At 44.2% G+C, this 269,038-nt stretch overlaps 3 protein-coding genes across 16 annotated transcripts; 1 reads left to right on the top strand and 2 right to left on the bottom strand.

Moving 5' to 3' along the window:
• Positions 1 to 3,105: 3,105 nt before the first annotated feature.
• Positions 3,106 to 23,372, top strand: LOC142184647 (semaphorin-3F-like). The gene is made up of 15 exons (XM_075259670.1): positions 3,106 to 3,190; positions 4,236 to 4,355; positions 4,954 to 5,047; positions 5,127 to 5,246; positions 5,507 to 5,646; positions 5,729 to 5,843; positions 8,395 to 8,464; positions 8,704 to 8,848; positions 12,056 to 12,278; positions 12,364 to 12,452; positions 13,637 to 13,678; positions 13,881 to 14,044; positions 14,751 to 14,818; positions 14,921 to 15,054; positions 22,625 to 23,372. The coding sequence occupies exons 1-15, from the start codon at positions 3,170 to 3,172 to the stop codon at positions 22,868 to 22,870; spliced, it is 1,791 nt and encodes a 596-aa protein (XP_075115771.1). The 5' UTR covers positions 3,106 to 3,169; the 3' UTR covers positions 22,871 to 23,372.
• Positions 23,373 to 28,775: 5,403 nt separating this feature from the next.
• Positions 28,776 to 55,961, bottom strand: LOC142184547 (lysine-specific demethylase 5C-like). Of its 10 annotated transcripts, none has more exons than XM_075259470.1 (28): positions 55,815 to 55,961; positions 54,452 to 54,800; positions 47,710 to 47,787; positions 43,653 to 43,775; positions 43,344 to 43,514; positions 43,124 to 43,261; positions 42,814 to 42,879; positions 42,392 to 42,515; positions 41,194 to 41,378; positions 40,746 to 40,904; positions 40,496 to 40,615; positions 39,938 to 40,096; positions 39,659 to 39,840; positions 39,019 to 39,181; positions 38,798 to 38,917; positions 38,185 to 38,561; positions 37,961 to 38,085; positions 37,725 to 37,878; positions 37,285 to 37,381; positions 36,841 to 37,196; positions 36,605 to 36,743; positions 35,655 to 35,834; positions 34,783 to 34,923; positions 34,065 to 34,586; positions 32,676 to 32,730; positions 32,395 to 32,597; positions 31,682 to 31,900; positions 28,776 to 29,816 (listed from the first exon to the last, which is right to left on the bottom strand). In XM_075259470.1, exons 2-28 carry the CDS (start codon positions 54,593 to 54,595, stop codon positions 29,805 to 29,807), a joined length of 4,512 nt encoding a protein of 1,503 aa, XP_075115571.1. In that variant the 5' UTR covers positions 54,596 to 54,800; positions 55,815 to 55,961; the 3' UTR covers positions 28,776 to 29,804. The 10 variants fall into 10 exon arrangements, with proteins under 10 accessions (XP_075115571.1, XP_075115570.1, XP_075115569.1 ...); XM_075259469.1 differs by lacking the exon at positions 55,815 to 55,961 and adding an exon at positions 55,573 to 55,806; XM_075259468.1 differs by lacking the exon at positions 55,815 to 55,961 and adding an exon at positions 55,636 to 55,806.
• Positions 55,962 to 86,884: 30,923 nt separating this feature from the next.
• On the bottom strand, positions 86,885 to 234,305 carry LOC142184646 (IQ motif and SEC7 domain-containing protein 2-like). 5 transcript variants are annotated; one of them, XM_075259665.1, is made up of 16 exons: positions 233,718 to 234,305; positions 215,707 to 215,772; positions 183,777 to 183,806; positions 112,240 to 112,510; positions 111,480 to 111,866; positions 106,343 to 107,220; positions 100,280 to 100,441; positions 98,864 to 98,986; positions 98,609 to 98,775; positions 97,130 to 97,269; positions 96,918 to 97,043; positions 96,730 to 96,829; positions 96,333 to 96,494; positions 96,055 to 96,228; positions 93,893 to 93,942; positions 86,885 to 93,668 (listed from the first exon to the last, which is right to left on the bottom strand). In XM_075259665.1, exons 1-16 carry the CDS (start codon positions 234,200 to 234,202, stop codon positions 92,742 to 92,744), a joined length of 4,248 nt encoding a protein of 1,415 aa, XP_075115766.1. In that variant the 5' UTR covers positions 234,203 to 234,305; the 3' UTR covers positions 86,885 to 92,741. The 5 variants fall into 5 exon arrangements, with proteins under 5 accessions (XP_075115766.1, XP_075115767.1, XP_075115768.1 ...); XM_075259669.1 differs by lacking the exon at positions 93,893 to 93,942 and having other exon boundaries at positions 93,521 to 93,668; XM_075259666.1 differs by lacking the exons at positions 183,777 to 183,806; positions 215,707 to 215,772; positions 233,718 to 234,305 and adding an exon at positions 132,358 to 132,592.
• Between the last annotated feature and the right edge of the window lie 34,733 nt (positions 234,306 to 269,038).

The raw sequence follows: 269,038 nt of genomic DNA, 5'->3' as shown, positions 1-269,038 counted from the left end.
GATATTACATAAGACTGGAATGGTACAAGGTGTTATCAGGGTAAAGTAAAAATCTGATGGCGATTCCTCTCCAAGAGAACAGAAGGATCTGACATATTGAAATCAAAGTCCCTCCTGGCATAAGCCATCAGGGGAGACTCTGGAGGCCTCCATACACATTAGATGGTTGGCCAGGCTTTCCGAAATCGGCAGGATTGTCTGATAGTCATCTAATGTATAAGGCCTGCTTAACCCTTTCACTGCCAATCACGTAGCTCTACGTCCTCCCAGGGTGTCACTTGCATAGCCGAGGACGTAGAGGTACGTGCTTAACTTCTGATGCCCATATCTCAGGATTCGTTTGGCCTATGAAGATAATTTTAGATTCATTTTAAAGATGAGAATCTCATCTTTAATATGACACCAAGATCTTCATGTTAACCCTTACTGTGCCAAAGCGATTCACTGTTGAAAACGCTATTGGGGATTTAGATCTCATTGATGATCTCAATTCCCGACAGTGTTTCTAACAGCAATTCGCTAAAAATCTGTAAGGGCTATTATGAAGATCTTGGTGTCATTTTAAAGATGAGATTCTCATCTTTAAAATGAATCTAAAATCATCTTCATAGGCCAAACGAGTCCTGAGATACAGGACTTTAAATTGTCCCCCCACCTCCTGTCTCGGGAAGCATTAGTGAAACAGGAAGGGGAGAAGGACTTGCAGCTGCAGCAGCTTGCACGGAGACACAGAGATAGAGAAACATTTTCTCTAATCTTTGTGGACAACCTCTATGTGACCCTAGGAGGAGGGGGGAGGAGGGATTTAGTCCCTATTTCCCCCCTCCTGTCAATCAGATAGCATACTGATTTGCTGTCTGATTGTTACATACAGGTATAATATAATTCCCCCTGAGCTTTACTAGTGGGGTATTCTTTTGTTATACCTCCTGAACACAACCAGGAAGGTTATTGGCGCTGTGACCCAGACATTTACTATTGTCCAGGTCGCAGCGCCAAAAAAAAAGTCGCACCAAACACTTACACAACACATACAAAGTCATGAATAAAGTTTACATTTCACCCAATCCCTGTCCATATCTGAGCTTTCTAGAGTAAAATACGCCTCAAGCGATATCCGTTACATGCTAAAATAATAGTAAAAACTATTATCACTAGAGATGAACGTATAGGTTGCTAAAATTTTTATAGGAGGATGGAAAATAACATTTTTATGTAAAGTCCTATTTAATTTGCATGCACAAAATGGGATGGCGCATTTCTGCGATTTTGGCGTTTCTTTAACACCCGCCCCTGTAAATATATACATGTGTGGTATGTATGAACTCCTCACATATTGCAGTTTTATGGACAGTACATTATGTTTGCAGAAAGGGATTGCTTGAGCCGCACTTTAGTGGAAAATTTGAATTTTTGTGCAATTTTTGCTTGCAATCTCTGTTTGCCGCAACATTGCATGAAGGTTGTATATATGAACTATTAAATTGTGTTTTTATATACGGTATGCTGTGCAATCTCAAAAAAGTTAGATTTTGGTATCACAATCACAGTTTGGTAGGTGCAGTATAGATTTATAACATATTAGTGAATAACAGCAAAATCCTGCATATCTTCTGTATTAGGGTTTTTGGGAGTCCGAGCTCTTGTTGTAGTTAATGTTTGCGGTACATATAGTATATATACACATTGTATACACCTTAACTTATTATTTTAGATGTATTTTGTATATGAATATGAGATAGAACGTGAGTTTTAGGTGCAAATATGTGTATTAGTGCATTTTAAAAAAAAAATGTTTTGTGTTTGTCACTAAGTTGCATGAAGGTGGATGTGGCTATTGATGACCCATTGAGATATATGTATTCTTCAGGTTGTCTACTTTCAAAAAATATATAGGGTTTAGGGGTTCACTTGCTTTTCATGGTGTGTAATCCCTAGATTTTATAGGATGATACTTTTTTAGCATTTCCAGCTTCAAAGCAGATTTTTGTTCCTTCCAGTTCTAGCGATTTTCTGAAGACACGTGTATGCGGGTTCAGGCCATAGTGATATGTATGAACTCTGCACATGTTGAATTCTTATTTTTAGGAGGTTTGGTGCATATAATTTATTGTTTGGTTTCCACTTTTAACAGTTAATATAAATTTATTTGCATTTTTTCATAAAACATTCACTTTAAATCAAAATTGCATGAAGGTGCCTGTTCGTATACAGTACCAAGTGGCATTGAGACAATGCTGCAGGTGTCTACTTTAAGAAAATATATAGGTATGGGGGGGTTGGATGCTTTTTTAATGTTGCAATTTAGCTTTGATTTATCCATCTCAAAACTGTGAAAATTGCTCTGGCTACTGGAGGTGCAAAAATTCCAGAGACCCTTGGCAGCGAAAAGGTTAATGCTGTCCATATAAGAGATACATGCTGGTTCAATGCTTGTTCACCTGACAGCTCTCTCCTCTTTCACCGATACTTGTTGTTGATAAGGATAGGGAAGAAACTACCAGGCACTTTCCTGCCTGAGAACAGTTGAGCATGTTAGAACCCAATTTCACCGCTGACCCAGTTGCTGGCAGAGATGATTCAAGAGGCCCCCATATACATTAGATGGTCATTGTCATGTCCTGTCAAGGTATGACAAAGCGGCGGGAGACGCCACATGGGCAGTGATAACGAGGTTCTTTCCTTCTATGTCTCTATAATAAACTAAGGGAGTTACTGATTTTCTGTGATGTATTGTGTTACTGTATTACAGTGTGTAAACCACTCACAAGGTTAGTCTGCAGATTGTCACATCTTCTGGATGAGATACACTGATCCTGGGGCACAATGAATGTGGTTGGAGAGTGACCACATCTGGCTGCTCTTACATGCCCATTATTACCCATATACATTTTCATCAGAGTATCAGCTTGCATTGTTTTAATGGTCTAGCCACACAATGTCCAAAGTTAACATCAGTTGTCAGATGACTAGATTAAGACATGTAGGTGTGATGTCTGTATACTAGAAATGAACTGACTGACTTCTGTATGACTACAGTACAGAGTCTTATTTATGGGGGGCAATAGTTCTTATGGGGTGCATATCTGTCAGATCACTAGTGACTGTTCTCTTTCCTCACTGTCAGATTCATTGGCCCGCTGCCCCAAGTCGGCAGAAGGAATGTCTCATGGCTGGGAGAGGACGTGCAGTGAGTATACTAGTCTGCCCTTATTTATAATGCATGTTGTACACAAGTGCCCATTGCACACGCACACTGCTGCCTCACATTACTATGTGTAATTCTTTCTGATGTTTAGGTTTATGTTATTTAGGAGGCCAGTTGTATCCACTTTAAAGATCTATTAAAGTCCAAATAGGCTCTCAGTGTAAGTCCGATGAGTCTTGCTGCAATATATCTCATGGAAAAAACATGTCCAGGGCATCTGAGAAGTGATACTGTGCAGCGAGGAGCAATATAAATGTAGAGCACAAGATCATGGAATATAAAAGTAATGCATCTCTCTGCAACTTGATGGATAGTTTACTACATCACTGTGGGACATTTTGGGGCAGTGATCCAACCTCTCCCGCTGACTCTCTGGCCCTTTACTTCACTATTGATCAGTAAAAATTGGCCAAATGCAATGGAAGGGGTTTATTTAGCTAAAGTTGCCACTTGTGTCAAATAATGACGTACACAACTTGCCCTTATTTATTTATATGTTTTAAACACATTTTACACCTGACTTGACATAGCCCAACAAATTTGGTGGAAAAATTGCTTTAAAAATAAACACACCCAAACCATGATCTAAGGAAAAGTATAGAACTGTGGCCCGAGGGCCACATGCGGCCCGCCAAGCACTTCTGTCTGGCCCCGCCGACAACGCAGGCAGGCGTGCATTTATAATGAAGCTCCTGGGGAGCTCGGGCCAGGCCATGGAGCGCACTTCACTTTACCTATTGGAGGGCACCGCTCCCGATGTCTGTGCGACCTGCTCTGCCTCCGGCCCACTGTTTAAAAAGTTTGAGGACCCCTGGTATAGAACGTCTAGCAAGATGCTCAGACATACCGCGGCGTGCTCACTGTGTTAAATGTGCTGCATCTTCTGAATCTTATCTAGGTTTATATCTACATTTTGTAGAGGATTAGAAAATCTGCACCAGTAATTTTATATCTTTAGTCATTGTTTTTTTTTTATTACTTTGTATTCTGTCCTCTTCTTACCTCTCTTACCATATATATCCCATAGGATGAGTGCGCCAATTACCTCCGTGTCATTCAGCCACTGAACCGAACACATCTCTACGCCTGTGGGACTGGAGCTTATCAGCCTCAGTGCACCCTTATCTATCGGGGATGGAGGTCAGAGGTGAGAAATGGGACTAAAGTTCACTAAGGTGACTTCTCTGTTGGAGGAAGGTGATGTCACCCGTCTGCTAGCTCCATACATACAATCGATGCCTTCAGACTGAGTAGTTTTGAAGCAATTTTACTGGATCCTAGTGGCTGCCTCACAATAACTGCACTTTAGACTGTGTCCAGACTAGCATCATGTTTTTCTTGAAGGATGGATTTAATATGGTACCCACTGACTTATATGGGACTCCTTTATTGTGCAGAATCGTACACCAGACTACACAGTTCTGTCTGTCAGGGATGAAATGAACACAATCTGAATACCAATGTAAACAGAGTCTTACTCTTATACCTGTTTTATTTGCTTTGCTACTTTCAGAAGTTTCAGGCTTTGCTTTCAGTATAAGAATTGCAGCACCATCTAGTGATAAACAATGGTTACTGCAATGTAATGTAATGGAAAGATTCTGTACTTTGTGTCAGGTTTCTTTATACAACTACCAATTATTGAGGGATTTCATGAAAGATGAAACACTGTGTCTCTGGTCTGCTTCCATCTTGTCCATGTTGACTCTAATGTCTACAGAAATGACTGTTCTTCTCTGTCCTAGGACTATGTATTCCGTATCATTTCTGGTTCTCATGAATCTGGAAAAGGGAGGTGCCCCTATGATCCTAAGCAAGAAAACATGGCCACCATTATTGGTGAGGGTTTGCACTTTTTCTGCAGCTCTCTAAGTTTACACAACAGTTGGTATAACTTATATATTATTTTATACTACAGATGGGGTCCTGTATGCTGGGGTGCAAGTGGACTATATGGGGACAGACTCTGCCATTTTCCGCACAATGGGTCACAAACTTCCAATCCGAACAGAGCAGTACGACTCTCGCTGGCTGAATGGTAATATGTCAGTATTACAGACTTAACCCAAGAGCTGTGGTTACAAATGTGAGGGGGGTGTTGGTATTGCTGTTTTTAGAGAATGGTATTGCCTCAAGGAGATACCACCACGTGGATCTGTATAGAAGGATATGAATCCAGATGTTAAAAAGGAAATCTGTGCAAGTGCCACATACAATAGTGTATTCTGTTATATCTGCCAAGTTATACTTGCATTGTCTGAACTTTCCCTTATACACAATCCTATTCTTCTTTTACAGACCCCGTATTTGTGGGATCACTGGTGGTGTCTGAGAGCAGCTTCAAAGAGGACGACAAACTCTATATCTTATTCCGAGAAAGGAGTCTAGAGGGGGAGAGCGGCCCGGCTATGGTGTCAAGGATTGCACGGATTTGCTTGGTGAGGACTAAAGATAAAGATCTTTAGTTTGTGTTGGTGTATGCTACATACTGCAGATCAATGACCGTATCACTTATTGCAGAATGATGAAGGAGGAATGCGTTCACTGGTCGGAAAATGGACATCCTTCCTCAAGGCAAGACTTGTCTGCTCAGTTATTGGCCCAGATGGAGTGGAGACATCATTTGATCAGCTACGTAAGTTATATTCTCTTCTGTTACCCCACACTAGCAGGCAGGAATAGTATAACGTACATATATAGTACTGTGTATCTCCAGTGCATTACCAGAGGTTAGATTCCCAGAATATGCCCTTAGGTTTATTTGAAAACCAGATATTAATCTAGAGGTAGCTACCTTCTAAAGGGAGAGACTAGGAGCAAGTTCTTCTTTTCCACCAATTAATTCTTATTTGCATATTCCTTACCCAAAATTCTTAGCAGGGCATGTGTCTTCTCTCCCTAATGTGAGACATTACCCCTAGAGGCCACAGCAAATTACATGGAGCTTTGATACTGTTGCCTGCACTGCAGGTGGATAAGAGAACTATGGTGTAGGGATCCATTGGTCATAATATTATAGAAGATCCTATTCTCATAGTGTTACTGTTGATATATGTCCATTACCACAATCTTTCTCCATCTACCGTTGGCTAGACTTTATCATGAGGGGGAGCCTGGACAACCCCTTTGACAGCTTAGCACTGTTCCACTGTTTAATTGAAATGGCACTTTCTATTAGAACATGAAAAGGCATCCACTAGTTTAAGATAGTGGTACCGTAACCCCTATGGCTCACCCTCTCTACACCCGAATGCAAGTACAGACAGTGGCAGTGAGTGAATGGATGGACGTACAGGATGTGGTTAACTCTTTAGAGGACTCAGTTACTGTTGACTTTTGTCACTTGTCATCACCCTGCAGACCAATTGTAGGGGACGGAGCTTTATTATAGGAGCTAATGGCCTTGGTGCTTATTAGGCCATGTCTGTGGTGTAGGCTTATACAGTAGTGTGCCTCTCAGTTCTACACTGACAGACAATAATGCTATTTTATTTTATTTATTGATTCTTTTCAAGCACTGTCCCATATAGGAGGGAACCAGCAAACAGGAGAACATATCAACTCTTTGCAGATATTGTCCTTAGTCAGATTCCAACCTAGGACTCCACGCTGCACGGCAACAGTGCAGAAAAATGGTGTAATATAGACTTATCTTTAAGGGGTTAAAAAATTTTAAAGGAGAGAATTTCAGTTACTCCTCAATATAATCTGTTAAATATCTCAAAACCATGAGAAGTAGAATTTACACTGACTTGAGAAATGTCATTACTGTGGTGGTAAGGTAGGTTACTGTACACACTGACAGCAGGTTACTCCTACGAGCACTTCCCATCTGTTCCATGTACAGCCGAGGTGACATTGCTGTGTGGTCACAGATACAGATATTCTTCATTAGCGCTTTGCCGTATACGTGTTGTGCTCTATTCACAGAACTTTCTCCCATCACAGCCGCCAATTAAGCCGCCGAGACAGACAAAATACAGATTTGTACTCAGTTTACCTCCTCCTTGCTATTTTGCTAGCTCCATCACTTCTGCTCTTTAATTGGCTGCTCAGTGATGGAAAGACGCTGGTGTGAATTAGGCCTAAGGGCTCGGAGCTGTGGAGAGACAAATGAGTGACGAGAACAGCTAAACAAAGATGCTACATAATGGTCGTGATCTGAAGCGCCAAATGTTACCAGTCTGAGGTCTCGTGGTTATCATTAGCCACGTTACATCTCTGTTCAGATGGTGATCTCATTGGAAAGTATTTCTAAGATCTATTATTTTCCAGTCTTTTTGTCAGACCCCACTGAGTACGCTGTGCTTAACCTAGCTGACATTTATACAGCGGGAAGGGGGAGGGGAGCAGGGGCTTATTTCATCTTTTACAAATGTTACTCCATGAAATAGTAATGAACTCCCCATGACGACACTTGAATCACCACAGACTTGGAACAGCTTTCTAATGTGTGTCAATGGACGTGCTCTGTTAGTGGTGCAGCGTGGATTACTGAAGGCCGGCTCCTTAGTAAAGAGGAGGGGGGATTACCGAAATATAGTCTAGCACGTCTGCTGACCAATGTGCAGTTTTGTTCTTGGCTGCTTCTTTTAGTTTTTAGCCATATGCATGTAACATCTGTAGCAGGAGATATACAAGACTGAGCAAAAGTTTTAGGCAGGTGCAGAACAAATTCTTCACAGTAAGATTGCTTTCAGAAATAGAAGGGTTAATGGATTATTTTTTGACACTTAACAACATGAAAAAAGAAAAATTTAAATACTATCAATATATGGTGTGACCTTTGCCCTTTTCCTTCCATCAAATCTTCTCGGTACTTGCAGACAGTTTTTGAAGGAACTCAGCAGGAAGGCTGTTCCCACCATCTTGGAGAACTAAGCACAGACCTTTGGTGGATGTAGGCTTACTCCAATCCTTCTGTCTTCTCATGTCATCCCAAACTCCTCCTCCAAAGGGCAAAGGTTACACCAAATATTGATGGGTATTAGGTTTCAGTACAAATAAAGCCTATGGGATTATTCACGTGAATGATATCTCAAAAAATAGGACGTATCCTTTCTGTGACCATTTTTCACAGATCATTCATACACTCGTATATAAGTATTGACAGATTATGTGCAAGAATCCAAAACCCGCTGATATTTCATCTGTCTATTTCTATCTCTCCTTATATCTTGCTATAGGTGATATTTTCATCCAGCAAACTCAGGACAAGCAGAATCCCCTGATTTATGGGGTGTTCACCACATTAGGGTGAGCATAGCCATCTTTCATGTTGCTCTGTCTCTTCTTTCCTCTGTGTGTTTATTCCCCATTTATACTGTATGTCTTATATTGTTCTGCCCTGCATGAAGACCAGTTTGCACTAGGCCTGTACTGGTGTATAATCTGTCCTTGTTGGCATAGTACACGGCCGTCTTGTAACCCCAGTGTGTGACTAGTCACCCTGCCGTGTGTTTCCTAATGTATCTGTCTCTGTGCGTGTCTCTTAGTTCCGTGTTCCGGGGCTCTGCCGTCTGTGTGTTCTCTCTTGCTGACGTCCGTGCAGTGTTTAATGGGCCATTCGCACACAAGGAGGGACATGGGTACCAGATGACTGCATATACAGGGAAAACACCCTATCCCCGGCCTGGAGCGGTGAGATATGTTATGTCAATATGAGAGCCAAAGTGACACAATGATGTGATAATATGTGATCAAAGAGTTAACAGGGTGTTACTGGGATATTGAGGATAAAGGGGTTTTTTTTGTTTGTTTTTTTTAATCTATCCATAGCTTAGAAATCTGATCGGGGTTTCCAGTAGTTGGACCTAGTAATCACGAGCATAGGCTTCCTCTAATACTTTGTGTGAATTAAGCAGTAGTGTACATGTGTGAGCACTGCTCCATTTGCTTCTGTGGGATTGATGGAGTTCTTTGCACTGAAGTAAATCTAGTAGTGGCCACACATGCACACTACTGCTGCATTCACACAAAAGACTCAGGGACCCTCTTCTCATGACTTGGGGATCACAGTGTCCACAGTCCTTATCTCCTGTCTCTCTAAAGCTTGTCACTGACTGTAGGTGAACTTCACTTAGTGGCCAAAAGTCACGGGAAGGCATGTCCCTGTGCCGGTTGTGTTGGATATGACGCTCAAACAGTGTGACGCAATGTGTGCGGCCTATGGCGCTAGTGTCGCCAGGATATCTGAGCAGTCTGATACAGACAGGTGTCTCGTGAACATGCCAGCACATCGTGAGTTAAGTGACTTTGAACGTGGAATGATAATCGATGCATGGGGCATAGCATTCTGGAGATTACTCAGGAATTTGGGTTTCCGAGGTCAACAGTGGGTGGACCTGCAATATTGCAGAGACAACGTTGGCAGCCACGTAAACCGGCGTATCGGTCGACCACGAGTGTTCAATGAATGGACATCACATCCTCAGAGTCGTACGGGGCTCTCGACAGTCTATTGTGGGTGAAATCGCCGCTGATTTGAATGTGGGGTGCCATGACCTCATTTCCACCAGGACTGTATGCCGAGAACTGCACCGCATAGGCTTCAACAGTCGGCACCCGACCCGTGTCACTTTTCTGACGCCACAACACAGAGCTCGAGGACTGGCATGGGCCCGCGTCCATCGTCATTGGACCATGGAACAGTGGTATGGAGCCGATGGGCGTGTGAAAGTGTGGCATATGCCCCATGAAGCCATAGATCCTGCATGCCAACAGGGACGTGTCTAGGTGGGAGGTGGATCTGTCATGGTCTGGGCCGTGTTCACATGGTCATAATTGGGCCCCATTGTCTGGGTGCAGGGATCAATGACTGGTGCTTGAAACGTGCAACTTATAGCAAACCATAAGTCTGGTGTTGGAGTTCCCTGATGGGGATTCTGTGTACCAACAGGACAATGCAACATGTCATCGCTCGTTGGTGGCATGGGACTGGCTTAATGAACACACCAGTGACCTCACAACCCTCGATTGACCTGCTCGCTCGCCTGACCTCAATCCCATAGAGCATTTATGGGATGTTGTGGATACCAATGTCCGCTTCATGGACCCAGCGCCAACTACACAGGACCAATTGTGGGCTGCAGTGCAGACTACGTGGATCAATATCCCTCCAGAACTTCCAACACCTCGTGGAGTCCATGGCTCGTCGTCTTGCTGCAGTTATCAGGGCTTGCTGAGGGGCGACCCGCTATTAACAGCACATCCGGTACCTTCCCATGTCTTTTGGGCACTGAGTGTATTAGGAATACATGAGGGGACTAGGGCTTATACCCCGTAACTGTAACATTCAAGAAAACAGGGTTGAGTATCTTTAGACAATGTGTTACTATAGGTCTAGCTGTTACTTGCAGCCTACAGTAAATGTCCTCTGATTTTGTTATCTGAGAGAAGGACCACAGTTTTATGCTGTATGTTTCTAGTGGTCAGAGGTGTTTTTTTTTTTTTTTTTTTTTTTTTTATTATTATTATTATATAAAGTTCCAAATCCCTCCTTATGGACAGAGGTATATGGAAAAAATAGCCAGATACCTGCGTGCACCACTATGAGAACGTAGGGCGCTTTCTGCATATGGAGTTTAATGTATGTGACAGTAAGCTCCTTGGCTCCCTCTAGTGGTGGACAGGTTTTTGTATAACTGTACAGCAAACATTTAGAGCTCTGTGTAAGAAGACTAAAGCTCTAACCAATATAAAGATATATGTTGTTGCCATAGAATGTGATGTTAAAAAGTGGAGATTTACTTAAGATACAAACTCCACAACCAGACTAGTAGAACTATGGCATCTGTGATGGCCCACACTGGTCTGAACCCCCTGAGGCTTAGGGCACAGTATTCACAACCTAGAAAACTATGGCTGATGATGCGTCACCTGTAGTGCTGATCTCCCACCTAAGCTTAAAAGGGGTATTCCCACCTTATAAAGTGAAGATTTTTTTGGCACTTCGTGAGCAGTAGTGTATGTGGTCTCTGAGAACAGGGGCGTTCTGGCTGTAATTTAATACTGTGCCAATTGCTTAGTTTTACCTTAGTAGCGGTGCCACAGCTAAGTGTCCAGGAGTGCAGCAGGGAAACGTACAAGTGGACACATCACTAAATCAGAGATGAAGTCACTTCATTCTTAGATGTGAACTCACAGATCCCATCACCCCAGCCCCGCAGATAGATAGGTTAGTGTCACCAGAGCCCAGCACATCATCCAGCCAATAGATGGGTTAGGGTCACCAGAACCCAGCCCTGCACATAGCTCAGGGTTTCCTGAATCAAACAATGTTTTCCCCTTGTGAATTGCTGCAAGATATTGATGTTTTTGTTACTATGCAGATGAGTATTTGGAGCAATGAGGCCATCATCATTAATCCAAGGAGGTAACGGTCAACACACTTATTGCTCCAAAGAGCTCATTTGCATATTAAAAAGCATGATATCTCTGCAACAGAGGCAGCAATTCACAAGGGAAAATACTATTTCATTCAGGTGACCCTAAGCTATCTGTCTGTGGGGCTGGGGTGATATGCTGGGGACTGTAACCTATCTATCCTCGGGCAGGGCTGATGACAGACTGTAAGAGCTATTCCCATCTTCTTTTGTAGCATGTTCCCAGTACCCTCAAAGCCTAATTTACACTGGCCATTTTCACCATAGAAATGAATGCAAAGGGGGTACTTGAAAATCAATCCACCTTTTTCTTTACCTCTATGGGAAAGCAGCTCTCCCTGTGTTCTCTTGTGTCACCCTAATAATTCTGGGCTATGTTTATTATTGGGTCCTCTTTACTGTTGTTTGTTTGTTTTCTGTGCTCACGTGTCTCTATTGTATTTCATTGTGATGTATTTTGCAGTGTGCAGGTGGATTTTCTGTTACCGGCATCCACTCCAGTAAGCTTTTTGGGGAAGATGTGCTGAGATTTGTACGCACACACCCCCTCATGTATACCTCAGTGTACCCTGTGAACCGGAGGCCCCTTCTCCTGCTCTCTGATGCCTCATACACATATACTAGTATTGCTGTGGACACTGTGCCTGCTGCTGATGGGGAATACACAGTGCTGTTTTTGGGCACAGGTAAGTGAACCCTATCCCTTTGTAACCGTCTTCCAGGTGGTGTAATGGAGCGGTGCAGTTAATCATTTCGCTCCTATCTCTTCAGATCGTGGTACAGTGCAGAAGGTGATGATTCTGCCAAAAGGGCCTGAGGAGACTGAAGGGATCACACTAGAAGAAGTGGAAGTTTTCAAAGTAAGACCCAAAATATTGGGTATCATGGGTTGTCTCTAGAAAACAGGACAACACTCAGTGTGTGAAACATTGTTATATTGCTATTATGTTTTAAATGACATCTAGAACGAAGCATCTGCTCCTACTTAGAGACTGTCAGCAAGCAGGCCACTTCCTGCTCATAGATCTTACTGTAGCTTTTATTTTTACCTTGTGTGATCATTCTGGACATCTTAACCAAATCATCTTGAGGCAGGATGAGGAGTGATTGATGGACGGTATGCTTCTTACCACTTCCCCAGTCATTCAGATATGTCTGCTATGTGCCCAGGAGGGCTAACAAACCAAGGCTCTCTCCTCTAAAAGCAAAACAGGATTGCCACTCGCCACCCAGCAGCAATAACATCAGGATCACCCATACTTTCATCAGCAGGATTCCTACCAGCCCCCCTTGAAGGGGTTGGCCACTTTCAGACCAATATTGACAAACAAATGTACAATAAAAAGATATACAATTTTCCAATATACTTTCTGTATCAATTCCTCAGGTTTTCTAGATCTCTGCTCACTGTTATTCATTCTGTTACTTCTAGAGGATAAAACTCTGACCATGGTCATGTGATTTACGGTCCATGGTCATGTGATCAGCACAGGTGCTGCTCGTTATAGTCACATCACAGTAATCAGACATCTGTCTGGTAATCAGTTGTACACCTGTGTGCTCATCACATGACCATGGACCGTAAATCACATGACCATGGTCAGAGTGTTATCCTCTAGAAATAACAGAATGAATGACAGCAAGTCGAAATCTAGAAAACCGAGAGGAACTGATACAGAAAGTATATTGGAAAATTGTATATCTTTTTATTGTACATTTGTTTGTCAATATTGGTCTGAAAGTGGCCAACCCCTTTAAAATGTTATACCATGAGCTCACCTCCCACAGTTCTATATATGAGCCGCCATAGGTAGCTCCCCTGTATCTCTCTACTAATAGAAACGTATGGGGCACATACAGCCCTGTCCGTGTGTGGTGGCTGATCTGTGCTTTCTCTGCTCAGCAGGATTGGTCTTTATTCAGCCCTTGCTTACTGTCACATGCATAAGACATGTTTAGTAGTATGTGATCATAGACAAGGTCTCTTTAAGGATCTGTTTACTATGTACATTAAGCTAATTCATTCTCTCTTTGCCATGCACAGGTACCATCCACTATTAAAAACATCAAAATCTCTTCTAAGAGGGTAAGCAACTTACTGTCCTGTATCAAGTTAGGCACTTTTCTCTTACTTGCAAGAAGTTCATTTCTGACACACAACCTGCCACATGGCCATACCATGATCAGCTTAGCAGTAATAGTGACTAGCCAGGCTGTATCACCAATAATGTGGAACTAGGAAAATAACATGAACACAAGTGCCATTTGCTGTTTTTTCTTCATTGCAGCATCAGTTGTACGTCTCTTCAGATGTGGGGGTGACGCAGCTCTCTCTCCATCGTTGTGCGGTCTATGGGAAGACGTGTGCAGACTGCTGTCTCTCCAGGGACCCTTATTGTGCCTGGGACGGGAGTGCAAATGCTTGTGCACGTTACACCCCATCACCCGTGAGGTAAGCTTAGCAATACACTTGTCTGATGTTTGAATGGGGAATTTCTGTGATGGTAAATGATAGGCTACCACAAGGATACACCATCACTCACTGATCATGGAGGTGGGGTGGGGTCTGACTGCTGTGACTTTCACTCAATGAAGGGGCAGCAGCAATAATTTCAGGGTTCTTCTTATCTCCACCATTTTGAGGTGGATGAAGTTACAGAGACAACCAGATTCAACTGTTTCAGGGCCCAAAAATTTAAAGGCGTATGCTGTCCCCCAAGTGCATTTTTCATTCGGCCACTTTAAATAGCTGATTAGCAGGGGGCCCAGACAGCCTCCTGATCTCCAATAGATGAGTTATCCCATTCAATTAAAAATGCCTGTGCTATGCCAGTTCTGTAACTTTTATTCACTTCTATGAGGGTTGTGTGTGGCTGTTTCTCCAACACCAGACAGGAGCCGCAGCCTCGTGTGGCTGATATGACAAGACTATTTCACACAGCGCCACCTGCTGGACAGGGACCTACAATTCTGCTGAAGTGTTGTAGTGATATCCTAAATGATGAGAATCTCTCTTTCAGGTGCCTGTGATGTAAAGTTATTGCAGTGCTATATAGAATGGCACATCTGAAACTTATCCATAGAACAGGCTGGTGTTGGCCACTGATTACATTATAAAAACTGTAATGATGACATAACGATCCCCTTGTTATTCACAGGCGGAATCGGCGACAGGATGTTAAGCACGGTGACCCTATGCGCCAGTGCAGAGGCTATAACATGCAAGGTACGTTCTCTGTGTTAACATGAAGATTTGTCCCCAAAATTTCTTTGCCTTCATATTTTCTAAATCACTTCATGGAATCTGTCTATTATTTTTGATTTCCAGTGGATCGAGGGGTGTCAGAGAAATTGCAGATAGGGGTCGAAGGAGGAACAGTATTTCTTCAGTGTGATACAAACTCCCCCCTTGAGAGCATCACGTGGTTACTGCAGAGAGACGGGACCCAGCATCGAAAGGAGGTAAGAACATCAGTGCTCAGCTCCAGTATCTCTGCTGCTGAGGATAGATGTGTTAATCGTTGATTATGATGATAATCTGTTTTCTCTTAGTCCTAACAGCAGCACAGTGCAAGGTATTTCTGCCCCGTGTGCTGGTAGGACAGGCAGAATTTCTAATTAACATAAAATATGCATGACGCAACCCTATAAGGGGGCACAGAGACCTCCCCCCCTTGTGTTAGTACAAAAGTAAATCACAGAAAATTCTTAGTGAGGGAAGCTTGTGCTTACGTCCTACCAGCAGCACAATGCGGGGATGTAGTAAGTAATTGCCTTAGGGAGGGTTTCCTCGCCTTACTGAATCCAATACGGAACACCCAAAGGCAGTTGCCTCTGATCTACGAGAGTTTAACCTGTATTGTTTTACAAACATGAGGTGAGAAGACCAGAGACAGAGCCCGCATCTCAGTCCAGGACGTAGATACAGCCCTGGTGGAATGGGCTTTTAGAAATTCAGGGGGTGGTAAACCCTGAGCTGAAAAGGAGATTCTGATGGCCTCCTTGACCCATCTAGAAATGGTAGGCTTCGAGGCTTTCAGACCCCTGAGCCTACCATACATATTAATAAGGAGGTTTTCCGATCTCCTGAAGGAGCACGGGCTATATAAGTGTGAAGGCACCTTAACATATCTAAAGAATGGAGCTTCTCTTCCTCCACAGAGGAAGGAGATGGAAAGAAAACCAGCAAGGAAACCAACTGGTTGATGTTAGTGGAAGATGGTACCTTGGGATTAAACCCCAGAAGAAATCTGAGTTGAACTCTGTCCTCGAAGATATATAGGGCTCTTCAGAAGAAAAGGCCTGAAGCGCACTCACCCTCTTAGCAGAGGTGATTTCCAAGGGAAAAGTGGTCTTAAACGTCAAAAATTTCAGATCCACCTCCTGCAATGGGTCAAAGGGAAAAAGCTTAGATCCACCTCCTCCAATGGCTCAAACCACAAAGAGCAGAAAGGACAGAGGCCAGATCCCACAGTGGAACCTGGGTAGAACACATCGGTCTAAGTCTCACGGCCCCTTTAAGAAAATTACTCACTAGGGAGAGTTGAGACAAACATCTCTCCAAACAGGCGGACAAAGCAGCAACCTGCACTTTAAGAGTGGTCAGAGAAAAGCCCTTATCCAAACCGCCCTGAAAGAAAGGTTGAGCTTCCTCAGATCTTAGCACTTCTGAGCTCCTTGAGAAACCAGATTCTGGGTTGTGGGAAGCCTCCAATAAGTCCTTTGACACATGAGCTGGGCAAACCAAGACCTCTTTGGCCAGAATGGAATAATGGCTATCACAGAGAATTGGTCTTGTCTGACTTTCATCAATACCCTTGGTATCATGGAAAGAGGAGGGAAGATGTATGCCAGTCTGAACCTCCAAGGAATGGACAGGGCATCCACTGTCAAGGTATTGTCCTCCTGGTAAAGTGAGCAGAACATCTCCACCTTGGCGTTGAGTCTGATTGCCATGAGGTCCACTTCTGGGAGACCCCACTTAAGGGTGATCTGTTGGAAAAACCTCTGGATTGAGGGACCATTCGACTGATTCGCTACTATGTTCAGAGAGCCCTTGATGTGAACTGTGGATAGGTGGGACAGGTTCTTTTCTGCCCACAAGAAAATCAAGTTCACCTCTTTGAGGAGAGATAGGGAACTGGTTCCTCCTTGTTTGTTCATATGTTTTCCCGAAAGTAGGTCACTACCCGAAAGTAAGGCATGTTTTTTTTTTTCCGTAGCATTGCCTAATATAAGGCACCCCCGAAAATAAGGCGTGCCAAAAAAAATCAGGCTGCCTCTGCTGTGGAATCCGCTGTTCACTCTCCCAGCTCATCCAAGAGGCAGAGGCAGCAGCCGGCTTTCCTGTGCACACGGAACACAGTGCACAGCATCCAGCCGGCTGCAATGCCAATGAAGTGAGGCTCTCCGGCGTAACCACTGGAAGCCTCACTAAGCCCCGCCCATCACTTCCGGTGCTGGGATGAACAGCAGCACCAGCGCTGCTACGAAGATGGGGAAAATAAGTAGCATACCTCCCCCCACACATACACACACTACCTACAACCGGCAGTCATGCCGGCACTCCACTAAGGAAGTGCTGGTTGTCATGAGACGTCTCCTGAAAATAAGACAGGTCCTATATTTAGGATGACAGTTTAATATAAGACACTGTCTTATTTTCGAGGAAACACGGTACATGACCCTACCGGGAGAGAGACCGATTCCAAGACCTCAGAATCTCGGACTGGAAGTTGTATATGCTATAAAGCCCATGGGACCGCCATGGCCGAGGATGACATTAGGCCCAGGACTCTCATTGCAGTCCTGATAGATACCCAGCGGGTCTTGAACAGATATCGAGTGGCTACCATTATCCTTCCTTTCTTGGAAGGGTTAAGGAGATCTGCATTCGGTCTGAATCTAGGAGGAATCCTAGAAACTTCTTCTGGGTAGGCACTACCTCTGACTTCTCCCAATTTATCAGCCGTCCCAGATGTTGAAGTAAGGAGATGGCTAACTGAAGGTGCTGGAGAAGATCTGATACTGACTGAGCTTTTATAAGCCATTTGTCAAGATAGGGAACGACAACCAGGCCTTGTAACCTGAGGGCGGCAGTGACTGTAGCCACCACCTTGGCGAAAGTGTGTGGGGATTGAAGAAATGCCGAATAGAAGAGCGGTAAACTAAGAATACTCCCTGTGACCGGAAATTATTACAGCAATCCTGAGAAACTTTCTGTGAGGCCGGTAAATAACCACATGCAAATAGGCATCCTTTAAATCCAAGATGACGAGGACCTCGCCTTGTTGGAGAAAGGATGTTACAGACTTTATGGATTCAGTTTGAAATAATACTTTTCCTTTATGAACTGGTTTAGGTATCTTAGGTCTATAATCATCCTCCAGTCCCCTGATGGTTTTGGCACCAGGAAGACTGAAGAATAAACCTCCATATCTTGTTTCAGAAGGGTAATCCTTTCCAGGGCCTCCTTTTTTATGTAGTCCAGAATGGTACGGGTCACAGTAAAGCGATCCCGAGGAAGATGGCAGAATTCAATGTCATATACCCTCTCCACCACCTGCAAGACTCAAGGATCTTGAATGTTTGTTTTTCTTCCAAACAAAGAAAATGGGAGAGGCGACTTCCCCAACAAGAAAATCGGTCACAGGAAGCAACCGCCTGTCAAAAACTGGGCATTTTTTTCTGTTTTCTTCTTTGGGAATCTACACCCAAAACCTCTGGAATGGAATCTAAGGTGCCTTTAACATTGGGATCTAGACTGGGTCTGATAGCCATGACCCCGAGCAGAAGGTCTACATCTAGCCCTAAAGGACTCTGGTAAATCTTTACCCTTTCTGTCAGCCCTTCCATCAAATCATCAAGGCCTCTACCAAACCCCTTCCGTGGTTCAAAGGGAAGAGAACACAAGGCAAACTTCGAGGCGTTGGATTTTGCAGCCAGCCTAACCTGTTGCTGGGATGCCTCAACTAATTAGTCGGCTGCCAGAAAGATGGAACTCAGGGAGGACAGCGGATCATCTCTGGACACTTCAGAGTAGAGGGCTCCCCACTGGGGACGCCCATGACACAAACGGCAACAGGACCACTCATAACCTACAGATTTAAGAGGGAACAGCTGAGGGATCAAATAATGGAGGAAACTGTCAAAAATGATAGAACCTCAGACGGGCTCACATCAGGAAGCGGCATGTTGCAATCTGCATAAGACAAATGCTTACGCTTAAAGCTCGATTTATCCTCCTAAAATCGCCATCAGCGCCTGAAGTAGACGACAACACCTATGGAAAACCCAGTTTTTAGCAAATGCGTGGCTGAATATTAAAGACCTTGAAGAAGTACCTTAATGAAACGCTGACAAGACACAGTGCTAGTAGTAGTAGCAGCAGCAGCACTGGTAATGCAGACAACTTGTCAAATGCTCAAGCCCAACCTTGAAAAGGCCAAGTAAGGCACAGGGAGGAGGAAGAGGCAGGCTTTTATTCAAACCGCATCCAAACTAAAGAATCCCTTCAAAACCTGTGTAAAACTGCCATAAGCAAACAGCCACATCGCACCTCCCCCTCCCAAACACACAAGGGGCTTAAGGCCCCAGAAATAAAATCAAGCCTAAAAAAACTATTTTTGCGGCTGCACGATTCGCGCTACCGGAAGAATGCCGCTGAAAGTCGGCCTCGCTACCATACTTCGGCTTCCCCAGAACCCACTAGAAAGATTCTGGGTCTAGAGGGAGCCAAGCGCTTGCCTCCGATCAACTGAAAAGAATTGCAGACACTCCCCCTCGGGGAAGCGCCGCAGCAGACCTCTCGCAAGTGAGTGGGAGAGATTATACTGCCAGGAGACCACGCACCTGATGGCATCCACGCGAATACTGGCACCTAAAGGGCAGCCCACCACCGAAACAGAAGCAGTGTGAAGAGGACCAGACCCCCGGACCAGAACACTAGAAAAAAGGTAGGATTAAGGGCAGCTGGGCCACAAGTCCCACTGCCCACCTAAGCACATTTCTCTTTTCCTTCTAGGAAAGAAAGAAAAGAAGGGAAAAGAAGAGAAGAAGGAAGAAAAGACAAGAGACTGAAAAAACAGCCCATAAGGTAAGAAAAATTGTATAGGAGGGCAAACAGACCTCCACCACCTGTCCCACCATCACAGGACAGAAGAAACCACAAAGGGGGGAGGTCTCAGTGACCTCTTATAGGGTTGTGTCATGCATATTGTATGTTCATTAAAACTTCTGCCTGTCCTACCAGCACACGGGCAGAAATACCCCGCATTGTGCTGTACGATGTAAGGGAAACAAATCTTACAGCAGCCATTATGCCAGCCCCTAAAGTAATAGCTTCCTGATCAACCACCTGGGAAGAAACTGCAGCGGCAAAATCCTATTTCCTATCTACATTTGCACTTTTAGCTGATGCTCAGCAACCACCATTGTTAGGCTGTTATACTAGTAACAGATTCATGGCGTCATCCTGCTGAGATCAGCTGTCAGTGCGGGACTAGCTCATACACATCACAGTACAGTTCTATGGGGGAAGTAGTGTGTACAGGTAGGGGCCAGAATGGCGGGTGCAGCTCTAGGGCATAACTAAGCAGAAGGCGATTCATAGATGATATTATTCTGGAGCGGACCAGCTTCCTATTATGTTCTGCTGCAGTACATTATGGTACGATGAACGTGCTAGTGGGATTATACACCTTGAGCAATATGTAGACTAAGAACCTGATATTATTTCTTGTACGTTTTACTGAAAAGCACTGATTAATGTAGAATACTGGATGTGCAGGCCTTAGCTTATTAAAGTTTGTCATTTATCCATCGAGATATCTGCCATGTCAAGGAGACTGTCCCATCAGGTAGGGAGTATCTCTACCTATAGTCAGGGGCTGTCAGATCATCCCAACACTTTCTCATCAGTGATTGACAGCTATCTCTGTATGTACAGTCATGGGGGCGGTCCTATTAGTGATGGCCACTCTTTCTGTAGGCAGTCATGGAGGAGAGGCCATCAATGACTAATAAATAATGGACGTGATCTGACAACCTCCCCTCTGACCTGGTCACCTGACCATGGTGCCAAGCTGATGAGGAGATTATATAAAGGACAAATGACAGGATCCCGCAGACCTATCACATTATTAAATATTAATCTGCTACCACAGCAGTCTGCTTTCCCTGGGATCTGGCGTGCAGGAGCGCCTTATTCATGAAGTGTATGCCTTTTAGACTCAAGACCCATGTTGCTGGAAAAAACTCTTTGAAAATCACAGAATGTCCCTTATACTAGTGGAAACGCTGTAGGTATAATAAGGAAAGAAAATCTGCTGCAGATAGCACAATGTGTTTCCACTGTGCCCTGACAATATCTTTTTGTATGCCAGCAGCCAGTACACCAGGGGATTCCAGCTTAATGCTTACTAGTATACAGAAACACAGAACCTTGGCCTTCTATCACTTAGGATCAGAACAACAGACTGAGCACTAATATGATGCAGGCAGAAGGAGCACATTGTATCTGCTTGTAAGGATGGAGGCCGCCTTCAGTCTTGTTTTTTTTTAAAGTGGTTGTCCAGGAGAAGTTGGACTTGCCAAGGAAAGGTGGGGAGAAGAAAAAAAAAATTTTTTTTCTTTCACACTAGCCCATCTCCAATGTCTCCTGCCAGAAGTTCTTGCTGCAGGTGACCGCCAAGACTAAGCAGCAGCTTGAGGAAAGAAACCAATGACGATGGTTCCTTTTAACTTTGTTGCTGTGATCCGCCATAGGATCAGAACAGACTGAAATTAAAGGGGTTATTTACTTCATCCTGGGGATGCAGATGATGTACCCTGTGAGGTCATGTGATCTGAGGCATCATCGCTCCACCCGCTCCCTCTCAGGTAATTTAATACCTGTGCTATGGGGGCTGTGATTACTATAGTCAGTCAATCCCAATAACACAGGTAACCTGTGAGATTGGGGTAGAGCAACCCAATGACATTGCCAGGATCGCCAGGACATTTGTCAGCTGGTGTAGAGTTGAACGGCGGATAGCCATGTTATCTCCCACTAGGCCCTGCCCTAGCAGCTTTTTCAGAAGAGATGTGACAAAAGTTCCAACATTTATGGCATATCCACAGGGAATAGGCAGTGTTTTTTTGTGTTTGCTGGGGTTCCTAGGGGACAAACCCCCACTGACCTAACAGTAATTGTACATCCCCTGTGGAGGAGGAAGAGAAAGGGGTGTAGCATTAACCCCAGTTGTTTTACAGCATAGCCATACCTCTGGCCATGGAGTCAAAAGGCAATTTTCCCACAGCAGCAGCAGCAGCATGGCCCCATTCAAGCTAAACAGGTTGCAGCTTTCCGCCAGCACTGCATTCCCCTCATTCTCAGGATTGGTGAGGGTCTCGGAGGTCAGACCTCCCAGAAATCAGTGATGGCATACCCGGACTATTAACTGGCTGCTGCATCTGTCTGTACGTACCAACAGCTGTCACCTATAGGAGGGGGACATAGGACAGACTGGTAGCTATGAGCACAAGCTGTTCTACAGTCAGCTCAGTATTTGTGCTGTCGCCATTGTATTATATACAAGGCCATACCTGATGCAGTGTATACGGTATAAGGAAGCTCTCATGGTACTAGATGTATTATACTCAAGCTGTCTTCTTTTTACCTTCTGTCCCATGTATATAATGTGATGTTTACATTACTCCTGTTCATTCCAATGGCAGTCAGTAGCAGATTCTATCCTTTAGTTCAAGTCAAAGAGCAACAGCCCCATCTTCAGTAGGATTCCAAAGCCCATTGAAATTAATAGAAAGCAGGGGAAGAAGGAACCACAACAGCTTATTCCTGCCTCTCACTCATGTTAGGGGGCTTTGCAAGGCAGTCATGATGCAAAGAATCCGTGAGGGGTGGGTAGAGAATCTGCATGTAAAGGCCTCTTAGCATGTATTTTGTAGGCACCATACAGCAACAACTGGCTGTAACTACACATGGCTGTATATGGGAGCCAAACACTTCAGTAATAATCTGTTTACTTACCAGGTGCGTCTTCACGCCATGGAAGGAGGCGCCATTCTACGCTCTGTACAAATAAATGACGCGGGCCTCTACACCTGTCTGGGCACAGAAAATGGCTTCCGCCGTGCACGTGGCAAAATAAGACTAAGTGTTCTACCCCGTGAAATGCTGGAAAAACTGAGCGCTGCCCCTACTATGCTTCCACTACAAGCACAATGTCCACCGACCCGCAGCCGGCAGAAATCAAGAACACAAATGGAGAGGAACTGAAGCAGTTACTGTATGGACAACCCCTCCAGAGCGAGCTGGCCAACACAGATCCAGACCCACTTTTTCAACATGAGACTCCAACTACTGCGAGACTGTGGGGGTAGCACCTACCCAGCCACGTAGCAGCCATGCTGGCTAGGGAGCAGATGAGTATTGGTTTGTGTAGGGTGAGAGGTGTTAGTGGTAGTCAGACATTCCAGAGCGATACTTTGTATAGAGACGTGTGTGCGTGCGGATGTAGTGAGTGTACGTATTCCTATTTATCACAGACACTGGATGACAGATTTCTTGTTTTAACCTGTGAGCAGCTGCCACCTTGTGTACCATCCTCGGCCTCTAGGGCTCTCCCCCTCCATGTATCAGATTTCCTGCACAAGAGACTGAGTTGCACCACATTGAACTGGACAGATGCCAGGCGACTGCTGGCCCTCCTGTAACTAGCAATATCAGAGTCACAAACTGAAGGCCGAAATTAAAGCTATTTTGTATCTGTTCCTTGTTATTGTATTTTCAGTGTACCCAGGAGCGCCCCCTCCAGGTCTGTCTCACATTTTATATATTTGTTATTTTGTGCCAATATCTTGGCTGTATAGGTTTCACTTTTAAGGGTGGGAAGACGAAAGAAGGTTAAACCATTTAGAATAGGACTGGAAAGTGGTGGAAAATGTTCTGGCAATGAATCCATGTCGGCCGCCTGTTATATAGATTAGAGACTGTATTCACACACGATCATTGTGCAGGCTGCATTTCCTGTGCCTGAAACAATGCGCTGTAGCGAGTAGCCTGACTGCCATACTAACCTGACCACATGGGTGCGCCCTGCATCAGAACCCCAAATATAAAGGAATAGTACAAGTGAACAGAAATATTTGCTTCCTACCAGGCTCAGTTATGTTTTACATTAGGGGAGGGGGGAGGAGGCAGACTATTAGCTACAACTGCTACACTGGCTATGACAGCGCTTTGTTCACTGTTGTATCTTCAAGGTAAGACTCAACTCAGTGCAGATAATAAGTCATATTACAAAGTTTCTTATATTCAGTAATGCAAAATGTTTTTACCATTAGAGGTACACGTTACATTCTGCTAGATGAGACTGATGTGCGAATATGACCTTACTGATTACATGAAACCAAATCCTGCTCCGTCTTCAGTATGACAATAGTAAGCTTCTATACTGAGGCCAGATGCCTGCAGCATGTGCAGAAAGACAATAACTGAGTGTCTTTTTTTTGTTTTAAAAAAACAGACCTCCAACAATAATGTGAACATGCCCCAAGCAGTCTTATTGACTCTCCTAGTCAGCACACCAGATGGCTGAGGCTCTGTTCACATTCAAGGTTCCATCAGGATTTTTTCTCTATTTAAAGGGCAAGTTCACACAGGGTTTTTTGGTCAGGATTTTGAGGTCGTATCCGCCATTGAAATCAATGGGAACCGGTCAGTTCTTTTTTCTGGGAGCCGGAACAAAACAATAAGAAGCGACCTGCTCATTCTTTCAGGCAGATTCGCCATCGTGACATTGGCCTGAAGACATTCTCTCCCGCCTCGGTCCATTCATTTGGGTCTAATCCTGAGCGGAGTACGCGACCGAAGACCATTGTGATGCACCCGCATCCACTCGCAGCTACCCATATTTTGGTCCAGAAACTGAGGCGGCCTCCACTTCAGGTTCCGGACCAAAAAACCCAATGTGAACTTACCCTCAAATGGATATATACCAGTAAATAAACAAAAAAACAAACCTGTAGCATTAGATAGGATCCATCATCACATTATGACTTTAGTTATAAACTGGTGCCACAACACAGGTGTGAACTAAACCTTACATGGTCATCCACTTCATATCTGCACATACAATATAAGTCTATACTAACTAAACAGTCAAAAGCTCCATATCCCTATACAGTAAAGCTCCCTCTAGTTCAGGGATAGGGAACGTACGGCTCTCCAGCTGTTGCAAAACTACAACTCCCAGCGTGCATACTGGCTCTGCTGTTCTTGGAGCTCCCAAGGACGTGAATGGAGCATGATGGGAGTTGTAGTTTCACAGCAGCTGGGGAGCCGAAGGTTCCCTACCCAGTGCCGCACCTCCCATGAGGCGACCTGAAGCGACCGCTTCAGGCGGCGCTATGCCAGGGCCACGGGGAGGGCGGCATTTTTGCTGACCTAAGCCAGTCCAGGACAAGCTGTCCTGGACTGGCTTAGGGTCACCGTCACTGAGCGGTGGATTGGGGAGGTCGCTGGAGCAGCGCTGCTCCAGCGGCCGCCCCTCATGCTCAGGCAGAGAGCAGGTCCTCTCCGTTCCTGCTAAAGACGATCGCTCCGCCCCACCCCCTCCGCTCGTCCCCTCCTCCGGGGGTGGGGGGGGCGGCTTTCTGACGTCCGCTTCAGGCAGCAGAAAGCCATGGTTCACCCCTGTCCCTACCCCTGCTCTAGTTTCTGCTGCAGGAAGCATATTCTATAGTAAAGCCAATTTGTCGCCTACTTCATTCTGCGAAAGAATACACAGGGTATAGGGAATAAATTAACAAACTGTTAGGAGAGTCCCTATTAAAATGTAACTTTTGTTTCTTGTTAAAAAACGAAAGATCCCTACAAAATTACTAACTATGCTGGACATATGTTTTCATGTATAGGAGTTCCTTATAGGGTTAAGAGGTTAAATTGACCGTGGTGTTCAACCCTCACTTAAAACTTGTGAATTCACCATTTTCACTACATTCATGCAAAACCCTATACTTAAATCAGGTAACCCTTTTCATGTCCCCAGCACACTAATACCGTAACACTATGTCGTTTAGACAAGATTACATAATATATTATGACGGGACCATGAGGGTTGGCCCCGATATCGGTAGATCTCTTAAGTAACGGGGCCAACCCTCATGGTCCCGTGAACTACGGTTTTTACCGCACATCTATCGTGCGATTACGCTATATCAATGTACCTCCTGATGAACAGTTAGGGAAACGCGTCGAGGCATGTGTATCTTAGGATATATCGGGTGAGGGTATAGTATGTAGCAGCCTGGTCCTTTAGGATCGACAGGACTAGGAACAACAGCAATACAACTGGGACATTACTCACCACAATTGTTGCATTTATAATATTGTCTAAACGACATAGTGTTACGGTATTAGTGTGCTCGGGACATGAAAAGGGTTACCTGATTTAAGTATAGGGTTTTGCATGAATGTAGTGAAAGTGGTGAATTCACAAGTTTTAAGTGAGGGTTGAACACCACGGTCAATTTAACCTCTTAACCCTATAAGGAACTCCTATACATGAAAACATGTGTCCAGTATAGTTAGTAATTTTGTAGGGATCTTCGTTTTTTAACAAGAAACAATAAGAGTTACATTTTAATAGGGACTCTCCTAAAAGTTTGCTACTTCATTCTGCCCTGCGAGGTGACTAAATAAAGAGGTTTGTCAATTCATGATCCTGTGAAGTAGGTGACAGATGTGCTGCCTGCCACCACCACTAGAGGGCGCATACCACAGACCACATTCTACATTATTAGCTCTTCATAAACAGCAGAAAAAGATCTATTTCAGGAAACGTGATTATATCAGTGATGGGAATATTGTAACTAGATGTTACATATTTACTAATAATCTGTTGATTTTGGAGTCAGTAACTTTTTTCTTCAAATAGTTTATCCTTGACTACAGTAATGACTCCCTCTAGTGGAAGCTGCAGGCAGCCACAGAATATGAATAAAGCAAAACAGCTGCCAACCACTAGAGGGAGCTTACTCCATGCAAGCGAACAGGGATGTTATCCCTTTAAGTCAGGGCCACGTTAGAGCAGAATCGTAGATTTATGATTTAACGTGTACATTTACTATAACCTACCAATACAGGAGAGAAGCTGGTGCATGCTGGGTAATATAGATACACAGGAAACACCAGAGGAATCTTGTGCATTGGCCCCATTCTCACTAAGAATACCAGTGTACTAGAAACGTACTGCACAAGTGCCTTCTCCACACTCCATGTATGGTCAAGCAGAGAGCGCCACCTGCTATTAGACGCTTCCCTGACAATGAAGGTGGTTGGTGTATACCTCTGGTGAGCTCATTACCTGCCAGAAGCCTAGGGTATGTCCAAGAAGGTGGAGCTGGAAGAGACAGACGTCACAGGACAGTGCAGTAACACCGAGTCACCGGTACTTAGTGCCACCTCATCTCTAATATACAACTGCTATAAGATGGTATATCAGTTATGCCAGGTTCACAGTTATGCAAGTTTCCAGAATCAGGGCAGGAGATAGAAACCTGCAGGCATCTTTGAAAAGTGTACAGCCGTGAGCACCGGTGAGCGTTTTATGCTCTCTACGGTGAAACAGCTTTTTTTTAACCGTACACAAAGTTGGACATGCAGGACTTTGTGTCCAGTTTAAAAAAAATTGGTTTTGCCGCAGAGAATAAAACGCTCACGGCCAGACACTGTCAGGTTTCCGTCTTCTGCCTGCAGAAGACAGAAACCTGACAGATGGAGATCGGGCGCAGATATGAACAAGCCATTATTGCAAATCAGAAGAGTAGACGCTTTAGGATTGCTTTATGGCAGTCTTGGGGGCCGTCCTCATAGGTTCCCCACCAACCTGCAGCAGTAACATACAGCACACCCACAATTCGAGTCTGGCTACACTCTGCCACTTGGCCCCTGTACTCCGGTATTACAGGCTGCTGTACATGGAGCCTAGAGATCAGTCACATCCCAGCAAGCTACAGTATTGGGTGGGGGCATTTTTAAGGCTCCAAGTACTTCTAGGCCTGAAGTGGTTAAATATGGAAACAAACATATTTAGCAATGAAGTATCTGTAAGAGAGAGGTCCAAATTGGAGGCCAGATCGGGCCCTGTCACACATCTCATCTGGCAGCGCAGAGATCGGCGTTCAGATGCCATCTGTCAATGAAACCTCCTGCCAGACAACAAGCTCTGCTGGATCAGTGACTAGCCGCAGGGCATCAGCACTATTGGTGACATATACTTACCCTGATGTATGTATCCATAATGTGACTACAACCAATCCTACCACATAGACAATAAAGGTCATTTATCTGCCGCTACGTCTGTGGACTATTCACTGGTCATAGAAGCTCACAAAATAGCCAACTCCTTGGTAAGTGGTCACACAATGCAAAGAAAGCAGCGCTGCCACTCATGGCAACACCCAAGTCCTGTAAGATCATCTAATTGAATCCCTGTGCCCATGGCAAGTGACATGGTATCACAGCTCAGTTCCATTCAAATGGTGCTAAGCCGCAATACCCAGCACATCCACTGCAGCATGTACAGAGCTGTTCTTGGTAGTTTCTGTGTGGGTCAGAGGAGCCAGTCCCCTACTGATTAGAACAGGTCATCAACATACAGGTCCCAAAAAACCTCTTTAAGGCTAAGACATTGCAGCAGGTTTTTTGTTGCATTTTTTTTTTAGCCAAAACCAAGAATGGCTACAAATAGAATCAGAACTATATAGGAAGTCCTTATACTTCCACCTCCTGCTCAAAGCACTCCTGGCTTTGGCTCAAAAAACCACACCAAATAAAGTTGCACTTCCGCAATGTGGGGCCTTAGGTATGAAGTATATAAAGTGGCTCCCTCTAGTGGTAGCCATAGGTAGGACTTTATCTTTCCCTTGGGTAAGCACCTGACTTTCCCTGAAGCGACATCACATGCTACCTAGTAAGGCTTCTACATGTTCATTTCATGTCTTACCTTCACGTAGTCTTGTAGACCTATGGAAAGAAACTTCTCAGCACCAACAACAAGGCTGTCAACAAAACCGCATTTTTAGGACAACGGACCATTCAAGAAACCAAAGTGATTTTGACAGAACTTTATGAATTATTGAACAAAAAAAAAAAAAAAATTAAAAAAAATGTAATATATCCAAAGCGCCACCTCGTAAGGACATTATTACCAGTTACCTGGACCTAACAAAGAGCAAATACTTCCAGTCATAGGACGGTAATAAGTTAAATCTTTCTGGGTGGGGAAAAAAAATAAAATAAAAAAACACCCTAACAAAAAACCCCAACTAACATGACCCAAAGTCTCCCGAGGCGCCAAACATAACTTCTGTAAAATAAACTGTATCTGCAATACTGAGGTATAACACAGCTTAGGAGCAAACCGGGACACGGCGTCCAAAAAAACCTCTACCTTTATTTCTACATGTCAGAAAAGATAACTCTCCAGAACGGAGTCTTCAGGGAATTTTTTTTTTTTCCATTTTACATTTTCTAGAAATTATTTTTTTTCCTTAAACAAAGTGTTTGCAACAAAGTGAACATGTTTTACAGGGATGGGAAGTGCAGAGCGCCCCCTGGATCCTGAACTATCCAAGGGAAACAGGAGGAAGCAGGGCAGTTAGTGAAACTAGAAACCACAAGGAGAAGGGAATAAATAAAAGGTGTGCCCCCACCCCCAACCACTGTTATAGCTTCCTTACTGACAAGACCCTCGCCCGGCACCGCACCAGATGCTGGCATTGGTCACGTATGTGACCCCAGTCCAGAAGGCTGAGCTGCATGTGCTGGCCAGGACACGACCTCGCCCTGCAGGATCCATGGAGAAAACTTGACAGAATTTGCATCTTGTCTCCAAGTGGAGTAAATTGCTTGACGTCAGAGGAAGAGATGTTCTTGGGATCCTGGAGGAGTCTTATGCAGAATTTTGCCATCTGTCTTGAAGAAGTAGCACCGGCTTCCACTCGGTGTCCCCAGAAAGAAGAAGAAGTTCTCCCCTCCTTTTCCAGGAGACGAGTGTGTAGAACAGAGAATGCTGAGTAAGAGGTAGAGGGGATTCTAGGTCTGGTCACCCCTGCAGCCGCCTTATTCATCAGCGAGGTATTACTCAGGTCTGGTGGGGAGTGTCACTGTCCTGATCCGTATAGTGTCAGGTCCATCACGCCGAATGTCACAAGCGCTGCTAGGGAGGAAGAGAAGATGGAGTCAGGGTCACATCTCTGCAGAGCTCAGTGCCTGGTCCATTACTGGGACAGACATATTATTGGGATACCAAACCCAAAGCAATCTCAATACTAGATAAAAAACAAAGATACCCGCAAAAACTCAAAGCACCAACTAAGTATCAATGTATAAATAACACAAAAAATTCTTTTGATTTTAAATGTAAATTTATTGTTACAAAAATGTTTTTAATTGTAAAAAATATTGGTATCAGGAAAACACAAACACATAAAAACATTTAAAAATACACAACAAGAGTGGAGGTCGCACTGGACTGAGCAGCTCCAGCAGGTGTATAATCTGCTAGTGGTGTAGGGGATGAGAACACCCACAATTAATGTGTGTATAGAGAGGCCCAGTATTTTGTATATATAAATGTAAATAGGCTCCTATTGCCCACAATATCACAAGATCAGGGCACTTAATTGAAAAAATATATCTGTAGCATTGCAAAAATCATACCCACATCACCACTATATAGTAAGAGCATATCAGGTAACAGAACCAATGTAAAGTTACACACACATGCCAGTATTACATAAGCCAACCTACATAGGACAAAATGTGAAGCATATACATAAACCACTGCTCACCAGCTGCGACCTCCACTCTGAGCCCCGACGGACCGTTTCGCCCCTGCTTCTTCAGGGGGCTCAGAGTGGAGGTCGCAGCTGGTGAGCAGTGGTTTATGTATATGCTTCACATTTTGTCCTATGTAGGTTGGCTTATGTAATACTGGCATGTGTGTGTAACTTTACATTGGTTCTGTTACCTTATATGCTCTTACTATATAGTGGTGATAGGGGTATGATTTTTGCAATGCTACAGATATTTTTCAATTAAGTGCCCTGATCTTGTGATATTGTGGGCAATAGGAGCCTATTTACATTTATATATACAAAATACTGGGCCTCTCTATACACACATTAATTGTGGCTGTTCTCATCCCCTACACCACTAGCAGATTATACACCTGCTGGAGCTGCTCAGTCCAGTGCGACCTCCACTCTTGTGTGTTTTTAAATGTTTTTATGTGTTTGTTTTTTCCTGATACCAATATTTTTTACAATTAAAAACATTTTTGTAACAATAAATTTAGATTTAAAATCAAAAGAATTTTTTGTGTTATTTATACATTGATACTTAGTTGGTGCTTTTTATATTATTGGGATACATCAGTAAGAGTGACCAGAGAGTGAGTGCGAGACCCGCCACCTACAGGGCAGAAGTGCATGCAGCTGTGACAGTGACCAGAGTTATGTACACACATATATACCAGCTATAGAGACTATACACGAGCCCCTCCTCGTCAGGGACGACAATAGGACATCGGATGGAGCACATCTGGGGGGAAAGGGGGAGGTCTCAGTCCAGACCATCTAAGGCTTTTATATGGCAGAAGTTTTAAGACACTGCAGACAGTTCACCCTCTTCATAATGAAAGGTTCTCATTCACATTGTGGACCATTCCCTCACTAACTGCTCTGCTTACAGTCAGTAAATGAACATTCTGGTTTACATTCAGACAGAGCACTGCAATAACTTCGTACAGCTGAGTGTTTGCTTCCGTTGTATCCAGAATGGCCCATCCTCTGTGCACTGCACAGCCTAGATATGAAGCCATCCAATCTTATCTAGTACAGCATCACCTCCATAAAGGACATATTAGACCACCACTAACAGGGGGCCCGGACCACAGACCCTGCACCTGCTGCCTGGACTCGTTCACAAAGACCTCTTCTACGTGTCATACACAAATGGTCACCGTCTTGGCCTACTTGGGTTCATGTACAATGAGAGATCTTAAGATGCTGCATTTCTCACCTCTCCATTCTGATTACTTTCAGCACCAACTTTCCTCGGACTCTCCTTCTCTGCCGTCAGGTCCTGAGATCGGTCGCTGCGGCTTCTCTTTGGTCCCAGCTCCTCTTTCTGGAGTGTTGGGGGCAGGTAACCTCCTTCTGCCCTCTCACTCCTTCTCTTTTTCTTCTTTTCATGGTCTTTTCCTTTCAGTCGACTGGTTTTTCGCTCACACCGTTCTATCTGTGAGGGAACAGAGACAAATAAGCCTGGGAATCCTTTGTGGCACAGAAAGGTCAATACTAACACAGAACTCTCGCTGAATGTGTAAGCCTCATGGAGACACTGGGGGTGCAGCCCCAAAACTGGTTTAGGGAACTATACAGGGCCACAAACTACCTCTAGTGCTTCCTAGAACCGCTGACTCCCCATCAAGTAGTGTAAAGGGACAGAGCTGAACGTCATGTATAACTCCGAAGCTGGGTCACTGAATGTTTTTTTAAATTTAGAGGACAAGACAGTAGCCAGGTCCATTACGCAAAAGCCAGTCCTGTAATCCAAGTGAGCATGTTTTATATATCACTTTACACAGACACTTTATTTTTTTCCTGTATAGCACCATCATATTCTGCAGAGGCTTTACAGACGTTGTTACTGTCCCATATAGGACTGTAGATCCCCTATCAGTAAGTCTTTGCAGTATATGACCCTACACTACATATAAAGACTTCTATTACCTCTATCAATGTCCGCAGTCTCTCCACCGGCGGCGTCTGTGATGCTAGTAGTAGCCTCGAAATAGTAAGTTCTTCTTCAAGTGTCACTTCAAGTAGGTCCCCTTCCAACATGAGGTCCTCCAGCAAAGCTCGAGACCCAATAGAAATATCCAGAACTGACGTCCTGTCGATACGTGGGAGCAGGGCTGCCATGGCATCTAGATCTGGAAGGAGGGAACAGTCAACCCAGGGCACATCTGACACTGACACATGATCACAGATGTCCCATGGAGTTAGGTTACCTGGCATCACACACGTGCCATTCTCTGAATGACCATCTCCATTTTCATGGGGAACCTGTATAGGAAGACATAACCATGAAATGTAGATTAGTGAGAGGACGATGGATTCCTTGTTCTTAGGGAAAGGTAAAGGGTCGGGCAGAGGCTTATTCACTTCTCTTCTAGAGCATGTGCACACTCAGCCAAGTCAAGGGTGCATGTTTATAGTGGAGTCCGGAGCTGGGCAATGCTGCATGACAGTACCCTCCTATGTACTCTGCAGGGCACAGGGCTACTTCCTTTTACGTGAGTGACCACGCCTCTCTAATAGTTGGCTCGTACTAATGCAGAAATGGTACATTGTGGGCAGATACTTGGAAGAGAGAACCCACAAGTCTTTTAAAATCCTCAGCACAAAACTAAAATTAAATGAAGGAAATCTCCAATTCATGAGAATCTGTCAACCATCGGCATCCAGAAAAAGCAAAGTGAAGACTGACGCCCCTCTGGCTGAAAACACTCCATTCATTAGAATAGTCCTACAGTCAGTTTATAGGGCAATACTCCAATTTTGGTACTCAGGATTCAGATACAACTATATACAACACTGTCCCCTGCTGGCAGAAGTAGGAAAGTTTTTTTTAAGCATGCAAAACATAAGGCATCTGGCTCTCCATACTGACAGAACAGGGTGTCAAATACCCAAATAGATCAGGAGAATATTCCATAGTAGCGGCTGCAGCTTTAGCTGCTATGTAGATGGCATGCAGTGTGAACAAGGATGCAGCACTCGCACGGATGTCATAGCTGATGGGGATATAGGATAGACCGCCAATATGGTGACCCGGAAAGCCCTTTAAAACCCTACTAAAAAGACACCACTAATGCCATAGGAAAGGTGGTTATCGGGGTTGTGCATACCCTACATACCCGGTAAGGTAGGTGCCTAGAGTTTGTTCACTATAGATGTAAGACACTAGCACAGGTGGTATATTAAAATAGTCAATGTTTAAAGCTGGGTCTCTACATAAATGTCCCCATGACAAACCCTCCTGTCCTGGACTACTGCAGCTCTGGCACAGAGACCTGGTGCAGATGCAAAGTGATTTTTTAACCATTGGAGTTGAACCACAAGAGTTCAGGGCTGAACGGCAGATAAAAAGACAACCGACTAACAGCGAGAACTGCATCTAATCATGGAGGTTTTTGTTGCAGGTTTCATTGTGTAGTTTCAGCCGACACAAGAGGATAAAATCTGTTTTATGCCAATTTATGATGCAATCCAACTGTTAAACCACATCTCCCAGCATGCACACTTGCACAGAAGTGACTGGAGCATGCTGGGAGTTGTAGTTGAAGTTTATGGATTCCTGGAATATGAAATCGTTGAAGCATTTCCACAAGACTTACAGGGTTCTGCTCATTACGTGTCGTCTCCCTTAGTGCCTGTGGGTCCTTAGAATTTTGTAACCGCTGTCTTCTCTCCGCCAGTGTTGTAGCAGCGTTGGCTATTTCTGGTGTTGCCAGTACCCTGCGCGCTCGATCCTGCCAGCTCATTGCTCTCTCAGTTAAACACTGTAGTGCTTCTCCTTCCGGTAAGCGCACTGACAGTTTCTGAAGAGCAACCAACAAAGAAAGTATAGTCTGAAGCCGTGGCCGCCGTGAGCGCACACAGAGTGGACACAGAAACCGACTGTCCCATTCCCACCATGCCAGAGATGGCGAAGCATGTGCCACACGATGAGAAGAAAGTCTGGGCCCAGGTACACACAGCCCATGAAACAAGTCCTGGCAAAGCTCACAGCGCAGCATAAGCTCCCCGGGAGGTTCTCCACACACGCAGACACAACCTCTCTCCAGCGAGGAGTTCATAGTCCGTAGTCTTAGAATTCCTGCCTTCTCCTTCTGCTCTCCTTCTTTAAAGGCCAGGACCTGAACAGACAGACATGAGCCAATAAGATTATTAGCTATGCTAAGGCAGGGTACAAATGGAGAGAAGAGAAATAAAAACAAAAAGACACACAACACACCAAACTGTGCTAAACTTGAGGGTTTCAGAGTCATTGGCTACCTCTTGTCTATGGACACACACACATACATATGCACAGGTATGGCCACCTTTACTTACAATGCACCCAGGATCCCGCAGATCTTGTGCGGACAGCCCCAGGCTCTCTATATCAGATCGATACAAGCCATGTTCTCGCTCTTTCCTCCACTGGGACCTCTTGCCAGTACCTGAAGAAACATCCGCACTTGGGCACAGCACCTGCAATAATAGGAAGAGACAAGTTACCTTCTTACAGGAAAACAGTGCAAGATAATTGTAAAATAGCTGGACTGTCTGCAGGCAGGGACAGGGTGTAGGGGGCTTCTCCACATTGTAAAACAGTTGGGCATTTAGTCTTGCCCTACCTTTCAGTTCTAGAAGACACTTAGCATGATGGGACGTACGATTAGCACAGCAGCCAAAAAGAGCAAGAACATTCACTATAGAGATTAGGGAGGAATCTCCTCATTCCTATTCTGCTGCTTTGTAAGCAATGCTTGCCTGCTCAAACCCGACAGCGCTTGGAATAGATATGGCTAAAGCCCACCGCCAAATGGTCACAAGCACTTATTCCAGTATTACAATTTCAGCACAATATTGCAGAAACTGAACATGTAGCACCAGGACCAGTAACAAATAGTGTTTGTCTTCTGACAGGGCGCAGCACCATCCTATTTCTCCATTCACCCTACTAGGACATCTGTTCCCATTCTTTAGCAGGATGGTAGCCCATCCTTAGATGTGGTGGGGTCTGACCACTGGGACCTCTACCACTAAGCAAAATAGAAATCAAGACTCAACAAATTCCACTGATCAGCAGGGGCCCCATGTTTTTGGCTCCTAGGCATACAACACTGAAAGCTTCCTAAGGATAGGCCATCAATGTCTGACTCCTTGACAGTGAGGATAAGACACTGGACACGAGCCAGGGTTATTTTCACATTAATCACCTCTAGAAGACTATAAGAAGAGTTCTTCTTCAGGAAGGTTTTCGTTGCTTTGTCCCGCCAGGAATGAGCTGCGGCCACTTGCACTTCCAATTGATGAAGTTCATCCATTTTCACTGGGAGGTCTCGACCCACAGCAACCAGTCCCTCCAAGTCATCGAGGCAGGGATAGTGATCTCCATTCTATAAAAAGCATGCAAAGAGGTCAGAAGAGCAGGGATCTGTATGTAGGGTCAGATACCAGAATACTTTGGGGTGCTCATCCAACCCTCCATGATCTCAGCAATACAACTTGTGGAGATTTACAGACAAGAACGTGAACAGAACAAATGTCTTATTGGGTCAGTGTTTGGCAACTTGTGTACTCCACAATGGAGCGGTCCTGAGATCACTGATGATAAAATGAGAGTGTGACTCACATGCACTGAGGGAATTGTAAGAGACCATTTTTATTGTTTACTGAAGGAAATACATAAGTCAGGCCTGTCTGTCCCCTGCTGCTGCCACACACAGCATAGACTACACCAGTCTTAAAGTCCCCGAATGGCACAGCAGAATTATTAGGAGGTTACAGCCAGTCAGGAACGGATACGGATCTCATGTACGAGTTCTAATGAAGTTAGTTAGGCTGAGACATCCCCACTCCAGCTTTCTCTGGTTCTGTCATCAAAACTAGCTTTTGGGTCACTCTGCCACCTACTTTCCCAGTGTTCACAGGAAGCTATCTGCACTATAGAAGCTGACGACTATAGTAAGAGAAGCCCATACAAGTAAATCGTGATAAGAAAGGGTTTAGGGACCCAGGGGCAAGGAGCTGGTTCCAATCTCAAGACCTGGTTATACCAGCCTGAATCTCCTAGGTATAGCGCCAATCTAAAGAGACTTCTGGAGAACCCAGATAACTAAGAAAATCACTAGACTGTGAATCATCCAATATAAGAACTATTTCTGACCTGAATCTCGTCCACATCGGCACTCCAGGCTCGGGCCTTGCAGAGGGCCTCCTTTAAACTTATTGTATTGGGAAGTTGTACTGGAATGTTCTCCGCTTCCTTAATGATTGCCTCAAGAGTTGCAGGCGGATGCTTCTGCCTACAGAGATAACCATCAAGATGTTTGGTATCAACACAAGAGAACTAATAAGACAATGAATGAGGTTTTCTTCAGGTGACTAGAGAGGAAACATCACCTTGCTTCTAAGCACATCTGAGCCTTTTCTTCCCAGCGGAGCGCAATGGAGATGAGTTCTTGCAGCTCACTACGAGCCTTCTCCACTGCAGGGCTTTCAGCCACTTCACCAGCTTCTTGTAACAATGCCCGCATCTCCTGGAGCGTGCCCGAACGTCCTGCAACGAGGGCTGCTCGTACCCGCGATAACCACTGCCCTTGACGCAAATGCCTTGCCAGCTGTACAGCTTCAGGCAACTGCACACCAAAAGCATCACAGCGCTCCAACAACTCCTGCATCTGGGGCGCACTGTCTGGGAGAGACTGTAAGCAATTCTTTGCTTCCTTTTGTAATACCTCAGCCTTTTCCAGAAGTTCCTGAGAAGATTTAACGCAGATATAACATCCTGCACATCACTGGCATAACATTGTATGAACCTAGAAGAAAGGATGACTTTATAATCACCTGTAGTGGCGCCAGCTGATCCAGGGCACATGGAAGAGCTTGGATACGTCGTATGAGCTTATGCAAACTGTCCAGAGACACTACTGTAGAATTAGTCCTAATATATAAAAAAAATACAATGTAATACATATACCAACAGGCAAGTACAGCATCCTACCCTGATATGCTGAGCTAGGGGCATACACAAGTAGCATAGGGCTCAGTCATGAAATGGCTTGCATCTCTTAATTTTAGCACCTCAGGTGGTCCCTGAAACAGAAGATGAAGTCTATGCAAGCTGCATCACTTCACCAATCAACGAATGGGTGAAGTAATGCAATTTTATGGCTATGCAGCAAAAATTTCTATATAACCCTACTAAGTACTCTTCTGAGTTTGGCTCAGAAAAAAAAAAAAAAAAAAAAGAATCTCCAACCTTATACTGCACTTCTGATACAAACCTTGAAGGCTGAGGAGCACCAAGAACCTTCTGGGCCTCACTGATGCAAGAGTCGGCCTCTTTAATAGTGCCTTTTAGTTCATGAAGCATCTCATTCTCCGCAAACCTTTTGTCAGAAGCTTCTTTTGCAAGAACCTGCAGCTGTTCCAGTTCTGCTAAAGATAAACAACCCCAAGCCAGTTTAATACAATGAAGACGTAGCAGAAGCCACAGTTGAGAGAGCTGTTAAAGTCTCACCTATTTTAGCACCGTTCTGAAGCTCCAAGGCCCGTCTTACTTTGTTTGCCCAAGTGTCAAAGGATTCAGCCCGAATTTTTAACTTGTATAACATGGCTGGCAACTCATCAAGAGTGTAGCGGTACCTAAAACAAATATTATCATTCACTACAGGACATGTGACTTCCACTGTAAACCAGACACAACTGGTTCTTACTAGAAGTGCACAAAAGTGCCAGCCTTACCTGAGATACTGACGGGCTGCTGGGCACTGGCACAAGTCGTCAATGTGATACAGGCACACAAGGCCTTGAGGACAATTATAGCATGCCAATGCAGAAAGAAAGCAGGTGGTCTTGCACTTCTGACACTGCCTTTCATCATCAGGGAGCAACTCGAAGGCTTCCCGCTCAGCCTCTGTAATGCCTCGCTCCATCAAGGACTTGCGCAGTCTCCGTTCTTCCTGCACCAGAATAAGCATCTCCTTGTGCACTGCAGCAGCCAAACTGAGGTCCAGTCTCTCCGGACATGCAGCCATCTTGCACATTAGCTCTTCATGGGAGAAGACGCAGTATCGCCGGAGCCTCCGGTAATGTTCAATACATTTTCGGCCGGCTGTAAGCTAGAAGTTGAAGAGATCATCTGTGAGGTTGACTTGGATAAATCTGCATTGACTTTTAATTGGTAAACTTTCACACTCTAAGTGTTATTGCAGCAGGCATTTGCCTGGAGGGTTTTATGTTTTAATATTCAGCTAGGACAGCCGGCTAAGAATTCTGACGCTCTGATCTACATCTTATACAATCTTAATGCTCAAACTGCAGGTTTAGCCTGAAAACGTTTTAATGAGACTCTCACCCAGTCAGCAGTGCAGAAATTGACTGCCTCAGCAAAGTTGTAACCCTGGTTGAAGCCACTGTGATAAGCTCTCGGAAAGGTAATTACAAATTCTCCAGCGCATTGGTTTGTCCGCACAACCTAAAGGACGACGAGAATTTAATATGACGAGAGAAGAACGGAATAAAATCCATCTAATGCTAAAAGAAAACGTCATTGCACAAGTCTAGAGAATCACTGACCGGCACCCCATGTGCCATCAAGGTGTTGGGGTTCATGAGTGTGACCAGCTGGTGAAGAAGATCGGGCTGACTTTCAAAGAGTTCTGGAGTCAACTTCTTCATAACCTCTTCAAGTTGTTCAGCAGCAGAAGACGGCACCCCATACCAGGTCTTGGGCTCTCCCCTGGAAGAATATAGTAGTGGTTTATGTCATCTCAAAATTGCAGACTAGAAAATGTGCAGGGGAAGGGGGGTGGGGGGTGTTAGTGGGATTATTAGCCAAGACATCTGCGTAAAAGGAAGAATATGGGATCCAAACGCTGGGTGTCTCAACCTCCATTGAGAACTGTTCACATAAGTGGTTGGGTACTCCGCCATCTCCATGGATAGACTATGAATGGAATAGCAGAACACACGTCCCACGGCTGCAGGACACAAGAGTACCTCTTACATATTCATGATCAGCTGAGATCTCAGCATATCACACATTTATCACCTACCCTTTACATAGATTTGTGTGGACCAACCCTGTGCTAGGTCATCAGTATCCAATACACATATAGGACAACTGCTAAAGTTTTATAAAATCCTATAAAAATGTTACCCCTAACAACATACATCAGTGTGTGTCTTTATTATTATGAATGGTTTTGCATCTTACCAGTGCAGGTAGTTGATGGAATAGCTCCAGTGATCCTCAATATGCCAACAGAAAGCAGAGAACACCATGCCCACATACAGCCAGGGCACCTTCATCCCAGAGATGTCAGCATTGATGTGACACAAGACAGACTGCTCAAGCACTGGCATAACATTCAAGTTCCAGCCACTTGTGGCATACGCCTAGAAGAACCAACAAGAGAGTCAGATTTAAAAAAAAAAAAAAACCTCAAATATAGGCATGGAAAATAAAAGTACGCAAACTGAACATGTCAATCACCTCCTCCTCTGGAGTCAACTCGGTTTTGCCATCAAGCATTGGGAAGCCACTGCCAAATTCTTTGGAGTGAATATCTGCTCCGTACTGTACAGTCACATCCTCTTCTATACTGTTCACCAGGCGCCAGAACTCCTTCTCCACCAGCTCTGTAGGTACCATCTGCAGGGAACAAGGAAGATTATTAACAGCAGCAAGAAACCAAGTGTGCTGGTTGTATCATTGGATCATCTTAATACTAACACAACACAGGAGGCTCCCGAGTGCCAGAACTGAAATGTACTCCAGCAGTGACTAGTAGAAATTTCAAGTAAGTCTCATGCTGCGATTTACAGCAAGCTTGATGGACCAAGCTGTCCAGTCTAGACCCCTACCCATTTACTTAAAATGTGGCCAACAGTTTCCGAAAGAGCAAAGTGGTGCATCATGGGGCAGAAAAGCGCCATGAGCCACAATTCCTCACAATAACTTCCTTGCACTGTACCAATTCATGTCCAGAATCACTGTCAGGTTTCCTGCAGAGTGCCCAATGCAAGCGCCAAACTAGACTGGCAAACTCACATGAACTGGCATGTTGAAGTAATCCGCCTTGAATGTATCGGCCATTTCCCCAAAGCTCTGTAATGTATACTCTCGAGTGGCCTGCTCAAAGCCAAAAGCTTCAGGGGGTCTCTTACATTCCTAGAAGTAAAGGGTAGAGAAAAAAAAAAAATTGTTACATATCCTGTATAGAAGTTATTTTTTGGAACTGGGTTAAGTTATTTTATGTATTGTTTAGGAAACACAAAAAGGTTTCTCCCATTTGACTTACTGCAATGACACATTTAGGACAATGCCAAATGCCTTTTGGAGGTTCTGGTAATGGGGGTAGCAAACAGAAAGTATGATAGTTGTCATCGCATCCATCACAAAGTAGTAATTTCTCATCGTCATCTCCACGGGAGCAGATACGACAGACGTAGGTATCCATCTGTATGGGAAGCACAAGTGAGGTCTGGTTTCATAATAATGCAGCTCTGGGGAAGATCAGATTAGTGTTGGGAGTCCCAGTCTCAACATCCACCCCAACCAACTATGCAAGGGTAACCCAGTAAGGCCTACATGGCAACGGTTCCCAGAGCAGCTTTCTATTCTGGGTTATGGAAGTGGGTGCCAAGTAGAGGACCCTTCACACAGCACGAGATCTGTATACTCTAATAGGGCGTATGGACAGGGGTTCCCTTTAAGAGACAAAATTGAGAGAAAAAATTAACACTAACAAGCGGACGTACAAACTGGGCACTGCTATTATTTCTTCGGAGCCTCATAGTCATCTTGGTGCAGGGTTCAGGACTGAGTGACCTCTCCCGCTTTATATGTGGATGGTATTCTCCATACTCTCTTGAATCTATGTTAACCTCCTCCTTCACCACCAACGTTGGTGGGCACTCAGGAATATCAGTTTCTGTAATAAAAACAAAGTCTGGTTATACTTTGTAGTAAAGATCTACAGCAAACCTATACAAAACCTGGAGGTTTTTGCAATGTCTACACCATGTCATCTTCTAAGCAAAAGCCACATATCATGCTAGCTCTGGGAAACATCAGGTTTTGTCAGAAACAGCAAAGTGGATTTCAAGGATTACCAAAGCTGGCCAGTCATCTTTGTGCTTGATCTGTCTACAATGCCAAATAACTAGAGAATGGAGCTGATCTGTCATACAAGACTAAGATCCTGGACAAGGAGGCTTTTAGATTTTACTAACTCAGAACCAACCATCTTAAAGGGGAATTTGGGATCAGAGATTTGAATGCAGCAAATAACAGCACTTCTGCTTATCTGTATCCTGCACTGGGTCACCAATACACTCTGCTGCTATATTTGTATAGAGAGCAGCTGCAGAAGTGACATCATGACAGGACAGCCACACATATACTGCTGCACCACACTGTATACAAACAGTGAAGAGGACACACGGAGTGCAGGAACAAGGGATGCAAGTGCTATTTTCAGCATCTCCCCTGCTACCTGCATACACATTTCTGATCTCAGACAACCCCTTTAAATGCATCAATTATAAAGGGGCTGGAAGAAGAATTCTTTGCATTTGATATTGCTAGCCTAGTCTTAAGAATCCTCCCCACCACTTTTCAAATAGCTAGACACATGAGCCATTTAATTCCAAAGGTGGCCCAGTCCTTTTCATTGTTTATCAAGCACATACATTCGGTAGTATGGTCGCAGCTTGGTCCCATTCAAGTGAATAGGAATAAGCTGTAATACCACACACAGCCACAACCAGATGTATGGAGCTGTGCTTGATAATCAGTGTAAGGGATGCTGCAATCAGCTGATCAGTAGGGCTGCTTGGAGTCAGAATATTATACCCCACTAATATTGACAGCATCAGTAAGTGTCTGATATCCCATTTAGTCCCAAATTTAGTTATCTCCTCCATTGGAAAATAATCTTCATACCTTTCTTACGAAGGTTTTTATCTTTTGCCATTAAGCCAAGTCCCATCATTTTTGGGCCTGCGCCATAAATTTGAAGCTTTTTCAGCTCTGGGTTCTTTTCTATATCTTCTTCGGTGGGCTCTGGCTACAGACAAAAGGAGAAATCAGAAGTGAGAATATTTCTGACAGAAAAATTGGTGAGGAAGAAAGAGGAAACCAAAGCAGCATCTAAAGACTAAATCTACACAAGCAAGAAATAATAGTACAAGGTTAGATAACAGCTCTTATAACAGATAGAAACATAAGACTACAATACAGGACAATGTGAGCACTAAACACGCAGTCTTAAGCATTATAAAAAAGGTCACATATGACGTGACTCGCACACACTTATTAGAAACATAGGGCTAAAGCGCAATGTAGGACACGCGAAAATCATATACCCAGGGTGGTGATGTTTCTGGGGGCCGAGAGGAACTTTGTGTGGCAGGATCTGAGCTGTCAGGATCCTGCATGAGATGACAAAAACAAGGGAAAAGGAAAAAAAGTGAGACCAAACAGTCCCTGGAGGTCAGAGGTGACCTCTACCTGGAGGTGAAGCCTTCCTCACAGCCTCCTACACACACCATCCTGACAAAGGTAACCAAAATAATGCATCATAGTATTACATGATAATGTGGACAACAAGAATATCGTGGAGATGTGAAAGTCAGCAAATGGAGGAAGACTGGGTTGTCAGACTAGAGTTCTTACCTCTTGAGTCAGCCGTTTGGCTCGTCGCCCGTAGCTGGTGATTTTGGAAGGTTGCACAGACTGCCGCAATGGTATACTATGCGGTTTATACTCCTTATCTTTTTCCTCGCTGTCATATCGTGGTCGTTCGCCACAATCCTGCGTTTGAAATATCCCAATGTAAAGGAAAAGTTTCATACCTTGGTATGGGATTAGTGTATAGAACGCTGGGAAATCTTACCACCAAGTTTGCTCCTGACTGGTACATATGAAAGGGGTATATAATACGTTCATAATGGGATCTCAACAGGGAGCCAAGGTTTTTTCCTGAGGGATAACCCATGCGTTGTGCCACGCGAGCCCATCTCCTCTCCCTGCAAATTGGTTCATAGCCACCCTCCTCCTGCACAATCTAAAAAGTCAAGACATAAGCATGAGATTTGCAACACAAAAGTATATGCGTATACCAAGACTGGTCCTGCAAGTTCTCCATCGTTATAAACCTGTTAATACATAAAAAATATCAGTGCCATGTGGAGAGGTATACAACCTTGTTGAGGCTGTAGAGGTCCAGGATTCTTCGCTCTACATTTGGAATTTTTAGAGATGATCCCTGGATCTCCCAGAACTTGGCAATTTGGTCCAAGTAATTTAGCTTGACTCTGGTTTCTGCCTGAAAATGGAAAAGTTAAAGTTTAGGATGATATTCACACTCTCCTGTGAGAGAGAGAGAGAAAAAAAAAAAAAAAAAGAAAACCGCGAAGCTTCTCCTGTACCACTAGTCAATCAGAATCCCAAAACACATGTATGCACTAAGGGGAACACAGTTCATCCATAGAAATATTTGGCACACATAACATGTACATATCAGAGAGGGGTCTCATGTGCGTGAGCATATTACAGAGCCATTGTTTTACAGAAAGTAGTATAGGTTTGTTATATGGCACCCATAGCACTCTATAGGGAATTGCTGTACCTCTGTGTGTCAATTTTACTGTTAGTTTCTGTAGGGGCCAATTCAGATGGCTTTATTATATGGACCATATCACAAATTCCATCCCAACAGTTAGCCATCAGACCCACAGTCAGGATTTGCAGCCATTATATGATCCATAAATACAGCTGCCACAATGAATTAATGCAGTGCATGCGGCAACATGTGGCGTGTCCACTGTATGGAGATGCAGAGACCCGTGTGCAGCCACACAGCCTATGCAATCATACATGAATTTTGCAGACAAACTTCAAAATGGTTCTAAACCTATACGCCAAAACGGTAGAGAAGAGAAAAAAGACCAAACACATGACATGCAAAAATACAGGGGTTGAAAACAAACAAATTGTCATAGTGAGACATCCCTTCAAGCATAGATGTGATTCTTCAAAAGCCGCAGCACAACTTAAAGGGGCTTTCCAGTTAAAATGCCATGACAAGTATCTTACTATGCGACTAGACCTTAATTTCTCCCAAAATATACGCTGCTCAAAAAAATAAAAGGAACACTTAAGCAACACAACGTAACTCCAAGCAACACTGATTGACGATCAATTTCACATGCTGTTGTGTAAATGGAGTAGGCAACAGATGGAAATTGGCAATTATCGAGACACACTCAATAAAGGAGGGGGGAGGGGTCTGCAGGTGGGGACCACAGACCACATCTCAGTACCAATGCTTTCTGGCTGATGTTTTGGTCACTTGTGAATGTTGGTTGCGCTTTCACATATGTGGTAGCATGAGACGGACTCAGGATGGCACATCAATCCGAGCTGTGGCAAGGTTTGCTGTGTCTATCAGCGTAGTGTCCAGAGGCTGAAGGCGATACCAGGAGACAGGCCAGTACACCAGGAGACATGGAGGGGGCGATAGGAGGGCAACAACCCAGCAGCAGGACCGCTACCTCCGCCTTTGTGCAAGGAGGAACAGGAAGAGCACTGCCAGAGCCCTGCAAAATGACCCCCAGCAGGCCACAAATGAGCATGTGTCTGCACAAACGGTTAGAAACCAACTCCATGAGGATGATATGAGGGCCCGACGTCCACAGATGGGGGTTGTGCTCACAGCCAGACACCATGCAGGCCGCTTGGCATTTGCCACAGAACACCAGGATTGGTAACTTGGCCACTGGCGCCCTGTGCTCCTCATAGATGAAAAGCAGGTTCACACTGAGCACATGTGACAGACGTGACATGTGACATCTGGAGATGCCATGGAGAGAGATCTGCTGCCAGCAACATCCTTCAGCATGACCGGTTTGGCAGTGGGTCAGTAATGGTGTGGGGTGATATTTCTTTGGAGGGCCGCACAGCCCTCCATGTGCTCGCCAGAGGTAGCCTGACTGCCATTAGGTACAGAGATGAGATCCTCAGACCCCTTGTGAGACCATATGCTGGGTGTGGTTGGCCCTGGGTTCCTCCTAATGCAGGACAAAGCCAGACCTCATGTGGCTGGAGTTCGTCAGCAGTTCCTGCAAGATGAAGGCATTGAAGCTATGGACTGGCCCATCCATTACCCAAATCTGATTCCAATTGAGCACATCTGGGACATCATGTCTCGCTCCATCCACCACAGTCTGTCCAGGAGTTGGCAAATGCTTTAGTCCAGGTCTGGGAGGAGATCCCTCAGGAGACCATCTGCAACCTCATCAGGAGCATGCCCAGGCATTGTAGGGAGGTCATACAGGCACGTGGAGGCCACACACACTACTCAGCCTCATTTTGACATGAGGGGGGGGGGGGATTCCAAACCAGGCCTCCATTGGTTAATAAATTTGATTTCCATTGATGATTTTTGTGTGATTTTTTTGTTATCACATTTAACTTTCTACAGAACAAAGTATTCAATGAGTATTTCATTCATTCAGATCTAGGAGGTGTTATTTCAGTGGTCCCTTTATTTTTTTTTGAGCAGTGTATATTTGCTGACAACTCTTGGAACCCTGTACATGGTTTCTTATCTGTGAGCAAGTCCAGCTAACACCATGGTATCCAGAGTAAACAACGCTCACACTGCAGCAAACTACCACAATAAGCGGCACAACCTGAAACTTCTTATATCAAGAGCCCAATCTAAAGGCTAAATGCAGAACCAAAGTTATACACAACACGTTATCCTAGGATCGGACATGACCCACTGAAAGGTAAAGAAGCAGAATAGTGAAAACACGGCGGCATTGATACCCTGACAGTCAACATGAACCACAGAGACATACAGGGTTGTTTTTTTTTTTTTTAAAGATATTAATATACATATAATAATACTTCCTGAAAACCAGCGAGCTGCATATGTTATAGGAGCCCCCTCTATGGTCACCTGCAGAGATTACTAATTTTACAGGTTTCCCATGACCAGTTATATTACAAAGAAACAACAGGACACTTCACAACATGTTCTGCAGTGTTCACATGAAAAGCCCCGAACCCTGTTACTGCAAATAAAGAAAGTCATTTGCTGTAATGTTTTTTGTTCCAGTGTGGAGTTATTTTAGGTGTGTGGTGCTAATTGTAAGTGCTTTAGGCCTCTGTTGGGCTGGGAGAAGTCTTTTACAGGCACACAACATAGCTGACTACATTATTCTATATAATAGCATACAGCAATCCAGGGGGAATTTACTAAGCCACCTACACCAGGATTCTGGCATACAAGGTTGGAGGTGTGGTGTACAGCCCTGTTTCACCCTATAGATGCACCATGTTCCTTCTGCACACAGTGTGCCACTTTTTAAGAATGTGGGCAACACCACAGGAGGCAAGCCCTAGCCTGACAAGTTTTCAATAACGCCCATCAGAAAGCTGGCGCGAGTTATCTACACCAGTTCTTGACTGGCAAAGATTTCCATTCTGGTGCACAAGATTAGGCCTGGGCAATCAGGACCCAAATAAAAATCTTGATTAAATGAGCATTTTACCTTATGATTAATGGGATTATTTAGTTCACGTCCATTTACAGTACAAGTCAGGAGAACCTTGCAAGACTGTGGTTTCATTTTGGCCAAACAGAAACTACTATTAAACTGTGGGGTTTCAGGCCACACAGCATAATGATGAGAGTCGAGCAAACAAAGTGTTACTCACCTCTCCTGAGCTTTGATGTGGCTCCCTGTATTCTTGGACACTTCAGACTTGACGTCTGACCCTCCAGGCCCAACCATAGGCTTCAGCAATAATGGAAGATAGAAGTGACAGAGACAGAAGGGAGACCAGGAGAGGTGAGAAACACTGGTTTTCAGGTTTGATCACCTCCCCCGGGCCTCCAATCATCATACTCTGGGGTCTGAAGGGACCTTAGAGTATAATAATAGCAGTTGCGATTTGGTCCAAATGAAACGGTTGGTAGAACCTTGAAAATGTAATTCCCCCCACTGTGTAGTGCATGTAAAATATATAATATTATGCTCTATGCCTACACAGTGGAAGTTTTTTGCAGCTTTCTGTTGTAGACATATGCTAGGAGCTTTCCCCCAGATACACAAAGGCTGGAAACATGGTGTGAACAGTCTTACCTGCAGAGGAACTTGTTTGAATATGGCCCCAATGAGACACCAAGCCATTGGCTTTTATGTAGTGTTACCTAAACAAGCCCCTCAAAAATCTTCTGGATAACTTACCTCTAACTCATTAAGTCTCTGAATCCGAGGGGTGAAACGAAAGTTATCAACTTCAACGGCAAACGGCGGCTGCCAATCCTGAAAAAAAACCATTGGGAAGGGGGTGGCAGAATACAACAAAGTTACTAGCAGCAAGCAATAAGATATGAAACATTTACACAATGATGAGCTGGAAACACAGAATGGCACATTAAGAAAAAAGAGGAAATAAATGACATTACATTCTACAGAGTGGATTCCACACATCCCAGGTGAGCACTCTGAAGAGGACAAAGTGTGTAAACCCTGGTACAAGCAGGTCAGATAACATTTATTACACAGCATAAGGCAGTGTTCACATGTAGCAGCCACAGACCCCAAAGCCATTTAAAAGTGGTTGTGCTCATCAGGTAAATCCACGTCAGCTGGTTGTGGTTATTGTGGCCACCATGTGTGAACTTGCCCTAATAGGGGAAACAAGCCCATGTTATATAAAACCACAAGGGGCAGCTCTGCCTCCTGGTGTCACAACTTTGTACTGCACCAGATAACCTTCTAATAACAATTTTCTGTAATTACCCAATAGGACTCCTCACAGCAAACAATGCCTGATAATACATAAATGCCTCCAAATTGCCTGTGAAGGGTGGAGGGTGCCCAAGTAGAGGGTGTGGTGCAGGAGGATGATCGCCCTTTCAGATGGGGTTTACATGTTGCTTTTATCTCAGTATTGAGTAGCCTACATGTCTGCTACGTCTGTAACATGAGGATTATAATGGCGGATAACTTATAGGTGATCTGTATAACTGAATGAAATTCTTTATAAAGAGACCTATGTAAACGCCACCTGAGACTGAAGGCCCCACGTGGTGTCCTACAGCAAAAATAATGCTGCGTGATAAACCTAGGCAGCAACACATTGTGGTTTTTCCCGCAGTGTTTTTCACAGAAAGTTTGTCGAGGTTTCCGCTGCAGCTTCAGTTATACCTATGGGGAAACAGCCAGCATTTCTGTAGGTATAATTGACATGCTGCGGTTTCCAAAACCGCAATGTTTTTTGGAAACCATAGAGTGTCTTCTGCGCATATTTTCTTGCAAAGCGCGGGATGGGAATCACAAGCAGTATTTACGCCACATGGGGTCCGGCCTTAGGTGGTTTTCACGTGTTTAGCTTCCATCTGCTTAAAGCTATCCATATTTTCTTGACTGAACTCTGCTCTACATCACAGCGAGGTCTTTCTAGCCATTCAATACATAGAGCGTCCGTCATTCAGAAGCCCCTGCATTATTACTCACTATGATGCAGCAAGTTCAATGCACACAGCAGAGGTCACATGAACGGTCATGAAAAAGTGACGCTACAATGTACCCGGATGCAGACATCTTTGCCTATATCAATTTCAGCTTTATGGAACAACTAAACAAACCAAACAGCCAGTACTTAAAGGGGTTGTCCTGTAATGTACACTTCTCCACAGGACATGGGATAAGCGTCCGATCTCTGGGTTCTCAGTGATTTAGAGGACAGGTAGAAAGTTCCTCTAAGGCCAGGGGTCAGCAATCTTCGACACTCAAGCTGCTGTGAAACTACAACTCCCAACATGCTCCATTCACTTCCAAGAACAGCGGAGCAAGTACACATGCTAGGAGTTGCAGTTCTACAATACCTGGAGTGCCGAAGGCTTTCTACCACTGCTCTAAGGCCGCCTTGTGTGCCCGTGACCTACACTCCCTCCACTTCTATGGGGTTGCCAGGTCTATAATCTTCAGCAGCACCCACAGTCCCATGGAAGTGAATGGAGGACAGGCACAAAAGCGCACTGGCGCTCATTCACAAGGAGGTCTTAGGGGAGACTTAGTGATTGGACACTTATCCCCTGTCCTGTGGATAAGGAATAAATGTCTATAATAGTACAACCCCTTTAACTGCAGAGTAAATAAACTGGTGTTTGACTTGTCAATGTAGCGGCAGCTTGAAGACTACATGTGGCTATTGGTACCTTGTGTGTCACCGACCATACATGGGACTAGAATCAGGACAATTATTTTGAACAAACAGTCCTACAAGTGCCAAATCCCCATAACTGCTGCCATATAAGAACAGTAACTGCTCAGATAAGTTGACGTTTGGAAATGGCAAATTGATCTGATTGACATCAGAAAAAAAATAAATAAAATCTGCCGATCACAAGGCTTGTAGCATGCAGAAAAATCTGAAAGATAATCTAACAGACCGCTCCATTATAGGGAATAGAAAAATCTGTGAGATGAGGAAGAGGACTGGCCTATCCCAACAAAATGTCTGCATATACACCAGTTTCAGTCTCTGTAAGATGGGTCTGAAGGATCGACTATACTGCTGTAATAAACAGCTCTATCCTCAGCTTTAAGGACTTCCAGGTCCAAGCTAAAGCTGCCCATACACAGGATAAAAGTCAGAGACAAAGGATTCTGGGATTTTGACCAATCATTTAAAAAAATGAATACAACAGCAAATGTCTGTCCACCATGATCAGTCAAAATGGTCTGGCTTATGTTGCCATCATCTAATGTGGATGGCTACACCTTGAATAGCTGTCAGGGTTCTCAAGCCCACCTCCTCCATGATGGATTTTATTGAGTGTGCATGTATTCTCAATTACAAGAGGGTAACCTGCTGTCATACCCCAGCGAGAACAAGAGACACATGCTAGAATCCAAGATGCCCACCCTTCTAGCTCCCCCCCCCCCCAATATCAGTCACCATTATAAAGTTGCCAGGTCCTTCAGAAATCTAAGGTACACGGTCATCTTTAATTTTTCCAATGAGACACAATGGGCTATAACCATCCATTAGAGGATGGGAGCTTATCCTAGCATATGTCAAATGGAAGCTGAAGACGCGTTGTGAACAGACTCCTACTCACTGCCAGCACAGCACTTCCTAGACAGCGCCTGAACCAGTTTATGCAACAGGCAAAGGTGACCCAGATCCAGTACGGTCACCTTCTATACTGAGAAGATAACACTTCTCACACCTCCGCTCATGAATCCAGGGAAGGGAACCAAATTCTGGGACTTGCAAAGTCCCCTGAAAATCCCTCAATACACACACATACAGTAAGGAGGGGAATCACAGGCAAGGAAGATTCCCTGCCATCTTACATATGCAGTCTTTGATAATATGGTCTTAAATACCTGTGGCGCAAAGGAAGGGCAACCAGTTACAAAGTAAAGATCATTAGTCACAATATTTGTGATATTGATGATCTATACTAAGTATATCAGCTTAGTGGGGAATTGGACCCCCAGGACCTCCACCAATCAACATTCAGGTGATTGCTTTGTACTCATTGAAGAGGCCAAAGCAACGTGGTGAGACATGATGCAGGGACTGTACCGCAGCTCAGCCCCATTCACTTGCATGGGTGTGCGCTGCAAGCAAGCTGTGAAAATATCTTACATAGCACCAACATTATGTTGTATGGCCAGCAATGCTAACCATCCAGAAATGGATGATTATACTGAATGTGCAAATGCTACCTAGTACTAGTCACAAATGGCTTATTACAACCATTTTCTACTTTTCAACTAGTGGTGTATGATGAAACGGGATAACATGGAGATCCTTTCAAAGCAAGCCTGGGGAACTTTTATTTAAGACCAAAATTGTTTCCTTGAAAACCATGTTCTCAGCAGCATTAGATCCTGTATCAGAGGCTCTCTGAGGTCACATTATGGAACATTGGTAACGATATATAATTTTTTGAAGGCCCCATCTCTCCCTGGTGCTCAGTTTCCAGAAGTTTTTTTTTAAAAAAAAAAAAGTGTGCTGCACCATTAGACCTCCCCCCTCCAAAAAAAAACAACCACAAGACCCCAACAGTCCAATTTAAGTTACTGGAACTTGTTATAAGATCTCATGCATCCAGTAAAACCTGAGCACACAACACTACTGTAACCAGCAGCCATTGTGATCACAAGGGTCTACGTTCTCACGACTTAGTTTTCAGGCTGCGCTGCCATAACTTTAGGGACTTATTAGCACGCCATGTTGTCCCATTCAGCCTCAGACTGCTTTGCTATTGCCTGATTCCTGAAGTCTTCAGTATTCTGTTAAATCCATAAAATATGTTGAAAAAAACAAACATTTGTGAATTTCTCAAAAACATTGCACTTTACAAAAAAAAAAAAAAAAACACACCTCCTTCAATGTACGATTGATTACAAACATCCAAGGAAATTCTGGAAGTGTTGCTATAAATCATACTAATCTCCATAATGGCAAACAAGACCATGAAAGATATATTTTTTGCTATATACACCCCACATGACCATTTTCCCCCATAGTTTGTATGGTCTGCTAGCAAACATATCTTGGCATGAACCTTTGGGTGGAGCCTTTCATCTATTGTGTCCATGTAAGGCAAAAACCAATCTGGGCCTGATGTGTTCTATTCAGTAGCAAAATAAGAGGGAGAAAAAAACCCAAACCCTATTTTATATATTTGGGATAAGGGATAAACGGTCATTAAAAGGGATGTAAGTAATTGCCAGGTTAATGTCCCCTTTACCCAACAGCAAACATTACAAAACTCCATGTCGATGTCACACAAGACAACATGAGTTCAGTGTAGGCCGGTGTCAGTGCTTACTGCAGAAAGGCAGATCTTCACATTTCACTGCTTACGTGAGACAGGAAGCGCCTGATAATGGACAGTCAGAGGTGTGACTGCAGCATAATAGACAGAAGCAGAGCCGATCTGTGTACAGTGACCAATCTGCCCCACGATATCCCCCTCCATCAAAGCCAGGTGTAGTTTAGACAAGACAACTAGTTTTACAACTCGAATCCAGTTTTTAACACCGACAAGTGTATATTAGTGTGAGAAACCTCGAGTGATTTAGAGTCAGAAGACTTGGCTTCTATCCTCAGGCCTAAAGAAAGGCTATAGTGCTGCCATGTTGCCTAGGGCAGCCGCCTCCTGCCGCTCTGCTGACAAAGCCTCTCACTTAGAAGCCATGTCATACAATATGAGGTTGTGTATAATAGTTACAAGGTGGGGGAGGGGAGTTGGATTGTACCATACTCATCCCCTGGAGTTGTTTGGTCTTGTAGGGTCACAGGAAAAAAAGAAAGGGATCTGCCTAGAACAAGCAGCCCGTCCTGCAGTACCCATAGGTAGCACAGAAGACATTTACTGATAATAGGAGTGATCAGAAATGTCAATATGGCCGACAGAGTCAGGACTGCCACTGAGCAGGCGTGGGAGGCAATTACACAAAGATAAGAGAGGAAGCAACAAAAGTAGCCACTAAAATGCTGAAACATTTCCTTCAGCATACTCCCACTCCAGGCTCAGGCCTTCTATTAAACGGGTTATCCAGGGACAGTTTATCATTTACTTACTCTGGGATTCTATTTCAGTCGAACCTCAAGTTTCCAGGCTGGTTCCAACCCTGGGTCACGTGACTGGAACCAGAACCCAGCACCGAGTCGATCTGTCTCACAGGTATCAGCCTTACTGCTTTACATGGGTTCTGGATTTAAGGTTACAATGATCTAGTTCCCCGGCACAAGTATATGTGCATGACTCAGGAGGCCAATCAACTCGGGTGTTGGGTCCAAACTAGAGATGAGCGAGTACTGTTCGGATCAGCCGATCCGAACAGCACGCTCGCATAGAAATGAATGGACGTAGCCGGCACCCGGGGGGGTTAAGCGGCCGGCCGCTGTCAAAGCGGAAGTACCAGGTGCATCCATTCATTTCTATGGAGCGATCAGCCGATCCGAACAGTACTCGCTCATCTCTAGTCCAAACCCATGACCCAGGATTCAGACCTGTCTGGAAACCCAAGGTTCAGCCCAACTAGATCACCAGAGGAAGCAAGCAACTAAACAACTCTCATACACCCTGTAGAAGAGGTTACATCTGACGTTTGGGAAAGCTGGGTGAAACAAATATGGCTCTTTAGATGAACACACAAGGCCTCAACCCTACAATGACGGCATGATTATGTGGGTGCCTACCTTCAAAATTACATGGTCAGTGGACAGCAAGATTTTAGTAACAACAGAATCAAACCATATGCAAAATACCAGAGTGCTGGTGCCCCTGATTCTGTACCAATTCCTGCCCCCACTGCTTTAGATCAGCCTTCAGGGAGTCTGGGAAAGCTGGATAAAAACTACGATGGCTGCCATTACAACTTATATGGTATTATTACTCAGCTGTCCCAGCAGATCTGCCTAACCATACAACATTTTCATTTCCTGGGCCAAATGTGTTGAAATCCAACTTCGTCACAAGCATTGCTGAGCTGTACTGGCAGCCATATTGGTTGCCACCCATTTTCCCCCCTGAGCTTATACAACTAAACATTTGACCAGGATGAGACAAGGACCTACACTTGGGCTCTATTCACACTCTGTTAGACTTCTTCAGACTATAGTAGGCTCACTCCTGGATGCCTTTACCACGATGTTTGCCATACGCACTAGGAAAACTCCTGGTGCATATGTCATAGAGAACCCACAGCCCCACCCCCCACCAACCGGACAGAGGACAAAAGCTCCTGTAAAAATGGAAGTCACAATGCCAGTGTGAACAGAGCCTTACAAATGACTTTTGTGAGTAATACTGCTGGGAAACGAGGCAAACAAGAGAAGTAGTATAAAGAAACAAAACTAGTCAAAAACCAATTTAAAAAAAAAAAGGAGGTTTATAGTGAAAAGTTATATTGTTGGAGTTTAGGCTGTGAAATGCAGCCACCCTATACTCACCACGGGTGGCCGGATTTTGCATATTCCAGACTTCTCGGCAATAGGCCTGATTCGGGCAATATAACCTAATGGGTCAGCAAACTCTTCCCAAGTGGGCTCAAACACAGGACACTCGGGAGGTGGAATGAAATCTTCAGTCTCCATGTCTGAGTGACTTGAGAAGGTAAATCCAAGGGGAAGGGTGTCGACGTGTATCACTGCATTATCCTTCAGCAGAAACGAGGAGGTCTGGGCAGAATACAATAATGGTGGGATGAGTCAGGCCCGGGGACTGTAAACTGATCCTGAATCAAGATGGTAGCCCAGATGTGAAGATGTCGACTGTTTCCTGAGACACGGATTATTCTGCCTGTGTAGTAAACAGAAGACAGGGTGAGAATAGACTCAGCAGAGACGACACTTCCTCCCTTGCTATGGCCGCCCGTGTGCTATTTATATACATTGCCCTATTCTTCATACTACGCAAGGCAAAATAACTATTGGTGGCACGCCGGCGGTCATTTACATCATCGCGTACTTACCAAATAACACCGATTTGTGAGCCGTAACAACATACAGATGTTTAACACAATTTTAAGAAAACCTGACAGGTTTTCGGTCACCTTGGCCCTATACACACACGTTAGATGTAAACACGACATACGTAAATGGATGGAAACAAGTATATAGATACATGCAGATGGCCGCCACATCAAATAACTAAGATACAAGCCGACACGGCCACAGTCAGCAAATATGCGACATTTTGTTACGATGCGATGGTCTCACAGAAAATCGGCGTCACGTAGTAACATTAACGATTGGTAACAAAATCGTCAGCTGCTTCTAAAGATGGTCCGATAAATACAAAAACAAGTCGGTCATTGGGTGAAGATGGCGAATTTTCTACCACAGAAACGCAAAAAAAACCATGTGCGGATGCTTACTGTGCGTGCGACTATGGCCGGCTGTTCTAGTATAGCGATAAGTCAGTCAGATATACAGGTCCTGTCTGGCTGACATAGAAGTTTCTTGCTGCCCCATCACCCCCCTTGTCACACAAGTAATATGGAGATTTATAACAGACTGACTGAGAGGAGAGACCCAGGCAGCAGCAAAGATGGCGGCACATCCCCTTACACCTCCTCCTTCCTCCCCTCTCCGGCCCAGGCCGCTGATAAGGACCCTAATGGACAGCTCTCCACCTTGTTATTGTTGTTTTCTTCTTTCAGAGTCGATTCTCCCCCTCAGTCTCCGCAGCAGCCATCTTGAAATCATATCACCGGTGTCCTTCCGCGCCCCCTCCGGTGACCCCACCCTTTACCGACCACCATACGGAAAGACAAAAGCCCCAGTTGTCACAGGAGATAAGGAGACATCTAACCTGACACTTGTCAAGACTCTCAATGGAACGACGAACGTCGCGTAGGAGCTCATGTGACAGGCACGTCAATAAGTCCCCCCCCCCTCAGCGGAGGGATCTATCAACACACTGCGACCAGGCCGGGAAGGGAGCCGGACTTGATATTCCCGTGCAGTCGCACGTTTAAAGGTCCCAGCTGCGCATGCGCGGCCACACAGGAAGCGGGTTGGTGGAGGGAGGGGAAATACCTGCTGGGTGACGTCAATGGAACCCGGAAGTGTGAGCAGGCACGTTGGAAAACAATGTTTAAAGGGACAGGAGAAGGATTTAAGACTAAAGCCATAAGGAGGGTGTTAGGGGCACTGTAGCTTTAAAATAAAATTGTAATAATTTTCAAGTAAAAAAAATTAAAAAAGAAAAAAATTAAGTTATATAGTGTAGAGGAAAGAAAACCTGAGGAAAGAGAGCGCTCCTTATATCCAATAGAAATGCGAGTAGGCATTTTGATTCTCTTCTAAACCATGGGAAAATGCACTCAGTCCATAACAGGGAGGGATATTCGTACTTGGCCCAAAAAGCCTTAGGCGAGGGTCACATCCATCTGGGGTGACAGGTCGTCAGGTGGACTGACCGTATAGCTAATAACAAGAGGGAGGCACCGAGCCAACCAATGTGTAGTATTAAGATGAAGTGACAAGGTCAGCAGAAAAAATTAAGCCGCTCACCTGACAGGGTTGTATAGAATACAACAACCCTGATAACATATACAGCGGATAGTAGGGGCAGGTTTAGGCGGCTGCTGGTCACACGCCAAGAGACGTCAAGGAATTACAGTTAAGGACCTTCCTCCATTAGCACAGAGGAAGAAGACCGCGCTCACCCAGGGACCAACACAAACTTTATTAGCACAACGCGTTTCGAGCTAAAATGCTCTTTCTCAAGTGCACAGAATTAACCTTAAAACACAAAAATAGAATAAAAGAACTAAAACTCCAAGTCCAAATAATTAGACAATTTGATACAATAAACAACATACAGTTTAGGCCACTCATTGTATGTCTAATACAACCAATTTAGCTGTAGCATACACATTTATATAAGTTTTAAGCGTTTTAAAACTAAGTTCAGTTCAAAAAACATCTTGCAAAGGAATCACTGCCAACCTCAGCTTAAATAATTAAATAAATAAATAGATATCGAAAAAAATCCATTATTACATATCAATACAAGTTTGACAGTCCCAACTGTACAAGACTGCATAATAGTACACATGAATGCATAAATAAGCATATAGGAGGAAAAAACAACCAAACTTTACCATCAGTGACGGAAGAAGAAGGTATACAAATTCACAGATGGGTAGGCAGAAAAAAGAATTTCAGTGCCTGCTTACCTTTCCTGGTTGTAGGATCCTGCTTAATAGCAGGCAGGGTTCATACCTTATTTACGTCTATGGGCACAGGAAACAGCATCACGCGGCAAAGCCTGCAGGCACGCTGAACAAATGCGGCGTCCGGAACTTGGCATTGCGCATGCGCGTGAAGGATAAAACCGCGCGTGTGCCGCACGTCCGGGCCGACTGATAGTAACACCATAGCAAAAGACTTTAAGTCTATACGTATTAGTTGTCCGGCCGGACACCCACTTCTGCTAAATAGCAAAGCAGGCAAAGTGCCGGCAGGTAAACTGCAAGCAGTCAAAAGAAGGCATTCTCAAACCCAGGTTCAAATCCCGAGGCAATAAATAAATAAATAAATAAATAAATAAATAAACAAAAATCCTAGCCAGTAAGGGAAATATTACTATTAAAAACCTTAAACAAACAGAAGGAAGAGGAAAAATATAAAACATATAAATGTATATTAGAGTGGCTATTGGACTAAACATATATTATAAATATACAAGATAACCATATAGGAACAAACTGAATTACAAAAAGGATGGGATTAAAACATAACCAATAATCATGTACAAAGAATATTAGTAACATAATAGGAAATAAATTAATTGATAAAACACAAAAAGGGTATTAAATATAATATAAAATGTATAAGTGAGTACATACTAGATATTACAATGTAGGTAAAAAAAAAAAAAAAAGCAACACCAACACCAGCTGCCAAAGTTTGTAAAGAACTCAACAGAGGACTCCAACCCGCAACCAGAGGGAATCAATGGGTTATATCCTCTAGGACCTCATTCAACCCCTTCGGTACCAGACAATCAAACTTATAGATCCAAAAGATTTCTCTTTTCTTAAGGGTCTCAAGCCTATCATTATGGTGAGGAGGGATAGAATCTATAGGGATAACCTTGAAACCAAAGAACTGGCTACTATGATGTCTAGCCGCATGTCTAGAAACACTGTGTTTTAAATAACCATTTATTACGTTAGAACGGTGTTTATTTAGCCTGTTCCTTAAGGGCATAGTGGTGCGGCCGATGTATTGCAGCCCACAAGGGCATTCAAGGAGATAGACAATGTATGAGGAGGCACAAGTCAGATGGGACGTAATTGTAAAGGTTTCTTTCGTAACCCTACTTGTGACCTCCCTGGTGCCATTAGCAATGGTTTGGCAGCATTTGCACCGTTTCTTATTACAACGGTAGCTACCACATTGGCTGGCCGATGGGGCGGAGGATGGTCTCCTATGATCCCTAAGCCTACTGGGAGCTATTAAACTCTTTAAAGTCCTTGCTCTCCGAAAAGTGAATCTCGGGGTTGATGGAATGGAACTCTGCAAATGGGGATCATTAAGGAAGATAGGCCAGTACTTCTTTATTATAGATCTAATGTTCACGTGGGCACTATTATATGTAGTTAAGAAATTGCAACTGAAGTCTCCCTGTGACTCCCTGGGACGCGGAACAAGGCAATCTTTTTGTGTCAAAGCCGCTGCTCTCTTCTGGGCTGCTGAGATAACAGCCTTCGGGTAGCCCTTTTCACGGAACCTTTCAGAGAGCGTTATGCTCTGCTCTTGATATGTGAAGTCCTGCGTACAATTACGCCTGATACGTTTAAACTGTCCATAGGGGACATTCTGCTTCCACTTTCTCAGATGGCAACTCTTATAATCAAGAAACCCGTTGCAGTCAACCTCCTTGAAATAGGTTTTTGTATTGACCTCACGGTCTTTACCCATCAATACAAGATCTAGATACTCGATCTCAAAAGGGCTACTTTTCCCCGAAAATCTGAGACCCCAGTCATTTTTATTTAACTCAGTGGTGAATAGATCAAACTCTTTGATGGTACCGTTCCAAATAAATAGGAGGTCATCAATATAGCGTTTAAAATAGACCACCTTTGATGACCCAAAATCCAAACCATATATGAACTCCTTCTCAAACTCACCCATGTAGATATTGGCATAGCTGGGTGCAAATTTGGCACTCATGGCTGTACCACGTTTTTGTATGAATAGCTGTCCTTCAAACTCGAAGGTGTTGTGCTCCAATATAAATCTTATTGCTTCCAGGATAAACTCCTGCTGATGTGATGGTAATGAGGAGTCGACAGCCAAAGCACTACGGACTGCCGATAGGTTATGTTTTAATCCCATCCTTTTTGTAATTCAGTTTGTTCCTATATGGTTATCTTGTATATTTATAATATATGTTTAGTCCAATAGCCACTCTAATATACATTTATATGTTTTATATTTTTCCTCTTCCTTCTGTTTGTTTAAGGTTTTTAATAGTAATATTTCCCTTACTGGCTAGGATTTTTGTTTATTTATTTATTTATTTATTTATTGCCTCGGGATTTGAACCTGGGTTTGAGAATGCCTTCTTTTGACTGCTTGCAGTTTACCTGCCGGCACTTTGCCTGCTTTGCTATTTAGCAGAAGTGGGTGTCCGGCCAGACAACTAATACGTATAGACTTAAAGTCTTTTGCTATGGTGTTACTATCAGTCGGCCCGGACGTGCGGCGCATGCACGGTTTTATCCTTCATGCGCATGCGCAATGCCAAGTTCCGGACGCCGCATTTGTTCAGCGTGCCCGCAGGCTTTGCCGCGTGATGCTGTTTCCTGTGCCCATAGACTTAAATAAGGTATGAACCCTGCCTGCTATTAAGCAGGATCCTACAACCAGGAAAGGTAAGCAGGCACTGAGATTCTTTTTTCTGCCTACCCATCTGTGAATTTGTATACCTTCTTCTTCCGTCACTGATGGTAAAGTTTGGTTGTTTTTTCCTCCTATATGCTTATTTATGCATTCATGTGTACTATTATGCAGTCTTGTACAGTTGGGACTGTCAAACTTGTATTGATATGTAATAATGGATTTTTTTTCGATATCTATTTATTTATTTAATTATTTAAGCTGAGGTTGGCAGTGATTCCTTTGCAAGATGTTTTTTGAACTGAACTTAGTTTTAAAACTCTTAAAACTTATATAAATGTGTATGCTACAGCTAAATTGGTTGTATTAGACATACAATGAGTGGCCTAAACTGTATGTTGTTTATTGTATCAAATTGTCTAATTATTTGGACTTGGAGTTTTAGTTCTTTTATTCTATTTTTGTGTTTTAAGGTTAATTCTGTGCACTTGAGAAAGAGCATTTTAGCTCGAAACGTGCTGTGCTAATAAAGTTTGTGTTGGTCCCTGGGTGAGCGCGGTCTTCTTCCTCTGTGCTAATGGAGGACGGTCCTTGACCGTTTAGCTTGGAACAGTAGAATTGGAGCATATAACTCCTAAAAACCCAGGTATAGTGTGCTCCTCTAGAATCAATAAAGATTCCTTCAACAGATCGTGGCAGCCGGAGGCAGAGAGCCTGTGTTCTGAAACATTGGCTCCATGCCTCCGGGTGTCAAGATCTGAAGAAGGGGCAAATACCCCTGAACGTTGTTATACCTCGAAACGTGTTATCGTTCCTAATAAGGCCTGTATTATTCCTATTCCGATGCGTCTTTGTTGATTTTTTCAAGAGGAGCGCACTATACCTGGGTTTTTTGGAGCTATATGCTCCAGTTCTACTGTTCAGGAAGATCAGGTTGAAAGATGAAAATGCAGGTTCCCTTTAAGGCTAGAGCTACAGGGTGACTGGCTGCAACTAAAAATTGCCATGGCGCCCTGTGATTCCTTCACCAATGTAAGAAAACTGAGTTAGGCTGCGTTGACACTGAGTTGTTTGGCTCAGGAGTTTGGTCAAGAAACGGACTCAAACTCCTCCTCCAAAAAACACCTCACCATACAGTCCTATGCTGAGGCTTTTTTAGGAGGAGGAATTTGAGTCAGGTTCCGACCAGAAAACTCAGTGGGAACGCAGCTGTTGCGATTGCAACATCTAGTCACAAAAACGATGGAAAACTGCTGACTAGAAATCGCAGATACAATGAGACGGTTCGCTAAATAGAGTTGCAGCCAAGGTTGCCGTGTAGCCATAGCCTATAGATACATATGTATTGAACTGAAGCTGTGGATGTTCTGCATGGAACATCTGAACAGTCTTTATTGAGAAATTCATATTGTTTTCCAAAGGATGAAATCTGAATTTTTAGGACTATACAGCGACATATATCGCACAGAAGTCACATACCAAAAATTTCAGTGCATCTCTGTGGTGTGACAATCACAAGAAATCAAAATATGTTGGATTTTTGTCACAGGTCACCTGCAACATTATATTATAGACTAATATAATATTATAATGAGGCGCCTGCCTCAGGCGGCGCTCCGGAGGGGGGTGGCAGCACGGGCAATTTTTTTTTCTTAATTTTTTTTCTCTGAACCAGCGCAGGAGAGAAGAGGAGGTGGCAGCGAGAGCAGCGCGAGGTCAGTAAGTAAAATAATATATATTTTTTGCTTTATAATAGGCCGCTACCTGCTGGAGTATCCCTTCATCCAGGATCCAGGAACTGATTTAAAGCTACAGGAAGCGACTAGAGACTGTTATCTTTGCAAAAGGAGGATCTACTAAATATCACTTTTCTGTTGAGGAGCCCTTACTTTTGCACTGGTCAAATTTTGGTTTAATGCATATTGCACATTTTCTGTTAGTACAATAAACCTCATTTCAATCCTGAAATATTACTGTGTCCATCAGTTATTAGATATAGCAAACTGAAATGGCTGCTGCAAACACCAAAATATTTAGAACTAAAAATGATTAAGATTAATAGGGGTGCCCAAACTTTTTCATAGGACTGTATCTGGTAATCGTATACAAGACATGGGCCCAGTATGTGACAGGCACATCACAAAAAGTCACATTTCTAAGGCGGTCTTACCAAAAGGGGGCATTTCCACTGCAAGAATTCCAACGGCTGTATGTACCCATTCTACATCCAAGCCTGAAACTAAAGGATGGCAAGCTTGGCCATAAAATAACATGCTGCGGAGGTTAGGCAGAAGATTTTTTTTTTTTTTTTAGTGCAGTTTGTGGATTTTATAAAATCTCATCCACTTTGCTTGCACCTTGGACCAAGTGTACCTCATGTGCTGTTAATATGGGGTGTATGGACATATCTCCTGGCTATATGTTCCATTTGTTAATCACTGTGAATACTGTACATTTGTATACATTGCTTTGATTGTAGTGACTCTTTGTTGTGGTGTTTTATGCTACTGCTGCTTTAAATGGGTTGTCCTGCTATGGAAATTTATGTCCTAACCACAGGACAAGGGATATGTGTCTGATTGCTGGAGGCTCGATCGCTTGGTCCCCTGTTGATCAAGAGGATGGGGAATGTTCTCTCCCCACATGAAGGTGTAACTAATAGTTAGAAGACTGTGGTGAAGAGATGATCCGCAGTCACTCCAGGAGCCGCTTGTATAATTTTCAATGCTTTATTCCATCCAAGTTAAAATGATAGCGTACAAAGATAGGTCAGAAGACACACATAGTGAATAAAAAGAATCGCTTACGCGTTTCGGGGTTTCCCCCTTAGTCATAGCATGTTGTATGTTCGGAAATACAAGATATTTAAATGCTAAACACAGGTGTTCCTATTCATTACCCGGTCACGTGCAGTGTTCGTACAATTGGGGAACAATAAAGTTTATTTAAAATTTACGGAGCATATTTTTTGTTTTTTCACAATAAAGTTATAATATTCTTGGTGTCTATTCATTTGTATATTATAATAAAGTCATACAGACCTCTTATATAGATATTTAAACTGGTTGACAATAGATGTACGGTCTATCCGATATTGTAAACTTCATACACACAAATCATTGGAACATAAAACCTAGTGAATATAGGTTTCTTTATACGATCTCTTATTTGTTATGTCATTGTCACATGTACTTCACAAGGAATACAAATGAAAAAAGTATATAAAAAGTGTGTAAAAAGATAACGCATAACGCGATAAAATATCGCACTAACATGTGCAATTTGCATATTTCACTTTTTAATTTAATGTTTGTCACTCCAACTCTGGACTCGGATATAAAAGGGCATTCTATTGGAAATAAACTCATACTGTGGTATGGGAGGACAGATGAATTGTATACATTGGTACAAATTCTTGATCTGGGGAAAACCCCTTATTCTTGGATTGTCCCGGTCACGTGACCAGAATGGACCAATGGGCTTTAGAGGCGATAGAAACTAGCGGATCTGGCACTGAATATGCATTTAAACTGTGTCCGAGTCATGTGACCACACTAGACTGATGAAGATAGCGCGGTATACCCCCGTCTGTTCACATCTGCAAAGGTTACAGTATGGAACCATTGGAATACCGGGAATTTAAGGAAAATAGCGGCTATTCATAATTTTAACTTTTGTTATACTTTGATATGCATTACCAAATTTTATTAATTATTTACAGTCTAATGCGTATGGCTTAAAATTCACGTATTGCCATGACTCCACATGCATAAATTTTTTGGATGTTTCACTGGAGGGCTCGGTGGATACACAAAGCGTGATCATTAAACTCTATCGCAAAAAAACTGCAGGTAACACCATATTGTTGGCCGATAGTAGCCATCCGAAACACACCATTGCCAGCATTCCAGTAGGGGAGTTGACCAGGACAAAAAGAGCCTGCAGTAACATCAAGGATTATGAGGAGTTGGAAAAAGAAACATTCCAGCGTTTGAGATCGAGAAAATATCCTGAATGGACTCTCAAAAGATACAGAACAAAATTAAAAATAAAAATAGAAGCAATTTATTGTTAGGGGAACAATCCAATAATGACAAAATACATAAAAAAGAAAAAATGGATAGTCCATTTTTCTCTACTAAATTCAGCTTACAATTTAATGACATTAAACAAATAATTCAAAAAAATCTCCCAATCCTGGAAACGGACCCAATTACCAACAAACTTTTAAGCCACGGTGTAAACTATGTAGCTAAAAAAGCAGATACACTGGGTAATATATTAGCTCCCAGTTGTCTACCCACCAAAACCAATAGCAATACAAACGAAATCATCATTAAGGGTTTCTTTAAATGCAAATCTCATAATTGCAAAGTATGTAAATATACCACAAATACACAAGTAATAACTAGTTCTACAGCTAATTTTAGCTGTGTGATTCAAACACATATTACTTGTGAGAGCCAAAACGTTGTCTATTGCATCAAATGCACTGAATGCAATATAGACTATATCGGCTGTACAACTAGAAACTTAAAAATACGCATCATGGAGCATATAAAAGATAGTTCCAAAACAGTCAATGAAGCTATGTCGGGAGCTTCGAGACACTTCGCTATGGCACATAAAGGAAATGTACAAACTTTTGCATTTTGGGGCATAGAAATGCTAAGTCGACCTAAAAGAGGGGGAAATATTAGAACACATCTGTTAAAAAGAGAAGCCTGGTATATCCTCAATTTTAACAGCAGAGTACCCGTGGGAATGAATAGAAGATCCGATATATCATATATTTATTAATAACTAATGTGTGCTATCTCATTGTATACTTTTTAGCGAAAGCGTAATCTTTTTAATGCATATAAAAGTATAACAAAAGTTAAAATTATGAATAGCCGCTATTTACCTTAAATTCCCGGTATTCCAATGGTTCCATACTGTAACCTTTGCAGATGTGAACAGACGGGGGTATACCGCGCTATCTTCATCAGTCTAGTGTGGCCACATGACTCGGACACAGTTTAAATGCATATTCAGTGCCAGATCCGCTGGTTTCTATCGCCTCTAAAGCCCATTGGTCCATTCTGGTCACGTGACCGGGACAATCCAAGAATAAGGGGTTTTCCCCAGATCAAGAATTTGTACCAATGTATACAATTCATCTGTCCTCCCATACCACAGTATGAGTTTATTTCCAATAGAATGCCCTTTTATATCCGAGTCCAGAGTTGGAGTGACAAACATTAAATTAAAAAGTGAAATATGCAAATTGCACATGTTAGTGCGATATTTTATCGCGTTATGCGTTATCTTTTTACACACTTTTTATATACTTTTTTCATTTGTATTCCTTGTGAAGTACATGTGACAATGACATAACAAATAAGAGATCGTATAAAGAAACCTATATTCACTAGGTTTTATGTTCCAATGATTTGTGTGTATGAAGTTTACAATATCGGATAGACCGTACATCTTTTGTCAACCAGTTTAAATATCTATATAAGAGGTCTGTATGACTTTATTATAATATACAAATGAATAGACACCAAGAATATTATAACTTTATTGTGAAAAAACAAAAAATATGCTCCGTAAATTTTAAATAAACTTAATTGTTCCCCAATTGTACGAACACTGCACGTGACCGGGTAATGAATAGGAACACCTGTGTTTAGCATTTAAATATCTTGTATTTCCGAACATACAACATGCTATGACTAAGGGGGAAACCCCGAAACGCGTAAACGATTCTTTTTATTCACTATGTGTGTCTTCTGACCTATCTTTGTACGCTATCATTTTAACTTGGATGGAATAAAACATTGAAAATTTTACAAGCGGCTCCTGGAGTGATTGCGGATCATCTCTTCACCACAGTCTTCTAACGATTTCCCTCACAGTCCGGAGGCAAGGTCTTACACCTCCAGAGGAAGCCCAAGGATGTGGTAGGATTCAATCCACATTATTCCTTTTTTTCACAATTGTAACTAATAGTGGCTGTGTGACTCTCCTACCTTCGTATCCAAGCAGTGGAGCAGATCGGACCGGCAGGAGCTCAGGATAGATGGATTCAAACGTAGACACGATGATATGATGAACCAACGTGGGTTTATTTGACCCAAGAACAGCAACAAGCGATAACACGATACTGTAATAGCCTTTGTAGTAGTGGTATGGATGCGGTCCTGTTGGTTTCTTTCCTGAGGTTAACTGCTGGTCAAAAACTGATGCCTTCACAAGCCCAAGTATTAGCAAGTCCTGTCACACAGCTATGAAAAACTAAAATGGCTGCAGGGAGTGACATGGACCAGGGCTTTGCCTAAAAACACGCCCAGAGAGAAAAAACTTTATTAACAGGATCAAGGGCATGCAGCATTCAAATTCTGTCCAACAGATGGAGGCAACAACAATACATAGAAATAACATGAAAGGGAATTATTAATACAGGATATTTAACTAATAAATATGAGGAGAACAGCACAAGGAATGAAAGTCCCTCTAAGACGTCCTTCCAAATGGAGCAATAGTGCACTTGTGTGACTGGCGTTCCATTCAGTGCAGTGAATGGAGTGCCAGTCACGCAAACACACTGGTGCTTCATTCTCAAGGAATGGTCCCCCTTCCCCTTGGAGGTCTGTTGACACAAGTATAGAGATGTGTTCAAATTATGTTTTCTTGCAGACACCTGTGACTACAGGTCTACACATTAGTATGGATCTGTTATTGATGTCCAATATGCTATACAGTGAACACACAATGAACATACATAACCAGAGATCTAAACCATACCATCCAACCGTTCCGATTTCCGCGGGACATTCACAATTTCGGTGTCCTGCCCCGCGATCCCGGTTGGCGGGAGGTATGTCCCGAGTTGCAAATACATACGCAACTAAAGCAAGGAGCTGTCACAGGTCAGCTCCTTGCTTTGTCGCGGCGCTACATCTAGTGGCTGTGTAAGCGCGATGTGATGACGTCACATCGCGCTTACAACTCTGTGAGTGAAACTGCGGAGATAGTGGCAGGGGAGCAAGGAAAAGATAAGTATGTGTTTTTTTGTGTTAAACATTGAGGTGGAACATAATGAAGAGGGTCCATGAAACTGGGGGCAGATGAAGGAGGAGGGGGAGAACAACATGAATCTGGGGGCAGAGATGAGGGGAACATGAATCTGGGGGAAAAGATGGGGGGACATGAATCTGGGGGAAGAGATGGGGGGGACATGAATCTGGGGGCAGAGATGGGGGGACATGAATCTCGGGGCAGAGATGAGGGGAACATGAATCTGGGGAAGAGATGGGGGGACATGAATCTGGGGGCAGAGATGGGGGGACATGAATCTGGGGGCAGAGATGGAGGGGGGCATGGAACTGGGGGAGAGATGGAGGGGGGGACGTATAATTTATGGGTGACTGTAGGAGGATTATACTGTGTGGGGCACATGAAACATGACTGAGAATGGGTGGAGTCAACATAAAAGTGGGTGGGGCTAAATTTGCTGCTAGGCGCGCCGCACACTTTGTCCCTCTTTCAGTTCTTCAAAAGTTGGGAGGTATGCTAAACCATTGCAGCACAGCAGGGTTCGGTGCTATGTCTATAGATCTCCATCACTAGTTTCACATCTGCACTTAAAAAAAGCAGCTACCCTCGGAGACCAGAAGACTCCATAGACTATATAGGGGTCCGTGGGGGTGGGGGGTTCTGCCTGTTTGCAGGACTTTTCTCTCCGCATTTTTAAAGTGGAATGGGGAATACAATTCCCGAGCAGAGACCGAGGGCTATATACTTTAAGTCTTTATTCACATGACAGTATTTTGCATCAGTCCTAGAAGCTAAAACCAGGAGTGAGTTCAAAACACAGAAAAGGTGGAAATCCTCTTCATATTACTTTTACCTCTGTAGGTTTCTCTGTAGGTTCTGGCTTACACTGCTGGGCTTTCTTATAGTCGGACTCTGGGTACCACATACAAGCACAAGCCATAGGTGTTTCCTGACTTACCTGTCTACCATGTAAGAAGGTATCCTCATATCAGGAGTCTTCAACCTGTAGCTAATAACTATTTCAGAACTACAACTCCCAGCACTCCCACCATGTTTATTAAAGAAGTGCGCCATTTTTATTTGTGACAAAAGATGTTCTGTAAACCTTCAGTTAGAGAAGTGTCAGGCATGATCACATATAGCGCTCATCTGCAGACTTTCCACAACGCCGCATCCTTTGAGACATCCCAGGGGAAACAGATGTTTTTTTCAGTTCTGAATTCTCTGCTACGTGTCCAAACACATGCTTCATTGTAAGTGAAGGTTCACCCCAACGTATAGTCCAGTATCTTCTACTATAACTAGATATAGATATTTGTATATTGCTGTCTAGAGATGAGCGAACAGTGAAATGCTTGAAGTTCGATTCGAGTAGCCCCTCAAAACTCGACTGTTCGAACGAATATCGAACCCCTTTATAGTCTATGGCGAAAAAAATTACTCGTTTAAGGGGAAACCAATATTCGACTCAGGAGGGTCACCAAGTCCACTATGACACCTCAGTAAATGATGACAACACCTCGGGAATGCAACTGGGAAAGCAGGGTAAGCATGTCTGGGAGCATCTAACACGCCCAAGTCACAGCCTATCAACTAGACCAGACTCGGGCAATGTGCGGCTGGCAGGCCACATCCGGCCCTCTGACTGCTTCTGTTCGGCCCGCATAGCTAGTGGAAGGTTTTTCAAGGACCTGTGACAATGTCACCACAGCCTATTACCAGGATAGGCTATGACTCGTTAGTGGGCGGAGCCACACCGGACTGGGCGCTTTCTGAAAGCTGCCGGCAATGGAGGCTGCTGGATGATAAAGAGAGAAGAGACAGCATGTGTGAGCAAGAGGGGGGAACTAGGGGCAGATGTACGGGGGCAGTTATACTTAATGCACATGTAGGGGGACATTAAACTAGGAGGAAGATGGAGTGTGACATTAAACTGGGGCAGCTGGAGGACGATATTAAACCATGGGGGGTAGCTGGAGGGGGACATGTCTGCCTCTAGTTGCCCCCAGTTTAATGTCCCCTCTAGTTTCTGCTGGTTTATACTGGAGCACCAGGAGAGGGACTTAATACTGTGGGACATTTGGAGGGAAACGTTATAATGTGGGGGTGTATAATGTTAGGGTGACTGTAGGAGGATTTTACTTTGTGGGGTACATGGAAAAATGATTGAGAATGAGTCAGCGGAGAATTGGGTGGAGCTAAATTTGCCATGACATGCATGGCCCTCTAGAACCGTTACAATTTCTCATGTGGCCCCGTGGGAAAATAAATTGCCCACCCCTGAACTAGACACTTTCCAAACTCAGTAGAACCCCTATGAAAGTGGAAAAATACTTGGAAACCTTCATTCCTCCACAACAGTATGGACAGAAACACAAATTTAAAGCTAAAGAAACACTATCTTGCACCCCTTTAAATAACGTTGCTTATGACAACCACAAATGGCATAGGCAATGAGAAATCCAACAGCCCCCACCCTTAACTGTCATTGTTTATGTGCGTGTGATGTGGTGAGACCTTAAAAAATTACTTTTATGGCCCTTAACGTGAGCCCTTCCAAATTAAGTTAAAGGCTCTTAAGCTGAGCTACCAGCAGAGATTGAGGACCTTGAGGTGACTTCATCCTTTTACCAGCAGTTTTAGGCCCTTGGGGTGAACTGAGCCTCTAACCAGCAGAGTTTTTGGTCCTTTAATTTAGTTGAACCTTGCATTAGCAGAGTTTTTGGCCCTTGGGGTGAGTAGAGCCTTGCACCAGTAGAGTTTTAGTTTTTGGCCCTTGGAGTGAGTAGAGCCTTGCACCAGCAGTGTTTTTGGCCCTTGGTGTGAGTAGAGCCTTGCACCAGTAGAGTTTTAGCTTTTGGCCCTTGGAGTGAGTAGAGCTTTGCACCAGCAGTGTTTTTGGCCCTTGGGGTGAGTAGAGCCTCTAACCAGCAGAGTTTGGGGGAATCAGGGTGGATTCAGCCTCTAACCTGCACAGTTTGGGGGAATCAGGGTGGATTCAGTCTCTAACCAGCAGAGTTTGGGGAAGTCAGGGTGGATTGAGCCTATAAGGATGAGAATTGTGCAACGCAGATGGTGGAGGAATTGTAGAGGTTGAGCACAGACATGACAATTCATGTTGGGGTGTTTGACACTGGTGGGCACGAAAATGATGGGTCTATCCAGTGGCTGTTCATTTTGATGAAAGTCAGCCGGTCGGCACTGACTGTGCTTATCCGTGATGATGCCATCGGCTGCGCTGAAGACCCATTCAGATAGCACGCTGGTGGCAAGACAGGACAGCACCTCCAAGGCGTATAGGGCATGTTCAAGCCACAGGTCCAACTTCGACACCCAATACGCGGATCAGGGATCAGAGAGGACAGGGCTGTGGTCGGACAGGTATTCCCGTAACATGCGCCTATACTTTTCCCGCCTGGTGACACTAAGTCCCTCAGTGGCGGGAGTTTGGCGAGGGGGTGCCATTAATGTGTCCCAGAGCTTAGACAGTGTGCCCCTTGTGGGTGTGGACCGGACAGCACTTGCTTGTCTCATGGAGGAACTGTCCTCTCTGCCAACGACACTTGATGGAAACATCTCCATCATGTTCTGCACCAATTGCTTGTGGCAATCATTAATGCGATTGGCCCTTCCCTCTATCGGAATAAAAGACAAGATGTTATTTTTATACCGGGTGTCAAGGATTGCGAATATCCAGTATTGGTTGCTCTCCATTATTTTGACTACGCACTTGTCACTTGAAAAGCACCCCAACATGAAGTCAGCCATGTGTGCCAGAGTGTTACTTGGCATGACTTCGCTGCCCCCACCTGAAAGGTCACTTTCTATTTCATCCTCTTCCTCCCTTTCGCCCCATCCACGCTGCAAGAATGGGAGGCATTGAACTTCCCCAGTAGCCTCCTGTGTCACAATCATATCATCTGCCATGTCTTCATCCTCCTCCTCCTCATCTTAAACGCTGTGAAGCGGACAGGTGTGTGACTCTCCTGCTGTGACGGTTCTGCTGCTATCCCTGACTCCTCAGTGTGATCTGCGTTATCCCTGATGGATTCTCGCATCACACACAAGAGCGGGATTGTTACGCTCACTAGTGCATCGTCACAGCTGACCCTCTTGGTGGACTCCTCAAACACCTGTAGGATTTCACATAGGTCTCCCATCCATGGCCACTCATGGTTGAGAAACTGAGGGAGCTGACTTTGTGGCACCCTAGGGTTTTAGAGATGGTACTCCATCAAAGGTCTCTGCTGCTCAACCACTCTGTTCAACATATGATATGTTGAATTCTAGCATGTGGGGACGTCGCACAACAGCCGGTGTTTGGGCAGATGTAGGCGTTGCTGGAGTGTTTTTAGGCTAGCAGCAGCTACTGTAGACTTGCGAAAGTGGGCGCACAAGCGACGCACCTTTCACCAATAGCTCGTGCACATTTGGGTATGTCTTTAAAAAACGTTGCACCACTGGGTTAAAGACGTGGTCCAGAACTGCTACCAGGTTCCTGCCATTATCAGACACGACCATGCCTGGGCCCAGGTGCAGCGGCTCAAACCATATTGCCGTCTCATTGAGGAGGGCATCCCTCAGATCAGAGGCAGTGTGCTGTCTGTCCCCCAAGCTGATGAGCTTCAGCACGGCCTGCTGACGTCTACCCACGCTAGTGCTGCAACATTTCCAGCTCGTAGTTGGGGTCAATTTAATGGCGGCGGCGGAGGGTGTTGTTTCAGAGCCCCTGCCAGGAATGATAGGCGGGAAGACTAGGTACAACCAGTTTGTGACCCAGTCCCAGCCTCAACTACATTCACCCAGTGTGCCGTCAGTGAAATGTAGCGTCCCTGTCTGCATGCACTTGTCCACGCGTCGGTGGTCAAGTGAACCTTTGTGCAAAGTGCGGAACTTAGGGCCCACCTGATGTTGCATGACACGTGCTGGTGCAAAGCGGGGATGGCACATCGGGAGAAGTAGTGATGGCTAGGGACGGCATAGCGAGGTGCCGCACTTGCCATCAGGTCACGGAAGGCCTGAGTTTCCACAAGCCAGAACGGCAACATCTCCTGGGCCAGGAGTTTGGAGATGTGCGCGTTTAAGGCTTGTGCATGTGGGTGGGTAGCCCTGTACTTTTGCCTGCGCTCAAATGTCTGAGAGATGGTGGGTTGCTGGGAGGAGGTGCATGATGGTGCAGGAGAAGGAACTGAGACAGGAACAGGGTAGGACAAGGGAGAAGTCCCCAAAGTGGCGGAGCCAGATGTTGTGGTGTCCTGGCTGGTGCTCTGGACTGCAGCGCCAGCACTGGCAACAGTGGGAGAGGCAGTGGTAGCAACGCCGGACGACGACTGTCCTGCGTTTGCTCTCTCCCACTAAGTCCAGTGCTTGCATTCCAAATGACGGCGCATGGAAGTGGACGAAAGGTTGCTCTTTTCAGAGCCCCTACTCAGTTTCGAGTGGCAAATTGTGCAAACCGCACTATATTTTTCCTTCGCGCATTCCTTGAAAAATCTCCACACCATCGAACGTACCCTCAATGGGGGAGTTTTTCTGGGCTGGCTATGATAGGGAACATCTTGGGCCATTCTGGGTGTGGCCTGGCTTTGGTGAAACAGCTGACCTCTGCCTCTAGCTACCCTCCTTGGTGCTGCACCTCCCTCCACATCGACACTGCTTTCCCCGCTTGACATCCCCCCTGTCCAGGTCGGGTCAGTATCCTCGTTGTCCACCACCTCCTCTTCCAATTCCTCTCTCGCCTCCTCCTCCTGCACACCGCACATGGCAACAGGCTGCCCTGATGGCAACTGTGTCTCGTCATCGAAACTGAGGGTGGGTTGCTGGTCAACCACCACAAAATCAACAGGAGATGGAGGAGGCTCCAGTGTTTGGGCATTTGGACACAGAAACCCGTCTGGTAACTCTGTGGAATATGGAAATGGAGGGGCAGTGAGAGGGACAGTTAAAGGACCAGAGAACAACTCCTGGGAGGTGGTAAAGGTGGGATCACTCTGCTGGGAAGATTGGGCATTTTGGGAGGCAGGTGGACCAGAATGTTGTGTAGGAGGAGGAGTGGAGGTATAGGCTGACTGGCGTATAATGTGGTGGAAGCATTACCTGCCAGCCATTGTAACACATGTTCCTGGTGCTCGGGCCTAGTTAGGTTTGCGCCCTGCACCCTACTTAATGTGGCCAGCAAGCCGGGGACTGTGGAAAAGCGCAATGCTTGCTGCCCCTGAGGAGTAGGCACGGAATGCGTTGTGGCTTCACCGCGACCTTGCTCCCTAGCTGCATTCCCATGCCCCTGTCCCTTACCGGTAGCCTTGAGCATTTTTAGATGGTTTTGATGGTTTGGTGGGTACATACCATTACAACCTGGATAAAGCGTATATAGCCTGCAAATTAGAATGTATATCCCACTTAGTTTTTGGTGGGTACACACAATTGAAACCTGGATTAAGCGTATACAGGCTGACAATTTAAGTGTATCCCACTTTGAGTTTTTTTGTTTTTTTTTTTGGGGGGGGAGGGTTACACATCGTTACAACCTGGATTGAGCATATATATGGTATATAGGCTGACAATTTCAGTGTATCCCACTTAATTTTGGTGGGGTACACACTGTTGAAACCTGGATTAAGCGTGTATAGCCTGAAAATTAGAATGTATATCCCACTTAGTTTTTGGTGTGTGTGTGTGGGGGGGTACACACTGGTGAAACCTGGATTAAGCGTATATAGGGTATATAGGCTGACAATTTCAGTGTATCCCACTTAGTTTATTCCACACCGTGGAAAGCTGGGTTGAGCGGTTATAGCCTGGCTTAATTGCTATGTATCCCACTTTGGCGTTTGTGGGTACACAAAGCTGGATTGAGTATCTCCCTGCAGTGTAGTTCTTAAAAGAGCTGTTGTTTTTCTTCTTCTTTTGATTTCCTGCCTAGCAGAATCTAAAACCTATCTAGCCCTCAGCAGATTTCTGTCTCTAACTAAGTGCAAGCTGCAAATGAATCGAAGATGGCGTCGCCTGTTCTTATGAATCAGAGGTCACATGTCCTCGGCAGCCAATGGCTTTTTCCTAGTTTTTTCAAGGCCTCCGTTGTTGTAGTTCCTGTCCCACCTCCCCTGCGCTGTTATTGGTGCAGAAAAAGCGCCAAGGAAGGTGGGAGGAGAATCGAATTTTAAGTGCATTTGCCACGCAGTGTTCGTATCGAATCGAATATGGCGAACAGCGTGATGTCCAATCGGACATCTACTCGATAGAACACTGTTCGCTCATCTCTATTGCTGTCTCCATGTCTGTTCTCCAAATCAGTTTTAAATAAATAAATAATAAAAATGTGTTGCTGCCTGGAACCCATCAGCAAGGAGGCTAGGCGTCTGTAGACATCTTATTTATATTTATTCTGATTGGTTTGTGTAACTATCCAGGACTATCCGTCTACATATTACACAATGTTCAAGAAAAGGGTTACCTGGTTCTTTTATCCCAACCTTTACCCCCTTCTATAAGCCATAAGGCGGCTTGTTTTTTTTTTTTTTTTTTTTTTTTTGCAGAACAAATTGTGCTTCATAATGGCACCACTTAAAGAGGTTGTCCAGAACTTGAAGATTTTTTTTTTAATACTGATGATCTACCCACAGGATGGATCATGATTATCAGATTGCTTGGGGTCTGACACCCAAACCAACCAGCTGATATGGCTGCCGGAAGCCATATACTAAGTATTATTCAACAGAATGGAAGCGGGGCTGCAATTCCAAGCACCTCCGCTACAGTGTACACAGCTCCATACACTTTATACAGCTTCTGGTCCATACAATGTAGCAGTGGTGTCTGAAACTGCGACCTCCCCCATTTACTTAAAGGGATTGTCCCATAACAAGGATCCTATCTATACTGCTAGTTTATGTGGATTTAAGACTTTCTCTAAATACATTGCTTTATCAAAACTGCTTTGTTTGGCCGCTATCTTAATTTATTCACTTCATTGTTTACATGCGTTTCTATGACCACGGGCCCCAGGCTTATCTGCTCAGTCCCTAAGTGACATAGCTGCCTGCTCTCAGGGGGGGAGGGAGGGGCTGAGTGCTCAGCAGCAGCTCTGAGCTGTGTATGTCTGACAAGTAACGGAGCTCTTCAGATAGGGGAGGGGGGAGGTGAGAGCTCCAGGATTACTGTGCTGTCTATCTTCAGCTCTTCCTTTTATCAGTCGGTTTAATTGAATTTGGCTGATAAGGGCTGAGACAGGGAGTGCGGTACCTCTGTATGTAATGCAAGCTGACTTAAATCCAGCTCTGCTACATCAGTTTCATACTGTGGTAATGCATTTACAACCAATGCCTCATTACTGACTGCAAACATAGCAGAGCTACCTATTTAAACAGGCGAGGATAGAGGAGATGGAGTGACCCAGGTGCTTGTTCCGATCACATGACCTAGGGTTGGACCAGCCCAGAGGAAGGAAGTAAAATAAGATTCCCTGGACAACCTCTTTAAAAGTTTTTTTTTTTTTTTTTTTTTTTTTTACCCCAGGGCAACAAGAGACATTTACTAACCTAATGCACTAGAATGGTTGCATCATTTGCTCCAAAAAAGCCTGATATACGAGCCTTACACCCCATATTTATAGTGTTTTAGATTTTTTTTTTCCACTTTCCTCATACTGATAATTTATTCACCTCCTCTGGATAGATTACCAGTATGCAAAAACCATTTGGGGTCAGAAAATTCCTTTAGGCAAAAGCCCCACGTTGCAGAAACACAGCTTTTTTTGTTGCAGATTTTGTTGCGGTTTTAGGAGCCAAAGCTAAGAGTGGATTAGGCAAAAGAAATAGGTATAAGAACTTCTTATAGATTTCCATTCCTTTTGTAGCCATTCTTGACTTTGTTTAAAAAAAAAAAAAAGCTGCAAAATCTGCAACAAAAAAAAGCTGCATTTCTGCAACGTGGGGCCTTAGCCTTAAGCCCCAATTTTTGGAAAGGTAGATTTTTTTGTTGCAGATTTTTTGAGCCAAAGCCAGGAGTAAATTGAGCAAGAGGTAGAAGTATAAGAACTAGGGTTGAGCCAATCTTCAGATTTCTGGATTGCTTTTAAAATCAGATTTCCAATCATTTTCCATTCGAACCCGATCCCAATGCAAGTCAATGGGATTTTTTTTAATAATCGAAGATCGGATTTAAAAAACGATCCTATTCACTACATAGCATGGAATCTAAAAATTGAATGCTTTAATTGTTAGACTCCACGCTGTGTAGTGATTTAAAAAAAACCTCTGGCTACTTTGTCCCCCCCTGGTGTCCACTTACCTTCACAGAAGCGCTGCCGCTGGTCTGCTCCCCGCTGTTCTCGCCTCGCTGTCCCCGCCTCCCAGGTTAGTGCTACAGACCTAGGAAGAAGGTGGGACTTGTGGCTTAGGAGAGTGTGGGCGGGTACAGGGTGTGGAGATGTGAATGCTCCCCTCCCAGTACTCAGCTACACTCTCCTAAGCCACAAGCCCCGCCTTCTTCCTAGGTCTGTAACACTAACCTGAGGGGGCAGCGAGGCGAGAAGAGGAGTGAGAACAGGGGGACCGGACCAGAAGCAGCGCTTCTGTGCAGGTAAGTGTTATGCCCGGTTCACATATGCTGATGTGTTCCGTCCGTAAGAGTCCGCATGAGGACCCCTACGGACGGAACACAAGCGCAACTGCAAGCGCTGTGCAGTTCAAGCACACAGACCCCATTATAGTCTATGGGGTCCGTGCGCTTGAACTGCACAGCGCTAGCAGTTGCCCTGGTTTTCCGTCCGTAGGGGTCCACATGCGGACTCTTACGGACGGAACACATCAGCATACGTGAACCAAGCCTTAAGCTACTAGAGATGTTAGCTAGTCTCCCATTAGAATGAATGGACGCAGCCGGTGCGCAGGGGGTTAAGCGGCCAGATGCCTGCACAGGCTGTGTGCCGGCTGCATTCATTCATTCATTCCTATGGGACCTAGCTAACATGGTTAGCTTTTCCCACAATGCTTGGCCAGTAGCAAAGCATTTGGGGAAATAACCTCTGACCTCGATCCCGCCTAAAAATCAGAATTTTGATCGCAATCGTGAAATTTACTCGATCGCCGATTGGAATCCGATCTTTTCTGATCCCGATCACTCAACCCTAATAAGAACTTCCTATATATTTCCCTTTCCATTTGTAGCCATTCTTGGCTCAAAAAAACAAAAAAGCTGCGTTCCCGCAACGTGGGGCTTTAACTTTAGGCTCCACGTTGGGTCTGCATTTGTTGCAGATATCTGTTCTTCGTTCCCCTGCTCAGAGCACAGCAGCGTCATACTCTCCCTGGCCTTCATTCCACCTCCTAGACATTTTCTGTACCCCCTCTTCGAATGTAGATCAGTTGATGTCAGCATTGTTATGGTCTGGGGATCTCTGACCATGGACTGGCTCCTGACTGATAATCTCTCAGTCAAGTTAAAGAGAAAACACAAAAGAAAAACAAAAATCAGGAGTATGAGCAGTTTGGAAGAACTAGTGTGTGATACTCCTATCCCCTGCCTTGCACACTAGAAGTAGCCGTGGGCCTGACTAGCTAATCTGAGTGGGCGCCAACACAGACAGAGAAATAACTCACTAGAAGCGAAACAGAAAATCCTGACTAGATTCACATTTATAAAGGAGAGGCAAGATATAGAAAAAGCCCCCACAGGTGTCTGACTGCACTAACTGTGAATACGAGGGAACACAAAGTATAGAGGAGAAAATAAATGTGAAACACAGAAATACTGACACTACGCAAAGGGATAGGGAAAGCAGAACGTAGTATCACACACAAAAACCCTACAAAAAGTCCAAACAACCATAAAGAAAATAAGGCTAGGGTTCACTGCCCCAAACTATGCTTGGATAATTGAGCTCAATACTTCGCAAAATATCAGGATGGTATCAAAAGGAAGCTGAATGGGCCAGGACTCAAACACAGATGAGATAGCAGGCTTCAGGTAGGCAGACCATATCTGGAACACAGGAAGCTGACGTTTAAGACCGGCATCTGACAGCATGCCCAGCAGACCTATATAGGAAAGAGCAGGACTAGAACCGCCCACAGCCTGTAATCCCTCAACACTGCAGAGGACTTAACCCCTTCAGAGGCCAAGACACACCAAGCACTGATCCACAAGGCAACTCATCATGTGATCCATGCTTGAGTGCTACCGCAGCTTGCCTAGTGTGAACATCCCTCTGCAGTGCATCAGATGATTCATGTGCCAAATGCCGTTCAGACACTCTACGCCTGAACCTAACAGGCTGAGACTGCAAAGACCGGGTCATAACAAGAATCCGCCTCACTGCATCAGTAGCAGTAACTCTTTTCAGCGAGATCGAAATCCCACGCATGCGCTGTTGGCTTGGCCTGACATGGCCACTTTGGATAAGGACTGAGTGTATCCACGGGATTTCATTCTCGTTGATGAGAGATGTTGCTACTGATGCAGCAAAGAGAACGATCAAATGATCTACATAGAAGGGTGCGTGCAGGAAAGGTCTAGGAGGTGGAATGAAGGCCAGGGAGAGTATGACGCTACTGAGCACAGGGGGAACGAGTCCTATGCTCCATGAGCTTCATTAGCATAATAGCTAACAACTATATAATTCAAAAATTAAAACAGAAAGGGAAGGGCTATAATAGTCTAAAAGCTATTCCAATGTGGGTTTACTTAAAAACGCATATTTTGAATGATAGAATCCCTTTATGATGCGACATTGTGAATCAAAATGTTGGCACCCAATTCTGGTGCATAGTAAGGCAATTGGTAAGTGATATAACAAACTAGAGTCGCCAGGTTTATCGTTAAAAGCGGTTACACGCGGAAACCCCCGGACAATATTGACTGTAAAGGAGTCTGTTTCTGCCAGAGGTTATTCTGTGAAAAAATATTTATCTTTTAATATTTAATTTATATTTATATAAATTTATCTTCTAATTGCTGATCGGTGGGGATCTAACCACCCAAACCCCCAACCATCTAGAGAACAGGGGATGTTTTACCCCTGTTGTGAATGTAGGCATACCCCTGCTTGACGCAACACACCTCTGCTCACATTCACTTCAATGGGAGATTCAGAGATAGCCAAATACTGTACCTTGGCTATCTCTAGCAAACCCGTTCTCAGGATCGGTAGAGGTCTAACTGCTGAGGCCCCCACCAGTACTATGGGTAGTGTAGAAATATGGCAGTCGCTTCAGAATTGATATGTCATGGGTAATAAAATTGTCAGTTACCTTTTTTTTTTTTCCTTCCTGTTTCTGTGTCTATGTAAGTGCCCTGCAGTCCTGGCATGCTGATCATGAACCAGGAAGATTAGGATGAACAGTGTTAGGGCCCCTTCACACTGAGTATACACTCACTGATTCTGGATGTGTAACACGTTCACAAACGCGAGTATCACATTGAATGCAATAGGGAAAAAAGCAGCCCATTCATTTCTATGGGGAGCGCAGGTATGCCAGCTCCCATAGAAAGCAATGGGATCTGTTTTAACGCCGCTGATTCGGAACGTGTTACACATTCAGAATCAGTGACTGTATACTCCGTGTGAAGGCACCCTTATAGATTGCACCTAGAGTATGGGCGACAGATAAACCACAACATTTTCATTGCCAGCTGTATATACAAAGCTTCACTAAAGGGTTACACTACATCTTTTTATAGCAAGAAGTAAAACAACAACCTACTTGTAAATGCAACGAAGCGTCAAATGTTATTCGCAATTCCCTTGAAAATAGTCAATAAAATACAAAATGTACCCGAGTCCCCGTACACAACCCACACGCGCCCATTCTAGGGGCTGTATTATTAGAAGCTGCCTTGTGCATTCCTGTCTAGTGGGATACCGAGGTGTGAAGGAAGGTTAATTAACAGTACAATGGGAGGGGGAGGGAGCCGTATTAATTAAATGTGGTGCCCCCACTTCCCCCCTGAACATTTACTAGCCTGTCCTCTGAGACATCTTTATGTATTTTCCTGCATTGCATGAGTTACTAAACAAAGACACACGGCTAAAAGAAAGAGGTTACAAGAAATCACATTATGTGAGACTGGGGGTGTAGCTGGAGCTGCATTCAGTTAATTCTGCATTCTGACTGTATATGCCCTCTTATGAAATGCTCACGTTTGCGTAAGTGCTTCTGTTTTTCAAGTCCGTCACCTGAAGGACCCCAATGGGTATAATGGGGTCTGTTTTATTTTAACAGACATCACCTCTCTGGATAGAAAAGACAGACATGAAGGAATTTTTCATCTAAGATTTCTGCCATACACAGTGAGGCTCCAAACGGAAAATACTGACGCAGATGTGAATATAGCCTTATAAATGCAAAAAAAAAAAAGTTGAAGGGGATTTCCAAGAGTTACATGATAATGACCTCTATTTAGAATAGTTTGTCAATCCCTGCTAGGTAGAGTGTCGGTACCTGGGACTCTCCACTTATCAGGTGCTCAAAGCAGTGATGGCACTTTCAAATGAGAAAGGGGCTCAGCTGCAATACCAAGCAAAACCACTATATAATACACGGCACTATGCTTAGTATTCAGTGAAGAGGCTGCAGTACTCAACCAAATGCTGATCTGTGGAGGCCCTGGGTGTTGGGGCCCCACCAATGAGCTATTGATCTATTTTAAGGATAGGTCATCCATACTTAAAGGGACTCCATCATTGGGAAAAGTTATTTTTAGATAAGCACATCCTTGCATAGCCTTTAGAAAGGCTATTTCACATGTACCTTTAGTATGTAAATTGCCTCAGTGGTTTTTGAATAAGTCAATTTTTATTCATATGCTAATTAGCATCCAGCCAGCACAGGAAGTTCCCAGCAGCACTCATCTCTGCTATTCTCTCTTATGTGTGTGTGCTAACAGGAAGCCGGGAGTCATCATCATCAGCCTGTGCTGTATACACCCATAGGAAACAATAGCAAAGAGGGTGCACGATGGTGCACCAAGTCTAATTAGCATGTGAATAAAAACGGATTTATTAAAAAACCACTGAGGCAATTTACATACTAAAGGTAGGTGTGGATTAGACTTTCTAAAGCCTATGCAAGGATGTGATTAGTTAAAAATGACTTTTCCCAACGATAGAGCCCCTTTAAAGGGGTTGTCTGGGATAAATTAAAACTTTACCACTCAGCTAAACCCCCTCTCCCCACTTAACTTTTAATTTACTCCCTTTAAAAAATAAATAAATAAAAAAATAATAATGTAGATTTACCCATATGCCTGGGGAGGGGCAGGGAGGGTCATGTGACCGCCCCAGGCACATTTTCTGATTTCTTGATGACGTTCCATTTAGCTGTTTCTGGAGACAAGAGGCCACCAGTACTCCTCTCTCGCCCCCGTCCCCATCATACTCACCAACGCTCTCTTAGGCTGGGGCCCCACATTGCAGAAATGCAGCTTTTTTTGTTGCAGATTTTGTTGCGGTTTTTTGAGCTAAAACCAGGAGTGGATTGAGCAGAAGGGAGAACTATAAGAACTTCCTATATTCTTGGCTTTGGATCAAAAAACCGCAACAAAATCTGCAACAAAAAAAGCTGCGTTTCCGCAACATGGGGCCTTAGCCTAAATCTTCTTCTGCTGGCCATCGCTTCCTTCACAAGGGAGCCGCCGCAATAGAACACCGGTAGAAGCAAAAAGAAGCAGCGTTCTATTATGCAGGCGCCACTTCTGGCAGAAGAGGGGACAGTGGCACCTCAAAGACATCTCCAGGACGAGAAGACAGGCAAGTATGATGGGGTGGGGGACTGAGTTAGATAGATAGCTATCTAGGTAGGGCTAGTAATCCGTGGGCTAGCTAGAGAAAAGGAGGGGGAGGGGTTGTAAGGGAGGAAGTGAGAGCGGGGACCTGAGTGAACTACAATGCATCATGGTAGTTGTAAGCTAACACAGCAGGAAGCTATACATGTAAACAAATGCAGAAGACACAGGAGCTCCCAGAGAAAGCCAGAAATGACTCAAAACACTGCTAAAGGTATTTGGGTGCACTATTTAACCCATTGATAGCACTAACAGAAAACCTCTAAAAATCTCAGAAAACCTCTAACTCTTATGGCATATAATATGTATACAGCATATCGTGCGTACAGATAGATCAGCGGTCAGCAACCTTTGGCACACCAGGTGCTGTGAAACTACAACTCCCAAGATACTCCATGCATGTATGCATGCTGGGAGTTGTAGTTCTAAAACAGCTGGAGTGCCGAAGGTTACCTACCCCTGACATAGATGATAACCCCCATATAGAGGCTCACTTACTAGATGTTTGCCAGTTACCTGATATTTATGGTGGTCTCCTCGGCGGGTCAGTTGCTTGCAGCACACGATCATTACATCTCTCTGACTCAAATCTTCACTTATTGACTTTTCTACAAGATTTTGCTTATGTACAGAAGCCTGTCTGAGCTGCAGTGTAAAGCATAGGGCAACCTCAAGCTCTAATGACAAGTGATGGACTCCCAACTAGGCCTTACAGCAATTCAGCTAGAGGGGAGTATGACAGCCAGATCAGAGTATACAGGTAATAGGTTACTTGGACACTAATAGTGTTTGCATAAGAGCTGTATACATAAGACGTTCACTGGAACAATAAAGAGTGCTGTATACATGCAAGGTCTTGTACTGCTTTATGGCTCAGATTCCCCAGCCCGAGCCATACAGGTGTGATCTTTAGCTTTAGTATAAGACTGCACTGGGGAAGTAAAATAATAATAATATGTGTCGCTATGAGAGTCGTGCAAGTCCCACCGCATACACCCTGGGGCCCTTTCCCTGGGAATGCTAGTGCTATAACTGTGAGACTTCAGCTTCTAGAGGGATCAGGAGCCACAATAAAAACAGCATGTCCCTCCCCCCCCAATTATCATCATTAATAGGGTACGTCAACATCTCTGCCCACCTAAAAGGGTTATGTCATAAAAATATTTATTCCTTACCCATAGGCTAGAGGATAAATAACTGATTATTGGGGGTTCTGACTGCTGAGAACCCCACCGATCCTGAGAGAGGATTGTGTTACCACCGTTGTGAGGGCAAACAAACCCTTGATAGACACAGAGTGAAAACTCCAGTTCTTAAGGTTTGTGGGGGGTCTCCGCTGTCAGAACCTCTATCAGTTATCCTCTATTCTATTGTTCATGGCAATAACTTCTTAAGATAGAAGAACATGTAGGGTAAATGTGGGCACATTCACATGGTTGTCAGTCAGTCCACACTATTTTTCCCATTAATCCGCTGAGCTCAATTTTAGATCAACTTATAACTCTATGATGATCCATGAGTACCTGTAAAAACCACATGGGGGTCTGCTTATTTTGGCGACAATATAAATTACATTTAGGGTGCATTCACACTGAGTAAACGCTAGCTTATTTTGTAGAGTAAAATTACACTTGTAAATTTTGCTATCCCATTGACTTCAATGACATTTTACAGGCGTATTTTTACAGGCGCATTTTTTACAGGCGTATTTTTTACAGGCGTATTTTTACACTTGTAAAAAAATATCATTGAAGTCAATGGGATAGCAAAATTTACAAGTGTAATTTTACTCTACAAAATAAGCTAGCGTTTACTCAGTGTGAATGCACCCTTAGTTGGCCTTACACAACTTGCTTTAAGTTTCACCCAAGTGGTGGTTGTAGACTAGATCAGAGCCAGAGACCACCCACTTGATAGAAGAGAAGCTTATTAGCATAATGGATGCTGACGCTAACTGCATTGATTTCTGCAATGAAGGGGCACCTATAAACAATGCAGAATTAGAGGTAGGGAAGCTGGGGAATGGCCCCCTTCAATTGAAAGTGTCATGGAAATGTTACAGGGGTTTTTTGGTACTACAATATATACCTAGGTTAGGCCATCATTATCAAGCTGATGGGGGTCCAACATATGATTAGCTGATTGGAAAGGTCACAGCATTTGGACAAGTGTTACTGTTTCTACCAAGCATAGCGCCATATATTGCATAGTGGCTGTGCTTAGTATTGCAGTTCAATCCCATTCATTATAATGTAATTGAGCTACAGCACTGCAATATGACCTATGTTATGTAATCTCAATGACCTGAGAAGAGGAAGCAGCGCTGGCATGAGTACTGGTGTTAGACCCCCAATTAGAGGATATCAATAATCCTGGAAAACCCATTTAGACTTAGGTCACACGTTGTGGAAAAGCTGTGTATTTTGTTGCAGATTTTGCAGTGTTTTTTTGAATAGCTTCTACAGGAATGAGAAATATAAAAGGAAGTGCTTAGAATTCTCCCTTCTGATAAAACCGCAACAACAAAAAAACCAAGATTTTTCTGCAACGTGTTACTTTAGGAACATTGTTCTAGTCATCCAGAAACTTGCAAGGCTTGCCGTTGGGTTCACACAGAACTCATGGTTTACATTTTTAGTCATTGCGGGTTCACATGTGTATCCAAAAAAACCACAGAATATAAAATTATCACACTTGCCCATAATTCCATCCACAGCGCCAAACCTCTCTAGTCACCGTTTACCGCGCTAACCGTCCAGCCAATGACCTTAAACTTGTATCCTCTGTTATCCGAACATCCCACTCTTGTTGGAAGACTTCTCTTGAGCTGCATCGGTGCTCTGGAACGCTTTACCTTGGACAATCCGATTAATACCAAACTACAGCACCTTAGAAACTGCCCTGAAGTCATTTGTTTAGGTGGCAGCTTATCACATGACTGGATCAGATTGTTCTACACCTCCGCACATTATACTAACACTTATCCTATTATATCCTTCCTACTCTATTCCCCAAAACCTGACCCTCCATCTAGAAGTTACCCTACACTTAGTATCTGTATATTGACAGATACTGGCTCATACAGCTTCAGTTATACAACCTTAATAATAATAAGCCCTCTGCCCTCTTGTGTCCCCCTAGATCCACATATATTGTAAGCTCGCATTATCAGGGCCCTCACTCCTATTGTTTGTAATAGGGCTGGATTCCATCAGAACAAAGCAGGAAAACCTTGTGGTTTTATTTGGGGAAGGTTTAGATTCTTCATCTTCCATTCTCTGCACTAAATATTACAACCCTGAGTTATCCTAAGGCTCCATTCACACTGAGTAACGCTGGCGTTTTTTGTGCTTATTTTGGCACGTAGCACCGCGTAAACACCGCGTTTGCGCCGTACAACGCGACCGCAAAATAGCACGGCGCGAACGCGGCATTTACGCGCCAAAATAAGCACAAAAAACGCCAGCGTTACTCAGTGTGAATGGAGCCTAAGAGTATCCGCTGAGAAGTGGTGTAGTAGTGCGGTGGAAACAAGTACATATAGGAGAAGCTCATCTATAACATTTTTGGTCCTATCTCACATGCAACTTTATCTCGCAGGCTAGATATTTCACAGATGAACTCAAATAAACCAAGCAAGGAAGAGGAGGAGAGAGAGGAAAAAGAAAATCCCTCGGAGTCTTACTTTATTTTTAGTTCCTGCTGCCCTAAGTCCTGAGATGAGAAGGGAAGCACCTCAAAAATACATTAGCCACTCACTTAACCTTTCTAAGCTCCTGCACTGCGGCTGCTCACCTCCAGGGAGGCCAGAGATGTAGGAATATAGAACTGCAAGTATTTGCTATCATGGGCATGGTGTACAATGTAATATATGACCCATATAGTGACTAACATAGGGGTAAGATACAAGATTTCTATTGCTTAGCAGTAAGCTATTGTCCTATTCACTGCCTGCAGCTGGCACTAGGGGGAGCTCACTGCATACAGAGTTATACAGCTCTCATTTAGTTTCATACCAATTCAATTAATCCATAGTCACTTAGCTCCCTCTAGTGGTGACTGCATTAATAAGTACAGAAATAAAATCGTAAACTTTTGGGGTGGGTTCACGCTACCATTATTTAATGTCCATTTCTATCTTCCATGTTCTAGTCTTGTTTTTGTTTAAAGGGATATTCTCATCCATAAATATCTACCTAAGGTAGGATCAGCACCCATCTCCAGAGAAAGGGTCTCCTGGCGTAGTCCATTTCTCTCCATTCACTTCTGTGGGACTGCAACGTGACCGACTCCCATAGAAGTGAGAGGAGAGAGCGGTGCATACATGAATACCTCTTCATGACCAGTGACACCAGCACCAGCTAAGACAGGGGAATATGAGGGCCCATATTCTGGAAATAGGTGTAGATCCCAGACTTGAGACGACCCTCTATCAGAAATGTATGCTAGATTTGTGTCTGTGATGAGAATATGGCTATAAAGGGAGTCTATCAGATCCTACATGTTGCCCAAACCAATAATAGTGCCATGTAGGGGCCTTAAATAGGAGCAGGAACATACATGTGTGGCCACAAACCAATGATGCAATCTTATAAATCAGCCTGCACGTGCACAGGAGGCGGGGCCTGATTTATACAATTTGTTTATCTGATTTGTTTGGCTGAAATTTTATCATTCATAAGTACTGGAGAGTCACTGGACTGCAATCCCTGAGGATAGCTGAAGTGCTTACGGCGGTCTGTGGGCAGATGTGGCAAGACAGGTCCGCCCCCAATGCACTTGAGACTTATTTGCATATTCATGATAAGGTGATTATCCCTGCATTGCTTTATTATTTATGGCCAGGACGGTATGTTTCTACTCCTATTAAAGACCCCTACATAGCACTATGACTGGTTTAAGGAAGCACTTTGGAGTTGACAGACTCACAATTAAAACCCCCCCCAAAAAACCTGTAAATCTAAGGCTAGGTTCACATCACGTTTTTACCATACACTTTGCTTCAATTTTGAAAAGGTATATTAGGGGCATATGATATACTGGACAGGTTCAAAAGTAGTGTGCATGTATAAATTTTATATATATATATATATATATATATATATATATATATATATATATATTTTTTTTTTTCTACATTCAGAAGGTACTTTATGTAATAAATGGACACCAAATGAAATAATGAAGGACACAGTGAAGTACACACCAGTAACAGACTTTTTTTCCATTTCTGAAGCATTAAATATACACGATATATACATCTGGATTTCATATATATACTTCATAGGATTTTTATGTTCCACCCCCTCCCCCATTCACGCCCAGACACAAAAATAAATCAGTCCCATAACTGGGCGTAAAAACAGATCTAAAATGATAATAACCAACTTATAATAAGGACAAGATACCTGTCCCACAGAGAAAAATGGCCCATTACTGCCCCATAAACCTCCCTCCCACCCCACGCGGCACAGGCTGGATAACCATTCCATAGGAAATATTTATCATATATTGTCTATACACACATCCAGGACTGTACAGCAGTGTTGTGCTTGCAAGCAGCACACCACAAGCATGCTATGAGCATACAGAGGGGAACAGAAGCCATTAAGAGGAATTAAAAAAAAAAAATTAAAAAAAATTAAAAAAATAATAATAATAATAATATGGCGTGTACTGGTCCCAGTCTGGGAACAGAAAAGCAAGTCACCTTGAATGAATGTGACCCTATGTCACCTATCTTCAATGTAAAGCATCTCACACACCCATGCCGAAAACATTCAAGCAAAAATAAGAAATAAGAAAAAAAAAAAGCTTCTTTGGGTCCTTGAGGTTTCGGAGACTACTATTCGAGAGTATTCGAACCCAAATCTGTGAAGCCTGAAACTAAATTTTCTTTTAGATTTGTTTTTTTTTTTTCTGAATTCATCTTTGTAATAATGGTAGAATCTCTGTAGAGGGATTCTGGTACAGAAAAAAGGCACCACCTACAGGACACCCTGAGAATTACAGTGATATTTAGAAAAATGTATAACTGTACTGTCTGATGTCAATGTGCTATAATGACTACATGATGGGCGTTCTGTGCATTATTTAGGAGAATATCTACCAATGTTGTCGCGGTATGTAATGACAGGAATATTCGCTCGCTATTTTAGTTATAAGTGCCAAAAACAAGATTATACATAAGGGGAAAGAGGAGTGTTTTTTTTTTTTTGGTTTTTTTTTTTACATGGAGAGAGGACTCGTGGTTGCTATACGACCCATGGAGAGGGGCATCACATTAGACTAGCCATGTCAATTGCCCATGGGCACTGAAGACTTACCTCTCCAAGTATATAAAAGTTCCTTGGCCTGTATATAAAGATTCCCTCAATGTAGCTTTAAGGATCCTCATGTTATACTAAGAATAGAGAGTGGATACATAAAGTGTCTATCACTCACACATGACCCAACATGTTCATGTATCACATACATAGCTCATAAATTAATTGACAACAGTGTAATACTTCATTTCTCCTCTAGTAGCGCTGTAGGGAAACTGGACACTTGCTGCAGGGCTCTCTGATAAGTTACAGTTCAAAACTGAGGGGGTGTCTAGTAGATCCCCTTTAAATTGTCTTACATGAGACATCATAAGATAAAATTGAGCACTACAGAAGCCATAAGGAACATAAGGGGATGATTTTGAGAGAGATTTCCCTTCTCCTACACATGCCCCTTACAATATGCAGAGGCTTCTTACAGACTACTAAGATTCTTTTACACCTAACATGTAAATTCGTAAAGGAGTGTCACAAAGTCACAGCACACTGAAATTCCCTAACCACTAACTATACTGGGAATATCTGATGATATCATCATCACCTCATTTAAAGTGCATTCACTAGGTCACAGAAATGTCACTATTTCTGCTGTACAACATGGCTTCTCAACAGCATCGTGTGGTTAATGGAGTGACTGAAAACAGAGAATTGGTCATTTCAAAATTAATAAAGAAAATTGCGTTTTGTAACATTTTCAACTACGGTATGTCCGCAAAAGATTTCCCCTTTGTATAAGCAGGATTGGATAAATTCTGCAAACCTTTAAGTCTTAAAGACCCATCCGCATGGGCTGGTCAACTAGGGGCCTATACTGTACAAATGACCACCTCTATACTTTTTTCTTTCTTTTTTTTGTGAAAAACCCCCATGCCATACTGGAAAATCGTGGAGGGCCCGTAAGGCAACACATAGAGCAACTATAGTTCTCCAATATTAGAACATCAGGAACTTAAGTGTATCATATTACAGCATTCTTCTTTTTATAAACAATTCAACAAATTGCTTTGCCCCGCCCCTGAGGATCCATCTTCATAAGTATACATCTTTTATATAGAGGAGGGCAGCTGAAGGAAATCAAGGCACAATGCGATCAGTGTTATATAAAGGGCACCCCATAAAGCAAGAAACCCAACTAAGGAAAGACTTGTAGAGGTGGCAGAAATTAACTTTGCAAGATTCCATTATATAAAATTATTATCTGAATATGTTACAAAAGGCTCATTTGTACGACTGAAATCAATATTTTGCCTAATAGATAGGGAGATCCCTATTATTCTGAGGCTGGCACTGCTTAAGACCGATATGTAAAATCTTGATTTTTATAAAGGGGTTTTCCTGAATATTATAAATAAAGTTGATTGAGAGGGGATTGTGGATTAGTTTCCTATAGCAACTAGTGGAATTATGATGTCACTCTCCACAGGGACTATAAAAAACAAAACAAACAAGGCCTAAAATCTCTCAATATAGGGACATTACCGCCCACTGTTGGGAGGGTTGTCATTATCCATGGAACAGATGCCAAATTTAGGGACTATTCTGGCAAATCCGGACAGTGGAATCTGATTGGTTGCTATGGGTAACTGCTCCACATCTCTCTTCCCTTGATAAATTCCTGTCCGTATGTAACATGATACAGCTGTGCTTGCAGCCTTGGCCCACACGTGATCTTGGGGCCAAAGAGCTCAATTCAAGCACTTTCTCTAGAGAGTTCCTTGAAACTGCTGCATTTTATGAAGTCTCCTTTATTTTGCTGCCTAAAACGGCTGCCTTAATGCATCTTACTCTTGATGTACCCCTATGGAAAAAATTATAGTTTTTTTTAATATTTACAATTAAATAAAAATTTTGGCAGAATAAACATGATGAGGTTTCCACTAAAAAACAAAACAGTACAAGGTGCAGGTTGTTGCATTGCTTTTGGCGATCCCTTTAAGAGGTCTAATACGAGTCAGTGATCCCTTACAGAGAATCTCCTGATCACAATTACTTATGTATTTGCAGGAATCCATTCTGCATTCCTTTTTCAGAGACTCAGTGCAAAGCTATACATGCCACGCATATAGACCGGCGATGAAGAATGCGTCTTTGATAAGTATACCCTGCTTATTTTATAATGAATGGAAGATTTCAAGATTTCCCTATATATACCCTTAAAGGAGGCAGACATTCTGTGACAGAGTGGACAGGATAAATATGGTTCTCTTAAAGGGCCTCTCTGGCCATTAATATAGGATAGCAATAAAGTTATTTGAAACAAGCACATAACCTGACCATACTGTGTACTATACTAGAGTAGATCTTGCGGACCACAGCTACTAAGTCATACATCTACTCCTATATCTTCACACTCTATCAGGTGTACCCCAATTTTAAAGGGGTATCTGGGACTAAAATACCTACCAAATTGCTGGGGTCCGGCGCCCAGCACCCCATGATCAGCTGTTTGAACAGACTTCACGATTTACCAAGAACTGTTCAGTACATGGTCTACCGGCTGTGCCTGGTATTGCTTCTTAGCCCCGAACCTAAGCACCCTTGTGATCAGCTGATTTGTGGGGGTCCTGGGTGTCAGACCCTTGCCAATTTAATATTGACCTAATAGACCATCATTATTTTAGTCCCTCTTTAGGGTAGCCATAGTCCCAGAGATCTTCTCTTAAGGACTGAATTAAAGGGTATTTCCAGTTACAAGTTTGGCCAAATCACCCACAAGTTTAATTTAGTTCCCAACTGTCCTGAATTCGGCTTGATAAGCTTGGGTGGTCCTAGGGGGCAGAACATATGCCATGATTTCTACATACTAAAAGTTGGCATCCAGTCCGGTTCTCTCAGAAACCATGTGGAAGTCTCTCCTCCTTAGACCAAATCCGCTTCAGATGGCCTGTGGTTGCGGAGGGCTCCCTAGGCAATGCTACTGAAACCTCTCTGAATGGGGCAGTTCACACAGAGGAACCTGCAGATGATTCGGAGGCAGATTGCGCCTTTCCAGATCTGGAAATTCAAGAATCCAAGACAGGCGACTGCCTCAAATTCTATCCAAATTCCATCATGTGAACATACCCTTACTGTTGTAAGTACATAATGATCTCTGCGTGCTGGCAGTGACTGCAAATATTAGAAATATTCATCAGAAGCTTCCATACAGACATAGGTTTATATGCAGGAGGATTCAAAGAAAAATCTCCTGTCTGAATTCTTCTTTAAAAGTTGGAGATAAAATAAAGTATGGACGACCCATGTTATCAATTTAAATGGGTTTTCCAGGTGAAAAATATTGATGACCTATCCTAAAGTTCGGTCACTAATATCAGATCTGTGGGGGTCTGATACCCAGAACCCCCCTATACTAGCTATCCTCTGAAGCTGATACAGAGAATGGAGCAGGAAGCAGACTGTGCTATTCTCTGTGTAGTGGCAGAATTGAGTTACTGCAGCTTATGAATGGGAGATGATCTGCAATAGCGAGTCTGACCACTACACAGAGGACAGAGCTGTCTGCTTCCTGCTCCTTTCTCTGTTTATCAGCTGCTGAAAACAAGTGATGGGTTGTCACATGTCTCATGCTAATCGGATATTGCTGATCTATCCTTAGGATAGGTTATTAATGTAACTCTTATAGGTAATTAGATTTCTAAAACCCAAAGAGAAACATGAAAAATCTGCCTCCAATGAGTATATGTGTTGGGTCCTCTTGAAGTGAAGCTGGTTTACCTGTCGGCTGCTGGGATAACATGATCAAGTGCGTCCGCTTTTGGGCATCTGCACCTTCTATTCAAGCTCAAACATCTGCCTGACGTAGAAGATCTCAGATTGTTACAAGTGGAGCAGACAATCTACCTCGTACAAAGGATTTTACACTATATATATTTATATATATTAATATAGACATCTTTTATCTCTATACATAGAACTCTGTATATAGTTTTCTTAAGAAAGCAATAACTGCTCAATGATTGTGCAGAAATAAAATGGCACAGAACATGCCCAGAACATTAGGTTTTTTTTTTTGCTATATACACTTTTTGTTAATGCTGTTTATGGGGTCCATTCCCTGCGTCATTTAGTGGTATATACCCTGGACTGCACATATATAGGGAGTGTATAATAAGGGTTCAACCAGGACACAAAATACAAGGCCCCCTGCATGGATGGCACAGGTAGCAGACCTCCTATAGTCGCAGTCACTGGAGTGAAGGATCTTGTGCCCATGCATGCCCCTTGTGCAATATCAGCCGTCCACCGCGCTCTCATTCACAGGCCCCTATAACACTAGCAGCAGGGTCAGCTTGGACCCATTTGTCTCACTACCTTCTAATACACAAGCACGCCCTCACCAGATACACCTGTATCATTAAGGTGCATGAATCTGCTAACAAAATATCAGAACACATCCATTCGCTAAAGATCAAACACATGGCTCTGCGTGAATATCTTTCATCAACCAGCAGGCCCTTTAAGAAGGGAAAGTCTGGAACATTGCAACACCCAACAAAAGAGGACTTCAGAGCAGGGAAGGGAATGCAAGGGTGGTGCATATATTAGGACATACATAGTCTCTTCTTCATATATCAGAAACATAGTCCCAGTGATTAAATACATCACTGGCCGTGGCTCTGTCCTAGTGCTGATGGAGCCCGGGTAGAACAGCCAGAAGCCTTCATCCATATCCCCATGTGCATGCTATTCCTTTGCCTCTGGTCCTGCACCTTCTGTACAGTCAGTGTTTTCTACACCACCGTGCTGATTCTGTTTACTGGTTTTTGTTTAGGGTTACCCTGGGATGTATTAGTTCCCATAGGATGATGGGGTGCATGCTGGGGCAGTGGGGATGTCGGTGGAAGAGGGGAGTGTGGTGTGAGGGGAGTGTGAGGTGTATGAGGGGATGGAGGAGGGAGAGGTGGATAAGATGGATGTGGTGGAATGGGAGATATAGGTGAGCACGGAGACTGGTTGTGCTGCTGGGTATACTGGGCGGAAGTATATTGGGATGGCTGCGGGCGTTGCGGTTGCGGAGGCATTTGAGAAGGGTGGTGGGTAAATACAAAGTGCTTAGGTGGTTGCTTTTGCATGGAGTGCTGAGACGGGTGCATGTGCTGAGGATATGTGTGTGTCATGGGATGTTGGGGCACAGATCCATACATGGGTAACGGAGACTGTGGCTGGTTTGAAGCATGTCGGCCATGCAGGGTGTACTGTGGGTGTGGAGAACTGGGTGTCATGGGTGGGGCACCTACAGCTGGTCTCTTCTGTTGACCAGGGCGTTGCAATGTAAACTGAGCTGATGATGGTGGCACATGGTAACGATGAGAAGGTTGAGGGGGAGGCTGGTGTGGCGTTTGTGGTGGTGCAGAAGATGGCGGCTGGGAGTGATATGGTGGTGGGGGTTGAGCAAGCACCCCTTGATTGTGGCAGTATTGAGCATGCAGAGCCTGAATTTTCGACTGTCCATCAATTCCTGGCGGGGTGTGAGGGTGAGGTGGCAACGAGGTCGGGGGCAGGTTCTGGAAGGGACCCTTCCCTCTCTTGCTTCCAAATAAAGAACCCAGGAAAGAGGAAGAATTGGAGACTGGTCTTGGAGCCTTGTACTCCTCAGGAGGAGGTGGTGGAGGAGCAGGAAGCCTCTGATGGGGGCGAGGGCTGCTAATGATAGATCCCTGAGAAGAAAAAGAAAGACATAAGTATGACTACAGCTGTACTTACTGCTTCACCTGCATGCACCCCCCTCCCCCAATATACATAAAGGAACTACTAAATACAACATGAAAATAGGAAAGGACAGACCGCTACCACATTATCCCCACAACACTCGGAAGCAGCTAGCAAGGGGTTACATGGATACACACAGTAATATCACATGCACCTAAATCTCAGGACTTACTTCAATGGTGCTGTCCAGAGATCCCGCGCTGTTACGCCTCCCTCTCTTACCTAAGCATCAAGTTAGTAATAAGCAAGCATTAAGGAGCAGGAGGAAGAAGATACGTGGGAACATAATGGATAAATGGGTAAGAGAGAAGGAAGGACCAAAGGAAAAACAAGGGACCAACTGTATACCATAGAAATAAGAGGGCAGAGGCATGCGTATAGGAGTGAACACAGGTGGAAATAGACAAATGTAGAAAACCATGAGCAAATAGAATATGCAGAGAATAAAAGGGCATTGTGTGTGCCGCCTGGATATACACGACTGCTTTACATCCTGAGAGGTTGCAATCTGTTGGGTACTGTGAGTTCCCTTGCAGCAAGTTACAGGCCTGCCCACACAACCTGCACCTTCTGTGCCTAGGACAGAAGCGGTCATACAATCATTTCACCACAAGGTGGCAGCAAGTCACCATTCCACATAGAAATCAATGTGCAGTCCACCAGCAGGGAATTCCAGCATTACAATAGGGAGCGAGTGGATTATTTATCACATACAGAATCACAGTATCAGCACTGTCAGCCATGTGCAACCCCGACTACTATAAGGCTCTTTCAAGGAAAGATTAATGTCGCCAGGGCTGGAAATGAAATGCGAGCTTTAGTTCTGCATAGCTTGCAAATTTTTTTTTTTTTATCCCACAGCTACAAGGACTAGCAGGAAAAATCTAATCATACAAGATGTGGTTTTCCTGGGTCTGTACTGCATTACTTACTTGGCAGTGACTTATTCTATGTAATGTATTACAGATGGGTGCTCGCATGCTATAGGGGCACCTGGGACCAGGAGTGTCTGCTACCACTGCACCTTTTTATAGTGACGCACCTGAGGACTATAGCTGTTATTATACCTTACTTGTGTAAATGAAGCTTATAGGGTATAAAGGACCAGAGAGCTGACCGCTAGGAAGCTCCCGATCATAAAAATGGGGGGCCCTTGTATCCCTGTCTCAATGATCAGCAGTCACACAGGTATACTGCTGCTTATTTCAGCTCTATGGGATTGCTGTTAAGAAGTTCACTACAATTTCCAGCTGTCCCATAAAGAAAAACAGAGCGTCAGCATGTCTGTATGACCGCTGCTCTATATAAACAAGGGAGAGGCAGTTTCATTGACAATGACCGCGGGCTACGCAGCTACGCCAAAGTTTACCTGGTTGGTGATAAACAGTGACACCGCTTTTAGGGCAGTCATTTGGAAAAGTTCAGCAGCACCGAGTCTGCAATGTGTGACCCCAGCCTAAATATTCCCCATCCCCAGATGGGCTCACAGTCAGTCTCAAACAAACTGTGGCCAATTTACTGGGAAGTCAATTAACGGATGAGGAAACCTGGCGAGATGTGTTAGCCCTAACCCCAACACTGTCCCCTAGTGAAGCACAGAGACTGTCTCATATTTATCTCTTGCATAGGGTCTATAGGACTCCACAGGGAAGTCAATTAACCCCATCAGTATACCTTGTGAAGTATGGTAGGAAACAGCCACAGAGAGAACATATACCCTTCATATAGATGTTGTCCCTGATCAGAACCCAGTGAAATATAAGCAGATTAAACCACAAGGGTCAATGTGCGATTTAAGTTTCTTCCTGGGAATATTCATCACCTGGCTCTGTGCCTGTTAACTTTGGCAATTCGAGAGGCTAGGGTCTGGCTCATTATAATGTTGGCAGATCGCCCGCTTAACCAACAGATTGTATCAAATATGCTGACAGCAAATGGAATAATGTCATCTTTGTACTCATGGTAATAAGGCAAGTGACGACCAGAGGATATGTATATTTAATGTACAACATGATGGATGTAATTAAAAGGACCCTAGGGTGCCCGTACAGGTTGTGGCGAGATGCGGATCACCATTCTTAACCTACCCCACAGCAATTTGTGGTGATGCATGTGTGGTTATTGGGCACTTTAACCTCACGGGGCTATCTCGAGTTCATGAACTAGTCTGACCATTACACATTGCTCAGGAAAGGACGAGTCAGAGAGAATCTGCGTTACTCTCACTTTGCACTATTTGTCACCTCATATACCTGCAGATGGTACACCCACCTGTCTGTTCATTGATGGGCATGTATATGAGTAATGGCATGGATGATGACCGTTGATACTTACCAACATCAGAGAGATCTCTTAGGGAGCTGCTAAGAGCACTTCTCTTCAGTCCTTCACCTAGTGCGTATGTGTCATCCAGACTTGGCCGGCCCAGGGTCCCATTCACTGCCTCCTTCATCCCAGGCCCAGGGGAGGTGTTGGGGCGCATCACCCCCTTCTGTTTCTCTAGCTCAGCTGATGGAAATAAAAGGGTTAAAAGATAAAACAAAATGAGTATTGTAATGTGAAATAGGTTTTGCTGGAGCACTATAATAGTCCGGTTATAGAGAGACACTTACATTCCACTCTATATTTTTCCATCTCTTGGACTTCTGCTATTGACTCCCGTAGGTCGCTAGTGAACCTCAACCGGTCCTGAAGGCTTGGCGCATTGAAGATGATCAGTACTTTCCTCTCACCACCAGGGACAGCAGAGAGTAATTTGATGCCATTCTGGTAATCTGTTTAGAGGGATACATGGAAAGTTACTACATTATATAGTAGCCATAATGCCCATCTGAAATAAAGTGTGCAAGGGGCTGATATCTAATGTACCAATGGACAGCATCTCGTTTTCTGCTGACACGTTAGCAGGATAATAAGCCAGGCTTTTGACTTCCTACTGTTAGACTAATCCGCACTTATATAGGGAGAGAATCTGATAACTTGTGTATACCAAGATCTATGATCACTCACAGGAATTCTGGAAGAGCTGCATCTGCATATCCACCAGTGGAAAGGACTGCCGGAAGCTGTAGGTAACTAAAATTTTCTTCTTCTGGAAGATCTTTGTTACCTAGAGAGAGTACGAAGTAGAAAATTTATTGGCCTATGATGCCATTATATGCCCACACCCTCAATGACCAGACAAGCTTGGTACATACCACCAGAAGATCATTGAAGAGGAAGACCTCCCTCTGGTGCAGACCCATCCTCTGTGGACGGTTTGGATCTGGGACCTCATAGAGTTGACAGCAGCAAACAAGACGCCGATGTGGAAGAGAAAGTACCTGCAGGGGTTAAAGTAGGAAAGCTATAATATTCAGGGAAACCGTACAATTAGGTAAATAGGCGCAGAGGACTTTGGGTTCCTTACCGGCTTCTTTCCAACAATCATCCTCTCCACGGCCTGCACCTGAGATACATGATCATCATTTGTTCTCAGCTCTCGACCTTGGATCCTCTGATATATTCCCACTAGTAAGTCCCGAGGAATGTCCTCTCCATTATCCACCCCTAGAACAAAGACATATGGTGTGGAATAAGAGACTTGTCTGGCCCTGTAGGCTTCCTCAGGCAATGCTGGAGCACACCCTAATGCCAAGGGGATGGCAATATAGTCATACTGTATTTGCAACAGGGAAACTGCTCATTGCTCAAAGTTATACTATACACTATAACAAATTTATTAAGACTGTCACTTTGTGCTCAAATGTAATGTATACCTGATAGTATGTGATGCTCCAGAATTTCTAGGAGGCTTCGGCCTATTAATAATTCTGTTGCACCGTGGGATGTCCAGTAAACCAGAATGGAAATCTAAACCAGGCATGGATTGGCATAGTTGTCAGATGTGACCACTTTTCTGAGTGAGTCACAGTAAATTATATGGACCAAGACATCCTTGCCATGACTTGATCCCCTGACCAGCTTGTAAAAAGTGGCAACTGAGGCACAGAAAAAAGAAAGTGGTGCATCACTGGCACAAGAGGTGCAGTACATCTACATCTGGGGTAGACAGATAACATTCATTTCCATCTCACTAAAGACATGTTATTGAATGGGGTAATACATGTATTTACTAAAACAGATTAGTCAGGAGCGGACATGTCCTCTTTCAGAACAGTCATACACCAAAATACTTCAGTCAATGGCCCTTGAGGTCACTTTAAAATAGAATGTGACATTCCTCAGAGTGACCTAAATTCATCATAGGTGCACTCATCGTGTTTACGTTTAGTGATAGTCAGAATGACGTGCGAGGAGTAGGACTGAGAAGAATGCTGTTTAGAAGTGGTCAACATCATGGACGCTGAATGTTTGCATTTTCAGAATTTCTGTTCAACTTTGGTCAACAGGTTTTACATTAATGTAATTAAAATATGAGGAAGTGCTAGAATATGTAACATGTTTCTACACTGAGCGCATGAGTGAAAGTTTCCAGGTAAGATAAGGAGAGGTAGGAACACCAGTAATTCATAAGTGTAACCTAAAGCTCCCGGAGTCCAATGCAGAAGTTGCAACAGTGCTCCGACCTAACGCGTCACTTATAATACTGGAGTCGTCCTATACAGCACCCAAAAAAAGCCAAGTGCTGTACTTTGGCCATGTCTGACATCCCATTGAAATGAATGTACAGTGCCTGTGCAAGCCCATTTACAATGGGGGGACAGAATTCCCCGTTTGCAGATATGTCCAAATCTGACAGCTCGGACTCCCAGCAAAATATTCACTACCCTATGGATAGGGTATAACGTGTTAAGATGGGATACACCTTTACAGTAAACGTGATCGGTTGTTACGTGAAACCCCGCTGTGTAATGGCTGCTCTCACCCGCCATGGTTCGTTACTTACCACGCAGATTCTTGATAAAGTCATCCAATTTCATCTTACGCTCAGCTTTCACGCTCGGACTGTACATGTCTGTGTTTAGGAGGATGATGGCAAACGCCAGTATAAATATGGTGTCCGGGTTCCGAAATTGGCGAACCAATGCGGGATTACATACACAGTAACGCTGGCTGGAAACCATTAAGAGAGAGAAATATGTAAATGTGGAAGTCGTTTTATAACTACAGAATATAAAGGCGATCACAGCGTGATAGTCACCTGAACGCTTCAATGAGCCTTTCCACCTTTTGAGCCTCCCCTTGAACACGTATGTGCGCCTGAAACTTCCTTAACGCGTCATCCAGATCCATGTTGGAGAAATCCATTTCATCCACCACACAGCTAGAAATACAAGAGATCCATTAGAGACCACTCACATATTACTTACATTATATTTTTTGGTCTCATTTCATGCTATGGGGTTGTTCACACCAATGTAGCAGAGTTCAGTTATATACTTAGCGGGTTTACATGCAGTACTGCATAAGGAGTGCAGTCAGAGGGATTTTCCTGGGACTTATATAACGATGACCTATGCTTAGGATAGGGCATTTATATAGGTGATAGGGAGGGGTCAGATACACAAGACCACCACAAATGAGCCGTTTAAAGAGGTTGTGGTGATCATGAGCGCTCTATGTAAATGGTTGGCCGTTTTTTGCATTTGTTAAACAGAAATAAAAACATGTGATGTGAATGGAGCCTAACATTGACAAATCATCAAATGCCAAGCTCAGTACTGCTAGATCTGTAAGGCTTATTTGACTGTCTCAAAGCCGTTCTAATAATTCACAAACAATGAAGCTCCATGCTGTTAAATAACAATCAGCTCTGCTCCATCTATAGTTGCCATTTCACATTATATTAATATTCCTTTGCTTCCATACCACCAACGTATAGTGCGGCGCTGTACGCAGATAATCGCAAGCACCAGCTATTTGCAGCTATAAATAGGACCTCTGCCAGAGCTGCTAACCCAAGCCTTTACTTACTGGCAGCTATAAATGACTAAGGTTACCAAGCGGGCTGCATTTAGCAAACAGCAGCTCTGCAGGGTAAAGCGGTCAGAAATAGATTTGCTTTTTACCCAGCTGAGTTGCTATTATGTTATTCAGGGAATGAAAACCACTGCATGAGAACTCCCTGAAAACGCCCCCTATACATTTTAAGACGAGTAAGTTACCTGTGTACAGGTTACCTCAATACATGCATGTTTGTTGGCTCACTTAAAGGGGTCCCATGGTTACTTATTGTACCCCCCATCACGATGTGTTTTATAATCCTTTCCTTGGACAGCATTATGATCCTTCACAGATAAGATGGCCGCCCTCATTAGTAAGACGCAAACTGCTCTCTCACAAAATGGCAGCCCTCCAGCACATCCTTATCCGCTCACACAAGATGTCAAGCATTCTCATTCCAGGACACCCCTCCGCTCACAGCCAAGAAGCTCCGCTCAGAACTTCCTGCTCTAGCAAAGTGGAAAGACCCTTCTCCCTGGCAATAACTGTCCCCACATGCACACAGGATGGCAAGCCATTGCATAGCGGCACTTGGTGTTCCCACACAGACGGCATGTCCGGCTTCGTCTACAACCCCCCCGTGTACGCATGTCCAGATGATATGGTGCCTTACTCTAAAACATCCCGATTGAACTGCTTCTGGCGGTTTCCAAGGAACTCTCCGATCATCTGTCGACTCAGGCCTTTCCTCTCGAGGATGAAATGTGCGACCCCCACAGGGGTATCAGACAGGAAGCCCCTCTCAATCAAGTACTGGATCCCTTTTTCTGGCTTTCTATTGAGAAAAAAAAAAAGGTAAAACAAGATTTATTATAAAAAAAACAATTAAACATTAATAAAATACATGGAAAAACATTCTCTTCGATCAGGGCTGGATAAATCAGGACCTTGAGAAATTATTTTTTTTTGTTGTACTGGATATCAAGTGAAATTATCTATTGGACTCAGGGGTGTCGGGTTATACCAGGTGCTGAGGTAGCAGTGACACTGACACCTGGGGGCCCAAAGGCCCCTCTACCACATGAGAACACCACAGCATCATAAGTGTCGCATGGCAGGGGCTCGGTGTTAGAGTTTGCACTGGGGTCAGGACGCATTTACATCTGCATTGGTCACAGGAAAGACACAGGACCAGAAAAAATTAAACTGTCCACTTAATGGACAACAATGGATCCACAGGGACCCACGGAATGTAAATGGGGTCCACTGAATGTCTTATTTTCTAACAAACACTGTGAGACAAACGGCAGAACTTTTTGGTCTGGGATTTCTGATGGACTCCAACTATGCGAACGAAGCCTAAGAGCCCAAGAGTTGGGAATCTAGGAGTCACTTTTCAATCCATGCTTTATGAGTAGAAAAAGTAGGGATCCGACTCTTGACACCCCCACAATCAACTGTTTGGAGGGGTCTCAGGGTTTGGTCAAGCACTCTATTGCTTACATGCACAGATACAGCCTAGTGGCAGCGGTGCATGGTATTGCAGCTTCAAGTGATGTAAATGATGGGTCGGAGTGGTGTCAGACCCTTACCTGATACTGGGGTCTATTGATAGGCCATCAATATCGAGACCCAAGAAAAACAGCTTTAAAAGGAGACGCCCCCGATGATGGGATCCGTGTGACTAACCATGAAAAACCTAGCAGTGAACCTGGCAACAACACAGCACCACCACTGGGGAAATCAAGTATTACACAGCTCTTAATGAAATCAATAGACAGTATATGTACAGAACAGAGGTGCAAGTCCATCACAGCACCCGACTCAGGACCCTTAGGGGGCTGATAAGACATCCCTTCCCAATAGGAGGAGACCAGTACAATAAACAATACATTATAGCGAGGAGCATGGTAGAGATTTGGCATTAGTGCCCAGAAGCTTCCCGTTATGCCTCTGACATTACTTGTAGATCAGCTAGATACAACAATATACTTACTAGTACCGCACAAGGTATTTTATACAGGGTTCTACAGTATTACATCGCAAGCAAATACATAATTTGGCCCCAGGTTTCTATCTCGGCTAACTTCGCTACGTGGGCGGATTATAACGTTTAGGGTGGAGAATCATTTACAACAAAAACACGAGAAATAATTGTGACAGCGAAAATGACTAATTGTCATCCTGGATAATTAATAAAGCCACATTTATATGACAGGTTTATGATCTATGACCAGTTATATATCCACGTCCCATGAATCAGCCTCATATAGTCTCTGTATAGCCCATAACAATTAATACACACACATTTATATGACTATTGTAGGTCTACCATCCCTATAAAAGTGGTCTTATACATATACTGTATTGTCCCATTGACCCAGTATCCCTGCAGGTCTAGATCTGGGACAGTAATTCTCACAATTAAAACGTGACAGGTAAAAGAGTCACAATATGACGGTACATTAAGCCAAGAAAAATTGTGCAATAAAGTAAAGGAGCACTCTGGTATAATTATTGCAGAGTATAGTACATGGCTATCTATCTGCTACGTTGCTTGACCCATTCCATGTCATGTACTGGCCCCTCCATGCCTATACTAAGCATTACATGGACTATAAGTTTTATTTAATGTTATATACGAGAGCCATTTTAATGTATTGGGGGGGGGATTGTGCAAACTTTTGAAAATGGGCCCCCCAATACTCCCCATATTTAAAATTCCCCTGCCCCCATCAGCCACCAAAGTTACATTAAAAAAACAACAACAAAAAAAAGAAAACTCATTGCACTTCCCTGCCACAGACATTATCAGCCAAAGGCTGAATAATGGAGCATGGAGCTAATAGCGGCCCCGTGCCCCACTATATTATTTGACCTCTATCTGTGGCCTATGTGGTATGGTTATTATAACACCTGTATCTGTGCACCTATGAATAAAGCGGCCCTGTATCTGTACATTAGTGCAGCCCGATTCGCTGCTTGTTTAGTTTCTTTTGGGTAAGTAAAGGTCCTAGTGTTGGACTGGCCCAGCAGAGTATCAGAGGATCCCGTGGTAGGCCCAGGCCTTAGCACAATAATGGTCCAGCACAAGACACCCACATATGGGAAGGTTGGGTCCCATAAATCATTTTATCTGGTGGACCCAAGGAACGTCAGTCTGACACTGTGGATCTTGGCAGGACTGGAAGACTATCTTATGTATATAGGACAAAAAGCTGAGGGTTACCCACTGAAAGATAATATGGCTGTTTACTATTTACTGTCAGATCCCCTTGTAAAATGTGTCTGATTAAATCAGACATGTGAACATACTGTATCGAGACAATGACACTCAGGATCTCCCTGCATTACTGACTCGCTCCTTGTACATTTTTGTTGAGGGAATCCATTATGTTAATGAATTCTGCACAAATGTCCTGTCATGTGAAGCCGCCTTATTTCCGTCAAGACATCAGGTTGTTCATGCATTTCCTTCTGCCACATGCAAATCCAGCACCTGGCACCCGCTCACATCAGAACACCACAAGTACCAAGGACAGTATAGGGAAGACTAAAAATGGCAAAATCTCAACAATTCGGGAGGTCTCCAACCTATTCCTCTCCAAGTGCCGCAGAACTATTATTGCTAATAGACCAGTCGATCATTTGGCGCTATTGGTTTCCTCTATATGATGGATTCTATGCCCATCAATATTTCTCTATCTAGGTGTGAACAGAGCTCTAACAAAATGATACCTTATCAGGTTCCTCCTGCCACCTCTGAAACCCCTATAGCTACGTCCCTGACCAGTGGAGTCAAGATTCAAGTACCTGCGCTTAAGACATAAGATCACCTTATACATCTGACACATGGTCATAAAACTATTACAGGAAGGATGAGCAAGTTGTCAGTAACCTACATATCATCTCTATGACTTATAAAAGTCAGTGGGTAAATTTTACAGCTAATAGAAAAATACCAAAAATATGTGTCTACCCTATAAAAGAGCCAGATGACTGAGATGACAGCACAACACACACGCTGGTGGAGGACGGATGTAGCAGCCCTGTAGTCAGATACTTGGCACACGTACGCACTGCACATAATCCTTACATCTGAACTGCAGCTGTTACCTAACAGAAAACTAATAGAAAGTGGTTCTGTTGTCCCATTATGTATTATGTATACCCACTAATTTGACAACTCTGCATTGTTTATCCATAAAATCTGTACTGTATACCTACCTATCCCACAATATACCACTGTATACCCACCCATCCCACAATTTACCACTGTATACCCACCCATCCCACAATTTACTATTGTATACCCACCTATCCCACAATATACCCAACTATCCCACTATATACTGTATTGTGCACCCATAATTAGATAATCTTTTATTATTTAGTTGTTCAGCTATTGATGCCTATAGCCAATGGCTTGGGTGACATGGCACCAATCAGACTTGGCTACTATCGGAGGATCATACAAGTATAAGGAAAACCACCATTGGCATCAGTAAGGCAGTGACTGTGAACGTACACCGCTAGCGTCACTGATGTGATGTGGTGACCGGCCCTCTTCAATATGCCTTTATTCATTGGGCTGCCAGAAATTAAAACAATGGCGCACAGGCAGGAAACCATTATCAACATTTTCTTTAAACTGGCTTCAGAGCTTACAACACATCAACAGGTAATGTTGGCAGAAAGAAGGATCAGCCATGATGGAGGTCAGCACCCCCCTTCCCAATTCCACCTCAGGGGTCTGCAGCAGTTTACTCCCCTCGCTATAAGCCAAGTGCATGTGCACTGGATAGTCATGAGAAATAGCTACCAAAGGTGTAAGGGCACCTTAGAATCAAACTAAAGCCATGACAAGATCTGTCAACAGCCACTAACAACCTTGTTGACAGTTTCTATATCGCAACAAACCTACAATGAGTAAGCAAAAAAAAACAACTCAATGTAAAAATAGCAAACAGAGTCACAATGGTGAGATTTGTCCACGAATAGTTATTTTAAGGAGTAAATCCTGGGAGGACATAAAGATGACGGGGGTACTGAGGGCTTAGTCTCTGAACCAGGAGATACCACAACAGTAAACCGTACGGTGGTCGCAGTAAACGCCTCTTAGTTAAACTTTCACCGATCCCCCAAAGACACTATATGGGACACCGTGTTTAGAGACCCAAATATCATTGACAAACCAATTCTAACAAAGGTCTGTTGTGTTAGAAGAGTAGCTTATGATATTTTGTACCACCAGCAGATGGCAACACAATCATAATCCATGGCGATCACTTCAGATACCAGGAGCAGGAATAGAATCTATCCCTTACACATGTGCTATGAACTACAGGTATACACGACAGCTTCATTTAGTAGATGTGGTGGTCTCCAAAAGAAACCTGGACCTATTAGGGCGACTCCACTCTAACAGCCAGGGGTGCGGACGTCTAGTTAAAGGCAAATCAGGTTCATCAGTCACACAGTACAGCAACAGTTCAGCCCATTCAAGTGAATGGGGCTGAGTTGCAACACCAAGCATAGTCCCTTATGCAACATACAGTGCTGAGCTTGGTATTGAGAGAAGAGGCCGCAATGCTCACCCAAACACTGCAGTCTCTTCAAGCACATAATCTGTAGCAGGCCAAGTGTCTGCCCTCCCACCAAACACATATTGATGACCTATCCTAGGAATTGGTCATAAATATTTGAGTCCCAAAAAACCTCCAAGAAGTGTAGGCCCCACATGTTCCTGTGAGAGGTAATGAAAATGAACCCTGAAGTAATAAATGGAATAGACAAATGGTTATACAAATCCCTTGGTACACCCACAGTGGGTCTGTCACTAAAGGACCACTTGCATGCGCTAGTGATGGGCCAAATGTTCATACACGCATCTACTGACAATCACTGACCAAGGTAAACGTCATGATAGATCAATGTGAATAGTAGCAAACCCGCACTCACTATCTTGCTAGATCAACAACTGGTGCACATTCTGGCGAGATTATCTGCCCATGTAAATGGTCTATTAGGCACAAGCATACCACAGTATATCAAAGAAGTTGGCCTTATGGATGATCATAGGAATGTGGAAAATGAGACCTGTCCAAATTCTCAATTACTACATCAACTTGCACAAGGCTCCTAATCTCTACAGGCACCATGAGCTGATCAATAATGGATGGAAACTATGACAAAGAGAAGTCCCAAGAAGTATGCAATAACATGAAGCAGCACCAGGATGGGAACCCTCTTGTGATTGTTGGTCACACAGTCAGTCATCATCCATGTCCCATGTACATCTAGGAAGAAGCTAGTTACAGAGGATCTGTCGCCGCTCCTGACAGGTCTGCGTTACTAAATACTCATATTCCTCACAAAATAATTCTGCCGCAATTTTTCTTCTAATACTGAGTGATGCTGTTCCTATGTTATTCCTCCTGTAAATGTATGAATAAACTAAATATTGGGTGATAGTACTTTGGGATGTGCCCCTACACAGGGGACAGTGTCCTATCAGTGCAGACTATGTAGGACACGCCGCTTTGACAAGAAGATTAGTAACACCCAGTTACTAATTTTATACATAAATATTAAGGAGGAGCAACAGAGGAATGGAACAATGCAGATTTATAAGAAAAATTCTCCGGAACTGTTACTTGAAGGGGGAAAGTTATTTACTAAAATGGACATGTCAGAAGAAGTGATGGGTCCTTTTTAAGTGTCCATTGGCACCTACTTGTTGAAGAGGTTGAGGCCGATGCGGTACTGTCTCCTCTGGACCACATCGTTGTTGAATGCGGGCGAGTCCCAGCTGTGCCTAGTTTCCCTCTGGTACGTCTGCTTACAGAGTGTGTTGGGAGGCTCCCGCAGGCTATCACGGGAAGAGGAGCCTGAGCTGCAGTTGATGGTTTCATTGGAGTTTGTGGTACTATTTAGGCTTTCGTTATCCCCATCAGAGTTTTCCCCAAGTTCCTGTTTACCATGATGAATATGCCGCACCCCTCCCATGCCGCTTCCAACTCCCACCTGTGTACCATTATTCCCACCTCCAGAATCTGATGGGGGAGGCTGAGGGTCCGGGTGGTAATGGCGATGCGGATGAGGGGAGCGAGCGGGTCCTTTGTGAGGTGCTTGTTTAAGAGTCCCATGTGGGCTGCAGTTCTCTTGTTCATAAACAACCTGCCTATTTAGAGACCCTCGATCTGACCTGTCACTCAGGTCTACAGAACTGTCACTAGGGGGCTCAATAGTGAGCAAAGGAAGATGAGCCCCTCTCATGCGAAAGTCTCGGCACTCCATGCATGGCGTGCTCCGCCTGCTGCCATTCTCCCGGCTGTCTTCCCGCGAGGAAGAAGTGGCCCAATATTCTTGCCGAGAACTAGTTCCTTGTGGAGTGTCCTGATCGGAGCTTGGAGGTCTATCAAGAGAAAGGGGAGATACTGGCACTCCCTCATCCATGTAAAGCGTGACGTCACTGAACGAAGTGGCCGTGCTGTCTCCATGTTGTTCTTTGCTTTCACCTTTTTCCAAACTTCCCTTTTCATCTCGTGGATCGGTGCAGTGCATAGATCGGCAGCTTAGAGCGTCATCTATTGACTCGGCCAGAGACTTTACCTGACAAGAAGAAGTGGAAAGTCATACCAGGGAACTAATGGATGACCAGAGTAACGTTGCAAAGATTAGGAAATTCTAGAATAGACTATTATGTTACTAGGATATAAGAAATACACTACAATCTCTTTAAGATTATACTATTATTAAGGGACAGACTGGTTTACGGTGTAAGAAAGAAGGATTCTGGCAAAGAATTAAGAAGATCTCCTTACACTTCTACTTGCATGACCTGTGCAGACTATTTATGGCGGTGTTATATGAGACTTAACTATGTGAAGTGTCGTTCTCGACTGGATTATTACAATCATGTTTAGTATGTCCTATAGATATTCTCTTACTTCACTTTATGCAATTGCTGGCCTTTTATAGAGAGGCCTTCATTTTCTTGGAAGGTCGGCAGTCATAAGTCTTCTAGGCTATACTATGGAGTACTCAAGGTCCATCCTTGACCATGTTATTTTAGGTTAACAATTTTGTACTGGATATTGTTTTCCTATATCTTTATAGTGACTGGAGATTTGTTTCTTCTGATACAAAGCTCCAAATCCACAGCACAGACAGATTTATAATGTCATATTCTGGCAGCCGATGCTTACAGCATGTGGACTATTGCACTGAACTCAATAAGGAAGCCGTATGCAGTAATGCACCCCCTAGTAGCAGCATCCCCTATATAGTGTTGGCCAAAAGTATTGGCACCCCTGCAATTCTGTCAGATAATACTCATTTTCTTCCAGAAAATGATTGCAAGCACAAATTCTTTGGTATTATTATCTTCATTTAATTTGTCTTCAATGGAAAACCACAAAAAGAATTATCAAAAAGCCAAATTGGATATAATTCCACAGCAAACATAAAAAAGGAGTGGACAAAAGTATTGGCACTGTTTGAAAAATCATGTGGTGCTTCTCTAATTTGTGTAATTAACAGCACCTGTTACTTACCTGAGGCACCTAACAGGTGGTGGCAATAACTAAATCACACTTGCAGCCAGTTGAAATGGATTAAAGTTGACTCAACCTCTGTCCTGTGTCCTTGTGTGTACCACATTGAGCATGGAGAAAAGAAAGAAGACCAAAGAACTGTCTGGACTTGAGGAGCAAAATTGTGAGGAAGCATGAGCAATCTCAAGGCTACAAGACCATCTCCAAAGACCTGAATGTTCCTGTGTCTACCGTGCGCAGTGTCATCAAGAAGTTTAAAGCCCATGGCACTGTGGCTAACCTCCCTAGATGTGGACGGAAAAGAAAAATTGACAAGAGATTTCAACGCAAGATTGTGCGGATGGTGGATAAAGAACCTCGACTAACATCCAAACAAGTTCAAGCTGCCCTGCTCTCCGAGGGTACAACAGTGTCACCCCATACTATCCGTCGGTGTCTGAATGAAAAGGGACTATATGGTAGGATACCCAGGAAGACTCCACTTCTTACCCAGAGACATAAAAAAGCCAGGCTGGAGTTTGCCAAAACTTACCTGAGAAAGCCAAAAACGTTTTGGAAGAATGTTCTCTGGTCAGATGAGACAAAAGTAGAGCTTTTTCGGAAAAGGCATCAACATAGAGTTTACAGGACAAAAAAAAAAGAGGCCTTCAAAGAAAAGAACACGGTCCCTACAGTCAAACATGGCGGAGGTTCCCTGATGTTTTGGGTTGCTTTGCTGCCTCTGGCACTGGACTGCTTGACCGTGTGCATAGCATTATGAAGTCTGAAGACTACCAACAAATTTTGCAGCATAATGTATGGCCCAGTGTGAGAAAGCTGGGTCTCCCTCAGAGGTCATGGGTCTTCCAGCAGGACAATGACCCAAAACACACTTCAAAAAGCAATAGAAAATGGTTTGAGAGAAAGCACTGGAGACTTGTAAAGTGGCAGCAATGAGTCCAGACCTGAATCCCATAGAACACCTGTGGAGAGATCTCTTGGTGTCAGTTTGGAGAAGGCCCCCTTCACATCTCAGGGGGGACCTGGAGCAGTTTGCCAAAGAAGAATGGTCTAAAATTCCAGCAGAGCCTTGTAAGAAACTCATTGCTGGTTACCGGAAGCGGTTGTGCGCAGTTATTGTGTCTAAAGGTTGTGCTACCAAGTATTAGGCTGAGGGGGCCAATACTTTTGTCCGGCCCATTTTTGGAGTTTTGTGTAAAATGATCAATGATTTGACTTTTTTTTCATTCTCTTTTGTGTTTTTCATTGCAAGGAAAATAAATGAAGATATTAATACCAAAGAGTTTGTGATTGCAATCATTTTCTGGAAGAACACGAGTATTATCTGACAGAATGGCAGGGGTGCCAATACTTTTGGCCAACACTGTATATTGGTAAAATATTATAGCTACAGGCCTATACAGTTAGTAACCATAGTAACCAATATGGCAGAAAAAAAACATTGTGCTGTCTGGCTGCCAGCAATCCTAATACAATACAGAGGTCTCAATGCCTGGCTGTTTCCAAGAGAGAGGTCTAACCCCACCAAATCCAACCTCACCCCATGGGATGGTGAATTGACAGACTGCTGTGTATTCTTGCTTTGCTCATGAATACAGCCAGAGCCTGGCTATGAGACCAGTGTATTCTGGATCACATGATACAGAATTATTATTATTATTTTAGTAGTTTGGCAACTTACAGTAAAGACCTAGAGCTATATTATGTTGCCTTATATAGATCAGCATTGTTGTGGACCCATTTTTACTTTTGGAGATCTTAAAATGTAAGTCCCTACTAAGGGTGGTTTCTGAAGTGAGCTTAACCCTCTGAGCCAAGAGAAAACCTTTTTGTTGGTCAGTGAACATACTGATGACTACTCTGTATTTTACAGGCTGGTAGGTCTACTGGTGGTGCTTTATTTTAGGGTGGCCATGAATGCGGTCATACAAATAATGGGGTTGTCTAGGCATGCTGACTTTGGCCATGGAAAGACGCAAGTGTCCAAGAAAGGCAACCATACATTCATTGCACAGGCCCTATTCTAATGGGACTAGTACTTGACCCACCGGGTGTTCTTAATGACTGATGTCAGATGGTGGGTATACCTGGACAATCACTTTAAGGTGTTCACCTCTGCTTATTATGTCCTCTTTAGTTCATAATAGGCTGAAAAAGAGATCCAACAGACTCTGCAAATGCATAAATCCTTACAAAGCTTAACCTAGGGACACAGCAGCTGGAATGACGTCTGCTTTACCATCCTTGTGTATCTCGTTCTCTTCCTCCTTGGCGGTGAGCCAGTGTCCTCATCATCACCTTGTCCATTGCAATTCTAGGTATTTAATATTAACCACTGAAGCTCCCGGCCATTGGCTGTGTTTTCTGTGCATTATGTAGTAGGGTTGCTCTTTATTTTATGAGAAAAATGATGCCGGGTGATAACACCATTAAACCTTGTACCATGGCAGGACATACAAGGGGTTAAAGGACAACATAGAATTTGGGATAGGAGCCTACAAGACCTAGTCATGTCGTCCACTCGTGTGGTCAGGAGGACTCGGAAAGTTCAGAGGCAACAATATATTGGCATGTTAATTTCTGCAAGTGCAATAACACAAAAAAGGGTAGCTGGGTAGGGGGACTCACAGAAATATAGCAGGAGGAAGACAAAGGTAGCTATATAGTGCACTATGACACAGCTAGGAGAGAGAACACAATAGGAATATACATATTAAAGCTGATCCATCACTTATACATACGGGAGGCAGTCATACCAATGAGTGTTTACCGGAGCTGGTAATATTAAAGCGCTCTCCAACTAAAAATGGTGTAAGGTCCCCACAGATTTCGGTGATGATGCGTCGACAATACGCATGGCCACTGCGACTAATCACTGGAGGAGGACATATTGATGCTATAATGCAGTCAATGATTGGTTGCAATGGGGACGTGTTGTGTTGACACTGGAGCAGAAAGAACAGAGATTGGGAGGACCAAGAGAGTATCTGCATCAGAGCAGCAGGGAAGTGGAAAGTTATTGCTCCTTTGTTATTTTACACCATTTTAAGACACTTTCCTATAGCTGGAGAACTCCTTTAATGAGGCTCCGGATAGATCAAGCCTCAATGATGTCACTGCTATCTTGTGACCATGACTTGCCTGAACAAAATGGCTGCCCTTGCATGTGTAGATGGTGGTTCCACTTTAACTGTATGACATGAGAGCCACAGAATGGCTCTTTAATACAACATTACAAAAAATACAAGACTAGGATGTCCTCTTTATTCTGGTCTCCTGTTCCTGAGAAGAATACTCATCCTTATAGCGCCTCACCTGTTTGGAGAAGGAATCCTCCAGCTCTGTGATCTCATTGGAAAACTCCCCCGAGGTGTTGATAGAATCACCGTCAATCCCGCTGCAGGAACCCCCATACTGAAGACCTCGCTCCCCCTGCCCACGGCATGCAGCTACCCCTTCGTCCAATGATACAGGTTTGCCCTGGAAGTATGGGGCGTTGTGGGTCTTGTCGTACTCCTCAAAGGAGTACTGCATGCGCATGTTGGATAGGATGATCCGACGGGACATGCGGCTCTCAGAAGCAGAGCTGCGTAGACGTTCAAAGTTCTTATTCATGCGATATTGTCTGAATGCGGTCTGGATGGTGCGAGCTGCTCGCCGGCTGAGGAAATAGCCCCCGTACTTCCTCTCCAGCATTTCCACCTACATCAGGAGACAGGTAGAGTGTGTGTGTAAGAGAGGGCCAGAGGACACAATACGGGGTAAAAAAAACAAACAAACATAAGAGACAGGAGGTTAGAAGGAACATATGGGGCAGGAAAATAGCAGAAACTTCAGAAATGAGAAAAGCTTTCAAACTTGTCAGAGATTTTCTTTTTAATAGCCCTCATACCCTGAAAATTGAGTCAGTGACTGGTCGGACATTACTAGACCCAGTTATATACGAAGACACGTTTGAAAACCACTTCTCAGGAGGACAAGGGAGAAAGACGGAAATCACAGACCAAGCCTTGATGTGAGACAGAAGGGAAGGCATGGACAGGAAAATTGATATGGGTTTCAACACAGTAGATACCTTCTTGTCCTGGAGGTCGGTAGACAATTCATAGCTGTCAGACAAGGCTTTGGATCTTTTATTCTCTTCTTCCTCCTGTTTGCGCAAGGCAACGCTGGCAGGCTGTAGTCTGGCCCTTTGACTCCACTGGAGTCCTGGGTGAGACGGGTGACGGGTGGGTGATGGCAAGTCGTAGTGATCGCTTTTCACCTCTCCACGGTACGGTGGCTGCTGCCCTGGACTGTCAACAATTGTTCCAGATTCGCTGCCAAGAGAGTCACCACCTTCAACGCTGAAGAGATAGACAATGGTAATAACCAAGGGCAAAGGAACGTGACCGCAAATAGAAAAAGCGAAGGGTAAAATAAACGTGCAAACAAGCAGAGCGAGAGTTAACGTTCCCAAAAATAGCAATTCTAGCACATAGGAATACAAAGCTGAACTTGGTGGGTAGCATACTGTCAAAGACAGGCGACTACAGGCGTACAAGGAAAACCACAGTCATACAGTCAGCCAATGTGCACAGCTACTGACTACTAAGTGAAAGCACAATACAATGTCCATGAAGGACTGTACATGCTCAACGTAACTTCAGGGTACATACTGGTAGAGATGGTAAAACAGTCAGCCAGATGGGGTACATACAAAGGACTGCACAAGCGAGGCAAAAAAAATACAGTCAGAAATCATGCTGACTGTAGGTTCACACTGGCGTTGGTCTATCTATTGTTCTGATCCATCGGAGGACCAAAACAACGGACAAGCGTAAAGCTAATATAGCAGACAACAGTGCCTGGTGGACCCCATTAACTTTAATGGGCTCCGTCAAGTATCTGATGTAACCGCCGGACAAAAAAAGTCGGACTTGTCGGACTATTTTGTCCAGCATTTTTCGGCGGTCACTTTTGGTCAGTTTGAAGACTCCATCGCAGATGTGAAGCCAGCCTGAGGAGGCATATGGAACAAGCAAAAAATAAATAAATAAACGGGGTGTTCACATGTGTTACATTTGACAAGGATGTTGGTGCTTATTGTGCACCAAATTCCAACAATGATCTGCAGCCCATGCTTGTAAATTGGATTTCCGCAACCATAATCCTATGCAATGGAAATTATTCAGGCAGATTTGGAAATGCCAAAGAGTAGCCCCACTAAAAATAATGGGGCTAATCCTTACACCGGGCTGCTGCAAACCATGGCAGAAATCTCGGTTTCAGATCTAGTAGTAAAATACTGCAAATCTAACACATATAAACATAGCCCAACCCAGACTGTATACTATAAGCATCATAAGTGAAGGGGCACGTAGCAATGGCGGGAACAATATACACAGGCAGCACATACAGGCATAAGCAGGAAAATAACAGTCTGACAGAGAGAGGCCCCAGATTGTAGCTAAAATGGGAGAAATACAGTACACAAGACACAGCCGGGGGTGTAGCTATAAGGGGTGAAGAGGTAGCAGTTGCTACTGAGCCCTGAGGGAACCCAAAGGTCTCTCTGCCAAATATTATCACTATTCTAGGCAAAGGTCCATTGTAAGTTTTGCACTGGGGCCCAGGAACTTATGAGGTTATAAAGACAGCACAAGCTATCAGAGGGTAAGAGACCTCACGTGGTACAGTCAGCCAGGTATTGTATATACTGACAGTAGGAGAGGAATACAGTCAGCCAGGCATTGTACATACTGAGCGTAGGAGAGGAATACAGTCAGACAGGTATTGTACATACTGAGAGTAGGAGAGGAATACAGTCAGCCAGGTATTGTACATACTGACAGTAGGAGAGGAATACAGTCAGAGATTGTACATACTGACAGTAGGAGCAGGAATACAATCAGCCAGAAATTGTACAGACTGAGAGTAGGAGAGGAATACGGTCAGCCAGGGATTGTACATTCTGACAGCAGAAGAGGAATACAGTCAGATTGTACATACTGAGAGTAGGAGCAGGACTACAGTCAGCCAGAGATTGTACATACTGACAGCAGGAGAGGAATACATTCAGCCAGGGATTGTATATACTGACAGTAGGAGAAGAAACACAGTCAGAGGTTGTACATACTGACAGCAGGAGCAGGAATACAGTCAGCCAGGGATTGTACATACTAATAGTAGGAACAGAAATACAGTCAGCCAGAGATTGTACATACTGACAGCAGGAGAGGAATACAATCAGCCAGGGATTGTACATATTGACAGCATGAGCAGAAATACAGTCAACCAGGGATTGTACATACTGACAGTAGGAGCGGGATTACAGTCAGCCAGAGATTGTACATACTGACAGCATGAGCAAAAATACAGTCAGCCAGAAATTGTACATACTAATGGAAGTAGCAGACAGCCAGAGGGGAAAATACGGTTGTTCAACAACAGCAACAGTATTTGAATCAACAGTCAGCCAGTAATAGTAGCACAACATACACTAAAAAGGTGCAGCAATAGTAAGCAGGCAGCACAATATGGGTGCAAAACTTAGTCATGGCAAATAAAACCCCCCTAATACGCAGCATCAGATAGCACATAAATAACATACATATATATATATATATATATATATATATATATATATATATATATATGAGCATGCATAAAGTATATAGTTACTCGTAAGTACATACTAAAGCGAAGAGGTTGGACAAGGTACATGGAGATATTATCAGTGTATTTCACAGGTACACTGTGACACCTATGCTTATCAGATGAACTTTGCCTCTCCACGGGCAGACACCTCCCTTTCCTTGCAATCACTTTATCTAACCAGTTTGGATTTCTTTTGATCACAAAGGATCTTCACAAATCTCAATCCCATCTGGTTCAAAAGACCACCAAAGTCAAAAAGCATAGGTCCGGAGGTGTCCTCCTCCCACACAAGCTCAGACAACCTCTATATTCCACTATCCGCCATCAGAGCTCACAGATCCAATAGGTACCACATAATAGCCATTCTACAGCACAGCGCCCCCTATATGGTTAGTCATATTCTGCAACTAAGATCACATTTTCATGGCTTGAAGGTCTTTGTTGACCGAAGCTTTTACAGATTCATAAACTCAGAATTCTGACTTCTCAGAACATCACAAACACCATCAACTCCTGCGAGAAGACCACCTATGACCCAGGTATTGCCTGCATGGCCATCCCTAAATCCAAGAGCACTGCTCATCCAGAGTCAAATACACAGCTTTCTATTACGTATCAGGCAGTAGACTGGATGGATAACTACGCAGGCAATTTAATGCTCAGTTTACTGTGAAAAGAAGAAGATCGCAGGTGTTCATTTACACGACAAACATGTCACGTGAAGAATCTGACCTTCACATCTCCCTTACATCTTGTAAAACACCCCGTCGCAGGTAATGCACATGACAGGGGTTGTCACCACCAAGCAGATAGCTACCATATTCTGCACTCACATGTAAAGTGCAGCCCGGGCGGGGAGGCGAGGTGGCTTTCCCCCTCTTTTCTTCCTCATTTTCTTGACGGAGATGTCAGGCTACATCCATCAACTTCACAGTGCAAGATGGTCACGTACGGAAGAGGGTGACGAAGAAACCTCAGCATACTCTGCAAGGGATTATCCTGCAAAGGCTGTTTGTGCCGGAAATCCAAAAACCCATCACTATGGAGCTAAAGGCAACACCTAGATCTGCCCCTCCTACCTGCAGCCTTAGCACAAGCCTTCACCCCCACCAGCTCCTATAATTAAGCCCTATTCTTCTCAGTCACTGACAAATAGGTACACAACAGAAATCCCACAGGGCACTTCCAGGTAACGCTGCGGAGCCTGTGGCAAGAGAGTCAATGACTTAACCTGCTCTTACCCTCCTAAGCCGCACACATGGAGATGCCTGACATATTTAATGTATGAGACACCAAGTAAATAAAGATTATGGCATACTGAAACATGAAATGTAGCAGAGGCGGGTTTGTCATGTATTCATTATAATACATCTGGTATACCTGCAGTCCAATAATACAATACATTGTAGTATTACAAGGAGTTTTCTCATATGACAAACTCAGCTCTGCTACAATAGCTGTGTATCTAAGCTAACAAAGTCTAACAGGACGTTCCTGGACCTCAGTGCAAAAGCTGGTGTCTGTGCTGGTCGCAACCCCCGTCATGCAATGTGAACCAGCATCTCAAGAATATGAGAAGAGGGAGAAGGTGGAGTGACCCAGGTGCTGGTTCTGATGGAGTGTCCTGGGGTCAGAACTAATCCAGAACCCTTAAGTACAGCATCTATCCCCCCTGGAGGAAATAAGTCTAAGCCTAGGTCTATGCTTCAGATTTCATCCATTCCAAGAAATATGGTAAAGCTGTGACAAAACCACAGCAACAGCACAAAGAAATCTGCAACTGAAACCGTGGCATTTGGTGGATTCATATCAGATATGCAGTGGATATTAAATGAGAGCTTCGCAGAGTATGTATCTTGTGTGAACATACCCCTAAAGGGGAACCCATAGAGAAAACAGATGACAGAATCCTGCACATGACTTTACTATGGGCGGAAGAACTAAACTCTCTTCCATCTTAACAGGTTCTACAATGCATGGACTATGCTAATAGAAGACAGTTCAGATTGGAGGACTCTAGAAAGAGCTAGAGATTTTAGACTACCAATAGAAACTACTTCCAATCTTCCAAGCCATCAGAGTTCCCATGGAGGTCAATGCACTAGTTATGGGACAGAGCCACTTTACTTGGATCAGACACTAAGTGTCCGAGCAGGTAATACCTGCTATATATCCAGCCTGGGTGGACCTTATCTCTTGTATATTACATCTCCGCGACATTCCTCACTAATCTCCCTGAGAACCGCACAAACCTGTTCCCCTTCCAGGCAACTTGTAAATCAAAAAGAGAATAGGGACGGCATGTATTGATAGCGGTAACCTGGATGCACTAGTCCCGTCATATACGTGTGTCACCACAGACATTATCCTAAGAATACCAGGCATAGCTGAGAATCTTCAGAACTATGTGCAATCCTAATACAGGTACTACATGAAATATACAGCAGGTGTCCTGCAGACAATATGGAAAGAGTTATTACACAGAGGGCCCCCTGAACAAAGGTCGAGCTTTGGGTTCAGCCACCATTTTTGTCAGAGATCTGGTGATGTCATCGGTCTGCTGCTGCTTACCAATACCAGGTTAGATGAGGGGATCTGAAGGCTGCACTGAGCCGGTATCCGAGCATTTAGGTCACTAATCTCAGTCTGGCATTGACCTGCTTCACATTTTTCCGGGGAATGATCCTGATCTTTTGACTTACAAGCAAATGGCACATGGGGAATTCTATGAATGCACATACCTAAAATACTCTGTGCTGCTGTCTAGATAATTTGTCTACATGTCCTTCCTATTATTATGATGGGGAATGGATCATTGCACCTGCTAAAATACTCTGTGCTGCTGCAGACCCTGCTCCCTCTGTCACCTGGTTATGACCTCCATAGTATAAGGACGGTAACAAATTCACGGAATAATCATGTGTTTTTAACCATTTGATAAATCTATAACTTATCCATACCCCGCTGCCCCCAGTCACCCATGAATACAGCGTCTCTAATCTTCTGTTGTGTGTGGACAAGGACACAGATTGTTCCATTAATGTGATACTGGTGCTGTGTCAACCTTAACTGGAATATGACCTGACTTTTGTACGTTTGTTTATCTGGTGAAGGGGCGCCCAGCTCTCTTATGGCAAGACCATCAAAATGAATGGAGTGTCACGGGCATGTGCCGCTGCCCCATTCAATTGGAGGGTCTCCGGACCTGGCTCTTTATGGTGGACCACCACTGATCAGATATATATCTCTTTATCCTGTGGATAGGGAACACCTTAGATTCACGGTGCTATCCCTTTGGGTTGCAGGTACCCATACAAGGTATAAAGGAAGGTGTAATAACAGGTTGCCGGACACTTCAGGCACCGCTTATCCCCCACTTACCCAGCCAGAAGGGACTGTCAGCACTGACAAACTGAATTAGTGGGACTGTGGTAATCTTTAGCACCTAAGTATGTGAGTATGTAAAGTTTATTCTACCTCTTATCTAGAGTACACAAATAGGCATATATAAGGAAGAGTAGGCCTCATTACTACAAATACGCCTAGTTGTCCAAAGCAACCAACCACAGCACAGCTTTCATCTTTTACAAGCAGTTTAAAAAATGAAAACTGGTCTCTGATTGGTTGCCATGGGCAACATGGCTAGAAATGAGGCCTAGTATTCCCTATATATGGAAGGCTTTGTTAATGGTAGATTTATATTAAATAAATCTCCTAAAGATATATGGAGGACAATTTTATACAAACATGATCACCTAAAGCGGCAATAGGCTTACTCTAAATGAACCTCAATGGGGCAGAATTTCAATGCCAGTCTTCATACCCCCGGCAGTGGAGGAGGGTGCGACTAGATCAGACAAACCCTTCACCGGGCCGAGTGCCTGCACTAAACCCTACACTGGCTGGTAGCTGGTGTAGACCTCAGGGATCACTTACACCATAAATAGGCATAAAAGGATGGTTGGTGTACGAGGGCAGTACAAAGATGGAAAAAGTCTAATTTTTTTGCATAAAAACATGATTTGCACAAAAAATTGCAACTTTTTCTTGCTTTGTACACTCAAAAATTGGCACACAAGGACATGGTGGAATGGGGGCATAATGGATAAAAATCATGTCTTTGTTCCTCAGAAGTGAAACCATTTTTGCAAAGAAACCACCGATTTGACCACAAGGATAACATTGACAGCGACAATCTCTTGCTTCTATAATGACGTTACATGTTGTAACACTCATTGGAAAGTGATAATAAAAACAAAAAACAAGATGCCGCCAAGCCCAAGTCTTCCTGTACAGCTGGAATAACTGCGGGCGCTGCACTGCATACCATTACCACTGAAAAAAAAAATTAAGCATGCTCTAGCACCACCTTTTGGAAGGTAGCTACCCTATAGATCAATGCCTGGATTTCCAGGAATCTAGATAAAAGCCAAACCAGAATATCTAGTACCCCTCCTGACCTTACACAACATCGCCTCACTGTCACATGCTATATAAACGGCTTTATAAACCAGTTAGAGTCTAATGTACGGCTTTTCTGTAAGCATAGGTTAATAAATAACTATTGTAAATGATACCATAAATTATCATGTGCTGCCACATACAGTTATATGGTACTATATCAAACTGCATGCAAAAATATTAATATTTTCAGAGCAGACCCAAGGTATACAACGATAAGCGCAACATCATTCCACTATCATGTGGGTTAGGCAACGAAGCCAAATAAAGCGACATTATGGACTCTCTCTAATATATGATATTAAGTTTATACATTGATTTCTATTGAAATGCAAAAGTTGAATGACAGTGTCAAGTAAGGCTCAGGCTACACTAACTTCGGCCACGACTCCCATGGCACAACTAAAGATTGCCCTGTGTTTTCTTCGCCAATGTTAGGGGATGCAGTCACACTGCGACTCTGAGGGCCACGTTCAATTCTATAGGAATTCAAAGTCTGCATGCTGGGAGTTGTAGTTTCCCAGCAGCTAGTGTGCCAAAGTTGGTTGAATCCTTCAATAACTACACAACAGCCATATTATATTAGCCAGCTTATATTGATACCCATGAAACCCCCTATTCATCACTGTGTGTGGGATAGGGTGGAGAAGAATGTAAGCTAGACCAAGGGCTCCATAGCAGCTTCCTGGGCTGTCCATATAGTACATGCCCTCAGTAATAGACCATGTAGATTTCGGAGTCCATATCAGCTCTATTTGTTACACTATAGCACAATAAATGGTCACCTATATAACCAACTTAAATTAAGAATATTAAACAAAATCCTAATATTTAACACAACTTTTTCAGTAGCCTGAATGGAGAGCAGCCGTGAGGACTCCAACTGGATACAGAAGGAAAAAACAAATAGTTCAGCAGTTAATACCCAATCTGCTGAGCGGGCGAAATCTGGACTTCAGCCGCATCTAAGGATCTCTGGTATTAACAGACTGCTGCCCATAAGGACGACATCACGAACTGACATTTCCTGAGAGAATATGCTGTTCGAAATTCTAGTCTACTATCTATATAGCACACCATGAATATACTGTATACCATTATGTACAATTCATTCCACTATTGTATCCTAGACATAATGGCCACCAACCAAACGACATCACCAGATCAGGTCTCCTCAAGTATCTGAGCTATGAAGGATCTTCTGTATTGCTAGAAGATCTCTCTAAGGCTAGTTCACACGTGCGTTTGAGTTTCCGTTCGGGGGGTCCGCTTATAGCCACCAGTGTCACTATAACCCGACAGATCTTGTATTGTCCTCATCTGCTAAGTCAAGGATTGTCCACCATATACTGTTCAAACAGGTGGACATGAACATTGTAGGCCAAGATGTGGACAATGAGGTCTGGTCTTATAGGGCTCATTCACACGGAGTAATTCAGATTTTCTGCTTCTGAAAGTGAAGTTTTGGAAGCCAATTTTGAATATTGGCTTCAAGATATGCTTAAAAAACACCTCCAAAATCTGCCCCCATTCATTCCAAAGGGAGTTTGAAGCATCCTGCTCGTTTCATTCTTTAGGCAGAATCTGCCTCATTTTCCACTCGACAAAATGAGCAGAAAAAAACCCTCTACCTCTGCCTCCCATTGAAATGAATCAGACAGATTTCAGGGGGAAATTTGGAGCTGATTTGAAGGTTGAATCAGTTCCAAATTCCTCTATGTGAACACACTCCCAAGCCTTCATCAGGGCAAAACTTCAGTTCATGGGCCTAATTTTGTATCTAAGGCTAAGTTCACACTGGAATTTAGAAGATTTTTTTTTTCTTTCAGCTTGGAGAACAAATAAGTGTAGAATCCCACCTGAGCTTTCCTACTGAAATAAATGGCAGGCAGAAAAAGGTCACCTGGCTCCTGAATTTCAGAGAGGATTTTGGTGCGGAATTTGCAGATTCCATAATGTATTTGGCCAGATTCTACAAATGTCACCTTGTGAACATAGTCTATGATGCTGAACAAGGTAAAGTGTCTAACAGCCCCTGGTCTAAATATACTGGATCCATGTTCATCCTCCCCTCCCCCCCCAACAGCTAGGCCCCTGCCAGGTGGTCTACTTATTGGATGGTCGGGAAGATCTTTCCTCATTGCATCCGATCGGACTCTGCTTCGTTTGTAGCTCAGAAAGATGCAATTTTGAAACGTTGTCTTTAGTGACCACAATTTTTTTTTTTTTTTTTACTTTTAGGTGCTACCAAAAACCAAATGAAGAGCACCAAGAGCAGTAGCTGGTTTCTAAATGTCACCCATTCAGAATCTAGTTCCAGTGCCACCAGTGGGCCACAGTAGAAGTATAGAAGGGAGATTCTCAGATTGGGTCCTTATATACCATTTTTACTTCTCAGTATGAGAAGCCTTGAGATCTCTCTTCCATCATTCTCTGCCTGCGTAGGAGCCTAGAAGCATCCAATGAAACTCAAGGAGGTGGGGAGGTATTTATAGCCTTAATATTTTCAGAGAGGAGGCAGGGCTGCGAGAGAGCTGACTGCCAAAGGTTCCAGCAGATACACCCTATACATCAACCCCCGTACAAGACAGAAAAGAAATAATAGCCCGCTGCTACCCATAAAAAAGGCATTCTCAATGGACTGCTGAGCACAAAGCAGATGCCGAGAAAGTGGTAGGAAGACAGGTACGTTATTTATGCCAGTCAAGCATCGCGGCGCAGGGCGCCAAGGCACATCTAAGATGCCAGTCATTGACCGATCTCAAGCTTTCATTGCAATGCTGACACAAAACGGATCTATCCTGTGCTTTAGAGGAAGACTATGATATAGCAGCTAGTGTCCCTCACCATGGTAGCGTCTACTACCGCGTTAGAGTAATGACTGACATGTGACTAACATACTTTTGGCTTTGAGGCCAGCGCCTAAAGCCTTGACCGTAAGCACTGGCAGAGCAGCTGGCATTGCAGCTGCCCAGTGTTGAGGTGCTGAATGCACCACCAAACAACATGTGTATCAATACCCCAGGTTCTTGTTTACCTGTGAGCTTACACTGGAACTTAACTATGGTGGGTTACTTGGCTTGCCAAGACTGGTCTCCATGTCCGTGCCCTGAATTAACTCTTTGGCTAGTATGGGTGTGAATGCAGAGTAGAGGTAAGCAGTCACCCCTAGGTCATAAGAGGTCCCAATAGCCCCTCCGACACCAGCACAGAGCAAGTGGCCCTGCTAGAGATTTTGCATGTGGGCCCAGGGGCTTCAAGCAGATACTGAAGACATTCTATATAGTCTTTGTGCAGCGCTACAGTCTATGTTATCTATTGCACATGACTAATAAGCAAAGTAAAGTAATGAACCGTGCAGGTCTATAAAATGTGACCCGTGTAATAGGAATAAGGGCACAGTGACTAACACCACCAGTACAAGAGTCTTGGGCCTCCCTGGGTGGAAATCTGCCAGGAGTCTGTATGTTCCTCATTTAAAGTTCTACATTTCAGACTTATTCCGGGAAGTCCTTAGAGATCATAGCTGTACTTACCTATGATAACCGCACGTCTGCCATCATGGAAGGAGTTATGGCAGCGCAACTCAACTCATGAACTCAACTACATATTAAAGTCCGTATTAATTGGGATGGCAAAGATGACAGCCAAAAGATTTCCCCACAAGACTACGCCGACTACAGCACCGAGCCCCTTTGTGGAACATATGTTCATGGAGAAAACTGACCATTGAAAAAAAAAACAAAAAAAACAAAACGGACACGTGAATAGCCCCGCTTAAATCCGTAGAGGAGATTATTTCACGCCAAATTTTTTTGGTGTGAAAACGTCAGAAACTTTGGGTTTGCGACTTCTTAAATACCAGTTGCACCATCCATGACATTTTCCCAAAAATGATATGTGCTGATAGCCCGCGCCAGATTTATTATAATTTATGCCAGAAAACTGGATTACGCCAGCTATACACATGGCGCGGGCTAGTGTAGGGTGTGTGCCAGGGCAGGGGATATGAAAATTGGCATTGAAAATGTCACCCTTCATAAATCTCCCTCAATATGTTCTAAAAAGGGCCATGTGACGTCCATACAAAAATATGCGCATGAGGCTCCGTTCACACCTGCATTGTGGTTACTGCTTATACCTGAAACCGTGATGAGTCCATCGTACATGTTACCTTAAGGGTATGTTCCCACAGAGTTTTTTGGCAGCGGATTTTGACGCGAAATCCGCCTCAAAATCCACTGCCAAAAACGGTTTCAATTGACTTCAATGGGAGCTGCTCGCTTCTTTTTTCTGCTAGCTTTCTGCCCTATCTTGTCACAGCGGCACGAGACTCCCTCCCGATTAGGCCCATTCATTTCGGCCTAAAACGAAGCGGAACGCCAGTGCACTGTATCAGCATTCTGTCGTGGCTAACCGCGCGGTATGTTCACACGCAGAATCCATTTTCCCTAAGCCATAACAATATTTTCGCATCCGACAAGTCCTAAATTCCTTCTCCCTATCTCAAAGGTTGCAGCTCCTACTTTGTCCTTTGTTCATACTTTACACTGCAGCACTGCTTGTTCAAATTTCCAACACTGTATATAGGAAGTCAGTGTATTGAGAGAGCTTATTTATATTACAACAAGGGGCGTATGGCCAAATAGAATGATGAGGTATCTGCAGCATATACCAGGGAGCGGTGGGTATTGGTGGGGGTCCTGGGGTTTGCTATAAAATGCTGATCCTATTGACTCTATGGGACAATGCTACCATATGGATACAGATTAACAAGCGCAGGGTGACAATGGGTAATAGAAGTCAGAGCAGATTTGCAGTTTCCAGAGGAATGGATAACTTATTCAACTGTCACTTAAGAGCAAAGTCTGTTCTGTCCAAACATTTAAAGACATCTTGCACTAGAGTTCCCAAGAAATCCGAATATGTCCCATCTATGCTGCAAACATCTGAAAGCGTTTTATTCTGCAGGCCTTTCCCAGCACGTTGGTGGCCCTGCGGACAACATAATGATGATGGCTGAAACACAGGAAAAGACAAAGTCACGTATCCAAGGTCACAAGAAGCCACATTATAATGTCCCTGCAGAGTTAACCATTTCCCTGCTCAGTTTCCCTACGGTGATGGTCCGAGTAGACGGCTCACAACAGGATGTTAGGCAGAGACGACCGCTTCTTCTAGCCCAAACAAGGCTGGAAGCAAATAAAACACAAGCAGATGCCTTGGCAAATGCCAACCGTCGGCAAACGCTTCCAATGCCAAAACAGAACAACACTGGATTGGCGCTGCAAAGGCAAATGGGATGCAACATACTGCACGCTGCTCCTGGAATTTCAGATGCGCCATATACATCATGTTGGGTCTGCTCGAGTGTATCATATTATCTTCAACTCGGGGGTCAGTAAATACTGACACAAAGCAAAATGATCCCGACATATTAAAGGGCACCACATAATATAATGAAATATTAATGGATCTATATTAAAGGGTCTTAAGATCAGGCATGGACGCGGCAGTGAGAGCTCAAGATAGCTCCATGTGAAGAAAAAAAAATTACAAAAAGGAAAAAGGCATTACAGGTCTCGGAGGGAAGGAATCTTCCTTAATTTGTGTGTTTTATCAAGTAAACCCTGCAGGCTCCTACATTAGTAATAGGCACTGAGCTCGGTTAGGAATCTTCGCGCTTAACTCTTACACTGCATCGTATAATGGGAGATGTAGCGGGTGAGGTAGTGTAAGGGTTACCACCCCCTCCGCTGCCACTTTTTGCTTCCTAACAATGACTGTCAGCGCTGTTCATTATACCGGTACGGTCCATGGCTGCCGGAGTCGATCTGAACACTATAAACAGTCCTTGGCTTCTCCTCTGGTTACCTAGTCCATCCATCCTGATAAAGGGCTGTCATAGGGGTCAGTAGTCTGACAAGTGGTACTTCAGTACATCTGCCATGCAGACTGTGGGGAAGCTAGGTGTGCATGTATTTATAGATGTAGCAGAGCAGAGTTTGTCAATTGGCTTGATGCGATAGATAAAGCTATTGCAATGTCTTAAAGTTATCAAGAAGATGCCTCAGTCAACGCTGCTGAATCTGTATCAGCCTATACAGATAAGCACATGCATATACACACACTTCTGCAGACCACCGTACACCACACACATACAAGCTTATATCCTACCAGAGACCATGCTGCAAAATCCTGGGCGCCCGGTCGGATGCGCAGTGTAGGCACCACATGCTGCTGACTGGTAAAAGGAGCGGCGTAGACGATTCCTCTCCTCTGACCCCCTACCACGGTCCAGTGTACAGATGTTCCCCTTCTTGCAGATCAGCGGCACTGCCGCCTCTTAGCTCAGCACAACAGTGACAGCAGCCAAAAGGGGGGTGGAGCAGTCCATGACGGCCCTGAGAAGGGGGGAAGCGGGCACCAGGAATAGGACAGGAAGGAACCACACAAACTATACAAATGGTGTGAAATGATGAGATAAGAATCTCTGATATTACACTACAGGGCATAAGAAAGATGATCTGGGTATAGGGAGGGTGATATTAGGACTAGCCACATGACGGGGGGTGGCAGTGCTGAGTAAATGATCAAAGAACTTTGCAGACTATTAACGTGCTTCGAGGAAAAGAGCAAGATGGGGTTAAAAGTCATCGGGTTCATGACACCGTGCGTTCTGTATGCAAAGTGCAGCACTCAGCTATGGATGCCACCTCTATGTGCACTTCCAGGTGGCATGACTGTGCCCTGACCCCAAGTGGGCGTCACGTAGAGCTATAATAACTTCACAGGCATGTGACATTTCACTTGAAGGCCCCCAGCTGTAAGAGGGAGCACAGAGATCACTACGCCGGGTGTAATGCTCTGCGAATGGTGAGGGGGGGGGGGGGGGGGGAGAGAGAGAAGCTACAATGGTAATAAACCGGATCCCCCGCACTCTGGAGCCCTAATGTGCACCCACAGAGAGGGAGGGGGGAGGGAGGGGGCAGGGAGGGGGGCAGCAGCTTTTCAGCAGAGTCGCAACCAGTTGAGGATGCAGTTGCCATGGGGATGAATAAGGTTGCCATGGTTATAATAGGAGGAGTGAAAGAAGAAAAAAAGAAAGAAAAAAGAGAAGGAAGGAGAGACCTGATGGATGCGGAGTACTCATCACCATGGGAACGGAAAGATGGACAACTAATATACATATAAAATAATATATATACACACATAGGGTGGCTGCTATGGGGCGCAATAACTAAGGAGACCATTACCAATGAGACCATGCAAGAACGATGGATGATGAGAGATGAAGAAGTGGAAAACTGTGATGTCATCACATACAAAGTCATCTTTCTGCATGTGTATTATCCCTGTACTGTGACATCACTGTGTGTATTATCCCTGTACTGTGACATCACTGTGTGTATTATCCCTGTACTGTGACATCACTGTGTGTATTATCCTGTACTGTGACATCACTGTGTATATTATCCCTGTGCTGTGACATCACTGTGTGTATTATCCCTGTGCTGTGACATCACTGTGTGTATTATCCCTGTACTGTGACATCACTGTGTGTATTATCCCTGTACTGTGACATCACTGTGTGTATTATCCCTGTGCTGTGACATCACTGTGTGTATTATCCCTGTGCTGTGACATCACTGTGTGTATTATCCCTGTGCTGTGACATCACTGTGTGTATTATCCCTGTGCTGTGACATCACTGTGTGTATTATTCCTGTACTGTGACATCACTGTGTATATTATCCCTGTACTGTGACATCACTGTGCTCATTACCTCTATACTGTGACATCACTGTACTTATTATCTCTGTACTGTGACATCATTGTGTATATTATCTCTGTACTGTGACATCACTGTGTGTATTATCCCTGTACTGTGACATCACTGTGTGTATTATCCTGTGCTGTGACATCACTGTGTGTATTATCCCTGTGCTGTGACATCACTGTGTGTATTATTCCTGTACTGTGACATCACTGTGTGTATTATCCCTGTACTGTGACATCACTGTGTGTATTATCCCTGTACTGTGACATCACTGTGTGTATTATCCCTGTACTGTGACATCACTGTGTGTATTATCCCTGTACTGTGACATCACGGTGTGTATTATCCCTGTACTGTGACATCACTGTGTATATTATCCCTGCACTGTGACATCACTATGTGTATTATCCCTGCACTGTGACATCACTGTGTATATTATCCCTGCACTGTGACATCACTGTGTGTATTATCCCTGCACTGTGACATCACTGTGTATATTATCCCTGCACTGTGACATCACTGTGTATATTATCCCTGCACTGTGACATCACTATGTGTATTATCTCTGTACTGTGACATCACTGTGCTCATTACCTCTATACTGTGACATCACTGTACTTATTATCTCTGTACTGTGACATCATTGTGTATATTATCTCTGTACTGTGACATCACTGTGTGTATTATCCCTGTACTGTGACATCACTGTGTGTATTATCCTGTACCGTGACATCACTGTGTGTATTATCCCTGTACCGTGACATCACTGTGTATATTATCTCTGTACTGTGACATCACTGTGTGTATTATCCCTGTACTGTGACATCACTGTGTATATTATCCCTGTACTGTGACATCACTGTGCTCATTACCTCTATACTGTGACATCACTGTACTTATTATCTCTGTACTGTGACATCATTGTGTATATTATCTCTGTACTGTGACATCACTGTGTGTATTATCCCTGTACTGTGACATCACTGTGTGTATTATCCTGTACTGTGACATCACTGTGTATATTATCCCTGTGCTGTGACATCACTGTGTGTATTATCCCTGTGCTGTGACATCACTGTGTGTATTATTCCTGTACTGTGACATCACTGTGTGTATTATCCCTGTACTGTGACATCACTGTGTGTATTATCCCTGTACTGTGACATCACTGTGTGTATTATCCCTGTACTGTGACATCACTGTGTGTATTATCCCTGTACTGTGACATCACTATGTGTATTATCCCTGTACTGTGACATCACTGTGTATATTATCCCTGCACTGTGACATCACTATGTGTATTATCTCTGTACTGTGACATCACTGTGTGTATTATCCTGTACTGTGACATCACTGTGTATATTATCCCTGTGCTGTGACATCACTGTGTGTATTATCCCTGTGCTGTGACATCACTGTGTGTATTATTCCTGTACTGTGACATCACTGTGTGTATTATCCCTGTACTGTGACATCACTGTGTGTATTATCCCTGTACTGTGACATCACTGTGTGTATTATCCCTGTACTGTGACATCACTGTGTGTATTATCCCTGTACTGTGACATCACTATGTGTATTATCCCTGTACTGTGACATCACTGTGTATATTATCCCTGCACTGTGACATCACTATGTGTATTATCCCTGTACTGTGACATCACTGTGTATATTATCCCTGCACTGTGACATCACTATGTGTATTATCTCTGTACTGTGACATCACTGTGCGTATTATCCCTGTACTGTGACATCACTATGTGTATTATCCCTGTACTGTGACATCACTGTGTATATTATCCCTGCACTGTGACATCACTATGTGTATTATCCCTGTACTGTGACATCACTGTGTATATTATCCCTGCACTGTGACATCACTATGTGTATTATCTCTGTGCTGTGACATCACTGTGCGTATTATCTCTGTACTGTGACATCACTGTGTGTATTATCCCTGTACTGTGACATCACTGTGTGTATTATCCTGTACTGTGACATCACTGTGTGTATTATCCCTGTACTGTGACATCACTGTGTGTATTATCCTGTACTGTGACATCACTGTGTGTATTATCCCTGTACTGTGACATCACTGTGTGTATTATCCTGTACTGTGACATCACTGTGTGTATTATCCCTGTACCGTGACATCACTGTGTGTATTATCTCTGTACTGTGACATCACTGTGTGTATTATCCCTGTACTGTGACATCACTGTGTGTATTATCCTGTACTGTGACATCACTGTGTGTATTATCCTGTACTGTGACATCACTGTGTGTATTATCCATGGACTGTGACATCACTGTGCGTATTATCTCTGTACTGTGACATCACTATGTGTATTATCCCTGTACTGTGACATCACTGTGTGTATTATCCCTGCACTGTGACATCACTGTGTGTAAAGTAGACAAAATAATCATTTTTCAAGTTCTGACCTTGCTACTTAAAGTGGCCATGGTAGATTGGGGTACATTATACGTTTTGCCATGGAGCCCCATAGTTACTTGTTATACCGCTGCATATATATATATATATATATATATATATATATATATATGACACGCACATGTATGACACGCACATTCATGATTTATAAAAATACACTTACACTCACGTCCACAACTCATGTGTCGGTACACACCAATACTTTTCTTATTTGCTAAAGATTACATGGTCACCGCCATTATAAAATAATTTTTAATTCTACTTTTCTATTCATCAATCCCAAAAATGACACCACCACACAAATCCCTTCCTATCCCAAGATGACAAAATTCATTAAGTTGTAACGTAACATTTAACCCTTGTATACTGGGCTGGAAAATACCTTGAATTACCCAATATAGGGACATTATTGGAATGGCCGCAGTATATCACGGCAGGGATCAAAAAGCTACTGTAGGACTGGCTGGAAATAGACGAAATCCCTTTGGCATCCCTGTAAGTCCCAGTCTACTAGATAATGACGTGAATTATGGTCTCCACATGGTTAATAGATTTCCAGGGAAACTGCAGGGGATGTGACGTTCCCTCTGCAGATGAAGTATTTTTGGATGATTTCCGCGAATAACAGGGACATTTCGGATGAAATCTTTATGGTTCCTAACATTGTAGCTGGTAAAATTGGGGCATTTAAGTTCTGCCCTTTTTTTTTTTTTTTTACGCCAGATGAAATTTCTGGGATAGTCCCTAATTTTCTATACCAAGTTCAGGACAGTTGCCAAGTGTTCTTCGTAGGGATTTAGGAAATGTTTGTTGCCCATGGCAACCAGTCTCAGCTTACATTGCTTGGACTATAAAAGCTGCTCTGTGATTGGACGATTCTCCTAAATCTGCCTCGATCGCCAAAGACTTGCAGGCAAATGGGCAGCTGTATCTGAAAAAACAGTATAGAAAATGTGCCCGACCCGCCATGGAGTTAGAAGGGCATCTGTGTCTACTACATGTAATATAATAATATTAGTATATGACGGACTGGATCGTTAACCCCCGATGGATATGTGAGGGTTTGTAACACCTGTCTGAGTCACTTATGTAAGCGGCGGGGCGGGCACAACACTCCGCAGGAATGAACATAGTGACACAGGGACGGCAGGAATCACCTAATCTTCCACCTTCACGTCTAATAGCCATCCATTTATTATGACAGATACAAAGCGGAAAAAGAAAGCCCCCCTACCCTTTGGACTATTCAGTGCGTGCTAATCCCTAAAGTGGGCAGCTCTGTGTTTGTTTGCTTTTCCTTATTGTATGGTCCAGTACAGAGCGAGACTAAAATGCAACCAAACTGAGAAGGTAAAAACCAGGAAGGTGACTGAATACAACAAGAAAGCGGTAGGGGTGTCCTCTGTATACAGCTGCAGTCTAAAAGGGGGCAACACAAAAAACAATGCTTTAAATTGGGGTACGGTGGCAAAAGCGTGTCAGGACCTTCAGAGCGCCACACCTGTTCACAGGTTGTGGCTGATATTACAACTCACTTCCACTCAAAGGGGCTATGGAGGGCCAGAAAAGTTATGACAGTGCATTCACTACTGGCTACATGTCAGTACTCCTATAGAGAAGGGTCCCTTAAATTCCCAATTATTACATATAAAGAACACAGCAGAGAGACAGAAATCTGTGTGCTCCGACTCTTGGTCACACGCCATGACTCCGCTCTACTTTATGTAAAAATAACTGTAATAACGTAGAATTGTCATAGAGAGCCGGAGACCAGCAGGGGAGGCTGAGCACAGGGACTTCCAACACCCCAGTGCGCTAGGCAAATCTATCTATCTTGGTTTAGCCAGTACAGTGAATACATAGTGAAAACTTCTCTCTCCTCACATAACCCCTTTAAGAAAAAAAACCCGAAAAAAACACTGATCTGAAATACCATACACAACCTGAGGACAGGGGTGGCGCTGTTTTTGAAAGTAAGAAGTCACGTTATTTAATCTTAAAAGCCTCCTTCAAAGACAAATGAGAGGACTGGACCTCACCAAGATGTGCACAGCCCCACATGCCTGTACCCAGAGGTTAATGTCCATTACCATACATGTGATATACATAGTAAGTGAAAACAGCATGCAGTACTTATATGAAAAAGTGCTGTGTAAATTCTGTCTTACAAGACGCCAGACTGGATTTACTCAAGGAGCCTTCAGCAGTTTCTAATTGCTGTCCCCTTCTGCGTTCCTATCATTACAGATATATAATCTGTTCCAGAAGTCACAACAAGACCTATTACAGTGCAATGGGCTCTGGAGACAACCCCATCATTAGATGGCACCAAACTGATAACAGAGAGCAAATGAAAGATGATAATGGTGAGAACTGTTTACTATAGAAAAGGGAGGCAGAAAGCGGAGCAAGAGATCAGAGAGGAGGGCGCGGGGTTCGAGGTCCTAGAAATAAACGTGGCTCATTGGATGTGAATGGTAAGCACCTATGGAGCAGCACTATGTATGGCCAAATTCACACAAGTAATTACCCCTTGACCCGATACCCTGGAAATATTGCCCAATAATACACACAGCACATGCAAACTACCACAAAAAGACACAATGGAAAGGAAGGGTCAAGATGGCAGGACCTAAATGGACCACAGAGGCAATGATGCCAATACAAGTTATGTCTATGACCCAGTCTAGGATACAGAAAAAGTTTTTAAGAGAGAAGAGTGCAGAGAGTGCAGCTCAGGACAGTCTAGAGATGACCAGAAGGATTAGTAAGAACAGGAGGCATGAGGAGGCATGGAGACAACAAGGGAAGTGAGCAGAAGGTCAGACAGGGGAATAGAGGTCAGAAATCCACCATACCGTGCAGACAGGCGGCGCAGCAGGAGCCATAGGAAATAACAGCTGCACTGACAGCTACTGAGAAAGGTGTGTATCCCCACCATAGTGTCTCCATGTGAGGAGCCTGTGACTGCCCTGGGCTCTGCCGGCTCTTCCTGTTCTTCAGCCCTACCCTGCTATGCTTTCCCTTCCTGCTGGCTGTCACACTGCCACCAGCTGAGACCTGCATCTCCTAGTGAAAGCTGAACTGTCTGGGAAAGGGGGTGGGGAGTGCACCTGCCTAAAATGTAGCATGCAAAATACAGCGGTGCAGCCAGTCCCCTGCCTCTGGCTTGTCGGCTAGCGAGACATGGCTTCCACTAGTCATACACGGTGCAGGGGCTTCTATAGATTTTTTCTGTAAATTTGCAATTGCATTATTCTGCTTTAGTCTGGGGTCTCTGATGTCCTATATATCTGCTATTATTTGTGATTTCTGTGGTCCCCTAACAACCATCTGATCATCCGTTAGCAGTAGGAGAACCCAACACTTGCTCATTTTCCTTTAGACAGGCTCCATACTGGGCGTCCACTGACACAGCAGGTTCTCTCTAATCTAACTAATATAGGAGGGTTTCCCCTCCCCCTCTTAATACCACAAAAGACCTGAAGGGCACAAGCAATTGACTATAAGAAAGGGTTATCCAGGGAACAAAAACCTTACCAGTACATTCCCTGCCCTGGATAAGCTTTACTACTAGTATACACCTTGATCTCCCTGTATTTGCCTAGGGCAGCTGGGGAGGCCGAACTATTGTTCCCCAGTCTCCCCTGACTCTCACAGAGGTCACCGACTCCCCTTTACATAGGGCGCAGGTCCAACAAGTAGAGTGGGGTCGGTCATGTGAATGAGAGTTGGAGCATTAGCAGGGCACAAGGGAACAAGAGTCTGATCTCCCCCGCTGCCCTCCTCAAGTAATAAATGGGGCTCCAGGAAACCAAGGTGTAGATTAGTAATGAAGCTTACCCCGGGTAGGAAATGTTCTTGGAGCTAGTGGGGTGGGGTGGTCTATAATCTTGGGGTCCAAGCCTGGTAGAAGAGATGCTGTTGGGCTGCTCCAAGTATATGTGCTGCACCTACTAGAGTAGGGACCCACTATATAGAGGTCCCCAAGAAGTGGCTAGTGGGCTTATACACCATCACCATGTATAGCAAGAACCTCATGTTCATTTTTGGAGATTTTGTGGAGAAGCCATGACTTGGCATAGCAGTCCATGACAAAACCGTGGCATGGTCCATCAGTCACTATATACACCAATGGAGAATATCTCTGCATACGGGGCCCAAGCAAGCAAACATCTTATACATTGATATGTTCACATGGACTGAACCGCTGCCCATTCACAGCATATGTGTTACTAGTCTGCCACTGATTTTACTCTATACATTGCAGTGATATCTGTGAAAACTAGCGACATAAATTGGCATCCTATAGATTAATATCAATTTACAATTTTCTGCAACATGTGAATGAGATTTTCTAAAAAGTCATCCACTTTGCTGGTATTGTAATATAGCACAGAAATTTCCGTAGCATGCGAATATACTCTAAAGGGGTGGGGGTTTCACTATTCTGAACGTATTCTCACATCGCAGAACCCCGAAACCCCGCCATGGAGACTACAATGTAACAGCTCGCTTATCAAAGAAAATTCCTCCCACATAAACCAGCGGGCGGCCATGACTTTCAATGGATGCAGGTGGTCCTGCGGAGAGTAGCGCTTGAAGGGAACTCCCTCTATGACATCACCATGCCCTTATAGAGCATGTTAGCAGGGGGTGTCTTATGTAGACAGCCCCTTTAAGAAGGGCTTTGCTTTATTCCAGGCATGAGGCGATGCACAGGACGCCTAGGTTAATATATTATAATACGTCTACGCAGTGATAACTCTAGGAATGACAATTCCAGCACAGAGCTCAAGGCGAGTACACAGATCCAGCGCTGCCAGACAGGCACAGTCTGATGTGCGGGGATGTGTCACAGCAGCTCCAGGCCTCGACAGCTCATTGCATCCAAGAGAAGCACAACGTGACACTCAGCTGCCTGCACGTGGACATGTCCCCCGGCCGTCACAATGATACAACTCTTCCAAGCTTTGTGCTGGAACAATGCGGCATTGTGTTTCCACACTTCCCCATGTGCCACGACTCATTGTCACAAAGACTTACCACTGATCTGAAATATCTACCTCGTGCACAGAGATGCAAACCCATCCACGGCTGCCCAAAACAGCCAAAAAGAGAGCGATGTATAGAATATTACATACATCAGCTGGTAACTATGGAAATGAGTGCTTATTATAACCACAAGGTACGGCTACAGATGCTAGAATTGTACCTAGAAGAAGAGATATATAGGATCGGGTAGGTTTATAAAAGGTGTCGTGTAGCATTAACCCCTTACGTGAAGTGTAACTCCTTAAAGGTCAGTCAATTTTCCAACTTCCTCATATAATACATGGTCCATGATGAACAGATCTTATGGGTAATCCTGTCCAATTCTTCAAACAGAATGGAGCCCCCCCCCCATTGCAGTCAATGGGTGATGGAAGGCATCTGAATGTCATCCGAGTGCGCTCCGCTATAAAATCTGCTTCCCCTCCTCCTATCGTATTCCTGCTGCAGGGGAGCATGGGAGCATCTACCTAGAGTCACTACCTTGCAAGGCACAAGGAAAATTTTGGGCATCGTTGTGCATTTGCAAAGAGGTGGTAGAAACTGAGCACTCCAGCTGGATGAACAAAAATAGCCTAAAAATGGGCAATCTGATTACCTCTCGGAGAAGACCACCCGACTGAAAGACCACTTTTTAATGCAAGTTTGGATGTTAGACTCATAGGGTTAAGTGTATATAAGGCAACAACCCCTAGCAGCATAAAATACAATTCACAGCCATATACTATGTACATAGAGATGTCAGTGATGGCCCACTCTTTGCTGACTGGCGCCCCTCAGTGTCAGTGTGACCATATCTCAGGCCCATATCTGATCCCAAATGAGATATTAGATGTCACAATTAAAGGACCCCATCATTCACCATCATAACGGCGGCGAGCGATTTCACGCTATTAATTGTACGGATATCACATTTGCTTGGCAATGAAAAGACGTCTGCTCACTAAAAAGAAATGTAGCATGAAATTAACTTTTCCTCCACAAAGAAAGGATATGTATTTAGAAAATTGCTTTATTGACTCCGATCAAACCCATAAACCCTGTGTATAAAAGATTGAAGATGCAGAGGCTTAGAACATTCTATATAAATGAGAAGACAAATCTTAGAAGGGGGGTTCTGGTAGCAAGAAATTACCCCCTATCCAAAAGATGGGGATAAGCCGCTGTCAGGTGAGGGTTTGGCCACCGGGACATCTAGTGCTCATGAGAAGCAGAAGGTTTGCACCCCAGCCTGAATAAAGCAACAGTTTGGGCAGGGCACACTACTCTCCATTCATTTCAATGGGACCCACAGAGACAGGTGAATCCAGAATTTTGGCCATCTTTGGTGGCCCCCATTGAAGATTGCTCTCTATGACGGACAGGAGATGCGGACGAAGGCCATCTTCATGGGGAAATCTGTTTAAGTTAATATGCCCAGATTGGGCACAAAGTAGGACAGTGAAAAATATCTATACCTAACACTAGGAGTCTTCACAGTCCCCATACAAATAATTCCCAAAAATTTAGGTGCACAAATCTGATTTTGACAGAAACATCTGGCTATCTTAAATGTGTGCGGGGTGTCTTGACAGTCCAAGATAAGCCACAAGATTCTGGCAGCGGTTTATTCCCCTCTCCTCACTGCAAAACAAACACTCGACCTGACCAAGGGTGCATGTATATGGGAAAGTCAGGAAAAATAGAAATAATGGCCGTGAGCTATTGAAGGTACATGGCCACCTTTGAAAGGAGAATGAGGGCCCCTGGTGACCCATGTGAATAGAGTGGCGTCTCTGCCACTGTTTCATTCACTAGTCTTCTAGGGAAATTGCTAAACCCATAGAAGAGAATGGAGCACTGGACGAGCATGGGAACCACGATTTCATTCATTTGGGCCTCATTCTCCTGACTGTGGGACCGCCAGTGATCATGCAGTTATCTCCCATCCTTTGGACAGGGGATGTGTTAGCGATAGATAGATAGATAGACTGATGGATGATAGGATAGATAGTCTGATGGATGATAGATAGATAGATAGACTGATGATAGATAGATATATAGATAAATCTCTTACCTATGCCATTTCCAAAGTACTACGCAGTAACCAGTCGCAGTGATGTGTAGTCATATTCTCCATTAAACAAGTTGTGCGACTTGGAGTCACCTGTGAGTGAGCTCTGAGCTCTGTTATGGAGGAATATTAGCAGAACCTGGACAGGAATGAGTAGGCCGCCCTGTCACATCCTGCACGGTGACAATGGACTTGTGCCTGGATTCCTCTGGGTGACTAGCGCAATAACACATGCAATAAGTTATAAATAGCATATAATACAGGCAGAAGAATGCAGGAAATATGCGAGTTACCCTGACACATCTGATCACAATGTCAAAAGGCGCGGTGATGTAAGAGATGATATTCAGGGCTGACAGGACGGACGATGAGCTGAGCGCTTATCAGTTCGAGCATAACAAACTCATCTTGGGAGCGCACTGATCCAACAACGCAATCTGCATTCAGGCCACGCAGGCAAATACCCTCACAAAAATATTTTCAGGTCAAGGCATTTTTGTGCAAGGCGGGTTTTGGATAACATGATCATTGAGATCTAGGATTATTTGCATAGTGTGTGTCTGTCTATCGGTGCACCCTTACATAGTGGTTGTCTGTATTAGGGTATCAAGATAACATGGGCGGAGTGAGGGGGTCAGTCTATAACACTGTGGTGGACCCAGGCCAGCACTGCAGGGGAACTGTATACCCAACTGCAAATATCCTGGGGTTAAAGGGATTGTGACCAAAAAATTCAGCGATCACATGTCAAGTTAATATAATGGGGGAGGATTTATCAATTCCTCTACCATACCTCTCAACAGACTCGGCTTCTGTGGGACTGTCCCAGACTCCGGGTCATGTCACGCAGTCCCAGTCGGCGGTAGGTATGTCCCGGACTCAACTCGTCTGCGTCTGGAGAGGACCCAGATGAGTTGAATACAATGGTGAAGCAGGAGCTGTCCGCAGAGAGCTCTTGCTTCACCACTATTCTCCTCTCTATGCTCCAGCCCCAGGAGCTGTAGGCGCAATGTGATGACATCACTTCCATCACGCCTGCAGCTCCCTGAACAGTCTGAACAAGAGAAGAGAGAGAGATGTTATGCTAAACTTTGGGGTGACAATAGACTGGAGACAGTGAAACATTAAACTAGGGACAGATGAAGGGGACAAACTGGCGGCAGATCAAGAGGGGACATTAAACTAGTGGCAGATGAAGGGGGTAATTAAACTAGGAGAAGATGAAGGGGGGACATTAAATTGGAGCAGATGAAGAATGGACATTATATTGGGGGGACATTAAACTGGGGGTAAGTGGAGGAGGACATTAAACCTTGGGAATAGCTGGAGGGGGACATGTCTATTTGTCCCCAGTTTAAACAGGAGCACGAGGAGAGTGATTTCATACTGTGGGGCAATTGGAGAGGGAACATTATAATGTTAGGGTGATTATAGGAGCATTTTACTATGCAGGAGTACAAAGAAAAATGGGCAAATATAGACAGAGTGAATGTAGAAATGGACGGAGCTAAATTTTGCTGTGGCGCATATAGCACGCCACACATTTATCTTTTTGTCCTTTGAAAGTTGGGGGGTATGTTCTACACCAATTTTCTGGCATACCGCAATGACATTATGCTGCACATTTGGCACAAGGCTTTTTATTTATTTATTTATTTTTTAAATCGCCCAGCGTGCAGGAGTTCTAGCTAACCCTCCGCTTCCAGAAGACCATCCAAATCAGGGATACTCTGATACTTTTAGTACTGACTGAGGTCTGCCATCATAAGAACACTGAAGCTAAACAGTAAGGGGGCGTTCACACTTGCGCCGCTGTTCGCACGCTGCGATTTTGTCGAAATTGCAGGAGAAACAGCTTGGAGACGGCTTGCTGGCGGTCAGTTTGTTTTTCCTGGAATTTCGGTGGAATCACACGGGCGGACAGCGGCCCAAGTGTGAACGCCCCCTTACTAAACATGTCCATTATTTACATGTTTTAAGCCATGCCTCTAACCCAGGGATAGGGAACCTTCGGCTCTCCAGCTGCTGTGAAACTACAACTCCCATCATGCTCCATTCACTTCCAAGGGAGTTCCAAGAACAGCAGAGCAAGTATGCATGCTGGGAATTGTAGTTTTGCAACATCTGGAGAGCCGTACGTTCCCTACCCCTGCCCCAGTCCAACCCATGACCCCTTGACCTCATCAAGTTATTTTGTGATACATACAGTAATAATGCCTTCCTCTGTGTAATACAGTGATGAAACTTGCTTAGTGTGCCCACCACAAAGTATATTGCTCCCTCTGTGGTACCCACACCTTTCTCCACAGAGTAGATTTCTCCCTCAGTAGCCTTCACATGATATTTTCTGTTGCCCCCCCCCCCTCCCCATACAGTATAATGCCTCCCTTAGTGTTCACACACAGTATAATGCACCCTTACTGACTTCCACAGGATATAATATAATGCCCCATTAGTGGTGCCCACGCAGTACAGTCTCTTTAGTTCTTTCAAGAGTATATTGCTCCCTTAGTAGCCTTACCATGATATAATGTTCTGTTGCTGCCCCCCACGCAGTATAATGCCCCTTATTGCCGCTCACACAGTATAAAGTCCCTACCATGCCCCATAAGTGCTCAATCACAGTATTACACGACATTGGTGCCTCTACCCAAGTTGAGGCCATGGTATGTGTTCAGACTATGGTTCACCACTTGAATACCCCTGGTTTAGACTGACACACTGTATCAAATCCATCAAATGTACAGGTATGAATAGGGAAATACCAGGCACTAAATGCATATGAGAAAGTTTCCATTCACTGCATGCAAGCAGACTAAAACAAGGTTGTCCTCTTAACACCAACACCCAGCAAATAGGTTATATTATTGATGTAGGTAACGCGCCACTCTATGGTGCCAGCTTTGCCCTTTAGATGACAGAAAGCAGTCAGCAGATTCTCTTATTAGCAGGGTGTAATTTCTCAAAAGGATGTGATCAAACAGCATGGGAATTATAGCAGCAAACCATTAATCACGTTCATCCGCGCTGTCTAATTGCTGCGCGGCGTTCCTTGATGCCAATGCGAGAAGGAGTCTTCTCTCTGAAAAGGAAAAACGTCCATCATCCCAGGGACTGAGCTCTCGAAAGAGACCCTAGTTATTAATCGTGGTCGATATGTGCAGCCTCCGAGCTGCCAAGTGGGCACAGCAAATACACTGCCAGGCAAAGCCTTGGCAGCCTCACTGGCACAGCGAGGGGCTGCTGATCAAGTTAGTAACGCAGAGCCTCAGAGCATATGCAGACTAAATCCTAACAAATTAAGAAAACCTCTGGAGGGCCAAAGACCAAACAATGCAGGGAATGCCGAAAACAAAGATTTCCATGAGCTTAAAGGGCACTTCTAGACTGCACATGTAGATGGTGAACACTTGGCAAATTGTGACGTGCCTACTATGCCAGTCCTAAGAAATAGTTGGACATGCAGAATACTTAAATATGCGACCAAGACCGCTGTATTGCTGCAATGTGGGGACTTACTATATATACTCGAGTATAAGCCGACCCGAATATAAGCCGAGGCCCCTAATTTTACCACAAACTGGGAAATCTTATTGACTTGAGTATAAGCCGAGGCGGGGAAATGCAGCAGCTACTGGAAAATTTGAAAATGGTCAGAGATTTTGGGTGCAGTAGTTGCTGGGAAAGGGGAGGGGGTGTTTTGGTTGTCTGTCTGCCCCCTTCCCTGAGCTTGAGGACTGGGGTTTTTCCCCCCACTTTGAACTCAGCCTGGCTGAATATAGGGTATCTGCAGTGCTCCTATTAACCCCTTCCCGATGGAACAGGAGCACTGCAGATCCCCTATATTCAGTAGACCGGGCACTTTCAGACACAGGGATACCTAATGTGTTTGTGTTTCACAGTCATTTTCTACTTTTATATGTATACTAGGGAAAGCAGTGATTTAGAACTCTAATTTTTTTATCATATTTTTTTAAAGTTTTTTTTTTTTCACTATTTTATGGGAGATTCTATACATTTATACATTACTATTGCGACTGGTCATAGACACCCTGCCCTCGAGTATAAGCCGAGGAGGGCTTTTTCAGCACAAATACTGTGCTGAAAAATTCGGCTTATACTCGAGTATATACGGTAGCGCAAATGTTTTTTTGCTACTTTTTGCAGGTAAAATTGACATACGGTGGCAAATAAAATCTAGCAAATGTAGAAAAATGAGGAAGGGCACTCACCCACGTCCACGCTCGTCTTCATAAAATACTTCTTTTATTAAGGTAACATATTTCTTTAAAAACAAGAAGTGCAGGGAGGGAATAGAGCATATACAGTCCTATGAAAAAGTTTGGGCGCCCCCATTAATCTTAATCATTTTTAGTTCTAAATATTTTGGTGTTTGCAACAGCCATTTCAGTTTGATCTATCTAATAACTGATGGACACAGTAATATTTCAGGATTGAAATGAGGTTTATTGTACTAACAGAAAATGCGCAATATGCAATAAACCAAAATTTGACCAGTGCAAAAGTATGGGCACCTCAACAGAAAAGTGACATTAATATTTAGTAGATCTTCCTTTTGCAAAGATAACAGCCTCTAGTCGCTTCCTGTAGCTTTTAATCAGTTCCTGGATCCTGGATGAAGGTATTTTGGACCATTCCTCTTTACAAAACAATTCAAGTTCAGTTAAGTTTGATGGTGGCCGAGCATGGACAGCCCGCTTCAAATCATCCCACAGATGTTCAATGATATTCAGGTCTGGGGACTGGGATGGCCATTCCAGAACATTGTAATTGTTCCTCTGCATGAATGCCTGAGTCGATTTGGAGCGTTGTTTTGGATTATTGTCTTGCTGAAATATCCATCCCCGGCATAACTTCAACTTCGTCACTGATTCTTGAACATTATTCTCAAGAATCTGCTGATACTGAGTGGAATCCATGTGACCCTCAACTTTAACAAGATTCCCGGTGCCGGCATTGGCCACACAGCCCCAAAGCATGATGGAACCTCCACCAAATATTACAGTGGGTAGCAAGTGTTTTTCTTGGAATGCGGTTTTTTTTGGACTCCATGCATAACGCCTTTTTGTATGACTAAACAACTCAATCTTTCATCAGTCCACAGGACCTTCTTCCAAAATGAAGCTGGCTTATCCAAATGTGCTTTTGCTTACCTCAGGCGACTCTGTTTGTGGCATGCTTGCAGAAACGGCTTCTTTCTCATCACTCAACCATACAGCTTCTCCTTGTGCAAAGTGTGCTGTATTGTTGACCGATGCACAGTGACACCATCTGCAGCAGGATGATGCTGCAGCTCTTTGGAGGTGGTCTGTGGATTGTCCTTCACTGTTCTCACCATTCTCCTTCTCTGCCTTTCTGATATTTTTCTTGGCCTGCCACTTCTGGGCTTAACAAGAACTGTCCCTGTGGTCTTCCATTTCCTTACTATGTTCCTCACAGTGGAAACTGACAGGTTAAATCTCTGAGACAACTTTTTGTATCCTTCCCCTGAACAACTATGTTGAACAATCTTTGTTTTCAGATCATTTGAGAGTTGTTTTAAGTAGCCCATGATGCCACTCTTCAGAGGAGATTCAAATAGGAGAACAACTTGCAATTGGCCACCTTAAATACCTTTTCTCATGATTGGATAGATCTGGCTATGAAGTTCAAAGCTCAGTGAGGTTACAAAAACAATTTTGTGCTTCAGTAAGTCAGTAAAAAGTAGTTAGGAGTATTCAAATCAATAAAATGATAAGGGTGCCCATACTTTTGCACCGGTCAAATTTTGGTTTAATGCATGTTGCACATTTTCCGTTAGTACAATAAACCTCATTTCACTCCTGAAATATTACTGTGTCCATCAGTTATTAGATATATCAAACTGAAATGGCTGCTGCAAACACCAAAATATTTAGAACTAAAAATGATTAAGATTAATAGGGGTGCCCAAACTTTTTCATAGGACTGTATAGGCAAGTAGCCTACTTGCCTATATATGCTCTATTCCCTCCCTGCACTTCTTGTTTTTAAAGAAATATGTTACCTTAATAAAAGTAGTATTTTATGAAGACGAGCGTGGACGTGGGTGAGTGCCCTTCCTCATTTTTCTACATTTGCTCTATTTGCCTAACTGCCTTTTTTTGGTCGCTGAGCACCCCCACAGCTCTCTACATATAAGGTTATAATCCTCATATTTACCTTCAATTCATCGGGACTTTCATTTGTGCATTCAGCAGTGCCATCCTATATCTTTTTCCCTGGTAAATAAAATCTCACTCACTTTTCCGGACTATAAAATGCTGCGTTTCCTTCCGTGTTTCCTGTAAAAATGGACACCGGCTTATTTCCAGCACTGCAGCCTGCTACTTCTCTCCTACGGGTCCCCCATGTCCTACAGGCACCTCCACTAAGTAATAGGCCTCGTTTGTTAAAACAAATAAGTTGTCTTCGTTACCCAGAACAACCAATCAGAACCGCTTTCGTTTAACTGCTGTAAAAAATGAAAGCTGACCTGTGGCTGTCTCTGTTGCTAGTTTTGCCATTAGAGGAATTTGATAAATGAGACCAATTGGGACAGATTTACTAAAACTGTTTAAAGGCCCGAATGTCTTGTACTTAGGACCGGTCATCAATATGAGATCTGGGGGGGCTTGACAACTGTGTCCCCCGGCCAATCATCTCCTCCATGTGCTGATGAGGTTACATTCATGTGTCACATGGTACAGCGGCAGCTCAGTCCTGTTCACCAGAATACCAAACACAGACACTACAATCTATATGGTGTTGTGCTTGGTATGCTCCGAAAAGCTTATTTTTGTATAATAAAAAGTTTAACTGTTTCCTAATATAGTTTCCAAATCAATTGACTTATAATATCTCTGATCTCTGTCAGTGAATGGAAACCTATGAGCGTAAACAAAAAGGAAAACTTACTGTGGTGGCTTTATGTGAAAGGAAGGTGACAGACATTACAGTGAAGACGATGGCGTGCGAGTCTTAAGTACAATGTGAGAAGAGTAATTACATTTACGGAAAGGAGGTCATAGGAGATGCCCGCGTTGGCACAGACGAGATTCATTACATTTCTATGGTGCCGTTAATAAAGTATAGAGCCGGATTCCTCCTGTTTATTTATGGACCTGGTGAATAATGGCTTCTAACCTCCATGGCCCATTGACAGAGTAACGCCAAGTATTTAATGGCGACATGCGGGTCAATGAAGTCAATAATGAGGAGTCTGTGTTTGTTATGCGGCAGGTTTATCTACTTGGCGTATGCTGGCATCATGATTACTGTACAAACAAAGTGCGAGGAGGAGGCGGAGAGGACGCTGCGAAAATATGCAGATCCCTCAAGACACACTTCAGGCCTAGCACAGCGTAGATCCTTTTCAGATCTTAATAGCAGGCAGGTTAAAGTCACAACGTTCAGACACAAGACAGCAGGTGCCAATTTGTAGAGGATCAGACCCATCCATGACATCATTCTGCATCCTTAGGACTCTGCATTATATAGTTCCTCTGTTATTCTTCCTGGAAATGCATAAATAGACAACTGGGTGTTGATGTTCCCCTTGTTAATAGGATGTCCCCCAAACAGAAAATATGGCCAAAACCACTCACTTTGGTGAAGCGGAGAGAAAATGAAAGGAGTGTGGTGGTGGTGGGGGGCCTCTTGACCCTTTCTGACAGATAAAGGAAAGATCAGCCATGTTTAATTCTACCATGCCCATTTATTTGCTACCTTTAGCTCTCTGGAAGATTCTTATTCCTCATACTCTGTTGAAAACACATGCATGCTTGGCCAAGTCAGAAGTAACAGCAGTCAATCAACCATGGACCAACCATGACAGCGTGGACAATTTTTATAGCAGTCCAGTCTCATTTATAGAAGTGCATGGGTGGCACATGGATGGCAATAACTAGGGATACAACCTGCCTGGTCACATCTGCATTTGGTATTCCGGTCTGGGAATCCACATGGGGACCCCCAGAACGGAATACTGAACGCATTGACAAGCGGTGAGCTTATGAAAGCACATGGACCTCACAGATTATAGTGGGGTCTGTGTGTTTTCCACGCGGTGTTGGCACGAGTCGTGTAGAGGAGAGTGCTTCAAGAACTACTTTTCTCTCTGCATGATTCATGCAGACACCAAGCCTTACATCCGCTCTTCCAGGTTTGGGTATAATACACGGCCATACACTGACAATAGTTGCTGACTGGAAGAACACCCCAAACCTGGATCAGCAGAGCATGCATGTGTTTATAATGTGGAAAGGATTGCTCCATGACACCACCAGCACAGGCTGGGCTCATCTCCCTTGAGGACCTGGATGGGGCACAAGTAGGGCAGAGTGCCACTTTAAAGAGCATAAGCTGCTTACTGCCATATTCTAGTATAAACAGATTCTGTAATACAAGGAAATAAAGATAAAGCGGCTGTTGTTGTGGTATATCACAGTGTTATACAGTATACTATACTCCCTCCGTAGATAAAATCCACAATAAAGATAAAAGAGTCACCTTGGAATTTCCTGAGCCGGTTAAAGCAGCTGAGGCCACCACGTTCCTGTACACAGCACAATAACCTGATCAATAAGACATGTTTTATTACCTCCCTAATAAACCCATATATTCCAGTCAGTGAGCTCATAGCTGCCACAATGAATACGGTAAAGATAAACCCCACTGTAGGAATTGGAATACTGTACAACTTGCACTATACAAACAACATTTATTGCTAAAAGTGGACAATCCCTTTAAAAGGCAACTACCCATACAGACTCGGCTGTCAGCATGAGAGGCCCTTGACATGGTGTCTATGCTTTGTCAGGGTTACATATGAAATGTAAATTTCCTGTTTCAAAGCTTAAAAACCCTCTAAAAATAACCTGACACTCCCTCTATACATACCAACCATTCTGGCTCACACCCCTACCCTCTTAGCTATGCTTTACTAAGGGACAGGAATGCCTTCCTTATGCCCTTACAGGCAAAGTACAGGGCATGCATGATCTGCTGCCAGGCAACAGGGATTGCAGCCAGCAGGTGACTACTCAGGACCTTCATGCATTTTTTGAGTAGCCACTTGATGTCATATACAAAGTCATATACAGCTGAGGCTAAGCGCCATTGGATCCTGGAAAAGCTGAGTGACAAGTAACATGCCTATTTTCCACATGAGTTTTCTCCCAGCCGCAGCGGGCACTTCCTGTACACATACCACACTGACTCGCACACCCAGCTTCCTGGGCACAATGTATTAGGTGAAAGGAATGGCTTGTACTTTTATAACCGTGGGTTTGTTCTAGATTCAGAACCACATACGCAGCGTTACGTAACCGATGCCCATAAACAAAGAGTTTCTCAATCTCACTTGGTATGAGTCAATACGTGCCAGTCTTGTGCTTGTGCCCATTGCACAGAGTGACAGATTATACAGTAGTACATACCACAAGGAAACCGCCATGAAGCCAGACTATACAGATACCATCTCAGGGGTAGGAGAATATACACAATTCATGACATGTTATCTGTGGCCTTACAGACGTCTATGGGAATGTGTCACCAGAACCCATCATATCACCCCGCAGATAGCTAGGTTAGGGTGATCTGAAGAAAACAGAATTAACCCCTTCATTGCTGAGATTTAGCATTTTTTGGCAATATGTAAAATGAGGTCTTTGGAGCAATGAGGGCATGGCTGCTCACCTCTCTGGAGCAATGGCAACGCACTATAAAAGAACTATAACAAAGCAATATCATGGCAGTGATTCACAAGGGGAAAACTCAGTTTGCTTCAGGTACAGGGTTGCTTATCAACAGGACTGGGTTCTAGCAAAACGATATGCCATAAATATCCAATGGAAGGAGGTCCTAAACACTCTTACACTGTGCCCCCCCCCCCCCCCCGTGCTGCGAGATAACTCATTTGCATACCGACGAAAACTGTGAATTCTACCGAACGGTGGCGCGGAGAAGACTTCTAAAGGTAGGAGACGACTAGCCTATCTTAAGGCTATTCCTACGTGTCAGCGAGAAAAAAAAAAAAAAAGAAAAAAAAAAGTGTTTTAATGGTAGAATCCCTTTCTGCAGTGGGAAGCTAAAGCTTTTACCAAGCTTAGAGCTGGAAAATCAGAGATGGAAGTCCGCCCAATCGTATGCTGTGTGAACAGGCCCCAAGATAGCATTGGATAAGTACTCTCTCAGCAGACAACTATTCCTTTCAACATCCCGTACAAATGCACCCTAAAAGAGTGGGCTTGGATGAGACAGAAACAAGCAGTTTTCTAGATCACAACATAAAAAGCTGTAGATTGAAATCTGATAGAATATCCCTCCCGATCAGCGGAAGCCTAAATGGTTTCCATACGGATCATCCAGTTTTCCCCAAAATACGTATATCCCCTTTTTATTGCTACTCAGACATCTAAAGTAAATAAAATCCCAAATATAACGCCACTTTGAAAGTAGTTTGCATAGGCAAAAGCAACATTTTGTGCATACAGCTCAGGGCTCGTTCACATCTGCGCCCAGTCTCCGTTCTGCAGGTTCCCGTTTCCTGCACAAAACAGAGGCAGGAGACTGAAACCTGCCGGCATATTTCAAGCCCATTCATTTGAATGAAAATAAATAAATAAAATGTATTATTATTTGAATGGGTTTGAAAGATGTCCGGCATTGAGCGTTTTATACTCTCCGCCGCGAAACCAGTTTTTTCAAACCGACACAGAGTCGGACATGCAGTACTAGGTGTCCGATTTAAAAAAAAAAAAAAAAGAGCATAAAACGCTCACCGGCGCTCACGTCCGGACCCGTTCTGACAGGTTTCCGTCTTCTGCATGCAGAAGACGGAAACCACAGAACGGACTGCCGAACGCTAGTGTGAACCCAGCGTCAGAGGCAGACCTAGTGTATGTGTCTCCATGGTGACAGACTACAAACGAATCCTGTGCGCAGTCAGATTTTGTTGTACAGTGTAAAAAACCCAGCAAAGTTATCATCAAGCATGTATGCGAAGGAACAGTCAGCCCATATAGGACAGATAAGCGAATAAACCAAAGAGCTATGTGGACAACCTAGTCTTGTATACTGTTTAGTTTTGCAAAATATGTTGCCGCTGTTTAAATAAAAATGATTATTTTCTCAGATATACTTCAATGCATATGAAGAATCTTGTCATATGATACAAATGTGAACAATGTTCACATGTATAATTGGAGTTAATCTGGGAAATAACCATGAAAAAGGATTGAATGATAACGTCTCACCCACTAAAAATATTCCAGACCAGATTGTGATGTATTAGATTGGGTCAGAGCGACTAACAAATGACGCCAAGGACATTCCTGCAAATCATCAAACCCAAAAATGAAAGCAGAAAAGTTATGATACCATCAGATGTACCTGGAGATTGGACAACTATAAGCCATGTAAGTTTCCAACAGCAGATATGAGGAATTGGTTGCTACTCACCTTCATGATATCCTCACAGGTTCTAAACTGAAAGCAGAGTCTGGTCTTCGGTGGTTCACCAAAATGGTATCTCCAGGATGACAACATGCAGTTCTACAAGTATTCATGACATTGAGACAAATCTATAACTTATATTAATAGCATATTTACAAGCAGACACAGGATATATTTATTGTGAAGTCCAGGCGCTCCTCGGGGGCGGGCACACAGAGATGCAGAGCGCCAAAGGTCTTTCTAACAATTACAGAGCGGTCATTCAAAGCCCTATACTTTTATTGTAATCAGTCAGACTGAATATATATATTCTTAGTTACTGAACATACAACATATGCCCAAAAATGCCCAGTGATAAGTTTCTTTCATGGGACAACCCTTTTTAATTCACTTTTTGAAATATTTGCTTTATATGTGATATTATTACACAAAATTTTAGATGACACAAATTCAGTAAGTGAGGTTACAGAGTCAAAAAGCGTGTGGCCCATAAAAAAAAAAGGGGGGGGGGAGGGGTCACCTCTCACAACAAGGTGTATTACATTGTTTTTCACAGATCTCCAAACACTTCACTTTATTGAACGGTCCATGAAAACATCCAAAAATAGTTTTTTTTGTTTTTTTTTGAGGAACCATTGACATGGCCAGTTACCCCCCAAAAAACCAACCCCCCCCCCCCAATAAATAATACAGTTGTGTGAATAGGTCCGTAGGCAGTGATTTCAGACCAGATGTATGATAGGCTTTTTTTAAATATATTTGTGTGAATAAAGTCTAAGAGCAGCGTGCTCAATGCCAAATGGCAGCTGGGGTGGTGTTAAGCCTACCGTATCACTACTGGACTATTATCTGGGGTGATGACCCAAAGTGCACTGCAAGTCTAATGGATGAACTTGGTTTGGGGCTCAATTCCATATGAATACCCATGTCTTTGGAATAAGAAGTCTATCAAGTTCATATAGCTGTGATGATCAGGTGCCAACATTTTTTGGCTATATAGTGTAGTAGATGAGAGTATTCATTTTGAAGTTGTGCAAAAAAAACAACAAAACCCAACAATATGTGACCATACCCACTAATAGGATGTCAAATTAAGGCTCCATTTACATGGAGGAAAATGGTGAGGAATTTGGTGTGGAATTTCAGCGCTGAAAAAAAAGCCTCCCATAGACTTCAATGGGTTCCTTTTTCAGCTAAGAAACCCAGATAGTGTCCCTTGTTAGGAGTTACCAAGACACCATCTTGATGTGCGATGTAGAAGCTTTCTTAATTGGCGATCACAAGTACAATGATAAGATGGTGACACCTAGTGGTAAAATAGCAATTTTTTGGAAAAAAAAAAGAAAGCAAAGATACGTTTTGTGTGTGCACATAAGAAACAATGTCTAGTCAGCTTTCAATAGTCTTTATTTAGATCTGAGCAGCTTTTTATTTTAAATTATTCTTCGAGGAGAGTACCATAAATAGCTATTTACAGAGGGCAGAGGGACAGCGGGACAGTGGAAAGCTTAGGAGTCCAAAAATAAAGCATTGGAGGAAGAAATCAGCCTCAGAATATAAGCAAGCAACCGGAAGCTTGGTGGGACACAAGAGTGTCAAGCAAGAATGGTGGTGCAAGAGAGCAAAGGGGACATATGGGGGACACGGGTGGATAGGAAGACATAGAGACATCACAGACACAATGGTGGAAAGGGGGATCTCGGTATCAGAGGTCACAATGGGAAACACAAGGGTTAGACAAAAGGACATATTGGAGTCACAGTGAAATATGGCAGAGGGTTTAGGAACCACGCGGACAAGGGCATTATAAGAGTCACACACAGACAAGATGGCGGGTGTAGGGTCCATAGAAAGGGAATTTAGAGATAGGCTATTAGGTTGCTGGAGATTCATGCACACAAGGCTTGGTCTGCAGGCAGCCTCCCCCCATGTTACTGCATAGGAATTACGCAGAGTAGCAGACCTCTGCAACACAAGGGGAAGTCTCGGGGGAAATAAAATCACAAAATACACCTCACACCATTTGGTTTCACAGCAGGATGAGCTCCTTGCGGCCCCCCTGAGAGAAGAGAATAGGGGTAATGCAGTGAAGGTCTGTCACAGGTTACAACCAGTCCCGATTCCTATGATCCTGACAGGTTGGGTGGCGTGTGTTCAGTGTCTGTGCGTTTCTGTGTACAGAGACTAGCGGCTATCTCTTCTCTGTGTTGGTGTGTTGAAGCAGGAGGCACAAAGAGGTCAGACAATGATGGAATCGGTCACTCAGCAAGTGGCTCCCCCTGGAGAAAGTCATCAGTGCTGCATCCATGCTGAAGCACAAGGTCCGTATCGAGTCGCAGTCTTCTGAAGAACACCTTTCAGCATACGGAGCAGCCAACGCTCTACAGTGACCTGTGATCCAGAGGACAGGAAGGGGGAGATGGCAGAAGTCCAGGGGAGTGGGGCGCAGGGCCGAATCTCTCCATGTTACCTAGAGGACGGACTGCTGCACTCAGAGGCAGGGCAGCAAAACTGATGGACAACCTCCTCCTCCTCATCCTCACCCCTGGATAGAGACACATGGGCAGCAGAAGGGGAAGTCAAAATGCACAGATGACTCCAGAGCAGGTTGAGAGATGGCAATGAGTCGGTGGTCAGAGACACTTGGAGACATGAAACAACCAAAGAGAATGATGGGCAAGACTGTGGAGCAGAACAGGAAGCACGAACAAGTAAACTGCTTTAGTACAGATGGCGATGAGCTGAGGCAAGGCAAGTGGGTGAGACAGCTGACTTGTGGCTTGGGAGTGTTCGAGATGTCACAGTTTGGATGAGGAGATGACAATGATCTAGAGTAAGAGATTTCAACATTTATTAAGGGTCACATGTATGAAATGAATGGAGTCACATATTTACCAGGTCCTTTACAACAGGTAAGGTATCTGTGGCTTCTTGGCACTTGGAAAAGTAACAGTTTTATCATCACACAGGTCAATAGTGATTTGCTATAAACTTGTCCACCAAAACATCCTTTTACAAAAATCTGATTAATAAGGCAGTAAAACATCATGAAATGGGTGGGTTATAGGAACGTCCAAGCCTCAATCCTAGGAGGTTGAGACCATTTGCTAGGGACGTGCTGCCTGATAACCCCATACTTAAAGCTGGTGATGTAAATCTGCTTCAGATTTCTGTAATTTTCTAGTCGGCAAGACCTAGCCCTCAGACCATTTTACTGAACTGAACTTAGATGATATATCCTTACCAACCTCAATGCTAGATGGCCAACAGAAAAAAGAAAGGAGGCTGAAAAACTAACTATCCCATATCTCATCCTGTATCAGATTTGTTCTAAACACTACATTTAAAAGGGTCCTTTCACTACCTCCACCAACGCAAACCCTTTGTATCCTTCAATAATCTCCACTTCCGAAACCGTTGGATTTTTTTTTCTCTACTCCCCACTATTCCTGAGCAATTAGTGGCATTGGTTTCAAAATTAGATACGTCGGTAAGGCTCTATACTGCCATATGGGCGGAACCCGACAGTCTGCAGAACCTGCCACCTGACAGCAGAGACCCTAATCAGCATAACTGGTGCTGAAACGAATTGCACTGATTGCTCAGGAAAGGTGGGGACTAGAGAAAAAAAAAAATTAACTGTTAGAATCAGTGAAGCGGAGCCTATTGAAGGATGCAAAGAACTGAAGCTGGTTGAGATAGCGAGAGGTCTCTAAGTGAAGAACCTCAGATCATGTGGAAATAATGTTCTGGTTGGAATATAGGTACAATGATATGCTGTAAGGTTTGTCTAATGTATTACTTGTGAAAGAACAGTCGTGAAACAAATTTTTCTAAATGGATATTATATACTGATGTGCATATATATATATATATATATATATATATATATATATATATATATATATATATATATGTAGATAGATACACAAACACTCAATACAATCGCAGTTGATACGATTGATTTTTTTTCATCCCAAACCAAAATCCCATCATAGAATTTTCATCATGGAAAACCCCAATCCTTGTGCTCATGAGGTCATATGAACATAGTCCAAGCTCCACATAAAAACCAAATGGAGAGCCAAAATAAAATACTGGTGGTCTCAACATTACCATGTATTACATTGAAGCCCATTCTACAGGCGGTACTTTGCAGACAAATGGGTCTAAATATATCTATCTATCTATATCTATATACGGTATATATGAGCCCAGTCGGGTGCATTTTTTACTTAAACCGCATGATGTAGGAATTAACTTCCATCCCACTAATCCCCCTTCTCACATAAGCTCCCTGCCGTACAAATAGCTGTTAATAGTTCTCTGCACTTTCCCATACATAACTCATTGAGTGCCTTGAGAAAAGCAAAACAAGTTGTGCGCACTTCTGGCTCAGGTTAACGAATATTCTAAGACAATTCAGAAAATTTCCAGGAACCATTTCATGGCATGATAGGTCGAGCTGTTCTATCACAGAGTAGTTCAGGAAAGTAAGAATTTATCTTTTAGCATGTGTAATGCTATTAAAGTGAATGGAACTGCAATACCAGAGACAACCAAAGGACACAAGTAGCGCTGTTTCTGGAAAAATAGCAGTTCCTCTTTTCTAATTCTAGACAGCCATTTTAATACTTAAAAACAAAACAAAAAAAAAAAACCCTTTACTCACAATTAAAGGGGTTTCCCACAAATAAAATACTGATGACCTATTAAGATAGGTCATTGATATTAAATTGGTGGGGGTCCAATGTCCAATCAGCTATGCAGAGCAGCAGCAGTGCTCTCACGACTAAGGGGGCGTTCACACTACCATCAGTGTCCGACAGGTAGTGTCCGTTGAAAATCTCGCACGGACGCTAGGAGCGGATACTACCTGTTTTAAGTTTTAACTGTTTTTAAGTTTCTAAATAAAGCATTTGGATTTTATGCACGTGGATGCCGGATTTCTTCAATTCTTCACTACCTGTCGGACACTGACGGTAGTGTGAACGCCCCCTTACACTTCTGCTTCACAGACACATGGCTTATTTACAGCTCAGTGTCATTTCAGTAAAGCAGCAATACCAAGCACAGCCACTACACAATGTACGGCGCTGTGCTTGGTAAGTAGTGGTGACCAATCCTTGTTTCATGATCATGTTTAAGAAGTTATTGTGTCGTTCTAGATAGTTGATGTATTATATAGTTATAGGTTTCTATTCAGTTTCCCCAGGTACAAATGGCACTGTTTGTAGCAAATCACAATTGACCAGCTTTTCCAGCATGAACGAAGCGCTCACTAAAAGAAATGTCGCCCATTTATATAATCTTTCCTCAAAAGGTTTTTCTACTTTAGGCTGAGGTCACACGGTGCAGATAAATTGCGATTTTTTGATGCACATTTTACCTTTTTTTTTTTTTGCAACAAAGCAAGGTGGAATAGGAAATATGAAAGGAAGCTCCTATACACTTCTCGCTCCTGCTAAACCAATAAATGTAGCTTTTCTACAATGTGTAACCTTAGCCTTAAAGGGGAACTACACACAAGAGGCAGCCATTTTGTTAAAAAAAAAAAACAAAAAAAAAACACAACAACAACAACAACAACAACAAAAACCGCACTGATTTGTATGGACTCTATGGCAAAAATACACACAGCAAAAAGGACAGCCCATGGCAGACAACCAAGGCCGAGAACTAGATCTCTGCTGTGGCAACTTTTCAATGGGGCTAATCGGCATGTGGTCACCCGCCATGATTTTAGCACTGTTTTTAGTAATGAAACCATGGCAAAATAGCGAAGGACACTATATGGCCAATTTTTTAAAAATTATTATTTATTTTTTAATTAGAGCACCGATTCGCTTTGAAAACAACAGGAGGTAGAGCTGAAGCATTTTCCGTACATATTCCAAATCAGAAATGCATTGGAAGTGATGTGAAAAAAAAAAAAAATGCTGCATGAACATACCCTAAGACCTGAGGCCACCATCAGCTTCTTCACCTAAAGGGTTTTAGAACTCTATGGACCTCATTTATTAAAAAACAGTCTTAGGTAAAGGCCACACATTGTGGAAAACGCGCATATTTCTGTAGCAGATTTTTCATTTGGGGTTTTTTTTCAGCTAAACCAAAAGTGACATCAAAAAGGAACGGGAAATGTGAAAGATGATTTACATCTTTCCCTTCTAATGAATACACTCCTGGTTTGTCTCAGAAAACCACAGCTAAGGCAACATGCAGGTACGACTGAATATATATCATCGGTCGTGATAGAAGGTCATGGACGGCACATGGATGTCATTTGCATGCTGCCCATAAAAATACACAGTCGTGTACTGACTGTGCGCACGGTCATATGCAAGGAGGTTTAAGTTCACACCTGCATGAAGGACTTTTCATCCTGGTTTCAGATTTAAAATGAAGGACTCCATTATAGTCAATGGGGTCTGTTGTATTACAACAAATGGGGTTCGTGTGATACAATAATAAAAACTTAGCTTTTCCACAACGTGTCGCCTCCGAATAAACAAAAAAACTTTTGCTGCCCATAGCAAACAATCACAGCTTTCATTTCTTATAGCGCCAGGACTGGTTGCAATGGTCAACAAATTTATTTTCTTTTTCCACAGGGGAAATAAACTAAACTAAAGCTGATCAGTGCCACAATTAAAAGAATAAAAAAAAACCCTAACACAAAGGTTTATGCCTACTTTAATACATAAACGCGACCCTCTCCGTTCGTAAAATACTTCCAAAAATGGGCGGGTGTTTAAATTAAGAATCGCCCAATGTGATTTTTAGACGCAAAATCAAACTGCAAAATGGACCACTTCAAAACTGGTGAAGAACAGCAGATTATTCTTTAAAGGAGATGTCCGTGTTTATATATATTTATGGCCTATCTTGAGGTCCATGGGAGTCTAGCTGCAGGGAAGGCTCCTGGCTGCTACACAATGGGCGGAGCTTCTGTACTGTCTACAGGATGGGGGCTCGAAGCTGCTCCGTACACGTGATCGATCCCCCTATTGATCCTCTCCCGAGGATAGGCCATATGAAAAAAAATTAAAATAAAAACCACTAACACCTCCTTTCTATTTCCACGCAACACAATACATAATCTGGTGCAAGTCATGACACTGTCATCAGAAATAGTTTTAGATTATTCCCTCTCCCCCATTGTCCTAAGCAAGTGACATTGTGTGTGCCACAGCCCACTGCCGTTTATGCGGACCTCGCCTTTAAAGAGGTTTATACAATTACAATGTTTCCTGACAGAACGGTGTACATGTATCAGTATAGCGCTGGCTGCCTTTCCTGCTTGTAGTCCCCTTTTATTAGAAAACACCTCGCCTCCAAGTCCCACCATCCTCTACACGTATCAGAACCACCTCAGCTTGAAGCCTAAATCAACCAATCAGAGCCCAGCTTTCATTCTGTAAACTGTACTGGAGAGATAAAAGATAGTAGCTGATTGGTTGCTATGGGTAACAAATCTACTTTACCTCAGAGAATGTGTTGATGTGAGGCCTCAAGCGTCTCCATTGTATTATCGGTCGCCGCTGTTCCCCTCATGTTTTACCATTATTATCTATCTCACAAGTGGCTGTGGCTCGATGTGGTGACATTATCAGGGTGGTCACACTCAATGGCTGATAAGTGTGGTCACACTCAATGGCTGATAAGTGTGGTAGAGCCATATAAAAAAGCCTCTCCTAATATTCACAGATATAGGTGTATAGTCCGTATATACAGGAATATGGCCAACACCCCCAAATAAGATTACATAATAATAGAGATGTATAACTAATTATAGGCAGGAATAATACCATACAGATGTAGCAGAGCTGAATTTGTCAACTAGCTCTTTAGAACCGCAGTTTGCACATCTTCTCTATCATTTCGGGAAGTCTCTGATCAGCGGGGGGTCTGACCACTCATAAGAAAGCGGTCCCTTATGCTCCAAGCTAAACAGAGCAGCAGTCTCTTATGGGACTGACGTACATTGCAGCATTGCTTTGGCAGTCCCATATAGATGAATGGAGCTGTGGTGAGCCTGCACAATTCAGACGACAGCCCAGTTCTCATGACCACAAGAAGTCCCAGCCATCAGATCCCAACGTGCAACGTGAAGTGAGACTTCGGTTCTATGCATAGGACTGCATTTTTATGCTGTGTGCTATGTATATATATTTCATGGGTCTGCATGAGGCCAAGTTTATGCAAACTAGCTTATCAAGTGCCAATGTTCATAGTCCCTGTGCCAACCCATGAGCTGGCACATTTATGAGGCGCCACATGTTTCATATACATCTGCTGGGTCATCGGTATGAGAGACACAAAAACGCCAGTTCTAATCCTGTCTATTTTGTGGTCTGGGCTCACTCATTCAAGTGCACGGGTCCGGGGAGAACAGCACATGTATGCTATCTGTGTCGTTCACGGCCCCGTGCTTGAGACTATTGTATGCACATAGCCTTAAAAGAGAAAAATACCAATATTAGGGTTTATTTTGCCACACACAAAAATAAACGTTTTATCACGGTTACACAATTTGTGCAGGTTAAAGAAATTGTTACAGTGGAAGTTTGCAATAAAATGTGTGCAATACTTTACCGCGGAACATATTTGCTGTCTGTGTGAATACACCATAAACCCAGGGTGGCAAAGTGGCTGGCTGTTTGTTAGGCAGCATTGGAGACCCCGTCTCTTTCCTGGTACTGTATAGTATTGGTGCTAGTATCACATACAGACACATGATATACCAACACATTTGAGTCCATATGACAAATTCAGCTCTGGTACATCTGTATACACACAAAACCTGATATATACCATTGGCCACTTGGCACACACTTTGCTTCAGCCTTTTGTAGATGATGGCATTCAGCTCAGGACCAGTACAGTGTGCTCGTACTCAGCCAAATCATGGCATCATCCTTTATTTCTGAAACCTGAAAAACGCCTCCCATCCACATCTATGAATACAGTTATCGGCCATTTTTATAAAGGAACCATTTTCTGCGCAACACTATAAGCCATTTTGTAAAGTGATCAAATATCGCCAGATATTTTCTAAAACATCTGTTCAGCCATTTTGACATTTACCAAATTACATTCTTGCAATGCAAGCTTGGAAACCGATCCCATTTCGATATAGGATATCAGTCCCTTGCCTCACTTTCACCACAGAGACAGTGACCGACATTTTGTTATAGCCTGAGCATATTATGAGCCATGAGATCTGATTTTGACCCCAAGCAACAGACTGGAGCGACAAGACAACGGAGACTGAATGTGCCGAGGATGGTGGAGCTCAAGAAAAGGGAGTCGCTGCGTCAAATGTGATGGATATGAGCTAAGTAAATGTCTATGGACTGGATATGAGCAGTAATGGTATTAATGGTGGAAATGGCAAACAAGACACAGATGTGTGAAGGGTATTGGTGCGGGTAGAAGATAGTAATGCCACTAGCCCAGCCGGTGAGAGATGCTGGGCCAGACTATGTGGTGAATGGTGGGGGGGCAGTGTGAAGACCGCCGCTCTAGCTCTTACCTGCAGTCAGTGTGCCTGACGGGGGGAGCTAGCTGCATGCAGAGCTGCGACTGAGCGGGGCAGCAGTACTGGTGGAGAGTGTGAGACGAGGAAGACCTACAGGGTACAGAAAAAGGGGAATGGAGGGGGAGAAAGCCAGAGAATGGGATGGAAAAGATAGAAAAGGGAGGGGAGGTAGAGCAGATAAAAGATGGTGAAAAAAAGAGAAGACAAGAAGAGAAGGGGGAAAAAGTTGGGGAGGGAGAGAGAAAAAGAAAAAAAACACAGAGTCAAGAAAAAGACAGAACTCAAAACACAAGACAACAGTGACAGCGTTCACCCTAAAGACGGGAGACATGGCCCTGAAGTGGCACACACACAGCTCAGCCCCACAGAACCTGGGGGTGGTTTCCTTGTTTTTAGGATGTTTTTATGCTACTTTGTCATTTATTGTCCCATGGGAATGGGGCAAGGTGAAAATAGCAAGGGAACAACATCAGAATAGGTGGGAGGTGTAGTATCAAAAAATAATCACGTTCGGGCTCTAATTTTTAGAAGATACTTTAAAAACCAGATTTGGCAACCTCATTGGCCATTATGGCTACTCCACTTTCTTTGTACTAGTCTTGATAAATATCACCATTTGTTTACACGACCAACTCTAATCCAAAGTCAAATTCAGTTTTTACCCAATATTGGAACAATCAAAGTAGCCATGCCATTTCTACGATCAAAACTTTTTCTCTCATTCCATAGAACTTACACTGCCCAAATTCTTCATCATGACTCATGTATAAAAAGATAAGTGGTTGTATGTAGCCCACAAAGACCTTGGGGGTAATGTATGGTGTCAGTAAATAATAAAATAGTAATTTAAATTTTTATATATATATATATATATATATATGTTGTAAAATGTTTGGTTGTATTGGTTCTGTTTAGATTTTAGTCCTGCAGATTGTATGTTTTTTCAGGTTATTCCATACAGGAATATAAAGCAGAGTAAATGCTACCAGGACTCCTAAGGAGAGCGAGAGAGTCCTGCTTACCCCACTCACACTGGATGACAAGCAGCTTTCCCTGTACCAGTGTGTGTACACAAAAGGCGGTCAGTCACCCAGTGTGCAGAGTTAGCAGGACTCTCTTCCTTTATACTCCTGCTCCAAATCAAATAACCCCAAATATACAGAGCTCAGCTTCTCTCCTCTATCATGTAACCCTATATATCACAGAGCTCAGCTTCTCTCCTCTATCATATAACCTTATATATCACAGAGCTCAGCTTCTCTCCTCCATCATATGACCCTATATATCACAGAGCTCAGCTTCTCTCCTCTATCATATGACCCTATATATCACAGAGCTCAGCTTCTATCATATAACCCTATATATCACAGAGCTCAGCTTCTCTCTATCATATAACCCTATATATCACAGAGCTCAGCTTCTCTCCTCTATTATATGCTTGTCTCAGGGCAGCTTCATGTTAAAGGTGTGATTTGCTTTGGATAATACTTTTATATTAGAAGGATTCCTTGATAAGCAGATTACTGATCTCCAACCCACAACAACTCACCTATAATCTGTAAAGGAACCCGTCAGTAAATGTTATGTTTTCCTGCAGAGGCACCATAGGAAAATGAAAGCAATATATATTTCTTTGTGAAATCCGAAGGCTATTCAATAAAATGCAGACATGAATCGGGTCATCCAGATTATGAGATACTGTTGCCTTTCCCTAGCTTTCCCAAATATAGTACTGTATTTTCTAATGTAGGTTCTCTAAGTCGCCCAAGCCTTTTACAGGGGTTGTCTTATTACCAGCAAGCTTTCACTCATGGCAGTCACTTTCAGAGGAAACCAGGGGATATTACTATGGGACACTTTAGCTATGCAGTGGCTACTACAGGGAAAATGCGGCATTACATGGTGGCCATTCAGATAAAAGGCAGTCTGGGTCATGGATGACTGGAGACCATTAGAGGAGTTGCTGCTTGTTAATGGCTCTTTTTGGCTCATAGAGGTGGTCCATATGCGCTTGGGCAACCAATACTGGAGACAGGTAAAAAATGACTGTCAGTAACCACAGACAAAGCGGGAACAGCACAGGATTTGTAAGGTATTACTTATTTTGTCAGTTTAGGGAATCCCTTTGAGTCAGTTACTGAGAAGGGTATTCACATTATGGTCCCTGTCTCCAGGCCACCCATCTATAGCGCTCTTCACTCACTTCTATGCACCGAGTCCCTGCATCCTGTCTAGGAGCTGCAAAACCCCTTTAAGGTGCTCACAAAAACTGGTGTTTTTCTTATGATGAGAATACACCTTTAAGCAACTGCCTTAAAAGGAATCTTCAGCCACCAGACGTGTGTGGGACCCCTTTTCTTGACATAGGTCGTGGTCCCCTCATTTACTGGACAGCTAAGGCTTATTATGTTGTATATATAAATGGCCACAGATTTTGCTAGGGCATCATGTTCAGTGATGGTTCTAGAGGGATCACAAATAGACATGTTAACTCAACCAAAAGCTAGATCAGGTTATTCAAATCCAACCAACCTTCCCAACCTGGTGCCAGGACCCCGCATGCACACGTGACACAGCAATCGTAGACAGCTTACATAGGCTGCACAACACGACACAACTCTGCTGTGACTACTGAACACACAGGAGAAGAAGGAAGAGAAAGCAGAGACACAAAGGAGAAAAGGGAGGAAGAAAGGCAGAACATGAGACAGATATAGGAATGGAACAGGCCAAGGAAATGGATGCATAAGGTCTTCGGCAAATCAGGGTCTCTAAATGCAAAGCAGACAGTCAGTAACTTCAGGCTTCTGTGTGCGGGGGAAACAAATGGGCCTTATACATAAAGACTGAAGGTAAAAAGTGAAGAAGTTACTCATGGTAGCCGATCTAATTACCAAATTCTGAGAGTATTCTGTCTACTTGATGTTGAGATAACTTGACATAAGAGTGGGCAAAACTTCAATAAATGACTATTCCTGTAATAGAAATCACCCAGGACACTACAAAGGCTAAAAGTGTCAGATAATATCACCTATCTTGACAACCTCTTCTCACAGTAAATCTGCCAGGGGTCTTGTGAGTCAACTCACAAATTAAAGGGAGTCTGTCATATTAAAAATGCACTCACCATGTTTTACAGCAAAAAGAGATGAAAAGACCAATATGCATATTTGTGGGAAAAAATAGAGGATAAGTAGTTATTTCCTCATTAAAACCTCTGCTTACTAGTCCAGGGGGCGGTCCTACTCAGTGATTGTAGAGCTAGGCACGCCCACTGGACTCTGAGCCAATAATCAGCAAAAGGTCTAATGGATAAATGATTACTTATTCTGACATTGTTTAGCATATATACATATGAGACAAAGTATATGTGTGTGTTGCTAGGTTTGCTCTATAACATGGTGCCTCAGTTCAGACTGCATTTTCAATGTGATAGTGTCTCTAAGAAAATAAATAACCCTTGTGTTCTAGTTCTACAAGTACTGCCACTTATCCCTAAACCAAAAGGATTGTTGATCAATACAATTCTAACTGCTGGGTTCCCCACTGATGACAAAATCTGGAGCCCCCCTGTACCTTCAAATTAATGGAGTGAGGTGTTCATTCACTTTTATGAGACAAGGCCAAGTCCTGCCATCTCCAGCTGTCCCATAGAGAACGAATAGTATTCTGTGTCTGACCTGTATATAATGTATTTTGACGCTACTATAAAAAGGTACATCACATTAATACATAGACCATACAACTTGTCATAATAAACCCAATACTACATTAAAAAACCGGAAGGCTGAGGATTGGCATGTACTCTAAGGACTCGATCATACTTCGGTTTTCTTAAGTGCATGCCCGTGGGGCTCTTTTCCCTGTCATACCACCTGGAGACAGCTCCCAAAATATCTGCAGCATTAGACTAGATGGAGCTGGGCACGGAGCAGTTGTCATGGAGATCCATTATCCCATTAACAGTTGCATTTTTCGGAGCGGTTTTCTGGCTTTTCACACTGCGGGTCAAGCACTTTTTAGATAGTGAAGTGCAAATGAAGCTAAAGGCGACGCACTTCACCATTCGCGTCCACAATGAGACTCGCCGCCGTGCATGGAGTCTGAAGGACGCAGTAATAATATAATCAGGGTATTTTTAGCAGGAAATTATGACCACGACGTGGATTCTATTTAAAGAGCTTTTCCCAATAATATCAGAAAATTACCTAGATATAATAAATCCATGCAACGTGTTCTGTACAGGCTATGATGACAGGGGGAGAGATTTGTGTCTACTGCACAGGGTACAGTCTGACAACCACTATTGACTTCAATACAGGACCTAAAGGAGTTGTCACCCACCTTCACATGGAGCCAAGAAGGGAATGGCCTCCTATAAGATGCGGCCCAATACGGCACCTCTTGACCAATCATGTGCCACAGGGTCTTCCAGCTCCTGAGCCCCAAAGCAAAGTCTGCAATAAGGCTCACACTTACCCTGTCTTATCTAGAATAGTGGGGTCGTCTTATGTTGTGGTGGGACCTCCGAGCCCTCCTCAGGCTGCAGAATCCAGTAGCGGCTGCTACCCCTATACCCACATGGCATGGTTATACAGTCTAATACTATAAAGCTCTGTATTAGAGGGGTCTGTCTGTCGTCAGATCCTCCTTAAATGGAGTCTGCCAGAAGTTACTTACTGCTCAAAAAATACTTACTGTGATATATAGAGAATGGGGAAAACACTGGAGGGAAGTTAAACGGGTTGTCCAGGTTTGGGAGCAACCTGTGGGGCAGCCAGAAGGGGTGTTATATATATATATATATATATATATATATATATATATATATATACACACACAAAAAAAAAAACCTGACCTGTCCTTGGAACTCCGTTGTTTGATCCCAGCCCCCTTTCAGTTAAATGCCATGAAGTTCATGTGACTGATGAGACCAGTCAGTGGTCGCTGGTAATACACTGGTTAGTGAGCGATTTCACTAATCCCTCTACACCGACTCTGAGCCCCAGCATGTACCAGAAAAAACACTGGGAACAGCTAACAGAGGGACAGTTAAATATTTTTTTTTTTGCCCTTTAAACCACCTCCAAGATTGCTGCAATGACTCAGATATGTCCAATGCCCAGATTGCCCTGAAAATTCATGCTGGTCATGTAGGTTGCATAACTTAGAAATCCACCATTTAATGCCCTTAACGCTGTGAGTGCCCAGGAGGTAGCCCCTTGGCAATCGTGAATAAGACATTGGGGGCATTAAAATCCGCATGACTTCAAGTAGATTTACCCTGCTCTCCCCCTTCCTCTATGATATACATGAAGCAGGAGGCTCAGCATGAACATTAAGAACCGTGGCAGGAGAAAGGAAATGTAAATTGAAGCAGTAAGGATTGTCTTTGTACAAAGCGGGATATTATCCACACTGATCCATGATGTCTGGTTATCATCTTTAGATGCCTGGCTCTTTAAATGCTCTCGCTGGCCTCTGTTCAGATATGTCTGCACTGGACAATTACGTTACGTAATGTTGGACAGCTGTCAGCTCTGGTCGACCTTCAGACTAAACTAGGGAAAGTTACTCAGACAGCTCGGTTACCTTGATGTTTCCATTAATCCACATTCTGCATAGTCCCCTGAGATTAGACATGATCAGTGTCGGTTCTGATCAACGTCTTCATAAGGGACGTGCAGAATCTATTCATTATATATATCACTGATAGGGCACATGTAGCCTGCTGTGGACCCATAATGCACCTTGTTAGAAAAATTGCTTCACTTCTAGGGTAGAATACAGCACCTCCTAGAGGCAGAGCAGTAAGGACTCCGCTGCCTTACAGGGGTATGTGGTAGTGCGTCACCATACAGGGATTTGCTTATCCAAAGAAAAATACACCATCATATCCTTTGGAAAGGTGGTAAACATCTGATCACTGTGACCCTCACAATCACAAAAACATGGCTCCCATGGCCCTTCTTATTTATTCGCAGTCTGTGGGAATGACATACACAGCCAAGTACAGCCGTTTGTCAGACCACAGATACTGAATGGACCAGTCAGCTGCAAGCAGGGATGGATGTGGCATAATTCTCACTAGTGACCCTATTCCAGCCCCTTATTGTGCATACACACAGAATATAATCCCCACATCAATGGGAAGTCCTTGGCCATCAGAGTGGTTTCAGGAGCTGCAGCACACAGATCACGACAACTCCAGGACATCATCTGCAGGAGCAAGTTGGACTGTAGAGCGGTAAAAGTCATTAGAGAAGTGAGAATTATTAGCGGTCACCTACTGATATAATCCAATAGGATCATGGCTGGTTGGTATGATGACAGCAAGGGGCCTCCTAGCCTTTACGATCCATTGGATTGCATGGTGAGTAACGCCAACCCTTGGCATATGTAAGACCTCCACTCCATTAAAGCTCCTCCTCATTGCAGTCATGCACAGAGGAGAAACAGGTGACAGGGGAACCCCTCTTACAATCAGCGGGACCCCATAGATAGACATTTAGCACCCATTCTATGGCTAGCAGGTAAATATCTTACACAGGAAAAAAAAAACCCTTTAAGGTGCAAAGAAGTCTAAAGATCTATTCGACCTGTACGCTTACTACATGGGCTCTGCCTCCCTTGCTTTATAATGTAGCTCATCTTATACGTGTACATATACAAGTAGTTGCACTATATCTTCACTATGAAGTTTGCCTAGATAGATAAAATGATGTTGAAAAACACATTATGAAACAAGTACCAAAAATACACTCAGGCACATAAGGATAAATTCATCTGTAATATAAAGAAATATTGTAATAAATTTGCTGTTTCCCCATGGCCTCTCCTGTACAGTACCAGCATGCTGTATCATGAATGGCCACTAGATGGCACTGTTGCAGTTGCTGTCAGCAGAGACCTTGACTGTGAAGAACATTCTGTCCTCAGAAATGGACAGAATGATTCACTCCGGCTTTAAGAATAAAACTACCCAAGGAGAGACATTAATCACAGGAAAAATAAGTGCTTTGTCCTTTCTGCGATCCCTGTGACTTATGGATGAAGTTCTGTGCGGTTGTGACATCTGTTGATATTGGTCATGACTAGAGCCTTCACAATGAACAGAGGAGACCACCGTCCCCCAAACCGTCCATGTCTTTGTAAAGGACTATACCCTGAAAATGTGGCACCGATTATACCCTCATTATCATATTTGCATATTTTGGTTTGGTTGTTGAAGACTCCTAATACTGCTAGGAAACCATCAGCAAGTTGCTATCAGTAAACATCAAGCGCTAAAAGCAGCTCAATTAATCTGAATGGGGTTGCCCTGAAGGAGATTACTTAAAATGAACCCACCTCCCCCTCAGTGCCATGCTATATCACAGAGATGGCACATTCACATCTGCACTCTTTACATATGTACTGTAGATCAGGGGTAGGCAACCTTTTTTGTTCGGCGTGCCGATTTAAATAAAAAAAATCAAAGATGAGGTCCTCGGAGTGCCGGGCAATAATTATAAAGCTGATGACACCTACACTAAAGTCATATAGCACAAACCACAACATAGGGGTGCTGTCATACTGCGCTCCCAGCCACATGCGCTTACTACTATTTGCCTGGAGACACATGTGCTTTTCCATTAGAAGCAATGTAACATATGTAACCCACAATTAGTGGTAATGTATGTGACTGGGAGCAGAGTAAGGTCATACCTGTAAAGAGCCGACACACAATGTACCTGTATGCTCCATCCAGTCCCTTGGCCCTTCAGTTTTCTGTAAGTGAAACGCAGATTAATTTCAGTCACTTTTAGTTCCTGGCGGTGCAGTAACCGCAAAACCCCAGCCAGGAATTAATGAGTGTCACACTTACACCAAAGTGACCGCACTGGTGCTCAGGAACTGGATTTGACTATAATTGCATCCAGTTACAGTGTCACCACCCAATAGAATCACACTAAGGCTGAGGCCCCACATTACAAAAATGCAGCTTTTTTTGTTGCAGATTTAGCTGCGTTTTTTTTTCCATCAAAGCCAAGAATGGCTAGAAAAGGAACGGGAAATATATAGGAAGCTTCTTATATGTCTCCCTCCTGCTCAATCTACTCCAGGCTTCGGCTCAAAAAACACAGCAAAATTTGCAACAAAAAAAAAACCTGTTTCTGCAACGTGGGGCTTTAGCCTAAGGCTGAGGCCCCCACGTTGTGAGAACACAGCTTTTTTGTTGAATATTTTGCTGCGTTTTTCTGAGCCTAAGGGCTCGTTCACATCTGCGCCCGGTCTCCGTTCTGCAGGTTTCCGTTTCCTGCACAAAACAGAGGCAGGAGACGGAAACCTGCAGGTCGTGAGCGTCGGTGAGCGTTTGATGCTCTCCGCCGCAAAACCGTTTTCTTTAAATCGGACACAGAGTCGGACATGCAGTACTCTGTGTCCGATTTTAAAAACCGGACATTTTGGCCCAGATACACAGCCACAAAAAATTGCTGTATATATGGGTCAATTGAAATGTATAGGTCTGTACTCTTATCCAAAGTTGTGGATAAAAAGTCTGGTCATGTATATTACAGCTTAGTAACTCATATTAATAGCAGTTAACCCCATCATGTCCCTCACATTAACCAACTGTGTGCTTTACATAAGGGATACTGATATGTGAGACATATAGAGGTAATAAGTGAACATCTTCATTATATAGGTCCTTTATTAGTACCCCCATGTGTCTCACACATCAGTAACCCTTATGTGAGCCACACAGGGGTTAATATGAGGGATATGATGGGGTTAACTGTTATTAATGTGAGGCACATGGAGTTACTAAAACTAAAGTAATAACCCCAAATGCCTGACAGTAATAAGAATAGTTAGTAACACACGTACCTGGTGTTTTTACTTTCACTTTGCTCCTCTCCTCAGGGCTGCAGACGGCAGGAGCTCCTCCTCACATGTAGCAGCAGCTCCAGGGAGCCCTTATCCTGTGTAGCGAGAGGCTGAGAGGCTCATCTCCGATTGGTGGCAGGGAGGGAAGGGGGCGTGTCCTACACCTCGGCTTTAGCCGAGCTTCTGAAAGGACGCTCTCTCTCTCAATTTAGTGCATGAAGGATACGGGCTGGCTGCCGTGCCAGCAAAATATGCCTCGCGTGCCAGTCTTGGCACGCGTGCCAGGGGTTGCCGACCCCTGCTGTAGATTATAAAACACAACACACGTACAGATGTAGCAGAGTTAACCGAACTTCTGCAATTGTTTAACATTGGTTGCTGCAGTGTGATATCTTATCACAGAAGACAACAAAAACCAATGAAAAAAAAAAGTTTTTTCTATTTACTTCTTTTGTGGTTATCACAATGCAGCAGTATAAACAGTTGCAGAAGTTCGGGTTACCTCTACATGCTACATAGTTATCTATATGTGCACAGTTTGCCGCCTTTTGGCCACCTCACCTTCCACATCTTAATGGCCATCTGAAGCTCCGAGCAGGCGTCCGATGCTCCGTTTCAATGAACATAGAGCAGATCCTATCATTGGAACAGAACGCACCAAAGCCCCCGTAGAGGTAAGTACATTACAGAACGCATTCTGCAGCAAACTTGGCGGCACATTAGAGGGCGCACTCCGTCATGTACATGGGGCCTCACCGATAAAACAAACCCACCACAAAATAAATACCTTTACATAGTTCCATCAACAAAAGAAAAATAAATAAATGATGGGGTCAGAATATGGCAATCCCAGGCAAACTCTCTATATTGCACAACAAGGTATTGTATTTAGTATAAGTGATCGGATATAAGACGTCTAGAACCACAGTATTGCTGGACTCGCAATGACCTGCCCGAAAAAATTACCATGTCATGCCAAGTGCTAAAGCCTTAACTCCAAAACTAGGCTGCATCCTTAAAGGGTTAAGGATCAGAAGTCATGACAGTAAATCTCTAAGGGCCTGCTTGCTGATGGTTTCTACCTACCATTCACAGAGAAACAAACAAAATCCATTAAATGTCTGACAATAGTAATAAGGGTAGAGGGAAAAGATTTTACACTTTTAAAACGGTCATGGGCAGATCCTTGTTCAGCGCCAGGCTGTCATGCCTACCAGAATTATAGTAGATGGATTCAGTGGAGCTGCGCCATGCTAAAACATGGGAGTTGGAGATAAAGAACTAAAATGGTGGGTATGCTTCTACAGAATAGGTTAGCGCTATGTCTGGGGATTACTACAGATGAGTAATGTATTAATATAGACCTATCTGTCCTGGTTTCCTATGGTCACCAATCAGAGCTCAGCTTTCATTTCTTAAACTCTTCTGGTACAATGAAAGCAGCCCTGTGATTGGTTGCTGTGGGCAACAATGTGATAACTGAGGCCTCTGTCACCTAGAGCTAAAGACTTATTATTATTACTGTATAGTTATTAGTGAATTATTCAGAAAGCTCCACTAGGTGGCGTACCTATAGCAGAGAACATACATGACATTAGTACGTACAGTCATTTTTTGTATTTTTTAGATCATTGTATAAGCTGACTTTCTTCCAAATACAGAAGAGGAATGGAGGTTATATTAGGATAGCAGTTACATCATAGTACAACAGATCACGTCATGTACGTACCACGAAGGCCATGCATATACATCCTATGGGATTGTGGCTTGCTTTGCTTCAGTTCAGACTGGTCACATCCCTCACTCTTTAGGACCTAGAATTACCAATAGTAGCTATAGCCAGAAAGAAGTGGAGAAGCAAATATGAGAGTTACAAGGCCGCTACGGAAAGCCGCTGCTCTCTCGAAAAACCCGAATCGGCATTGGTGTTCCCGCTAGAGGTCTTACACCAATGTAAAGGCCGAAACCCACCTTGTAAATGGACATGAAGCGTGGCAGTTTCTTGTTGCAGTAGGAGGATGAATTTTGGTAACTTGTAACGCTCAGTCAATGTCTGACGCATTATAGCGCCTTGACTAAGGATCTGCTTTGGCTGACTTCCCTGTGAGTCAGTGTCCAATCCATTCTGGCGCCCTGACTAGGGATATGATTTGGCAGATTTTCTTGTGAGTCAATGTTTGACCATTACGGAGCCTTGACAAGACCTATGGTTTGGCTTAATCTCCTGTGAATCAATGTCTGACCCATTATAGTGCCTTGACTACCGGTAGTCATAAGATTTGGCACATTTCCCTGTGAACCAATGTCCGACCATTACAGAGCCCTGACTAGGTTTATGGTTTGGCCGAACTCACGGCGAATCCAAGTCTGACCCATTATAGCGCCGTGACTAGGAATATGATTTGGCTTATTTCCCTGTGAATCTACTAGTATGTCCAACCCAATACATCACCTCTAGTCTTCACTAGAGACTTGTCAGATTTGCCTTGCCATATTTCAGGGCTCCATAGTGGGCTGGACATTGGCTTTACAGGGTAGCTAACTCTAGGTGACACATAGCCAGACAGCTGGTATTTAATGGGGTACAGGAGCAGCAGCTCTCACAAGACTGAGGGAATGCAAATGACTCAGAATCTACGACACCTAAGGACCTAGAGGTCATGGACCTGACATTTTTGGAAACTGACTTCAAAAGGCAAAAAATAAAATACAATTTCAGACGTCACGCGGAGACATTGTGTTTCGTCGTCCTCTATCAGCCCTTCTATATACCCGCGCTTGTGTACCCTTGGGCTCCATGACAGAAGTCAGTCCCTTGGCATCCTTCTCTGCAAAAGCGCAGATCCTTTAATATTTCATCAAAATGGTCTGGGCAGAATCGGAAATGAAGTTCGTCAGAATCTCTGCCAGTTTGCATGTTAATGTCTTGCCATCTCAGAAGATGCCATAGGAGATGATCCGGGCACCTTTATAATGCACGGGCCTGGGCATCAGATTGTAATGTGCAAAAAACATCCATTGTGTTTTATTTTAGCTTAAGTTTGGCATCCCTTTAATGAATGCATTATTAATTAACCTTTTTGATGCTGGAGGGGAGGCTCGCTTTAATTTCACTGAAGCTATAAAAGGCTAAATGACTTGGCACCAGATTTGTTATGGTAAAGTGTAATTACGGCTCAATACAGATGCATCCGCAGACTGTAGAGACCTTGCCCCCGAGCACTTACCATCCATCTAGAAGACTTGATGGCATTTAAAGCTGGGTGCTCAAGGTTACAGGGCTGGAAGAGTAATCCGTCCTGCATAGGCTGCTGGAAGTGCAAACTGCATTGTGCCACAGGAGGGGAATCTTCTAGCAACTTGCAGTGGTTCAGAGATAAGAAGTATGTGTAGAGGTCTACCACAACTCTAAAGCACCCCTAAACGGCAGACTGGGCTAAGACATGAGATGCAATATACTATACACCCAGAGTGTCCCCATAACAGTGCCAGTGAAGCTCAGGGTGCACTCTTAACAGTAGAATAGCTGTGCAGTGCAGAGTGCCCCTATAACAGTGCTATGGCTATTCTGCCCAGGATGGCTTTAAAGCTTTGGAGCAACTTCTAGAAGAGCAGTCTGGCTGCGTAGGCTATAACACAGATTGCACTGTCCACTATAACAGCAGTCTGGCTGTGCAGTCCAGAGCGCCCCCTAGAACAGCAGCCCTGCTGTGCAGCCAAGTGCGTCCACTATAACTGCAGTCTGGCTGTGCACTCCAGAGCGCCCCCTAGAACAGCAGCCCTGCTGTGCAGCCAAGTGCGTCCACTATAACTGCAGTCTGGCTGTGCACTCCAGAGCGCCCCCTAGAACAGCAGCCCTGCTGTGCAGCCAAGTGCGTCCACTATAACTGCAGTCTGGCTGTGCACTCCAGAGCGCCCCCTAGAACAGCAGCCCTGCTGTGCAGCCAAGTGCGTCCACTATAACTGCAGTCTAGTTGGGAAGTCCAGAGCGCCCCCTAGAACAGCAGCCCTGCTGTGCAGCCGAGTGTGTTCACTATAACTGCAGTCTGGTTGGGAAGTCCAGAGCGCCCCCTAGAACAGCAGCCTTGCTGTGCAGCTGATTGTGTCCACTATATCTGCAGTCTGACTGTGCAGTCCAGAGCGCCCCCTAGAACAGCAGCCTTTGCTGTGCAGCCGAGTGTGTCTACTATAACTGCAGTCTGACTGTGCAGTCCAGAGCGCCCCCTAGAACAGCAGCCCTGCTGTGCAGCCAAGTGCGTCCACTATAACTGCAGTCTAGTTGGGAAGTCCAGAGCGCCCCCTAGAACAGCAGCCTTGCTGTGCAGCCGAGTGTGTTCACTATAACTGCAGTCTGGTTGGGAAGTCCAGAGCGCCCCCTAGAACAGCAGCCTTGCTGTGCAGCTGAGTGTGTCTACTATAACTGCAGTCTGACTGTGCAGTCCAGAGCGCCCCCTAGAACAGCAGCCCTGCTGTGCAGCCAAGTGCGTCCACTATAACTGCAGTCTGGTTGGGAAGTCCAGAGCGCCCCCTAGAACAGCAGCCTTGCTGTGCAGCTGAGTGTGTCCACTATAATGGAAGTCAACAGCAAAATATTTCTAATGCATTTTTCTCACAAACTCAAAGCATAGACCAGTGGTAACTAAACAGTACGCCATTTACAGCAAGGGTATTATTTTCTCTCAAATGCCAGTCTAGCTGTTCAGTCCGAGAAACCCCTTTAATAGCAGCCAGCCTACAGTGTAGCTATGCAGTCCATCTAACAGAAGTTGGACTGTAAGAACCAATATAAAAGTCTGACTTTGTAGTCTGGAGCGCCCCCTATAATTGCAATAGCTCTACAGTCTAACAGCTGCAAATGATCCCAGATCAGCTTGTATGGCGATCTGCATTGCAGTACTGCATGTTAAAAGCACAGTCTGAACCTAGTCCAAATGCTCCCCTATATCCCATAATGCATAAGCAGAATGCACTTCTGTGTCTCATCCATGGCAGATGTGCAGTCACTAGATAGCAGGGATTCCCTGGGCAAATTCAACGGTACACATCTAAATGAGACATAAAAGCAGGCAAAGACCTGGCACTACAGTGTGCGTACTGTATAACAAAACACATCCCCTGCAGCATCCTGTCCATTACCGGCTTATGTACAACCCTGGGCTTTGTAGCATGGAGAATAACATGCAAATTATAGATCAGCTACAGAACTGACCATTAAGAGGTGCAGGCCAAATGTACACGATGTTAGGCGGGAGCCACCCTTATATTAGTGACGCTCTTTGTGCATTAGCCCTTCATTTTTATTGCAAGCCCCCAAAAAATGCAGCTTAAAATTACAGTCCATGGTGGAGTCAGTCTGTGCAATATAAAAGGCTCATGTGATGGAGGCCGACAGTAAATTGGTTTACATATACAAGCAAGGCTGCGCCCCCCCACAGAAGCAACTAAAATGAACCTTTAAATTATCTTAAATGTAGCCTAAGGGGTCCGCGGCCGGCACATGCCCTTTACCAGGCAGAGGGTGAAGGGCAGAGCCAGTGCAGAGCATCAGGGCTACAGCTGCAGAATGACTCACACCCAGCAATTAACATGGAAGGGAGGAGGAGGAGGAGGAGGGGCTATTTTGGAAAGAGACTCCCCCACCCCCCCATACAGTTTACCAGCGACAGTCTCCAAGGCAACGGTGCGGCTGAACGGCAACGCAATATGGAAGTGTGAAAGATAGTTGTCTTTTAACCCTGTATATTAAATTCATTAAAGTCCTGATAATATAAGGGGAAGCCAAATTTTCTAGTGGGCTGAAGAGACAAAATGGGGGGACTTTACACAAATCAGGGGGTTCAGCTGAGTGTAGGTGGCCACTAATGGAGGAGCGATGTCCATAGAGACAATTTAGAAAGGCAGAAGAGGCGAGAACTGGACTCATCTGCGGTAATATTATTCTGTATTGACAGTAAACATTGCAGCATGTCAGGGAACCGCTGCGGAGAGATGCAAGACGCATACTAACACCCAAAATTATCTGGGGAGGGGGAGGTCAGGATTAAACGGAAAGGAAATTTTAGGGAATTGAAGCAATCCTGTAATACAGTAAAATTCAGAAAGCCAGAATCCTCAAGACTACCAGAAAGCCAGATCATTGAATGTACTCAACTAGTGGAGTTTCAGCAGATCCTAACAATAAAGGGGTTTTATGGGATTAAAGTACTGATCACCTATCCTTGGATTGGACAACAGTGTCAGGCTGGTAGGGGGCTAACAACTGAGACCCCCACCAATCCTATGGTCTTGGGGCCAGACGGACCACCAGGTACATACACACTGCAGATTTGTTTCTCTGACGGACCAGAAGAGCGGACATCTGTCAGCATTACATGTGGATTCTGTCGCAGGTTCACAACAATATCTCAGTGGGTTACCTGAATTTGCCATGGGACTACGGTTGACCCATGCTAAGTGAAGTGGATTTCAAGTACCCAAGCTCATGCAAGTCTGTCTAAAATACCTTGGAAACGGCAGAACAAGTGATTTTGTTGGTAAGATCCAAAGGTCAATCCCTTTCTTTTGATGCCAAGTTTAAGGCTGCCAACTACATTGGTTTCCACTGTAACCCAAGAAGAAGAAGTTAGCTACTTCCTCATTTAGGTCACCCATCAACCTTACAAAGTCCTAAAAATCCAGTCCAGGTCAGAGGCAGTACATTATGCAGAACATTATTGCGCATATATGTGTCTACTTAAAGGGAACCAATCACTGCACTTACGTCCTTACAATGTTACAAACTCTGCATAAATCAGTAGTCCATGACATCCTAAGAAACCTTGTAATATAGCCTACAGAGAAATGCACCTTTGGATCTTTCACTCTGAAAAATCTGCTGTCTTGCGATATACTGCAGGTCGCATGACCCAGATTACACATATGTATAGCAGTCTATGGGGTGGGGGGCAAGGAATGAGCAGAGGGAAAAGAGAGATGGCAGCAGAAACATGGCATTAGTATGATACTGCAGCTACATAGGAGCATTCTGTCACAACCAAAGTACTTTATTTACATCAGTACATAGTGCTTCTCTATACATGTCCTGCATGGTCCCAAGTGTAGGAGAATCCTCTCTGTAACCAGTGTATAATCGATGTCACCCACCAGATGAGAGAGAACTGCAAACTACAGATGGAGCCCACACAGGAAAAAACTGCTCAATACCGCAGAATACAAGTCATATTGGATAGAAATGGTGTGCTTTCCTATAAACACACCGTACTATTGACTTATGTAGTTTATTTAAAGGAATAGTCTGGGGAGTAGTAATTTACTTACCTGGTCCCGGGATACCTGTCCTATGGAGGATGGCTGTACTATAGTCGCACAGGTAATTTACCTGCAAAATTGGGGAAGAAAGGGGTAGAGAAATTCGGGTAGCTGGACACTGCCGAGAATCACATGACCCACGGGTTGTTCCATAATCTGCAAATCCCAGAACCAAGTAAATTACTATTCACCAGACAACCCCTCTGAAGGTTAGGTACAGGCTGAACCACCACCATGGTGTTTCAGCCAACTTATGTAATGGAATTTATTAATTATTTATTATATGTATGTTAATTACCTGTAAAGAGTCATGTGGGAGGTTCCAAACTGCTGAGAAGTCATGCAGACCTGCCATGACTGACAACCTACAGGCCAGGATGTCATTACAAGCAGCGTCCAGCGCTTGCGCAGTCAATAGAGGTGCACTGGTCTCTGCTTAATCTGTGCACCCATTATGACGGATCCTGCCTGTAATAACGTACCCATCCTCTGGGACGTCAATTAGGCGAGGATTTCAGGAGTAATTAACCCTTTAGCCACTGGATATAGCCCCAGAGCGGCGGTTTAGGGAAAGTGTGTGTGGATATACGTTCCCTTTAAATTATGTCACCAATATAGGACATAAAGTGGTTGCTAGGTACCCGGAACTATCACTGCCTGCAAAACACACTAAAGAAAGATTCTGGGAAGAGAAAAAAAAACCCCACAGAATGTATAGTGATACACGGTGATATCTATGTATATACACTTACATAAGTGGCAGGATTACATCCATATGTTATGAACTATCAGTTCTTGCTCTAGAAAGGCGAGAGACATTGACGACCCCGATTAGGACACCCCAGCCATTATTAATAATTCCAAATCATATAGATGTCCTGATTCAGAAAAACCATAAGTCATACACCCGTCATAGTGGACGGGACATAGACTCACAAGTATCTACTGTACATACATATGGCCATTCAGAAAGTGTGCCAGAGAGCACTGGAAAAATTTCTTGTCCATTTTACAACTAGTTGTTGTGCATGTAATTTTACCAGGAGTAACTGTAGAATAGCAAACAATTAGGTGAGAATAGCCCAAGTGACCATAATATAGGAAATCCAAGGACAATGGACTGCATATCCAGGTAATGATGCAGCTTAACCTTTTCTCTGCCAACCACATATCTATACATTCTACCAGGGTAGTACGTCTGTAACAGAGGACGTATCCAATACGTTCTTACTACTAATGCAGATATCTCAGGACTAGTTGGGGTTATGAAGATGACAGCCCCATCTAGTCCTGAGATATATGGCTCTAAAGTGTTCCCCATTCTGTCTCAGGAAGCATCTTAGGAACTGCAGTAGGAGGAGGGAGGAGGAGCCCTCCAGACTGCACAGAGATGAATCATCATCATCATCTGTACATAACCAGTATGTGACACCAGGAGGGGAGTAGCAGGGACAATCAGAGAGCATACCATACTTTTACACTCTGATTGTCACAGAGGGATGATGTAATTTCCCCCTGAACCTTACGAGAAGAGGGGTATTCTTATGTAATACCCTCTGAACATAACAAGTGAAGTTTATTGGTGCAGTCACCCAGGCATTCACCTTTGTCCAGGTCGCAGACCCAAAAAGTTATCAAAGTTTAAATTTCACCCAATCCCTGCCCTGTCCATGCCTGAGCTTTCTAGAGTAAAATACATCTCTAGCGATATCCATTACACGCTAAAATAATAGTAATAATAATCAATAAAGATGAACGAATAAATTGCAACAATTTTTATAGAGGGATAGAAAATAAAGTTTTTATGTAAAGTCCTGTTTAGTTTTTATGCAGAAAATGGGTTAGCACATTTCTACGATATTGGCATTTCTTTAACACCCGCCCTTGCCAATATATACACATTATATATATATATATATATATATATATATATATATACATACATACACACACATTATACATATTAAGTTGTGTTTTTATATACAGTATACGGTATATACGGTATGCTGTGCAATCTCAAAAAAAAAAAGTTAGATTTTGGTATCACAGTCACAGGTGTAGTATAGTATAGACTTTTAACATATTAGTGAATAACAGCAAAATCCTGCCTGTCTTCTGTATTAGTGTTTTTGGGAGTCCAAGCTCTTGTTGTATTGTTGTAGTTGATGTTTGGTACATATAACATATAGTATATAGTGTATATGCAAATATATATATATATATATATATATATATATATATATATATATATATATATATATATACACACACACACACACATATATATATATATATACACACACACACACACACACACACACACATATATATATACACACATACACATATATACACACACACATACATACACCCACATACATATATATATATATATATATATATATATATATATATATATATATACATACACACACACACACACACATATTGTCTACACCTTAAGCTATTATTTTAAATGTATTTTGTACATGAATGTGAGACTGTACATGAGTGTTAGGTGCAAACATGTTTTAGTTAATTTTTTCAAAAAAAAATTATGTGATTATGTGTGCTTGTCACAAAGTTACATGAAGGTGGATATAGTTATTGATAACCCATTGAGACATATATAATCTTCAGGTTGTCCATTTTCAAAAAATATATAGGGCTTAGGGGTTCACTTGCTTACCACGGTGTGTAATCTTTATATTTTATAGGATGTTTTTGGGTTTGTTTGTTTTTTAAAACCATTTCCAGAGTCAAAGTAGATTTTTGTTCCTTCCAGTTCTGGGATTTTCTGAAGCTATGTGCATGCAGGTTTAGGCCTTAGTGATATGAATGAACTCACATGTTGAATTATTGTTAGAAGGTTTGGTGAATATAATTTTTTGTTTGGTTTTCACTTTTAGCAACTAATAAATATTTATTTGCATTTTTTTTTAATAAACCAAACAAATATTCACTTTAAATTTGCATGAAGGTACTAAGTGGCATTCTGACAATGCTGTAGATGTCTACTTTAATGAAATATATAGGTATGGGGGGTGGGGTTAGATGATTTTTTTTAAATGTCCCAATTTAGGTTTGATTTGTCCATCTCAAAACTGTGAAAATTGCTCCAGCTACCGGTGATGCAAATTTCCGGAGACCCTTGGCAGTGAAAGAGTTATAGGATCACAAAGAAGGAGATTTCTGCGCACAATAAGGAACGCTGCTTGCCATCTAGGACTAACATCAGAAGCTAGTTAGAAGCAGTTAGACTCTCCTTACACTCACTGTGAGCTACAAGAAGCTGCAGACTCCTTTGTGAGCAGTGTATAGGCAGGTAAAGTAATGAGGAGGCTGTGAAAAGAGACCTTTCCTTCCTCCCTCTGCTCACACTGTATTCAAGTCTTCAGCCTTCTGGTTTCTAAAGACAGAACTTCCCTAGTAACAGGGAGCGAACAGAAAATTAGCAAGAAGGGAGACACCTAGTGGTAGGAATTTTAGAGGAGGTTTTTCAGACAAAACACATTTTTTAAATAGAGTGCAAGTACATTTTGGTCCAGAACCACATGCTCTATTAAATGAGACCAATTTGTCTGAAAAGTTAGCGAGTCTGAATAAAGCAGTTCTCTCCTCCTCTAACTCAGTGGTAAATCACAGCATGAGCTGAGAGCGTCAATCATTTCCTAATGCCTGTAAATTCAGCCTTTATCTTTCTATGTGTCACTGCCCACTTATAACAAGCTTCTGCAATAGCTGGCATATACTTTTACACTCAGAAGGGAACTTAGTGCTTTGATTGACAGGCGACGGGGGCTTCCAAACTCCGCACAGTCAATTACCAGCACGCTAACTGCTCTCTTGTCTCCTGCCATTTATATCTCATTTCCTTAGCAACACCAGAGAGTTGTCCTTATTAAATTAATGCCAGAGACTGGAGTCTCCTCACAGTAGTACGCAGCCGGAAGGACGGGGTGCCCAGCCAACCCCAATCATCGAGATGCAATAGATGCATGTAAATGAAAGGCATCTAATGTAAAGAGAAGAACATTTATTAATCTAATCTCAGTATCTGAATGGAAAACTGCAGACATTGGAACAGACCTTGGTATATCCTGCTAGATCTATACATTATATCAAGGACAGCGGCAATACAATAACAGCTGGCAGCCGCAGAGGCGCCGTCTATTGTCTCAGTGACAAATATGAAAGCCCGCGTTTCACACTTCGCACTACTTTCGAGAACAAGTAGTCAGTCAATCTGTAGCTGTTGCCGTGAAACTAAAAATCCAGGATGACCAAAGCCAGAATTTTAGAGAAATAGGAATGATATACAAAAAGCTTCATCCATTCCACCCATTAATAAAATGTGTAGCCCCAACTAGTCATTTTTATAGACTTGTCGAAAGATTAACTTGGTGTGCAGGTCGGATTGGACCTTCACCAAATCTTGAAACAAACAAACGCTAAAACGGGGCAAAATAGGTCTAAGTCTATGGACTGCTTACGGTTTACCTATACATAAGAGTAGAGAGAAGTCATATGGAAATTCTGGGTATGTATATGGTACTCACATGGCTGTGGGAATGACAGGAAGAAACACAGGAGTGCAAATCCATTTTCTGCTTATACTTTGTAATACTTTTGTTATTACAGACTAGTAATACTGGATAGTATACGGACCCATTCATTTCTGTGGCCCTAAGCACATGGCCGTATTTTGCCCAGATCTGTATGGGGGCCAAAAATGTGGAGTAGGTCCTGTAGATAGGTAGATTCCTGTTTGTTTTTGTTGCCGGGTCAGTATTTATAGGGTCTGTAGACTGCACATGGAGGTTTTCCATGGACTCGCAGACAACTTTGAACATATGCATAGGACATAAAGGCAAACGTGACTTTGAAGGATTTTGGTCATCAATGCCAGACCGGTGGCAGTCTGACCCCTGGCACTAAAGTCAACCAAAAGGGCCAAGAAAGCTGTGGTTTCTTCTTTGCGACTGTGACATCATACCAATAAAACATGTGGCAGTTCTGCAGTTCAGTCCCATTCAAGTGAATTGGATGAAGCTGCCAGACATGGCTGCAACACAATATACAGTACTATGCAGGGTTTACAACAAAGAGGCTACACTTTTGGATAGTTTTTGCCACTGTTAAGTCCACTGAAGGATGTTCTCTATGGATGTCCTGCATCGGACCCGTCTCTTTTGTCCTTGGCTATAAGGGATGGTGCTTGTCAAGTGGCGCAGACTAGAAGCTCCTGAGATGCGATTCTTGTATTGCTTATTGCATGCCCGATTCCCACTGCGCTATGTAGCGTTCCAGTGGGAGAGGGGCTTAACCAAGGTGTAACTATAAGCAGCCCACAGTCGCCCAAGGGTGTTCAAAGACCTGCCAGAGTGACACCACCAGTATGGAGACCAAGTTTTAGATTTTTGTAAATTTGTCATCACATTGCACCTCAGGGCTTAACCTTGGCAGAAATCAAACTTGGATAAACTCCATGCACCACAATGACTCTCTATGACACAATGTATATACATTAAGGAGTCAAAAAGTAATAACCGTATTGGTGTGACACGGCCACATCTCCTATCAACGAGATCCTTAAATCCATATGGCAATGCTAGACAACCATTCTATAGAAGACAGCACGTGCTTGTTACCGCTGGTTTTTCACCCCCTCCTTCCTCATTCACATGAAGCTCATTATAGTACTTGACGCATACAGTGTGATCCACTGCTTGTGGGAAATCTGCACTGGGACATCAAGCACATGGCCGCTGCCTTTGATATTTTCACGCCCCACCCTTACATTTGTCACATTCACGCAAACGATTCTGCTTCATTAATACTGGGATTCGCAGAATCAAGCGGTGAGAAAATACTTAAAAGGGAAAGCGCTCGAAGAAATGGAAGCCTGAAGCCGTCATCTGGCCCATCCAACCAATGACAAGCGGTCGGGGCAATTCTCTCACAACCGCGATGTAGTGATTGTCTATGGCAGAAGAGGATCCGTCCCAGCAGTTGGAAGAAATTTGTCAGACATGAGGATGGCATAATAAGTCAGGATATTTTTTTGTCCTAGGCAATGGCAATTTTTTTTATCATACAGATACTAAAGTTATCACAGCTCGCTGCTCTCGTTCGTCACAGGATGACAGCGAAGGACAGTAACGGCAGCAGAGTAACGGGCACAGCCGGAACCCCCTTTTGTCTGTGTCCGTTGCCATTGACTATTATGTAAACAATGCCTTTTATCATGTGTAATGACTTCTGTCCTGCAGGCATGCACTTCTTCCATCAGAAGTGTAAAGAACACGACGGAAGAAAGCATTCATCAAGTTTGTACATGGGGTGAATGCAGACAGAGGGGGCTCCATCTGGATTATAGCTACATACAAATAACTATAGTGTGAACCCACCCTAAGAAATCTTCCCCAATGTCTATGTTGATTGCTTGCATGTGTCAGATGGCACATGGATGAGGTCAGTGTGCCAACCATGCCTCCACAAATTCATTATTTTAGCATAACTGATAGAAATACGACCTGCCCTGAGCCTACGACCCCATACGCAGGCCTGTCATTATACATGGCCGTGTGTATGGGGCGATAGAATATAAGGGGTCAGTGTGATCACTGCGAAAAACTTCAGCATGAGCTCTTACCCAGTAAAAAAAGCTTTACGATCTATACATTAAAGGGACAAATTTTACATATAAAAACACCTTTGATGGCCATCCATCAGCTACTTCTTTCTTAGGAACCAATGGTGGGGATTAGTGATGCCGCCTGATAGGGGCTGCCGGCGGTCATCCATAAAGCATATATTTTGCGCAGATTGACAGCGATTCTGTCCGTTTGGAGAGCATCATTACTGGCAATTACTGATAGCATAGTGCAATAATCAGCCGAGTGCTGCAATTAACTCAGCAGGCCGGATTATCATGAGGACACCCAGACCGCCAGTAATAGATCACAGGCTGGAGTGCATGCAAAAAATATGGGAAATTATATAATTATTCTACAGATATTCAATACACTCTGTTTCTAAGAAAATACAGAAATAAAGTTAATAATAAAAATATCACCTGGCCAATAGACAGATAAGCAAAAATGTAACATGTATGGGTACCACTGTCAGCTTTATGTTAAATAGTGAGATTTTAGGGGTTTTGGGGAGTTTAACCCTAGCAGCAGGTCACAGCACAAACTTAAACAGGACCTTTCACTATCACTTTACATCATTTAATAATGATTCCAACGCTGTTGGAATTTTTTTTATCCTGCCCCCATCATTCCTGAGCAATCAGTGCAGTTGGTTTTGGTGCCTAAGTGGCTGGTGTCAGGCAGGAGCTGACAAGCACTGTCTACCTCTGACTGGAGCTCTGAGTCACGCCCCCTTACCTGCTCCTGCCTCACACCACCCACTTAGCATTAGAGTTAGCATGTAAGGCACCAAAACCAACTGCACAGATTACTGGGGAGCTATGGGGGCTAAAGAAAAAATTCAATGATTCCTATTAAAAGGATGAAAACAGCTTAAGTTCATGTATTAAAGGTTCTCTTTAAAGAGGTATTCCCATGTACATAATCATATCTATATTTGTAGATAATTAAAAGTTAAACATTTTTGCAAATATAAGTAACTAAAAATTCTGCAAAGTTTTAAAGATTTTCTCTAACTTTCTTAGAGGTGACAGTCTGTTGTCTTGATCGGATGCCAATGATTACGACCACTAATGCAGAAACTTTCTATGGTCTGGGACTTGTCAGGAATCCAGCCATGATTTTCTTATTGTAGCTGGGATATCAGACAGGGACACTACTTGTATTAGAAGATATCCCGGCCACAATAAAGAAATCATGGTGGATTTTCTGACCTTAGAAAGTTCCCGCATTCATGGTCGTATCCACTGGCAACTGATCAAGATAACAAGACTGTCAACACTAAGAAAGTTAGAGAAAATCTTTAAAACTCTGCAAAATGTTTTATTACTTATATTTGCAAAAATGTTTAACTTTTAATTATCTACAAATTTAAAAATAATTATGTACATGGGAATACCCCTTTAAGCGGCACAGAACAAGAGTTTCATATACGACCCACAAACTAAAACAAAAACCCCTTTCCCTGGTGGTGGCTGTAGGCAGTCAGAATTGCATCACTAAAGTTGTTCTTTCAGTGGGGAATATTTCTGAAGATGGGATCAGGATTGGTTACAATGGTTCCTGCACAGCTCCTATTCCAACACTGCTGGGGCTCCAACTGGTTTGTACTTCCTTTCGGCACATAGGAAATGGCCACTTAGCCAATCACTTGGTGAGCCGGGTCACCACCGCAGCTAACGGAGCAGCACTTCCTGTGCCTAGAGGGATCAGAAACTAGAGACCGATGGGCAGTGTTAGAATAGGAGAGGCGGAGGATCAGTAAGGTGAGTAATGAGTATTCTTTAAGGGGGTTCACCAAGACTATGATATTGAACTCCACTTCCTATTCTCAAGCCAAAGACTTCGCATTTATTGGTCACATGGCCATGCTGCCATTCATTCCCATTCAAATGAATGGAGCTGAGTGGCAACAAGCGCATCTACTACACATTGTAGGCTACTGTGGTTGGTAAGTAATGAAGAAGCCACAGCATGCAATCAATGTAGTCTTGGATCAGGGACTAAGAAAACTCCTTAAGGAGAACACCTTTGCAGGCGTATGGAGACTTACAAGCCATTTTCGCTCCACTGGGGGATTCTGGGGAATATCCAAATCGGTTTCCCAGGCTGTAATTAGGAAAACAATGCCTCTGCTTGCGGCCTGATGTTTAAGGGGGATGTCCTAGAGGCAGCAAGCAGAGGCAATGTTTTCCTAATTACATCCTGGGAGACAGATCTGCATATTCCCTATAGTCTTGGAGTTCCCTTTTAAAGCGGTTATCCAGTTTGTAACATGGATGACCTTACAAGCTGCAGTACCTACACTTGGCACTACAGTTTGTATGTCAAGTGATCAGCATGGCTTGCAGTGTGTAATTACTGAAAGCCAAGCTATCTGGGTACAGCAGATCTGCGGGGGGCCTGGTTGCCGAACCCCTGCAGATCTAACATTGATGGCCTTTCCTAAGGAGAGGTCATCAATGTTAGAAACCAGATAACCCCTTTAAGATAAATCATCAATATCAGATCATGGGGGTCTAACACCCGGGTACCTCCACTGATCAGCTGACGGAAAGAGCAGCACAGGAAGTCTCACACACTACTCCGCCCACTATGCAGTGGCCACATGAGGTAACTGCACTTCAGTTCCCCTGGTTGCATTTCCTCCAAGAAATAAGTGGATTACATTACCAGGAGTTGGGAATACAGCTTTGGCTTAAATCAGAGTTCCATTTTTGGACATGTCTCTGCAATTTTTTTTTCTTGTAGTATAAAAGGCGCTGAGCAACGCCTAGAAATAGCTGCAGAACTAACAAGTCTGGTCTAAATCGAGCACACTCTGCGATGTTATGCTCTAGTGAAAAGACCAATTTAACAGTGAGATAATGTGCTAACAAAAGATTGTAATCTACGCAGTATAGCATCGGAAAGCAGTTTAAGCTGTGTAAACTGTAGCAAGAAGCACAGGACCCATAAAGACAACACTCCCTGGCACGCAATTCAATGGCAAACGGGATCTTCAAGAGGAATAGAGAGTACAAATAAACAAAGTAAATGATATCCAGACTCGAGGGGCTTGATAAATGGACGCACAATACTAGGATTCATACCCAACAAAAGCTGAGGAACCCTACGTGGCCAGATCCTCCTAGAACCAGGCAAGAGTCTACCAAAAACCAAAGTCCATGATTATGAAGAGTCCTATGGTGAATTTAACCCAAAGTGGGATCTCTCTCTCTCTCGGCACAGTCTAAGTTAATCTAATGGCACAACACTCCTAGCATGGATGCCCAAGTGCAGAAGGAATAACATGAATTATAGGGAATCCAAACTCACCTCACCGTCCTGGAGTTCTCGCCGTCAGACCTGTAACACATAAAGTGGTAAAAGGAAAATGTCAATATTGGCAGAACTACACATACCAGGAATTTTTTTTATCTTAAAAATAGTTAATCAGCGCCATTTCCCCTTTAAAGAGTTGTGTCATGATGACATACTGGCCCGTATGACACCGCACAGCGGTTCCCTACATGAAGCTACAAGGGACTGACACAGAGAGATGATCAATGTACTCTCAGTCAGTCCCATAGATATACAATGGCAGCTACCAAGTGATAGTGCCCATAGTCATTGGATCCTAAACAGCCACTAGATCAGATAAGCAACAAAACCAATAAAAAGAAAAAAAAAAAAAAAAAAAAAACACCCCGCCTGTCCAGCATGCTGACAGGGTTGATCAGTTATGGCCACACCTATGGTTTCATTGGGTATATAGAGGGTCGGCCATGATCCTGCTGAAAACTCCCACACAGCATATTCATTGCAAAGGCCATAAGTCTCAGATCTATGGGATGCCTTAATGGTCAGGACCCCAAATGATCCAGCGAACAGGGGTGCTCAGTGCTTGCGCTCAGCAAACAGCTGGTTGCACATAAGCAGTTGCTCCCCACTTTAGTCTCTGAAATAGGAATGGCCCACCAATCTACTCCATATCTAGTAGATGTACCATATCTGACTGGTGGGGGCTTGACAACGGGGAGCCCCACAGATCAGCATGGATGAGGCTGCTATGTTCACTATTACTAAGCACAATACTATATTTAGCTTGGCACTACAGCTCAGCTCCACTAACTTGAATGGGACTGAGCTGTGAACAAGCCATGCAAACAAGCATCATGGCAACGTCACTGGCCTGTGAAGCAAGAGTGGAGAAACGCTGCTGCATAAATAAATAGCTGACTGGGTGTTAAAAGTATACGTCATCAATATTAAAGTCCTAGAAAAGCCCTATAAAGGGAGCCCGTCAGATACAGATTATACCATTAGTGGCCACATCGGCGATTTAGTGTCCAAAATGTAGGTGACAGGTTGTAGATGACCCTGTATCTGCCATGTGACAGATTCCCTTTAAGATGGTCATACACATGGGATTATTGCTGGAACATCCCACCGATTTCAGCAAGACCAGAGGACCATCTTATGGGTATGAGGTAAGGGCAGGAACCAGATAATGTGGGCAAATCTCAAAAAAGTTCTCGCCTCTCCCCCCACAATAATTAAAGGGCTTTTCTGTAGAATTGAAATTTACCTTAAAATCTCAAATCTCAGGCTTCTGGGCTGATTCTGACCCTGGGTCATATGATCAGAACCAGGAACCGGCCACCAGACGAGAGTAAAGTCAGGTAAAAAGCCCCGGTAAATACCTGTGAAACAGGTGAGGAGGGTGGAGCAACCCAGGGGTCAGCAGATTCTGGTTCTGATCACATGACCGGAGTCGGAGACAGCCCAGAATAGGCTTCATGGACAACCCTTTATGATCCTTGGTTGGGGGCAATCCGTCCCCTCAGGATTGTATCATGTCTGATCTTTTTGATCCTTATGAACTGTCGTCAAAGGTGCCTGACAGCAGCTTAATTCCCGCTCCCTATTGAAAAAATATGCTCACATTGCAGGACCAAGTATGCATGTGTATGGGAGATTGCAAGGAACAGCTGTTGTTTGAACCTTAAAGGTGTAAGGTCATCTTCTGACTCCTAAATAAATCTGTAGCGACTCGTGGATTAGGACATACCGTATATCACTGAATAATTTAGGCACGTTTGCTTGGAAAGCAGGTACAAAAATGGGAATTAGAGTAGCGGATATACTGGTGATCAAGGAGATATCACACCAACCCAATCAGATTGGATGCCATAGGTTACGGGACATGCTGCACAGTGCGCCATGTATTGGATAAGCCCAGGCATCCCGCTATTTTCATCATTTGGTTGCACAGCCAGCTCTACTGACGTATCATGTTGACAGTAGCAATGAAACTCCTGTTTACGCATCCCACCCTCGTCCCGAGTCTTATCGCCTGCCAATTCCTCCAGGGAATATTGCCATAGAACCGACCGATGCTGCCAATCTCCATTTCAGATGTGACCTTGCTGCGAGACAAACATGTGACATGGGTATGTGGTCATCTATTAGGACCCTGGATGCCCACCATGAATGGAGATGAAGTTCATGCATGAGGGAGATCTGTAGAGTAAATGATTGTCTATAGAGATGTATTCATACAGAGCTCTGTGCCCAGAGAAGAGGTGTGGGCGTTAGGACAGGCAAGTAACTCCTACTCCTGCAGCATGATAACAGCCATAAATATTCATAACTACACCACTCAGTACAGGAGGAGGGGGCAGCGCAGGATGGCAGCCGCCAGGGAGAAGGAAGGAAGGAAGCATGGATCTCAGCTGGGACTGCCGACCACCGTACACTACACAAACCCCAAACAATGCAACTAGACTTCAATGTAACAGAGGTCCAAATATATATATGTGTGTGTGTGTGTATAAATAATATATATATCCTAAAGTACTTAGTGGCAAGGAGCTAACCACTAGCAACCCCTCCATTGCAAGAGCAAAGGGTCAATTATGAAATGAATGGAGGTGGCTCCCTGTGCACTTGTGGTTGCGCCATTCACATACGGGACCAATATAGGTATGGGAGTAGCTGAGATTGCCAAATTTAACACTTGGCTATTTCAAGCACTCCAATAGTACAAGGCACATGCTCGGCCTGCCCCGCCATCAGGATAGAGGAATAGGACCACCTATTCTCAGGATTAGTAGGGGTTTGTGTGGTTGTGTCCAACCTCTTCCCTACTGATAGGGGATAACGCCTAGAATCGCTTTAAGTGACTCCATAGTGTAGTGATACGCCATCACTTTATGAGAGGGGTAAGAATAACAAAGAGGCTGTCAGTTGCCGAAATTTAATTTATTTTTTTTTTTTAATATCCTTGTTTGTTAGAGCTAGAGTAAAAACAAAGAAAGTCTGTCACAATGGAGGGCTCAGCACATCCATGTACTACACAGATTTTGGTTACATTCATACTTGCTATGGTGCCCCCTAGTGTTTGTTTCATTCCCTCTCAAGACATCCACCTAATGTGTCCAGTATTGGTGGTCACACATGCTCAGTAACGCAGTCCTATCACTTAGATTCTCTTGAACACTGAGCAATTTTTGCCATTGCATAGGCCAGCCAGAGCTGATCTGTGGGGTTCCTTTGAGCAAGACCCCCATCGATCAGGATCAGTCATCAATATGCAATTCCTGCAGGACGCCTTTAATCCTGGGGCAGCTCATGAAAACAACTTTAATCTGTGGGAAAAAAAATAAAAAAACCATAGGATCTCGGCTGTAGTTCCTCTCTGTGTCAGCAGGTTGGCGGTCCGTTTTTGATATCATTTTGCCCCTTGTAATACAAAGACCACCAATAACCTACGAGAGGAGATCTATTTCCGCCCCCGTGAGCGTTGTCCAGGACAGGGCTTGAAGAATGAAGAATTGTGCCGTCTATTTTGTTTCAGGCGGATATTTTTGCCAAGCTCAAAAACAGAGAAGAAATTGTAATTACACATGGGCAGAGGACATTCATAAGAAAGCATGCCAAGCCCCGCAGACACAGCCCGCCACATTATCAGCACAAATAGATTCAGCTTCACAGGGAGGAGAAATTATTTCATTACAAGATCATTTCTTGGTCCAGAGCCCCCACATCTCGCACTGTGAGATATACAGACCCGTTCCGAGCAATGCCAACATCTACAGTATGCATGTACAATGAAAATCGGAGTCATGGCGGGCACCCACGCTTAGGTTGTGGTACTGCTGATCGGTGAATAGTTCTTACATGAGGCCCTTTTAGGAAGTGGGTGGTACATGGGCTATGCCCACTTTATATTGGCGTGAAACACTGCTCTGTGATCTGGCCACGTTGGACTGAAATAATTGGACAGGAAGAGTTCTATTACTTTGTGTAAGCGATGAAATAATACAAAGGTTTGTCTGAAACATATGGAAACTGAAAGGAAACCAGGATCTCCTCCATTAACATTAGACATCCCATTCAATGCACTTCGCCAACTGGAACGAGAAGAAAGCTCCTCCTATTGAACATTTAGAAACATTTCTTAAAGTGGCTGTCAATCTTTGATGACTCCTTTGCATTCTTTGCAGGACTCTCGTGTGTGTGTGTGTGTGTGTGTGTGTGTGTGTGTGTGTGTGTGTGTGTGTGTGTGTGTGTCTTGTTTAAAGGGCTTTTCCATGCTCCCCAGTGGGTTTTTTTTTTTATACTGATGACCTATCAGTGGGGGTCTGGCACCTACAACCTTCACCAGTCAGCTGATCTGTCTGCCCCAAGCACCAGGTCACTGCTGTGTACAGGACTGAAAGTAGCTCTGCTTCTATCCAAGTCATAGGAGAGAGGAAGTAGCTCTGTCCATGGTATAATGGTGGCACTGAGGTACTGCAGCTCTGTCCACAGTATAGTGGTGGCACTGAAGTATTACAGCTCTGTCCACAGTGTAGTGGTGGCACTGATGTATTACAGCTCTGTCCACAGTATAGTGGTGGCTCTAAGGTACTGCAGTTCTGTCCATGGTATAGTGGTGGCACTGAGGTATTACAGCTCTGTCCACGGTATAGTGGTGGCTCTAAGGTACTGCAGTTCTGTCCATGGTATAGTGGTGGCACTGAGGTATTACAGCTCTGTCCACAGTATAGTGGTGGCACTGAAGTATTACAGCTCTGTCCACGGTATAGTGGTGGCACTAAGATACTGCAGTTCTGTCCATGGTATAGTGGTGGCACTGAGGTATTACAGCTCTGTCCACAGTATAGTGGTGGCACTGAAGTATTACAGCTCTGTCCACGGTATAGTGGTGGCACTAAGGTACTGCAGTTCTGTCCATGGTATAGTGGTGGCACTGAAGTATTACAGCTCTGTCCACGGTATAGTGGTGGCACTGAAGTATTACAGCTCTGTCCACGGTATAGTGGTGGCACTGAAGTATTACAGCTCTGTCCACGGTATAGTGGTGGCACTAAGGTACTGCAGTTCTGTCCATGGTATAGTGGTGGCACTGAAGTATTACAGCTCTGTCCACAGTATAGTGGTGGCAATGAAGTATTACAGCTCTGTCCACGGTATAGTGGTGGCACTAAGGTACTGCAGTTCTGTCCATGGTATAGTGGTGGCACTGAAGTATTACAGCTCTGTCCACGGTATAGTGGTGGCACTAAGGTACTGCAGTTCTGTCCATGGTATAGTGGTGGCACTGAAGTATTACAGCTCTGTCCACGGTATAGTGGTGGCACTGACGTACTGTAGCTCTGTCACTACTTTATTACTAGAACAGAGATGCTTCCATCCCTGTACACAACAGCAGCTATCTGAGGCAGGGTTGAGGGTGGATGTTGGACCACCACTGTTTAGATACTGATACCACACCTTAGGAAACGCCCTCTATTAATACCATAGGAAGAGGATTTGCCTAGTGAAATTAACCCCTTAGGTCAGTTCACATAGGACAGTCACAGAGTAACCATTTGAGTACAATATTCTTCCCTTTAGATTTCAATCCATTTCTGGTTTTGGCTCAAAATGCCACATTAAAAAGGGAGTCTGTCACCAAGGTGAAGCATAGTAAACCAACAACACAGATAGGTCAGGCCCCATGAAAATGAACAGTAATGATACCCCCTCCATCCCCCCCCCCTCGCTTCTTTGAGTGATAGGGGCAGCCAAAATTTCAGCTTTGCTCCCTAGCCCTTTCACTTAAAAAAAAAAAAAAAAAAAAAAAAGGAGGGGAGATGGAGGGTGTTCTTGGCAATGTGGGATGTAGCAGTGTGGCGCAACGGAGCCAACCTTGGTGCTCAACAGTGCTCATTTGCATATGGTGAAATAAATGAATTTCTCACCAACGGAGTCATGAATATTCATGGGGAAAAGGTGCTATATTCAGGTGAGCCTGACCCATCTGTGCAGCTGGTTTAATATGCTCCACCCTGATGACAGATTCCCCTTAAGTAGTACTATTGCTGTAAAGGTCTGAGATTGTGACAGTCATGTTCGACCAAGAAAGCTGCATAAAGAATAAGTGAAGCAGCATGAGGATCTCGGGGTCACTCCATACAACGTCTGGGGTTAGTAATGAATGGGAGTAACTCCTACACCCCACCACCTGCAGGCTTCCGGATTAGCAATCTGTTCTGAGCTTTTGGGCCTCAGGGACCCGGCGGGGACTTGCACCAAAGATGATCACTTTCACTGCTGCATTTCTGCACTGTAAGCGTCTTTTTAAATGCCCCCCATTACTTTAATAGCACACATAACATGGCTGTTAAATACTGCAGAAGGATCCGAATTCCCTCTCCGCTCCCTCGGAGGCTCGGTGTGCCAGAAGTTTAACATGAAGTAATTAGAAATTGATGGCTCTATTATGTAACACCAGAGATATACTTGCAACTTTCCTCAAGGAATTGTGCTTCTGGCCTGTGGCAACCTCCCAAGCTTTAGGGCAGACAGGCTGGCACTGAACTGCCTGGCAGATGTACATTTTGCCAGCTCACACGCAGGCTGCAGGATCACGTAAGGTACAGACCACAAGCTGCCCGTGCACCTTGTGCCCCGGCCATCTGCCACTGACAGGCAGGGTGCAGGTAAAACGGATGGAAGAAGACAATGTTCAGTGAAGTTTTGCTAATTACAGCAGCACCCTGACAGCGCCACCATCTGCTCAATGCGGAATACACCTGATATAAGCAGGGCCACAGAACTAGATACTCATGCCCTGACCTATCAAGCCCTTGAACAATATAATGCTGGCAGCATATTTATTAAAGTAAAATATTCTGACAAACCTTCCTTTACCTCCCAAAACGGCACAACACCTAGCTTCAGGATGTGTCTGGTACTGGACCAAAATTCAGCTGTGGTTCTGTTTTTTGACAGAACGATTCTTTGTCCCATACTGTCCAAGCTCCTTAAGGACATAGGGTCTCTTAAAGGTGTTGTGCAGTTTCTAAAACTCATTTTCATGTACCCCAATTCTCAGTTAATGGTATAGTCTGGAGTTTGGGACATAGTGGAAGCCCTGGACCCTGACGTTTACTATTCTAAATGGCACAAGGTAGGAAGGAGCCCAATTATAAATTGTACACTGGGGCCCAGTAGATTCAAGTTACACCTCAGTCTGGGATTATGATATGGATTGTTGTGTCCTCTTCACTACTTACCAAGTATCTCACCATACTATGTATAGTGGCTGTGTTTGGTATCGCAGGTCAGTCCCATTCAATTGAATAGGACATATGACCAATAGATCAATAGATATAATGTCACTGTCCTGAGAAGAGGAAGCGGAACTCGATATCGAAGTCCTAGAAAACCCCCTTTAAATATTCATAATCGATCCTTAGGACTGGTCCTCATTATAAGACTAGATGTGGTCCATCACCTAGAACCCCCACCCATCATAGGAGAGTCTTCAGTCCTGGGCAGGCTGTGTCAGGGTGGATGTTGCATGCAGTGATCTATTAGTAATGCCAACCAATTTCTGCCCTGATTCTGCTCAATATGGAGGAGAACTGAACTTTACCTTCCGGTAGTCCATGCCATAACAGATCTAAAATTCAGAATATAGATGTGGCCACAGTATAGGGATATACATCTCTATTACATTAGGACATTACTAAGGGTCCACGTATGGGGCTGTTAATATACATCGCACCGTACACCACAGGCCAGCAAGCTGTGTGTGCATCCCTGGCAGAAATTCAGGAAATGGCAGCGGTATGCTCAGCACGATATAAATAAACGCTAGAGCCGGTGACTCACTCCTTGGCACTCCAGAAAATCTGCAAAGAGCATAGGATTCTTACCAAATCAACAGCTAGGGAACAAGCCTTAACCTCTTAGCATCCAGGTATACCACTCCATAGACCCTTTATACAAACGTCACCTACCTGGGACCACAGCCCTCTCTAATCCACGTCTGGCCTAGATTTTGTATGGGGTGGATTAGAAAGCATCGGGGGTCACCACTCTGACCCCATTAATGTAATAGCATTCATATACCTACGTTGGAATTACAATAATAATCTGTGGCTGGTTTTTCAGGGGTTTCAGTGTTTTCTGTCTCATTCTTCTATCACACTGGCGCCTCCCGCAGGGCTCTGGGGATTTCAACTTATTGCAAAGAATTCTTCAATGTCTGGAACTAATAAACATTTACAGATCTCCCAAGCAGAAGAAACCTCATGGAAAAAGTGCGGCAGAAAAGGATCTTGTGCTGAGGCGATCTGTCCGGCCAGATTAGGATGTTCCTCTAGCCAAAAAAAGACCTGACTGTTCTCCCGTATCCTTCTATGTTGTATGTATGTGCAATTCTGCCAAATTGTGTTCCAGACCTCTCCCTCCAGCGATTGGAAGCAGCTGTCCGACAGCCATATTAACTCTCACAGGGCTGCAATTCTGTCACTCAGTCACGCAGAATGTTTTCCCTTTAACCACACTTAAAGGAGTATTCCCACCTTATAAGCTGAAAGACATGTCTAGGGTATGCCATATGTTTATGATTGGTAGGGGGCTTACCCACAACTATTCCAAAAATAGAGGGGAAGACATGCCTGCACCCCCTTTACCTTTTTTCCTTTCACAGACACAACACTCCAAGAACACTTAAAGGGGCATTCTCAATTTATAAACTGAAGGATTACATTTAGGATATGTTAGAACTTTACAATCAGCTGGGGCGCTACCCCCAACAATCCTAAAAATAGAGGGGGAAGATGTGCAAATTTAGTGCTGCTTTAGATTTAAAAAAAAAAAAAAAAAAAAAAAAAAAAAAAAAAGTAAGAAAAGATTTTCCTGTCTAACCCTAGAGATACGACTTTAGTTTACAGGATGGGAATATCCCTTTAAGTCTTCTTAGTGTGCTGCTTACGTCCTTTGCAAAACCAAATAGTAAAGGGAATGCAGTATTACCGGTAAGTTTCCCAGTCATAGGATTGTTGGGAGTAGGACCTCGACCGATCAGAAGGTTAATGATATATACTGGAGAATTGTACGGTATTTAGTTTATATGTCAGCCGTACGATCGGTCGTCCAACCCCCAACAATCCCAAAAATGGAGAGGAAGACGTGCAAGTTTAGAGCTGCACCACCTTTACTGTCTTTGCTTGAAAACTCACATCTCAACCACCCAGATCTATTTTAGCACTATGGCCAGTATATCTCTGGATGAGTGGCCAAATCCCCATTGATCATAAAGACATGACATTTCCAACCATATAGATTTTGCTTTCCTTTATCGATTGTGTCCCTTTAAGAGCACAAGCAGCATTAGTACAGGCTATGCAGTAAACATCAAAAGGTGCGCTGTCAGTCTGATCAATACAGTCAGTCTAACCAATGCAGCCACTTTATTGTCAGTGCCCGCTCATAGAAGCGGCTGCTTTAACCCTGTACTGTACGCATTAACCCCTCCTCACAATAGCCTGCTTGGAGAGTACCATTAAGTGTTAAGGAAATCTATATATTGATGTCCGGTATGAGCCTTGGCAGGTGTGTGTCTGAGAAGGTGGGGAGGGGTCCTATTCATTTATTAGAAGACACAGAACTAAATATCATCCATTACTTCCATGCATTACACATGTTCCCCCATTGATTTCAATGACAACTGTGTAATACTTGATTTCACCTGTGGGGGTGCTGTAGGGGAAATCATACAGAGTTTCCTAAAAATGTTAGCTGATCTCCAGCAGTGCGACATCCTTTCATCTGTGATAGACCGAGTGTGGTCACCACCTAACACCTCGTTCTAACAAACATTAACAGGTCCTGATGTGCGGCAACCCCAAGTGAAAACAGGTGCTGTAGTAGACACGGCCACGCCCCAAGCGCCGAGCAGCTCTGCTTACAGATTAAGGCTGAGGCCCCACGTTACAGAAACGCAGCTTTTTTTGTTGCAGATGTTGTTGCATTTTTTTGAGCCAAAGTCAGGACTGGATTGAGCAGATGGTAGAAGTATAGGCGTTTCCTATATATTTCCCATTCCTTTTTTAGCCACTCCTAGGTTTGGCCCAAAAAAACGCAACAAAATCAGCTGCATTTCCGCAATGTGGGGCTTCAGCCTAAAAGTTGACTCTTTTAAAAGTAGGATTGCACTTTAACAAAAAATCATGCTGATAGTAACTGCCCCTCCAGCAGCATATATGTATCCTACAATTGGCGCCGAACCACTGATTCTGAGGCCGTTGGAAATTTTATTTTCTCTAGCCCCCTCCATTCCTGAGAAATCGGTGTTGTTATTTTTAGCACCTAATATGCCAAGTAGGCTCCCTACTGTCAGGTGGGCAGTCCTAAGCAGGAGTAGATGACAGGGACCAAGCACCAGACAGTAGGGACCCTGCTCAGCATATTGATGCTGAAAGTAGCAATTGCTCAGGAACAGTAGGGGCTAGAAAAAAAAATTCCAAAGGAAGCAACTCCAACTGAAGGGAGTTAAATGTGTTGACGGAGGTGATTAAAGAACCAGGAGATAAGTGTGGTTAGCAAGGACACTATAAAAATGTCATTTTTAACTAATCACATAATTGCATAGCCTTTAGAAAGTCAATTTCACATCTACCTTTAGTATGTAAATTGCCTCAGTGGTTTTCGAATAAGTCCGTTTTTATTCACATGCTAATTAGACCCTTGGTGCACCACTGTGCACCCTCTTTGCTATTGTTTCCTATGGGTGTATACAGCACAGGCTGCTGATGACTTCCTACTTGCACACATACATAGGGGATAATAGCAGGGAGGAGGCTGCGGGGAACTTCCTGTGCTGGCTGGAAGCTAATTAGCATATGAATAAAAACGGGCTCAATCAAAAACCACTGAGTCAATTTACATACTAAAGGTAGGTGTGGAATAGTCTTTCTAAAGCCTTTGCATGTATGTGCTTAGTTAAAAATGACTTTTCCCAATGAAAGAGCCCCTTTTATAAAAAAAAATTCTCAGGCATTTTCTAGCCACATCCCCATTAAGCGTGGCTGTATGTGTGTGGTGCGGGGCTTTATAGTCGGGGCAAGTATAATAGGGCACAAACACCTTTAGACTTAAGAGACATGAAGAGGCTCCTACTTGTAGAACTCTCGAGGCAATGTATTAGTTGCAGACATTCTCTTAAGTGCTCCAGACAACGGAGATCGCCGCAGCACAAGGATGAAGTCTACAACCCCGGCTGAAGAGATACCCGCCAACAAGGTTTCCTTCTAACATTCATTCTCCTAGTGCAAGGTCTTAAAGTGAGCCTTTTGCCATTCCTGATTTAATAGTTTTAGTAAATACTTGCATTCTCCTTGAAACGCCAATTGCTTTCATATTACTCTGTGCCGTGTCATTCTTCTGTTATTCCTCCTGGAAGTTCATGAATAAATTGGCAACTGGATGTTATCATTCCACTTGTGAAAGGGGCGTGTCTGATGTAATCAGTACTGATTGGACAGAGTTAGACGGTGCAGGGGCACGCCCCCAACTGGTAACACCCAGATATAACGTGTTTTTTTTCGAGGAAGGATAACCGAGGAACGGGACAATGTAGAGTTATAAGAAAACATGCTACACAATTGTTACTTTATAAGGAATACATGTATTTGCTGCAGACATGCCAGGAGTGGTCCCCTTTAAGTAGTCTGGCTCCGGGGTTGCTGAGACGGGCGCACGTTGCATCCATCAGATATCCAGCTCTCTGTAATTACTTATTGTGGAATCCTTCACACTTCCTAATAACTCATTTTTGCGAGTGGTCTGTGTGTTGGCAGCCCCTTTATATGTTTAAGCAGTTGCCTGGTAACGGGCACCATCAGCAGCTGGTACCCTCGCCGGATCACGTAAACCTTGAGAAGATCAGGCTGTGTCACTTATTATTCTACTGAAGAGCACTTGTGCCTCTTGTGTCTCACGGGGGACGATGCCTCCCACTCCCCAGTACTGATGACTGGATTATGGCTTTTATCTTCATACTAGACTTTATATATGACCACCACCGGCTTCTTTGTCCCCTGTAAAGCGACGGCCATTGTACCATCATACTACGGGCTTCTCTATTCTCTGGTTATCAACTAGACAAAAGGGTGGTCAAACATGTAGGACACGGACGGACAGGTGGATGGGTGCACCAGAGTGACTTCCCATTCTGACTCAGGGGAGGGCCTGTCTCCATGATGTTCTTAAATCAGACATAAGAGGTTGTTTGGGAGTTTAGATTCACTTACCTGTTCTGGCAGACTCTTGATGGACCTGGGGGTTTCTGACCTCATCAGGGTCAGGTAATCGGAAGCAGTGCTCCAACCCTTGGATCATGACTATGCCATTCCCCATTGCATAAGCAATTACCTGTGCAATCGGGGGAAGGAGGGAGGGGGAGGGATGACCAGGGGAGTCAGGAAGAGGCCCCCCAGATTCACCATCAATGACTCTAAACTTCATAGACCACCCCTTTAAAAAGAGTTATACGGGATTAGAAAACATGACTGCTTTCTTCTTCTCAGGACGTGGCACCACAACTGTTTGTCATATGGCCCTGCTTGCCACTCAGTCCCGTTCAGCTGAATGGGCCTGAGCTATTTCACAGCCACGTGACCAGCAGATTGGAAGTCACTTCCTAAAAAAGAAAAGCAGCCATATTTTCTAATCCTGGATAATTCCTTTAAAAGGGATTCCCCACACTTCTAAGTTGATACTGATCTCTTTAGACCACAGAATATAATAAGAGGTCCAGGTGACGTGTGGTCAGCTGGTTGTCCAGTCTTCACCTATCAGCTCTTCTGGCATTTTTTTTCTGATGCCATTCCTGCCCCCCCTTATCTCTGAAGCCTGTGATTGGGCCTCAGTGGTCACGTGCGGCATGCAGAGGTCATAACACTTTACCCAGCACCATGACATCTGTGCACCCTGCATGACTGCTGAGGCTCAATGACAAACCTCAGGGGTGGCCCTGGAACAGGTGACGTTGGAAAAGACGCCAGAAGAGATGCAACAACCTAAGGCTGAAGACTGGATGAACAGGAGAAGTGAGTATTTGTTTTTTTGTTTTGTTTTTTTTCCCCACTGCATCACCCCTGGACCTCCGCTTATTATACTGAAGAGACCTCAGAGTATAAGAATAGCACTTTGAACTGAAACTTATGGGTGACCCTCACAGATATTTTTAAAATGAATCTCACCAAGTTAGACAGTACTTGTACTATACCTGCAGCTGCCCCTAGGGGGAGCTTACTGCATACAGTTTTATTATTGAGTTCAAACAGTATGCAGTAAGCTCATCAACTCCCTCTAGTGGCGGCTCTAAGCAGCTAGATCTGTTTAACATGTTTATGCAGAGGGTTTGGAACTCTGTTTTAGAAAAACAAAGCTCGGACTAACAAAGATACATTAAGAAATTTAGTAGAGAATTTTGGACAAAACGGTATTCAAGAGAAGACATTCACTATAAGTCAGAAACGCATTAGCAAGATTTTAGAGACTGCCGTAAACGGATTTATACTTTCCATTGTTTTCTTCTATATTATACGTATGGATTTTACAAATAGCCCCACAAAGCAAAAATCATTGTGGGTACAATGGAGCAGAGGCACGCCGGTTAACATGTGATAACAGCATGTTCTCAACCCGGCTTAAAAGCCCCGAGACAAAAAAGCCCAAGTCTTATGTATGGCAGGAAATCCAGCACATGAGGTCATGTAAGGGTTTGCAGCCACGTGGCTGGCAGGAGAGTGCAAAGGAAGTGGAAAAAAAATTTCATGCGGGAGCAAGGACACAAAGAAAGGATGAAAACAACAAGACTCCAGGCGCCGGAAATTGCACATCCCCGGCTCTTAGGTGCTGTGCCTGCAGACCGGGATATAAAACCACAACTCACGCAGCCATGAAATATGCACATAAATTAATGTCTGACTACAGCAAAGGGCACCCCAGACAACCGCAGCAGTCCCAATGGCTGCAAACGCAAGCTGCCGAGGAGGATTTTTAGACAGTCTGACAATAGGGGTCCTCAAGTTGTGGCTCTCCAGCTGTGGTCAAACTAAAACTCCCAGTACTGAGCTGTCAGGGCAGGCTGGGAGTTGTAGTCTCGCAACACCCAGAGAATTGCAGGTTGGAGACGACTAATCTAGAACATCAGTTTTGGTAACTCCTATGACGCTTGGACAAGGAGAATGGGGGGAGGGGGGGGACAGAACAAAATGGGGCCCCCTATTTTGTACTGTTACTCCACTAGACACCAAAAATGGGAACCGATAATTGGGAGCTTGTTCCTCCCCTTCCATTGTGAAACAGGGGGTCTGGGGATAGGCTCCATTTGGCTTTGCTAGGACAACGCTGCAGATAGGATTATTTAGTTACACTGGGTTTCTATCTACAGGCGTTCTTAAAAACCAAAAACAAACCTGAAATGCTCTGTGCTGTGTATCTATTTACATAAAAGGGACTTTCCACTATAGGAAGTAATGGCATATTATTAGGCTATGCTTTCACCTATTCAATGGGGATCTGGCTCACTAGATATAAGAGTATTCCCATCTCACCATAGCACTGATCATGAGAATGGAGGTCCCTACATCAGCAGAGATGGCCACCGCTGCATTTATTCTCAGCCTAGATGGGGTCAGCTGGTCTGGATGAGTTTCCAATGGTGCGTCCCCAATCTATCATTCAGGCTGGAGCGACATGAGATGTAGTCGTAGTCAGACTCGCCAGTGATTAAGTTGTTGCGAATGTAATAATACAAGTGGACGAGATTTAACAAAAACCTGGTAGCGCTGCTGTGCAGGTGACTGCCTTTATTTGGAGGTTGGCGCATAATGTTCTGGCCGTCATACTATGTAAGAAGTAGATTATATATAAAGAAAAGGAGAGAGAAAAAGTCCTCTAAACATAAAGACGTCATTAACTTGTGTCCTTTTTTGCCATACACAGGAAATCTGCTTTGTACATTCAGGTCAGCATTACTTGTATGAAGGGTTGGACGTTCTCCAAGCGTTAATGGTGGGAAATAAAATTTGCAGCTTTTTAGCACATATTGTGAACGTGATGGAATAATACAGGATCTGGCGAGGACGCTTTACTTATTGAAATCAATTACTGTGCAAAACCAGGAACCCGAGCGCTGATACTGCGGGAATGCGGGACCAGGCAGGACCTGACCTGAGGTGTTAGATTAAAGTTCTCATATAAAGCATCGGCGTCCGTTACCGAGAATTAAGCTAAAATAACTTGAAAAAATTGTCATCACCCAATGACCAGGGTTAAACATTTCCAAAATATAATCCTCAGGCTGGTTTCACACACTGGAGTTTTTAGAAAAATATCACTGCAGTTTTTGTAAGGGGATCAGGTGGAAGGAATCGAAAGTTCAACATCTGCTGAATCTACTTCTGGCTTTGGCTCATAAAATGGCATCAAAAATTGACACAAAAATAGCATTTTTTCCCCCACAAAACTATGTATGTGAAACCTCCTTGAAATTAAGGCCCCACGTTGTGGAAACGCAGATTCTTTTTTTGTTGTTGTTGCAGAATTTGCTGCATTTTAAGTATAAGAACTTCCTATATAGTTCACTAGCATCTGCCCGTGACTTCATCTGCGGGTTGGTGTTGTCGCTGAGCCGCTTATATTTAACCAATTGCTGTTGTGGATGATCCGCCTGCTCCTGAGTCAGTTGTATGTACATCTCTGCATATGGAGAGCATACTCAGCTGTAGTACAGAGCTGCCTAAGCTCTGCTACATCAGGCCATTTGGATTAGAGGGGTGTTCTTATGTCAGTGTTTGAGCAGCTTCTGTGTTACAAAGGGCTGAACGGATGTTGCTGAAATGTGCCAGAGTTCGATCAGCCTGCTCCCGCTTCTCGGCTCTACATCGCTTAATATGTATAGGATACCCAGCTGTATGTCCATGTTTGCATATGGAGAGCCTATACAGGTGTGCTATAGCGCTGCCTAAACTCTGTTACATCGGGCAATTGTGATTACAGGGGTTTTGTTATGTGACTGTCTGAGCAGTTTCTGTGTTACAAAGAGCTGAACGGATGTTCTTGAAATGTGCAACAGTTCTCTACCCTCCCCCATCAGAGGCACAACAACACATTCCTTGTAGTACTCATTGAAACTGTACAGCCGATATAGTCCTTTTGCCCACACACAACCTGCATGTGCTGTAGTCTCCTGATCTTCCATGAGACTCCATTTTCTTCAGGTTTTCACACTGTCAAGAGTCATCCTATTTAGCTCCACCCACAAAATAGTGTAGCTCCACCCACTCCCTAGCATGATCCTATCTGAGAATGGCTCAAGGACCTGTGATGACGTCATCACAGGTCCTTTAGTGTTATGTGAACCTAAAATCCTTCACTGCGGTCGTGTTGTGAGGTCATTTACCGGGATAAAAAGCATAAATGACGTCTGCCCCCATCCCCTGTATTTATACATCTGGACAGGGTGGCATTTTAGTAGCAGAGGGTGTACGTAGTACATCCTTACTATTAATGCCAATTTCTCAGAAGCCATTAATGCCATCAAGATGATCTTAGATTCATTTTAAAGATGAACTACACAGCCCTGAGAAATGCGATGCCGCATATGCCCATAGACTGTGTGGGGTATTGCGGATCAGCACCATTCACTTAAGAGGATCTGAACTGCAACACCAGACCCAGTCCAGGAATAGGTGTGGCGTTGTTCAACAAAGCAGATATGTACCTGTACTCCTGTACAACCCCTTTAAGAACACCACAATAACTATGACAATAAATGTGTAAATGCTTTGCAGCTGAGATAAGACATGAAGCCTAATAAAGACACATTACACTAGTCATCTGGTGCATTTGTTTACCTTGATATTTAAGGCTAAAGCACTTTACTGGGAGAGAACGAGAGAGAGAGAACGAGAGAGAACGAGAGAGAGAGAACGAGAGAGAACGAGAGAGAGAGAACGAGAGAGAACGAGAGAGAACGAGAGAGAACGAGAGAGAACGAGAGAGAACGAGAGAGAACGAGAGAGAACGAGAGAGAACGAGAGAGAGAGAGAGAGAGAGAGAACGAGAGAGAGAGAGAGAGAACGAGAGAGAGAGAGAGAGAGAACGAGAGAGAGAGAGAACGAGAGAGAGAGAGAGAGAACGAGAGAGAGAGAGAGAGAACGAGAGAGAGAGAGAACACGAGAGAGAGAACGAGAGAGAGAGAGAACGAGAGAGAGAGAGAACGAGAGAGAGAGAGAACGAGAGAGAGAGAGAGAGAACGAGAGAGAGAGAGAGAGAACGAGAGAGAGAGAGAGAGAGAGAGAGAACGAGAGAGAGAGAGAGAACGAGAGAGAGAGAACGAGAGAGAGAGAGAACGAGAGAGAGAGAGAACGAGAGAGAGAGAGAACGAGAGAGAGAGAGAACGAGAGAGAGAGAGAACGAGAGAGAGAGAGAACGAGAGAACGAGAACGAGAGAGAGAACGAGAGAACGAGAGAGAGAACGAGAAAACGAGAACGAGAGAGAGAACGAGAGAGAGAGAGAGAGAACGAGAGAGAGAGAGAGAACGAGAGAGAGAGAGAACGAGAGAGAGAGAGAACGAGAGAGAGAGAGAACGAGAGAGAGAGAGAACGAGAGAACGAGAACGAGAGAGAGAACGAGAGAACGAGAGAGAGAACGAGAAAACGAGAACGAGAGAGAGAACGAACGAGAGAGAGAGAACGAACGAGAGAGAGAGAACGAACGAGAGAGAGAGAACGAACGAGAGAGAGAGAACGAACGAGAGAGAGAGAACGAACGAGAGAGAGAGAGAACGAACGAGAGAGAGAGAACGAACGAGAGAGAGAGAACGAACGAGAGAGAGAGAGAGAACGAGAGAGAGAGAACGAACGAGAGAGAGAGAGAACGAGAGAGAGAGAACGAGAGAGAGAGAACGAGAGAGAGAGAGAACGAGAGAGAGAGAGAGAACGAGAGAGAGAGAGAACGAGAGAGAGAGAGAGAGAACGAGAGAGAGAACGAGAGAGAGAGAGAACGAGAGAGAGAGAGAGAACGAGAGAGAGAGAGAGAACGAGAGAGAGAGAGAGAACGAGAGAGAGAGAGAACGAGAGAGAGAGAGAGAGAGAACGAGAGAGAGAGAGAGAACGAGAGAGAGAGAGAGAGAGAGAGAGAGAACGAGAGAGAGGGAGAGAGAGAACGAGAGAGAGAGAGAGAGAACGAGAGAGAGAGAGAGAACGAGAGAGAGAGAGAGAGAACGAGAGAGAGAACGAGAGAGAGAGAGAACGAGAGAGAACGAGAGAACGAGAGAGAGAGAGAACGAGAGAGAGAGAGAGAGAGAAAACGAGAGAGAGAGAGAGAACGAGAGAGAGAGAGAGAACGAGAGAGAGAGAGAGAACGAGAGAGAGAGAGAACGAGAGAGAGAGAGAGAGAGAACGAGAGAGAGAGAGAACGAGAGAGAGAGAGAACGAGAGAGAGGGAGAGAGAGAACGAGAGAGAGAGAGAGAACGAGAGAGAGAGAGAGAACGAGAGAGAGAGAGAGAACGAGAGAGAGAGAGAGAACGAGAGAGAGAGAGAGAGAACGAGAGAGAGAGAGAGAGAACGAGAGAGAGAGAGAGAACGAGAGAGAGAGAGAGAACGAGAGAGAGAGAGAGAGAACGAGAGAGAGAACGAGAGAGAGAGAGAGAGAACGAGAGAGAGAACGAGAGAGAGAGAGAACGAGAGAGAGAGAGAGAACGAGAGAGAGAGAGAACGAGAGAGAGAGAGAGAGAGAACGAGAGAGAGAGAGAGAACGAGAGAGAGAGAGAGAACGAGAGAGAGAGAACGAGAGAGAGAGAACGAGAGAGAGAGAACGAGAGAGAGAGAACGAGAGAGAGAGAGAACGAGAGAGAGAGAGAACGAGAGAGAGAGAACGAGAGAGAGAGAGAACGAGAGAGAGAGAGAACGAGAGAGAGAGAGAGAACGAGAGAGAGAGAGAGAACGAGAGAACGAGAACGAGAGAGAGAGAACGAGAGAACGAGAACGAGAGAGAGAACGAGAGAACGAGAGAGAGAACGAGAAAACGAGAACGAGAGAGAGAACGAGAGAGAGAGAGAACGAACGAGAGAGAGAGAACGAACGAGAGAGAGAGAACGAACGAGAGAGAGAGAACGAACGAGAGAGAGAGAACGAACGAGAGAGAGAGAACGAACGAGAGAGAGAGAACGAACGAGAGAGAGAGAACGAACGAGAGAGAGAGAGAACGAACGAGAGAGAGAGAGAACGAGAGAGAGAGAGAGAACGAGAGAGAGAGAGAACGAGAGAGAGAGAGAACGAGAGAGAGAGAACGAGAGAGAGAGAACGAGAGAGAACGAGAGAGAGAGAACGAGAGAGAGAGAACGAGAGAGAGAGAACGAGAGAGAGAGAACGAGAGAGAGAGAACGAGAGAGAGAGAACGAGAGAGAGAGAACGAGAGAGAGAGAAAATATGATAACTGTATATGATCATGGCTTAAGAACATACACCCAGTATCCTTGTGCCTTGGCTGGAGTTCCTGCTTTTAAGGGCAAGTTCACACTGGGTTTTTTGGTCAGGATTTTGAAGCCGTATCTGCCTCAAAATCCTGACCAAAAAGACGGCTCCCATTGAAATCAATGGGAGCTGGTCAGTTCTTTTTTTTGGGAGCAGTTTCTTCTGGCTCCTGGAAAAAAGAAGAGACATGCTCATTCTTCAGTTCAATGGCATTATGTCGCGGCTACCTGTTTTTTGGTGCAGAACCTGAGGCATCCTCCGCCTCAGGTTCCGGACCAAAAAGCCCCGTGTGAACCTGGCCTAACACCACTTTTGTGGCCTAAATGATGCCGAATGTTGTGTCAATTTGCAATTATTTTACTTCACAATAGTGGAGTAACCATATAAAAAAAAATCCCCCACTGCATTGCCAAACTGCCCTGTGTAAACAGGGCCTAATAGTAGAGCTAAATACACCACTATGTGGACCATTTATGTTCAAGAAGATCTTAACTGTATGTAAACACAAAAAGAAAAGGGCTCGTTCACATCTGCGCCCGGTCTCCGTTCTGCAGGTTTCCGTTTCCTGCACAAAACAGAGGCAGGAGATGGAAACCTGCAGGAGTCTCTCACCCATTCATTTGAATGGGTGAGAAAGAGTCTGTGTCCGGATTAAAAAAAAAAAAACACAAAAAAACACGGTTTCGCGGCGGAGAGCATAAAACGCTCACGGCCGGACCCGGTCTGTGGTTTCTATCCAAACCACAGAACGGAGTGCCGAACGCAGGTGTGAACCTAGCGTCAGACTCCAAGGGGAAAGTTACCTGCCCTGCTTCAATATTTCACCCTTCCTCCCCCCCCAGTATGTAAATATGTAAATTGGAACCACACAGATACGGGGATAAGGAAATACAGGGTAACAGCGTACGTTTTGGGTACAGCTGGAAATGACTTTGCCATGTAACAGATCATAAGTGATAATTCATCGTTCTACAGAGTTTAGCGTGAAAAGAAAGGAAAGGTAATAAACATGAAATACATTTTTGCTACCTAAAATATAATCTACCACATGAGCCATGGGTCAGGTTTCGCTGCTCTCCACTTAGAGATATAAATCGCTTCTACAAACTTGAATCTGCTTTTGTTGGACTGAATTTTTGGGATACAAACATCTGCAGTACACCATATACTCATAATTCTAGGAAAAACCAAGGCCCCGAGTTGCTATGGCGACCGAAGATAAATGTCTACTAGGTTTTACAAGAAGAACATTAATGCATATGACAATACTGTGCGCTGAAATAATGGGCAAATATCCGGCTACACGGGAATAGAACAACAGGCTCCACAGGACCTAATATACTAGACATCTGCCCAAATATTATTCATGTCCTATGAGGCTCCGCTGCGTCCGCCGCACTCTTGGGCCTCATTTTTCAAACCCATCTAAGGGCCTGTTCACATAGCAGAACCTGCGTCTGATTTTGAGGTGGCTTTTTCCATCCTCTGGCTCCTCGCTGTGACTTTCCACCTCTGGACAACTCAGGGCCTCTGTAAAGGTGATGCAGTGATATCAATCGCAGTCTGTTCACACCTTTTTATACACAGACATATACATCAGAAGTATTCCCCCAACAAAGTACTGTGCAACTGGGGAAAACGCTGCAAAGTTAGATTGCCTTCAAGAAATAGAAGGGTTAATACTTGGTGAGACCTTTGCCATTTAAAGGAAGAGTCCTGTATGTGAGGATATGGCCGCCACACTCATAGCCCTGATTCCATCATCATCCAGTCTGTCTGGGATGACACAAAGACAGAAGGATTGGAGCAAGCCGACATCCACAGAAGATGGCGGGAACAGCCTCCTTGCCCATTAGCCAAGGGTTGGGACCCTGACTTCGCATAAGTAGGACCAGGACTGTATCCCTATTTCTAACCTCCCTGCCCAGTTCTGCCAAAAACTGTAAGTACCGAGAAGAATTGATGGAGGGGAAAGGGCAAAGCTCACAACAAATATTGGTGGGAATTACATTTCTTTAGCATTTCATTGTTTAACAAACAGACTATGAACCTTTCTATTCCTGAAAGCATTCTTACTTTACAGGATTTTTTGTACACCTCTAACATAGGCTCAAAGAACTAAGCCTTAAAGGACAAAAAGGCCACTACAAGTCTGCAGTCTGGGGCACAACAGGCAAGAGCCGCATTTACAGCCTGGAAGCAAAAGGAGCATTGTAAGCCTACCTTAATACACAGTGTACGCGGAGAGAGATTTTGGCACCGCTCGCCATAACACCCGTCTAGTGGTTACACCAGTTTAGCAGGAATGCACCAAGTATAAATCATAGTGCCAATATACAGTCTTAGCACATGACCTATTTGCTGTGTAAGCAAAACAGTCCAGGGACATTGCTGTTATATCGGGGACTGTACTATGAGCGGTAGTACAGACGCAGCGCCATGGCGGCTGTCAGGGATTGCTTTTCCTCCCTTCATCCTGTTTTGTATAACAATCTGAACAGGATATCCGATACCCCACCCCTGCTGAGAATGAGATGAGGAGGGGGGGTACAATACCAGCTAGTCATAATACAACGCTATCTGTGCCTGAATGTCCATTGTACTGATCCACTGGAGAACAAAAACAATGGACACGGACCATTAAAACAGCGGATACCAATGGTTTCAGCCAAATCCCATTGACTATAATGGGGTCTGTTGTATTAGACTGAAACCACCGGACAAAAAAGTTGGGCTCTTAACACTTTTCACTAGGTTCACACCTACGCCTGGGTTTCTGTTTATAGGGTCTGCTTTAGGACCCAAAGATCTAAAACCTAATGTGATTACAAAGTGGTTACCCGCTGCAGACCCCAAAGACTGTAATGGGGACCCCTGAGTATCCACCCGAAAAATGCAGAGAGAAAAGAACTGCCTTTTTTATTTTATTTTTTTTTTTTTTTTTTTTAGCAGGTTTGGGGACTGTTGTCTTGGCATAGTACCTGTCCCTACTGACATTGGCGATGCCCATTTTCAGTGACAATCTCATGGGTACGAACAATAATACATTCCACCAAGTGGGCATCTCGGGTGTTGTTCGCGGGCACTTTGTCATACAAAATGGGTGCGAGATATTATTAGGTACTACTATTCCCAGCAGCTACATGGGCACTCCATGGTAATCCACCCACCAGCCAAGAATTCAATAATTGTACAGTGGTGAGGAATAAATATTGAGCGCGGCCATTGAATTTAGGCAGTAATGGACGGTGCTGACATTTCTGACACTTTACTATTTAAGTAGCGCTGTAGGAACTCCCTAGTTAATGCTTATGTTAAAACATATCGCCATTTCTGACAACATTTCACAGCTGAAGTCTCTAGACAATGTACATTTTTGTAAATACTTTGCTTAACTTATTTGGTACCGATTTTGTATGGTTTAGGTTTCATTCTCCATTCCCATCCAAGGTCAGCCTAAAAACTCTGCAGACAATAACATGACGTACAGTAATCTGAAGAGGTCAGGTGCTTAAAGGGTTTGTCTAGTAATCCAAGTCCTGTACGTTGCGAGGTGTGGCCTCCATGGATCGGACTTGGTTTTCCAGGACACCCCACAGATACTCAAGTGAATCAAGATCTTGGGAATGGGGAAGCCCACCTGAAACCAGCTGAATGGCAGGACACATCACCAAAGCGTCACAATCTGGCCCATTTCCCGAATGAATCACAGTCCAAGATGCAACAAGTCTGGGTCAGCCAAGTCATGGTCACATGGAGTGGATTACCTGGTCTGAGTTCACCTTTAGGGCTCTTGCATTTGTAGGGATCTATCGTATGATGCTTTAAGTTCAGGTCATTAGACCAGAGGCCGGAAGGGTATTTGTGGCCATAATAGGCTCCTGAGAATCCAGACACATTACAGCTATCTGAAGGGGGCCCCGAGGGTAAATTCACACCACGGATTTAGCACTGGAACCCACCATGCAAAATTTGCCATGGAAAGATTTTCTATCACCTTACCCTTGCTGCGTTTTTTTTCAGGTTCAGACTTAGGAATTGACCGTTCACTTGCGGCCCAATGTCTCCACCTTGACAGGCGCCATTACAATTAGTAATTCATCCCCCTCAATCGTGACCTCCGGATTTGTAGACTGGATTTTGACATTTAACTCCCAATATTAACCCCTCCCAGACCCTACATTTTTGTATGGTACAGATGCAATTTTCAGCTCAGACACACGCAGGTTAATCATTGACAGCTCAGCGCCATTCTGTCAATGGCCGGTACATAATAAATATGAGTAACGTGGGGTTGTCATACCCTCAGAGCACTGCAGACAATTGCTATGACTCACACTCTACAGAACTGTCTGAAGCGACGACATCAGGCGGCAGCCAATGGGTGACGCTGTATGATCTTCCCCGGAGCAGTGCGCTCCTGTGTCCCACGCTGTTAAGCAGCGGGTGTAGTGTGTTTTAGCCCCTCTGTCTGCGACGTGACAAAAGCAGGAGCCTGGAGAGGTAACACCTGAGCCGAGACATTGCACCAGCAGCACAAATCTTCTGGGGTCACACTGTGCCCTGGAGCTTTCACTTGCCAAAGGCAGATGTTTTAACAGCTTTTTCAAGTGGCCCCCGCGGTGGTGTATTCATCGCTAAATAGAAGTCCTGCAATGCCGGATTTAACACCTTCAACACCTGCTGAAACCAAACCACAAGTAAATAGAGAAAACAAAATGCTTTTTTTTTTTTTTTTTCCCCCCAGACTGCACCACATGCCAGCAGGTAGTTTTAGATGTCAGCACACCCTGAACCTCCAATATGCTGCCATAGGTTATCCTATACTTGCTGTTTGGAAGACGCTTGTGAGAGGTTGCCAGGACTGCCAACCTCTGTACATGGCACAGAAGCTGCACCCACCACGCCATTCTGTGACTGGCTGCACTGATCATCACATGGCAAAAAGCACAAAAGATGAACTGCTGTTTTGCAGCATATAAGCCATGCACATCACATGTCCTTGCCACATAACTATAGGAATCAACAGGTAGTTTTTACCACATGGCAAATATCCGGGCACAAATGGGCATCTTCTTTAGATGGGACTGGCTGGGCAGAGTACTAGAAGATCCTTCAGTGGGCCCAGGCTCTGACATAACAATGGTCCCGTAAAAGACACCCAATTTTGAAGTGTACTATGGTCTATTTCCTAGAAGATGTTGGCTGGCAGGGCCCAGAATCATTTTACCTGGTGAGCCCAGAGAGCCCTACTCCGACATGGTTTCCTTACCACTTCAGTAGATCTATAACTAAAGCCTAGTTCATATTTCCACCCAACGCAAGAAACTGCCAAAAATCGTTGAAGAGTAAAGTGCAGCAGAGAGGAAACCCTGTGGTCACGGAGAGCAGAGAGCCTGCTGCAGATCTGAACTAAGCCTTAGTGGTCAAGCAAAGGAGAGGCCAAGAAAAACCAGAAGAGCGGCCATTATCATGAATGGAACGCAGCCTATAGCGGATTGCATTTCAGACATAGAAGACAATACATATTTGCAGCCGGTTATGAAATGAAATAACTGACTTACGATGACAATAATAAAATATCCGCGTGCTTAGTCATCTGGAGTTCTATCGGCCTCTTTGAGGCTCGCCATCTGTCATTACACAAAAATGTGGACGTTCTTGCAATTGGTTCCTCATATAATTTCTTCAGCTATTTCTTCATTTATTGCATTATTCTTAATTGACCTGATGGCTGCGTGACATGTGGCAGGCACTGCTTATGGAGGAAGGGGTGGATATGTTCTGAAGGCTGCAACAGGGATTGTCACTGCCACAAATATCAACATGTGGCATATGGCAGACACTTCATGTGAGGGAGGGGGCTCCTACGTGGCAGGCACTGCATATGAGGGAGGGTCCCTACGTGGCAGGCACTGCATATGAGGGAGGGTCCCTACGTGGCAGGCACTGCATATGAGGGAGGGTCCCTACGTGGCAGGCACTGCATATGAGGGAGGGTCCCTACGTGGCAGGCACTGCATATGAGGGAGGGTCCCTACGTGGCAGGCACTGCATATGAGGGAGGGTCCCTACGTGGCAGGCACTGCATATGAGGGAGGGTCCCTATGTGGCAGGCACTGCATATGAGGGAGGGTCCCTACCTGACAGACACTGCATATGAGGGAGGGTCCCTACATGGCAGGCACTGCATATGAGGGTGCTGTTTATAGTAGCATGTATGAGGCGCTACAGTAGTGGGTTTATGTGCAACTTGCAGCAGGCATTGGTGAGGAAGATCTAAAAACACCTATACAAAGACAAAAATGCTATTGCACATTGTCAAGGACAAGTATCTCACTCCCCTCTAAGAATTTATAACACATGAATGCTGGGTCATGCCAAGTGTGCATATGTATAGGAAGTCCAGCGGGCATTGCTCTTGACCAAAACAGCATATCTGGTCGCAGAATATCTTTGTAAGGAACAAGATCTTCATTCATTATAGCAGAATCTGGAGCTCTCATGCACATAAGACCGCCAACCAAAATCATCAGGTTTGGCCCACATGGCCTAACAACCATAGTTATTGTGTGCAGCAATTCCCTTTCCTAGGCCTTAAAGGGGTTGCAATACCAGGCACAGCCATTGCATATGTATTGGGCGCTTTGTGGAAGAGGGAAGGGAAAATTTACTCTCATCTGAAATAACCCCCTTATACCCACATTTCTAAAACCCGGCCGAGTTCCACGCTTGGCACCGTGTTCATCACCATATGAGGGAGTAATAAATGGGTGTGGGAGCGAAGTGTGTGTAAGAACAGACTTTTCCTACAAACTTTGCCTCATTTAATGGTTGATCGGTCAAATTAAACATTTACATTCCCACAGAGCCGCACCGCTAGGAACCTGTTATGTCAGGCTAAGAAGAACATCACCTGCAGCAACAGTGAGCAACGCCTGCACCAACTAGTATAGACAGCAATATGGAACCTGACTAGCCTTCCTACAAAAATACATCTCACCTATTCTACATCAAGCATGTGTTCAATTACTTAGTCCTCGATCAACTATTTCAGACAAGTCCCTCCCATCTGACTGAGTTAAAAGTGTCCGTGTATTCGTGTAATTCTAAAGTGACAACCAACATGGCTGTACTTTCTGTTGTCACTTGTACCAAATGATAAAGATGTTAAGTACCAAGCTCTGGCTAAAGACGTTTCAGGAAGCTAATACGGTAGTTCTAAGGAAATAACCCTGTAAAGTACCTGCAATGCCACATGAGACAAACTTCCCAATTTCCGTACAAAAACATAACTTTACTTAAAGGGGTTTTCCAGCACTTTGATATATCAGGTGCTAAATATTAGGTCTAACGTCTAGAGCCCCACCATTCGGTAGTCTGGCAATACTACAGCACTTGGACATGCTCTGCAGCTTCTAGATTGAATACCAAGCGCAAATGTAGCGCTTAGCATTGCAGCTCAGCCCCATTCACTTGGATGGGACAGAGTTGCAAGCTGGCCATGTTGAACAGGAGGCAACTGGCCTATGAAGAGGAAGTGGAAGTGGCTGGGGGAAGAGCTGCTGCAGAAACCAGCTGCCTTACAGGTAGGCCGGACAGAGCTGATGTTTGCAGGAACACAAGGTGTGTGTGTGGGGAGGGGGGGGGGGGGGGCAACGTCCAGAAATATATTCGTAATATATTTCTTACTGAAAATGAAAGGGGACAGGATAAAAAAAAAAAAAAAAGGATCGTTGGGACTTAGCTTGAATGTAATGGGTTAATTATTAAAATGTTATTTTTCTAGGGTACTTCCTCGCCACTGATGTCTCGGCTCCCGGTCATCTCTCTGTATGTTCACAGAAATGCAGTCATGAGTTGCCCATATTGAGGTCACTGCTGTTGGGGGAGGAGGGGGTGGAAAGTGGCACAATCTCTGTTGGTCCAGGTTCCCTTCTGGGCCCACCAAATGTAATGATCCTGGAAGCCCACCCTCCAACAACCCCTAGGAAATAGATCATTGTACCCTTAAAGTTGCATGACTTCTGCTGGACCAATATTGTGTTAGAGCCCGGGCCCGCTGAAGGATCCTCTAGTACTCGGGTGGGCCAGTCTGATACTAGGCACAATGGCCACACCATACACAGAGGCCTAGTGGTGGAGCTGGAAGGGTGAGGAATTTTAATGGTGAAGCCGTCCCCACCTGACACAGCAAAATGGCTTGTTTTTGTGTAACCTGACAGGGAAAAAACTAATAGTAACTCAGAGACGATCTTGAAGGCAAAAGGCTTGAGGCAGCAGCTCCGGGGCAGCAGCTCCCGCAGTCACTGAGTCAGCACTTCAAGGAACCAAATCAGGAAATATTTTGCTGGTGTTGAATGAATTTATTTTGCACGGACAGGTTGGGGATGAGTGATAAAGCTGCCGCTGGCCAGCGCAGAGCTGAAAAAAACTTACCACGTCATGGTTCCCTTCACATCACAGGGTCTCTCGTTTCATGCACGCATCTCAAAAAGTTGTCGTGTTGTGCATGTGCAGCCTTTATATACAGATAACTGACTGGCTGGGGCCCATCTGATGGATGTGCGTCCTACATTATAAACCCCCAGTCATCTATGACCATACTCATAAGTGGTTAATGCATTACATAGCGGCCATTCTGTGAATAGGCTGTCATGCAATACATGCACGGGTCGAGACTATTAGAGCGAGAGGAACTCATTGCAGCGGCTCTGGCTACTAGAGAGGGGTCCGCAGTAGAGGACGCCACAGTTTAGGTCTTCCCCATTCTCTGAGACAAGGGCAGGTTTGTCCAGACGAGGAGCTGCCACCACCTTTGACAGCAAAAACCGCTGTCTGCTTGAAAAGTCGGACATCTTCGGGAACGGACAGTTAAGGACAGGCATGGACAATAAAAGAACCCACCCGATGTCCATTTAAATCAATACAATATGTCACGGACACAGCTAGTGTCCGCTGCTAATGTCCGTGCAAGATTTTGAACAGACATTAGCAGCGGACACGGACGGTAGTGTGAACGCTCCCTAAGGGTTTGTGCAAGAAATAGAGAACTTGTCCTATATCCAAGTGGATGAAATAATATATAAAAAGTTGCTGGCTAACAAAGAGGACCCCCCCAACAATCAGCTGCCTATATACACCAACCCTATGTACCAACCCTTCTTATCTACCATCTACAAGGCCTTACATACTTCGGGCTGTACGATATCCAAGACCTGTGTACAAGTGACAATGGTTAACCTCTCCATAGACTGGTTTGGACTGGAAAATGCAACATTTGGCTGTGGGGATGTGTGACCTTATATAAGGCTATTCTGACATATTAAACACCTGGTAGTCAGCGACTAAAGCATCAGATGACTAGGCGCTCACTCCTTTTAGCTCATTAACATGTGCGATATGCTCCCTGCCGGGTATGACGTACCAGCAGGTCCTGCTCCAGCTCTCCTATGGCAGCTACATTCACTTGTGGAGATGGTGCAGGAATATTACCGCAGACCCGGACTCTATATGAATGCAGAGGTGCCGGCCGACATTATTAGAATTTTCCTTCCTAAAGGAACAGTGCTGGTACGCACATCTGAGCCCTCGCCACCCACTCGCAGAGTGCCGTAACAGTGTGCAAGGTAATGTATATTGATCGCTATTCATTTTACAATCAGAAGGAGGCCGATCAATCCGAATAGCTAACTATGGGATGAAAGCTTCCAGGTATTAATAAATAATAGTCCTTATCTAAATATAGTACCAACATATTCCGCAGAAGATAAAGATACAAAGAACGTCAGACATCACAGAAACTAATTCACACAATAGGGGTAAGGGCCCTGCTCACAAGAGCTTACAGTCTGGGAGGACATGGTAAGGGGGGAGAGGAGGGGGAATGCTTGTCTTATACAACGGTCCAGCTATATTTTCTACTCAGGGTGAGGTTTGGAGGAATAGTGAACTAGGGTGTCAAATGGACAATTATGGAGAGTAGGGGGTCAAATGGGGCCTGGAAAGCCCTTTTAGTACAACTCTCCAACCTCTTTTTTTTTTTTATATTGATAACCTATCCACAGGATAAGCGATCAGTATCTGTAGTGAGGTCCAACCCCTACACTGATCAGCTGTTTTCAGGCCCAGAGCTGCAGTACCCTAGTGCCATCACTATACAGTAGTCAGGGGCTGCTATGAGTAAGGGGCTTACAGCCTCAAAACATGAAAGCTAAATAGTATTTTTATAGGGGTTTTTCTTTTTTGGCTTTTGATGGCTGATTAAAAGTTATTTTTTACTGCGATTCTGCAGCGATGCTGGTTTTTTACTTTATTTGGAATTTTGCTGTTGCGCTCTTTTCAGTCCAGAGAGTTTCCATGTAACCCGTTGTCTGTCCCTGGGATTGGACTACGTCATTATTCATGGTGAGCTGAAAATGCATACCATATTTGTTTTTCTCCGAGTAAGGGGTTGTGACTAGAATGTGAATGTGAACAGAGCTTCTTCCATCCCTGCCGCCAGCAGTAGCTTCCTACTAAGTACCTACTAAGTTCCTACAAAGGCAGCTGGATCAGCTGATCAGTGCAGGGCCTGGGTGTTGATCAGGTACTGAGGCCTATTCTGTGGATAGGTGAAAAGAAAAATGCTGTCAGGGTCCAAAAACCCCTTCAAGTAATATGATAAGCCACCTTAAATAAAGGTGTTTTAGGACATGCTTAAAACTGTAGATACTGGGAAATAAAGGGGTTGTCTCATTATAGACAATTATCCCAAATACACAGGATAGGTGATAAAGTCCACACTGCTGGGAGTCTGACTGATGGTCCCCCATCTGTAGGACCCCCATTCACTTCTACGGTGAAAGGAGCGCTGGACATGCAAGAGCATTGACGTGTCATTCACATGAAGGATGCATGGAGTACTTTGTCCCCCATTCTCCCGGTCGCTGGAGGTGAGACCCCGAGTGATAAGGCTCTTTAATGAGACAACCCCTTTAACTTGACCTGAGTCTAGGGTAGTGCATTCCAGAGATCTGATGCAGCATGAGAAAAGTCTTAGACTGGAGTGGGAGGTTTGGATTATGGAGGATATTAGATCATTGGCAGACAGAGATGAGGGAGACTACAGAAAATGTTGCAGGTGAAAACGAAAAGTGGCGCTGTATTGTATGGTGGACAGACAACCTGCGCAGTGACTGACACAGAGTGACAGAATGCCGCCATCAGAGTAGTGGCTGACCCAAAAGATAAGCCAGGCTGAAGAGCTTAGTGAGGGTAAGATGACTAGGGAGAGACAGTAATGAAGAGGAGAACGATTCAGGAGGATGATAGTTTTTGCGGTTTCCACGGTACAAAATGGGAGAAGTTTTTTGCGGCATAAGTGGAAAAGGAAGAATAAAGGAAAGACTTATACACCCCAAGACAGCAGACAGGCGGCCCTGCAGTTATAGTAGTACCACACACTGAAATAGAAGGTTAGTAGATGGCAGAAACACAAGAAAAGATTTAGTTAGATATAGAGAAAGGATATGATGTCAGACAGTGGACAGACCATCACTGGTGATCATTCACGTGTGAGGACATGGGGAAAGGCATGTAACTAGATGTCACCCGCACTGAGGAAATATTGCAGAATTAATGTAATATTATATATATAAAAAATTATATATATTAGTGGTGTAAGACATATATGCATATATAACTACACTATAATTAATAATCAGAAATTATATATATATATATATATATATATATATATATATATATATATCTCCAAACAAAGACTGCACCAGCAAGAGAAGGGTGCAAGCCTCAAGGGTCAAGCAAGTCCCAATATACAAAAAGCAAAAATTAGATGGCACGCCGTAAAAATGGTGGTTTTATTGCCCTATACAAAAAGGAACGTTTCAGCTCATGACACTTGAACCTAAACTCTTAACCCACAATTTTCCCTATTATCTATGGAGTGCCATCTAATTTTTGCTTTTTATAGACAATTTTATATCCAAACACATATAGTATATATTCTGGTTATTATTACAGTGCGCTTATAAAGGTATGTATGTGTATTTTCTATGGCCCCACACATACGCACATGTATGATCGCGGGTCTGTGTAAGGAGCCACAAGTTTGGAGAAGAATTCAGGACAGTGCCTATCCCTGTGTGCTTTGTGGAAAGGACTCATTTAAGAGAATCAATGGGTCCGCAGAGGCACACAGATCTTATCCATGTGCCGTCTGGGCCATTTTAACACTGATTCAACACATGCGCATATGTAGCCATAATTCTGTATAAGCAATATCTGAAGGACCAGCATGAACAAGATATGTAGGCGTGGTACTGCACCCACTATCACCAAATGGGCCTACATCATACTCACAGCCTTCAGGATGCCCAGATTTATGCCACCATTGGCAGTTTTTACAATTTCATGCACCTCAGCACTCACCTATCCAGACGGGACATAGAACATTGTTCATCCTGCTCTTCCTGGTACATGGACATAACACCACAGCTAAAACAAAAGACAGAAATACATGACACAGCAGCAGGGGGAGTATCATTACAGATTTATAAGTCATTCAGGTTCAGTGACAATCCCTATAGCTAACACTATGGTTGTCACCCACTACTATCTAAAATTCAGTAACAATTATAATATTTAACCCCTATAGCGATACCCATTTGTAGTTTATTTTATGTTAACACAATCTGCTCATGAAACATACAGCGTTAAGGCCGTCATGTACACCTTTACCCATGCCAGGGGCTAACTATACAGAGTCTATGTGAATTGAAGAAAAATGTCAAAAAATTGAAAATGCAAAAATCTTTTATATATTGCAAACAAAATATACCGTGCCCGTTGCTCAGCTAGCAGAGATATTGAGCGACATAGTGGGCGACATACCCTCTAACATCCAGATGCCAGTGTATGGAGCTCAGGACTGTACAGGCCAATTTGGCACCACGTAATACTGTTGTTGGCAGCCGATTAGGGTTGCCAAGTGGGATATAGACGCGTACATACAACTAAATCGCCTTGCTTTCCATAATTTAACCTCTTGCAGGCAGGAGGCTTCTGCTCTTTATTTCTGAATTTCTGGGTATCTAACTGGTTGCTAATTACATCCCCGCAGCGCTAGTTGCCATGACAGTCAAATGCGGCACCTGGATAGCTTTTCCACGGCTGGCTCTGTCAGCTCCGATTGTGAATGTCTCACTAGCAAAGTGCTTCTTTGGGAGTGAAGGAAGTCTGCGTGGGATGGCAAGTGAATTTAGTGATAGGTTACGGCTGACGGGACATCAAGTAAGAGGAAGCGTGTGGGGGCGCGTAGGAATGGAGGGAGAGAAGGACAGGCAGAGGGGGGTCCGAGGGTACAATGGCTGGGGAGGGACGCCGCGTTTGATTCACCAGTGTGGTGGCTGACACGTGCACAGATGGGTCATTTCTATGACTGTAGGAGAAAATCATAGGCAGTAGTTAAAGCGGAAGTTTCACCTACAGAGGCAGGGGCTGGGGGCTGCATTAATATTCCCAATATAAAGCAGAGTCATCGGTGAGACACGGTAAGGCTCGCCAATGTCAACGGTGGGTTACAAAGAGGAGAGAGGGTTCATCCCGCAAAAAAGATGGCTGATTAAGACATACAAGGTCCTCAACCATGAATACTGACCTTCACAAAGAAGCTACTATTTCAGGAGTTTCTTTAAGGCGTTTTGGGTGTCTTTTGTTCAAACAGCAATTTTTTTTTCCACTCAGAAAAATACTTGGGGAGATAAAAACAAAACAAAACAAAAAACCCTACACATTCAGCTGCATTTGTTTAACACTAAAAACCACTACAAAAAAATTTAAAATGCCCTAAACACAGTGAAAAAAATAATGCTTGTGTGAAAGCAGCCTAAGGCTAAGGCCCCACGGGCCGTTATTGCAGCGCTAAAGCGCTGCGGAAAGAACTGCGGCGTGAACGCACTGCAGTTCTTTCCGCAGCGCTTTCAACAGAAAGTTCACTGAGTTTTCCTCTGCGGAATGTTACAATATCTATGGGAAAGCTGACGGCGTTTCCGTAGATATAATGGACATGCTGCGATTTTCAAAGCCGCAACAGATTTTTCCCGCAAAGCAGTTTTTTTTCTGCAAAGTGGGCATGGGATTCGCATGAGTCCCATCCCCTTTGCTTGCACTGTAACACGCTGTGATTTTTCCCGCAGCGTCTCCACTGCGGGCAAATCGCAGAGTTTACGTCCCGTGGGGCCCCGGCCTTAAGCGATATTGCATTTGGTCAAAATAATCCATTGACACCCATAGGGTTGCATGTGTTTAAAAAAACAAAACAAAAAAACACTGATTATTTTTGTATGTCTCTGGATGAAATAGCGCAGACTAAAGTGCTGTACTATATAGGTTTAAAAAAAAAAAAAAAAAAAAAAAAAAAAAAATTGCTGAAATTTCCAATTGGAAATCCAAAGAAAACTATGACCTCTGTCGGTATAACAGGGCTCTATGGGTACGATTTGTATCTGTATGGGAGGCTGAAAAACCAAGAATATATAAAATGTAACTTTTATTTAAAAATCGACATCGCCCAAAAAACCCCATAGACAAACGTCAAATCTAATGTCCCCCTGTCCTCCCCTCCTAGTGTTTTATTATGGATAATCACTATTGGAGTATAGAAGGATCCCAGCAATAACTGGATAGGGGATAGGTAATGTTCCTACCAGGGGTAGGTTCACACCAGATGTAGCATATAGGATTTTGGTCAGGGAAGATATGATAATATGAAAATTTTATAGACACATACCGTGTTTCCCCGATAGTAAGACACCCCCCGATAGTAGAGACGTAGCGGGGGTTTTAGGGAGGTCGGCTAATGTAAGACATACCCCGAAAGTAAGACATAGTGGGACTTTCGGGGTAAAAAGAATGTAAGACACTGTCTTACTTTCGGGGGGGTGTTACTACTGTATCGGGAAACACGGGGCTCCGCTGTGCTGTGAGAGCCAGGGGGAACTCCCCCTCCCTCCCTGATAATGCTCGTCTATGGACGAGTACTGCGAGCAGAGGGAGGGGGCCTTCCCCCCGGCTATCACTGCACAGCGCTGTGAAGAAGGACTTTGCCGGCGGCCGCTTAACCCCCGCGTGCCATCCGCTTCTATTCATTTCAATGGCACGCTTCCATTGAAATGAATGGAAGCGCTCGGCACGCGAGGAGTTAAAGGAATTCTTCCATTAAAAGAAGTTCTTTCCTCTGACCACGTCAGAATAGCCTTAAAAAAGGCTATTCGTCTCCTACCTGTTGCCATAGACAGCGCCGCCTTCTTCCTCAGCTGCGTCCGCCCCGTCCGTGTCCCCGTCGAGCCTCATGGATGACGCATGCGCAGTCGGCTCTAACAGGCTCTCGCAGCCAGAGCCGATTGCCAATTCTTTTTCATTCTTTTTACCCCCAAAAGTCCCACTATGTCTTACTTTCGGGGTATGTCTTATATTGGAAACCCCCCCCCCCCCCCCCCCATCAATCATATGCATACGCATGCGTCATCCATGAGGCCCAAAGAAGAGACAGACGGGGCGGACGCAGGTGAGGAAGAAGGCGGTGCTGGCTATGGAAACAGGTAGGAGACGAATAACCTTTTTTAAGGCTATTCCGACATGGTCAGAGGAAAGAACTTCTATTAATGGTAGAATCCCGTTAAGCGGCGGCCACCGGCAAAGTCTGCGTGCCGCTTCCATACATGGCAATGGGAGTGCGCTATTCAAATAGTATTTGCGCATCTCTAACTTCAATTGTAAGAAGTCACAATTGAAGTTAGAGATGAACGAATACTATTTGAATAGCGTGCTCCCATTGCAATGTATGGAAGCGGCAGGCAGACTTTGCCGACGGCCGCCGCTTAACTCCTCGTGTGCCGCCTCTTCGATGCATATGATTGATGAGGATGGGGGGATGGGGGGGGAGGGTGGTTGGTTTTTCCAATATAAGACATACCCCGAAAGTAAGACATAGTGGGACTTTTGGGGGTAAAAAGAATGTAAGACACTGTCTTACTTTCGGGGAAACACGGTAGATAAGTCAAATGGTGTGATCAACCTAGCCCAAATAGAGGGGCTAGTTACTCAAACTAATAGCTGATACCCTAGGAGTAGTCGGCTCCTGTACTCAGTGATCATATGGAGTGTCTGCCCATAGCTTCATAAAGGCCTTCTCCTAGGCAGCACTTCTGATAGCATATTGTGGGGCTATCAGAATTTTATATATGCCAAGTCTTCAGTTCTACATTTTTGAGCCTATTTTTGATACCCTATGTTGTTTCCTTCTGTATGGGAGGCTGTCCCAGGAAAGGCCGGCAAGGTTCTGTCGCAGTCTTCCGAGTAGGCAGGTGTTTAAAGGATTTCCCAACATATTGGATGGAAATTAAATGGAAAACTTTGCCAACGGGCTTCTCTATCACACATTAGTATATTTTTGTCACTGCACGCCATGTGTGGAATATAGCAAAAAATATATATATAAAAATTAAAAGCTGTACTGAAATCCCAGACCAAGAGAAATCTAGGTCATTCCTCTGGCCTCCATCAGGTGTAGAGGAGCCAATGGATACAGCGGATATATAAACCAGGAGACAATATGGCAAGCAGATACTGTTACACATGGAGTGAAAGTAGCTTTACATGGTTTGGCAGACCCAGCCTGTCTTTCTAAGAAACTGGGACCCTCCACTATGGAATTGATATGCAGGACACAAGACATGTCAGTGTCTGGCTGAAGTTCCTTGAGCCCACCCTCTGAAAATCTCTAGACAATAGAACATAGTACCCTACAGATGTGGGTGGCTTCTGTTAGACCATTATTGTGTTAGAACCTGGGCCCACCATAGTGTCCTCTGGTACTCTTTTGGGCCAGTCCGACACTGCACGTCACTAGACAACCCCTTAGATTCCTATAGCACTAATATATTCTGGACATGGAGAAACAAAACTTTGCCATAAGAGCTTATAATCATTAGAAGAAGAAGAAATCTACAAGATGGCAATACCAACTGAAGTGTGAACTAGCGCTGTGCCTACCAATGAGGGGGAAGGCCGAGAGCAAGCAGAGATCTAGAAAATGGGCACGACAAGTCAAATTTGGAAACTGCAGAATTTGTCAATAACGGATGCATCATAAAGATAAGACCAGGTCAGCACATTGGCGGTGGAGAAGCTAAGCGACCTCTGAGAGGACATTCACACAGTATTTTGGCGCGGATTCTGACGTGTGGAACCCATTGAAATCAATGGGAGGCTTTATTTCCACGCAGATGTTGACGCGAATTCCGCATCAGAATCAGCGTGCGGAAACTCCGTGTGAATGTCCCCAATGATCAGACTATGGCCACCAGGACATAGTCACAGAGCTGTGGAGTCCATACCAAACCTCCAACTCCGACTCTTCACAAACTGACATCCATGGTCAGGAACAGTAAAGATCCTCTAACTCAATAAAAACTTGGCGATTGACTCCTATGAAAGTAAATATGGAAGAAACTACGCATCTAATTACCGTATATAATATTAATAAATTATATAATTAAATCTAATTCATCATTTTATTTTGAGAACAGTAGTGGAGTCGGCAAATTTATTTCCTATTTTTGGTCGCAACTCTCACAGCCATGGATGATAGTAGTGCATAGTGACCAACAAACTCTAACAAAGGAGCTGAGGACCCCCCCTCTAGAATACCTAGATATCCCTATAAAACAACCTCTAAGTAGGGCTGTGGAGTCGAAGTCGGAACCAATTTTGGCTGAAACTTTGGGAAGAAAAAACAAAAGATTACCAACTTCGGCTTTTAAATAAAAAAACATAACTCAAGACTGGAGAGAGGCGAGTATCCAGCAGCGGCAAGTCCAGTCTTCTGTTTGCGGGTCCTCCAGATGACATCAGTGATTGACCAGTGCACATGACATCATAGGACTGTAATTGTAACAGGCTGCAGTGATCAACTGGCTCAATCGGGACGTCACTGCTGAAGTCAAACAAAGGAATGGACCAGGCACTGCTGGAAACGGACTGGGGAGAGGCGAGTAATGTATTATTTTACTTTATCAGATCCACCAGCCGCACTCTTATGCCTTAAAAAAGCAAATTGGACAACCCCTTTAAGCCTTAACCGCTTAAAATCCAGCACATCAAGCCATCTCCATAGCAGCAATATGGGGGAAGCTATAATCCGAGACCGTGCTGATGCCTGAATATAGTGGGTGGGCACAGCTGGTGATGTCATTTGCCAGCGTCTGCCCACCCACTCCTTTCTAAAGAGGTGCCAGGGCCGAGGTTGCTTTACTGTAAGTTTTCATTTACAGTTTTCTGATCCACTTTCCAAACAGATGTCAGGTCCTGGGATCTTCTACAATCTTTGTCCTCTTGAAGATAATATCATTCAATATAAAATTTGGATAAACTCCCTCTAATGAAATGCCCCAGGGCGGCCACAATTTGGCTCACCATTTTGTATTGTGGTAAAACTTTAATCAGATCCTTGTAGGAGACGAAAAATAAACAGTCAAGGGCACCCTGTAATAAAACCGTACTTCACGTGGCAGCAGACTTCAGGAAAAACATCTCTAAAAGCCAATTAAAGCCGCACAATATAATTTCACGGCACTTGAAATAGTCAGCGCATGACTGTAGTTTTAACCATATGCTGATTTTACAGTAATGTTATAGTCGCGGAACAAAATTGGTTTGCCTCGGTCCTAACAAGTGACTCACATTGTCATTTGGCCGCAATGAAAAAAAAAAAAAAAGAAAGAAAGAAAACCTTTATACTTGTCTGTCTCCTAGTGCTCCCAGGGTCCGGCACATGCCCAGTGAAGCAGAGATATACCTCGACTTCAACAGAGCACCAGAGTAGAGTCTAAGCAGACCTGGGCAAAGTCCGGCCCCCGGGCCATATCCGGCCCTCTGACTGATTCAGTCCGGCCCGCACAGCTCTGACTAGGGAGGCGTGTCTAGGGGGCGTGTCTTAGTGCCGGCCGAAGATGGAGATGTGGGGCGTCTCATAAAGTAATGAGAGATGGAAGGTGAGCTGCAGGGGGGAGAGAGAGAGTGTGTGTCTATATGTGTGTCTGTCTGTCTGTCTATATGTGTGCCTGTCTATATGTGTGTGTGTGTGTCTATATGTGTGTGTGTGTCTATATGTGTGTCTGTCTATGTCTGTCTATATGTGTGCCTGTCTATATGTGTGTGCCTGTCTATATGTGTGTGCCTGTCTATATGTGTGTGCCTGTCTATATGTGTGTGTATGTGTGTGTGTGTGCCTGTCTATATGTGTGTGTGTGTGTGTCTGTCTATATGTGTGTGTGTGTGTCTGTCTATATGTGTGTGTGTGTGTGTCTGTCTATATGTGTGTGTGTGTGCCTGTCTATATGTGTGTGTGTGTGCCTGTCTATATGTGTGTGTGTGTGCCTGTCTATATGTGTGTGTGTGTGCCTGTCTATATGTGTGTGTGTGTGTGTCTGTCTATATGTGTGTGTGTGTGTGTCTGTCTATATGTGTGTGTGTGTGTGTCTGTCTATATGTGTGTGTGTGTGTGTCTGTCTATATGTGTGTGTGTGTGCCTGTCTATATGTGTGTGTGTGTGCCTGTCTATATGTGTGTGTGTGTGCCTGTCTATATGTGTGTGTGTGTGCCTGTCTATATGTGTGTGCCTGTCTATATGTGTGTGCCTGTCTATATGTGTGTGCCTGTCTATATGTGTGTGCCTGTCTATATGTGTGTGCCTGTCTATATGTGTGTGCCTGTCTATATGTGTGTGTGTGTGCCTGTCTATATGTGTGTGTGTGTGCCTGTCTATATGTGTGTGTGTGTGCCTGTCTATATGTGTGTGTGTGTGCCTGTCTATATGTGTGTGTGTGTGCCTGTCTATATGTGTGTGCCTGTCTATATGTGTGTGCCTGTCTATATGTGTGTGCCTGTCTATATGTGTGTGCCTGTCTATATGTGTGTGCCTGTCTATATGTGTGTGCCTGTCTATATGTGTGTGCCTGTCTATATGTGTGTGCCTGTCTATATGTGTGTGCCTGTCTATATGTGTGTGCCTGTCTATATGTGTGTGCCTGTCTATATGTGTGTGCCTGTCTATATGTGTGTGCCTGTCTATATGTGTGTGCCTGTCTATATGTGTGTGTGTGTGCCTGTCTATATGTGTGTGTGTGTGCCTGTCTATATGTGTGTGTGTGTGCCTGTCTATATGTGTGTGTGTGTGCCTGTCTATATGTGTGTGTGTGTGCCTGTCTATATGTGTGTGCCTGTCTATGTGTGTGCCTGTCTATATGTGTGTGCCTGTCTATATGTGTGTGCCTGTCTATATGTGTGTGCCTGTCTATATGTGTGTGCCTGTGTGTCTATATGTGTGTGCCTGTGTGTCTATATGTGTGTGCCTGTGTGTCTATATGTGTGTGCCTGTGTGTCTATATGTGTGTGCCTGTGTGTCTATATGTGTGTCTGTCTATATGTGTGTGTGTGTGTCTATATGTGTGTCTGTCTATGTCTATCTGTCTGTGTGTGTGTCTCAGTAACCTAGGGGCACAGATGGAAGGGGAATGTTATACTAGGGCAGAGATGGCAGATGGAGGGGGGGGGGACATGAAACTGGGGGAGAGATGGAGGGGGGGACATGAAACTGGGGGAGAGATGGAGGGGGGGACATGAAATGGGGAAAATAAAGGGGGATATGAAACTGAGGGAGAAATGGGGGGGGGACATGAAACTGGGGATAGATGAAGAGGGCACAGACTGGGGGGACATTAAACCGTGGAAGAAGCTGTAGGGGGACCTGTCTGCCTCTAGTTGCCCCCAGTTTGTCACCCTCCAGCTACCCCTACAGTTTAATGTCTGCTTCCTGATTTTAATGTACCCCCTAGTTGCCCCCAGTTTCATGTCCCGCTCCAGCTGTCAATTTATTGCCGCCCTCCAACTACCCCCACTGTTTAATGTCCCCCTCCAGCTTCTCCAGTTTCATGTCCCCTCTAGTTTCCACCAGTTTATACTGGAGCACCAGGAGAGGGGCTTAATACTGTGGGGCAGTTGGAAGGGAACATTATAATGTGGGGGCATATAATGTACGGGTGACTGTAGGAGGATTATACTGTGTGGGGGCACATGGAAAGATGATTGGGAATGGGCGGAGTCAACGTAGAAGTGGGTGGAGCTAAATTTGTCGTGGCACGGCCCTCTAGCATAGTTTCAATTTCTTATACGGCCCCATGGGAAAATTAATTGCCCACCCCTGGTCTAAAGAGACTCATCACTAGGTTCGTAAAAGGGTTTTTTGCGGCCATGGACAGAGTTAGTATTGGGCTATGTGGGACACCAAGCCACCAATCCATAAGGCGCCATCAGTGGTTTAACATCCCAAATGGTTCTGGCAGGTTCCCTTAAGGTTAAGGCCCCACAGTAGTGAAGAGAAGCAAAAAATGGTGCAGAAAAAAAAAAAAAGGTAGAAACACATTGTGGTTTTTCCCGCACTGTTTTTCACAGAGTCCGCAGAGTTTTCCTATGGGGACTTTGTACCCCTGTTATAAAGAAAACGCCAGCATCTCCTCAGGTATAATTGACATGCTGCTGAAAACACAGATTTTCCACTGCAGATTTTTTTTATGTTATTGTGACTCATGCAGGTAGTGTAAAATGCAGCAGTTTTTGCCACATTGTTTCCACCCTGACCAAAACACTATGCTTCACAAGGTGGGGCTTTAGCCTAAAGGGTCTTGTGGGCCTATCATTTGGTGTCCTATCCTTTAGGGCAGGTTATCAATTGAAGGTCTGCGACGACATACAAGGTCACGTTCATCGGTCACATGGCCAGTTTTTGCTCCGTCCCATTCAAGTGCTGCAATATCAGGCACAGTTGCAGTAAACTGTACGGCTCTGTGCTTGGTTTTGCATGCAGAGGCCACCGTACTCTTCAGAGCGTTGTGGTCTCTGGGGACGGGGATGGCTTGGATGTTGGAACCACATCGATCTAAAGGATAGGTCATGAATTGATAAGCTGAGAAAACCTCATTCCTACATCTCCCTCAGATTACTTTACACTTTCTGCCCTGCTGCAGAATGCCAACAATGCCACACATGAATGGGAATGGATATCCACAACAAGATCAAGCAGGGCACTTATTTTTTCAGCGTCCTTCTCCAGTCTCTGCCTCACATTGAAAACAAGAAGAAACAAAATATCGAGGTGGGATCTGTTGCAGGTTTTTGGGCTGAATTTGCCTCAAAATCAGTGGTGGGTTCTACTGTGTGAACAGGCCATAAGGTCGTTGCTCTTATTCTCTGCCATCTGGGGTAAATCCATATCCATATATAACCACCTCATATGTATATCATGTATGATACAGATAATATTTGCACCGCAGACCGAATGCTGCTATAGATTTTTTTCCTGCACCATGTGGATGAGATTTGCTTACTGGTATGGTAATATATGATGTTGACTTTCCACTGACATCAGGATGGAAAACACGCAGGGTATCTTTTTCATATAGACATACCCTCTTCTACTAGGACCAAAGACAATAGGGTAGATCTAAAAGACTGGTGTACTGTACGCCAATCCTAAATACAGGGCATGGATGAAATTCTACACTAGTTAGGAAATGGCAGATTATTACGCATGCCAGAAAATTGGAGTGACTTATAATGAATCTGTTGGGCCGAGACGATCACATTCACACAATCCAGCGAGCGACATACATAGCGAGGCTTGAGGTGCAGATTTGACACAAGAAAGGGCCATGTGTGCCACAATATCATCCCTGTACACCAGAAAATTGGAATAAAGGGATTGTCAATGCCCCCATTATTTCACATGATATGATGGTTCAGTATAGCCATAGGACAAATGACTCCTCAACCTAGTTAAAGCTAGGTTCACACTAGTGTTCAGCTACAGCCAATCCGCAGACACCATAGACTATGCAGGACTAGGCAGAATCTGCGGTGGAGTCTACTACAGAGATTCCAACGCAAATGTGAACCAGGCCCAGCTATGTGAACAGTGATTTGGGTCCAGACACGGGCCCTATGACAACACTGATCTTCCCCAGGCGGTCTTTGATGGTGACAGTATGGCAGAGAAGCTGAAGGCTTTAGGCCTCTAACTAAGATTTGCATATTAGATAGCAAAAATTTAGATCTGCGAAAAAATGTATATAAAACACTTCAGCAACTACACAAATGTGTTAGGGAATTGCAGAAATATAGGAGATCCGCAGTTGCCCCTATACGAGCAGACTACAATATGGGATTTCCTGTCTTCATAAAGGTCTCAAAAGTCTAACATTTTCCAGTATTGGAAAAAAAAACGTTCCAATTCTGCAAGCGACCATCTAAAACCCCCGTAGTGGCAGAGCCAGCCGCTGCACGTCTGCACCGGATGCTATGACACAGCTAGGTATCAATGCACACGGAGTCTGGAGCGGATACATCACAGAGAATTAGCCATGTCTGAGCCAACAGGAGGCAGGATCCAGAAAATCATGACAAAAAATGACTGACAGGCAGCTGTCAAGCGCGGCTGTGAAGGGATGCGGCACACGTTATGTAACAACCTGCAAGGGAAAGTCTTGGAGAAGGCAGATCACACATTTCTCTGAAGCTTGGCAGATCGGGTACAGTCACATGTTCAGCTTGTGCCGCGCCAGGGAGATGTACTGTGATCAGTGACACTGGAAGAGCCAGTGAAAAAAAAATCCTTTAAAAGGGTTATCCCATGATAGACACTTATTCCCTAGCCACAGACTATGGGATAAGTGTCTTATTGGTAGAAGCCCGACTGCAGAGCCCCCACAAATCTAAAGAACAGGGGTATGGGGTCAGCCTTCATGAATGGGGCAATGCACAAGGATGCCCATTGCACACCACTTACCTCTATGGGACTGCTTATTTATTTTTGCCACCCATCTCTTACCCCATGCTCCAACGTACTGAATTACCAGACATAGCAGTGTTATGGGGCACAACAATTAAAGGTGACCATTTACACTCAGAAATAAGATGCAGTTAGAAACGTGTAACTCAGCCCCAGTCTAGGTTTACTATAGTCCCATGTGCATCATCCCCGCATCGTGACATCATCAATGTTGGCATCATCCACGTACTGTGACATCATCGCCGTGGGCCTCATCCCCACACTGTGACATCATCCCCGCATCATGACATCATCCCTGTGGGCATCATCCCCGCACTGTGATGTCATCCCCACATCGTGACGTCATCCCCGCGGGCATCATTCCCGGATTGTGACATCACCGTACATTTTGGAGCCTAAAACAATCAAACTTTCCATGTTGTGACCTTGCTGCTGAATATCTTCATGGTATAGTGAAGCTCCATAAAAGTGTTGCTATGAGGCCCCATGGTTACTTGTTACCCCCTGCCCGCTTTCTTCACACTTGCATCAAGGGTTAAGTTAAAGGATTCATAGTGAATTTATTTTTACCTGTTGGCAATGCATCCAAATGAATCCTTTTGACTAATGTCAAGATTTTGTCAAATTTGTGCCTATATTTTTTCCAGTAAGTATACCAAGAGGGGCAGAAATATCCTTCAAGAAAGGGACCATTCTGCCAGTGTGAACAGAGCCTTCTAGGTAAGCACCTAAAACATCATGCCCTGGGTGGTCTGACTAGGGGGTCTACGTAAAAGGTAATGACGGCCCTTGTTGCCCATAGCAACTGATCACCATTCAGTCTTCATCGCTTCTAGAGCTCGGCCCACATAGATTCACACCAACTCCTTTTTTTTAACCCAAATTTGACTTGCCTTGGCAGCAGCTTCCTGGCATGGACTGCTCACGCCAATATTCCCATCGAAACGTCTCTCTTGCCCCACAACTTTATACAGATCTCTTAAAAACAAGCAACAGGAAAAAATATAGCAAAACGCAAAATGCAAACTACTGAAAGCGACCGGTGTGACACGAACGACGGCTGCTACGATACAACACCATTACCTTGTGAACCAGCCACAACAACTAACCTGTCAGGTTGGTACAATTACTTATGACTAAAGTAAAGCTGCCATATGACAGATTCTCCGCGGGGTATCCAGGCCACAGAGAGCGACAAGTACCGGACTGTAAGGAGATTATTCATTGTAGGGGGCACATAGTCATGCTCATCAGCTGCAAAGATGTTCTGTGACAGAGCTGGCACACACGAGACTGCTCCGCTATGGCGTCACGTTTCGCTGTATGCAGCAGTGAGTAATACGTTCCTGAGCTCACCGACAATCATCGCCTCCCATCCGGGAATGAGGCTTAAAGAGACCATCCTATTAGGTGGCCAAAGCCAGTGTCAAACAGTGCACCGTTTAACCCCTTAAAATAGGGGCAATACTGAATAACACTGAATACACACAAATTAGAGGAACATCAACATGGAGAACATCTCCTTAGGCCAAAGATTTGTCGCAGATTTTGATTCAGATATAAAAAACCGCCATCGGCATAAAAAATGCTAGGCCTTCATAGATATGTGGGGTACAGGCCATGTCCTTTGACCCTTGGGCCCCGTGCACACAGGGGGATTCAAGCCAGAAAATCTGGTCGGCACATTGGTTGGATTTTCCAACCCAATCCTATCTAGCAGACCAGACACCTTGCATCACACTGATATATGACTATTACTATGATGCAAGGAATCCCGGTCTCCCGAGTCAGTTCAGGCCAAAAAATCCAGCCAATGTCCGATTTTCCGGCCCGATTCTCCCATATGCATGGGGCCCATCAACACCTGTTGCTAAGTAACAAACAGGGAGAGAATATTTTTTTGTTTTTGCAAAATGAAGCTGGTGTGGATTTTTAACACATTTTTGAACCAACATTACGGTCAGAAGTTCTGGCCTGACCACAGGTCTACCGGCCCAACTAGCGCCATCATAGGGATCTATATTCCCTCTTGGCGGTGGAAAACCTACGGCATTTACATCTAGACAGTGCTGCAAAATGTGAATGGGGCCTTATAGAACAGCCTTGTAGATAAGCAAGGGAATGGTTCAATAGTCCATCCGTATGTATCGGATTTGCCATGTTTGGCTATGCACGTGATCCCGTATTTCCATGCACCGCCTCATGAAGCAGACAGTCTGCATTGGGAAACTCATTGAAAAGCTTCAGGTCTGTAATTTTCTCACTAAATGAAAGGGAAATGGTAAGGAACGGATACTTAAAGGGGTACTCCTGGAGGAGATTTAATTTGTGAGAAATCCGCCGGCCCTCAATATCCATCATTGTACTTCTATTACCAGGCAGTCATGTCACCCCTCGGCTGCTCTTACATCATGACTACACATCACATGAGGAACATCCTTAGCACTACCCTGCCGACTGGATGTGAGCTATGACGTGGGCACTCCTTTGACTAAATGGCTGTGATGTACAAGATGGAATACCTATTGGGAAATGTGGCTGTCACTGGCGCCCCCTACACTTTACTGGCGGGGATGCGGCTAACATCAGGTCTTTTTATACAAGAAATGGTGTCTACATACTGAATACAGCGGTTCTATCGGGACCAATAATAAAGTCCACTACATGTTCCTATTACAAGCAGAATCATACCTCTGTGGCCACAAATTGATGATACAACGCAGAAATAGTCATTTTGTTTGTGGTACTGAATGCAGTCTTCAAGTGCACCAGAGGCGGAGCCTGATTTGCTTACGATGGCCATGACGCAGGTACACACGGAAATGTCAATCATGGCTAAAGGGCGCGAGTTGGGTGGTAATTCCACAGAAAATTTGGAGTACTTGCAACTGCCTATTGGCATATCTGGCTAATCAGGCCCCGCCCACCTTGCACTTGCAGGCTGATTTGCATATCCATAAAAAGATCATCATCTCTGCATTGCTCCCCCAGTTTGTGGTCGCAGGGGTAGGTTTCTGCTCCTTTTAAAGGCCACTACATGGCACAATCGTTTGTTTGGGGGTGCAGTTTGGACCTTTAGGCCTGCAGGGAAGTGATTTTTGTGTTTAAAAAAAAAAAAAAAATAGGCCTTTTAAGCAATTCCTACAATATTTGTGTAAAATCCCATCTGCAATGACAGTATATGTCCCCTCCTCCAGTGTAGGATGATGAATATTACACAGCTGGCACATACATCTATGTAGACAAGAACTGGGTCACTTTGTCGTGTACCTCGGTTACAGTAAAGAAAAAAAACAAAAAAAACCCACTTAGTGTTATCTTAGTGTATTACATCAAGGCAACATTACAAGACACTCACTCCCCGTCCCCAGAGCCCATGTACAAATGTACGGCTGTGAACAACAAAGTGCGCCTTCTGCATTACAGATGGAACGACAAAATGTGTTCTGTAGGGAAAAAAAAGAATTCACAAGTTTTGGCACAATAGTTTAATACAAATTAAATAGAAGCGGATCTCCAACTAGTAGATGGATATTGTTAACGGAGTATCTTGGACTTGCATATAAATGGCCTAATTTGTGGGGTTCCAAAACCTGGGCCCCCCTCCCCACCCAGGTCAGCTATTTGGAGAAGCTGCAGTACACAATCGCTGCAGCCTCTTCACTGTGCCAATGACATCATGATCAGCGGTCACATGGTACAGCAGCTCAGTCTCACTCAAATGAATGGGTCTGAGCTGCAATACCAAGCACATCTCTTATGGTATGTATGGCACTGTGCTCAGCAATCTGTAGGAGCCCAAGTTTTGGACCCCCACTGATCACATATTGATGAACTATCCTAAAGATCGATCATCAGTACTTAATTCCAGGAAAACCCCTTTTATTAGACGTAGAGTTTTGCAGGTCCAGGACATGCATCTATTAATAATAAGGGTCCATACATAACAGATTAAGACCATCTATTCAGTAAATATATAATGAACGAGGTGCAACGTGAAGTGTTAGGGCCGCTATGTATCTGTAATCGGGCTACCCTTACCACTTGCGGGTGCTACCTGTGCACCCCTATAGATGTCTTTACACAAACTCTCTTAGTAAAGAGACAAAGCGAAGGTTTGGACCGGCCCACCACAGTACTAGAGGATCCTCCGGTGAGCTCAGGCTCTAACTATAATGGACCAGCAAAAGGCCTCAAATTTGAAGTTTACTATGGTTTATTTCCTAGGAATTGTTGGAGTGTGGGCCCCCAGCATCAATTTATCTGGAGGGTCCAAGGAACCCCAGTCTGATACTGACAAGTGCACTTAAAAAGTGATCATGCTACATCTCGTCCAGTCACGTATACCCCATACACATATAAGCAACTCTTATGGCTCTTATGCCAATATGATGGCATTTACTCTTTCAAGCCCCTACCCATCATATGGATTACACCCCCATTCTAACAGCTGTAAAGCACCCCCACCTGACTGAGTCAGAGCAGAAGATCTGTTTATCACTTGTCAGTGCACAAAACTCATATGATGCCTCAGCTTGGCAGCAACACTGGTACCTGAAATAGTCCTGTTTGTCTCCATGTCACAGTCATCTCATGACTACAGGCACGGCTCAGTACCAAGCAAAACCCTCAGTATGCCCAGCTGTCCATAGAGATCACTACTGGTACCTACAACCAGAACTGCACTGATCCAGGACTATCCACATCCCTAATGATGTATGAGGACAGATCTGATGATGTCATGAATATGACAGGGAATTGGATGAAGGACAGATACTGTCATAGAAACCATGAAGAAGTCAAGAAGAACTTGGAAAACCCACAATATATTCTGGAGAGTCACTAGAGAGTCACTAGGCACATGGCAACCAGTAGCTGAAAATGATCAATAAATGGAAAAGGTTCTGTTCACACTGACACTGTGGCTTCATTTCCAGGGTGGGTTCAGACAGACCTCACTGACTCATAAAAAGTCTGTCAGGTTCAGCCTTAAATTTCATCACTTGGACAGAAAGTAGATTGCAGCATGAAACAATCCCTATGTCAGATCTGCGAAGACCAGAGCAGGACCTCCGATAACAGTGTGAATAGTGTCCAAGACATCAACATCTACAACCTCAAGAGCCATGAGATTGTGAAGGCTATCTACTCAACACTCTAACCAGGATGTCAGTCAATGGGAAGGAATTTGTAACAGTGCATAACAGAAGTCAGTACTGGAATGGACTGGAGGATCCTCCGGTGGGCCCAGGCTCTAATACAATACTAGCTCAGCGGAAGACATCTAAATCAAAAGGCTATTATGATTCCCAAAGGGTTGCTGGAAGATGGGCCCCCAGAATAATTTTACCTGGTGGGCCCAAGGAACCTCAGTCCAACACTGACAGATGTTATATGAACCATAACTCAACATCACACCGTTCCACCACAGCCCTATATGAAACCAACAGTCATGAGTCCCATTTGGTTCTGGCTAGGTGGCCTTTGGAGGACTGATGCTTGCCAAAAATGATGCAAGTCTTGAGAGTCATGGTGAGTGAACCACATTAACCATGTCACACTACTTTTCTCTTTAGTCTTCAGGAGATGTGTAGCTTCAATCATCAATAACTAGTATGGACACCATTTCCTACCCTCCATGTTCCAGGTGGTTGGAGAGATGCAATACTAGCCTATGGATCATACCATGCAAAGACAGAAATTGTCAAGCCCGAGACACTAATAAATGGTCTTCAACACCCCCACACTATACTATATGGTACAGTTGTCTTAGCCCTACCCCTTGGTTCCCAAACGGGAAAAAAAAAAATGAATGATAATACTAAAAATCACCATTATACAGCACTATACACCAAGACACGTGACCCCACCACGATCTTAATCTGACCTATTGACAGATACATGTTCTGGTCTTGTTTTGCCCTGATGTATTAAACAACACTCTGTTAGATCTTCCTGGCACTATAAAAGACAAAGAGCAGTAAAGAACATCTGTATGGAGCTCTATTACAGAGCTCCGCTGCTGCAGAAAAATGCAAAGGGACTTCCAAAGAGGCAGCCAGTCTGAACCAGCTGTACCAAGCATCTCTGCAGTGCAGCACTGGTGAAGTGACCCTGTAGGTTCCATTGTGTCTCCGGTCCTGTACACCACGTATGTGAAGAGGATGGATAAAGAGAGGGGGCCCCATCTTGATGGCAGATGGATCGTCCAGCACTTACTGATATAATCCAGCTGGACGCAGCAGCTGTACCGCAGGCCCCCTGATCCTACAGAACCCTGAGGGGACAATATACTACACCAGCAGCTGCAAAACTACAACACAAGGCTTGCCTTGAGAGCAGGGCATGCTGGGAGTTGTAGTTTCACCACGCTCTAAACCAGGTGTTAATATCCAGATGTACTCCAGGTGTTGGGAGTTGTAGTTTCACTAAATCTAAAGCACCTTCTGTCATGCAATAAGATGGGACCAGCACACATGCACCAGGTAGATGGCACCACCTGCACTACCCCCCACCCCTGCAGCTGTCATATACTCACTTTCTCTGCAGGGTGGTGGCCGGGCTGTTGGTGGTGCTGTGCCCGGCTCCAGGGCTGGAGCTGCGAGAGGTGCCCCGGTTGGATCGTGGTGTTTCCCGGGCACGGTGGTGGTGCGGCGGTGTGGAGTAGGTTGCCTGGTACCCTGGCTGGTTCTCCCCACGGTGATGGTGCTGCTGCGGATGGTGGTGATGGTGCTGCTGCGGGTGATGATGGTGCCCGTAGCCCCCGCACCCTCCTCCACCGACTGCTTCTCTGTAGTCTGAGCGGTGCTGCTCCACCCGGCTGACCTGGTTCTCCCTCAGCTCCCGGTTCTCCTGACTGACCCGGTCCAGCTGCACCTCCAGCTCCTCGATGCGGCGCCGCTGGGTCTCCAGTAGTTTCTGCTGGCTCTCGATGATGTTATTGAGCTCCAGCAGATACTCAACGGCCCGGTTCGGGGACTCCTGCCCCCCGGGGTTAGGGCCCGAGCCGGCTCCCCCTTCCATAGCCGCCGGGTGGGATGACGGAGCTCGGCTGCGGGGCTTGCTTAGGTTGGGCGGCCGGGCATGGTGCCGGGGGCGGAGCGCGCGATGCTACCGCGGCGACTGCTGCAGAGTCACTGCGCATTGACAGCCGGGAGGAGCCGGGGGCGAGAGGCGAAGCGCGTCACTCTCCACAGGCAGCCAATTAGCGTCCGGGGGCGGGTCCTCGCCGACCAATCAGCTGGAGTGTAGGCGAAACAAGTGAGTGCCGCCCACCTCCGACCTGTCAAATGTGACACCTGTGGGGGCTGCAGGACGGCTGGAAACTACAGTACCCGGCATGCCCCGGAAAAGAGTGCCGAAAAATGAAAATAAATAGCAGGGACGGGGCGACCTGTTTTGGAAACACGTGGCTACTGCAGCTCTGTGTAACTGGTGTTTACACTGGCTGACAACTGACACCGAGAAAATATTATGGGACACACAGCAGCCCTTGGCTTAAAGGGCAAGTCCATCTACACTTCATGCTGACACTAAGAATACAGAAATTATTCCTAACTTATAGTAAAGACATTATGTAATATACACCTGGTGCTAGATAACTTTTTATCACTGTAACCTTCCTACCCATAACTGGATGAAGCTTAGAGCTTGCTCTTGTGCTCATTGTCGCCCCCTGGTGATTGATGTGAATGGTACAAGCTGTCAAAAGGAGTTGATGCAGGACCGTGACAACTGCTCTGAGCACATTGTAGGCTCTAATAGTTGTCACCTAATTACCTAGGTCATTAAACCAATCAGGCCGGTTCATTTAAAGGAGATGTCCAGCCACACAGCACGTTGTCCCCTATCCCTAAGATCAGTGGGTATTCCATCACTATAACCCCCCACTGATCTTGTAAAGTAAGGTGTTTTGCACCCCAGTTTTGCATGGAGCAGCTGGTTGGAAGTGCATGGTGCTCCATTCTTTTGAATGGGGATAGCCAAGTAAGTATCTAGAAACCAACAGGGGTCTGATCAGCAAGTTATCTACTAATTTATGGATAGGGTTAACTAGCTGTGGCTGGACTACTCCTTTAAAGGGGTATTCTGGGATCAGGATATTGGTGGCCTATACTTAGGATGGGGCATATCAGATTGGGGGTCTCTCAGCACTCATCGATCAGCTGTTGATAGATAGATAGATAGATAGATAGATAGATAGATAGATAGATAGATAGATAGATAGATACTCCAAGTGAATGGAAAGAATGTGCAGCACTGGTGAGAATCCAGCAATAAACAAGTACAAGGTTCTTAGGCCATATCTGTGCAACGCTTCAGTTCCACAATGGAAGCCTGAAATAAGTTCTGTTGTGTTGCTGAGACACTGCCCAGATGTGGTTGCATAAACCTTGTACTTGTTTAGCACTGGATTTTCACTGGAGTGCTGCAAGTTCTTTCTATTTATTTGGAGTGTTTATAGCTTTAGATCACGCTGCAGGTGCCAACCATGCAGCTTCATAGAGTGCTGATCTCTATATACATAATTCTAGGTTCACAGTAGCGTTCAGGTCTCTGTCGTTCGGGTCTCCTATAAGGGGGTCTACCGGGTTCTCCAAGGAGGACTTTTCTTTCCACAGTTTTAAGCAAAATCTGCAGCGGAGTCAACTACAGGGACTCCAACGCAGATCTGTATCCAGCCTTAGTAGGATTACTAGATAAACACAAAGATAGAAGGACAGAGGAAAAAGATCAATTGTGAATCCAAACAATGAGACCCCACATTGCGCAAACGCAGCTGTTTTCATTGCAGATTTTGCTGCAGTTTTATAAGTGAAAGCCAAGAATAGCTACAAAATGAATGGTAAATATCTAAGACGTTCTTAAACTTCTACCTTCTGCTGAACCCACTCCTGGCTTTAGCTAAAAAAAAAAATTGCAACAAAAATGCTGTGTTTCTGCAATGTGGGTTCTCAGTCTGAATTGGGCTAATAAAGTCCATTATTTCACTTATACTGAAATGACTGTTTTTGAGTATTGGATGAATGAATAGATAGATAGATAGATAGATAGATAGATAGATAGATAGATAGATAGATAGAATTCCAATGTTTGTGAAGGAAAGGTATGTTTCGGTCCAAGAAGTCTCAAGCTTGAGAAAGTTCTTATTTGAATCAAAACCTTGTCCAAATACTAATAAACTAAACTAATAGATAATCAGATCAATAAGTAGAAGGATAGATAGAAAAACAAATAGATATATAGATAAATAGATATATAGATAAATAGATAGATAGATAGATAGATAGATAGAAGGAAATAGAGAAAGATTGTTGGATGAATAGAGAAACAAATGACATAGACAACACAAAGGACCCCACAGTAAATCAATGCCGGCCATTGGGAGACGCTGTTGTCCATCTGGAAGGACTTTGTGGCTCCTGTAATAAATGGAAGCCACAATGAAGATGTGAACATAGTCTTACATGTTGCATCATATACGTTACACAACTCCACCAGATCTGTAAAGTTTCCCAACAATTTTAATGTACATAACATGCCCGTCCTGTATGTGGCATGTCATTAGGCGAGAAAACCCTGTTTTTTGCCAGTCAAGTGACATCACCTTTTGGGCAATAGGAATGACAGCCAAGAAGCTGTGAATTGTGACGAAGTGATACAAGGAGGACAGCACTGACGTCTCAGCACGGGGATTACACCACTCCAATCCTCTCCCATGACTGTATCCTGCTTGGAGATCATCCATCTCCAGCGTGTCCCTTCCCGAAATGCGTAGCTTTGCCATGAAGTAACCAACTCCTTTTAGTTACAATGTAACGCTAGGTTCACACCTGCGTTCTAGTCTCCGTTCTGTGCTTTCCGTCTTCTACATGCAAGAAGACGGAAAGCACAGACCGGGTCCGGCCGTGAGCGGCGGTGAGCGTTTTAGGCTCTCCGCCGGCAAACCGGTTTTTTAATCCGGACACAGAGTACAGCATGTCCGACTCTGTGTCCGGATTAAAAAACCCGGTTTTGCGGCGGAGAGCCTAAAACGCTCACCGCTGCTTACGGCCGGACAGCTTTCTCACCCATTCAAATGAATGGGTGAGAGACTCCTGCAGGTTTCCGTCTCCTGCCTCTGTTTTATGCAGGAAACGGAAACCTGCAGAACGGAGACCGGGCGCAGATGTGAACGAGCCCTAACTTTTCATCAGGATGAAAATAAAAGTTATATTTTATATATATCTTTGATTTGATGTGGATCCTCCTTGGTTGAAGCTGGATTTTATCGTTTTCCTATACTTACCGCTGGTACAAGTCCACACAGCCCTCCGTGCTTCCCGGGATGATGGAGTGAAAAATTTTGGTTTTTTATCATGGATATGGTGAGCAGAAAAAAAACTCTTTCTATCTAGATCATCCATCTCCACTGCCCTTAGCACAGTGACACCCAGCACCTGCAGGATCAGCGGGGACACCTGAGTTACTGGCTTCTATGTATCTAGGGCAGCGTTCTCCAACCTACCATATGGCTTTCCAGCTGTAACTCACATCATGCTTTGTCAGGAATGCTTGGAGTTGTAGTTCCCCAACAGCTGGAGATCACTTATACAGGGATGCACTAATTTTGCAAGAAAAGATCATAACTGCAGTTTGCCCAATTCCTGGCACAGGTGACAGATATTATGGATTTTACCTATGTCCCTATTCTTACTTTATGGAAAATCCATAAATGTACAACTTCCTCCATGAATTGTGTGGCGTGTACTACTCATATACAGAAGGGACAGGTTCAAACTTTACCTCTGGTGTTGGCCATGCTGGCAATAGTGGCTTGTGCCCTTATCCCAAATTCTGAGCCCAAATCCACACCAGCTATCAGGGGCACTGGTGGGCAGACAAGGTTCTCTGTATGTATTGTGTGGGTATGTATGTACCCATACAGTTGTATAGCAGCCACAGCAGATTTGCACCTGTTCATGTATTTTACTTTTTGAGGTAGGCCTGAATAATTTTATCTAATATATATATGTATCTGCGTATAGATAGGTAAATGTATTTAAAGTACTCTCATCCCATCAGCATTGTCCAGTATATCAAAAGTACTCTCATCCCTCTTCACTGGCATATGAAATGAACTTCATATCCCCACTTCCACCAGGAATGGGCAACATATCAAATGTGCTCTTACAGCCCCCTTCCCCCACCACCGGCATACCAAAAATATTCTGATTTGCGCTTACCAGCTTTGGCCAACAGCTCATAAGTACTCTCATCCCTCCCTCAGGTGTACAGGTCATCTGTTACGGCGGGCCGGGACCTCCACTGTGCTGCGCGGAGGCGTCTGACCCGATCCCTGTGCAGTGCCGGAGTCACTGCTGGTTCTGGTGCTGGGGTAGGCCAGAGGCCTCCGCTTGAGTATGCGGAGGTTCCGATTTCCCCCTAGTACCGGAGCCAGCACTTCCGGAGTTATCTGTTTCCCTGCGGAATCAGCTCCCCCAGCGACGAGCCTCTCTCCAATTCCCTGTCTCCTGTCCTGTTACCTCCATCCTGCCTCTTTCCTTGTACCTAGATTCCCTTGGATGTGTATGACCCAGCTTGCTTTACAGACCTCTCCTCTGTGATCCTGATTTGGCACCTTCCTGACCTCCTGTGCATGACCTTTGGCTTCCACCTGACCTCCCTTTTGGATCCTGATTTGGCTACTCCACTGACCTCCTGTATATGACATGGCTTCTTTGACTACGCTTCTGCCTCTACCTTCTGATACCACGTGACCTCCAGTTATCGACTTGGCTTGGTTGACCACAAATCTGCTCCTTGGGTATCTGTGTAACTCCGTCGGATTACCCTCCTGCTCACCTACAACTCCAGACCATCCTGTTCTCTGGGACTTCATTCTAAGGTTAGTGTCCGGGTCATTCTGGGTCCTCCTACTTGGAGTTCACTGGGTGTGTGTCGCACTCTGGGCAGTTGCTGATCCAGGCCTCGGACTTTTACCAAGTCCATCTCCACCATCAGGAGCTCTGGTGAAGAACTCCAGGGCATGGTTCCGCTCTGGTTGGGAAAGCGTAGCACACCCAGGACTGTTTTTGCCTCAGCACTTGGGGATTCTAGTTGTCCAGGACTTTGTTGCATCAGGTTCCTAACACCATCATGCCAAAAGTATTTTGATCCCCACTTACCAGTAGATCAAAATTACTCTCACCACCACCACCACCACCAACGCCCCCCCCCCCCCACACACACACACACACACACATTCTCTACCGGAATAGACTGGTATATGAAATAGTACTCTTGGTTCACACCTACAGGCATAGGCCAGCTATAACTTACGAGTAAAAAGCTCTTTTGGACATGTTTTATGATCGGGCATGTTCCTGCCTTGAGGCGAGACAAACTGTAAAATGAAATATTAGTAACCGTTAAAGGGATTTTCTAACCATTTCTACTCCTGATCTGACATATTAGGGCATGCATACATCAATGACTGGGTTTTCTAGCTCAGGACACCCTCTACTAGCCAGATAGGAGAACCACTAAAAAAGGGTGGTGCTCTGGAAGACCAAACATGCATGTTTATTAGACATGAGCGAGTACTATTCGAAATGGCAGTTTTGAATAGCACGCACCCATAGGAATGAATGGACGCAGCCGGCACGCATGGGGCTAAGCGGCAGGGCGCCGGCAAAGTCTGTGTGCCGGCCGGCTCCATTCATTGCTATGGGTGCGTGCTATTTGAAACTGCCGTTTCGAATAGCACTCGCTCATCTCTAATGTTTATTAACACTGAGGCCCCACAGTGCAGAAATGCAGCTTCTTTTGTTGCAGATTTTGTTGTGGTTTTTTGAGTCAAACCCAGGAGTGGATTGAGAAAAAAGGAGAAATATAAGAACTTCCTATATATTCTCCATTCCCTCTGTAGCCAATTTTGGCTTTGGCTCAAAAAAACGCATTTAATTTGTCTTCAATGGAAAATCACAAAAAGAATTGTCAAAAAGCCAAATTGGATATAATTCCACAGCAAGCATAAAAAAGGGGGTGGACAAAAGTATTGGCACTGTTTGAAAAATCATGTGATGCTTCTCTAATTTGTGTAATTAACAGCACCTGTTACTTACCTGAGGCACCTAACAGGTGGTGGCAATAACTAAATCATACTTGCAGCCATTTGAAATGGATTAAAGTTGACTCAACCTCTGTCCTGTGTCCTTGTGTGTACCACATTGAGCATGGAGAAAACAAAGAAGACCAAAGAACTGTCTGAGGACTTGAGAAGCAAAATTGTGAGGAAGCGTGAGCAATCTCAAGGCTACAAGTCCATCTCCAAAGACCTGAATGTTCCTGTGTCTACCGTGCACAGTGTCATCAAGAAGTTTAAAGCCCATGGCACTGAGGCTAACCTCCCTAGATGTGGACGGAAAAGAAAAATTGACGAGAGATTTCAACGCAAGATTGTGCGGATGGTGGATAAAGAACCTCGACTAACATCCAAACAAGTTCAAGCTGCCCTACAGTCCGAGGGTACAGCAGTGTCAACCCGTACTATCGTCGGCGTCTGAATGAAAAGGGATTGTATGGTAGGAGACCCAGGAAGACCCCACTTCTTACCCAGAGACATAAAAAAGCCAGGCTGGAGTTTGCCAAAAACGTTTTGGAAGAATGTTCTCTGGTCAGATGAGACAAAAGTAGAGCTTTTTGGGAAAAGGCATCAACATAGAGTTTACAGGAAAAAAAAAAAAGAGGCCTTCAAACATGGCGGAGGTTCCCTGATGTTTTGGGTTGCTTTGCTGCCTCTGGCACTGGACTGCTTGACCGTGTGCATGGCATTATGAAGTCTGTAGACTACCAACAAATTTTGCAGCATAATGTAGGGCCCAGTGTGAGAAAGCTGGGTCTCCCTTAGAGGTCATGGGTCTTCCAGCAGGACAATGACCCAAAACACACTTCAAAAAGCACTAGAAAATGGTTTGAGAGAAAGCCCTGGAGACTTGTAAAGTGGCCAGCAATGAGTCCAGACCTGAATCCCATAGAACACCTGTGGAGAGATCTCTTGATGGCAGGTTGGAGAAGGCCCCCTTCACATCTCAGGGGGAACCTGGAGCAGTTTGCCAAAGAAGAATGGTCTAAAATTCCAGCAGAGCCTTGTAAGAAACTCACTGATGGTTACCGGAAGCAGTTGTGCGCAGTTATTGTGTCTAAAGGTTGTGCTACCAAGTATTAGGCTGAGGGGGCCAATACTTTTGTCCGGCCCATTTTTGGAGTTTTGTGTAAAATGATCAATGATTTTTATTCTCTTTTGTGTTTTTTCATTGCAAGCAAAATAAATGAAGATATTAATACCAAAGAGTTTGTGCTTGCAATCATTTTCTGGAAGAAACTGTATTATTATCTGACAGAATTACAGGGGTGCCAATACTTTTGGCCAACACTGTATGAAGTGATCTGCAGGAAAGTAACATCCGTGTGCCGGCACCTGGCTCAGACACATACATACTTTTGCCAATTTCATACAAAGTCAATTAACCTTCTGTATCTTTAAGGGGTATGAAAGGAAACCAGAAAACTCAGAGGAAACCCACTTGGTGAGATTGGAATCCAGAGTACCGAAGGGGCCAGACCTCCCTGCTAGCCACAGAGACCTTGTGAATCTGTATACATATTTCTTGCATGTATGTATGTCTTATATGAGCGTTATACCCCTGGGTGTCAGAGTACTAGTTACAAGTGGGCCCTGGTGTCTAAGGGGCTAAAGGCCCCTCTCTACCTCATAAGAAGACATGAGTATTATAAATGGCACATGGTAGGTGGGGGCCCTGTTCCAGTCTTTGCATTGGGGCCCATAAGATGAAGTGTGTGGCTATAGATCTCTGTTGCTATGTAAGTATATATGTGCTTATTTGTGCATGTGTGTGTATTTGGGCATATGTTTTATGAGTATGGAATTACATATTGCATACATGAGGCAGGCTAGTGTATGTATGAATGTACATTTTTATATGGAATCCTATGATTACATGTTCCGCCTCTGTATTATAAGAAGAATGGTTGTATGATACCAGTCTGGACGATGGTTGGATAGAAGGTATATAAAAGTGAGTCATGCTGAACCTGTGCTGTACACTCCATTGTGGCTGCAGACAGCACTCCTAGCCCGGTCCCTGCTGCTCACCCCACCTCACCGTACATTGCATTGTTGTTTCCACCTGATATCCTTTACTCATTAGGCTACACTAATCTCTAGAAGAAGGCAAAGAGCTCACACTACACAATGTGCCAACTCCCACATGCTTGCAGAAAAAGGGGGGGACGAGGGGTGTGAGAGAGGAAAAAAAAATACACCCACCCACACGCTGACAGACGCTAGCAGAAAGCAGCTCAATATATCCCTGTAATGTCTTTACAACGTTAACTCTGCCAGGCTGCTTCTCCTCCATGGGGGTCTGCTCTCACCTGTACAAAGGAATTTGTGTAAGACCCCAGAATTATCCACATTGGCACCCACTTATAACTTCACTATCTATATATATTATATATAATGCTGTCACATACAAAATTGCTGTGCTATCAGATGGTCTAAAGACCCCATACACATATGAGAAAAGGGATTCGATGACCGGCTATCTTATTGTAAAGGGGGTCACGGTTCTCCCCTGATGAGGTTCCAGGAAAAAAAGGATCAGCATATATTAAATTATATCAATCCCAATCCTTTGTTCATCCAATAAAATAAGCCATCAAGAGTTGTCTGGTAGTGATTTCTTTCTTTCTCCACAATGAGAACACATGCATGCTCTGCCAATCCAAACATACATGTATATCGAAGGAAGGCTAGACAGAATAACCGTCTGACAACTATTGAAAATGTATGGGAAGCTTAAAGGACCGCAACATTGATGGCTGTGGCCTCTTCACTGCTTACCAAGCACATTCATCTGAATGGGACTGCGATGCAGCATGGGCATGTGACCAATGGACGTGATGTCACAGGCCTGGTAAGACGAAGTGGAAGTCACCCAAGCACTGCAAGGTCTTCAAACGGATAACACAGGAGAACAAAAAAAAAAAATTTTTCTGTTGAGTTAAATTTTTCAGCTGTTTAATACTGAAATTGACATGCTGAACTCAAATCTGCAGTTACTTTTCTTCTATCACGTCAAGTTTTTTCTCTACAGCGTATTTTGATGTGACCACGCTAGGCTATTTGGTAACGCATGCGACAAGGTGGTGGGCGGTTGTGCACCCGTCTCCTGCTCTGAGAGGTGAGTACTCAGTGTCGGGCTGTGGGGAGCGCCATGGTTACTATACTGTGCGGGCGGGGGTACAATAGGCAGTATACTGTGTGTAGTGGAGGCTGCAATGTAGCACTGTGTGTGTAGTGGGGCTGCAATATTGCACTGTGTGTAGGGGGGCTGCAATGGGAAATGTGATTGTGATGGAGCAATGGGCAGGCTTTGTGCCCTGCTCTCCAGATATCCTGTGTCCTGTTCTAGTCTACTACCACAGAATAGAACAGAGCAGGCCTTGCACACGGATCTGTTTTCACGGTCGTGTGCGGGAAGCCTTAAGTATATTAGTCTGGCCGTCTGAAACCATTCCAATTTCTAATGTGGCCCCATGGGAAAATTGCCCACCCCTGGTCTAGATAGCTATCGTTTTCCGAATTTTGTTGTGAGTTCTTGTTTGTAGACAAGCAGTTAACAGAATTTATTCTTTTATAGACATAAGTACTTTTTTGCTTTCCATTCGATCATGTCTGCGGCTTCATCTTCTCGCCGTAAGTGCCTCAACAGCCCTGATTCATTTTGTTACATCTGTGGCAGTTTCACCATTCCAAGTCAAAACTTTACTACTTCTAAAACAATGGACCAAACTGAGCAATAAATAGCAATTGTAGGAAGAAAATAACTCTAGTATATTCAGATTAATTTCTGCTTCATTGTCATGTAAGTGTATATTTTGTAAGATTTTCACGAAAAATGGAGGGTATCCTGTATCTTAAAAACTTGACGTGCTAGAGAAAAACGGGGGTCATTTTTGGAACCAAGAGCTAAAAGTAAGTCTGAAACAAGTGTCAGATCTAAGTCAACAAAAATTGTGCTCCCCAGTGTAATCGGTGGCAGACTTTACTGATTTAATACTGATGGTCTTCTAAGGATTGGTCACCATTATCTAAGTCCTGGGGTATCCCTAAGAAACTCTCTGTTTCTCCTTGTTGGCGGAACCCTTCTTAAATTTCATTAGAAACCAACTTCTCATGAATTCTAAGTAATGGGACATTCCATGAATGGCATCAATGTAAAATAAATGTACCCTATACAGCACAGTACACTTTTTCCACTGCATGGAATAGCATTTTCTGCATTATTGTACACAGAAAAAGATGGATTCCATGCTGGGGTCTAGGGGCCCGTTTAGCGTCTGCATTAGAAGCTTCTCTGATCCATATGATAAATGGATGCATTACATGCAATGTGAGCACAGACTTACACATCTGTATTACTATCGCCACATGGCGCCTACATGAGATACTGTACTCTCCCCTAGATTTAATGCTTATAGTGTAAGAACGCCTCCCTAATGTCTTTGTACATACCACCATTTTTTGTGTACAACTAGAGGTACTGTTTGGGGACACTGTAGTCTAATGGCGCCATATTACAGCTCCGTACAATAAGTCTTTATTCTTATGTTGAGAGGAAAAGAACATTCCCATACATTATATCACAAGCCTGTGGGGTGATGTATACACAGACCTTAGCAACCAATTAGGCATTTACTCTCTAATTGATGTTTGGTTGCTATGGTTTTTTGTACTTCGCCAGGACCTAACCATAAACTGGAATCCATGTACATTACAGGGTGGATCGTTCTTCTTCATTCTCAATTTCACTTTGAGGTCTGATATTATAATAGCATCAGAAGTCTAATGATGGGTTTCATCCGTCACAATCCTCACCGCCACCCTCTGCTCCCAGCTTTGTGATAGCACCTCTGTACCCAGCATTTGTCTAGCAACAATGCACCCTCGGAAATAGATTAGCATTGCAAATCCTGTGTCTATGCAAGCAGAACTGTGCTTAGCCTACACACTGCAGCAGCGTTCTGCACACCCGCGACAAGCAATGACTGACTCAAAATGACTCATAATGCAATACACCCCCCAATGCAAGGGACCCTGCGGAGGGAACTCTCTGCCGAACAACTGCTGGGGTTAGAGGCTGCGACTGTGAGGAGATGGGCTGCTTCAGACATGAGACACGCAAGGAGCTCACCAGGAATCAGCCGTGACCTTTCCAAGCTATAATTACTGCTAACTATGTACAAGAATGGGAGAAGATGATAGACAGGTGGAGGGGCGGCTGCAGGAAGGAGTGAGGGGAACGGGGACTAATGCTATATGACATTCTCTACATAGGAGAACATTTCTTTTTATATCTGAGATTTTATGAGAAGGTAAAGAAGAATATGGATATCTACCAAGGGTAAAGAAATTAGGCAGGGGTGTATTTAGGTTGGCACACAATCAGCTGCCACCTGCTGAAAAGGGCGTCTCAGATGGCCTGCAACCCAAGACTTATGACTATCACAAATCTTACAATTTTGAGTATGGTAATGGCGGCACATTATAAAGTATGACACTGTTTGGGTCACAGTATGGCACTTATACTTGAGCATCATATGATAAGTGATTTTTGTAAAATGTGGGGGAATTTATTAAGTCTCGCATTCTGTATATCTTATTCCATTCCCCAGCTGGCGCCAACTGCACCTGCTCCAGCCTCTTAATATCAGGTTCACTCCTGTGTTATAGCATTGACATCTACACCAGTCAGGAACTAGCACTAGATGGATTTGAATGGTCACTGACTTTTCAGACAACTTAGTCTCATTTCCTAGAGCATGTGATTCTGGACCAAAATGTAATGCACTTTAATTACACATGTAATTGCTCTTTACCTGAAAAAACTCTCTCAAGTTCCTGCCACTAGGTGTCTCTATTCTAGCTAATTTACAGTTCACTGTACTAAGGAAGTCCATCCATAGATACATAGGGGCGCTCCTTTTCTTTAGTGATTGGAGAGGGGAGGGGTTGATTCTGCTCACAGTCTGCACAGACATGTCTGCAAACTGCTGCTGTGTGCAAAAGGCTGGGGAATCTGCAAATCTCACAATTTACAATGTAAAGAAAAGTCTTCTATGTACTTGTATCTACATCTAGCTGCTTGTGTGGCTACAGAGGAGATCTTATTTTCTTGTGTCTTATCTGCTTGGTTGCATGTATTTGCTCTGTATTTACAATCCAGCATTCCTGGTTCTATTATGGTCACTTGCCTAGGGAGCAAAGGCTAGTAGAGATGAGCGAGTAGTAGAGATGAGCGAACACTAAAATATTCGAGGTTCGAAATTCGATTCGAACAGCCGCTCACTGTTCGAGTGTTCGAATGGGTTTCGAACCCCATTATAGTCTATGGGGAACATAAACTCGTTAAGGGGGAAACCCAAATTCGTGTCTGGAGGGTCACCAAGTCCACTATGACACCCCAGGAAATGATGCCAACACCCTGGAATGACACTGGGACAGCAGGGGAAGCATGTCTGGGGGCATAAAAGTCACTTTATTTCATGGAAATCCCTGTCAGTTTGCGATTTTCGCAAGCTAACTTTTCCCCATAGAAATGCATTGGCCAGTGCTGATTGGCCAGAGTACGGAACTCGACCAATCAGCGCTGGCTCTGCTGGAGGAGGCGGAGTCTAAGATCGCTCCACACCAGTCTCCATTCAGGTCCGACCTTAGACTCCGCCTCCTCCGGCAGAGCCAGCGCTGATTGGCCGAAGGCTGGCCAATGCATTCCTATGCGAATGCAGAGACTTAGCAGTGCTGAGTCAGTTTTGCTCAACTACACATCTGATGCACACTCGGCACTGCTACATCAGATGTAGCAATCTGATGTAGCAGAGCCGAGGGTGCACTAGAACCCCTGTGCAAACTCAGTTCACGCTAATAGAATGCATTGGCCAGCGCTGATTGGCCAATGCATTCTATTAGCCCGATGAAGTAGAGCTGAATGTGTGTGCTAAGCACACACATTCAGCTCTACTTCATCGGGCTAATAGAATGCATTGGCCAGCGCTGATTGGCCAGCGTACGGAACTCGACCAATCAGCGCTGGCTCTGCTGGAGGAGGCGGAGTCTAAGATCGCTCCACACCAGTCTCCATTCAGGTCCGACCTTAGACTCCGCCTCCTCCAGCAGAGCCAGCGCTGATTGGCTGAATTCCGTACTCTGGCCAATCAGTGCTGGCCAATGCATTCTATTGGCGTGATGAAGCAGTGCTGAATGTGTATGTTTAGCTCAACTACACCGGTGGAGTAGTTGAGCTAAGCACACAGATTCAGCTCTGCTTCAATCAGCGCTGGCCAATGCATTCTATTAGCTTGATGAAGCAGAGTGTGCACAAGGGTTCAAGCGCACCCTCGGCTCTGATGTAGCAGAGCCGAGGGTGCACAAGGGTTCAAGCGCACCCTCGGCTCTGATGTAGCAGAGCCGAGGCTGCACAAGGGTTCAAGCGCACCCTCGGCTCTGATGTAGCAGAGCCGAGGGTGCACAAGGGTTCAAGCGCACCCTCGGCTCTGATGTAGCAGAGCCGAGGGTGCACAAGGGTTCAAGTGCACCCTCAGCTCTGCTACATCAGAGCCAAGGGTGCGCTTGAACCCTTGTGCAGCCTCGGCTCTGCTACATCAGAGCCGAGGGTGCGCTTGAACCCTTGTGCACACTCTGCTTCATCAAGCTAATAGAATGCATTGGCCAGCGCTGATTGGCCAATGCATTCTATTAGCCCGATGAAGTAGAGCTGAATGTGTGTGCTAAGCACACACATTCAGCACTGCTTCATCACGCCAATACAATGCATTAGCCAGTGCTGATTGGCCAGAGTACGGAATTCGGCCAATCAGCGCTGGCTCTGCTGGAGGAGGCGGAGTCTAAGGTCGGACCTGAATGGAGACTGGTGTGGAGCGATCTTAGACTCCGCCTCCTCCAGCAGAGCCAGCGCTGATTGGTCGAGTTCCGTACTCTGGCCAATCAGCACTGGCCAATGCATTCTATTAGCGTGAACTGAGTTTGCACAGGGGTTCTAGTGCACCCTCGGCTCTGCTACATCAGATTGCTACATCTGATGTAGCAGTGCCGAGTGTGCATCAGATGTGTAGTTGAGCAGAACTGGCTCAGCACTGCTAAGTCTCTGCATTCGCATAGGAATGCATTGGCCAGCCTTCGGCCAATCAGCGCTGGCTCTGCCGGAGGAGGCGGAGTCTAAGGTCGGACCTGAATGGAGACTGGTGTGGAGCGATCTTAGACTCCGCCTCCTCCAGCAGAGCCAGCGCTGATTGGCCGAATTCCGTACTCTGGCCAATCAGCACTGGCTAATGCATTGTATTGGCGTGATGAAGCAGTGCTGAATGTGTGTGCTTAGCACACACATTCAGCTCTACTTCATCGGGCTAATAGAATGCATTGGCCAATCAGCGCTGGCCAATGCATTCTATTGGCTTGATGAAGCAGAGTGTGCACAAGGGTTCAAGCGCACCCTCGGCTCTGATGTAGCAGAGCCGAGGGTGCACAAGGGTTCAAGTGCACCCTCGGCTCTGCTACATCAGAGCCGAGGGTGCGCTTGAACCCTTGTGCAGCCTCGGCTCTGCTACATCAGAGCCGAGGGTGCGCTTGAACCCTTGTGCACACTCTGCTTCATCACGCCAATAGAATGCATTGGCCAGCACTGATTGGCCAGAGTACGGAATTCGGCCAATCAGCGCTGGCCAATGCATCCCTATGGGAAAAAGTTTATCTCACAAAAATCACAATTACACACCCGATAGAGCCCCAAAAAGTTATTTTTAATAACATTCCCCCCTAAATAAAGGTTATCCCTAGCTATCCCTGCCTGTACAGCTATCCCTGTCTCATAGTCACAAAGTTCACATTCTCATATGACCCGGATTTGAAATCCACTATTCGTCTAAAATGGAGGTCACCTGATTTCGGCAGCCAATGACTTTTTCCAATTTTTTTCAATGCCCCCGGTGTCGTAGTTCCTGTCCCACCTCCCCTGCACTGTTATTGGTGCAAAAAAGGCGCCAGGGAAGGTGGGAGGGGAATCGAATTTTGGCGCACTTTACCACGCGGTGTTCGATTCGATTCGAACATGGCGAACACCCTGATATCCGATCGAACATGTGTTCGAAAGAACACTGTTCGCTCATCTCTAGCGAGTAGTATTTGATCAAATACCTCGCCACCATAGGAGTGCATGTAAGTGGCCGAACACTAAGGAGTTAAGCGCATTGAGTATTCACCAAACATTTTCATATAACGTTTTAGGGAATTCAGTGCGAGTCCACCGTTTAAGACCCTAATCTTTTGGTGAAGAATGGCGACAAAGTGTGATTCATTATCTTTTAACTTGCTATATGGTGTGTTTTAGAAACTTGTCTATCTTATAGGTGCAGACACGCCCAGTGTATAAAAGTATATCTGTCAAAATATCCCCTGAATTTATGCAGAGATAAAAAGTAAAGATTAAGAGTCCTCAATAGTTGATACCTTTTTTAATGGCTAACAAAAAATGATGACAGATTGCAAGCTTTCGGGACTGCTAGGTCCCTTCATCAGGCATGGTATATAGGGTATACAGAGCTTAAACGAGCTCTTTGGACTAGGCCAGGTTCACAATAGAGCCAAGGGTGTGGCTTTGGTAGTGATGCTGCCATGACGCCTCATTTCACCTATGTTTGGACTCTTCTGCCTTTACCCATAGATTTTTTTTTATCATCCTATAGATTTAGTATTCAATTACTTAGGTCTTTCTTTAGTACACCTATATGTTTGTGTCATATTGGCTTTTATCTATGAGTTAATAAAAGTTATATTTTACTAGCAGTTACCCGAGACTTCGTCTGCGGGTTGGCGGTGGCGCTGAACCGCTTATATTTCTTGTCCCCCCATCTCTGCCTCCAGTTTCTTGTCCCCCCATCTCTGCCCCCAGTTTCTTGTCCCCCATCTCTGCCCCCAGTTTCTTGCCCCCCCATCTCTGCCCCCAGTTTCTTCTCCCCCCATTTCTGCCCCCAGATTCTTGTCCCCCTCTTCATCTGCCCCCCAGTTTCTTGTCCCCCCATCTCTGCTCCCAGCTTCTTGCCCCCTCATCTCTGCCCCCAGTTTCTTCTCCCCCCATTTCTGCCCCCAGATTCTTGTCCCCCATCTCTGCCCCCAGTTTCTTGTCCCCCATCTCTGCCCCCAGTTTCTTCTCCCCCCATTTCTGCCCCCAGATTCTTGTCCCCCTCTTCATCTGCCCCCCAGTTTCTTGTCCCCCCATCTCTGCCCCCAGTTTCTTGTCCCCCCATCTCTGCTCCCAGCTTCATGTCCCCCCCTACATCGGCCCCAATGTAGTTGGACTCACCTTGCCACACTCCCCCGCCGCTCTCTCTGCTCTCTCACTGCACATAGTTGTGGGGAAGCTGGCTGCGTGTGGCATATATGAGGCAGAGCGGGGGCCGGCGTCAGTTTGCTATGACAGCCGGAAGCCTTGCGCTGCCTCCCTGGCCTGTCAGTCTTTCGCTTCTATTGCAGCCTAGGCAGGTAGACTGCAATAGAAGCGCCAGTGTTCTGCAGTGCATTGTAGAATACCGGCGCCTCTATTGCAGTCTACCTGCCATACGCAGCCAGCCACCCAACACCTATGTGCAGTGAGAGAGCAGAGAGAGCGGCGGGGGAGCGTGGCAAGGTGAGTTCAACTACACTGGGGACGATGTGGGGGGGGGGACATGAAGCTGGGGAATGTGTTTGATCCCTGGGGACACCGACCTGGGGACACCCCCCCCCCCCCCGGGACACCCCCTCCCCAACCCCCTGTACCCACTGCACTGACCTGTTATGTGGTGTGTTGGGTGCAGCAGCCTCCTCCTTAGCCGTCCGCGAAATGTGTAGGTGGCCTGGGATAGCTGCGGCGCCGGGACCATGTGGGCTGCCGCCATCTTGCTCACTGTGTCCCTGATGAATCGGCACACCCACCTTCAGCCCCCAACCTATGGTGCCGCAGCCCTGGCTCCAGAGCCCGCCCACAGCCTGCCATGCACCAATAGGAGGTGCGTGCACAGACCAGCGCTGGCGGAATGCCAGCTGCTACAGCCATGCCAGAGGGTTCTTTGGAGGGTCACGGTGGCGATTTGGGGTGAGAGACTCACATTTAAAGTAGCCTATTAGCTTTTCCTGGGCAATATGTGTGTGTGTGTGTAAAATTTCCCCAAAATCCATTCAGCCGTTTGGCTGTGATTGAGGAACAAACATCCAAACACACAAACCCACAAACATCCAAACTCACAAACTTTCACCTTTATAATATTAGTAGGATTTATTGGTTACACCACCACATTCCAGTTCAGTGACATTTACTGCTTACGCCTCGTTCACATCTGCGCCCGGTCTCAGTACGGGGATTCTGTTAACCTCTCCTTTTTTGGGCAGAAACTTAACAGAAACCACACAGACCCCATTATAGTCTACGGGGTCCACAGGCTTTCTATAGTAAGCATTTTTTTTTGCGGTTTAAGTTTCCATTTGGGGGGTCCCCAAGCAGACCCTACAAATTGAAACCTGTGCGCAGTTGTGAACCAAGCCTAAGTGAAGGATTCTCGGAACATGACATCTGACCACTAGGAAGTCCAAGCAAGGGACGTATCAGTTTATTATCCAAAAACTCATTCAACAAGTAGAACCTCTCTATAAAGGATCAATACGCAAATGTATTTTTACAGAAATATGATAATATTGGATATGAGTTTGGATTTGGAACTATTAGGTCTTCTTGACCCTTCTGTGCTGTCACTCATTGCCAATTTGGCTCTGTACTAAAGACCTGAGGTGGTGACAAGCGATGCCATTTTCCGTATCGCCAAAGTTTATGAATCAGATTTTTATTAGAGGTGTCTGGGTGTCATAGAGTGGGCTTTACCACTTTCAGCAATAAGTTAAAGATAGGAAAAGCTAAATGATAGTGTACATGGTGATATCACAGTACAGAGATGTCACATGGTGATGTCATAGGGAAGGGACAATAAGCACAGTGATGTCACAGGGCAGACAAGAAACACAATCATGTTATAGGACAGAGATAATAAACACAATAATGCACACAGTGATGTCACAGTACAGAGAAAATATACACAGTGATGTCACAGTACAGGAATAATATACACAGTGATGTCACAGTACAGGGAAAATATACACAGTGATGTCACAGTACAGGGATAATATACACAGTGATGTCACAGTACAGGGAAAATGTACACAGTGATGTCACAGAACAGGGATAATACACACAGTGATGTCACAGTACAGGGATAATAAACACAGTGATGTCACAGTACAGGGATAATATACACAGTGATGTCACAGTACAGGGATAATATATAATCAAATAATAATATATATAATATATATTTGATTTGATTTGATACACAGTGATGTCACAGTACAGGGATAATATACACAGTGATGTCACAGTAAAGAGATAATAAACACAGTGATGTCACAGCATAAGTATAATGTTCATAGTGATGTCACAGTACAGAGATAATATACACAGTGATGTTACAGTACAAAAGTAATAAACACAGTGATGGTACAGCATAGGTGCTGTAATGTACATAGTGATGTCACACTACAGGGGTAATTTACATAGCGAGGTCACACTATTGGGATGTAAACGCAATTCACTCTAGGTATCACTGTATTGAAGTCCAAATTAGTATAAAATGATATATGAATTAGGTCACAAGGTGCAAGTATGTGACCAATGGATTCCGGTCGTTCATGACGGATGGTGAGGTTTTTATACATTATAGGTATGGTTATACTTTGCAGCAACAAAGAGAAGGTGCGATTAGTATAATAAACATAATATCATTGGGTCACATTAGTTTTAGCACATGACTACTGTATTGGACAAGGCACGAAGAAGTTTAATCCCATAGATAACAGTTTTCAGTAAAGAAGGGGATCAGCGCCCAGGAAAGTAATGTAGATGGACACAGACACAAGTTGACATCCCTCACAGGGACAATGCACACAGTGATATCACAGTAAAGGTATGATGCAATAATGTGACATTATAAGAATGATGCAAAACAATATCACAGATGAGAGATGATATGTGAGTCTAAATTCCATGTTATATGCCCCATCCATAGTCACCACTAACTGAATGTTATGTCCAAGCAGACATGGGAGCCCTTAGTAGCTGGGCCCTTGGTACTTACAACCATGCTAAATTATACTTTCGGCACAGAGTTGAACAGGAAAACAGAGTGTGAACACAGCCCTGCAGATAAGTCAGAACAATGAAACATTTTCTTTTTTTTTCTTCACTGTGATGTCTTGTGCCCTTGTAAGAACGCATTCTGCATTTCATAGATTTGTTTTCAATTAAAGCAACTTTGTTACGTTCCTAGAATCCATTATGACACTAATTAGGATGATGAGAAATATTATAGAGCGCTCGCATATTGAAGATACATCTCCAGCTCTCTGTAGAGATCACAGCCTCTCAGGCAACTGAAGTTTCTTTCATCTAGAAAAGCAAATATCATATAGAGTATTCTGCCACCTGGTGGTGGATGGTAAAATTAAAGGGGATCTCTGCTTTTTAACAAATGCTGCAGAATTTAAAGAGGACCTTTCATCAGATTGGGCACAGGCAGTTCTATATACTGCTGGAAAGCTGACAGTGCGCTGAATTCAGCGCACTGTCAGCTTTCCCGATCTGTGCCCCGGGTAAAGCGCTATCGGTCCCGGTGCCGTAGCGCTTTACAGTCAGAAGGGCGTTTCTGACACTTAGCCAGGGACGCCCTTCTGCCCAGCAGCGCCTATCGTGCTGTACAGTGTGAGCGGGGAGGAACTCCCTCTCCTGATAATACTTGTCTATGGATGAGCTGTGTGAGTAGAGGGAGGGGGCGTTCCTCCCTACTCACACAGTACAGCACGATAGGCGCTGCTGGGCAGAAGGGCGTCCCTGGCTAAGTGTCAGAAACGCCCTTCTGACTGTAAAGCGCTACTGTACCGGGACCGATAGCGCTTTACACCGGGCACAGATCAGGAAAGCCGACAGTGCGCTGAATTCAGCGCACTGTCAGCTTTCCAGCAGTATATAGAACTGCCTGTTCCCAATCTGATGAAAGGTCCTCTTTAAAGGGGGCATGACACTCTCTAGCTTTATGATATAATCTCTGTCACAATTTGGTGCCCTGGTGCTGGTTTCAGTGTCTGTGACTGAGGACGGACTCTGTGCTCAGTCCCTATCCCAATCACTTGTATGGTAATTGCCATTGTAGTTTCTAGAATTTCATGATTTACCCTAAATCTTTCCCCATCTTTTGGATTCTACCAAGTTGCGTTCATTGTAAGCTTGATATCCTGGTTTTCTGTCGCTTGCTCAGTTCTTGCTGTTAGGACTTGCATGGGCAGGGTGGGGTTCTTGTTCTTTGTTCCTATAAAATGGTAGTTGGAAAGTGCCAAACATAATACCACCTTCTGTTATTGGCCCAGTCCCCTGGTATCATCGTGTATGTCAAAGTTAAAGGGGTATTCTCATCTTAGACATTTATGGGATAGCAGCACATGCCATAAATATCTCATAGACGTGGGTTGAAGGTTGCCAGGAATTGCTAGGATTGTCCCCTATATTAACCCTGGTCAATTCATCTTCCGTCAAGCCAAAAAGTTGCAAAGTTTGTGCAGGACCATTTTAACATATTAGTAAGCCCTATTTAAAGGTTACCTTAGTGCCGCCCTCCCACATAATTTAATGCCCCCTCAAGTATCCCCCTCAAGTAACCCATCAGTGATCATTTAACCAATATAACACATGCAAAGCAAAAAAGTGAAAAATTATAGTCCCCTAACCCAGTTTCCTCAGAGTTGCGCGCAAGCTGCAGTAGTGATACCACTGGCTTGGCACTCATCGAACCTCCCTGACGCAGACATCATCAGCTGAAGCCTGAATACTCCACCATAGAATTCAACTTTATCTGCAGCCTAAGGATGCAGATAGAGTTGAAATCTCTACCTGATGCACAGAACAGCAGGACAGCACCCATATTGCGGACTTGTTCCACTGGATCCAGGTAGACTTACGAGAACCCCACTATCAGAGGGCCCGATGCAGATGCACTGTTTGCCTTATGGTTAAAGCAGCCCTGGGTTTGTGTAATCTCTGGTATGTTGGGGCAGACCTGGGGAGGGGGGAGGTTGGAAATTTAATTCTGGATTTTTACCAATAAAAGGTTAATGTGTACCTGGGACCACAACTATCTCCCTGAAGTGTAACTTGAAGCTCCTGGGTCTGGTAAGCACCACATTGAATAAGGAAGGTGAGTGGGAATGTAGTAACGGGAGAAGAAAAAGGGGAGAATTTTGGGGATATGTGGGATAAGTGCTCTGGTATGTGAGCATGGAGACTGGGTATATAATAAGGGCCCAAAGACAGTTTCTTCCTTTTCCAGCTGCGACGGCAGCACAGTTTCCCTCCCGCCCTTCTCTTTTGGGGATTTTGATGGAATTTGTTTTTTCGGTTGGATCTTTTGTGTGTCTGCTTTGCTTTTGTTGTACTAGCAGTCCCAGCTGGTGGTTTGTGAGTGCACATCTAGGGGGGCACGCTGGTTTTTAGAAATTGAACACGTTCGTTACATTGCTGTGAGGGGCATACCATTGACGGCTGCAGCAGTTTTTTTTTCTTTTTTTTTTTTCTTCTTTTTTTAAATGTAGATTGTGAGCCCCACATAGAGCTCACAATGTACATTTTTCCCTATCAGTATGTCATTGGAATATGGGATGGAAATCCATGCAAACACGGGGAGAGCATACAAACACCTTGCAGATGGTTTTTTGCCCTTGGCGGGATTTGAACACCAGGACTCCAGCTTTACAAGGCTGCAGTGCTAACCACTGAGCCACCGTGTGGCTCCTGGCTGCAGCAGTTATGTTGTGCACGTAGGGCATTATTTGTTAATGTAAATTTTAATAAAGCTTTGGCCCTTCACTTAACCAACAACAACCTTAGGTTGCTCATATTTATTTTATATTGTGTTATTTATTTCGGTAAGGGGTACTGGGTATTTAACTGTTCTTATTTAGTTTTGCTTGTGAGGCAAGATATGTAGATCATTTCCTGCAGTCCCAATGCAAAATCTGTAATGGTTCTCCAAATTACCACGTGCTATGGTATTCTTATATAGCAGAGAGGCCTTTGGGCCTGTAGTGTTCAGGGATCTGTAGTCATTGCTACATCTGGACCCCCTATAGCTATTTCCCTGCTGTCTCCAGCACAGGGGTCCCTAAGCCCCATCCCAACCTGGAGGAGAGGCCTGCAACTAGCAGATGTGTATGGCATATCTTGTGGATATCTTTTAGGCATGGTTCTTTGTTTAGGATGGTTTAAAAAGTCCATATTAATACACCCTCTGACATCTCACTAGAAAGCTAAGAGTATCAGCTTTGCTGGTTTGTGCCCGGGTGCTAGAGATATCTCTGCACTGTAAAAGGGCTGGCCTTACTGCTAAATGTCATCATTGGGCTGTGAAGAACGCCCCCCTGACAGTACTCTTCCACATCCTTGTACTTTCAGGGGGACCTTTCGAATCCTGTCCTTTCTGACAGTGCAGGGATATGGGTGCCAAAACTAACTATTTAAATGTATGGCGTTAGACAACCCCTTTAAGAATTGGCCCAAAATATGAAGGTCCCAGAAAGACCATTTCAATGTGTACTGTGTATAATGTCTCGTTCACCCTTGTGACAGTGCAGGAAAAATGTACTCTTAAAGGGGTTACTAAACGCCCACACACACACACCAAAATTAGCAACCTGGTCTAGAACCGGTCTCAGTTCCAGTGCTCCTGCAATAGCTGACTACAACATGTGAAGCCATGAGGCCAGTGACTGGTTGCAGCACAAATGTGAGGGGCAACTGATATTCAGGTCTCATATGGCAAGGGATGGTGGTGTCCATCAGAATGATGGGGACATCTCAATCTGAATAGTTTTGGTATGTTAGATGACGCTGCTCCTGTGGAGAGCAGTGTAGTCACCAGCTATACCATACATATTAATCACTGTCACCAGCAGCAGATAATTCACAGGATATAATAATACCGGAAGTAATGACTACAGCACCAGATCTAACACGAACGCTCTGGTACCCTGAGGACTGAGCCTGGATAAGATATAGAGCGACAGGCGTTTGACATTACTATGTCAACAGAGTTGAGAAATGTGGATGAAAGGAACATTATGTTGTCATGGTGATCGCCTGGTATACGACCACTGGGAAAGTATATGACTGCACATGTAGTAACAAACAAAATCTAAATCAGCATTAGCAAAGTGCGTCAGCACATGCAGACAATGTACCACATGGAAACTGTGATTTGTATGTATCCATCACCCGCCTAAATATTCCATGGGGCTTATGATGCATTCTTTGTCATCTATACAAATACCCCAGACTGAGCAGAAATGAGAGGAGGAATAAGGGGAAAATATTCCATTCTTATTTTAAAGGGGAACCCTACACAAAACTAGAAATATACTTTATATAGGGGACCATGATACAAAGCAGTGGTGTAACCCATAGGGCAGTCCCATCCAGATCCTACTGTCCGAGAGGAACCACAAGCCCCTGTGCCATACTTGGGATACAAGTGCAGCTCCTGGACCTTAATGTAAGTACGTGACAAGGCACCTTACCTACCATGTGTTTGGGCCTGGGTGTGGCTGCTACTTTGGCCCTCCCTTGCCAGCCATAAAGCATTAGGGGGCGCACATGACACAATTTACATTCTGAAGCAGATTCCACCTCAAAGTCATCCTCCCTCCATTTCAATGAAAGAAATATGCTGATTTTTTTTCCCTCTAGCTGATTTTTTCATGTAGCGGAAAAGATAAGCATTATGCTTAATCTTCTGATAGATTCTGCCCGAAGGGCACAGACTCAGCCTGTAAGGGGCTGAATTTCATATGAAATTTACAAACTCTGCTGCAGATTCAAAGACAGATTTGGTTAAGCAAATTCCTAAAAAATTCTGAAGCAGAACTTCGAGGCAGAATTTTTCAGCTTCTATAAATTCTACATACCGTACTATACATTCACCCTTCATTGAGATATCTTGGTGCTGATGGCCATTGGCCAAGTGAACCCACTTTTTTATCACAATTTTGTAAAAACCCTATAACTTGGGCTATTTGTCAGTCAAATGCACATTAATACAAGCACTTGTTCATCACTATTGTCAGCCTCAATATGCCCAGTGGATCGCATCTTTAATTGTAGGTATCCAAATTATTGATTTTACAGGGACAATCGCATCTAAGGAGGCCCAGAGGCTTCTCTACACATAAAACGACTGATATTGTAGATAGTCCATGGTACGTGGGGCCCCTGTTTCATACTTTGCATTAGAGCCCGAAGTTTCAAGTGAAGCCTCCGGTTGGTGGCACATCCACTCTTGTAAACCAAAGATGTGCTGCCAATAAATGCGAAGTTTTGGAACCAAGGTTTGATCCATCTTGAAGCTTCACACCATCCAGCAATTCCCATGAAAACCTTTTCCTTACAGCTGTAGCTCTGAGATTGGCAAGCCACAGCGCCTCGAATAATGTCTGAATGAAGCAAAGCCTTCGCTACAACCATACCCAATAGTCCTCATGAATCATACTTCCTGGGAAACTTCAAAACTTCAAGTTACGGTAACATTGTAGTTATGACACCCCCTCACCTTACCCAGTATCCGCCAAGTTTGTCTCAGTCCTTCTATTAATTTATTCTTTGTTAATGTAAGAAAAAGTCGAGGCATCCATGCTGTTCAGGGAAAGCGCTACCATTCAGCCGCTGCCTCCTATAGGCACATAATGCCAACTTTGACGTGGTGAACAATACTGTATAGAATTGTAGGTATACTGCTAATGCATCCGCCCAGCACTATAATAACCCGCAGACATACTGCTTCTCCAAGGAACCAAACTATATTCTTAGCCATAAAATATTCAATTATACATTTATATTATTTATTATATAGACTATATATTATACAGACACTGTAGAATAGCCGTTTACCCTGCTATTATCTATGTCTTCCATCCATTAATGGCCTGTAACATATCATTTGGTACAGATTATAGGAGTATACAGATAGTAAAATGACTATGTACTTACCCCATATTGTTGCAATGCTCTTCTGTCCAGCACCATGACTCTCTGGGCCCCCGCTTGTGAATTGTCCCATCAAGAGACTCTGTCACCAGTTGTTGACCACTTTTGCGATGAACACTGTGGACAACAAGGCACATATATTAGTCCCCTAACAAAGTGACATATGTCCTACACGCAACTATGGAGTCCCACGAAGAAGGGTGTGATTGTCTCAATCAGATTATTTCCATGGATCCAGCAATTATCACTAGGGGGAGCACTAGTTGGCAATCATTTCTTTTACAATGACATCTGCAGGGAAAATGGGGACATAGCACCTATTCATAAAAGTGGGCAACTTTGAGTCCTCCAGAGCAAGAGACTCTTCTAAAGAAGGAGTTTGAGCAGGGGATCTTACTCTTTGATACTTTGATACTGTACAGGTACATCCTTCTACACAGCAGCGTCAATTGCGCTGTGCTCTGTGAGCTTACACAGTACAGTGCGATAGGCGCTGCTGTGCAGCAGGACGTACCTGACTGACTGTCAGGAACGCCCTTCTGACTGTAAAGAGCTATGGTACCGGGACCGATAGCTCTTTACCCGGGGCACAGATCGGGAAAGCCGACAGTACGCTGAATTCAGCACACTGTCGGCTTTCCAGCAGTATATAGAACTGCCTGTGCCCAAATCGGTGAAAGGTCCTATTTTAATGGAAGAAGTTTGGGACGACCAGAACTCTTCCTAGACCTGACTGTCCAACCATGCTGAGCAATCGTGGGAGAAGAGCCTTGGTGAGACAGGTAAAGAAGAACCCAAAGATCACTGTGTCTGAGCTCCAGAGATGCAGTAGGGAGATGGGAGAAAGTTCCACAAAGTCAACTATCACCGCAGCCCTCCACCAGTCAGGGCTTTATGGCAGAGTGGCCCAAAGGAAGCCTCTCCTCAGTGCAAGACATATGAAAGCCCACATAGCGTTTGCCAAAAAAACACATGAATGACTCCCAGACTATGAGCAATAAGATTCTCTGGTCTGATGAGATGAAGATTGATCTTCTTGGCGTTAATTCTAAGTGGTATGTGTGGAGAAAACCAGGCACTGCTCATCACCTGCCCAATACAATCCCAATAGTGAAACATAGTGGCAGTCGCATCATGCTATGGGGGTGTTTTTCAGCTGCAGGGACAGGACGACTGGTTGCAATAAAAGGAAAGATGAATACGGCCAAGTACAAAGATATCCTGGAAGAAAACCTCTTCTAAAGTGCTCTGGACCTTAGAATAAAATAACAAAGGAGTGGCTTTGGAACAACTCGGTCACTATTCTTGACTAGCCCAGCCAGAGCCATGAACTCAACCCAATTGAGCATCTCTGGAGAGGCCTGAAAATGGCGTCCACCAACGTTCACCATCCAACCTGACGGAACTGGAGAGGATCTGCAAGGAAGAATGGCAGAGGATCCCAAATCTAGATGTGAAAAATTTGTTGCATCATTCCCAAGAAGACTCATGGCTGTACTAGCTCAAAAGGGTGCAAATACTGAATACTGAGCAAAGGGTCTGAATATCTATGACCATGTGATATTTCAGTTTTTCTTTTTTAATAAATTTGCAAAAATATCTACATTTCTGTTTTTCTTCTGTCAAGATGGGGTGGTGAGTGCACATTAATGAGAAATAAAATTAACTTTTTTGATTTTAGCAATTGGCTGCAATGAATTTTTTTTTTAAAGAGGTCTGAATACTTTCCGTACCCACTGTACATGGAATCTTTCTTAAAGGGGTTGTCCCATCTCAAAGATCCTATCTATACTGGTAGCTTATGTAAATTTAAGCATTTTCCTAAATATATTACTGTATTTTTCAGACTATAAGACGCACTTTTTTTCCCCAAAATTTTGGGGGAAAAGAAGGGTGCGTCTTATAGTCTGAATGTGGCCGCCCGGCATCCGCTGTAATAGAGAGGCGGATGCCGGCACGGGATAGACGCCATTACAGGTGCCGGGGCCTGCGACATCGCTGCGATCCTCTGCCCTGCATGAAGCTTCATGCAGGGCAGAGGATCGTAGCGATGTCTCAGGCCCCGGCGTCTATCCCTCCCCGGCATCCGCCTCTCTAGTACAGCGGATGCCGGGTCAGTATCCGTGGCCCCTTCTCCCCCGGGGCCGGTCCCCACCGGCCCCATACCTGTAAAGTTGCAGGCCGGCTCCTGCGCGGCGATATCGCAGGAGCCGACCTGTTCGGGTGACAGCCGGGAGCCTAATGAGGCTCCCCGGCCTGTCACTGCTATATATTAGTATTGCGGCTGGTCTCTATTACCAGCCGTAATACTAATAGACAGAATGTCCCATAGACGGCAATACAGTTGTATTGCCGTCTATGGGACTTGCGATCAAGTGACCGCAGGTTCAAGCCCCCGGGGGGGAATAAAATAGTAAAAAAAAAAAAAAAAGCTTTAAAAATATGAAATAAATAAAAGTTCTAAATCACCTCCTGTTTTTTTTTCAATACAAGGTGATCTAAGCAATAGATATCCCCCAAAATGGTATAACTAAAAAGTACAGCTGGCCCCGCAAAAAAAACACTCTATGCATCCCCGTACAGCTGCAGGGTCACCTGTCAATGTGGCCTTGCAGCTGTTGCAAAACTACAACTCCCATATATTAAATATTTTACCAGTTTTTGCTTCAAAATTTTTTTCCCCTATTTTCCTCCTCTAAAACGTCTTATAGTCCAGTGCGTCTTATAGTCCGAAAAATACGGTACTTTAGAAATTCAGCTTTGTTTGCCTGCTATGTGACCTTATTCCTCCCCCTGCTATAACCATGGACCTGGAAGATAAGACAAGTGACGATAAAGCCGATTCTTTTATCTCTCTAAGTAAACAAACAGATAACACAGAGTCCATTCTGTACAAGATTCTGCAGATTATCTGACCTGCAGAAGTGTTGTTTGTCCTTTTCAGCAAGAGGGAGATGGAGGGAAGGAAATACAAAAAGTGAGAAGCAGACACTGCATGCAGCCTGGCTGAAAGGCTGAGATGGGAAAACCCCTTTAATTTAATTAACTCAAGTTGCTCCTGATCTGATCATAAAACACATAGAAAAAAATTGGCTATTGTTCTCTTCCATAAACCCATTGAGAGAATTTTATCAAAATTGACGTTTCCTGTGCCAGTCTTAATTCATTCCCCTGCTGGTGCAAGATGTGCCTGAATTATTAAGGGTTCTGACCTTTTAATAATTCTGATGCATCTGACTAGTTCCTATGTGCCAAAATGGCATCGATTTCAGTTATAGCTCATACAGGCCGAGACATCCCCGCCTCAGCTTGTCTTGATCTCTGCCCATTTTTCTAAAAAAGTGGCAAGCAAATTAAAAAATAGAGAAAATAGCACAATCTTTGGAGTGATCAGCCATGCTCCAAAAATGCATCACTTTTGAGCTAGAACGTTAGCAAGCATATTTTAGTAAACTTCCACCATTGTCTACTGTGTCACCCCCCAGTCATATCGTGGCTCTGGCGCTATACATGTCGATATTAAGCGAGCAATGGTGAAAGTGTTCTGTATTCTAAATGATAATATTCTGGTGCAGATGCCTTTAAAGAGGAACTTTTGCATCCTCATCAATGTGCTATTATATATCAGTACATTGAATTTATAGACTTGTATTTTCATTGGGTGGGGGGTAAGGGGGGCCTTCCTCACATTCCAGTGATGACGTTAGGCTGTACGGCCCACCCTTCTGACAGTGGGGAGATATTGGTGCAGAAATTAACAGCACCGATATATCCAGCATCGGGACACATACCAGGAAAGCTGACAATGCACTGACATTAGTGTACTGTCAGCTGTATAGCGGTATATAATGCCACACATTGATGAGGACGTGATAGGTCCTCTTTAAAGAAGCATGTCAATCAAACTCTGTAGATAGATAGGTTTTGGTCATCTGAGTCAAAGGGTGTTTTCCCCTTGCGATTTGGTTCCCCGAAATATCACTGCATTTTTCAATATGCAAACAAGCTCTTCAAAGCAAGGAGGGTGTTCCTGCATACCTCTTTGGAGCAATGGCAAAGCCCATGTTGCTCCAAAGAGCTCATTTGCATAAAGACAGAAATGTGAAATGTCTGCAATGGAGGCAGCGATTCACAATGAGAAGACACTGGTGGATTTAGGTGACCCTAATCCTATCCATGTAAGGGGCTGGGTTGATATGCTGGAGTCTTGCTACCCACTCCCTTCAGCAACCAGACTCAATCTTGTCACTGGAGAGTTAATACTACATCTCCCCATGTGACATTGATTTTTTTGTGTTCCCTCATCAGCAAAAGGCATGTGTGATCAGCAGCTCCAACAAAATAAATGTCAATTTTCCAGGCAGTAGCATCAGAGGTGCAAAATAAAACCGCAGAGCAATGCTCAATGTAATGACAGGTGTTGTAATCCCTTGTGGGCCACTGAAATGCCCAATAGCATTTAGAATTTGGAACAAAATTATCTAAAATATCAAAAACAAAAAAATGTGAGAGCTGTGAGTGTGATCTCATGTGGAAGAGCATAACATAACATAAATGGCAGTAAACACAGTCCACATCTCCATTCTCTTCTGTTCCATGTTGTGCCCATATAATAGTACCGTACATACAAAAAGAGCGGGATCATAGCAAAAGCCCAAGGGGCTGTGATATGAGATCCAGTTTTCAGGTGCAGTGGGCGTCTACACCAAATTTTGCAGGGCCCTTTGAAGATGTATCGTCCTGTTTAGCTGTTGCCAGCATCCCACCACAATTCTGTTGATACTCAAGCAGAACATTGTTCATCTGTTTTGACAGATCCTCTTTTATTTTTATGGTTTGCATAGTCATGAAAAGGGTTATATCATCAAAATTATTTATTCCTATACATAAGATAGGGCATTGAAGGGATTATCTGGCCCCGTATTGATTTTTCATACTTATGCCCAACCCATAGGACAGGTCATCAGCATATCATCCAACACCGGACCCCCGCACAGATCAGCATCTGGGCAGCAGAAGCTGCTAATGGACAAGGAGTGTGTGCAGGCTACTCCTAACAGGAGTGCCGCTGGAGCTCCCCAGAACCACCGCTATACAGTGGATAGACTGCAGAATTAGTGAGGTGGATTTCCCTATGCCATAAAGTTGGATCCAATAAAAAAAAAAAGTATATTGCATGTTATGTCTGTGGGGCATATACATTAAAATAATAGCAAAAACCAAATGTATAAGAGACCTTAGCTAGCCAGTGACATCCTGAGGCATCTCTTTGACCTAATGGATATCTCCTATATTGTAATGGCAACTTACCATCTGGCAGTCTAACGTCACATTCTGTAATAGAAGTGGCAAAGTACTCTTAGTACCAGTAAATGGCACAAAATAACATATCATGACATAAATAGCATATACATCAAGGGTCTCAAACATGCAGCCTGCGGGATTGGCAGAACTGGGGAGAAAAGAACCACTGACCCAGTTTTAAAGCTTCCTGAACTTGTAGGCTGCAAGCTAGAAGCAACTTCAGGCCAGGGCACCACATGACGTAAACACTGTCGAAAAATAACATGGTGGGAAAATACGCATTGCAGACACTGCAAATTGCAGCATGTCAGTTATACCTAGGAAATGCCAGCTACAGGTAAAACGGAAGCAGAAAGTCCACAGAAGAAATCTCTGTGGACTTTCTGTGAAATGCGCTGCAAGAAAAACCACTATGTGGGGTCTGAGCTTCAGTGCGGGGATGTAATTATGTGCCTGGAGAAGGGGAACTGAACTAGACCAGGAGCACCGAGGGAAATCCTGGGGTCACTGCTGAGGGGGGACATTAAACTATGTGGTGTCACTGCTGAGGGGACATTAAACTATGTGGGGGTCACTGCTGAGGGGACATTAAACTATGTGGGGGTCACTGCTGAGGGGACATTAAACTATGTGGGGGTCACTGCTGGGGGACATTAAACTGTGTGGGGCCAAAGGTGGGGGATAATAAACTATATGGGGTCACTTCCTGGGGAACATTAAACTGTACAAGGTCACTGCTGAGGGGACATTAAACTGTGTGGGGTCACTGCTGGGGGGGGACATTAAACTATGTGGGGTCACTGCTGAGGGACATTAAACTATGTGGGGTCACTGCTGAGGGGACATTAAACTATGTGGGGTCACTGCTGAGGGACATTAAACTATGTGGAGTCACTGCTGAGGGGACATTAAAATATGTGGGGTCACTACTGAGGGGGCATTAAACTGTGTGGGGTCACTGCTGAGGGATATTAAACTATGTGGGGTCACTGCTGAGGGGGCATTAAACTATGTGGGGTCACTGCTGAGGGGACATTAAACTATGTGGAGTCACTGCTGAGGGGACATTAAACTATGTGGGGTCACTGCTGAGGGGCATTAAACTATGTGGGGTCACTGCTGGGGGGACGTTAAACTATGTGACGTCACTGCTGAGGAACATTAAACTATGTGGGGTCACTGCTGAGGGGACATTAAACTGTACAAGGTCACTGCTGAGGAGACATTAAACTATGTGGGGTCACTACTGAGGGGGCATTAAACTGTGTGGGGTCACTGCTGAGGGGACATTAAACTATGTGGGGTCACTGCTGAGGGGACATTAAACTGTGTGGGGTCACTGCTGAGGGGACATTAAACTATGTGGGGTCACTGCTGAGGGGACATTAAACTATGTGGGGTCACTGCTGAGGGGACATTAAACTATGTGGGGTCACTGCTGAGGGGACATTAAACTATGTGGGGTCACTGCTGAGGGATATTAAACTATGTGGGGTCACTGCTGAGGGGACATTAAACTATGTGGGGTCACTGCTGAGGGGACATTAAACTATGTGGGGTCACTACTGAGGGGGCATTAAACTGTGTGGGGTCACTGCTGAGGGATATTAAACTATGTGGGGTCAATGCTGAGGGGACATTAAACTATGTGGGGTCACTGCTGAGGGGACATTAAAATATGTGGGGTCACTGCTGAGGGGACATTAAACTGTACAGGGTCACTGCTGAGGGGACATTAAACTATGTGGGGTCACTGCTGAGGGGACATTAAACTGTACAGGGTCACTGCTGAGGGGACATTAAACTATGTGGGATCACTGCTGAGGGGACATTAAATTATGTGGGGTCACTGCTGAGGGGACATTAAAATATGTGGGGTCACTGCCGAGGGGACATTAAACTGTACAGGGTCACTGCTGAGGGGACATTAAACTATGTGGGGTCACTGCTGAGGGGACATTAAACTATGTGACGTCACTGCTGAGGGGACATTAAACTGTGTGGGGTCACTGCTGAGGGACATTAAACTGTACAGGGTCACTGCAGAGGGACATTAAACTATGTGGGGTCACTGCTGAGGGGACATTAAACTATGTGGGGTCACTGCTGAGGGACATTAAACTATGTGGGGTCACTGCTGAGGGGACATTAAACTATGTGGGGTCACTACTGAGGGGGCATTAAACTGTGTGGGGTCACTGCTGAGGGATATTAAACTATGTGGGGTCACTGCTGGGGGGACGTTAAACTATGTGGGGTCACTGCTGAGGGGACATTAAACTGTACAGGGTCACTGCTGAGGGGACATTAAACTATGTGGGATCACTGCTGAGGGGACATTAAACTATGTGGGGTCACTGCTGAGGGGACATTAAAATATGTGGGGTCACTGCTGAGGGGACATTAAACTATGTGGGGTCACTACTGAGGGGGCATTAAACTGTGTGGGGTCACTGCTGCTGAGGGATATTAAACTATGTGGGGTCACTGCTGAGGGGACATTAAAATATGTGGGGTCACTGCTGAGGGGACATTAAACTATGTGGGGTCACTACTGAGGGGGCATTAAACTGTGTGGGGTCACTGCTGCTGAGGGATATTAAACTATGTGGGGTCACTGCTGGGGGGACATTAAACTATGTGGGGTCACTGCTGAGGGGACATTAAACTATGTGGGGTCACTGCTGAGGGACATTAAACTATGTGGGGTCACTGCTGAGGGGACATTAAACTGTACAGGGTCACTGCTGAGGGGACATTAAACTATGTGGGGTCACTGCTGAGGGGACATTAAACTATGTGGGGTCACTACTGAGGGGGCATTAAACTGTGTGGGGTCACTGCTGAGGGATATTAAACTATGTGGGGTCACTGCTGAGGGGACATTAAACTATGTGGGGTCACTGCTGAGGGGACATTAAACTGTACAGGGTCACTGCTGAGGGGACATTAAACTATGTGGGGTCACTGCTGAGGGAACATTAAACTGTACAGGGTCACTGCTGAGGGGACATTAAACTATGTGGGGTCACTGCTAAGGGGACATTAAACTGTACAGGGTCACTGCTGAGGGGACATTAAACTATGTGTGGTCACTGCTGAGGGGACATTAAACTGTACAGGGTCACTGCTGAGGGGACATTAAACTATGTGGGGTCACTGCTGAGGGGACATTAAACTATGTGGGGTCACTGCTGAGGGGACATTAAACTGTGTGGGGTCACTGCTGAGGGACATTAAACTATGTGGGGTCACTACTGAGGGGGCATTAAACTGTGTGGGGTCACTGCTGAGGGATATTAAACTATGTGGGGTCACTGCTGGGGGGGACGTTAAACTATGTGGGGTCACTGCTGAGGGGACATTAAACTGTACAGGGTCACTGCTGAGGGGACATTAAACTATGTGGGATCACTGCTGAGGGGACATTAAACTATGTGGGGTCACTGCTGAGGGGACATTAAAATATGTGGGGTCACTGCTGAGGGGACATTAAACTATGTGGGGTCACTACTGAGGGGGCATTAAACTGTGTGGGGTCACTGCTGCTGAGGGATATTAAACTATGTGGGGTCACTGCTGGGGGGACATTAAACTATGTGGGGTCACTGCTGAGGGGACATTAAACTATGTGGGGTCACTGCTGAGGGACATTAAACTATGTGAGGTCACTGCTGAGGGGACATTAAACTGTACAGGGTCACTGCTGAGGGGACATTAAACTATGTGGGGGTCACTGCTGAGGGACATTAAACTATGTGGGGTCACTGCTGAGGGGACATTAAACTATGTGGGGTCACTGCTGAGGGACATTAAACTATGTGGGGTCACTGCTGAGGGGACATTAAACTATGTGGGATCACTGCTGAGGGGACATTAAACTATGTGGGGTCACTGCTGAGGGGACATTAAACTATGTGGGGTTACTGCTGAGGGGACATTAAAATATGTGGGGTCACTGCTGAGGAACATTAAACTATGTGGGGTCACTGCTGAGGGGACATTAAACTATGTGGGGTCACTGCTGAGGGACATTAAACTATGTGGGGTCACTGCTGAGGGACATTAAACTATGTGGGGTCACTGCTGAGGGACATTAAACTATGTGGGGTCACTGCTGAGGGACATTAAACTATGTGGGGTCACTGCTGAGGGGACATTAAACTATGTGGGGTCACTACTGAGGGGGCATTAAACTGTGTGGGGTCACTGCTGAGGGATATTAAACTATGTGGGGTCACTGCTGAGGGGACATTAAACTGTACAGGGTCACTGCTGAGGGGACATTAAACTATGTGGGATCACTGCTGAG

Source organism: Leptodactylus fuscus, chromosome 11 (genome assembly GCF_031893055.1).
Source record: "Leptodactylus fuscus isolate aLepFus1 chromosome 11, aLepFus1.hap2, whole genome shotgun sequence".
Classification (NCBI taxonomy): Eukaryota; Metazoa; Chordata; class Amphibia; order Anura; family Leptodactylidae; genus Leptodactylus; species Leptodactylus fuscus.
Note: the sequence above shows the minus strand (reverse complement) of the source record. Positions and strands in the feature narration are given on the sequence as shown.

What these genes read in the sequence shown, in the direction of transcription:
- LOC142184647 (XM_075259670.1), top strand. Translation starts at nt 3,170, where the DNA reads ATGGCTGGGAGAGGACGTGCA. An exon ending in TCAAAATCTCTTCTAAGAGG is followed by an intron (nt 13,679 to 13,880) that starts GTAAGCAACTTA and finishes TCTTCATTGCAG; the next exon opens with CATCAGTTGTACGTCTCTTC. An exon ending in TACACCCCATCACCCGTGAG is followed by an intron (nt 14,045 to 14,750) that starts GTAAGCTTAGCA and finishes TGTTATTCACAG; the next exon opens with GCGGAATCGGCGACAGGATG.
- LOC142184547 (XM_075259470.1), bottom strand. Translation starts at nt 54,595, where the DNA reads ATGGAGACTGAAGATTTCATTCCACCTCCCGAGTGTCCTGTGTTTGAG. An exon ending in TCAGAACGGTGCTAAAATAG is followed by an intron (nt 37,879 to 37,960) that starts GTGAGACTTTAA and finishes GTTTATCTTTAG; the next exon opens with CAGAACTGGAACAGCTGCAG. An exon ending in TGCGGGATCCTGGGTGCATT is followed by an intron (nt 34,587 to 34,782) that starts GTAAGTAAAGGT and finishes CTGTCTGTTCAG; the next exon opens with GTCCTGGCCTTTAAAGAAGG.
- LOC142184646 (XM_075259665.1), bottom strand. Translation starts at nt 234,202, where the DNA reads ATGGAAGGGGGAGCCGGCTCGGGCCCTAACCCCGGGGGGCAGGAGTCC. An exon ending in GCCACCACCCTGCAGAGAAA is followed by an intron (nt 215,773 to 233,717) that starts GTGAGTATATGA and finishes CTTTTGTTTTAG; the next exon opens with CTGTGGTGTTATGTCCATGT. An exon ending in TTCAATCGGGATGTTTTAGA is followed by an intron (nt 98,987 to 100,279) that starts GTAAGGCACCAT and finishes TTGTATTTCTAG; the next exon opens with CTGTGTGGTGGATGAAATGG.